The sequence below is a fragment of the Macrobrachium rosenbergii genome, chromosome 23, assembly GCF_040412425.1.
Source record: "Macrobrachium rosenbergii isolate ZJJX-2024 chromosome 23, ASM4041242v1, whole genome shotgun sequence".
NCBI lineage: Eukaryota > Metazoa > Arthropoda > Malacostraca > Decapoda > Palaemonidae > Macrobrachium > Macrobrachium rosenbergii.
The window spans coordinates 14,468,680-14,748,427 of NC_089763.1; the positions used below are offsets into that span (position 1 = coordinate 14,468,680).

A 279,748-nucleotide genomic window follows, 5' to 3' on the forward strand; every position below is an offset into this window, starting at 1 on the left:
AGGATTCCAGGAAATACCTGAGGTTTGTGTTCCAGGACAAGTTTTCCAGTTTTGGGCTCTGTGCTTTGGGTTGTCCACAGTCCCTCAAGTCCTCACCAGAGTACTCACCCCTCTACCACAATGGCTTCACTTAATGGGCGTAAAAGTATCCCTATATCTGGATGACTGGCTCCTACAATCGTCATCCCAGAGGAAATGTATGGAGGACCTCCTCAAAACTCTTCAGTTAGCCCAAAATTTTGGCATTCTAATCAATCAAGAGAAATCCCAATTAGTCCTTTCTCAGTCGATAGTTAATTTAGGGATGAAGATAGACTCATTATTTTCGGGCTTTTCTGTCTGATAAGAGAATACAGTCGTGCACTCAGAAAATCTGTCACTTCCTAAATCTACTGTCCTGCTCGGTCAACGATTGGATGAGTCTGTTGGGAACCCTCTCCTCCATCGAGATGTTCGTACCGTTAGGGAGACTGCATGTGAGACCTTTACAGTTCTTCCTAAAGGCCAACTGGAGCAGGAAGACTCTGCCAGACTCCTTTGTACTCCCCATCACACCGAAAATAAAGGAAGACCTTCAGTGGTGGCTCAAAGAAGAGAGATTCCTTGTAGGAAAATCTCTGCTTCAACCGAACCCGAGCCTAACATTGTTTTCCTACGGATCAGATCTGCTTTGAGGGGCAATATTAGGACACTTGGAGGTAGCAGAAACGTGGTCTCCACAAGAGAGGAGGCTACACATAAACCTGAAGGAACTGAAGGCAATTCACCTGGTGCTTCACCATTTTGCTTCAATGACTTGCGACACAGTGGTAGCAGTTCACTCGGACAACAAATCTGCTCTATCATATATTCGGAACCAGGGAGGAACACACTCCTTTTCGCTGTGCAAAGTAGTCATACATCACCTTCTTTGGGCTCACAGCAACAACACCCAGATCCTCACCCGCTTTGTTCAGGGCAAATTGAACGTATTAGCAGACAACTTGAGCCTTTGCAAACAGGTTCTACCCACGGATGGTCGCTGAATCCGCAGGTGTGCACCAACCTATGGAAATGGTGTCATATGTAAACATGAATCTTCTACCACGCTCTACCAAGCTAAGTGGACAGTATTTTGCAGATGGTGTAAGAGACGTGCCATCTCTTCTCATGAAACATCTATAGCCCAACTAGCAGATTTTTTACTCTACCTGAGATCTTCCCAAGGTTTGTCGACACTTACGATCAAAGGCTACGGATCTATGCTGAGTTCAGTGTTCAAGCATAGGGGTTTGGACCTTTCTTCAAGCTCAGATATTTTGGACTTGACTAAGTCATTTGACATAACATGAAATAGAACGCTCAACTCCAGTTTCTTGGAACCTGGATGTAGTACTGCATTGGCTGAACCGCTCACACATCTTCTTTTAGGGACTTATCCAGAAGACTATTTTTGATCACCTTAGCCACAGCAAGAAGAGTCAGTGAATTGCAAGCCCTGGATAAACAAGCAGGTTTCTCCCAAGGAGATGCTGTATGTACTGTACATACATCTTAGGGTTCTTAGCAAAGAACGAGAACCCTTCTAATCCATGGTCTCGTTCATTCTCTATTAAGAGTCTTGCAGAATTGGTTGGACCTACGGACCAAGAGAGGGTTTTATGCCCAGTAAGAGCATTAAAATATTACCTTGAGAGAACCAAGAAGATCAGAGGGGATTTTCATAACCTCTGGTGCTCAGTTAAGAATCCTTTGCGTCCTCTCTCCAAGAATGCCCTCCTTTTTGAGAGATGTAATAGTGGAATCTCAATTGGGCATCCAAGAAGATAATTTGCCTTTCTTAAAGGTAAAGGCCCAAGATGTGTGGGTAGTAGCCACAACGTTGGCTTTTAAGCGCAACCTCTCTCTTTCTGCTATTATCCAATCGACTTATTGGAAGTGTCGCTTGGTCTTTGCCAACCATTATTTATGTGACATCGCAACAATGTTCGAGGACTACAGTGCGCTGGGTCAGTTCTTCGCGGCTGGTGTGGCACTAGGGAATGAGGGGTAGGAGTAATACTTCTATTTTCTTCTATCTCCTCGACTTGTTCAAGGTCATTGAGTTATTTGGGAAGCCTGGGGGTACTTAGTACCTGGTGTAACCTCCAATCTTTGATTTTTATGGATGGGTAGTGTTTTTTAATTGGTGTTCAGGTCTTTTTGGTTGGTGTATTTTGTTTCACACCCAGGACAAGGGCAATTGTTTTGTTTAGCTTTGTCAGTCATAGGAGTACTCCCTAACTACAAAGCTCCCACTGAAGTAGGGGTGTAACTCCTGACATTACCAGTCATGTCCCTATGGGTCAAGATGAGCAACAACCAAGAGGCAGTATCTTCCTAATCTGGCTCTCTCCCCAAGTAAGGTTACAACAAGCATTACCATAATGCTAGCTTTTTATCTATTTCAAATGAATTTCCATTTATAAATGTTTTTTGAGTAGTACATGTCCATACTTCCCACCTCCTGTCAATGTGGGATTCAGCTACGTAATTACTTGATAAGTTACATATATAAAAATTATATTTTTATAGTAAAATAGGGTTTTATCTGTACTTACCAAGTAATTACATGATTGGAGCCCTTCTGCCTCCCTGCACATGGACATAGAGCATAAACGAACTGAGCTCTTCAGCTATGTCGTACCTATACTTCCCCAGAAGTTGTGGGGGGAGCACTTACCTGCACCAAAACAAAAGAGCACTACAGTAAACCCCCTGTATTCGGGGGGGATGCATACCGCAACGCCCCCGCGAATAGCTAAAATCCGCGAATACTTAGAACCCCTCTAAAAACACTTAGAACTGCCTATTTTGACAGTTTAAACACAAAAAAAATTCTAAAAATGCTTATACCTGAGTATTTTAATAGCTTTATCACAAAAAGTGAATTTAATCATGAAAATTTTATGAAAATACAGTAATTAGTGAATATTTCTCGATGAAAAATACTGTGAATGGGAGAATTTTCTGTGAATAATGTGTAAATATGTTCCACAGCGAAATCGCGAATAGGTGAGTCCGCGAATAGTGAGACCGCGAATACGGGGGGGTTTACTATGGCATGAATTTCAAATCTAAAGCTGCCGTTAAAGTAGAAACTCATAGCTATGTAATTACTTGGTAAGTATATAAAACTGCATTTTATTATAAAAATGTCATACTTCATGTATTGTGTGGTTTTTAGTTAAAAACTGATTTGCAATACTGGGCTGTTTTAATAAGAAAGGCATTATATTGCTGAAAAGTATTAACAATTTTCTTAAAGTTTTTTTTTAGATAATAACCACTGCCTAACAGTAGCCATTATCTTTAGAACTTGAACAGCAATGCATTAAAAAAAATTGCCTTTTCCAGGTAAAAGTCTCACTCACACCATCAGTCACTTTTCTATCAAAAATACAATTGTACAGCCATTATGAGGGGAAGGAGGATGAACCTCAGTGTACAAATGGGGTCTGTATAAACAAATAACTTTCAACAAAATGTTTATGTATCCATTCAAAATATAGACCACTACCTTAGCATTAACCAAAAACCAACTTAAAAAGTTAGGTATAAATGATTAGTTTAACCAGTCAACAAGCTAAAACTTTCAACTCTCAGGAATGGCCTAAACATAAAAGGGAAAGTCACTGAACCAGAAAGGCTAAGTTGATTAAGATGATGCTATCATGACAGTCATACCCAAGTTAAGTTAGTCTTGCAGTTAACCTAAAGATACAAGGCTGGTGTGACTGATTTTTCTTTTAACTCAGCTAAAACTGAAAGCAGTCTAGCTCTTAATGTCTTGCATAACAAAAGTTAGGCATTTAGGGAATGGTCAGAAAATTTTAAATGAGTACTATGGTCCATCCATTAGCCATTCACCAACAGATGGACCTCATTACTCTATTTAAAATTTTCTGGTATTTACCTCAGGATATAACTGCTTTCAGTTTTAGCAGTAGTTAAAACAAAAAGCAATTGCACCAATCTTATATCTTCAGGTTAGCTGCTAAACTAACTTAACTTGGGTGCGACTCTGTCATGATAGCATCACCTTAATCAACTTAGCCTTTCTGGTTCAGTGATCTTCCCTTTTATGTTGGGGTCATCTCTCAGAGTTGAGATTTTTAACTTGTTGACTGGTTAAACTATCATTTATACCTAAATTTCTAAGTTGGATTTGGCTAATGCTAAGGAGGTGTTCTGTATTTTGAATGGATATACTGTAGAAACATTTTGTGAAAAGTTATTTTTCATACAGACCTTATTTGTAAAATGGTGAATGGCTAAAGAATGGAAGTATAATACTACATCCTACCTGGTATGTTAACATACAAGGCTTTATCCTTGACCTCAAGGCTGTAATGACAATGAGGTTTTCACCTCAATAAACTAAATACATAATGCTTCTCTCATACAGTTCTCTCCTTTTATTCCCTTGTCTGACCACTTCGGCTCTTCAGCATTCTTGGTTTCTCCTGCTGCAAATCTTGCTTCTCTTCAACATTCTTGGTTTCTCCTACTGTCAATCTTGCTTTTCTCCTGAATATCACTACCACCAGACTTTGACTAAAGAAGTTTTTGGTAACAAAAACAAATTAAGACATGACGATGTTTTCATCCCAAACCAAAATAAATTTCTGTCTGTTGTAATACACTTCAAGAACTTCTGCAAGTCTATTTTTACCCTCTTTCTTCTCTTGATGAACCTTGTAGTTGCTGCCATTTTCTCACCTATTCCAGTGTGCCTGATCCCTCTTAATCTACCTCTCTAAAATGCTGTGCCCTTCACAATATTTTCTGATCAAAAGGTCTGTAGGGTTTTCATCTTTAAAGATTGGCATGGCATCTGGCCTGAATCTTATTGTAGCACGATTCCTCAGTAAGTATGAAAGATAACTGCCATCCTTTTCACCTCAATACTCAATCCTTGCACTTATCCTTCCTCTTGGAAATGACAGTACAGTCAACCCCCTGTATTTACGGTCTCACGATTCGCCCATTCACGGTATTTTTCACTGAGAAATATTCACTAATTACTGTATTTTCATTCATTTTCAAGGGACTAAATGTGCACTTTTTTTGTGTGATAAAAATATTAAAATATTAAGGTAATGCTTGAGTTACATACACCTGCCTTACGATATTTCAATTTTGCAATGGGGTAAGTAATTAACGCCGAGCACGACAATATTTATAAAATACTTTAAATTTCAAATACACTTTTTCGGGAAGTTTTGTTTTGTATAGATGTCATTATAACAGATTTTATATTAAATACTACGTTAAAAACTTCAAAATCACCTAACAAATGTTAAAAATTGTTGAAAAGACTGATAATAGTCATTGTTAGTAATACTATACTTTTTTGGGAAATGCATACAGCCATAAACAATTTAGCGAAACGTGGTCTTGCTTATCACTGTAATCGGATAACAAAATGTGTTTTGCTTGCATTTCAACTCCATCGTTATTAATAAAAACAATTATAATATTAAAGAAAAAAAAATGACATTAAGTAGAAGAGGACAAATAAAAATACATTATAAACCTTATTAAAGAAATATGGATAAAAGATTGGCAAGGAAATATACTGCTACATTTAAGCTGCAAATTGTAGCTGAAGCTGAGAAAACAATGTTCACGCTGCTAATGACTATAAATTATCGTGCATCAGCAACATGGATGAAACTCGACCATAATTAAAATTGATAAGAAAGTATTTTAGTCAAAACTACTGGGCATGAAGGAACACATTACTGCTATTTTAACCGATAAATGATAAATATAAAGCAAAAAATAAAATAAGGGAAAATAGCGAAGCGGAATCTTGATTTTTTTATTATTAAACAAAGGCCCCAAATGGCGTCTCATCTATTAATGAAAAAAAAATAGCTAAATTAATTTCACAACAAGATGTATTTAAGTTATATTTTATTTAAAACACTTTATTTATAACAAAAAAATAACCTTGCCCCCATATAAATAAAGTATCTAGATTCATTTACTCCAACTAGAAGCAAAAGAAAAATGCTCTGAATTTGGTTATTTATGGCAAAAATAAACTTATTTATTATCGATTTTAAACCAAAACATTGATCGCTATGATAGCAATTTATAATACAAAAGTAATATAAGAATATTTACAATATTATGGAATACCGTGAATTAAGGCATAACATTTTAAAAGATCCATAGAAAAGATGCATATTCGTTATATTGATGTTTGTATAATACGATATTATGTGAATAAATTACAGTATAATTTATGTAGGCTACATTTATTTTATTTACAATATACCATAGTGTGGGCTAAGCTAATTCTTGTTTGTAATTCAATTTTTCTTTGTACTGAATTACCATAAGTCACTGCATGAACCTCCACAATTAGTTGATATTAACCCTTAAACGCCTATTGGACGTATCATCGTCAGACTAAATTATCTGTTAGGTGCGAGTGGACGTACCGTCACGTCGACTACAAAAATTTCAACCTTCGGTCAAATTTGATTTCGACCGAAATGGTCGAAAAACGCAATTGTAGGCTAAAACTCTTACATTCTAGTAATATTCAATCATGTACCTTCATTTTGCAACAAATTGGAAGTCTCTAGCACAATATTTCGATTTATGGTGAATTTTTGAAAAAAACTTTTCTTACGCACGGGCGGTAACTCAGCCGAAAATTTCATAAATTCTTTTCGTCATTTTGTTGTAATTTTTGCACTTTTGTATTAGCTTCGTTACATAAAGTTTTATATATGAAAATTTGCGCAAATTCATGTACAATACAGCAAAAAATACAACCCATGGTTGTAGCTTTTTATCAGTTTGGAAATATTTTCATATAAACCACGATAACTGCCAAATTTCAACCCGGTCAGCTTTGACTCGACCAAAATGGTCAAAAACGCAATTTTAAGCTAAAACTCTTACATCTAGTAATATTCAATCATTTACCTTCATTTTGCAACCAATTGGAAGTCTCTAGCACAATATTTCGATTTATGGTGAATTTCTGAAAAACTTTTCCTTACGTCCGCGCCAGAAATTCTTTCATCACGTTGTCGTAATGTTTGCACTGTTTTATATTAGTCGTTACATAAAGTTTTATATATGGAAATGTGCGCAATTTCATGTAGAATACAACAGAAAATAACTCATGGTTGTAGCTTTTATCAGTTTTGAAATATTTTCATATAAATCACGATAACTGCCAAAATTTCAACCTTTCGGTCAACTTTAACTCGACCGAAATGGTTGAAAACGCAATTATAAGCTAAAACTCTTACATTCTAGTAATATTCAATCATGTACCTTCATTTGCAACAAACTGGAAGTCTCTAGCACAATATTTCGATTTATGGTGAATTTCTGGGAAAAAATTGTTTTTTCCTTACGTCTGCGCGCGGTAACTCGGCCGAACATCTCAGAAATTTTTTCGTCATGTTGTTGTAATGTTTGCATCGTTTTACATTAGTCGTTACATAAACTTTTATATGAAAATGTGCAATTTCATGTAGAATACAACAGAAAATAACTCATGGTTGTAGCTTTATCAGTTTTGAAATATTTTCACATAAATCACGATAACTGCAAATTTCAACCTTCAGTCAAATTTAACTCGACCGAAATGGTAAAAACGGCAACGCAATTGCCTAAAACTCTTACATTCTAGTAATATTCAATCGTTTAACTTCATTTTACAATAAATTGAAGTCTCTAGCAATATTTCGATTTATGGTGAATTTAAAAAAACATTTTCCTTACGTCTGCGCGGTAACTCGGCGAACATCTCAGAAATTCTTTCGTCTCGTTGTCGTAATATTTGCACCACTTAATATTAGCCGTTACATAAAGTTTTATATATGAAAAATGTGCGCAATTTCATGTACAATACAACAAAAAATAACTCATGGTTTTAGCTTTTATTGGTTTGAAATATTTCCATATAAATCACGATAAATAGAAAAAATTGTTCGGTCAACTTTAACTTTCGACCCGAAATGGTCGAAACTGCAATTGTAAGCTAAAACACTTACAGTCTAGTAATATCCAATCAATTAGCTTCATTTTTCAACAAACAGGAAGTCTCTAGCACAAAATTTCGATTTATGGTGAATTTTTGAAAAAAACATTTTTTTACGTCCGCGCGTTATGAATTCATGCATCATTTTGTGATAATATTTTCTCTGTGTTGCTTTGATCATTTTAAAATTTGTTATATACCAAAATCATTGCAATTTAGTGTACAATACAACTAAAAAATTAACTCATTAGCTTTAACACGTTTTTGCTTAGAGCGTGATTTGTATACAATTATATCAGTTTTTTTTCACTGTCATATATTCCAATATTTATATATGATAATGATATTTTTCATTTCTGATGGTTGCATACTAAGCTTCAGGCAATGACAAAATAAATGAGCCAAAAATGAACTCTTAATCTTAAAAACTAAAGCGTGCTGTGATTTTTGAAAAAAAAACTTTTTCAGCGCTTAACTCACGAACGCCGCCCGGCATACGAGAGGCGTTTTTGTGAATAGGGCTTGGCGTTAAAGGGTTAATAATTACCATATCGTGTATGTATTGAGCATACTTTATAGTGCAGGCTAGGCTACCATATTTGTATACATGGTACAGAATACCCTAGTGTAGACTAGGCTATATTCAAGATAAGTTTTTTCCAACAAACGATGGGTTTTTTGGAACCTACAGTAACCCCATCATAAGTAGGATAATACCTGTATAAGCATTTTTAGTTTTTTTTGTGTTTGAACTTCAAAATAGGCAGTTCTAAGTGTTTTAGAAGGGTTCCAAGTATTTGCGGGGGGGGGTATGCATCCCCCGCAAATACGGGGGGTTTACTGTATATCCAATTCTGAAGAAGGTGACTACAATCCTTGTATCTGCAGTATCATCCTGTTGCCTTATCTTATAATATCACCAGCCCATGTAACTACTAAACTCTCACTTTATTAAACAACTTGAATCCAACATATTCTCTTTGACCTTCAATATGGTCTTTGTATGGTGAAATTCTTCCTTATCTAACTGATGTTTGAATGTCTTCTCTGCATGACTTTAGGAGATCATTTTTCATTGCCCATGACATCTCAAAAGCATCTGATAAGGCAAGAAGTAATAGATAATGACCTATAACAGGTGATGTTAGGAAGGTAATGGATGTGATGCACATGTAAATCAACTGAGAACAGTAGAGGACTGCTGCATCACTATAATTAACCCACATCACAGGATCATTGAAAGGGCCAATATACTAATGTATGACAGCCTATAAGAACAAAGGCAGCAAAGCTAGGCATTTCCAGTTTGCTTTAATAAGTCTATTTGACTGATAAAATGTGTTTAACCAAGTTTGAGGGCAGGTATTTCTTGCTACCTGACCTTAGTGAGAGAAAAGTATTTCTTCAAGAAGAGAAGTGTAACCCTTCTGACAGCTAGTGTCAGTCAGAAGGCTATTGATTTGTGAAGACTGCACAATTAGGTAAGGAATAACAAAATGATAATGGTGATAAGGCCTGGATGATGTCCTAGCCTTAAAACACCACCTTAGAGCTCCATAAGCATTTCTCGCCCTAATTATATCAACCACATTCTGGCAAGAAAAGGAATGGTTCTGAAAGAATTCCCAGCTTCCTGGGTAATGGAATCCATTACTAAGATAAGAAAGATCCCTCAATTTAGCTTACTGACATGATAGTACTAATTATTTAGTCTTTTCAAATGCCACTCCTCAAGAGCTTCCAAGAAGGTCTCACAATTCCAAAAAGGTGATATATGCTACACATCTGAGTTGATATTTGCTACACTGAATTTCATGGAAAGTGTCCTCATTTCTGGCATACCCACAGTATGATAGGGCCCTGTTATGATTCACCTTTGATAGCAAAAACCGAGAGTCCATTATCCTTTTGAAGAATGACTTCACTTTGCATCCTTAATGAAAGGCCTTTATCAAATAGCTACTTCTAACCAAGACCAAATGTGACGACATACAAAATTAAAAAGCAGTCTACGGCATAAAAGCAGTTCCAAGGTTGTTAATATAATATCAAATACTTTGGCCAGACCAATAAGTAACAAGTTCCTTATACAGTACAATGCAATTGCTACTGTCTCACCAAGATTTTGTTCTGGCTGGTTTTCAGTCCCAGGAAAACCATACTCAGCTAATGAAAAATTATATGAATATCTTGTAAGCATGGTGTTTAACCAGACCACTGAGCACATTTCTAGTCACACTAGAGTGGCCAAAATGATTTGTTCCTACACAGTGAGTGAAAACGAAGCAGTCAGAGAAGTTGAATTTCTAGGAGTAAAAATGAGGAACAACCAGTGAAAGTCCATGCACATATGGAAAATCAGACTTCAGATAATTTTCAATAAGTGAGATTTGGGTAGGAAAATATGTTTGCTCTGTAAGTACAAATATTCATTGAAAAATAGAACAAAAAAGTAAAATTAATTATTTGCATACTTACTTACTGTTTAAATTAGCATACATATTTGTGCGGTTAGATGCTACCACTATTCAAAATAATAAGAATAATGCTTGGCTGACCTGGATGGACTATCTATGATCACTTGTTTTCCCACCAGGTGACACTGGAATGTTTACCATTTTTTAAGAGAAAAGCTTCTAAACATTCTTGCCTGTTGCATAATCCTTCCTTGTAAACACTGCTGTCAGATGGTGGATCCACAGCAAGGTATCAGGTCCTCATAGCAAGACTTGTTGGAGGACCCTTACAGGGAAAAAGGACTTTATCTCATAGAGTATTAGTGACTCCTGTGCCAGAGTCAAAAGCCCAAAACGACAGTCCAAAACCGAATGCAATAACTAACTTCAGATATGAAGGTATGCTCCTGCACAACATGTTCTTTCATGTCACTAAAACTAAGCACTCAGGATTTCAATGTCCAATGATAAGAGAAAAAGGATGGATATTCTCATATTTGGTTCAGGAGAAAACAGTCCCTGCCACAACAACAGGCATGAGGGCTTTACAATTCTCATATGAAATTTCAACGTCTTGCAAATAATGCAAGGGAAAAACAGTTTCACCTCCACTGAGCTACGCTGACAACCTTCTCTAGCAAAAGGTTCTAAAGGAATTTGAAAGATGTAATTATGGCACGAACGTTGTGAGGCTTTACTTTAAAAAAACAGTAAAATCTCATTATTCAACTATGTACACCAACTTTATTAAACAATGTAGAAAAAAGGACATAGCAGTCTTCGCCTCCAAACACCCACAGAATAAATTCTTAACTCCTCCTCTTAACCCTTAATGGACAGGTATCATCATATGATGACCTATAACAGGTTTTGAGTAATGGGCAGGCTAACTCATATGAGTATTAATATTACACGCCATACGATTTGGATGAATTTAGGGGGAAAGATGTTCATAGCACTTCAATGGTCCATAAATGACTCATGGCAACTGTAGTAGCTCAGAACAGGACAGAGGGGGATCAGTGTGCCTTGAGACATGATGGGGGAATGTATTGCCCCTCTATCCCATGACATCTTTTTATTTATTTGCTCGTAAGTATACCCAGGGATTGCTGCTGGTTTTAGTTCTTATCTTTTATGATGGTATGTCAGCTATAATTGTAATTTTGCAAAGAAAAATGCAAAGAAATATTAGAAAAAACATGTATACCTTACAAAAAGTTACTGCATCGCCTCATCTCAGTAAATCTCGTAAATATTTTACAACAAATATACTCCAAATTTGTTACTGATTTTAGTTCTGTTGTGATACTGTCATCAATGGGCTGTAATTATAATTTTACAAAAAATAAAATAAATTATTAGAAAAACATGTATAGCTTGGTAAAATTAGCATATTTTTACGAGTGTCTTAGTTCTTCGTTGGGCGAGTCGGTAGAGTTGTCAGCTAGCACTCGCTAGGCCCAAGTTCGAGTCTCCGGCCAGCTAATGAAGAATTAGAAGAACTCATTTCGGGTGACAGAAATTCATTTCTCGCTATAGTGGTTTGGATTCCACAATAAGCTGTAGGTCCCGTTGCTAGGTAACCAATTGGTTCTTAGCCACGTAAAATAAGTCTAATCCTTCGGGCCAGCCCTAGGAGAGCTGTTAATCAGCTCCATGGTCTGATTAAACTAAGGTATACTTAACTTACGAGTGTCTTGTAAAAGACGCCCCACACAGGGTTGTAAATAGTCACTTTCAACTTCCTGTGGAAGGTATGATAAAATGCTTATATTTTTTTTCTTACAACACGTGCATTTGCATATCTTCTTGGTCTGGGGGTGTGTTTAATATATATTTAGCCCGTCCCTTGAGGGTTAAAGGTTTAAGTCCATCCAGGTAAACCGTTAAGAGCTTCACTGCTTACTATAACAGTTAAATTAGGCAATGTCACAAATCTGGGAAAGGCTTTTGCTTTGACATCACTTTTTGCTCTAAACAATGGAAGACAAGAGAGATAGGCATTCCTTTCAACAAAGCCTACACATGCTGAAAGGGCTTGAAGTCTACTAAGCTTTGGCCAGAGTGAGCAAAAGAGAGTGTCCTACAACTGTTTCAAAAGAAGCCTTACCATAAAGCTCAAACTGAGGTACAGTAATGTTAAATACTTGAGGAGGACCATGTCCAAATTCCATCCTAAACCATAATAGTTAGATTTTGGGGTTTCTACCTCAAAAGATCAAAAACTTCCTTCAAATTTAAATCAAGAGTGATATTCAAGTTAGCGTGATAGAACTGATGACAACATAAAGCGATACCCTTTGGTCGCTGGGAAAGAAAGCTGCTTCATGTACCCTAGATACCAGATGAATGTAATCTGGTTATCTATAGAGGCACAGGTGCTGGATATCCCTTGGGACAAGCACCAAGATCTATAAACTGTCCACTGTTGTTGATGCAGTCTAACAGTGGAAGGCCTCCTAGACTTAAAAATTAATTCCCTAGCTGCTCTTGAAAAACCTACAGCTCATACACGATGGCTGATAGTCTCCACATGGTCAGATAAAGCATGTGGCAGTTTTGATGGAGAACTTAATGAATGGCAGAAGGTGAGGAACATCTGCCACCAGGAGATGTAGCTCAGGAATTGTCAGAGCAGACAACAATCTCGTCTCTAACCAGATGTCCTGCTTGCATAAGACCCTTCCAATCTGGCAAAAGCCCTAGGTTGTTTATATGTCTTGCTTTCCTCTACAATCCAACTCCCTGACATTTTGATGTTTCCCACAATGGCTCCCCAGCCTGCCTCTGATGCATGTGATGACAATGTGAGTTCTGGGCTTGAGGTCTAGAGGCAGACCCATCAGCATTCTTGACCAACCTCCCCACCAATGAAGAGAACCCGAAAGATCTGAAGGTACTACTATTGGAGTCTAGTCCAAAAGACAAAACCTGTCTTAAAAGTTCTTGAGATAAAACTGAATCGATCTCAGTCTTAGAGAAGCTTTGTTCACAAACATATCTAAAGAGGTCAAGTTTGTCAACAGACAGCCACTCAGCCGTAATAGAAAACTGTCTATCCATCTCTCTGGTGGAAAAACCTGAAAAGAGGGAGAGTCGATCTTCATCCCCAGATTAAACAATTGACTGAGTCAGAATAAGCATAGACTTGTCATCATTGATAGAAATGCCCAATCACAAAACTAGACACAGAGGATAACTTGCCTCAAGACTCATGGCGAACTGGAGAGAAATCCAACCTCATTGTCTATGCATAGAAGAATCGATAACAAGCAGATAACTCCATCCTGCTAATGGCACCAACAAATGGGTGAATATTTGTGGTACTGTGCTCAGACCAAAACACAGCTTTGAATTGGATGACCTCCCCTTCAAAGACACATAGCTACTTCCTCAACTGAGGGTGGATCAGGATGTGAAATTACATATCCTGCATGCCGACAGAAATCATCCAGTTACTTGTCTGAATGGCCGCCAGGACCAAACTTAATGGCTCAATTGAAAAGAGAGTAAAATGAACAAACTCATTGAGACTGGAAATGTCCAATACTGGGCTCCAGCCCCCCTGAGGCTTGGGAACAAGAAAAATTTGATAGTAAAACCTTGGTGACTAGTCTATAATTGGCTCAATGGCTTCCTTTCGTAACAACTTTCTGGTCTCCAAAACTCAGAACTTCTCTGTGTGAAGGGGATGGGCAGGGAAGGATATCAGGAATATCAACAGAGATGGAAGATTAACAAATGGTACAAAGTACCCTTTCCTGAGGACCATTACTACCCAAGGTCCTTCCTGAAGCTTTGCAGACACTCCAGAAACTCTGTACATGGCCTCCTACTTGACCTGAGAGTTCAAAGTATCACTTATGGTTGCATTTGCAACCTTCACTTAGAATGTGAGCCTTGATTACACTGAAAGAGGTTACCCAAGTAGAACTCAAGGGCAGTTTGAGCTGATATTTCACAAAGAACTTTCAGGGAAAAGGCCGCAGGCACACTACGCTAGAAGGAAGACATAAAAGATTGTGCTAAGACTTCTTTATTCTCCTGATTCAAGACATCTTTGGCGAAGGCCTTAAAAACTTCAGGGTTAAGGAGACAATGAATAGACATGCCAAAAATGCCTACCAACTGTTGAGCTTAAACTACATTATGAGATAAATCTAAACACAACCGTTCCTGCTACTTTAAAACATTCTTCTCTAAGCTTTAGAAATAGGTCTATCAAGGTAAGGGTAATGCTCCAATGCTTCAATTATTATTATTATTATTATTATTATTATTATTATTATTATTATTATTATTATTATTATTATTATTATTATTATTATTTACCTCGTGCAGTAAACTAGCTATTATGCTAAGAATGATATATCAACTTCAGAAGAACTTTCACCTCACTATTAGGCTAAAGTACCTTTCCAATTTGTGAGTTCTTTGTTTCCATGGGGCAAGTAACTCGAAAAAAAACTTGCATCTTGAACAGAAGAAGGTTGAAAATCTTACATCGTACCTGTGTCATAACAGGTAGCTCTAAGCAGCTTAAAACAGAAACTGAAGCAGTGGCATTCCGAGAACCAACTTTAAGCGATACACCTCTGAGATTGCCACAAAACTTGCCTTACCAGAATCAGATAGTTTCAACTTTACTCATTTTAACAGGAGCCAAGGTAGAAGCATACAAAAAAGTGCTGATCAGTGTATTCATCTTGACAAAAAGGATAGGGAAAAGCATAACAATGCATACTATGAACTGCCTAAAAACCAAAGGAGAATCATCTGAAGCAGGGTTGAATTTCAAGTCTGAAGGAAGAACCCAGATGGTAGAAAACGGTAAATCTGGCTCAGAAATTACTAAAGCAACCGGAATAGCAAGTCTATAATCCCTAAATAACTCACCACCTGGTCACACATAACACTCACTCTCGCCCGAAGAGGATAACACAAGCTAGTTTATGCAAGCACTTAACTCGACCCAATAAATCCTTCAGAGAACAAGTTGAATTTCAGACAGAAAATGGTTGAAAGAGAGGTGGAGAAGGGCACAGACCTCCGCCCCGAGACACACTTCTGTTCCCTGACAGAAGAGAAGACCTACTAGTGCAGTGTGGTCCAGAGGGCAGGCTACAGACAGACGAAGGTTCCGACACCTCTCTAGCGGGGAAAACCATAATAGGTCAAACACTATGGAGGGAACTGCAATCTTTACTCATAATACACTATGTCAAATGTCTAATTGATGAAAGAAGTAAATTATATTCCTCATTTTACCTATCCTTTTCTCCTCACTCATATAAGAAGCATAATAAGGTACAGCAGAGGGAGTGAGAGAGGAATCAAATCTATCAGGCAATGGAGGATTAGGAGGAAGAGCAACACCAGAAGAAGATGGAAAAGACTGAGTAGGCTTATGGCTGGACCTAACGAATTATCTCGAGGATTAGGAGGAAGAGCAACACCAGAAGAAGATGGAAAAGACTGAGTAGGCTTATGGCTGGACCTAACGAATTATCTCTGTTATCTGGACCCAATGAATTGTCTCTGTAATCTATCAGCCTCGTGCATCTTCCAATACTTCACAAAATTATTCATCCTCTCATTACACCACTCTTTACATTCTTCACGAGAAGAAAAATCACACTCTTTGCTCCTTCAGGCAACACACATCGTATGACCATCATGCAAAATCGAATATATCTGGTTTACACAAAACTCACTCCTACAAAGTCTGATGTTCATCTTTGCTTCTGTAGATGACATAATGCAAAAAAACAGAAAGCCAGCACAATACCATACAACAGATAATCTACAAGAAAAAAATCAAAATTATTACATCCAATTCACTCCATATGCTCAGGACACGGCAGGAAGAATTCTGACAAAGACGTAAACATTCCAATGCCACCTGGTGGGGAAACAGGTGATTACTGACAGTTCACCCGGGTCAACCAAGCATTATTCTTTTTTTCTTTTGAATGCTGATCGCACCTAATGGCACAAAGATGTAAGCTAACTTTATCAGTAGGTAAAATTCATTCAAAATAATAAGGTTTTGGAGATTAGTCATTACTAGCAGGGTAGCAGGCATGGTGTTCCTTAATAATATGATGATGCTCTTACCCTTGTCAGATGAAGGTAACTCATACACAAGATGGTATACTATGGAAGAGGCTATGAAATATAACTCATACATGAGATGGTATACTATGGAAGAGGCTATGAAATCTTCAAGGTTAGGCAAGAGACAGGCAGGCCGACAGGAAACTGTCAGTAAGTTATTTCCCAAAAAAATTCACCTGAATTTTCTCATGTCTTCACGGGAGATCTAATCCATGTTTGAAATGTTTCTTGAATCTTCAATTTCAAGAACTAGTGGAAAAGGAAAGGTGTTTCAACTGCAGAGGGGAACTAATGGTGTACCATACCCTAGAAGTGGATTTCAAGTGCTTGATGTCGTCAGGAAAAGGATAGACATCATAACCTGCTCAGTGCTTTCTGGCCTAAGGAGATTTTCATCTGTTCAACAGTTTATTTATTATATTTTAAAGGTAATAAGTTGTGATTTTAATTTCTTATCTAGGTTTGGACCTAGAATACCTTTTAGACATTACCAAAGTCTGCAACTGGCAACACAAGAGATTCTTGGAGAACTTAGGTTCCAACTTGCCACTCTCTCCCCCAAATCCCTTTACAGCAATAATACCTAAAAATATTTTACATTCTGGTGCAGCAAAAACCACTGAAAAGATTCTAACAAAATAAGTAAAACCTATATGTATGCAAATCTGAAGGTTTGCAAGAGGAACACAATTACTCAGGAACTCAAGACAGAAGATGACTGATGATCTGGGTAAGAACAATAAGCCCATTTTCCCACCATGGGCAGCTGCAGCTGACTAATTCAAAAATAGTTGTCTTTCCTGTATATTCAAAATTCTTTTAGTCACTAATTATAATGGCAATGGTTTGTATTTTATCCAAAAAACAATTCCAGATGTATGAATAGCACAGAATAAAACAGTGTACAGTACATCTAAAATTACAAGAGGTAGGAAGGAGGTGATGCAGACAACAGACTGGCATCATCATGCACACATGTCATCACAGAGGCCAAAAGATTCTCCATTAACAGATATTTGAGAATCAAAGGCGGAAGGGGGATTGAACTGGGCAGTGTTAGGGCCCTGATTAATGGCCTGACATCCCTGTTGTGCATTTCCCGAAGGTGCTTATAAATAAAGGAACGACATTGCCTCTTTAGGGGAGATGGGGACTTCAGCTCTTCTCTTATCCACTCTAAAATGTGAGTATTCTGTGACCAACCAGATGATAGGTTACTGGAAGCCAACCATTCATAGTTCTTCAGTTTGACTCCTGCTTCTACCAATAACCTGTAACATATTTTCTGTAAATATTTCACATGGATATTTTCAAAGATAAAATATCTACTTGTTAAGTTCTCTTATTTTGTAAAATTGTTTATTTTCTTCACTTTACATCCAAAATTCATCATTTGAAGCAAATTAGCCAAATCTGACACTATTTACCTGAAGAAATCAAAATCTTCATATTTCATTGCATAATAAAGTGGCGAACGTCCTCTATAGTCTTCATGGATTAATGGCATCCCTGCAGCTACCAGCTCAAGTGCCATTTCCCGACGGCCCTGAGAAATACATAAAATCTTTTGTGAAATCTTTCAGTTTGCCTAACATGACAACAAATTAAGCTTTTAAGGTAACCTGACTATTCCTAATTATGGATATTACAGTGATCACTCTCCACTAAGATCACTCCACTATCTAGACCAATTATTATTATTATTATTATTATTATTATTATTATTATTATTATTATTATTATTATTATTATTATTATTATTATTATTATTATTATTATTATTATTATTATTATTATTATTATTATTATTATTGGAAGGAAGGAAGGAAGGAAGTAGACCCTCTCTTAAGCATGTCTTGTTAAAAAAGATGGCTGCATCATGCGAATTAATCTTATATTGGGTCTCCTCAGTTTTTCTTATGATGCATTTCTCGCATGCTAGTGTTGGTCAACAATTGACCATGTTCATATTTTGGCAAAGAGAAATATAAACAGCATTTATACAGCAGTTTCATTCTCTGTAGAAGCGCAGGGTAGTCAAAAATAGTGCGGTAAATCAGTAAACTTGGCAGCAGATCTTTTTGAAGTTTCTTCTGTCACTTTTCCCAGCAGGTGGATTCTGGATACGTCGGTATTTCTTTTGCAGTTTCTTCCTGTTGACATGTTTCGACCAGCCCGTTGGTCGTCTTCTGGATGGGTGAGATGAATCTGGAGACAAGGGGTGTGTGCAGAGGTACGTACATATAGGGGACCAGCATCACAGTCAAGGCAGCACTGAATTCTCATTGATCACTAGGGGATTATTGTCCCTGAGCAAAAGCTCCTCCAGGCACCAATGGTTGGGTGCTGTCTTGTGTGCAAGCGTTGGAGTATGCAGGGGTGCACTTAGTGGCACTGGGAAGATCGCTGCCCACAGATGGATGCTCCTGATTGGTTTGTTCACCAGGGATGCTGGTGGACGTCACCCTTCGAGGTTGGGAAGAAGAAGGTCTCATGCATGATATTTAGACTGGGCTTCTCTCTCCCAATGTGTAGGGCTTCCAGGAGGCACAAGCAGCGATGGTTGGTCATATGGTCAGTTATCTCGATGTTAAGAATAATGTCATCTCTTTCTACTCTTAAGCTGTGGGCAGTCCTGGCGTGATTATATATGGCACATTCCTGAGCACGGCAGGAGATCCTCTTGGAGAAGCGTATGGTAGTCATACTAATGTACGCACTGAGGCTTACGTGGTCTACCGATACAAATGCCCCGTCCAAGAGTACCTCGTCACCTACATCAGTAACACTACCATGCGCTTCTCCAAGAGGATCTCATGCCATACTCAGGAGTGTGCCATATATAATCATGCCAGGACTGCCCATAACTTAAGAGTGGAAAGAGGTGACATTATCCCTAATATTGAGATAATTGACCATACTACCAACCATCGCCGCCTGTGCCTCCTGGAAGATCTGCACATCAGGAGAGAGAAACCCAGTCTAAATACCATGCAGGAGATCTGTTTCCTCCCAACATTAGCTCGAAGGGCTACGCTCACATGCATCCCTTGAGTGAACCAATCAGGAGCACCCATCTGTGGGCAGCAATCTTCCCGGCACCACTACCCGCACCATGACGTACTACAATGCTCACACAAAAGACAGCACCCAACCATTGGTGTCTGAAAGGAGGTTTTGCTCAGGGATGATACAGTAATCCCTTAGCAACCAATGAGAATTCAGCGCTGCCTTGACGGCAACGCTGACCCCTATATATACCTCTACACACACCCCTTGTCTCCAGATTTGTCTCACCCATCCAGAAGATGACCAACGGGCTGGCTGAAACATGTTGACAAGAGAAACTACAAAAGAAACACGATGTATCCAGAATCCACCTGCTGGGAAAAACGACAGAAGAAACTCCAAAAGGATCTCTATGGATTTACCACACAATTTTTCATTACCCAGCACTTCTAAAGAGAATAAAACTTATGTATAAATGCTGTTTATAATTCTCTTTCCAAAAATATGAACATTGGCCAGCTGTTGACCAACACTAGCATGCAAGAGAAGCAAGCCATAGGAAAAATTAAGGAGACTCAATAAAAGATTAATTCACACAACGCATACATTCTTTTTAACATTTATTATTATTATTATTATTATTATTATTATTATTATTATTATTATTATTATTATTATTATTATTATTATTATTATTATTATTATTAAAGTAGTTTAACAAGGCAAACGAGTTACAATTTTTGCAGGAGGTGAAAAGCTAGGTGTGAAGAAGCAAAAGGGAATTAGCTGATAAGAAAAATGCACAAAGCAAATTTTAACCATGGGGAAAATGGGACACTGATAAGAACCTTTGGTGCAATGTAGTGCATCTTGCAAAGTCCAATGTAGGCTGCACCACCTAAAGGAAGAACTTAATACAAATTTATTTTTCAAAATGGGAAACATGTTATGCCACTCACCCTGTACCCTAAGAATTGCATGGCAATATTAAGTGGGTTTTCTGCAGCCATTGTGAAGTTTATGGGAGCCCCATTTTTCAACAGTGTCCGGACAAAACTCAGCCGCTGTTCTTTAACAGCAAACCACAAGGGTGTCTGGTTAAAGAAATCACAAAGGTCAAGGCGTGCTCCTCTTGTCACCAGCTCAATGAAAATTGGCTCATACCCAAGCCTGTGGAAAAATTAAAAAGCACAGTAATTTATGTTACTATTATCAAAAAGATGAGTATGAGGTAAGGTCTTGAGCAATTGTAAAGAGAATGTATTTACATCTGTGAACAAGCCTGATAGTTAACCACCACCACTGTAATTGTTACAAAGGAGGAGTTCTGCAGCACCACACATACTGTCACTCGAGTGAAATGTCCTGGGTGGTATTGTTTGATCTAATAATGTATAACAAAATGAAGAAAAGCCAAAGCAACTTTAAGGGAAAAGTAATCTTCCATTTTGTACTCTGACTAATTACTCTTTCCAAGTTATTATTGATTACTCTTTCTTTTCCATTAATTTAGCAACTTCTTTTTCATTTTTTCAACTGTATAAGCATAAAAAATTTGAAACAAGTTTTACATTCCACAGATAATCACAATACTTTTAGAAAGTGATGATTAACAATTAATAACACCACCCAAATCTAACATGTCACATGCTTTCATTCTTAACCAGAGTTGCTTACCCAGTGAAGGGACAAATAATGAGATTTTTAGGAACAAGTTTATTAGTATCTGGATACCCACCTACTGTTAAGGTTAGCTTTCATCTTCGTGCCATTAAGTGCAGTCGGCATTCAAAATCAACAAAAGAATAATACTTGGCTGACCTGCATGGACTGTCTATAATCACCTGTTTTCCTGCCAGGTGATGTTAGAATGTTTGTGTTCATGTCAGAATTCTTCCTGACCACCCACTATGATGTGGGAAGACTGGGTGGGTTCACATTGTAAGAGTATGTAAGTGTCCAAATAATTATTGTAATAATAAAAATTCTTATTATTTAGGATGAATCTTACCTACCACATTGAAAGAGAATGATAGTTTAGTGCATCCAGAAAAACATACACTCAGCCAAACAAACTAAAGCTTTATTTACAAAGGAAAAGCTTCTAAAATTATTAACTGTTGTTTGATCCTTCCTGGTAAGCAATGCTGCAATGAGGAGGAGATGTCTACATCCTTCAGCAGCAAGACTAGACCAAGTGCGGCCCTATAGCCTTCCACAGCTGAAACGGAGAGAAGCTTCTCTTGGAGAAGGAAGACGAGGAAGTCCGCAACCTGCTGAATAGTAGCTCTGACCAGAGAGAGACCCCGTCTACGACACCAACCACAGAAGACAGCCCACTTTCCCTGGTATACTGCTGCAGAGGATTGTCTGCGGTATCCAGCCATCTCTGTTGCTGCATGGCGTGAAAAGCCTCTCGCTCGCAAGAGATGCTGGATAACCCCCAGCTGTGAAGGCACAGGGACTGCACTGCCTGGTGGTACCACTCTATGTGGGGTTGACACAGAAGGTTGGGCCAGAGAGGAATCTCTCCTGGTGCCTCAGAGAGCAGAGCTAGCAGGTCAGGATACCAATGGCCTGGCCATTTGGGAGCCACCAGAATCATCCTTAGATTCAGGGTGATCAACACTTGGCTGATCACCATGCAAATCAGACAAAACGGAGGGAAGGCGTAAAAGTCAAGGTTGTCCCACAGGTGTGAAAAGCGTCCTACGCAGTGGTCCATGGGTCCGGCACGACTGAACAGAAGACCTGAAGTTTTCTGTTGTGCCGGGTGGCAAACAGATCTATGACTGAACGCCCCCACAGACTGAACAACCTCTCCGTGATGTCCAAGTGAAGGGACCACTCCATCCCTATCACTTGATTCTGGTGGCTGAGCGTGTCTGCCACTACATTCCTCTTGCCTGGAATGTATCTGGCTAACAGCTCTACTGAGTGAGCCACTGCCCACTCATGCACCTGCATCGTCAACTGGTGAAGCAGAAGGGATACGAGACACCCCTGCATGTTGAAATATGCCACCACCGTGTTGTTGCTCATCAACACCACGGAGTGTCCCATCACTTAATCCTGAAATTCTTGGAGGGCCAGGAAGGCTGCCTTGAGCTCCAGGATGTTGATGTGAAGGTGTTTGTCGTCTCGGTTCCATACTCCCAAAGTCAGCAACTCCTCCAGGTGTGCGCCCCACCCCTCAGTCAATGTGTCTGAGAACAGGAGCATGTCCGGAGGGGGAGTATGCAGGCATGCTCCTATTAAGAGGTTCCCGTTGTCCAGCCACCAGTCTCCACTAAAGGGAACAAATTGAAGTCGCCCATGGGACCAGCTTCTCCAACGACAACAGGTGACCGATGAGGACTTGCCATCGCTGAGCTGGCTGCTCCCTTCAAGACAGGAACAGCTGTGCTGCCTTCCTGAACCTACTGATACAAGAGTCCGAGGAGAAGGCTCTTGCTGCTACCATATCTATCAGCATGCCCAGGTACTTTACCCTCTGCATGGGGGTGAGATCGGACTTCTCGAGATTTACTACAATCCCTACATCGCAGCAAAACTCGAGAAGCTGATCCTTGTCCTGAAATAACTGCAAGCGGGAGCTCACCAGGACAAGCCAATCGTCAAGATACCTCAACAGACGTATCTCATGCAAATGGGCCCAAGCTGACACCAGGGTAAACATTCAAGTGAACACCTGAGGAGCAGTCGAGAGCCCAAAACAGAGTGCCCTGAACTGAAACACCGTCTCCCCAAGGCTAAAGCGAAGATACTTGCAGGACATATGGATGGGTATTTAGAAATACGCATCCTTCAAGTCCACCGTAAGCATGAAGTCGTTCTTCCTGATGGAGGCCAGCACGGAACGCGCCATCTCCATCGTGAACCGAGTCTGGCAAATGAATCGGTTCAAGGGAGAGAGGTCTATGACCGGTCTCCAACGCCCCTGAGGCTTTCTCTAAGAGAAAAACACTGCTGTAAAAGCCTGGGGACCAATTCGACACGACTTCCACAGCATCCTTGCTCAGCATGGCTTGCACTTCTTGCCTGGGTGCGAGATCCTTCGGCGAACCAGGAACTTAGGTTAGGAACAGACCAGAGAGTTGGTGAGGGGTGGCCAAGACTTGAAGGGGAGTAGATATCCATCCCAAAGAATATCAACTACCCAAGTCTCAGCTCCATGTTGCGGTCATGTTGTCCAATGGCTTGACTGGAAACCCTCCCCAACCAATGGCAGCAGCTGGAGGGGAACGCTGCCCCTAGCGTTTCCCCTTCTTCTTCCCCTTGCCCCCTTTTCCGGATTGGAAAGCAAGCTGAAAGGGGTATGACTGTGCGCCCTTTCCTGCAGAAAAAGAGGGTTGGGTGTTCCTGTGGGCGCTCTTCGAAGCCTGGGTCTTCTTAGGGGCCAAGGAAGTGCTAGCCTGACCCTAGAGCTGCAGTGGCGTGAGAAGACCTGGAGGTCTTAGCCACTGCCTGATGGACATGGTGGTTGCTGTCTTCGGCCTGACATTTGTCCACCACAGCATCCACCGACTCTCTAGGGAAGAGAGAGGCAGAACCCAGCAACGGTCCATTCCTTAGGGTCAATGCCGACTCAGGACCTAAGTCAGGAGAGCATCTCTTCTCTTCAACACCAGGTTTGCCCACAGATTTGCCGTCTGGTGGGCAAGGTAGGAGATGGCTCTACCTCCAGACTGGCATAGTCTCCCAAAGGTGGAGTCCTTTCCAGGAACAATAGCACCTGAGGAGGCAGCCATGATGGATATTGTGAATGACCACAGATCCAGCCAGGAAACTGCCTGGAGGGCTACCGTGGTGGTAGCATCCAGGCTCGTTGTCTCTTGCTGCAAAAGGGAGACCCCTTCTGAAACAAGTTGCTGCAGCGAGAGACCCGGGCCTAGACGAACCAGGTCCAGGTCAACCTGCTTGGTCAGCAAGGACCCTTCCAAGGGCATGTAAAATCACTTCTGTCAAGGAAGAGGATTGGGAAGGAGCTTGTGGCGGTTCAACTGAAGCGAATTCTCCTGCCCAGAAACAAGATTATTCACCTGGTCGTGCACCCCCTCGGCAAGCGAGGACTTCGGCAGCCTCACGAAAATCTTTGGTTCCATATTAGGGCCCCAAAGGGTTTTGAGGCGCGAAGGACAATCCACAGAAGAGGCCGTGGCTCCTTCCCAGAGATCATTATGCTGACAAATCAGCACAATGATCTCTGCAAAGTCCGCTGTATTTCGGGAGTGTCCGCATCCTGAGGAAGAGGACCCTTGAGTCCTTCCAGGGTGCAGTCCTCACAGTCTACTCTCCCGACAAAGGGAGATTCTCGGCAGATCCCTTATATCCATCCTGAACTACTCAGGCATATGACCGGGTCGATCCGAGGACCAAGCCAGGAACGTAGGCCTTCATAGTTGAATTCTGAGGAGAGGACTCTCCAGAGTCCCTCCTGTCTGTTTCACGCCTCCCGGTAAAACCCCAGGAGGTTGAGGGGACAGGTGAGGAGGATCGGGCACTCCCACCAGTCCTGCCAGCGGAACCAGCAGGAGGGGCGGGTCGCGTGCATTCATCAACCAGCAGTGATGACAGCAACATGGGTCCAGGAGAGCGCTTACACCTCGGTGAAGCACTGTCCTGAGGAGAGCATAGAGGTTCACACAAACACAATCAGGAGCTGGGCATGGTCGAATGCATGGCTGGCTGGCAAGAACTTGCACTGTCCTCTTGACATGCCCCAGTCTTCTTCAAGGCCGAGACCTCAAGAGAAGAAAACTGGACAGGGGACCTCCTCTCTGTCTCTCCAGGTGTTTGGACCCTTGGGACCAAGACACCAAGTTGGGAACCTGGCTGAGCACTGGTGGTAGTGCCAGCAGGAAGAGCCGAGGCACCTGCATGTCTTGGCTCTTTCTCTCACCCTGTGCCTGAGCCGGGATGGTGAAGGTCTCTCCGGCACTGGTTCGGGATACTCGAGACTCCTTAGAGATCTTAGAAGCAGAGTTCTTAGGACTGGTGACAGGAGAGCAAACCGAGTCTGCACACCCACGGCTCCCGAAACACAAGACCCTGGCAAGGTAAGCGACTTGGTTCCCAAGCCCAAAGGCCAGGAAGAGCCGACAAGAGATCCCACTGCTTCCCCCGTGGAGGAAGGCAGTCCTTAGAAACCCCATGGCAGGACTTCTTGGAGGGGGAGGTAGGCAGTCTTCTTCTTCTTTGGCCGACGAGCCTCGGAAAAGGAAGGGCAGGAGGTAGCAGACGATGAGGACGAAGATGATGACAACAACACCTTATGGGACCTCTTCCTCGACTTCTTCGTCATCTTCTTCAGGATGGTGCTCAAATCCCTCCTTCAAGAGGGAGCAGCAGACATCACAGGAGCAGCCAGGGCAACAGGAGCGGCAGAAGCACCAGTAACAGGAGCGACCGGGACAGCCAGGGCAGGTGGAGCAGCAACAGCAGCCCAGATAGCAGAGATCACAGGAGCAGCAGGGGCCACAGTGAAGCCTGGAGGCAAGGGCACCGCGTGCTAGGATGCCGGGACAGAAGTCACTTGGGCTGGGAAGTATGAAGAGACAGTCACCAGCATCTTAGCGAATTATCTCATCGTCACCATGGTGATCATCACAGTAGAGGCAGCGTGGGTCACCACCAGAGCGCTCATCAGGTGAGACAAGAGGCCCTGCAGGGATGGAGGGCTGAAAGACCCAAGGAGCGCCAAGCTGCATCCTGCATCCAAATCGGTCACCTTCTTGCCAAGTAGATGCTCGACTGCCAAACTGGAAGGAGAAAAGGTCAGGTTAGCAGAGGGAGACTCCTAAAAATTTCCCCCCCAGAGTGAGGGGAGGCCCCCAAGAGGAGGTCGTCCTCATTGCCTGCTCCTCCTGTCATTCCATGCTCAATGAAGCAAGTGAAAAGTTAAGTATATCTTAGTTTAACCAGACCACTGAGCTGGTTAACAGCTCTCCTAGGGCTGGCCCGAAGGATTAGATTTATTTTACGTGGCTAAGAACTAACTGGTTACCTAGCAATGGGACCTACAGCTTATTGTGGAATCCGAACCACATTATGACGAGAAATGAATTTCTATCACCAGAAATAAATTCCTCTAATTCTCCATTGGCCACTCGGAGAGTCGAACACTGGGGAAGCGAGTGAAGAAGATGAAGGAGAGTTCTCTCCCGAAGGAGAGACAGCCAGAAGGGGAAGCTTGCTGGGAAAGAGAAACAAGGAAGAAGGGTTGGCCACCAAGGGCATCGTCAGGAGCATATAACCCTCAGACAATGCCTTAGCAGCCTTCCTCCAATACCATTACTTCCCTTCAAACTTCACCCACTGCTCAGCCAACCAAGAGCAACACTCAACACAAGTAGAATCACGTGAACAAACACGTCCCCTGCAGGAGGAACGGAGGTCGTGAGGATCAACCTCAAAATACGAGCGGAGACTACCGCATTTCTTGCCACCAACCCCAGGACATACACGCTGGGGGAAGGTGGCCTTGCAAACAGGCTTGTAAGATTCATGGGTTTGCATATTTAAAATCACAAACACACATATACAAAAAACAAAGAAAGAAAGACCCCACCGGGAAAAACAGCTCAACGACAATCAGGGCAGAGAGGGGAGAACATACTTCTGCACCACACGACAGCCAAAAGCAAATTGGAATGTTTACGTCCAGGTGGGTGGGACTCCTGCCTACCAGACAGTACTTAACTGCCTAACCACCTTGTTTGAAAGTTCAATGGCCGTTTCCAGCTCTGCTGTAATTCCTAATGTAAAGGATCGATGGTTTGCATATCGTGTAGGAACAATAAACTTCTACGTTTTCATGTAACAGCCATTGAAAGTGTACTTATTTTATGGACCCAGCTTATTAAAAATTTTTTCCTTTGGCCAAATATTTTTATTGAAGCATTTTCTTATGTAGCCTATAGCCTTAAATGTGCGTTATAGTAATTTAGGCTACATGAACAATTAGCTTGAGTGGCATAACATTCAAGAATTTACTTTTAAGACAAAACTTATGTAGTAATAATATAATTTAATTAATGACTACTGCGGCTATGTTCTTGTGTAGCCTATAGTCTTAAAAGTGTTTGTAGTAGCCTAAGCTAGATAAAGCTGTAAGCTAGACAAAATAAACAAATTAGTTTACAGTATACAGTTAGCTTGAGTGGCATAACATTCAAGAATTTACTTTTAAGGCAAAATTTATGTAGTGACTATATAAATTAATGACTACAGCTACATTCTTGTGTAGCCTATATCCTTAAAAGTGGTTAGCAGTAGCCTAGGTTAGATAAAGCAATAAGCTAGGCTAAAATATACAAATTACAGTAGCTCACTGAGATAACGGATTAAAGCATCTAAGCCTACACCGCTGTAAAAGTGTTTATATATGTGAATGTGTGTTTTTGCTATAAAATACAGGTACAGTATATTTATACCCTGTACCCTTTAAACTACTGTAAAATGCTTATAACTGCTTATTTTAACAGTTCACTGCCTAATTTAATAGTTCAAACAAAAACAGACTTTGAATTATCATACTAAAACAATTTAACATCAGTTCAAACAAAAATACACCCCAAATTTCATCCCAAAATAACCAAAGTCATCTTACATTACCCTCATAAAACTGTTACTGTACTCTTAAGTACATACACCCCTAAAGTGCCTATAACAATAATTTACTAATTTCAAAATATTAAAATTAATATAAACAAAGCAAAATACCTATAAAATGTTTAATACAAGTTAAATAAATCTTTAATACAAATTAAATAACTGTCTTACTGAAGCGTGACAACTAATTATGTAGTCTGGCGCCAAGGCCCCTTGTGGCGGGTAGATGTTCTTCGTTACGCAAGAGAACCCCTTCATTAGGAGTTGTGCGTCCAGCACCGTCACCTCTCCAATTAGCGCCCGAGAGGCCAGCAGCTAGCATCAAAGCTCCCAGTTGCAGATGAGCGACCACTGGTGCTCGTTCGCCATCAAGTTTTGTCTTTGGCTTCCACTCCTTCAGTGCTTTCTGATAGGCCGTTGGTGCCCACTGTCCACTGTCGTCTGAAATGTTGGAAGTGCTTTCTGAAGCAAACTTAAAGTGTTATCTAGCCTGCTCTGGATCGGATCAACTGAAGGAGGAACACTGTCCAAGAGGACACTATGATAAGAAGGTGGAGGAGCGGGCACCAATGGGCGCTCAGAAAGCACTGAAGAAGCTGCAGGTTAAACAAAACTAATAGCTATGTAATTACTGGGTAAGTTATATATTTAATAAATGATTACTGCTGCTACTTTCCTATGTAGCCTATAGCCTTAAAAGTGTTTATAGTAGTCTAGACAAACAAATTAGTTTACAGTATACAGACAGCTTGAGTGGAGTAACATTCAAGAAATTACTTTTACGGCAATACCTATCAGTACTTGCAGGCAGTCCCCGGTTATTGGCAGGGGTTCCATTCTACAGTGTGACGATAACCGAAAATCGCCAATAATCAAAAACCAGCAATTTTCTGTTATCGGTGCCTCTGTCAGGTATCGGTGCCAATACCCAATTATCTGCGCCGATAAGCAGAAATCAGCAATTTTCGGCGCCGAAAATTGCCGATTTTCATCGCAAGACAAGCCCCGTAAAACCGGATTGCTAATAACCAGGGACTGCCTATATATAAATTAATAAATGATTACTACTGCTACTTATGTAGCTATAAATAAATGATTACTACTGCTACTTATGTAACCTATATCCTTAAAGGTGATTTGTAATAGCCTAGACTAGATAAAGCAGTAGCCTAAGCTAGATAAACAAATTGTTTTACAGTATACAGTTGGCATAAGTGTGTAATATTTAGAAACTTACTTTTCAGGGCTAACAGTATACAGCAATATGGTTACATACTTGCATCAAGATTAACCTAATTTGTAGTGGTGACACAAAAAATTTAGCACATCTAATGTTTGAGTGTACTACCTATATAATGATTATAGATAGTTAGTACAGAGCAGTTTCTAATAAAAACTTGCTTTTTATCACTACAGGGCCACTATTATGCAAGACCCACAGATAAAGTGTGCTGCAGCAAATTGCTCAGTTCACTTTTCACCAGTGGATACGGCCCATACCACCTGCCATGAACATAGTCTTTGCAGAATCAAAGACGAATATGATTGGCCACCAGATCTGTTTGAAATTTGTAGCATGCACCTGGCAAACAAGTTTTAAGAATGAAATAGCTCGCTTTAAGCTGTCTCGCTAGGTCCTAGGGTTCGGTAGGGGTACGGAAAGGGGGGATTATATCTTTCCGGCAGAACTCTAGCATAAGATATTTGCCCCTTTTTCCAAACAAGACCTATGTTTGGGCCAAAAACCGAAAGTATCTATCCCTAGTTCCTCCCAGGTTAACTCCGCTGAGGAAGTGAAGGAACCCTTACTTGGGGAAGATGTCCCTATTACCAGACATGAAGTGGATATAGAACTGAAACTGCCCTGCTGAACCCAGAAGGACCAGGGACACAACTTTCAGCTGTACATGGAATAAACTCCCCAGAAGGAAATCTATCTCCCAGGTGGCTATCAGATACCGAAGGGGATCTCACCAAGATCCACCTAACCCCGGCTGAAATATCTATATTCTCTGAGGGGTATTAGTAAAAGTAAGTATATTAGTAACTCACCCAGGACTTCTGTCCCTTGGTTACCAGGAAGTTACAGTTCGGCTGCGGAGGCACAATCAGATTGCACAGGCTCCCCCAAAAAAGATAGAGTTTCCTGCATTTGCTGAATTCCGTAAGGAAATTATGAGCAGTATCAAAGACATCCTTGCTACAGAATGGCAACATATAAGGGACATGATGCATGATTCCGCAGGTTGCGCAAACTCCCCAAAAAGGAATACACAGTTTGCTACATTTGCTGAATTCCATAAGGAAATTATCAGCTGTATTAAAGATGTCCTTGCCACAGAACGGCAAAATATAAGGGACATTATACAGTAATACCTTGAACTTATGAGATGATTTGTGTAAGTTTGGTACAGTCACTAAAAATTCTAAAACATACAGTATATGCTTATTTCTAAAATTTAAACCCTAAATATGACAAAATCACGTTCCCAAAGCACTTTAATTTCATTTAAAAGTTAGCTTAATACCGTTCTATAATTCATATTTCATTACAGTACCAAGAGAGAGAGAGAAGAAAGAGATGGGGTTGTACTTGTTAAATATCAAAGAGTGAAAATTATTCATGAATTATTATGGAGAGAGAGAGAGAGAGGGGTTTGTTCTTATTTTAAATATCTAGAGAGAAATTATTCTTGATTTATGAGAGAGAAGAACTTTGGAAAGAGAGAGAGACAGTTATTCTTATATTAGATATCAAAAGATGAGAGAGAGAGAGAGAGGCAACATTTTTCTACCCTTCACAGTCAATATGTCAATGTGTAAAGATAACTGACAGTTAGGTTAAACACCCCCCTCGCTCCGAAGGATTGGAGAAAAGACTGGGGAATCTATTTTATTCTTTTAAAATTTACTATAGAAATGCAAAGTTTTAATTATAGCATGTAAAATATGAAATAATTAATAACGAAAGTAAGTCACGTTTATCTATAAAACTACAGTATACAAAACAAATAAACATACTGTACATGTTACATATGCATAAAAGAGATGTTTACATCGATAGCTGTTTTGTGATTTTGATTGACTTTACTATATTTCAACGTAACGTATGCTAGTATCATACAGTATTTATGTACAAAAATAAAAATAATACAAATTCTTCATACCAATTTTAAACATAAAAGCATGAGCACTTATAAATTACTTCAAAAATCAAACATAACCACTTCTGCTGGGTTTCTCAAGGACTTTGCAAACGTCGCATCCCTGAAAAAATCGCGTATGCCAATTAGTTACGTTCCAATGAAAAGTTCACGTGTCTGTGAATTTGTGCAACTTGAAGTGTGTAAGATCAAGGTACTGTATTGCTGTACATGATTCCAAACAGGAAATCAGATTGGTCCTAAACACTGAGTCCCATGAAAGGTTTAAGAATATCTCTACCTTTAACAGTAACAATAAAGTGGCTGCAGTCTGCACAAGTAGAGTTTGATGTTAGGGCTCCGTCTGGTAGCAAGAAAATGGCCAGTTAGACTACAGAACTTCAAATGAAAATATAGCAGGGGCTCCAATGTCTGCCCCTTATGATACTGATAATCAGTGGTGAGATGCCTCGATGTGCATTTTTTCTCCTGACAATAAGCATCTTATTAATGAGAGAAAAACCGTGACTGAAGTTGAACATGTAGAATTTAGAGACAGAGCAGCATTTCCTACTACGGAATGGTGCCTGGTACCACCTTCAATAAACATTCAGAAACCGCTAAAAGAAACGGTTATCCTACCCACGAATATAGCACTGACAGCTATAGTAGATACCTTTTACCAGATTAATAGAAAATGGAGCTCTACAGCTATTGTGGATAAGACCCAAATTGCTTGTAGATTAGCCCCAGCCTTCTGTCCCTTTACATTTAAAATAATTAATCATGTAAAGGCAGATTTTCAGAACTTCGTAGTAACTAGAAAACAAGAGCCAATGGCTGTCATCCCGGTCTCTGAAAACTCTTCCAAGGAATGGGCAATGCTTGGCCTTCCTTTTGAAAGGAAAAGGCTCCCTCTGGAAATAGTCATTAAACAGTTTGGTACCCCTATGAGAGGGATCTCAGAAGGGACAGCCTTGGCAGAATTTCATGCCAGGATCCTCCCCCTTAGTATTATGACCTCTACTACCTTGTTGGAAGTTGCCACCAAAAATCTTCCAGAATCTTCCTGAACAATTTTTGCTGTTGTGACCAAATCACTTATGCGAACCCTATGGGAAGCACTCTATGACTTTCTAGAGTGGCACATAAAGGCCCAGATAGAAACATTGAAGGGCTCCAATACTGTCACTTCCCTATGTAACTGCATTATTACAATCTAATCCTTTCTGTCAGGACCTTTTTGAGGAGCCTGTTGCGGCTCAACTTAACGAATAAGCCCACCAAGAGAATTGTACATAGAACGCTCTCCTTGGAAAAGGGGAATCCAGGAAACAAAAAGCCCGAGATTTCCCTTTTCCAACCCAAAATAAGTCCGCTATGACTTGGAGTCATGTAAGTCTCCAGTCACCCCTAAAAGATTCCCTCAAAAGGGACAACAGCAGCAAAAATATCCCTTTCAGAGTGTCCAAAAACACATTTACAGGGGAAAAGGAAAAGCAACACCTGGAATGGCTATCAAAGGCAAAGAAAGAGGTGGATCCCAAAAGGAATTGTATGGTCAGGGGTCAGCTTCTATACTATCACATGCAATGGAAGTCCTCCCCTTGGGGACACAGTATTATCTTCAATGGGCTAGGGTGGAAATGGTCTCACCTTCCCGCCCCTCTTTAAAGGGGTTCCCCTAAAAACCAGACCCCTCTTTGGAAGATTACAAGCAGAAGGCCCTTTTAAAGGGATCCTTAGAGAAACATTCGTAGATTCACCTCTAAACAGAGGGTTATCCTCAACCTATCAACATTGAACTAGCACACAGTTTGCTAAAAGTTTCAGATGATTACTGTTGCCCAAGTACTTTCACTAATTCCACAAGGAACCTGAATTGTTTCTATAGAACTGAAAGACGCATACTGGCACATCCCTATCGCCATTCCCTTCTGCCTCTTCCTAGGTTTCCAGATAGGGAAGGAAAGGCACAGGTTCAAAGGGAAGGAAACATACAGGTTCAAAGTCATGCCCTTTGGGCTAAACATTGCCCCAGAATTTGTACAAAATTAGTAGCAGTAATTGTCCAAGAGCTCAGGCAAGAAAATTCAGGTAGTAGCTTACCTAGACAATTCCCTAATCTGGGGTCCCACCAGAAACGAGTGCCTACAAAACCAAAGAGCAGTAGTCGATAGACTCTAGTCAAAACGTTTTCTGATAAATTGGGAAACATCCCGCATCACACCCAGCAGACATTTTCAGTGGCTGGGCTTTGTTGGGATATGCTTCATGGCCAATTGTCTCTCCCCATCAATGCCCGAAACAGAATAAGGAAGAACCTCGAAAGATTCCTTGCACAGCCCAGCGTTTCCAGACAGCAATTAGAACATAGGATGAGCCTGTTATGGTTCACATCTGTGATAGATCCAACCATCAGATTGCAACTGAAAATGTAAACAAATTTTGGCTATTGCATGCAAGAAAAAAAGATGTGCAATCAGCCTCATCAAAGGAATAAAAAAGTTGGGGAGATATTCTGGCCTTGGACTCAGAATGGGCCTCTGGCAAAACAGGTCACCATGACTCCTCCGTCTGTACAAGTAATTCAGACAATCCCCAGTTAACGGCAGGTTTGGTTAATGGCGATCCCGTTTTACAGTGCTTGTTTAGTGACAAAAATCGGCAATTTTCGGCGCTGAAAATCACTGATTTTTGCTTATCGGCGCCGATAATTGGGTATTGGTGCTGATGCATACCTAACAGAGGTGCCAATGCCTGAAAATTGGCACTTTTTGGCACCGATAAGCAACGAAAATCGCCAAAAAAAAAAAAAAAAAATCGCCAATTCTTAGTTAGTGGCGATTTTCGGTTATCATCACACCCTCAGAACAGAACCCCCGCCAATAACCAGGGACTGCCTGTACATACAGATGCCTCCTTGACAGGTTGGGGAGGTCATTGGGAGGATCATGAGGCAGCAGGGAGGTGGTCAACTACTCTGAGGAAATGTCATATCAACTTCCTGGAGCTGATGGGCGTCTATTTGTCTCTCAGAAAACTGAAACCTCTGAAGGAGACACATTGTGTTGGTCCTAGACAACATGACTGTAATGTCCTGCATCAAGAGGTCAGGATCATGTTCACCTCCTTTCAATACAGTAATGCTATCCACCCTTCGGATGGCGCAAGCAAGGAAGTGGCACTTGTCTGCAATTCACCTCACAGGGTCACTCAATGTAAGAGCAGATTCTCTATCAAGAGATACGACAGCCTCAACAGAATGGATGTTAGACAATCTCTTTTCAAATAATTGCCAACATGCTTCCACAACCGGAAGTGGACCTGTTTGCCACATACAAGAACCACCAACTTCCAGTATCTGTGTCTCCGAACTTGGACAATCAAGTAATAGCAAGAGATGCATTCCCACAAGATTGGAGCAAACAGAAGATGATATGCCTTTTTCCTCCACTGTCCCAGATTTCGAAGGTTTTGGACAAGCTTCTAACCTTCAAAGGAACCTTTTACTTAATAGCCCCAAATTGGCCAAACAAGCACTGGTTCCTAGTACTTCAACAACGGGCGAAGAACTCAATTCCATTACCATCCGCTTTTCTATCCCAGACAGTAGTAGGGAAAGTTGTCTATGCATCCTCCTTTCTGAGCTGAGACCTTCACTTGTGGATTTTTTAATTACTGTCTGCCGTGAAAATTACTTGCCCAACATCATTAAGTACCTAGTGCAGAAACTACGGACATCATCTGTCCAACAATATACAAGTCTGTATGGAAAGTATGATTAGATTATATCCAGGCTGAGAGCCCAGTTGAGATCTCCGTTGAAACACTTTTAAATTTTCTTATATACCTTTTTGAACATAAATGCCTCACTGTTACAACAATAATGGCATACAAGGAACCCTTGTAAGCCATTGATTCTAGTATAGAAAGCGTTACTTCCCTTCTCCAGTCTTTTGCACTACAAAGACCTGCTCCTGCAAGGCTTCCAATTACTTGGTCCCTGAATAAGATGCTTAGGCTTCTGTCAACCCCTCAATTCAGGGGACCAAATACAACCATAAATCACATGCTGCAAAAGGCGATCTTATTGATTGCTTTAACATCAGGAGCTCGTATTAGTGAACTGGGCTCTCTCAGACGGGGATGATGCATCACACAAATGGCTAACCATCAATTATCATTGTCCCCTGGCCCATCATTCCTGGGCAAGAATGAGAACCCTTTAAAAAGGAAATCCCTTATTTAGATAAAGAAACTCAATTTAGCAGACAAAACATTATGCCCGGTCAAGCACTTAAGGTTTACCTAGGGGTCACGGAAAACATCCCAGAGGGTCCGATTCTCCTACAATCTAGCACAAACAAATCACTCTCTCTACAAGGGCTAAGAATAATTTTAGTGTCCCTCATTAAAAATGCAGACCCATACTCCTTTCCTAAGTCACGACATTAGGAAAGTAAATACGTCATTGGCTTTCTTCAGAAAAGTCTCTTTCAAAGAAGTCTGAATGTACAGGGTGGTCATCAGAGATAGCATTCTTAAAACAATATTGCCATGAGCTCAAACAAATTCGACTACACTGTGTATCAGTAGGTGGTATGGTCAGTCCTGACCCCATAGGCGCTACAGTGGAAAACCAGGGGTCTTCTTGATGGGTGGGTATGCTGACTATCGCTGGGAGAGGTACAACAATACTACAACCAAACCCAGAATGTTTAGCTAAGTCACTGTAGAATTATATCCTAAAAACATAAGTTTGTGTTTAGTTTCGTGTTCTTTGTTAAAAAAACCTAGAGGGTATTTGGAATAAAGAATGAGGTTTGAAATTTGTGGCAGCTTTGGACCAGAAATATTTTCTCTGGGGTGTTAGGATTGAAATTTGAGAGCTTAAGCCATTTTGTCACCTGTCAGTTTCTTTGATAAGCTCCTTTGAGGATGAACAGCCGCACAATATCAAAAAACAGGTTTTGATAGAGAAAAAAATGATATTTTTATGATAAAATAAAGTTTTGTACATATACATACCGGCAGATATATGTAGCTATAGTCTCGGCGTTCCCGACAGAAATTCAAATTCGCGGCACACCGCGACAGGTAGGTCAGGTGATATACCATACCCGCCGCTGGGTGGCGGGAATAAGAACCATTCCGTTTTCATATCAGATTTTCTCTTCCACCTGTCTCTGAGGGGCTGGGAGGACCATTAAACGTATATATCTGCGGGTAAGTATGTACAAAACTTTGTTTTATCATAAAAATATCATTTTTACAATACAACTTACCGTCAGATATATACTTAGCTGATTGGCACCCTTGGAGAGGGCAAGAGACAGCTAATAACTAAAAAAAACGAGGAAACAACATATGTTGTAGGAATAAACAAAAACCATGGTTCTTACCTGATTGGGCAGAAGACTTCATGGATACTGTCTGAGTCTGCATGCCTCCAAACTTCAGCGAAGTGACCTAAGACTGACAGCCCCGGGATCATATCAATGGGGAAAAACCCTTACATGACAGAGCCTGTTATGGATCGTGTCAATGGGGGATTAACCCACTTACAAGACAGAGCCCACTCTACCTGAATCATATCAATGGGGGCTATCCCTCTTACATGACAGAGCTAGGTAATAAAACTACAAGGAGCTAACAACCAAAACCAACCACCTGACCAAGCCTAACCTTGTTAGTAATACAGATGAAAGAGAGAGACCCTCAACACTCTCTTTCAGCCACCATAAAAAAACACAACAAATAATTAAAATAACAACCAAAAAACTAGATTAAATAGGATTAGCTTCAGCTCCTTGACCCAGCACCGAATCCAGCGGATACGTAAAGCTCCTAGAAAGCACTTCTCATATGTAACACGAACATCTCTCAAATAATGAAAGCAAACACTGAGTTACATCTCCAGCACGAGTCCACAATAGACTGGAGGACCAAGACTGTGGAAAGCCAGAGAAGTAGCTATGGCTCTCACCTCATGAGCATTAACTCTTAGGGCTGAAAATGTTAAGTCTTTGCATGAAAGATGAGCCTCCTTGATAAGATCCTTAATGAAGAAAGCCTGGAAAAGCTCTTGGAAATTGCTCTTGAAGGATCCTTGACCAGCACCAAAGACTTTCAGTGTTACCTCTGAGCTGTTTCTTTCTCTCCATATAAAATCTAAGACTTCTTACTGGACAGAGTGTGTGTTCTAGCTCCTGTCCTGAAAGATCGGAGAGACCCTTGACCTCAAAACTCCTAGGCCAAGGTTTTGAAGGGTTCTCGTTCTTTGCTAAGAAGAGAGGCTGAAAGGGAGCAGATCGCAGAGTCCTTCTTAAAGCCTACAGAACCTTCCAAAGCTTGTAATTAGCTCAATCTTTTGGCAGAAGCAAAAGAGCGAAAGAAACAACGATTTTCTGGTTAAATCCCTGAAAGAGGCAGATCGAGAGGCTCAAACTTATCAGACATCAAGAATTTTAGGACCACGTCCAAATTCCAGCTGGGAGGTCTAGGGACTTGTTTTTAGAAGTTTCAAAAAGACCTTATAAGGTCGTGAAGGTCTTTATTATCAGAGATGTTCAGACCTCTGTGTCTAAAAACTGAAGACAGCATGCTCCTATACCCCTTGATGGTGAAACCAGGTTACACTGCTCCCTTAGGGTAAAGAAGGAAATCCGTAACTCCATTACAGAGGTACTGGAAGAGGACACTTTCTTAGATCGACACCATCTCCTAAAGACTTCCCACTTGACTGGTAGAGGCGCAAGGTAGAAGATCTTCTGGCTCTGGCGATAGCCCTCGCGGCCTTTTGCGCGAAAATTCCTTCGCTCTAACCAGTCCTTCGACAGTCTGAAGGCAGTTAGGTTTAAAGCGGAAGGTTCTTCTGATATCTGTGATGGGGCTGTTTGAGAAGATCGCTCCTGAGAGGAGAGACCTGGGAAAGTCTATCATCCATTCCAGTACCTCTGTCAACCAGTCCCAGGATGGCCAAAAGGAGCCGATCAGGGTGATTGGTGCCCTTTGACGAAAACGAACTTCCTTATTACTTCCCCTATTATCTTGAACGGGGGAAAAGCGTAGCCGTCTAGACCGTCCCAATCTAGGAGAAGGCCAGTCTATTGCTGCTGCTCTGGGGTCCAAGATTGGGGGCAGTAGTTCTCAACCTCTTGTTCCAATGGGTGTGAAGAGGTCTATAAGAGGTCTCCCCACAGGAACCACAGCCTTTCGCAAACCTCTGATGAAGAGACCACTCCGTGGGAAGAACCTGGTCTTTCCTGCTGAGCAGATCATCTCACATTCCTTTCTCCCTGAACAAATCTGGTGAGAGAAAGCGATGTTTCTCTCCGCCACAACAGAAAGGTTCCTTGCTGCAATGTACAAGGGAGAGGGATAGATCCCCTCACTGCTTCCTGATATAAGCCAGGGCTGTGGTGTTGTCGGAATTGACTAGAACTACTGATCCATGGCCAGAAGTTCGAATCGGGCAGAAACTAGATGAATGGCTACTAGCTGCTTTCATGTTGATGTGCCAGGACCTCTGATCCGTGTCCCAGGTGCCTGACACTTCTTCGAGCCTAGTGTCGCTCCCCAACCCACTCCGTACGTCTGAGAACAACACTAGGCGAGGGCTGCGGCGGTGTAGAGAATTCTAGACCCAGCTTCTGTGGGTCTAACCACCAACAGATGTTCCTTTACTTGAAAAGAGATCTGGAGGAATCCGACAACTCTTGGGACACCGATCCCAAGATTCTTTCAGGAAGAACTGTAGAGGTCTGAGGTGAAGCCTTCCTAGAAAGCGAACTGTTCCAGCGAGGAAATGGTCCCAGCACTCATCCATTCCCTCGCCGAACAACTGTCTTTTCTCTAGAAAGTCTGTCACCTTTTGAAGGCAAGCGTTCCCTTCTTTCCAGGAGGGAAGCGGCTTTCGAAAACCCAGAAATCCATCCAATCCCCAGGTAGACAATTTCCTGCTGAGATCATCTGAGACTTCTCGAGGTTTACAAGAAAAGTCCTAGAACTGGACCAGGTTTAAGAAATCGAGAAAGGTCCTCCAGACAACGGTTCTTGGTGGACCGGAACAGACAGTCGTCGAGATACAAAGGAAATCCTCACCCTCCAAGTGCAACCAGTGAGCTACATTCCTGAGAATGGTCGTGAACACTTGGGGAGCTGTGGAAACCAGCACAGAGCCCTGAACTGAAAAGTTCTGTCCTACCATGAACCTTAGGAACTTCCTGGAGAGGGATGGATGGGAACGTTGGAAGTAAGCATCCTGAGGTCCAGGGACACCATCAATCTCCTTGGCGAAGAGACGACAGAACTGAAGATGTCGTCTCCATAGAGTACTTCTTCTTTACGACGAGCGAGTTCAGGGAGCTCCCCGTCCAAGACCGGTCTCCACCCTCAAGATTTTGGCACAAGAAAAAGCCGGTTGTAAAATCCCGGAGAGTGAAGATCTTGTACGGTTCTGGCAGCCTTTTCTAGCATTTGTTCGACGGCTAGCAGAAGGGCTTGCCTCCGCACAGGATCCTTGTATCTCGCGATAACTCCCTCGGAGTTGTTGTCAAGGAGGTTTCAAAAGAAGGAATGAGGTACCCCTTCCTCAAAACAGAGAGGACCATTGTCCGCCCCTCTTCTGTGCCCAGGCTTCGAACTAGAAGTCTGGCACCTACTGGAGTCTGGAGGACTTGCTTTTCACTTGGACTTCTGGAAGGAGTCCTGAAGGTCTAGATCTTCTTTCAGGTCTACGCCTCTAATAGACCTGGATCCTCGAAAGGGCTCCTGAAGGGCTTCTCCTTCTTAGCAGGTGGAGCAGTAGGTCTCATCCTCTTCGGCGACTGAGCCAGCAGGTCCTGAGGGAGCCTTCTCCAGACAAAGAGCGAGAGACCTCCTTCACAGTCTCTTGTGGGAAAAGATGGCTAGACAAAGGAGCGTAAGAGAGGAAGACCTCTGGATAGAGAGACCGATTTAGAGAGGAAAGCACTGAATACTGACCTCTTCTTAAGCAGGCCAGTGCCGAACAGGAAGCGATCTCCATCAGCCGTCCTTCACAGCCTTGTCCAAAGCAAGACAACACACTGCTGAGTCCTCCATACTGACTGAATCCTCTTCAAGACTCTCTGGCTAAGGCCCCTAGAGACCAGTCCATGAAGTTAAAAACTTCCAGCACGCGGAAAGGCCCTTGAGGAAATGGTTAATTCACAAAGTCCCCAAGAAGCCTTGGCAATTAAGGAGAGTCTTCTGGAAGAATCCACAAGCGAAGAAAAGTCAGAGCCAGCAGAAGAGGGGGAGAGCTAACCCCATCGGCCCCCTAGTCTCGTGCCACATTCCCGCTCTTTGGCCTAGAGGAGGCAAGGAGAAGACAGTCTTGCCTGCATCCTTCTTCGAAGACAGCCACTCTCGAAACCTTTAAGCGCTTTCTTCATGGGAGATCGTGGGATGATCTTGACTAAAGAGGAAGATTCGAGGCCTTGGTGCTCGAGAGGAGTGAACCGGAGAAGGAGGAGAAGCAGGTTGGAGAATCTCCATACTCCTGAACCAGTAGAGCTGTCAACCTCTTGTAATCGGAAATGGTGATATCCTTGGGGGATTCGTCCTCCGATAACGCCTCAGGCCAGAAGGAGGAGGAGAACATCTAGAAGTAGAAGGGCACTTGCCAGAAGAAGAGCGCCTAGAAGGAGAGGCCTTTGTCCACTGGAGACCGGCGATCGGAGAAGGCGCCTGCAAGATGACTGGCGCCTGACATGAGAAGAAGTCGAGCGGAAGGCCCTTGCTGGGAGAGGCGCCTAACAGGCGAGAGGGAGGCTGGAGGAACTTCTACAAGCGAAGAACGAAGCAGCAAGCGTTGACTGTGGAGAAAGTCTCTCCAATAGGAGGACCGGCGATGGCAGGGCGCGCCTGGGAGGCGCTATCCGGAGGCAGAGCGCCGAGGAGAAGCCTACAAGGAGAGGGAGCGCCTACCAGGAGATGGCGCTAACAGGAGAGGAGCGCCTACAAGGAGGGCGCCTACCAGGAGGGCGCCTGGACGGAGAGGCGCCTGCAAGGAGAGGAGCCTACCAGGAGAGGGAGAGCCTGGAAGGAGAGGGCGCCTGCTGGAGGGCTTAACAGGAGAAGAACGCTTCACAGAAGGCGACTTGCTGGGAGAAGAGAGTCTCTTGGGACTTGATCGGAAGAGGCATCCTTCCTGGGACGAGAGGGAGCTCTTTGATAAAGAGCCAGCAAGAGCAGCGAGTTGAGCCTGGGAGGCCTACCAGGATCTGCTTGGTGGACTCCTGAACACCCGAAGAAGAGGAGGGAGATCTTGATTTCTCTTCTTAGAAACAGGAGAACCTTCAGGAAGCGCTCAGGCTAGAGTCCAATGCGTCTCCTCTAGGAGCCTTCCAAGACCTCTTCAAAGGACGAGACTCTTCAGCGAACTCCAACCACGTTTAGGAGAAGAAGAAGCAGAAGAAGAGAAACACTTCTTTAAGATCCCTTTTCACGGCGATCTAAGGCAGCCTGGGGCGCGTCAACAGGCGCTGCCGAAGGGCGCCTGACCGTTGGAGCGCTCTTCATCCCTTTGTGGCTGTCCAACATTCCTCCTCCACTGGGTCTGGGAGTTTGGAAGAGGTCTAGCCTAGGAGCGATGCGAGCCGGTCAGACGCCCCCTCCACTACACTGGGGACACTACACACATCACTATCACTTCTCACTTTCTTTTCCTCCAAAGCGGCGCATCTGCAACTGCATCTTCATGGATCGTAGCCTTCATTGCAGCCCATCTCGACGCACGAATCCACAGGTTCTGGCGAAGGGTGAAGGAGCTGGAAACAACTGGAGTGACAGGAGAATCTGGAAGAGTGTTAAGTTCTGAATCTACCTCCTTGGAAAGAGACCTACTAGAGCTTCCTAGAAGAAGCCTTCCTAACTCTGTCCTTCTCCAACTTGCGTACATAAGAGTTCAACGCCTTCATTCCAGTTCAGTGAGATTCTCATTTCAACACACGTGTTCTCAATAGAGCAATCATTCTCCCTACACTCAACACACAGTATGAGGATCTGGCTTTTGGTAGTCTCACCTTACAATCAGACCTAACACACACACCGAAACACAGGTGCAACACTCTGATCAGACATTCTTAAAGAAAATACCAAAGCCCGAAATCAAAAACAGTCCACAAAAGCGTATGCCAAGCCAAAGATCCAATACGCACCAAAGGTCAGTCAAAATAATCCTCAACAAGCGAAAATGAAAAGTCTAAGCAGAAGGAACCAACAACAGATGTTGCGGAACCAGCGACAGAGAAAATCTGATATGAAAACGGAATGGTTCTATTCCCGCCACCCAGCGGCAGTGTATGGTATATCACCTGACCTACCTGTCGCGTGTGCCGAAATTTGAATTTCTGTCGGGAACGCCGGGAGACTATAGCTAAGTATATATCTGACGGGTAAGTTGCATGTACAAAAACCTATTTTTGGTGGCTGCTTTGAGTCCTCAAACCCACCCACTCTCTCTCTGACGAAAAAGCATGGGATTGGGTGTATAGTTACCCTGCATAGACCAAAGAGAATAAAGGCTCCTGGTCTGACCAGATTACGTCATCAAGATGGGCAGCATATGTATACGTGTCATAGTGACTTCTTCTCACAGGCTGACATAAGACTGAACGTAAATAACCGCTGTAGTTAAGAGAAAAGGGCCTCTCTTAACTTTGAGTCCTATACTCCATCACATGTCAACAGCACTTAAACTGGGCCTAGACCGACTAGAAGAGAATTCTTTTATGTTAATTGGTCTATCATGGTGCCTACATCAAAACCCGTTTTTTTATAAACATTTTTTTGTTTTTAATAATATTCAATCTGATGACAAAAATCTACAATAGTTTATTCATAAAAATATTCAGGAAAATATATAAGTGATTTGACCATCCCTTCCTGTTATGTATTGATATTATCAATAACTAACCAGTTAACCTAAGTAGTTTCCAAATTGATAATGTATACTGGTTGGTATTACAAAGTAAAGTGCCAATTCCTTTTCAAGAAATATGGTAAAGTATATACTATTATATATCCCTAGCCATATAATGGCTAGGGATCATAAAAATTTATGAAGTGGTTGTATGGTTACAATTTATGAAGTAGTTGTATGGCTGGCTTCTTTGCCCAAGTTAGGGATAGCTGTCTCATTTCCTATGCCCTAATTTTTAAAAGATGCAAAGTTTGTTCGAGGTTTCCATCCTAAAATCTTACCAGTTACCTAAAAGACCTCTGTGAACTTATACAGTATTGGTATTTTAAAGTGACAGCAGGTTGGACTGACATAATCTGCTATAGTGTTTGCCTTTTAATATCCTTACCTGATGCAGTGTCTTTCTTTACTCTATTTGCATCAGCTAATCTCCAAAACATGTCTAGAAGTTTATACTATATAAGGATTCGCAGCAGTGCATGAACAAAGATTATCAAAAAGATCCAAGTGAAACAGCTGAAGAGATTATACCTAATGGAAGTGATTAGAGGAGTTTCAATCCTCTCCAGATGGTCTTTGCTCCGTCTATCAACTGGGGCACCTGCCTGTAAAAGGATCTTCATGGCTTCTAGGTTTTGATGGTAAACAGTTAAAGAAAGGGCTGTTGTACCCCTAACTGGAGTTCCAAGATCCAACCCACTTTTTGCTAGCTTGCGCACCATTTCCATATCTGATGTTAAGATTGCCTGAAATGAAAGGGCGTTTGTAATATTTTGTAAAGTTCAATAGAGCTCATTTAAATAAATTAGTTCTGAGAAGGTTACAATGAATTACAAAACACAGGCAAAGATATACCCAGAGTGTATGATAAAAGTTTACATGCCACTGGAGTTCATCCTAGATAAATCATTAAACTGCTGAATCTTACAAAAAAGTGAGATTAAAAACTTTGAGTTATATGTGGGGCAACTGACAGGAACTGGAAAATGGTAAAGACCTCCATGAAGTGGGAAAAAATTCTAAAAAAAAAAAAAAATTCTAAAGGAAAAAAGTAGCTAGTTTCCTAAAAGTTACAAAAGTAAATAAGCTTAAGGACCATTTACTACAATAGTGACATTTAAAGGGATATACAGTATGCAAATCCTGACAAACTTACTAAAATGAACGGAACACAAAAAAAAATATACTGGCAGTTGTCAGGTGTTGCACAAACAAAAGGTAAGAGTGAACTCCATACATGCAGTCAACACTAAACATTATCTTTAAAACCCCCTTCCAGCTTTGTGAACATTTTCATATTTTTTCTTACAAGAAAAGCTCTGATAAAGTAATACCTGATGTAGATCCATGATGTGAGGCATCATGCTAAACTTCATGGCCACACAATGGGGCCTTGGTAAAACCATTGCCTTTACATATACAATGAACTGTGATGTGTCTCCCTGCTATATTGTACTATGACTTGGACTAGATAGCATGGATTCTTCAGCCGAAGTCTGTTGGCATGTTGGCCATCTCTGTCTTTTGAAGTTCTCTTGAATTTTCAGACTGAAAACAAAATAACATATACATACAAATTCAAAATAACATATAAGTATAACCTACAATAGTCTTTCTATTTCTTAAATACAAATGTCTTATTACCAAACATCCAACAAGGGAGAACAAACATAAATACGTACTGCATCGCTATGGGAACAAGCAAATCAGTGGTAAACAATAAGTGGCATCTCTCTCATTGGTAGGAGCTCCCAGTCTTATTGTTGAACGCTAAAATAAGGGTTATTTATACAGGTACAGCTATAGCTTCTACCATGTTAACCATTGTGAAATAATCATGCTCTGGGCCTCATAAAAATGCTATAGCAGTCACTTCCCATAACCAGAATAAGATGGCATCTTTGGAGATATGTATAGATGGTGCCTTAAAACAAACCATTGGTAGGTTCTAATTTTTATGAAAAGAATGCCTACATCATAGTCTCAACTATATTAACCCCTCAAGCATGAACCTTTTGTATGTGTTACTTCTCACAGCAGTCTGCGTAATTCACTTGCATGCCTGGAGGATACAAAGACAAAAAGGAAGGCTATCTTCCATGCGAAGTTCTTTGAGATAAATGATTGCCCCAAGGCTAATATGGCTCCCTTAGAACCTTAGGGTCATGGTAGCTCAGTGGTATCACATGCAACTTACCAGTGCATTTCCACTGCACTGATTACAGGTTTAAGTTGACTCGTGGCATAATAGATTTTCCCTGTTGACAACCTTACTGTCCCTATCAGCTACGGATAGGGGATTTCATGTAGCTAACATCGATTTGTCTTGCTCCTCAGGGTCTCATGTGATTTGAGAGGGGCCTGGGTGCTGTTCATATGCAAGTATATGTTCAATCTCTGTTCCTTGCCTCTGCTACTTATTACCAACCTTTTGAACTGTTAGAAGGAACTGCAGTACCAAAGTTAGGTCATATTTTGTAAGGACACTCTTGGTACCTAAAAGATTTTGAAGGTCCAAAGAATTCATGAGATCCATCACTTCTGTCTTTAATACACTTGAATTAGCCTCCCTGATATCCCAAAGTGAACGATTACATGCCTTCAGTGTGTGATAAATAGAAGTTCCCAATACATTGCATCACAAATAGGTCTATATAAGCATTCCAGTGTTCAGTTTTGTGTTTATGGTTTGGTTGAGACCATACTTAACTGTCCTGACCTCTTTCTCTCTCTTATGCCCAGGAAGGGACCATCAGTAATATTTCACAAAAGCTCGCTAATTTGGTGCCAGCAACACAATAACAACGTTGCCATCACCAGACGGACTGGCCTTAGAAGATGGTGTTCTTACACCTTTGAGCAGTTTTCAACCACTTCAAGCTCCATTGTTTTGAAATTATCACCAGTACTGCAGTCAATTTCACGATGACACCTCTTTATCTGGGTAACCACCCTTTACTGACTATTCTCCCAAACCTAGTCAAGCCCCTTGAACCGACATATATAACCTGGACTGTACTGGAATTAAGCCCATGTCTAAATGGCCACACAAAATTAATACATCCCTTTGATGTCTGGGTGTACCTAATGTCTTGTTTTCAATGACCAGGTGGACCTTGTCACTCACCAGTCAAACAAGAAATACTGTACATATTAATCAGGTTTACTGCAATAATGACATTCTTGCAGTTCTGGGTTTTTGCTATCATGAATTTTACTTTAGATGGAATACCCTGTATAGTGACCCACATTCTGTGGCCTATGTTCAAGCCTTTCATTCACATTGTCCGTACTATACCTGCTTCATAGTTAAAAATAAGAGACCACAACCTGTAAGATACACAAAAAATGCTATTTATATACTGTTACACATTTTTATTTACAACAATGACACATAATTACTGAGTTCCCATAAAATTTCAGACATGCCTCTTCTCAGCAAATGTCTGAAAATTAGTAACAACAGAGACAAAGGTCATTTGTTGTTTTAAAACTATCTTTACAAAAGAGAATTATTTTTTATAAAAGAAGCATAGAATTTAATTATTGCTCACATTCACACCTATACAACCTACAGGTCTTCCTTTGTGTGCCAACTGGTGTAACATGTAGCATAAGTGCACAGTTACACATGTGCACTGTTTTGCTGCACTGCCTAATAATAATATTGTAATTACTGGACATCATGTGTTCTGGAATATTTTTTTTTTATTTACTATTACAGACTGTTCATGCTTTCATTTGTTAGCAACCGTATTAAATGGACAATGGTGACGCCAAGATGCTTCAAGAGGTTTCTTTCTAATTCTGCCACACAGTCAGCCTTTCATAATGCATTTGATAAATTGTATCTATTCCTCAATACCTAAAGCTGTACAATGACATAGGCTCTCCGTTGGGTGAGCCGGCAGAGCTGCGGACTGTCACTCGATGGGCCGGAGTTCAATTCCTCCAGCCGGCTGATGAAGAGTGAGAGGAATTTATTTCTGGTGATAGAAATTCATTTCTCACTATAATGTGGTTTGGATTCCACAATACGCTGTAGGTCCCGTTGCTAAGTAACCAATTGGTTCTTAGCCACATAAAATAAGTCTAATCCTTCGGGCCAGCCCTGGGAGAGCTGTTAATCAGCTCAGTGGTCTGGTAAAACTAAGGTATACTTAACTTTGTACAATGACATGTCTTATTCAGGGTCATGTAGTGAGTTCTTTTGTGGTTTTCAACAACAGTTTTCTGTAGCTCTATGACTTATGATTTTTTGATAATTTTTTATGTGAATCTGATAAATTTAATACTTATTTCTATCATGAATATTTAGTTAGTCCATTACAGCCCCAACATTTAACAAAAAAACTTGGACTCCAGAAAGAAACATAAACTAAGGGTTCTCACCAAATTAGGCAGGACCCCAAACCCTACATTTACGTTAGGAAGATTAGGTTATTGTTTATCCCTGTTTTTTTGCTTATTTTCTTCCTTCCCCTCACCCAGAAACTCCAGTTTCTAACTGTGTGCTTTCCATTATTGTTAGATATATTAAGGCTATGGCAGATTAACCAAACATTTCTGTTAAAAAATATAAAATTCTTCATAATCATGTTACATGCTTTCAAAATCCATATTTCACCATCTTAGAATAAACAGTATTTTTGTACATATTTACCAAGATAACGCTGGCTAAAAGAAATACAGTAATTATGTCATGGTTTTGAAAAAAAAAAAGTAACCTAGCAGAGAAAAAAAATATGAGCAATTCACATAATCAACACATACAGTAAATATGTCATAGCATGTAGGCTACCCTAATGATTTAATTAAAGGTTGAAATCTTTTGGTAGAACTAAATGAATAGTTACTAAAGGTAGATGTAAAGGAGGCGGCTGTGCAAAGATATCATTAATTAATATAATTTTTTAGTAAACAGTATAAAAATAGGTGTATAAGCAGTAACCCCTTGATTATCTGGATCTTTATTATCCGGAACTTGATATTATCTGACACACCTAGACCAGGGACCAAGGACCAAAGATGTATCATATATATATATACAGTAAACTCCCGTATTCGCAGGGGATGCATACCACACCCCCCACCCCCCGCAAATAGCTAAAATCCACAAATACTTAAAACCCCTCTAAAAACACCGTAACTAATGGGTAGATACGTTCCACAGAGAAATCTGTAAATACGTGAGTCTGCGAATCGTGAGAACGTGAATACGGCAGGTTTACTGTGAGTATACAGTATTTCAAAAAATTGAGAAAACCACTCTCTGATGGAAAATGTTGGTAATACTGCTTACACGTATGAAGAGACAAAATGGGTTGAGGGGGTGGGTGAGGCCTAGACAGGTTTTCCAGGTGGGAGGGGGTCAGATGGCTGGGCACCATGGGACAGGAGGGGCAATAAGGCTGTGTAGAGGAACTCACTCATAGAAAGGGCTGTTTTGGAAGGTGGGGAGCAGTTTCCCTGGGGGTGGGGATGCAGTGTTGGATGGGTGAAGAGGGCTAGGTAGACGTCTGACTTGCTAGAGTTTATTTTGTTTCCTGTTTTTACATTTATGATTTTTCCACATTATTAAAGGATATGCACATTACTGTACTGTAACTTGTAATGAAATACATCAGCCATAAAGCAAAAATATTGAAGAAAAGAATCATATTTTATTTTTACAACCCAAAAGATAAATGCAATCGTGTGCATAGGATACATACTTACACACACACACACACTCCTTCCCTATGGCTGGTGGCAACAAGGCTTGAGTTATAAATAGCACAACATATTGCCAGTATCTACAAATTTGCAATTTAAATATTTTTAATTAGAGGTGAAATATCAACAATGATAAAATATTCTCTTGTGTAATGTTATATGTGATAATCACAGTCAACTAAACTTGTAATGAAATACTGTAAAGTAAATCAAGCAAAGCAAACAAGGAAAATGCCCTGCACATGATATTGCTCTAAGAAACACAAACAAACACACACACTGGTATGTAGACACAGTGATCAACATTGATGAAATGCCACACATAGATGTAAACACATACACATACGCATACGATAAAAGCATCGGTGATATTATGTGGTGAAATGAAAAACCATTAATTCCAATACTGTAGAACAGAAAATGATAAACTGATAATTTTCTGTATTTTAGTAGTGCTTTTAAAATCACATTTTTTAAAAGTAAAATGTATTTTTCATAACATACAAACCCGAGGTCCTTTACTTATATGGGTTACTTTCGGCAAAAACTGAACTGGCCGCTAAAGACTTGACAAGGCAGTTTGGTAGTATAACTACCGGCCAGGTAGTTGGGTGGTAGCAGTGGGGGACCCACGCTACCCTCCGCCCGGCGTCACACATTCACTTTGCTTTCTGGCCTTGGACAGATTGTGGGGAGGCTGAGGTGGGTAACCTGAGTAAAGGACCTCGGGTTTGTGTTAGGAAAAATACATTTTACTTTTAAAAAATGCTACACAAATACAAACCCTTGGTCCTTTACTTATATAGGGACTCATGATTCAGTGGGAGGAATCTGAGTGGAGGTCTCTGAACAACTGGAAGCTCAGCCACACCTGTTGTCCTCTTGGGGTAAGAGCCAGGAGGACATAGCCACCGGACCGTGACCACTGTTATGTGAACTTGGACAGTCGTCATAGAGAAATGCCATATGCACTAAAGATGTAAACACTGCTGTTTTACACAAACAGTTTCCATGATAGGGCAAAATGAGTAAAAACAAATGATATACAGAATGCCTTATATACTCGTGTATCATTTGATCTCATGTATCATGCAACCTTTAGAATTTCATCCCCAAACATGATTTCATCGTATATCTTGCATTGGCTTTCAAACCTATGGCTTGTGTAACAATTTTTAACCATCTCTTATAATTATTAACCACTTACCAAAGAACTGACATACACAACATCAAGTATGACATAAACGAACAATTTGGGAAACAGCTGTTTTGCAATTTTGATGGATTTTATTTTAACAAAGTATGTTAGTTAACCTTTTGTGTACCCATTTTACATTTAGTCTATGTAAAAAATAAAAATAATAATTAGCAACTAAAAAACTATTCTCCTAATTATTTTGGTAGTAGGCCTGAATCAGCCAATTCTAAGAATGTAAATATTAACCTAGCCTACTTAAACGCATATGGCGGACGATCAGTTCTTCATAATACGATGATGATGTAACATGACAATAATAGTATAAATGGATTCAGTGTGTAAGATATCAATTTCATTACCATTACCTTTATCTTAAATACAACTGTAACAGCTTATCTGACATATGCAAATGGATACTGTAAGTATAACACCCAGCCTAGGCCAATAGTTCACACATACACATTTTGTTTCTTGTGTATAGTAGTACAATATGGTAACAACTACCTGTAATAGAATTGCTGTATAAAAATACACTAATGGTGATAAAATCATGGTAGGCTGTGGGTAAACACAGGTAGGGTACCTATCTACCAAACTGTGTGTCACTTACAAGAAAGAGAAAAAGAAGGGGTTGTAATTTTTTTTAATTGTTTATGCAGTATATATTGTTACAGATACTGGGGGGAAAAAGTAGATGATTGCCTATTCCATAAAATTTTCAGTTTAAAGTGTGATGGTTGTGGTTTATAAGCAAATTTATTGTTGACAATTATGTAGTATCAACAATATTGACAAGATAAGGTGAGGGAGGGTACAGAGTTTCCCCTTAAACACAGGTATATTTTTTATTTGCCCTTATCTGGATTTCGCCATTACTCGATAGAGGCTTAGCTCATTAATCCGGATAATCAAGGGATTATTGTAACAAAGTAGAGATGAGATAAGTTGAGAAATTTGCAGAGATAATGAGAACTTTACCGTCTTTGGTTTATGTTTCTATGTGTGTCCCTGGGGGCTGGTACAAAACAAGGCAAAAGTTCTGCAGGACACCGTGTTTAGTACCACCCCACAGAGATTTAAGTAAAAATATACACATAAGACACTTAAATTTCCATTATCTCATCTGTTCTGCACTATATACACCATTTTCCTTATTGTCCAATCAAGGAATTACTGTATATTAATACATAATCGATATCTCTTTGCAGCCGTCTCCTTTACATTTACTTTTAAAATAAAAGAATTGGTAATACAGTAAGAACACGCTAATCTCCTTAGTGAAAAATCTATATGCGTAAGTGTGCAAGACAACAAGAATAAAATTGGGTAACACATGGGTCAGGTACTTATCCTACTAGCCTAGTACAAATCATATTGGTTGACAAAAGATGAGGTATATCTAAAAAGTCAACAGAGCGTAGTAGCACATAGTCAGCAATTTCATTATCTTATGTAGAATGCATTCCAGTGCAGGCTACAAAATGAAGAAAATGTTCCAACATAGCTGCAGTTCTAGGTCTACGCTAGGCTATGCTGTGAATATTGAGGTAGTGAATAACGACGCTAAGGCATCCAGCACTCCTTCGAAATGGAAACGTGTGAAATACCGAAATGTGGCCCTCACGTGGTATACAATGCATCAGTGCCCTTCCAAATTAGTGTTAAGAAGAAAAATGCTGGGTTTCGGTACACACTTTCAACAAAACATTGAAGAGGGTTCAGATACAAAGCCGAGACAAAAACCATTACCAGTTATGGGGATATCATAACGTAAAGCTAACTTCAATGAAAAAGCTACACCTAAAAGAGATTGATAAATAATAAGGCTATTCTTCGCCAAGCTGTAGGGGACCTGGCATAGCCTAGGTTGAGGTGATTCTTTTATCCTTACCCGATTTTAAAATACAATTAAGCCTCTTAGTTGACTCTTCGTAGATTTTTGGGCAACATCTTGTTTTAAGCTTTAATAACAAATTCTAAAGGCAAGACTTTTAAAATTGTGAGTTTATTATTAGTATTTCGGCTTATTAATCGCGTGAAGCACCGACGTTACCAAAACACGTCTCTTTGCAGTTTTGTTTACATCGTGTAATGTTGGCACCGTTCTTTATCCTTAAAACACCCTGATGAAATTTTAATCGTCATCGAGTGCTGATTGGCATTTCAAGGTTTTTAATAATTCTTAATTATTCTTCTTTCCGTGCATTCCTCATGTATCATAAAGCTTTCCTCCTGAAAATTAGCTTTTCTACTGATCAGCATCCAGAATTAACCTCATAGATCATACGACGGCTGTTTCCTCTCCACACAAACTCGTACTCGTCAGTTTTCTTAGTTATATCCTGTCTTTTTACATACATTATTTTAGTCATTTGCTGTTTCCTCTTTCTCGGTACGATTTGATTGTTGTTATATTGACTATTGACTGATTTATGTTTCACTGATGTTGTGATTTTTGTGTTGTTTATTAGACATCTTTATAAATAAATGATGGCGACTTTATCTCCCTACTAACGTTTTATCAATATATCAATTATAATATAATCTATATATATATATATATATATATATATATATATATATATATATATATATATATATATATATATATATATATATATATATATATATATATATATATATATATATATATATATAATATATATATATATATATATATATATATATATATATATATATATATAATATATATATATATATATATAATATATATATATATATATATATATATATATATATATAATATATATATATATATATATATATATATATATATATATATATATATATATATATAATATATATATATGTGTGTGTGTGTGTGTGTGTGTGTGTGTGTGTGTGTGTGTGTGTGTGTGTGTGTGTGTGTGTGTGTGTGTGTGTGTGTGTGTGTGTGTAGTCATCTAAATTATTTTTCGTAAATTTTATTCAATAAGACTATACTGTAATTTTATTTTCAGGTATGAAACGGAACATACCCAACAGATTCCGCGGAGTGGCAGAATTGTGGCAGCTCTGAAAATACATATTTACTTTGTATCTAGTTTAGGTAACCTAAATAAAAAAAATAGTTTCACTACTTTACAGTATACAAAATACTAGTCATTCAAATATTAAAATAATGCCTGCAAGTCTTTACAGGAGTCGTAATTGTTAATGTTACAGTGCCAATTAGTTAAATTTATAATAGTCGTAGGCCTGTCTAAAAATTTCATACATGAAAAAGAATAAAAATAAGGAAAGTGATGGCCTTTGAAGATGAAAAAATTAAAGCATAAGAACAGTGATGACCTTTCAAGTATTATAGTAACATCCTTTAATCAATTAACGTTTAACGCATTACATTAGAAAAATCTGTTTAAGGAAATGTTATGTAATTTCTCTGACGCACCAGTAACGTCTGTTTCATAAGCCGTAGTCCAAAAAATTTTGATGCAAGATCATTTATATAAAATTATGATGTATAATGTCCTTGACATTCAAGTATTATCTTTATATCCATTTTCTTTTTAGTTTACATTATTTTTCCTGTCAATTTTGTTATATTACTTTTCTTTCTCTGTTGGCATCCATGGCCAAAACATTTTATTCTATTATTACTGCTATAAATAACAATGGTACTTAAAAGGTCTAGCCAATTGTTAAGGTTGTACAGTTGGTGTTGGAATGGTTTTCGGTGTAGTCCGATTCAACCAGGCAAAATTTCTACTTGTAATTTTCACGGTACAACGATACCATTAGTTATTATTACTACTATATTCGTAATAAAATAATGTTGAACCAAAGACTTGCTTTTCTACCGACTTTGTCTGCCAACAGACTTAATCTGCACAGACCAAGTCGGGTCGTGTGGACGGGCTTAAGGCTTGATCTTTGAATACAGCACATCTTCCCTACCTGGTAAGTCAAGGTTTAATTCTGCCTAGATAAATCTGGTGTCTATTCAAACCACTCTCCATACGCTTCGGGGGAGAGAAGCAGCTATTCTGGTAACGGACAAATTTCACGCTTTTGTCCGATATCTGGTCCTGTGGATGGGCTTTGGATTTCAGAGAATGGTGTGGACTGCACAGCTACAATTAACAGTAATCACTTCTCAAAAATTTTCGAAACCAGTGACGTTATCGCCATAGAATTAAGTTGCCACAAACATGCTCCCTTGTAGATATCGGTCTCCACTTTACACATGAAGTTAATGATCACATGATGAACAAATCAAATGTTAACCTTCCCAAAAGACCCTTGCATTGGGATTGATAATCATCTATTTGAATTCTACACAGCAATTCCCACCCTTACTTTTCCAATATACCATACTGAAGTTACTTGGCATATACCCTGTTCTGTCTTGTAACCTGCAGCTCATACGAACAGCTATCCATTTCTTCCCATTCTTTTTGTGTTTGCATCACTTTAAATTTCTTCTTGTTGAGGTCAACTAAAATATATTTGTGCATAAAACACACAGGAGGATAATGAATTATTATTATTAAAATAGTTTAACCAGACCACTGAGCTGATTATCAGCTCTCATAGGGCTGGCCAGGAGGAAAATAGAACTAGCACATTTTTGAGAGTGTTTATTGACATACCAATAGAGGAATGAATTTTGTATCAAGTTTACAACTCAAAAATCTTTCCAGATACAACCATTAAAGGAGTTAAAATTTTACTTTGTAAACAAAATACCTTAGGGGAAATTAATTGCTTCATATACCAACATATTATTTATGAAAATTTTTCAACTGAATTTTGCACCTCTAACCAAAACAATATTTTATACATTTGTCAAAAATTAAATTCAAATGTCAAAAGGTAAAAAAAAAAAAAAAAAAGTAAAAAAAAAAAGTTACTACTCTCATTTTTTAAATTTTAGGTTTTTTGTTTTTTTTTTTTATTTTTCTTTATTTCATTGCCTGTCTTCAATTGCCTCTTGTAGCCAGTTATTTTCCCAAGAGTTTTAAAAGCACATTTCTTTACAACCTTCCTAAAATTTGTGACATCCCATAAATTAAAATGTTTACCTTTATTCTGTCACTGTTAAAGCAAAAGTTACCAAAAATTAACAGGACTTTCGTGTGGCTTCAGCATAAAATTGAAGACACCAATTCATGTAACCAGATGGTGGAAAAGTTACTTGCGGCCTTTTCTCAACTTGGTAACCTAAACATTTTGGAGGCAATGCAACCGATCAGATAAAATAAATATCCTTTTAAAAATAATAGTCAAACTCTCAATTCACACACTCACAGGAAACAAAAAATGCTGGTACCATGACTGTCACACTTACACATTAATATGAGTATCAAATTCATTCATATAAAGTCATTCCACATTTACACATTTCCACATATCAGTGCATACATATATATATATATGCACAGTACAGGCATACATTCATACTACAAGCATTCATCATATACACTAGTGTAGTGTAGGTACTTAAGAATCAGTTGAGATTAACCCAAGTAATCATCCCCCCACACAACCTTCCACACACAATCACAAAATGTAGAACCACCATAACCATACATGCAAATAATGTCATCTGTACATGCTATTAAAAATGTAAACAAGTAATATGCATGTACACAACACACACACACACACGTTTACAGATAAAAGATACATATGCACAGTACATAACAATGCATGTATATATACTTCCACATACACAGGTGCAAGCATGCCTACACATACTCAAGTACCCTCTCACACCACGCATAACCCAGACATATGCAATCAACCCCCTTTCCTTACACACACACACACACTTTCCTCTTACTAACATACTGTGCTTTATATGATATACAATTGTGTTTATATAGACATCTGTGCATTCATAAACCTGTATATATAACATACATGCATGTTTATGAACAATGTTACACAACAGTGCATGTACATGTACAAAAACAAGTATATTTCTGTACAAAATGCTATACCATATAAAACAATTGTATAAAGTTCTATGAGATTTCTTTCAACTTATAACATGAAGATGGTAATTTACAAGGTCTGCTTTTTAAAATACATATGTAATACATACTTTGAGGCACCCCAGATGTACCTAGCACTAACCACTATTGTTACCTCAAGAGTATTATTGCACTGAGTAAGCTTCTTACCTCTCTCTCAAGTTTTCTAACAACTTTTTATATATAGTTTTACCAGACCAATTATAAAAAAAAAAAAAAACTTTGATTATCAACAAGAATAACAATCTTGGCCCAAAGACCTACTTTAAGCAACCTGTAGAAAGGTACTTCCTTTCCACAGATTCTAAAATAAGCCAGTTCGGTGTTTTGGTCTAAAAAATTATACCCTTTTCAACAGCTATTTATGAATAGACATTTCAAATATTGCAAATATAATTACACTTTAAAATTGTGTACCTTGAGATTGCAAATTCCTTCACTTCCTCAAAAAGGGGCAATTTCAAAATTTACATTTCAAATGGAAATTATGATCAATTTTAGAGTTGCATGTCTCAACAGCAACAGATTTCAAGTGACCAAGATTGGAGACATTGCAACTTATCACAGCATACCTCACAGGTTATTTTTAGTTTCATTATGACTTTTGTTATAGCTGTTCTTTGTAGCCCCTATGTAATGCATCCCCACAGTTAACTGTCTTGACATTACAATATTTCATATCAATGCTATCACTACAGGGATTCTTTAAAAATGTGAGGTTGCCAGTTATATGCAATCCAAATTTCAGAGAAATGTTAAAAGATATTCCAGGATAAGGAAAGTCATTTTCAAATGACAATCCATTACCCAGTTTGATTTAGGATGCTGCCTGTTGAGAATGGGATTGCAGACATCCTCAACACTAAGATAAAGTACTATACTTCATATAAACTATGGAGTATAGACTATTGCTCCATTGCTTCAATAAATTATGTAGAAAAACGGACTTGTTATCTGTAAGAGGACCAACATCCAATGAAACAAAACAGCAAAGAGACTTTTGATGGAGCCATAAACATACTAAGTTGGATGAGGTACTAGAGGATTTTCCCCAAAAACAATTTAAACTTTCTCAAGTGGTATAACAGAAGTATCTCAATTTCAGTCGAACAAGGGACATTGGCCACAATTTCACAATGGTCAGTCTTAAGAGAGCAGACTACATGTGAAATTAAGGTACTGCACCCCATTCGAGCCTGGACTTTTCCAAATTTGTTAAAAGGAACATCAAACCCATCACCACAAGACTTTTTTTTAAGTCTTACAGAACAGACTCAGGTGCCTTAAATAACAGAGTCCATACCTCTGGCACCACACAACTTTGCAGATGTTGATTCACTGATTTATGCGTTTCCTGCTATGCAAGTCAGAATTATTTCTGCGATGTAGAGTCTGATCTTCACAGAAGGAAAATGGGGCACCAGGTGTCAGTGGTCTCTGTAGTAGCTATAGCAAATAACAAAATTTAAAATAAAGAACAGTAGCAACAGCAACAATGTCCCCACATCATTGTTCATTCAAGGCATTTTCTCTGAAAATTTCCATTATCACAAGCTCTTTAATGCCACCCACTTGCCTGCTGAAAACTGGAAACTAAAAACTAAATACATGTCAAATACTATTTCACTTCTTCAAATATTTATCTTACAAGAGAAAATAAGACTTCCAAATGTATTTGGTATACCAACTTGCAAGGCAAAATCTCAACGAATGCAAGGTTCTCTCATTCATTCTCAAAGCCTACATGCTCCACTGACATCTGATGCCCTGGCTGTATAAAAATAGATATACAAAACTACAAGTGTGCATTGTCACCAGTTTGGGACTTAACCCAAATAAACTAACATTACTGGAGATTTTTCCTATCCTCACAACAGGAGGAAGTAAATTTAAAAATAAAAAAAAAACCCATGATATACTCCAAAAAAGTTAACAATGCACTCGTTCTAACTGTACATGAGAAGCCCAGACCACTGCAGTCATTCCGTGAGGCAGGCCAAGTCTCGTCCTGCTTTTTTTTAGGTTTTTTTCCATCATGATGCTTGCACTACACTTGCCAAGGCTTTCTTTTCTGGTAACAAGCCAATACATCATAAACAACCATCTATGCACTGAAGCCATCCAACTCTTAGTTTCTTCCCCAAACACTGCAAAACAGCTTCACTATAATGGAACTCTTGTCAATATCCAAACAAGTCACTAAATGGCTATACAACATTTAACAATGGCATCTTAAACAGGGTCAAGTTTTGCATCCTTGCCACACGGTAATTACTCAATGGCGAGACTCTTAAAGCTGTCCATAGCAGCGTCTCTGGAACACAACTCACAACTGTCTTGTCATATTTTGAATGCAATGAGAACACCACCATCTCTTTGTCTTCAGGCCTAAACAAAATCCATTCAGAAAAAAAAAAGGCTAAAATATTTATACAATTCCACCTGAGATATGGCAGTCTCATCAAACCATGCAAGCAGTCAGGTTTCAAACTGTTATTTTAGCTCATTTGTTCTATATGCATTCCAATACACAGGTTTTTGTGATTTGGAAGATTTGCCCTCTATGTTTTATCAAGTGTTAAGATTACCTGATTGTTTGTCTTGTTCAATATACACAGGGCTAATACCTCCAACTACGTACAATTGCTTCAGTTGGTTATTTGCTGATATTTCCTTCATCGTCATCCTCCAGGTGATGTTCAGCAACATACAAAGCAGGGTCAATCACCTAAATGGGAAAGTTTTTAAATTAGAAAAATAATGGTTTAGCAAACAAATTCATAACAGTGAATACACATAATACTCATAACACAAGCTTTATTAGAGATGCAATTTCTATTAGCACTGCACTAGATTAAGTGTCACAAGCAATTGTTGTACTGTATATTTTTATACTATCACATATTTTATCACTTATGTGGGCAATCTACACTATAAAAAATATGCTTTAGTTGTTATAATGCTTCATAACGCACACTGACTGCACAGTATGCTGCCTGTCCATATATGCATATGTGACTAGAACTTAGTACAACTTATAGTAATTTCATACAAAATTTCTTCTAACTACAAAAAATTTTACTTTTGTTCTACTGTCCACCAGGGGTCGGCAATCTCGTGGAGAGAGCAGGCCAGACAGCTAAGCAGTGTCTTGGAGGGCCATAATATCAAATGTACTAAAAGGACCTCTTAAGGTCTTAACCAGGTAACAAATGTTATGTAATTAGTGTCCAGATGTTAAGTTCATGGGCTGGACTGAAATCCCTTGAGGGCTGGAGGTTGCCAACCCTTGTTCTCTATCATTGTATATGCTTCCTTGTGGATTATCTGGGATAAAAACCCTGGGTAAAAATCCAATCTTTTTCTTTTATCCCTTGTTAACATCCTAATACAGTATTGTCATCATTTGATCTTACTTCTCACATCCTTTTACTGGTTTATAATACTGTTCCCTGAACAACCCTACCTCCATGGGAGTTCAAGCTAAACCATAACACAAAACAGTCATGTCAACCCAATGCTATTCCATCAAAATATTTAAGGCTTTTAATATTTTCTATGGGCAACGGCAACAGAATCTCAAGAGATGAAATCTGAAGTAACCATAACTCAAAGGGTTAAGTTGTTAATATGATGATGAAGAGAGAGAGAGAGAGAGAGAGAGAGAGAGAGAGAGAGAGAGAGAGATTGAAATAAAACACATCTCACCTTGGGTATTGGTTTGATTTCTGTTCCTAGTTCCTGTTCAATCCGATGCAAGGCAAATCTATCATCGTAAGTTATCAGATTAATGGCAATACCCAAGTGGCCAAACCGTCCTGATCTTCCAATCCTGTGTAAGTATGTTTCAGCCATTTTTGGAAAGTCAAAATTTATAACCACATTGACTGCCTGGATATCAATACCTCTTGTAAACAAATCTGTAAAATAAAAGTTGATAAAATGTTCTGCATAAACAAAAATGTACAGATCTATTAATAACAAAAGCAATGCATAAAGATGATAACAAAAGCAATGCATAAAGATGATCAACCAGTCAAAACAATTCATCTTGCAAGGTTTCAAAGGATAACTTTCCCTCCAACATTAAGCTACAACTCTTCAAGTATATACTTATTACCATGGTTCAATAATCTATACACAATAGTAGACCACCAGACATTTCCAACATTTGAAATCCAAACCTTCTCTTCCCTACTCTAGTAGCTCTTTCCCTCTATCTAGCACAACTTTTTTCCTTCCGTCCTGGGATAAGACAGGGAACTGTTTTGTTCTATAATTGCCTTTAAATTACTGTCAACCCTTGTTCTCTAAGACAAAGCACCCACTCAAAAATCTCAAGTTTCTGACCCAAACTAACCCTCAATTTATTCAGCTGTCAAAGTGCTTTTACACAGTCTGGCAGGAATACAAGGTTATATTTAAAAGGAAAAAGGCATTTCAACCTATAGTACAAATTCTGTACCAAGTCTTCGGTAATTCTTAACACACTATTCAAAGAACTTTCAACTGTCACGCCAAACTGTGGCACTAATTTATATTAACCTTAGATAAGATTCAATTTAACAGACACCTGCATAATGGTTTTACAGTTCCCTTTCACTATATCGTTCACTGTGACAATACATGTTAAATTTGCTTTAGTGAAAAATTATCCCACCTACATAAATTGCTTAAATATTAAGATTAACAAAATTCTCATTTCCAGTAGCAAGTTTGTACTTTACTTATCCTAAAACAAAACTGGTGCATAAATGAAACAAAACTGCTGCATAAATGAACACTTAAATGATGCTATTAAAACCAATAAAAAATCCTTCCTCAAAGTCAAGACTTCCTTTAGACAATCCAATGTAAACTAACAAATAATTCCAGTTTTAAGAAACTGCTTACTAACCTGAACAAACCAAATTCCTGCAGAGTCCCGCACGGAAATCGTGGAAGACGCGGTTACGATGTGCCTGTGCCATTTTAGCATGAATATAATAACAAGAGTAACCCAATTCTGTGATCTTCTTGGCTAGTAATTCCACACGCTGCGTTGAATTGCAGAAGATTATACTTTGGTTGATCTGTAACTGTTTGAAGAAAAAAAAAAAATTAAAGGCAAACCTAACTTCCAATAAAAGCTAGTGCCCATATGCTGGACTTTACTACCAATATTTATTACAAAACTTACATTATTTTCTCAGGCACTTGCATAAAAATTAAGGGCTCATAGTTAAGTGGAAAAATTTGTTTTACAAGGAATCAATACCAAAGTGACACAAGTAAGTACATGCTCCATCTGGACATTACAAACCCATACTCCCTCACCCCTCTTTAGTACTATTGAACTTCAGTGGTAATTTTTCCACAATTACCTTTTTCAGCCTTAGGTATCACAACATGGGTCATTAAAAATATATTTACATTTATCCAGAACTTTCTTTGATACCCAGACCACCAAGCTAAATACCTCTACTCAGGGTTGACCAGGTTAAAAAAATGCTTTGTCACACTACAGCCTGTAATTTTTTTTTTTTTTACTCAAAAGTTAAAAGCTATATCTAAAAAGATTTTGATACTTCAGATTATTTCTATTTCTAAACTTTAAGCACTTCACAGCTAATGGTGCATTACTTTCTATACAAACAAGAACTGGACCACAAGCTGTAGCCAATTAACAACCTTATGTGCCCAACCTCCAGACATCACTTCTATGGGTCTTTAGTACAGACTGCCATATCCATAATGAAAGAGGCCTTTTTATTTTTAACCATTTCATCCAATTTCTACAAAAAATGCCCTTTCGTCACAATGGATTTTTCAATTTGTATGGGAACTTCCACACATTTACCAATAATGAATGAAAGCTCTACTTTTCTTAGAAAAGTGCTTTTCTTTTAATGCCTACACCAGCAAGGGTCTTGACCATGGGTTGTGTTAACTGTTCCCAGTACCCACAATAAAACTACCTGTGCAGTGGTGGCTTTCAAAGAAATTACAATTGATATCTATACAATGCTTTGCCAATTACTAGATTTTAGGCAGCAATTACTTTAGATAATTTCCATAGCTTCAAATGTTTATTTCATAACCAAGAAATAAGGAAACCAGCATCCTTAATGTATTTATGAGGTCAACACTTTAAAGAGGGTCTTGAAGTCTTTCACCCACTTCACCTTCCTTTCACTTTCCAGAGAAGCCTACTACATTTTCCTTTAGCATTCCAAGTGTTCTACCTTCACTTCATCACTAAAATTTTGTGATCAATGCACCAACAAACCTTTTCTAGTCCACTCAACTACCACATGTCTCCCACTTCATGAAAAAATTACTCATTCTACTCAGTTTTACATTCTCTATCTTTACCTAAATATATGCTCTGAATATGTTAACAGTTACAGCTGCCAAACAACTGTTTACTAACAAACTTTAGAAGCTGACGCAGCCTCTCCTTTCATTATTTGTCACCTATATTCCAAACTTTAGAAGTTGATGCAGCCTCTCCTTTCATTATTTGTCACCCATATTCCATTCTCATAATCATGACATCCTTATTCTCAATTGCAGTTCCTTTGTAACTACAGTCGCAGTCACATCAGCATAAAGCATTAGTGTTAAACCTTTAGCACCCCATTACAAAACCTTCAACATCCATCATAATGATGTAAGCCCACTAACACCACTAATTAGTGCTAATACTTGTAAATTTGCAATCTTCTATAATATTTACTAAAAAATTTACAACTTTAAATCTCTTCCACCTTATCCAAATACTAAAACTTCTTTCTCAAGATTTCTGAACCAATTTTACCATAGGGTACAGACAGGTGAATTTTTCTTTTACTGACCGCTACAAACTTCGTATGGTCATATATCATTGGCCTTAGTGTCACTGTATTGAGAAATTATTGCATTGAGCGTAGACAGGCAAAATTGATGTAATACTGAATATTCCTAAAAATGACAAGTTCCAAGTCAATGCATACAAATTATTCCACTTGTCCACATTAGTATGCCATCCTCCACTTAGTACTTGAAGTACTATAAAAATATTAAATATAATAATGGAATTACTTTTACATATGAAATCACACTGTTATGAAGGTATATATGTATGTAAAGAATAAAGGAAGACCCTTATTGTGCAATTTTCATGGTTATTTTCAAACTTTCAGGACAAGTTACAAAATTTCTATGAAGTAAAGCATATTTACTTGAAAGAATCTAATCTATACTATCCACACCCAACCTAACCGAGTGTAACAATTATAACCCATATTTATGGTTCTCGCAAAAAAAATATTTCATATTTTTTACATGATAAAAGACCATATTAGCTTCAAGAGCTACTGTATGTAAACTCATTCCTGCTTTTAACTATGCACTGAAGTATGTATGTAGGGAGAATTTCAAACTTAATGGGAAAGAACCCAGGTACATATTCAGTTCTAGCACAGATGACTTTACTTTCGGTAGGCTTCTCAAGACTACTACAGTTTTTGTAATCGGGTACAAGACCTTCATTTCAGGAACTATACAGAATCTCTCATTTTCTTGAAGACATGAAACTACAGCATGTTCTTTTTGAGCTGCAGCAGGTTGAAGCTTTCCATAATTATTAGTACATCCTAGTTAAATAGTACTAACCCACATTAGCAGCATCCAGATGTAATATTCTACTAGTTGTGGACCTTAGCAAAATGTACAAGTTGTAGACCTAGGCAAAACGCACTAAGTTATTCTGTCATTCTGTAATTGCTCCCACTCCTTAACCTCTCTGGCCCACCCTAAGTGGTCCGAACACAGAGATCCAGGAGTTGAAAAAGAACTAGGCAAGATTATGTTCAATTCATGAAGGTGTTGGGCCCGTGATAGTTATTGTTGGACTCATGCCAGCCAGTCCATACAACATACGGCCCTGGAACAATTTGATGTCAACTAGTCATTTAACCCGCTGCAAAAATACAAGTGTCTCATATTATCTTTTTTACTTTTGCCAGTTAATCTCATCAGATGATGGAAGCTTCTGTTATCATTATTGAATTCTATTCTCAGGGTAGCTCATCATGCAAGGTGGTACCCTGCCATCTCCAAAAATATTACAAACCACAGTTAAGTTGCTTTCTGAAGATCTGACCCTTCCTCAAAAGCAAATTTTCTCCTAGTATTTTTAAGACTTTCCCTTGTTTAGGGGAAGTGAAACTCCTAATTTATCAAAGCTGAAGTTTTGGAAGGGATTTGCAAAAGCATTCTGGGCATTTGTTCCTCTGAAATAATCTAAACATATGCAAACCACTGATGAACCACCGAAACAAGTTTTTCCTTGCTTTTGCAAGACTCCGATGCCAAATGGAGTTTAGCAGGAAGTCTCCACCACTTGGATTTAGGCTGATTTCCATAAACAGGATGGAGGCAATGTCTTATGTACATTACTTTCTCCTCCTCCTCCTAAAAGAAGCTCCATGATGAATTATTTTTTACTGAATGAGCCTGCTTGCCTGAAACATGTGAAATAATCATATATTCTTATGCCTCTCGAAAGAGATGCCTAGGGCCTGGTTATTAACTGACGTGTGACCACTATTCTCTATAGTTATTTTTCTTGCAGCACCTCTTACTGTTAATCCCAGGCAGGCAGAAATGACAAGCTATGAATCATGCAAGTGAGAGTTGAATAACAAATACAGCTGACATATGTTGTTAATAAAGAGAAAAAGAAATCTAGGATTTCAGGTGAAGTAATGAATGTATCAAAATTGTTAGGAAAACATCATGGATATATTAAAATTTCCAAAGAAATAGCCATAGGTGTAGAAATATTTATCTATATCGCTTATGGCATTTTAGTTCTTTTGGCCAATGAGCTCTTGGGTGCTTCTTCCTTTACAGATCTGAGCATTTTTTGCATCAACATACAGTACTGTAAACTTGACACACAATACATGCAACTGTGTGCAAGAGGAAAATTTTATTGAAAAGAAGTACAAGTTGTACACAACCAACCAATACCTAATTAGTACTTGTATGCAAAACATGGCATACACAGTTCATAAGCCACAGTCTAAATAGTAAGTGAATACATTACAAAGATGGACCTAGTTAAAGACTGTTTGAAAGACAAATACTTGACAGGCATGTAAAGAAACTAATTTTTTGTGCTGTAAAGGTCACTCTTATATAGTTAGTTAGTTATAAATGATTTGTTTAACCAGACCTCTGAACTCTTATGGTGGTTGTGTCCTTACTGGATGCCATTTGAAAATCCACATACTAATTGGCCCCAGTGCCTTAATATACCCCAACTTGTAAGTAACCCCTTCCCTCCTTACTAAGTAATATTTAGCAGGATTTAATATGCTCAGGAGCTTAATCTGTTCCTTAGCTATCTATCTATAAGAAAAGTTGTTAGAAAAAAAATATTACTATTCAGTAGATGAAACCTATTCATATGGAACAAGCCCACAGGGGCCACTGACTTGAAATTCAAGCTTCCAGAGAATATGGTGTTCATTAGGAAGTAAGAGGTAAAGGGAAATACATAAAGTGATCCCACTTTTTATAAAAAAAAAAAAAAAAAAATTTAAATTAAAAAATATGGAAATATTAACCCTTAAACGCCCAGCCTCTATTTACAAAAGTGTCTGCCGTATGCCGGCGGCGTTCGGGAGTTAGCGCCGAAGCGGAATTTTTTTTTTTTTTTTTTTTAAATCACAGCACACTTAGTTTTTAAGATTAAGAGTTCTTTTTTGGCTCCTTTTTTTTGTCATTGCCTGAAGTTTAGTATGCAACCATCAGAAATGAACAAAAATATATATAAATATTGAAATATATGACAGCGCAAAAAAAAATTTCATATATAATTGTATACAAATCGTGCTGTGAGCAAAACGGTTAAAGCTAATGAGTTATTTTTTTTTCTTTGTATTGTACCCTAAATTGCGATGATTTTGGTATATAAATTGTAAAACAATCAAAGCAACACAGAGAAAATATCACAAAATGATACATGAATTCGTAACGTGCGGACGTAAAAAGTTTTTTTCCAAAAATTCACCATAAATCGAAATATTGTGCTAGAGACTTTCAGTTTGTTGCAAAATGAAGGTAATTGTTTGAGTATTACTAGAATGTAAGTGTTTTGGCTTACAATTGCAATTTTCGACCATTTCGGTCGAGTTAAAGTTGACCAAAGGTCGAATTTTTTCTTTTTATCGTGATTTATATGAAAATATTTCAAAATTGATAAAAGCTACAACCATGAGTTATTTTTTGTTGTATTCTACATGAAATTGCGCACATTTTCATATATAAAACTTTATGTAACGACTAATATAAAACAGTGCAAACATTACGACAAAGTGATGAAAGAATTTCCAAGATGATCGGCAGAGTTATGCGGACGTAAGGAAAATGTTTTTTTCAAAAATTCACCATAAATCGAAGTATTGTGCTAGAGACTTCACGTTTGTTGCAAAATGAAGGTAAATGATTGAATATTACTAGAATGTAAGAGTTTTAGCTTACAATTGCATTTTTCAACCATTTCGGTCGAGTCAAAGTTGACCGAAGGTTGAAATTTTGGCACATCGTGATTTATATGAAAATATTTCAAAACTGATAAAAGCTACAACCATGAATTATTTCTTGTTGTATTCTAAATGAAATTGCACACATTTTCATATATAAAACTTTATGTAACGCCTGATATAAAACGGTGCGAAAATTACGACAAAATGACGAAAGAATTTCTGAAAGTTTCGGCCGAGTTACTGCGCGGACGTAAGGAAAAATTTTTTTAAAAATTCACCGTAAATCAAAATATTGTGCTAGACTTCCAATTTGTTGCAAAATGAAGCTAAGTGATTGACTATTACTAGAATGTAAGAGTTTTAGCTTACGATTGCATTTTTCAACCATTTCGGTAGAGTCAAAGTTGACCAAAGGTTGAAATTTTTTGTAGTCGACGTACGGTACGTCCACTCGTTACCCGACAGACAATTTTAGTCGACTTACGATACGTCCAGTTGGCGTTTAAGGGTTAAAATGCCAGGAAGCACTTTTGCTTGAACTTCTGAAGTTCCAATTGCACGACATCCTGTGGGAGGCAGTTCTACAGTCCGATGGTGTGAGGAATAAAGGACCTCTGGAACTGTGAAGTAATAACAGCGAGGCACATTTAGTGCACATTGGTGTTAATGCTCAGTGTATCTAGTTGCTCTCGGCAGGTAAAGGGGGGGGTCTGGAATCAATTGTGAATGTGACAGATCTCTGTTGAAGTACAACTCAAGTGATGAATGGTCAAAGTCATAACTGCTACTATTAGGAAACAAACCTACCACCACAATCCACTATCTAAAAGGGATAAATATCCGGCAGAAGCAGACAGTTTTCTAGTAAATGAAGCACAAACAACCTAAAACAGGTTGCACTGATTTTATCAGTTATAAACATATGAGGCCTTATGATCAATACCCAACTTTCGTGCAGCATTTGCCGAAACTTTCATCAGATGACTCTCGAAAGTAATATGAGAGTCAAAAGTTACACCTAGAATAGTTAAAACTTCAGACTCATTCAGCAAAGTTCCATCCACCTGAAGGGGAAGATGGGGTGGGAAATCTGTACAAAATCTGCAGTTTTTTTTTTTTTTCTCTTGAGTTCAGCCTCATACCTCTACTGCACCAGTCACTGAGGCCAGCTTCATTTCTCGTAATTGGAGAGAGAAACAAACACATACATTGCATTATGGGCATATCTAACAATTTTGTTTTCCAGGCCACCAACCATATCACTTTTATACACTTAAAATAACAGTGGAGCAAGAACAATACCCTGCAGAACTCCAGACATAATACATCTTTGTACACTGAAGATCCCATCCACAGCAACTCACTGCTGCCTACCGGTAAGGAAATCTTGAAGTGATCCTGAAACACATCCACCAACTCCAAGATTCTGAAGTTTATAGAAAAAAAAAGTGCCTTGTGATTTACTACACTGAAAGCAACACAAAAATCCATTTGAATTACTCTGCACTCAATACCCCTATCAAGGTTCCCTTGCAAATGGTAGGTCAAGTCTAAAACTGCATCGCAGGTACCCAACTTCTTCCTAGATGCAAACTATCAACTAACAATCCTTTAGATTCTACATACATAGTGGCTTAAAAATGTTTTCAGCAACTCTGAAGAGCACAGGGAGAATAGAAATTGGCCTGTAGCTACTGCAGTCTGCAGATATGCCACTCTTTGGAACAGGCACTGCATTATTGATCTTGCACTCGTCCGCAGATACGTCAACAATCTATAGAATCAACTTATCTTAGACAACATACTAGAAACTTTCTTAAAAAATGAAGGGAAGAAACCATCAGGTTCTTCTCCACCCCAGCTATCAAGATTATCCATAATTTTCTTAACATCCTTGGAGCCAAAATGTAAATTTTGTAAGAATAGGTTCAGGATAAGTATCAGAGAGAGGGACATCCTCAGCCGAATGCTTAGCTTCAAAAGCTCTAAGCTGCTCAGCCTTTTCCCTAGGGCCAGTAACCAATCTACCATCATCTATTAGTAGTGGGGCACTGGAAGACAACCCTGACCCAAAGTTAGATCATGCCTATTTGGTTCACCACAGATGAGGCAGAGTAATTCTTTCAAGTTTCCTCTTGAAGGAATTATTGTAATTTTCTCAGATGTATGGCAAGTTCTATTCGCAGCACGACAAGACTACAAAAATAAGTGTAATTTTAATCTGAACAATTTCGTCTCCACTCACTGAATTTGGTCTGTCATGGTAGGCTCATCTACATTTATTATTAAACCATGACGACCTTTCTAAGGATATATCTTATTAGAATAGCCATCAGCATTTCACCTAACTATACTTCTTGGGTTCAAGATCTAATATAGCATCTGAAATATCAAGTGGCTTACAAGCTTACATAATGCAATCCCAATTGGCTCTGGATTTAGCCAACCCATTTTTCCAATGAAAGGGATTAGGAAAACACTGATGAATTTTCAACACGATGGCACAATGATCAAAAGTGCCTATATATTCGAAGACCTTGATAAGTACTTAATAGCTGGAACACCTGTAAATATGAGACCTAATCTATTACCAGAAATGTGGTTGGGTTCCTCCATTAGCTGGGCAAAATCACAGGATACGCAACTCAGGAGCAGACTGGCCATGTTGATCTGTCGAATTTGAATTTCACCACTGTGCTTTGCATTACAGTCTCCGCAAAAAAACCGTTTAGCTTTTGAATCCTGTGACTGAGCCATACTAATCCTCTCCAAGAATTAGTCATACATAGATTCATCAATATTTGGATTGAGGTAAACGGCAAATATGCATAGATTGTAGAACTTACTGAAAACTTTTAACTACACTCCAAATTTTCCGATGAGAAACAGCCATTTTTTTGCATGTGGGATGTTACGATAAAGTCTCGGCCATCAAACTCTGGAATCTGAAACTCACCTTTGACTTACTACTTACAAGTCTCGGATAAAAACATCGAATTGTAGTTACAGGCACAACTCTGAAGATCAAGAAATTTGACCTTTAGCCCCAATATTTGAGTCAAGTACTCTGCAATTTTTATTACTGTAATCAGTAACAGGCCCAGGGTTCACCTCAATGTCTCCCAAAAGAATTAAAATTAACACTCAAAATTAACAAAGACTCATAAGAACAGTAACACTGCAAAAATCAACAGAAAAACAACAGTGCCATCACTAACAACAGTATTTACTATACATTTACAAAAATTCTGTTGAAAGTATAAATAAACAGGTCCATGTCATTGAAAAAAGCACCAGAAGCGGTCGACGAGTTGGGGCCGGCACACCTTGTAAGGCAAATTAAATCCACCAGGTTTGCCACAACTGGGGAGGACAGTCAGAATGGATTTAGAAATAAAACACTCAGTGGGAATAGATTAGGTAAAGGTGGTAGTTTTCTGATAATCCACCAAGCAACTTTTACTTTCCCATCAGCCAGTCCTACTCACTTTTCGAAAAAATAGGAAAGTGAATGAAAAAATGATGAATGCCTGCCACTGGTTTGAATTCAGAGTGGTGGTTTCCTAAATACCTTTCCTGCCAAGGCTAAAGTCTCTCTTCTACCATAACTCGTGCAGGCCGGGATGTCACACCCTGAAGTGAACGTTTCTAAGAAAAGCCACATTAACCCATTACCATAAAGATTTGGAATATAAAATTTATGCCAAAGGAGAAGCTCTACACCTATGAGGTCAGTCAGTGATGAAAATGTTGAAACAATTGTTAGGAGAGGGTGGAAAACAAGATGGAAGAAAATAATATGAACGGAGGTATGGTAAAAAGGAATGATAGGGGTTGCAGCTTGGTAACATTGTTACCAGTTATTATTTGGAGTAGATATAATACCATAACTACAGAAGCTTTTACTGATAAGCTTTTTTTTTACTAAAAATGTGTACTAACTGGACCAGGCATACAAATCGGACACCCTACCCAACATGCAGAACCTAAATCAAACCATACTAGAATACTAGCAGTGTTGTAGTCTTGGCCATGAAACATTCACTTACCTTTGAAAACAAAGTATTTAAACAATGGACCTTCTGACGTTCCTGAACGAAGGCATAGTACTGTGTTACTCCTTTCAATGTCAATTCATCCATCAAATTTATTTCATAAGGAGATCTGTTGAGAAAGTTGCAATCAATCAACATTCAAAATCCTAACTCAATTGCAATCAGGAAACATTTAAAATCCTATTTTGATCAAGATCTTACAAAAGTGCCACAAAGAACCTGTAACCTAAATTTTGATAGCTGCTCTGAATCTGAAGTTGAAAAAATAAGCTAATCAAAGTAGCAAAAAGGTCCTTAACCCTACTTTGGTAACTAATTTGGCATTAAATATGAACTCAAGTTAATACCTTCATAATACACACTACTTCCATAAAAGTACTTAAAATTTCCTAATTAGAGCATATTACAGCATACCTTAAATGCTTCTTCATGAACTGTTCCACAGTCAGAGGAAAAGTGGCAGAATACAATAAAATTTGTCTTTCTGATGGCAAATATGAGATCACTCTGTCTAGCATTCCTTTGAAATCTTGTGATAGCAATTTATCAGCCTGGAAAAACCAAAATAATTTTATCACTTTCTAATCATTTCATCACTTAAATTTTAAAAGTTTACTTCAATTTTTCCATTTCCAATCATCAATAACAGCAGTTTTTCAAGTTCTGAAAATACTACAAGACAGCCATTATGCTTACCTCATCTAAAACCAACATTCTGCACTTATCAACAGTAGCCACCTTCTTCTCCATGAGATCCAAGATCCTTCCAGGAGTAGCAATTACAGCATGAACAGTTTCATAAATTCTCATGATATCATCCTGAAGTCAAATTTAAAAACAAAGCCATTATACACCTGATGTGCAAACAAATAATTTGATTTGGCTATAAAACATTAAAAGCACTTAAAATACCATAGTTTTGTAAAACTAACATTTTAAAGGATAATTATCTTCCTGCTTGTCCTTGGCAGATACATAAAATATAGCTGAGCCACTATTGTCAATGTACTTGTAAGCTATTATAAAGTTTCATCCAAAAATGATTAAGTTACAGTGCTGCTTTTTTTTTTCTTTTTAAACAGCTTGTTATAGGAAATCTCAAATTTTACTTTGATTCACAACTGTATCTGAAGTTGGTAAGATTTAAATCACTTGCAAGGTTTCATAAAACAGGTCCACCAAATTCAATCACTGGCTCACTGTAATATTCCCAAATAGTTTTATATCATCTCAGATATGACTTTTGGCCAAAGCCTTTTCTGAAATGACAGTCCAGCTATATTAAATTTATCTTTTCATTATCAGTCAGCTAATGATAATTAGCAACCATTCTTGAACAAAGTTTTTAGTATTTTAGCACTAACATAGTATCTTACATGTTATTAGTCTAAAAGCATAAACTTCATTTGGCATATATTTTGTCAACCTCAGTTGCTACAATAAAATATGTCACAAGAAAAATTTTTTTTACAACACTTCTTTACAAAGGCGCCAGATCAGTTTCACTTTACTATTAGAATATGGCAAAACATTAAAGTACTGACACCCATTTCAGTATAGTTGAAGACCTCACCTTTAAATTGGTGCCTCCCGTTGTAACCATGACCTTAACACCTAGATGCTTTGCTAACTCATTACAAATATGACTAGTCTGCAGTGCCAATTCTCTTGTAGGCACAATAACCATGGCCTGAATGTGGTTTTGAGAAGGGTCTATCTGAAAAAATCAAACAAAACTATTACAGTGGATATAAATGGGCCATGAATACATTTAGTAAATTACACTATCTCAACCAACCTTCAGTGGTTATTATATCTAAAATTATAAACTATTGGTGATTATCAAATCAAACAGGGACAATATTGGGCAACTTCACTTCACACTGGTCCAGACCATACCATTTAGTTGGTGGTTTTTAATTTAGGTACTAAAAAACGAGTTCGTCTAAGCTAAATTATTTAGCTAAGTAACTGGGTCCTTACTTGAACTAACAGCAGTCTTACCTGTTCTAGGAGAGGAATAGAGTATGCCCCAGTCTTACCAGTGCCATTTTTGGCACGTGCTAGGATATCTCTCCCACTTAATGCTACAGGTATGGATGCCTCCTGGATAGGTGATGGGCGTTCCCATCCCTTCTCAAATATACCCATGAGCAGGTCTCGTTTCAAACAGAAATCTTCAAACTCATTGCCTTTTGTGTCTGTTACATCAGACGTTCGTTTCCTTCTATCTCTTGGAGGGATTGGAATCTGTGCTTTCCAAGATTTGTCATCTACCGCTCTGAAATTGAAGACAAAATTAACACTGCAGCAACAAATTTAGTATATCAGTTAGTCATACCTATTTTGTCTATCAACATTTTAAAAAAGTGTAAAGTAATGAGAAAAGTCCTGAAGACTAGCATTAACACACCTTTCCATACAACAAATATTTCTAGAAATTTCACAGGAACTACTTAACACACTATTGTACTTCAAACTCTCACCTAATACTACTATACAAATAGTACTTAAAATAAAATGGCCATTGGCATGGATTAAAAAAATATTCACTGACATGGGTATAAAAAAAATATTTAAAATTCTTACCTACACATTATCTAATTTCCTAACACATACTCTACCAGTCTACATGGAATCAAGCTGGTAAATATTTTACCCTACAGAAAAATGTCAAAATAAAGCAGAAATGCTGACATATTAAAACCACATGAAGATATTAAACTCATTAAGACTGAATCAACTACCACTAATAACCAATATATTAAAATTTAGATCCTGGAAAAGTTTACACATACTTGAACACTTTCACTTATGACCCATATAAACAATTACGTCAGTGGTACGTGGCAATGACTCAAGCAGTAGGCATTCAAAATTTTAAACTATTTTTGTTCAAAGACATGTAACTCCGACAATTTTCAGAGTAGACTGCACAGTTTCATTTTCCAGCTGAATGATTTTTCCATACAATGGCATAGCCTCCATCCCCCGAAAAATAACTTTCATTTAAGTGGACTAGAGTAGAAATTACGATGCGAAAATTTTCCAGTCACCCCTGCCCCCCAAAAAGGCTTTTTGAGTTATATTTTATCCACACATAGCTCAACCAGATAAATTTCATAATTATTGTAATGCAAAAAATTTTAATTACAGCAAGAAAATGAGAATTTATGAAAAGATAACAGCAATTTTTTTCTATAAGAAAAGTTAAGTCCCCAACACGATACAAGCAAACAACTACCTTTCTTCGTTCCAAGATACTTAGTTCCAACAATTTTCAAGGTACACTGCTAAATTTTATTTCATTTGGCAGCTTAATGATTGCCCTATACAATGGCATAAAAAAAGGTCCCCAAAATAAGTTTATGTAGGTGAAATTCACAAGATATGGAAAAAATTTCGCAATCCCCCCTAAAATGTTTAGTCTTAATTTGTTATCCATACTACATCCAGATAAATTACCTACTTATTGCAATGCAAAAGTTGTAATCATACTGGAAAATATGAAAAAATGAATCACAATGTAGCATCATAGTTTTCCATAAAATAAGTAGCACTCAATTAAGAGCTAAGAAAATGAACTTTATAAAAAACTAAAACCATACAGAAACATACATTACTATAAAAATCTAAAACTATACGAAACAAACATACGTTACAAAAGAACAAAAACATATTTCCTCTTACTCAGAAAAAATAAAAACTAATTATAGAATACAAATTAAGACTACTGTATACAACAAAAATACATATATGTATACAGATGAAAAATTCTAAAAAAAAATATTGAAATTACAGAACCTAAAACTATTCATAAACAATAACTGCTAAAATTGATCCTCATCTTGTCTCTTGGATTGCACATTTTTTCTTTTTTTTTCTTTTAAGTTTGATGACATCAAAAATCAAAGGACTTAAATTTAGATGACATCTATACAAGTCATTGGTAAGCAAAAGGGTTAATTATAGAATGACTGACATGAAAAACTAGATTAACAACTTGAGTCATTCTATACAAGCAAAAAAAAAAAAAAAAAAAAAAAAAAAAACTCCCTACAATGTCTTTAAAGTTAATAAAAGAAAATATGAATAACAAGATTCAATATACCATACTTACTTCACTACTTGGTTGTTTAACAAAGATTTAACAGGAGAAGTGTGATTTGGTATTGTGGCCTTGTCCGCCATGTTTCTAATCTTGTAATATCTTTTAGCAAGATACTGGTGTAAACCTGAAATAATAAATTCACTTTTTAATAACTTCAACAAACTAAAATTCTAAAAACACTTAAATTATGTCCACTGTGTTAAACCCGCTACATTTAATTTATCAGTGATTTACATATAGGCAAAACAACTGAATACATGACATTATAAAAATTTCCTTTTCCGTTATCTTCCTTTTCAACTCTTTCTAGGCAACAGCCCACTAAATACATTAGGCAACAGCCCACTAAATACATTCTACAACTTCCTAATTTTGGACAAAATTCAACAAAACTGAATGACACATTGGAAATACTGGAAAATTAGTACAGTATATGATCAATTCCAAGATTAATGTCAAAAGTACGCATTCTGTGTGCATATTTAAGAGCATTAAATGCTTCACAAATACAAACAAAAAATTAATTGAAACTTATACCAAAGGTAAAAATAAAACTTCAAATTTGCTCTTATTACAGAAAAATTTTAAGGTTTTTGTTTTACAACTTATCTATAGGGTAGCCAAAATCAAGAGGCAAAGTAAACTTAAAGATTAATAAAGTGATGTTAACTAGAGAAAATTCAAAGTATATAAATTTTACTGAATAAGGATTTCTTAAAGTATTCCCCTATGGATCTGACCTCAAATTTACTATTTTTCAAATAAAAGCTGTCCACTATATTACAAGAGATAACAAATAACTTATTATAAATGCAGCATGGTTTTTGCAGAGCACTGCCAATAAGTACTGTATGGTTTAAAGTCTATAATTTCATATATTCTTAACCCAGCCCTACAAGACAATGGACAGTCCCATCAATGCACTTTCGAGCACCTTGACAAAGGAATCTCCTATATGTTCAAATATTTTCAACGTGAAAAGAACGGCAGTCCTTTGACATTTCAAGATTGATGGATCGTGTGACTGCTGCAACAAGAGTGAATTCAGCTCAAGATGAAAAGCCTGTTTTTTTTTTTTTGGACCAATAATCCAAAGTTCAAAACCTGACTGTGCTTGGTAATTTAGTGTCTCGCACTGAACCATATTAAAGTTTTCTTTTATTCAAGAAGCAAAATTCCAACCCTTGATAAGATACTCATGGAGGGAAAATTAAAAGAATGCTTGGAATTGTTAAGGAAAGTTCTTTCACAAACTGGATGCAGATATGTTAAAGTGGATGGCCACAGCTTTGTTGGAAAGGAATAAACAAAGACTCGAGACCAATTGGACAAAACCTGGGTTATCAAAATTACAGTGAAGAAGTGCTAGACTAATACAAAATGTGACAAAGCAAGCAGCTAATTTTGCATGCTGGTATCAAACTGCTTTATTGATAATGCAGGACATATTTAAAGCAAATACAATGTGGCTTTTGAACTGGTTCCCATCCCAGCTTCCACCCAACTGTACATACATAATGAACTAAATACATAACATATTTATAACTACTGTAATGCTAAAATAACAGTATGCATTAACTATTTTCATTTGGCAGTGTACATTAAAAACACTCACTTTGGCAAGTGAATTTCTCTCAACTAAAATTAAAGATTTACCGAGCACAGAAAAAAAAAAATAGCTCAACACTAGAAAATCCTGTGTGAACTATCAACCAACCAAGCCTGTAAACAAGAAACAGTGAAAATACTTAAAACTCTTGGATTACAAAGTTCACAGTTATAGCTCATAAATGGAGATAGCAAGCTTAACCTATCCTAACTGCATTTAAATCCCACAAGTATATGCTAAAATACAAAAGAACAAGAGGGGAGGGGAGAGACTGAATGAGGTTGAAAGGTGATGGAAAGTAGTGACAGCCTTGTCCTCAGTGTTGCAAAGACTACCAGATATCTCAAATATTACTTTTAAAAGTAATCTCGAAGATTGTTCTATTAAAAAAAAACTTGTGATTTGCAAATAACAACACTAGGCAATGTCCAAAGTATTTAGAGAGTTGCTCTACACTGGCTAATACAGCCAACAAGGTGTAAAGACCCACTACTGTAGTCATTTAGGTTTTCCAAGCTGTGGTTCACTTTGAAAGCTGGTTATGAAGCCTTCAACTTTGCAGCCTCCAGATTGTAAAATAACATCCCAGTTGATAAAAGGACAACATTTTGAATGCTAAAGAGCAAATTTGGCAACATGGAGTAACAAATGTATGATTCTCTTAAAAGTTTTTACACTTGTATGACAAAATGTGTGGTGGGTCCTTCCAGGCAGCATGTGCACACACCAGATTAGAAAATGCTATTAAGATTAAGGTAATTTATAATTCTGCTCAATATGAGATAGAACATATGAACAATTTTATCGGTAATTCTAAGCCGGCTGTCCATGGTGAGCTGGCAATTGATGTGTTCCTATGTTATTTTACTTGCTTTACAAGAAATTAAAGTAATATTCTGTCGACCAGTTGTGACTAAACTGCAATTGACCTTTGAAGACTACACAACTTTAATTACCTAGCACGGAATAGGTCTAAGCCGGCATTCCGTGGCAAGCCATAGCTAATACGGCAAAATTGTAACCAGTAAACACCCCTAAAAATACCAACCTAACGTACCCTGGAGGTGTTTACTGGTTACAATTTTGTTGTATTAGCTATGGAGAGGGGGGGGGGGGGCTTGCCGCAGAATGCCGGCTTAGACCTACTCCGTGTTAGGTAATTCAAGTCGTGTAGTCCTCGAAGGTCAATTACAGTTTCGTTAAGCAAGTAAAATATAGAAAAATGCCAATTGCCACAGTCTAGCTCACCGCAGACAGCCGGCTTAGAATTACCATGTTATCAACAAAAAATTAAGTAGTTTCACTTTAAAAACTGTAATTGCTTTCCTGGGGTGAAATTATAAATTTTCCCGTTTTACAAGTGCTTTAGAACTTTCCAAGGTTCATTTCAATGGCCAACAAGTAATTTTAAAGATGCTAGAGCTCCCCCAACCCTTTTAGCTTACAATTCACGATACCTCCATTGAAGAGTGGAATTTATGGGTGGGGGAAAACAGTGAAATATAAAGGCTGATTTCACATAACGTAGGGGCTGGGTCCTTGCCTAGCTATTTCCCAAGGGCAAAGCACCTTTCCCACTGCAGTTCCCATAATTGTAGGTTGCAAATGTGGCCCATTATCCCTAACTATGCCTAGGCCTACTTTGCTGCAAAAATTTGTCAGAACATTCAAAACACAAAACATTGCAAGTACCATTTTTAACTCCAATTATGGTTTAAAGTAAAAATTTATCAAACTACCAAATACCCAGAATCAGAACCTGCAGAATTAGGCTATAGCAACGTTAGAATACACATTTTACTTGCACATTTTATCACCCCCCCCAAAAAATCCAAGTTTTCCATTGTGGCGCCCCAAAAACTGTTGGATGTAAGGGGCTCCAGTAAATATTAATTTGTTGCCATACATACTGGATAAAAAAACAAAGGAACATTTGTTAAACACTTGCACCAAACAAGCAATGATTGAAGCCAGTTTTTGGGGTTCCGCTTCAGTGATTTTGCTAACAAAAAGAACTTGTAAAGATAAAGTCCCAGTAGGTAACAACACTCATTAAATAGCAAGGCCTATTTAATAACAGCAAGTCTGCCATAGGTTTATTGTGATCCCACGTCATTTAGTTCATCAGTCTTATATTACATAGCTTATGCTTGCTGTTCAATCTAGGCTACAAGGCACCATTTTGCATAGGCTATGGAAAAACTACACAAAATATTCCTTTCAACATACCACAAATACTCCCATCCATGAGCTGTTTAGGTTAGTACCAACCCCATGGGAATGAATGCTAAAATAAAAACCAAGGTAATCCTAAGCCGAAGTTCCGTGGCGAGCTAGACTACGGCAATTGACGTTTTCCCATGTTATTTTACTTGCTTTACCAAAGAATTTAAATATTTTGTCGGCTGGCTGTAGCTAAACTGTAACTGACCTTTGAAGACTACACGACGTGGCAGATTTAAGCCGGCAATCAGCGGCGAGTGCCTCACCCCCTCCATAGCTAATACAGCAAAATTGTAACCAGTAAACACCCCTAAAAATACCAACCTAACGTACCCTAGGGGTGTTTGCTGGTTACAATTTTGCCGTATTAGCTATGGAGGGGGGTGAGGGGCTTTCGTCGAATGGAAAATAACTTGGAAAAGAATCTATCGTGGAAGTAAAATAACATTGGAAAAAGTCAATTGCCATAGTCTAACTCACCGTGGAACTACGGCTTAGAATTACGAAAACTAAATATCTTGGCTGCCTAAAAGTGAATCTGCTAAAGGTTCAGGTACAATTTCCGGTATTATTTTACTTATGGACATTAATTGCTTTCAACATAAAATATAGGTTTTTCTGTTGTATTATGATTTGCCGGGGAAGGATAAGTATTCATTTCGATGGAAATAAAACTCAAAATCATTCAAATCACATCATAATACAACAGAAAAACCTATATTTTATGTTGAAAGCAATTAAATGTCCATAAGTAAAATAATACCCAATTTCCATATTGCATAAACTAAAGAAAACTTGGCCTAGCCTTCCCAGCATATCACTTCAAATGGCTACACGGCAACGGAGAAAAAGTTCCGTTCGTTACAGGGTACACCTAGCCTACAGGATAAGGACAGGAAGTGACTGCATGCTTTCACCTAGTGCTTCCTCTGGCAACTTGCATTTGCATAGGCCTATGGAGAAACACCTAGGCCTATTAGCCCTGCACTAAATAGTTTATGCTAGGATCACTGTCTGAAGGCTGTCTACAGGCTTAGGAAAGCTCTCTATCCGAGTTACCCTACAGGCTGCATCGGCCAACCCTAAACTAGAGGTTGCCGGTAACCTCGTCAACCTACGACAGGCCAATGGGGTTCGTAAGCGGATTAACCTCAGCCTAAACTCGAATACGCCCATCCTCCCCATACCGAAAGTTTCCCGAAAGCACCCTCAAGACGACAATCGATCTGGCGACGAGGTCCTACGGCACCCGTCCGTCTAGGGGCAGGCCTGGGCTAAATGAAAGGGCAGGGGAAAGCCGAAGGGTTAAAACCTCGCGCAACTGTCAAACATCAGCTGACCGTCGACATCTACAGCGTCATGACCGACCCGACCAAAATCCTCCTCGGCCGCCGAATGAACGAAGGAAAAGCCGGTCTCCCGCGAGTCGCCTCGTCACGAAGACCCGCACACGAATCTGGCAAAAGGCTTTAAGAGTCAAAGAGACAAAATTGAAATTCCGCTTTCAAAAGATCGAACCGTCAACGGGATTCATGGCACTAGGTGCCAAATTTCTCTCTTAAATGACCTTTTGAATCCGTCGTCGGTTCAAGACAAGAGACAGAACTCACCAGCAATAGAATCCTTCGACGATGGACAGCGATGTAAACCCGAAAAGCTTTTGTACTTGATCACTTATCACAAATATGGCGGCCGCAAAGCGACAAAACTGTCTACAGATTCAAAGAAAAATCCGCTGAGTTTTCCTCTCGTTCTCACTTCACAGTTTTAAATAAATTTCCTGCTTCAACCTTACTTCGTTTACTGTCTTCTTCGACACCGTATGGGTATTGCGAGCATTGTAAATACCGTGGAAACGTGTTAAACGTGCAAGAGAAAACCATTGACTGATGACTCCTAAAAACCGTAGTTCACCATAAAGATACAACCGTTGCATGATCCACTTCCCCCATAAACAAGTGAAGTCGACGAAGCGTCCCGTAATTCGTCATTATTCAGCTTTTCTTTTTAAATTTTTTTCTAAAACAATGCTTGTCTTTATGCAAGTAGTTTTTATAATGGAGATATCTTCTCGTACGTACGAATTCTTGTAGTATCCCACATGCACTAAGTGCAAGAATATCCGGTTGCTTGTACTCAATCCTTTTGCTCTTGGGCAAATACGTTGACCTACGCCGTTTCAAAAAATAAAAGGGTTACTTGGAAACCTTTTAGTTATTAGCTGACCAGGCCAGAGCGCAGAATAAAAAGCGTAAAACACAATGGATACGAAGTTTAAAACAATATTGTTCTCATAGTGTCACAAAGATGGAGGGTAATTTGAAAAGAGGAGAAACTCGCATTAAGGTGAAAGCTGATCTGCCTACATTATTGAACCTTATAATTTTTGAAGAGAGGGAACTTGCTTACGAAGTCTGTGCGAAAACTGAAATTTAACAATGTTTTCAGACTATATAACCAAAAACAGAACCATTCCTTATAGTAAAAGAGAAAATAATCTCTTCGAAAGTTATATGATCTGTCTTTGAAGTCACAGAGACGGAGAGCCGAGAAAATACAAAGCGCCTTAAGTAAAACAATCATTCGAGTATCGTCGAACGTAACAGTAAAATAGCTTCAAATCTAATTTTAGACAAATGGAAATTCTAGAAATAAGATACACAAAAGAATAGATGAATTGCTAAAAACTTGAATTACATTAGAAAACAGTTTTAGGATGAAAGGAAAAAAAACAAAACGAAACCGATTATTATTATTATTATTATTATTATTATTATTATTATTATTATTATTATTATTATTATTATTATTATGTGAGTGAAGTAAGCCGAAAGGTCGTTAACAAGACGACCAGCCTTTCAGAGCAGATAGATGTGCAGCGGGAGACGAAACCTGAGAGGCAACCCTAAACTTACTGTCGTAATACAACGCACTAACTGGACATGCTTATGTTGTAGGGCTGACAGTGGCATTTTTCCTACCGCAATACTCGTATAACCATTTGAAGACGATTAAGCAAGTAATGCTTCAACGATGGTCTAAGTCACAGACAAAAATCTGAAGCATCTTGTGTACATGGGAAGTATCCAAACAGTTGTCGTCATCAGCATCATCCTGTTTGTTTTTTGGAGGTCCTCGTTTATTTATTAGGTAGTTTATAATTTTCCTGAGTAACTTGTTCTTACATGTCATAACCAATTTTATTTCCTATTTTCATGTTACTAAGTTTTGCATATTTCTGTAGCAGGTCTTACAAAATTCAGGTTTTTATTCATTTTGGCGATGGAAGTCAAAGCACATATTCCTTACTGAATTCTTGCTTTCATATCTAACTTTCTGGTAGCATTAGCGAACATGCTTTGAAGAGGCTAGATGAACAACGATAACACTACATGCAGTCCAATAGTCAAGGACTCAAGGTTATCAGGCCTGCACATTGAGTCATAAAGTGGATGCATAACATAAGATTATCTAATCAGTAAAGACTCGGTTTCACCCGAACAAAGTCTTGTTTTCCGGTGCTACTCCTCGTGGTGATCTGTCTAGGGGCACTGTTACTGACCAGACGGACGGATACGATTTGCAGTCTGTACTGGCTTCTTGCTAGAGGTAACCAAGATCCAAGAACTTGGTCCATTGAGAACACCTTAACAGTCAGCATCTGGGGAATGGTCACCTTTCTCATCCTTTGATTCTTACAACGCCTTCTTCCGTCTTACTAGTTCCCTATTCTTTTCAAGTCAGGCATGGGCTAGAATTGTTGACGAGGAAAGTCATTCCAACAGCATTTATATTTAATAGAACCTATCATGTGATTTTTCATCGCAAAAAGAAAAAAACGTTTGAAAGTGTCTTTCGTAAGGTTGTTATTATATTTAGAGTCATGACAGGATGACCATCAACGCTTTTAAATTAACGTCTATTGCTTGCGTTTAATTTATGGGGCTTTGGTGAAACAACTGCATGACACTTTTTTTACCTGGAATTCAATGTAGAGTTATTTTTCTTTATTGACAGTACTTGAGAGAATTTGTCTGACTAAATATGAAATGATTTTTGCCTTACGGTTCACGCACCATTTGTTTCCCTCTCGAAACTTTTTATACTTCCGTGTTTTCAGACTCTCGTTACATGGTTTTCTTCAGGCCTGGGCAAGAACACTGTGCTGACCGTCCTATTGTCCCGTGTGTGCGTTTGCGTGATTGTGTGTGTTTGAGAGAGAGAGAGAGAGAGAGAGAGAGAGAGAAGCATTCCTTTCTGTTTTCAGATAGAATTTGCGTGGACTGGAGATGTCTTGAGAAGACTGAACATAGATTAAGAACGTGTATATCTTTCTTACAATTTTTGTCCAGTCATTGTCTTGTTTTAGTGACGTTTTAATTATTTCTCCTTAGAAAAACAATGACCTGCGTTTCTGTCATGTGTATTCTTCAACAGCATCTTGTCCAAGCTCTGCAGTCAGACAATGAGGTGTTTACGTGATATGGCGACAGCAGCAGAGAGCTCCACCCTCATAATTACGCACCTGAAACACAATGCACTCAAAAAGAACGGTTCCGGAAGTACGCAAGGACAGCTTCGTCTGGGCTGAAGTATGCCGATTCTGGAACAAAGTTATGTTCCATGCGAAAAGAATGTCAGATTGTTTGGAAGACCAAGATTTATGAACGCTGAAATACCAAGTTTAGTCGTACTTTAGACAACCTTATGTATTCCTTTTCCAAAAGAGATGCTAAGAGAGAGGTTAACACATAATATCTGAACTACATAAACACGCACAGATATTAACATTATATAGATATATATATATATATATATATATATATATATATATATATATATGTTAGACTTCTGTCCAAAACTGAATAGCATTCTAATGGTGTATTTATTCAAAAGTTACAATGACAAACATTAGATAGGCAATATCCAGTTTGAATGAGGTCCTTTAGTAACTCTACTAATGCACAGAACAATAATGTGTATGAGATAAAGTTTATATGAATACATACACACACACACACACACACACACACACACACATATATATATATATATATATATATATATATATATATATATATATATATATATATATATGTGTGTGTGTGTGTGTGTGTGTGTAATGTGTGTGCCTATGTGCGTGTGTTTATGTGTAGTTTAGAGAGAGAGAGATGGGGAGGGCAGCAATTATACGTGAAACCTCTGTGCTTATATACTGTATATATATATATATATATATATATATATATATATATATATATATAAATATATATATTATATATATAGATATAAACAAGATAATGATATAATGATCATTACCACGTCCATGCTTTAATTGCTGAATAGTCGATAATCATGAGCTCCGTGCAAAAAAAAAAAATTTCCTATTTACTTAAACGAAGTTTATCAGGTGTGCGTCTGACCACTTACATGCGCGGAACCATTCATATGGATTCGTTAGCAATGTGTTGCTTTTCCCATGGGTCACCTGCTATTAGAGGAAGCGACTAAATGTGGACACGCACACATTCACACAGACACACACACAAACATATATATACATATATAAATACTGTAATTATAGAGAAGAATCGGCACTTGCAAGAGCAAAATGTTTTAATAATTATTCAAAGGTGGCGGATTACGTTATGGCCAATTCGACATTGCATCTTCATTTAATCTGTTGCTATGTCTTCACAAATGCCATTTCTTACTCAAGAAGAAGAACGCTCCTTGGTGCCACATGTCTTCCTTTATCAGTTCCTCGTCTTATGAACCCGTGCGAGGAAACGTAAAAATTTGGCACCGCTGTAAAGAATTCTTTGTCTTAATGCGATGTTATGGAGCTTGTGATTGGTCGACACAGATGAAGCGAGCAATGTGATTGGTTCATGTTCCTTCCCCGTGCTGTTTTACCTATTTTAGCAGAAGTAATAATAATCGTCAGGGCCGTGGAAAGTACTGAGGGTGAGGAGGAAATTGAAATTTGTGATTTTTCGAGCCGTATCGATCATTTTTGTGTAGAAAAGTATACTGAACGAATCGGAGCTTTATTGGAAAGCCGAATGTGAGCGTAATATGAGTGAATGATGCGGGAGGGCGGAGGAAAAGCCAAAAATATGTGGATGTTGGTGTCAGCGAGGCGCTGTGTGATCCGTAATCTCTCTCTCCCTTTGTTCACGTCGAAGCTGTTTCCTGGTATTGAGTGGTGGTCTCGATATTGCCGTTGAAGGCGTTTTCGTGAACTTGGTCGTTGTGAATGGTAAAAGTTATAGCCTACTGGATACCCAGTCTGGTGTAGGGCAGGCTAGAGGTCTGTCCTGTTCCACCTTAACGTGTGACAGTCTGACTAAGCTAGCAGAGACCACGGGGTAATCCTGCAAGTTTGGGGTCCAAATTCACTGCTCCCTCGTGTGTTTTTAAGTTTTCTCTCCCATTCTCATTTTCTTCCTTTGACAGATCTGCAGACAGAAGTTTATTTAAAAAAAAAGAGTATCTGTTGACTGAAGCAGAGATTGCAAAAAAAGAAAAAGGGAATAGCGTAAAGCTCTGCACTGTGACCTCACTCGAATAGTGTAGCGTGGCCGCAGCTCTGTTTGTGGAATGAGTGCTTAGCTTAGGAACCAGGAACCAGGAACCAGGTAGGAACCTGGCACAGGCTCCTGGTCTTCAGCAGGCACTGTAGATAAATCTGATAAAATGATCAGTTTATCTGCTTACCAGAAGCAGAGATTTACCAAATTCTCAAAATTCTATGGGTCCGTATCCCTTAAGACATTTTTTGTTTGTTTACGTTCCCCTTTATTTCCTTTGTTTTCTTACAATCTGCTTCTGTAAGCAGATAACCTGCTCATTTTTTTATTGTTCTTCATGATTCAATAAATATTTGATAATCTGTGGGCTGATTTTAACTTTATGTAGTGCAGTGAATTTGGACCCTTAGACTGAACTGTAGTCTTACCAATATGGTGTGGTAAGGTAGGCTAAGGTAACCAGGACTGTATTTGTGATAGGTGTAGCATAGGTCCATCTGATATGGAAAAGTTTAGTAATTTAAGGTAAACGATATTTAGGTTAGGTCGTCAATTTTTTGTATCTTCGGAGGTTGTATAGGCTTAGGCCAAGAAGAACCCTACCACAGCCTGAGTCCCACTAGTCACCCACTGGAATATTTACCACCTTTTGTGTATGTTTAATGTTTATGATATTGGTAAAACTTAAGACAACTACTGCACCTCTCTGGTTCAATAATTACTAGCCTAAAGTATTTTATGTGCAAATTGGGCACCTTGTTTAGTACCAGCCCCTTGGGATGAATGTCAAAACATGAACAAAGATGGTAAATATCATAAACATAAACAAGATCATAAACAAAAACACCAATTATTCTGGTCAGTGACTGGCGGGATCCAGGCAATGGTACTAGTCTTCAGTTTTACCACAATATTTACCATCTTTTATTTGTTTGTACATTATCCCTGAGGAGCTGATGCTAAACACGGTGCCCATTTTGCATGTAAACTGGTAGATACCAAACTGGAAGGGCACAGTAGTTGTCTTCAGTGTTACCGTTCAGTTTACCTGCACTGTCATTAGAATGACTGTCCATGCCAGTACGCCTATTGCTTGAGACTAGGTCTACAGCATGCGCTATATCTTTAAACCTATTCTAGTTATATAAGAGGTCACTGGTCAGAACTTGTAAGTATCACAGTAGAAGAATCAAACAGCCCTTAGTTGTTTTTGGAGGTCCATTGTTTATGTGGTGATGCCGTCATCACCTCATTGTAGGAACTTTATTTGCTTAGTGTATGAATCAGGGTTTTGCCAGCTTTAGTTGTATGTATGTTGGGGTTGGAGGTTTGGATGATGTTGACTCCTGCTTTTGTGATGTCAGACATTGCTTTTAATGAATGAAAGTTGCCTGAATTACATATGAAAGCAATAAATTAATATAACATGTGTTTTGCCCTACTGCCATGAATGTAGAAGTTCTTATGCAGAAATAGGTTACGCTGGTGATTTGAAAAATTTTAGAAATATGTGTACGTAAACAGAAAAAGCATTGTTTCCCTAAAAGCTTATGCAAAAACTGCTACCATATAAGTCACTACAGCATTATAATTAAGTTCTTATGATAAATGAAAAGCAAATCATCTCTTGAACACTACCACTTTTTTTGGGACCATTTATGATTGATAAAGAATAGAAGAATAGTATATAGAATTTAGGCCAGATGCCAAGTGCTGGGACCTATGAGGTCTTCAGCGCTGAAATGGAATTGACAGTAAAAGGTTTGAGAGGTGTAACAGGAGGAAAACAATACAGTTGCACTGTGAATCAATTGTTAGGAGAGGGTGGAAACTAAGAATGAGAGAGATTGCAGGTAGGGGCCGAAGGGACACTACTAAGAACCTTAAGTAATGCCCACAGTATACTGTATTAGGTGCATTGATAGCACTACCCTCCTGTGGGGCATTTATGATTGATGAATATTTTGTAGCAAATGGCTATGGATTTTAAGGTCCAGTACTTTGCATAAATTTTGAGTAATATGAGTAGTTTTTTCACTTGAGATAATGTAAAATATGTGAAAATTGTACTATTATACTGTACATTAAATCCTAAGAATTTCAGCCAGAATGATGTGTAGGCAAGTGCCAAATTTATAAGTTATATATGGAATTTAGTAAAAATGTTTGTAAAATTTTTTACATTATGTATTCTTTGTGTGGATATTTTAGGTCCAAACATGGTGCTTTTGCTGTGAATTGTCATAGTGTTAGCTTTGTTAATACAATATTGTAGATGCTGTACACAGTACAAAGGAGAACTAGACAGATATATCACTTACCTTGTACACATTCATTAATTTCTCTAATCACTGGTGGTCAAAATGAAACACTGTGCTTTTAAAACTTTAAACAAGTAGTTGTTGTATATGGGCAGTGCTACTTTTATGGTATGTTTACTGTATCATGTAGACGGAAGAGTAATGTTTGTAAATAAATACAGTGCAATAACTTTTCATGGTAATAAATCCCATGTTGTATGTTAATCCAAACTCTTGGCTTCCTGAGAACCAGTTCGTTTATAGTAAAAAATTAGGTACCAATACTTGTGACGATCTTATAGATCAAACTAGTTACATCTGAAACAACCTTGACCGTGGGAAAGCGTCAAAGTCGTGTTCTGATTGGTTATAGTGTTAACTTGGACTTGGATAACCGTAGTTCTTTTGTATAAATAAACAGTATATAAATTGTAATGCAGTTTTTAGAGGCCATGTACAGTACTTGATTTCCACATTATTTTTAATTGACCAGAGCATAGAACTATCACAGTTGGTTTTCATAGGAAGGACAGTTTTTTGGGACTTTTAAAGTGACAGTAATGTAGTACATTTTGAGAATTGTTGGCCCAGTTAGTTGCTTCCCCGTTAGACGTGAAATTAAGTAGGATTTAGCTTGAATTGGAAAGTTAGAAGCTACAATGATTTGTCAGAATCCAGTATTGTTTGTAATAGTACCATTATGCTCAGTTTTTTTTTTTATTATTATTATTATTATTATTAAACGTCACTCGATTCGGGTCTGCTGATCTACTATTGGTAGTTTAATTTTTCAGTGGCACCTTAGGATTTTTTCTGTCAAAGTTGTACAGTATGTAATGTTGGTTTCTTTTTCCCAACAAAGGGTATTTAGTAATATGAACGTAATTAAAACATATTTTCGTGTCCAGTGTCCAAAAATTTTGTTTCTTGAGGAAACTAATATATGCACTTCAGAGTTAGCACCTGCAGCTCATTTTGTAGAGTATACGGTGTTTGTAATTATCAGATTTGTGATAGATATTTTGGTGACTATTGTTACTGAATTTTGCATGCCCTATCCCTTATTTTCCAGCTCTTTTTTAATTGTTTTGTTATTTTTATTTTAGTTTTCATTTATTTTCATTTAAAAGTCACCGCATAGTACTTCTCTTGTGTCTGTTTTTGTCTTCACATGTGGATAATCTGTTCTTTGAAACCTTGCGCAGCATGTCAGTTTGGTTTTTAGCATATTCCATATGAATAAGTGCATGTCATGAATAATAATAATAATGATGACTAACAGATTTTGCTTGATGTTGAATAAACAGTGTTTGCGTTATTAGGATTGTAATTATGATGCGTGTCTGATGTAAATACTAAGTGATAAGCATGAGTGAGAGGTGATGGAACGGTCTGCCTAGGGTCGTGTATTTCTCGAGTCCCGTACGACAAGAGTAGTCTGTTTATCTTGTGCATCTGTTCTGATACTTGTGTGTGTAATGTCCTTTGAGTCTTTTTTTACATATGTTTCCTCTGCAATTACCTCTTTCATCCCTTGGATATCTTTGTACTGTAACCCTTTGTTTTTTAATATAAACTCTTGCATTTTTTTTTATAGGTATTGGAGTACCAAAGAGACTATACTCTGTTTTTTTTTTCCATCTGTCCACCCGCCTGTGGTGCTCGCGCATGGTAAACACCGCGTCCCGGCTTTAAATAGTTATGCAATGTGTAAGTTTAGGTAAATAAAAGGATATCTGGGTGTACATTTTGCACCGAAAGTGTTTTAATAATTTCACTGCACGAATTACACTGTAATATTTGAAATAGGATATTGTTATTGTTGAATGTACAGGCCAGAACGCGACGTGGCGGAAAATTGCCTATCTCCGCTGTTCACCACGGCAAGATATCAATTTATTGGACCACACCTACCCTGCTACTAAGCCACATTTACTTCATATCGTATCTGGCTAAAACGCACTTTTTATAAAAATTAAAAGTATATACTGATATACTTACATTAATAAAGTAACACGTAGCTTAGTAGCAGAGTAGGCTAGGTGTGGTCCAATAAAATTGACATCTTGCCGCAGTGCACTGCGAGAGAAGCAATTTTCCGCCACTGCGTCTGGCTGTTCCATTCGCCACCCCGAAAGGGCAGCTTCCATTCAACAATAATAACAATATCCTATTTCGAATATTAACAGTCTAATTCGCATACAGTAAATTATTAAAACACTTTTCAGGTGCAAATGTACACCCAGATATCCTTTTATTTACCTAAAACTTACACATAGCGTAACTATTTAAAGCCGGGACGTAGTGTTACCATGTGCGAGCATCACAGGCGGGTGGACAGATGGAAAAAGAGTATAGTTATCACTTGTTACAAGTAAAAAGAAAAATTTGGTAGGGAATTCAGTGGAAGATCTGCTGAAGAGGTAGAGGGCAATAAATAATTCATTACTGCTGTCCCAGTCCTTATGTCTTAGCTCATTAGGCTGTGCATGGAGCCACTATTTGAGTGTGTGCAAGATATTCACATGTTCTGACCTCCTTGAAAATTGCCTTTTTAATTGTTCTTCCCTACTACCTATTATGCAATGGTGCCAAGTTTGAATCTGATTTTAGCTTGTCTTTACCTAAAAGTGATCCCGTCAAATTGTTGTTGTGTAACCTACATGGCATGTATGAGCCAAAGAGCTTTTCAAAGGTTGCATTATGGAGAATGGACAAAAAAGAAAGAAAAGTGTAATATGGTCTTTTTTTTTGTTTCTTCTTTTTTGGTCATTTTACTAGGGTGGTTCGAGGCCAGGGGCCTGGGTGTGGTGCATTAACAAAAGTTACATTTTTAGTGGTCAGCATTGTGGCCACATAAAATCTCGCTTGAATTTTATTATTTGATGAGGTTTTCATCTGAAAATTATTCTGACTTAACTACTCTATTATAATAATTTTTTTTCTTTTTATTCAACAGGAGCCCGGTGCTGAAGCTATCACTTGACCAAAGTTGCTTCTACCCCCCATGTGTTTTGTTTTGTTCTTGTATTCCTTTCAAGAGTATAATATTCACTTGCATTCAACCATCCCCTTGCATCATGAAAGAAGAAATTTCTGCAGCAGTTTGCTTCATATCTAAACTCATCCGCCGGAATTCCAATGAAGATGAGGAGAAAATAGAGAAGTTTGAGCAACGTCTGGAAGAACTGTTGAGGGATAGGTTTAGCACTCACTGGCATCCCAGTCAACCTTGGAGAGGACAAGGGTATCGGTGTTTAAGGTAAGTTCACTAGTAGCTTACTGCTGCTGTCAGGTACTTGAAAGTTTTTAGGAGCCCTGTTTGTCATTGTTTACGCCATTAATTACGGTATTCATCTTCATTGTGCATATACTATAAAGTGTATTTTGAAAATGCATTTGCTTAATGCAAATTGCATGAGGAATTGCCATCGTATGTGGGGAAGAGAATTATTTTTCCACCAAGATTATTTAACAGACCTTTTGAGTAAGGTAAGGTAAAAGCAGTATAAAATCAACTTGCCTCCTGAATGACCATTTGATTAATGAGATATTTGTTCTATGGGGACACAAACCATCACCTTTCATGTCTGGAGTACCTTTCGTGCACATGCACTGGACAAGCCTGCGTACTAACTAACAAAGGAGATACCCACGAAGGTTGGGGAGGGATATGCCCCTTTGCTTGACTTTCCTCATTGTCCTGTTCATATCTAGTTTTATTGCTTAAATTGTGCTTTCTCATTTTGTGTTCCTTATTTTGCCTTTTTATATGTTTTGTACTTCATCTCTTATCCTGTTTCCTACCCTTGTGTTTTGTGTAGTGAAGTGCTGAAGCTCTTTTTGTGTGGTTTTGAGTGTTTTTAGTATGGAACTCTGTTTTTTGTGCTTTCTGGCATGGAATTTAGACCAGACCATTGTCGTTGTGTAGGTTTGATAGGCCTTGCAATTGCTTTGTCTCCTGTGGCTGTAGATTCACATTGTTTCTGTATTTCTTGCAAGGGGGAAAGTGTTCTTGTGTTTCTCCCTGCCCCGAATGTGTTTTGTGGTCTTCTCCTTATTAACAGCGTTTTGAGAAATGGCAGAGGTGAACAAAGGATGCTTCTTCTAGCTGTACCCCAACATTGGAAGTGATGCCTGGTCCTTTTAGAACCTTCATTCCCTCATTCCCCTTGCCCTACTCTCCTTCCGTACCCCTCCCATGAAGACTGATTCTCCGCAGTTTCCACCTTTGGGGGGAAAGATACTGAACAACTCAAATCTTTTTTCACATCTTCAGAGGGTATGGCCTAGATTGTAGGCTTTCCCTTTCCCTCTTTGTTTTTGGACTCTGAGGTGGGACAAGCCCAAGAGCAGTTCACTGCTGTCATCAGCTCCTCCCTCTCTTCCTCCTGCCAACCAGTACCAATCCCACTTCCAACATTTTGACCACACTCGACCAAATCCCAGATGACATGGGAGGAAGTAGAGTCCATACTCCAAAGGGAGTAATCAAAATCATCCATTTTCCTTCTTCAGGCAGCTACAGCCATCTTTCTTGTGGAAAAACTGTCTTGGGGTTGGAAACTGGTTGTAGACCTGTCTGTCCTCAACATCTAAGTCAAAGAAACTGCCCTATCAGTTTTGGAATCCGTCAGGGAGGGCGACCACGTGATCTTGATCAACCTTCAGGATGCTTGTTTTCTTATTCCAATCCATGACCATTTGAGGAAATTTCTTTGATTCAAAGCTCTCTGCTATGGTCTGGCTTTAGCTCTCAATTGTTCACCAGTCTTTGCTCTGTGTGGAAGTAGCTTTACTTCTGAAATCTGATTTTGGTGGTGAAACACAACCAAATATCTAGGCATGATTCTGAACACCGCAGAAGGACCGCACCTTCCTCGCCTGTACTGATTTGATGACCTTAAGGAAGTAACAGAACGCTTCCTAGAGAACAAACAGCCAGATCGACATTGGTAAGCTGTGTTGAGTCATCTCAGGTTCCTGGAGAAACTAGTTTTGAACAGGAAGTTCATAACTGCATTTCTTCTGGTGGCAACTGAAAAGACATTCGTCTTTTCCAGACAACCTCCCCCCCTCCATCATCTGGTTCATCTCAATGAAAAAGTTTAGGAGGATCTAGTGTGGTGGTGATCAGACAGAAATCTCATGCAGGGGATCGCCCTACACCCTCCCCCCACCCCATCTCCTATTTTCAGACTTCTCAAGAAGGTTGGGGGAGCTTATCTGAATGGAGAGTTCACTTCAGGAACATGGACCCTGAACCTTCAATCAGTGTACATCAATATTCTGAAGATGATGCCAGTATGGTTGGCACTGCAGACATTCCTACATAGTCTTCAGTGGTGCAGATATTCCTACATAGTCTTCAGGGGCACTCTGGGGAGGTTGTGAGTGACAGCACTGCCATAGTAGTCCACATAAACAAGCAGGGGGAAGTCTCGCCCAATTTGTGCCATCGTGCCTTACAGAGGCGTAAGTGGGCATCTGTAAACCTGATAGAGCAGAAAGCCTGGTACATTCCCAGGGAGAAGATCATCGTCACTGACAGTTTGAGCCAACAGGGCCATCTGGATGAAGCAGTAGCTGACAGTCTGTTCAGGGTGTGGTGATGTCTGGTGATTGATTTATTTGCCTCCAGGTTGAACAACAAGCTTCCCATCTTATGCTCTCCAGTCCCCAATCTAGGGGCTGCAATGCAAGACACTTTTCAGCATTCATAGGACAACATGGATATATATGGGTTTCCACCGTTCATTCTCCTTCAGAGAATTCTGAATGGTGTTCATTACTCTGAATCTTTGCATGACTCTGGTGGCTCACATTCACCGGTACCATCAAGCAGTACACTTGCTGCTTTTCATGGGGGGAGATTATCCAGCATTTCTTTCGAAAGAAAGGCTTTTCTAGAAGAACAGTGAAAGAAATGTCTGACTTTCTCCATCCCTCATCAGTGAATGTTTACCAAGGAAAGTGGGTCATCTTGTGTGAATGGTGTTGTAGATGGGGTCACTCTTTAGTCGGTACCTCTCTCCAATGTGTAGCAGACTTCCTTGTTTCCCTTCTTTTAGGCAAGGGCCTATTAGTTTCCTCAATCAAAGGTTAGTGCTGCCCTCTCCCAGGTCTTCCAATTATATAACATAGACCTTCCACCTCCTTAGAAATATCTGGGCGTAATTAGGAGTTTTGGGCAGTCTTGCCCCTAACCTTAGTCCTACAGAGCATGAGGACTGCCCCATACCGGCTTTTGTCGTGGGCATTAGACAGGAATTTGACCTTGAAAGTGGTTTTGCTGTTGGCCCTCAATCGGCAAAGAGAGCAAAGGAATTGCATGGCCTATCTTGCCTTGTCCAGTTTACTGAACAGAGGAGATCAGTCTCCATCTCATTTGTACCAGAGTTTGTAGCCAAGACTCAAAACTCTTCAGTCCCAGATCTGAGATTTGACTCTTTCTCTGCTACCTCCCTGCAGGATTTTGTTGGTTCACACCCTAAACTGTTGTCTGAAAAGGATGAAAAGTCTCTGTTTGAAGTGCAGATGTCTTTTTGTGAGTACGGAAAAGAGTAAAAAGGTGGTGTTGAAGAACACTATCTCCTCCTGGTTGAGGGAAGTTATTTCCAGAGTGTATGGCTCATCGGATGTCGAAGATGGTCTCCTGCTTCACCCATCTGCTCATGACCCTCTGGGTGTTGGACCTTCACTAGCTTTCCATAAGAACTTCTCGGTCCAGTAGGTGATGAGGGCTGTGGTTTGGAGATGTCAGGCCACCTCCTTCTACCTGAGGGATATCACTCACAAGTCCTTAGTTGTGTTGATTGCCTTAACCTAGTAGGGATAGTTGCCGAGTGACAGTACCTCCTCCTTGGAGGGGGTGCCGGGTTCTGTGGGATTTTCCAACATAATGCCTCCCACTGGGCATTGAGGGCTGGGGAGGGAGTGGTACCTTCTGACAAGGATGACAGGGTAACCAAGTACTGCTAAGGTATTGTCAAAGAAGTACATCTTACCTCTTCTCAATCTTTTAGGGCACTTTCCAACACATTAGGACACACTCCGACACATTAGGACACAAAGTCTCTCTTCTGGTAGTACCACCCTCTTGATTAGTGAGTCTCTAGATATGAATGGTATTGGCTTGTGTTCCCCATAGAAACAAATATTAAATTTATAAAGTAATTTGTATTTTTCTTAGGTATACAAACTTGAACCTTATTTAGGAACAATGCAACCACTATAGTCAACATTTTTATTCCACTCAGGACATTTGGTGTATCACTAAGTTATTTTCGACCTAAATAGAGACAAAACACCCAAAACATAAAACTTTATACTAGTAAAATACAAAAATCAAAGAAAGGTCACACCTAAGAATAATTTTATAAACGTTACCATAAAAAAACACTAAATCAGAAATGAAATCATAGTGACTAACACTGGCTTTCAAATCAGCAAATTACAATAATAAAAAACTAAGAAAACAAACTCAAGACGATCAATAGAAACAATAAACACAGAAATAAGAAGCATTGAAAAGACAAACATGAGAAGAAAAATTACCGGGCTCTTTGTATGAAGCTGAAAAGAAAAGAGTGGATAGAAAATCAGTAGATTATAACGGAAGGATCTGTCCTTTTCCGGGTATTCATAATCTACTGATTTTCTATCCACTCTTGCTATCCAGTCATTAAGCAAATTTATCTATTGTGTAATTTTTCTTTTCGTGTTTGTGTTTTTTAATGTTTCCTATTTCTGTGTTTTATTTGCTTTTATTTTATCTATTGAGTTTGTTTTTCTTAGTTTCATTGGTTATTGTAATTCACTGAATTGTATTAGTTTTAAGTCACCATGTTTTCTTCTCTGAGTAGTGTTTTTTTTTTATGGTAACGTAGTTTATAAAAAAGTATTCTTGAGTGTGACCTTTCTTTGGTTTTGTATTTTACTTGTATAAAGTTTTATGATTTGGTGTTTTGTCTCTATTTTAGGTTGAAAATGGCTTAGTTTATTAAAACTGAAACTTCCCAGTGGAATAAAAATATTGACTATAGCGTTTATTTGGCGTTCCTAATGAGGATCAGATTCCCTAGGAATCAATCTCTAGCAACTAACTTGAACCTTTCACAATTGAGGAAATCCTTCTCTGCCACCCCACTACTACTACCAGTGGTGCAATATTTCAGCTGAAAGTCCAATGGGGAAAGTTGGGTGAAGGGGCATATCTTTCCCCCCTTCTTGGGTATCTCCCTTGTTAGTTAAGTACATGGGCTTTTCCAGCGCATGTGCAGGAAAGGTACTCCAGATATGAAAGGTGCAGGTTCGTATACTAAGGCAATATATGTACCAGTTACTTTAAGTAATTTGGTACTTTTTACAAAAACTTTTGCTGTAATTTCCAGAACAAGCATTAGATATATATTTTTTTTATAAAGAATTTTTCTCTAGAATTTCCAAAAAAGAACAGTTTGCCATAATAAAACTCTAATTATTAAAGTACACATGAAATTGGAACCCCTACCTTGAATAATGCTTCAGATTTGTAATCTGAGTCAAGTTCTGTACTGTTCAGTATAGAATGATGCTCCAATCTTGCTGAATGAATTTTTTTATACTTACTATGAGTACATAGTGCTTGTTTCTGACTTCACAAAAAATTTGGTTTCCTAAAGCCAAATGGAGTTTCAGGCATTCCAGAAGGAAATTTTGAAGTGCCTCAACACTATTGTTGGAAAGATAATGTTGGGAGCAGATAGGCAATTTAATTTAGGCTGATACTTATACAAATATTTTGGAAATCTGCTTCTATATATGTATTGAAGTGATTTCCACAAATTATTACTTGACATTATTCAAGTCAGTATGTTATGGTGAAGTATTTAAGCCAGATATGCTGTAGTGAAATAAATTGGAGTGAATGATTAGTCTTAGTAATAATGAATTTGAATATTAAATATCAGCAGTATATTAATGTATATAGGCAGTCCCTGGTTAATGGTGGGAATTCCATCCCCGGCGGAGAGCAGCTAACCAAAAATTGGCGATAATAGCGCCAAAATCCCTGCTTAATGGTGCCATTAACTGGATATCGGCACTGTTAACTGGAGATCGGCGCCGAAATCCCCACTTGACACCACTGTTAACTGGAGATGTGGAAAATCCAGTTAATGATGTCGCTACCCAAGCCCTGTAACACCGAAACCGTTAACCAATGCCTCCAGTAAGCAGGGACTGCCTGTAGTATTCATCATTGTAATAATGAATTTGAACATTAAAAGTCAACAGTATATTATAGTATTCATCATTGCAAAGTTAATTGTACAGGATAATTTTATATAAGTAACTTAGCAAGTAATTACATAGCTAGTTTCCTCTTGCGCGGCAGCTTAAATGAAAAAATTCACGGGTAATGTTTCAAAAGTTTAGTGCAGGTGACTGGTCCCGCCCACTAACGGGAATACCAGGAACTACGTAGTAGACAACCTCATTGTTTCTACCGGCACTTGAGTAAACACCGAGTGTTGATAGCAGCTCTATTCTTAAATTTTCCGGTCAGAGACCAGATTTCAGTGATATATTATTGCTGATTTCGGGTAGCCTTCAGACCTACAGTTTTCAAGATAAGTATTTTATTGTTTTGTTATTAAGATCTGATTCAGGTTTATCATATTTCGCTCCAGTAGCGAATTTACATTAACAGGCATTCCCTGGTTAATGGCGGGCTTGGTTAACAGCGATCCGGTTTTATGGCACTTGTTTAGCGACGAAAATCGGCAATTTTCGGTGCTGAAAATCGCTGATTTCCGCTTATCAGCACCAATAATTGGGTATAGGCGCTGATACATACCTAACAGAGGTGCTGATAGCCGAAAATTGGCGCTTTTTGGCGCTGATAAGCCCAGAAACTCGCCGAAAAAGCGAGCAGCGATTTTCGGTTTATCACGCCCTCAGAAACGGAACCTCGCCGATAACCAGGGACTGCCTGTAAATTGGGTAACTACCACTAGCATAATTTACTGATTAAACTTAAACATTGCGTTCGCTACTACAGTACCTTTACTGTACTGATTAGTGTAATAAAACGTGAATATTGCATTTGCTACCGAACCAGTATTTTTGGTAATGAAATGCATATGTACAAGTCTCAAATAATGTTTGATAGGAATTGAGATATGTCTATATGATGGTACTCTGTGTACTTCTAACTTTGGTCGGTAAAGGGTAACTTTCCTTTTCTGAGTAGCATAACAAGACGTAAACATTGCATTCGCTACCGAACCAATTTTCGGTAATGAAATACATATCTGCAAGTCTCAAATAATGTTTGTTAAGAACTGAGATGTCTGTATGATAATACTCTGGATACTTCAAACCTTTGTCAATAAAGAATTAATTAAACATCTTTTTATTAAACTCTCATATGCATAGAACTGAAAAAGTGCAAGGGCAGTCCCCGGTTAATGGCAGGCTTGGTTAACAGCGCTCTGGTTTTATGGTGCTTGTCTAGTGACGAAAATTGGCAATTTTCGGTGCCGAAAATCGCCAATTTCTGCTTATTGGTGCCAATACATACCTAACAGAGGCGCCGATAACTGAAAATCGCCGCTTTTCTGCGAAGATAATCTCTGAAAATCGCCGAAAAAGTGCCAAAACTGCCGATTTTTGGTTAGCAGCGAATTTCGGTTATCATCACACCCTCAGAAACGGAACCCCGCCGATAACCGGGGACTGATCGCCCAGGAGTGCTCACCAGCTCCCAGTTCTTGGCTCCCGAGCTGATACCTCGCCTGGTGGCAGGCTAGCCTGGCACCAACTACATCCTGGGAGCACCCAGCTCTCGGCACCAGTTCCCGATCATCTGGTGCCAACTCTCTCCTGCTGCCAGCCCTCTTATTTTGTATCCACTTGCTCTCATGCCTGGCTCCCTCGCTTTCTCCCCATGCCATTGCTAGTCTTGTGTCTGGGTTAACAGAAGTTAACTTTGTAACAGTGAAGTGCTGTGCAGTAGAGGAGGTGGCCACTCATCCCCAGATGCTCCTAGACAAAGGTCCCTGTCAGACTCCCATGCACCAAGGAGGAGGCTTACTGGAAGTCCAAGGGAGGTCAGAGGATTTACTCATAGGTAGTCACCCATTCAATCAAGCCTGTTGTCCAGTCCCAGGTGTTGACAAATGTACAGTGAAGGAGGTGGCTACCCAACCCATCGGATCTCCTAAACTCAGTCCCTGTCAGACTCCCTTGCACCAGGGAGGAGGCATACTGGAAGTCCAGGGGAGTCCGAATGGGTTTGCCCCCGTGTAGTTGCCTCCTCTGTGGAGCCTGTTGTCCGCAGGTGTTGAGGAACAGCCATTGGAAAGGTATCCATGAGGATGTACTTTCATTGTAGAAGCACCAGTAACATGTTTTCTAGTGATTCTTGGCCACTGAAAAGGCTCGTTTTGGCTGCTGAGTGTCCGAGCGCCCAGTAGTGTGGGCTAGTGGCATTGATGACATTTTTTCTAGTGATTCTAGGCCACTGAGAAGTCTCGTTTCAGCTGCTGAAGTATCCGAATGCCCAGTGGGATCCGAGCGCCCAGTGTCTAGACGTCCAGCGTTCGAGCACCCAGTGTCCAAGTGTTCACCTGTGCCCGCGTTTTCACCTGCAGTTTGGCACCACCTCTCAGGCATCCGGCACCACCTCTTCAGTACCAGGCTATACAACCTACCCACAAGCGCTTTGTCTCTCTTCAGTCTGTTCCACCTTCGCCTAAAAGCTCAAGACGAGCTGACACTACTTCCTTTTTGCAACAATTAGTGTCTCGGAGTCGTGTCATTTGCAGACAGGGACTGTTGTGTCCGGAATTTTTGAGCTGGTTGTTGAATGCTTCCTTCCCTGGCGTTTTCTTTGTCCTCCTGGGAGTCTCTCAGGGGTTGGAAGCTTGATTTCTTTGATTGGGGAATTGGGCTGGTGCCTTTTGTCTTTCCTCCCTCTGGTGCTTCAACGGAACTTGGACCTACCTTTTGAGGATCGTGTCAGGGTTTTTAATTAGGGTCCTTCTTGACTGACAACAGGGCCACTGGCGTAGAAGATAGAGGTGACACTAGCATTTATCAAGAAGCATATCCTCAGTGTCTCTTAGTTCTGTCCAGCGTGGACAAGGTCAGTCGAGATAGCTTTTAGTGTTTTCCTCTCTTTTCTTTGGGTCTCTGGGAAAGGGAGCTCTAGTACACATTCACAACCAGCCTGCATTACAGTCTCTGTCGCAAGAGTCAGGTTTTGGGATGTTAGTCTCAAATATTGGAACATTAGTGGATGAGTCCACAGGGACTCTGCCTTCCACCAAGTTGTTTTTTAAGTTTGACAGACTTCATAGGAGGGTTTTGCTATTCTTCCTTTAGTTTTCATCCAGTTCCTAGGCTTAAGGCGCAGACAGTAAACACCATAACATTTTTTGGTTCTTCACGGCCGCTGAAGATATGCGCATGGAGCTTGCCGTTCTCTGTTTTTGTCAACCAGTAAGGAGGCTAGCCTCATCTCACAGCCTTCCTATAATTTTGCTGTGTTTTCATTGATCTCTTCTTTGGTCTGTCTTCCTTGGAATGACAGTTCTTCATTGGAGGGGTGGATAGAGCTTTCTCCTGGCACGCTGTTGGCCCAGCGTTCGACTCTCCTACTGGCTAATGAAGAATTAGAGGAATTTATTTCTGGTGATAGAAATTCATTTCTTGTCATAATGTGGTTCGGATCCCACAATAAGCTGTAGGTCCCGTTGCTAGGTAACCAGCTGGTTCTTAGCCATGTAAAATAAATCTAATCCTTCGGGCCAGCCCTAGGAGAGCTGTTAATCAGCTCAGTGGTCTGGTTACACTAAGATAGACTTAACTTTTTCCTTGGAATGACGAGATCTCTACTGAGCGCTCTGTTGATGAAGTCCTTACTTGGGCTCCAAGTAAGAAAGCGCCATGATCCCTCTAGGACCAGCGCTTCCTATCAGCACCCCTTCCGAGCTCCAAGCGCCATCTTCCTGGCACCGATTCCCTAACTCCCAACTTCTGCTCTAGAGTGCCCGGCACTATCTAGAGAGTATTGTGTCGGAATGCAGGAATTTGTCATACCTGGTTTTGGACAGGGCTCTGTTACCCTGCGACCAGGTTCAAGCCTTATAAACCTGCCAGATATTGGTTCCACCATGTACAGTTTTGCATATGTCTTTGGTCTGTATGAGGTATTGTCAAGTCCAATAAGTTGTTCCCGCGCGGATGTCCTCGTGTCTGCACGACTCAAGGATGAACAGGGTCGGCTACTAGTTCGCTCAGTTGTCTGTGAGCCTGTACAATGATATGCAAGTTCGTTCCATTGCTTGCAAGTCCGCAGAATCATCGGCGAGCCTGCATCTTCCTTTTCTCTCTTCAATGAAAGATGAGGTTCTAGACTGAGACAAAGCAGACTGCTTAATAGTCCTCTCCCTAACAATTGTCTTCTGTTTCTGGCCATAAACATCAGTTTTTTCCCGAGTATGTCCATGTATCCCTGGCCAAGTGATATATTTGTTTCCCTTCAAAGAAAGATCGAAGGTTTTGAACGCATACTGGGACAGGGAATCACAGCCAACACTATTGTTTTTTCCCTTAGTCCCGGTCTTCTGTCGGACCTGCAGTAGTGGCTGTCTGAATTTAGATTTTCGGAAGAAGTTCCTTATTATGAGACTAGTCTTAGACTGCTTCTCTCTCCATTTTCTAGTAGAGGGAGCCAGCTTGAGGAACCGGGAAATTTCCAGGACATGTCCCTGGGGAAACGGAACCTTCACACATTTGCCAGAGCGCTGAAAGCAATTCGCTTTAGGCTTCAGTTCTTTTGACCCTAGTTCAATTGTAGACTGTGGTATTCCTTTAGACCAGACCACAGTCCTTAAGTTTTTTACATTAGCACTCACCACCAAGTGACAAGAGGTTTTTACTGCAGACGATAATAGCTTTTTCTGGTCCAACTGGAATTTTTGGCGGATGAACTGAGCCGTCAGAAACTCACTCTTATTTCCAAGTGGACCTTGAATTCCCTGAACTGTCAGGTTATGTGCTTCTACGGGGCAGGCCGACCTTGACTGTCTGCCACCTTAAAGGAACCTTCTAGCAAGGGCAACAGACACCATACTGAATGATTGTTCCAACCTGGACCTCTTCGCTCTTCCACTGTTCAGTATAGTCAAGGAAGAGCTGAAATTTTTCAGGCTGATCAGAACATTACGACATGTCTCATAGCCCCATTCTGAACCATAATTTATGGTTTCAGAATTGCTACAGTTGATTGATGGACTCTCCAAGTATCCTCCCACTATATTTGTTTCTTCTCGAACAACCTCACTTCAAGAAAACACCACCAATGGTGGTACACTCTTATGCAGAGAGGCTTTGGGCTGTCCGGGTGCTTTTCGGGAAGGAAGGGTTTTTTTCAGAGGTGTTACAAGAGACATTTGAAAGATGCAAGCGTCATCTCTTTGCTCAGTCTACCAATCTAAGTAAATGATATTCCGAATTGGGTGTCTCTTCTTCTGGGACACTTATGACTCAATGGCAGCATTGCCTTTTTTATCGGACAGGATATAGAATCTCTCATGTTCCTCCTTGTTAGGGTGGTATCGAGGCCATGTCTGACCTGTGGCACGCAGCTTCGTTTGTTTACCCTGGGATTTTTAACCGAACGAGGACCTTCCAAGACCCAGCTGATCTCTCTCAAGAAGAACTTAATGGAAAAGAAGACAGTCTTGACAGCCAGGGACAGTGCTCCGGGCTCCAAAGAGCACCCACCAGCCTGAGCCTTTACCTCGCCTGACCTCCAGCTCCCCTGGCGCCAGCTCTGCCCCATGTTCCTAGGAGTGCCTGCCAGCTCCTGATCGATTAATTACTTACATCCTGGCGCCAGCTTAGTACACCCAGTGCCTGGTGTCGGCTTCCAATTGTCTGGCGCCAAATCTCTCCACATCCTTGGCTCTGGGGAAGAGTAGGAAGCCCTCTATTCTGTTGAAGTTTTCAGATATTATCTGAGCAGGATTGGAAGCACAGGAGGCCATTCATAACCTTTAGTGTTCTGAAAAGGACCCTTTTTCGCCCTCTGTCTAAGAATGCATTGTTCTTCATCATATATGGACTTGGTCTATGAGACCATTCTAAGTTTCAGGAGAGTGGTCTATGAGACCATTCTAAGTTTCAGGAGAGCATTGGGACTACTTTTAAGTGAAAGCTAAAGATGTCAGAACAAATTCTACCTCATTACCCTTCATGCATATCTGCCCCTTTCGTCCATCCTACAATCGACCCACTGGAAGTGCAATCAATTTTCACTTCTCACTTCTTCAGAAAAGTTTAAACAGTGTTAAAATTTTTTGCAATACCTTGCGATTATTAGTAACTGGCTTGGCATTGCGGAAGGAAGCATACAATTTTCTCCTACTTTCTCTTCACCTTGTACTAAGATGCCAAGTTTTGTGAGAGCTGGGGATTACAATGTACCTGGAGCACCCACCACTCTCAGTGGATGGGTTGTGGTCTGTGTTTAAGTGCAGGTGACAATGTTATGTGGTTGTTTTTTATTGTGTTACTGCACCCAGGTCAAGGGCACTTTTTGAAGTTTTGCTAGCCTTCCTTGAGCTCCTTCACTGCAAAACTTCCAAGTATGCTTTGCTAGCCATTGGACTACAGGCAGTCCCTGGTTATCGGCGGGCTCTGTTATCAGCGATCCGGTTTTTCGGTGCTTGTCTAGCGACGAAAATCTGTGATTTTCGGTGCTGATTTCCGCTTATTGGCGCCGATTTTCGCTTATCGTCACACCATCAGAACGGAACCCCTGGCGATAACCAGGGACTGCCTGTACTCCTTGGCTGCAAGGCTCCCACTTAAGTAGAGGCGCTCCACGGCTTTACCACCACGTCACTACAGGTTAAGTTGAGTACCAAACAGAGGCAATTTTCTACTGCAGGCTCTCTTAACTAATAAGGAACTAGCTAATTTAGCATTGTATGTAATGCTAGCAACTTTTTCTGTTTCCAAATTCAATACATTACTCAATGTTTTGGAGTAGAATATGTCCATGTATCTCTCCTGTCAATGCAGGAATCAGCTATGTAATTATATGCTAAGTTACTTATATAAAAATTACATTTTCATATTAAAATAAAGTTTTTATATATATATATAGTACTTACCAAGTATTGCATGTCATCCTCCTCTCCTGCAGGGAGGTATTCCCATAAGTGGGCAGGACCAGTCACCTGCACTGAATTTTGAAGTGTTACCCACGAATTTTTTTATTCAAGCTGCCGTGCAAGAGGAAACTGTAGCTATGTAATTACTTGGTAAGTATATATAAAACTTTATTTTATTATAAAAATGTCATATTTTCCCACATTGTTTAATTTGAATGCATTCGTTAAACTTCTGGATATTTAGGGCTGTCTTGCATTTTTACTTTCATTAATGTATAGGATCAGTTGTAAAACAGCTCTGAAGGTTAAATTATAAGACACCATTGTAAAGTTTTCTAAATTTTCAGCTTGTGAATTAGTGAATTATCCTTTTGCAAAATAAACATATTCACATGACAAGAGCTTGAGCTTGTTTGGTCCAACTCTTTGATCTAGTTGTTGAGAATAAAAAATTTAATTTGATGCTTTGGTTAAGCTTTATGATGATATCAAAGAAGTTTGCTATGAATTGGATTGTTTTTGACCTGGTAAATGTTTGAGAATCCTGAAACTTTCTTTGAAAGTTGAACCATTTTAAAATAAAATTTCAGACTGAATGAAAATACAAGAAGAGAGCCAATGATTGAGAGAGCTGCAAAAGAGTGTGGGTTAAATTACGATCGCCTTAATCTACCAGTCGAGTTGACGATATGGGTTGATCCAGAGGAAGTGTGCTGTAGATTTGGAGAGCACAAGGGTTCTTGTTGTACCATTGCATCATTCAAGGACGGCAACAAGGAAAACAACATCGATACGTTTGACTTTTCAGAAATAGAACGCCCAAGTTCTACCCCATCTGGCATGGTCAAGGTAAGTAAATCTTAAAATGGAACATTCTTTCTCTGTAATTTTCATTTTGATTTTCAGAAATACAGACATTTTTTATTTTTATGTACAGTACTGTATAAGTTTGCAAAACAGACTATTTATTGTAATATCGCATGATTACTTTTCTACTTACGATGTAATTTCATTTTCCAATTATGAACAAACCGCAGTTGACATAAGCTGATGTAGAAAGTAGGTTGCTCCAGTTGATGAAAAGTACCAGTGTGCCACTGGATAAGAACCTGTTCAAAATTACCTACTGTGGATACTCAGCAGAAGATGTGTCTTATGACCATTAAGAGAAAAAGTGGATTAGCGAAACCACTACAAAAATCTGGTTTTAAAATTACATTATTGCTTAAAATTGGCTAAAAGAATCACTATTACTAAGAATTTAACGTGAATGATGAAGTTAGTAGACATGAAACTGCAAACAGTACAATGAGTGGTGATGTAACCAAGATTGATGGAAATCAGTGGATGTAGAACACTGATTCATTCATTCAGGATTTTGCTAACCCCTCAAAAAAGTGCTACTGGACTAGAAATTAATATTTGGGTCAATCTTACTAAAAGTTGAAGCTTTAGCTTCAGCTGGTCAATCAACATTTTAAAAATCAAAATGTGCTTGGCTATACTGCTCTGAACTGTCACTGTAGTCATCTGTTCCATGGATGGGAATAGTGTTTACGTTCTTGTCTTATTTCTTCATGTTGGTGGTGAGATCAAAGCACTCATAACATTTGGTGATTCAGCTGTTGTCTCCTGTACGAATTATTGTGCTTGTTTCTGTTTTGCTGCTTATGTCATCTGGTGAGTGTTAGCTTGATGGCTGTGAAAGACTGTGAAAACTGAATGTTAGATTTTGAAAGATGACCACGCAGCCTATTTTAGGCAAGCTGCTCTGGCATGAGTGTGGTTTTCTTGATATGTAGATTTTGAGTGATCTGATGAAAGGATGGATGTAAATTTTGTGTAGTATTGGAAGATGTTAGAGGCAGATAATTTACATAGACAGTTATAGGACACCAGAAGCCCACTCTTTCTTTTCCTTTTATCTTCCAGTGTGGCTTCTCCATTGCGTGCTTGTTAGCCCTGGATTAGTTTCTCTCTCTCTCTCTCTGCTCCACCTTCTTTTGCTCCCTATTTGGTTCAGGAGAAAAATGATAATTGACATATATTCTTTTATTAGTCAGGATTTCAATTGAAAATATTAGGGCCAAGATCCCCCCCCCCACCAAATTTTCAACCTTTTTGGTTTCTCCCGCGAGAGAGAAGGTGTCAGAATCTTGGCATCTGTCTGTAGCCCGCCCTCGGGACTGCCCTGCGTTGGTTGGTTGTCTCCTGCAACAGGGAACTAAGGCATGTCTTTGGACCAAGGTTCTGTGCCCTTCAACACCTCTCTCTACCATTTTTTTCCAGTTTGGGTTCAGCGCCGAGCATCTCCGGGTGAGTTCGGAGTTCATCTCTCGCATTCATTGCCCCCATTGTTGCCAACTGTGACAACCTGAAATATGCTAAACATAGCAGTTTCTCCTTAAGTTGGCAACATTGGCTGGCTCCCTTTCCATCCCTTTTGGAGAGTGTATTGCGATGTAGGCAGATGGTAGAGTTAGGAAAGCAAACACATTATGTTGGCCTCAGTAGTTCTGAGCTGTATGTCAGTTCTGCTGTTTTCTCCCCCCCCATTATCCCCAAGCGGATGATAACCCTCTTACCCAGTTTTCTTCTTTATTGTCTCGTATTCATCACCTTGTGTCAATTATTCCTTTTCATAAGCGGCTGTTCCTTTTCCGCCATTTACTTATCTAGAGTGCGTTAGCGAGCTGATAGCTCAGTTCTCGCATTTTCATTATGCACCTCACGGATGTATTCACTGTGCATTGATGGCGTCGTACAGAAGCCTCCCTTTCCCAACTGTGCATGGTGAAAGTTGGCAATCTTGGTTTGGTAGGCAGATGCCCGGAGATCCCAATTGGGGTCCTAAAGGTATTAAGCCCTTAGTCTTTTCATTGCAGTGGGGGCTATTTCTCCTGAACCAAATATGATAGTAACATAGCTTTCTGTCTTATCATTAGTTGTTAGAAATCCCAGTATTGAATTTTGGGAACATGAAGGTGCACTTTTGGTGCATAGAAGTGCACCGTACTATCTGATGGTGTAGTTGTCTGTAGTTTTGGACTGTCAGTTATGAGCTTTCAACTTAGGCACAGGAGTCACCAGCACTCTGCGAAGCAGAGTCCATTTTGCCCTGTAAGGATCCTTTGACAAGTCTTACTACAAGGACCTTGTACCCTGTTGTGGTTCCAACATCTGGCGACAGTACTTGCCAGTAAGGATCACACATCAGGGAGGAATGTCCTCATTCAGTGTGGTAGTCAGCTAACTTTAGCAGTAGGTAAGATTCATTCCAAATACAGGCAGTCCCTGATTATTGCAGGCTCGGTTATTGGCGATGCTGTTTTTCGGGGCTTGTCTAGTGATGAAAATCGGCAATTTTCAGCACTGATTTCCGCTTATTAGTGCCGATAACTGAAAATCAGCGATTTTCAGCACTTATCAGTGCCGATAAATGCCAAAAGGTGCCAGAAATCGCCGATTTTCGGTTATGGCGATTTTCGATTATCGTCACTTTGTCGGAACAGAACCCCCAGCCAATAACCGGGGACCGCCTGTAATGATAATTTTCATGATAAAATTAATTATTTGGATACTTACCTACTTAAGTGAAACTCACCCAGCTCCCACATCTTAGTGGGTGGTCGAAGAAAATACTAAACAAGAAGCGTAAACATTCCAACACCTGGTGAAATAACTATAGTGACAGGTCAGGCTGGTTAGCCAAGCATATTTTGATTTTTTAAATGCCAAATTGCGCCAAAAGGTGCAAAGATAAAGCAAAATTTAATAGTAGGTAAGTATCCAAGTAATTAATTTTATCATGAAAATTATCAATTTAAAAAATTTGGACTAATTTATTGCATAAAAACAATTTTAAAATTCTTGTGATTATATAAATCATTGTAACACTGTTTTTAAGATTATAATGTTTGCCAGTTTTGCAAACCGGTAAATTTGATATTGAGTCCTACTTTCCAACTGTGTAGGTTGAGGTTTATCCAAAAAGCAGGAAAAATTGGAACTTTAGTAGTGGAATGATGACCTTCCTTTTCAGATGTAGCTTATCCTCTTGTAACTTATTAGTTAGCCTATGAGTTTTTCATAAATTTTGGATGTTCACTTTAATGTTTAGGAGCAGGTATGTAATTCATTTTTGCAGTGTTGTATTTTCTAGAAATGGAAAATACAAACTGTATAGGTTATAGAGCAGGTAAGTAAACAAATTTTATGATCATCTGTTGATTGATTGCTGTGTTTTATTTGAATTACTGTACTGCTGGGAGGGTCTCAGTCATTGTGTGGTGGATGGGTTTTGTGCAGGTAGCGAATCATTTTTAGAGAGATAGCTACGATCATGATGATGGTATATCAGTAAAAAAAAAATGTTGTCAAATACAATTAGCATTTCATAAATGAATTGCGTTGAAATTTGTAATTGCACCTAGTATTTCATAAGTCAGATATGGGTCCCATCTGTGCACTATGTATGAAAGGAGTACTTGGTTTTGTTTCATGGAATTGGAGCTGGTTGAGAACATTGTAGAGTGTGCGTTGTCCCTGTTTTGCATCGTTCAGACTTACTTTATGATATACTGGAGTAGACTGATGTCTTTCATTCAGTGCTGAGGATACCCAAAGGCAAAATGCATTAACAAGAGTGAAGAAAATTCAATCTTTTGCTGCAGCTGCACTTTGAGTATTTACTTTGTCTGTCTGGACCTCCTTTGTTTCTTATTTTAGATGAATCTTAATTACTGTTAAAGATAGCTGATATCTCTGCACTTAGCTGATATCTCTGCACTGATAGGCGACTCGGCATGCAAACAAAAGATCAACTGTCTGACCCCGGATGACTGTCTAATACATCTGTTCTCTGCCAGCTGTGTTAAGAATGTTACAGATGCTAATAAACCACTTACTGGCGCTGAAAATCACTTACAGACGCCAATAAAGCACCTACCAACACCGATAAACACTTACCAGTGCCAGAAATCGCTTACTGGCACTGAAAATCTGGTTAACAACGTCATTAGCCAAGTGTCGTAAAACTGAAACGCCATTAACTGATGCCGCTGATAAGCGGGGACTGCCTGAACTTATTCTGAGGTTATGTTGACTCAATTGATTGTTAAAACAATCTCATCCACAGTTACTTTTCATTCTAAAACTTCTGTCTGCTGTTCCCCTTTCTCCTCAAAATGCACCTGTCCGTTCTTTACATGCTGTTTCTTCGGCTTTCAGCAAGTGTCCTCCTTCTGCCTATATTAATGTTTCTCTTTACAGTCCTACCATGGTTACAGTATCTTCTGTTGTTTCCAAGTTAGATATTATTTTAGGTACTTAGCTTTCTAAGGATGCGTTATATGGGAATACTCTCAAGTCTGTTGATAACACATCTCATCTCCTCCCAACCTTTCCTGTTTTCTATGGCGCTTGATGATGCATTGTTTTCTTTTGCTCAGCCAACTTGTGTTGACTCAGGTGAGTCTTATAAGATTGCATTTCCGTCTCCCTTTTATTGAGTTACAGATTCGTTGCTGGTAGTCGCCTGCTGTCACTTGCCCTAACTCCTCCTCTGGTGGAAGAAGAGTTTGAATCAGAGGAATCTCCTTTGGTTTGTTGGTGTTTGCTGGAGTGATGCACTTCACTTTATCCTCATTTAGTGGAGTAAAGATGCCATGTAGAAAATAGGTCTCGGTTATCTTCAAGTATTTGGTGCCCATTAAGTATTTGGAGAGCCCAAGCTGTCTCCTTCAATGTAAGTTTTCATGTACTCAGGGACACAAAGCTTCTTTTAAGTCTGCCAGTGCTTCATTTTGGGTTTTTGAAGTCGCAGAGAGCTGCCTCTTATGATACAGGCACTTTACCGGCGCTTGAACCATCTTCTGTTGAAAATTTGGTTTTCTTTGCCTGTCTCCTTCCCTTGAGTGGACATACTCTTGAGACTGACAAGTGCTTTGGACCTGCTGAGGAGGAGTATGGTGCCCAGGTCTCTGTCTAGATTGTTGGAGTTTTATCTTTCCCTGAACTTATACTCGGTATGACTGCCTCTTCTCTGTGCCAGCTTAGAGTGTTTGTGGTGCCGGCTTAGAAGGTTTATGGCACCAGCTTAAAGAGAGTTTGGTGCCAGTGGGTTTTCAGCAAGGAAGATTGTTAAGAGGTTTTTGACTTGTGTGGTTAAGGGTTTTTCTGATGCTTCAGGAGAAATGTTCTCATGTTTTTACTAACACTGTTTTGAAGAACTGAGAACTGTTATGCTCCTAACTGTCGTCAAAGATTTCTCCTGCCTAGTAGATGGTAGCTGTTTTGGTTTCTCCTTCAGGTTGCCATCTAAGCCAACTTTTTATAAGGTGATATGGGGTATTTTGGCATAAGTCATACCTCAAATCACAGGGTATTTTTTATCTTCTGGGGATCCATCCATTCAACCCTCAGGCTCTGGTAGGAGGCCAATTGCAGGCCTTCTTGCATGCTTGGAAAGACTTAGTTTCCCCTCCACTGACTTAGTCTTATATAGCCATTACTTCATATCTTCGCTAGCAGAAGCACTATCTTATTCTTCAGTAGGAGATTGTAATTAGAGAATTTCACCTCCAACTTTTTCCTATTGTCATAAGCAACAGGAGATGGGCACCCAGTTTTGGAAGTTTTGAGACTGAAAAACTTTGTGTATCTGTGCCAATTCATTTTGGTTTTTTGCAGCATGATTTTAGTGTCTTTCCAAAAGAGATGTTGGATGTATCGATGGACACACAGGATGCATTTTCCTCATGCCAATAGATCCTCAGTCACACAAGTTCCTTTGATGTGTACAGGTAGTGCTTGAGTTACGATAATTTGATTTTGCGATGGGGTTAGCAGTTAATGATAAGACAATATTTAGAAAATATTTTTAAATTTCGTGCTGGCACAGGCAGCAGCATACACTCAGGAAGCAAGAGAGACCAAATTACAATGGACCAACTTCTTTTCCTCCGTCTTTTTATTCCATCTTCTAGTAAAAAGTAAAAGAGAATGATATAAGTATTGTTAGTAACGTTGTACTCTTGCGTAAATGTGTACAGCCATAAACATCCAAATGAGAAATTGCTCTTTTGCTAATAACAACCGAATTGGATAACAACAGCTGTTTTGTTTGTATTTCAACCGTCTTCCAATAGTAAACAATTATCGTAGTTATGTTACAAATGACTTTTAAGTAAAATAGGACTGATATATTTTTTAGATTATACCCTTATTCGCTATGGAGAAAAGATCAGCAGGGCAACATATTGCAAGTTATAGTTGAAGCTGAGAAAACAATGTTCAAGCTGCTAATGACTATAAATTATCGTGCATCGGCAACATGGATGAAACTCGACCATAAATAAAATTGGAGAAAAAAGTAATTTCATTAAAACTACTGGTCATGAAAAAACACACATTACTGCTGTTTTCACACTGAAAAAAATAAATACGTAAAGCTCGTATTATGATGAAATCAAGTGAAAAAGCTAACGGAATCTTGATTTTTACACAAAACAAACGTGCCCCAACAGCCAAGGTCATCTATTAACGATAAAAATAGCTAAATTAATTTCACAGTGAGACGTATTTAAGTTATATTTTGACTTAAAAACACTTCTTATAACGAAAAATAACCTTGTCCCATATAAATAAAGTATCTAGAGATTCATTTACGCTAACTAGAAGCAAGAAAAGTGCTCTGAACTGAGTTAAATATTTCCAGACCAAAACATTAATTGCTATGATCATATTTTAAATACAAAAGCAATATGCGAATACATAAAGTATTATTGGATACAGTGAAGTAAAGCATAAGTTTTTAAAAGATCCACGGAAAAAATGCATATAGTAAACCCCCTGTATTCGCGTTCTCATGATTCACTTGACTCACTGATTCGGCCGGTTTCCCTGTGGAACATATCTAGCTATCATTCATGAAAATCGCCCATTCGGTATTTTTCACTGAGAAATATTCACTAATTACAGTATTTTCATATAATTTTCATGAATAAATGCACTTTTGTGATAAAACTATTAAAAAAACCAGGTATATGCATTTTTACAGGGTTTTTCTGTGTTTAAACTATCAAAATGGGCAGTTCTAAGTGTTTTAGAGGGGTTTTAAGTATTTTTGGATTTTTAGCTATTTATGGGGGTTGTGGGCGATATCCTCGCGAATCTGGGGTTCACTGTATTCGTTATGTTGATGTTTGTATAATACGATATTAATATGTGAATGTAGAGTACAGTATAATGTAGGCTAGGCTGCCGTATATGTATACAATATACCATGGTGTAAGTTAAGCTAATTCTTGTTATTCAATTTCTCTTTGTATTGAGTTATCATAAGTCAATCTGCCTGAACCTTCAGAGTTAGCTGATATTGATAATTACTATACCGTATATGTATAGAGTATACTTTATAGTGTAGGCTAGGCTATCATATATGTATAGATGGTACTGAATACCCTAGTGTAGGCTAGGCTATATTCAAGATACATTTTTTCCAACAAACTATGGGTTTTTTTGGAACCTAACCCCATTGTAAGTAGGGTAATACCTGTATTTGCAGGGAAGGTCTTGCTGTTCAAGGCGCTTTGTTTTGGCTCATGTACAGTGCTTTAAGTATTCACTAGGAATTTGTTGCTCAAAGGCGGGTGGTGTCTTTTAGGAGCAAGAAATCTTTTCTACTGAGTTGAGTGGTTCAAGTTTGGCAATTCTGTTGACGGTATTCCTAAGACCAAGGGTCTGTTGCTTCACCTGGCTCAGTCTCTGTGCATTATGATTTTCTGTAGAATTTCAAAATCTCTCATAAGACAAATAGGCACTTCTGGCTTCTTGAAGAATTTTAGCCGTTAAGGAAGCATCCTGCACAATAATGGCTTTCTTGATTAAGAAATATGGAGAATTTGTCAGAATAATCAGTCATAATTACAGTGTGGTCTCAGATTGCAACTAAGAGCAAATGCTCATTAAACTTTGAAGTAATCCAGGACCATCATTGTCACCAGGTTCTGTAGGAGGGACTCCGAAACTACGAGTTAAATTTATTCTTAAACCAACATCCAGGCAAAACTATGAGTTGACTAATTTATTCTTAAACCTATGTCCAGGTTTTTTTTTTCCCGTGTGTCTTGCAACATAAAATGAAGAGTTATGATAATTGTTGTGACACTACCTAACAATATACCATAGAATGGTAAAAGCTACACCAGTAAACCTTACAGAGATATTAGGGTGGTGGAAAGGCTATCTAAGGTTTCTAGTAGGTTTATCCCTTAGAGCTGAAACCCTTGGCTCTCTGAAAAAGTTTCTACAATGCAAATGCATGGTCAGAAATTAAATCATTGCTACTATTCAGTTTCTGACCATGTGTTTGCATTGTAGAAACACTTCCATAGAGCCAAGAGCTTGAGCTCTCAGGGATAATCCTACCAGGAACCTTTGACAGCCTTTCCACCATCCTAATGTCTCTTCAAGGTTTCCCAGGTGTCTTTTACCACTCTATGGTGTTTCGTAAGGCATTTCACACTTGTGGCACTGCTTCCTGGGGCAAAAATGAACCACATGGCAATGGTTCTCTAGTTCATTCCATGGAAGGACAATCTTTTTGGCAATTGAGGATTCATGGAGAACAAACCTGCCTATGGAGTGGTCTTAACATCCATGAGTCCCACAGTCATTGTGTAATTAGAGGAGTGCTCAATTGTGGACTTATTAGCATGCGGATGAACAGGAATGACCAGTCTGCTACTTCTCCTTTGAGGGCCTGCAGGCTTGAGAGGTGGATGCATTTCTTCGAGTTTGGCCTGATTCAGACTCGTAAGCCTCTCCCCTATATCTATTCTAAGGAAAGTATTGAACAAATTTCGAGTATGAGAATTGCTCAATGACTCCCATAGAGCCCTAGTAGCCTCACAGGGAATGAATTTTGGATTTTCTACCTCTCTTGGTGGATGTGTCTCATATTCTTCCAGTAAGGAGAAATTGACTAAACTATTAAATTCCATGTGATTCCACTAACTTCCACTTATGACAGTTAACCCTTAAACGCCTACTGGGCGTATCATACGTCGACTAAAATTGTCTGCTGGGTGCCAAGTGGGCGTACGTCGTCGACTACTAAAAAAATTTCAACCTTCGGGTCAACTTTGACTCGACTGAAATGGTCGAAAAAACGCAATTGTAAGCTAAAACTCTTACATTCTAGTAATATTCAATCATGTACCTTCATTTTGCAACAAATTGGAAGTCTCTAGCACAATATTTCGATTTATGGTGAATTTTTGAAAAAAACTTTTTTCTTACGCCTGCGCGGTAACTCGGCCGAAAATTTCAGAAATTCTTTCGTCATTTTGTCGTAATTTTTGCACTGTTCTATATTAGCCGTTACATAAAGTTTTATATATGAAAATGTGCACAATTTCATGTAAGATACAGCAAAATATAACCCATGGTTGTAGCTTTTAACAGTTTGGAAATATTTTCATATAAACCACGATAACTGCCAAATTTCAACCTTGGTCAACTTTTTGACTCGACCGAAATGGTCAAAAACGCAATTGTAAGCTAAAACTCTTTACATTCTAGTAATATTTAATCATTTACCTTCATTTTGCAACCAATTGGAAGTCTCTAGCACAATATTTCGATTTATGGTGAATTTTTGAAAAAACCTTTTCCTTACGTCCGTGCCAGAAATTCTTTCATCACATTGTCGTAATGTTTGCACCATTTTATATTAGTCGTTACACAAAGTTTTATATATGGAAATGTGCGCATTTCATGTAGAATACAACAGAAAATAACTCATGGTTGTAGCTTTTATCAGTTTTGAAATATTTTCATATAAATCACGATAACTGCCAAAATTTCAAGCTTTGGTCAACTTTAACTCGACCAAATGGTAAAAACGCAATTATAAGCAAAAACTCTTACATTCTAGTAATATTCAACCATGTACCTTCATTTTTTGCAACAAACTGGAAGTCTCTGGCACAATATTTCGATTTATGGTGAATTTCTGAAAAAAAACTTTCCTTATGTCTGCGCGCGGTAACTTCGGCGAACATCTCGGAAATTCTTTAAATCACGTTGTCGTAATGTTTGCATCGTTTACATTAGTCGTTACATAAACTTTTATATATGAAAATGTGCGCAATTTCGTATGTAGAATACAACAGAAAATAGCTCATGGTTGTAGCTTTATCAGTTTTGAAATATTTTCACATAAATCACGATAACTGCCAAAATTTCAACCTTGGTCAACTTTTAACTCGACCGAAATGGTTGAAAAACGCAATTATAAGCTAAAACTCTTACATTCTAGTAATATTCAATCGTTTACCTTCATTTTTGCAATAAATTGGAAGTCTCTAGCACAATATTTTGATTTATGGTGAATTTTTGAAAAAACATTTTCCTTATGTCTTGCGTGGTAACTCGGCTGAACATCTCAGAAATTCTTTCGTCACGTTGTCGTAATATTTGCACAGTTTTATATTAGTCGTTACATAAAGTTTTATATATGAAAATGTGCGCAATTTCATGTACAATACAACAGAAAATAACTCACGGTTGTAGCTTTTATCAGTTTTGGAAATATTTTCATATAAATCACGATAAATAGAAAAAAATTCGACTTCGGTCAACTTTAACTTTCGACGAAATGGTCAAAAACTTTTAATTGTAAGCTAAAACACTTACAATCTAGTAATATTCAATCAATTAGCTTCATTTTTCAACAAACGGGAAGTCTCTAGCACAATATTTCAATTTATGGTGAATTTTTGAAAAAACATTTTTTTACGTCCATCGCGTTATTAATTCATGCATCATTTTGTGATAATATTTTCTCTGTATTGCTTTGATCGTTTTACAATTTGTTATATACCAAAATCATCGCAATTTAGTGTACAATACAAAGAAAAACAAAATAACCCGTTAGCTTTAACCGTTTTGCTCACAGCGATTTGTATAAAATTATATGAAAAATTTTTTGCGCTGTCATATATTTCAATATTTATATATGATAATGATATTTTTCCCATTTCTGATGATTGCATACTAAACTTCAGGCAATGACAAAAAAATGAGCCAAAAATGAACTCTTAATCTTATAAACTAAGCGCATGCTGTGATTATTTGAAAAAACTTTTTCCGCTGGCGCTAACTCACCGAACGCCGCTGGCACTGGAGACGTTTTTGTAAATAGAGGCTCGGCATTTAAGGGTTAACAGCTTGGAGATGCTCAACTGTCTCCTCTCGGTAAGGGGATTTTCAAAAGGATCACTGATTCTGTCCTCAATCAAGTGGAGAAACAAATGTGGCCTTGTATCAGAAACGGGATTGTGTATTTCTCCATGTGCTCCTTTAGAGGAGTTTTGAGCATCCATACCTCTGTAAACGTCAAAGTTTCTCCCCTCTATTAAATATAGTAAGAGATTTTTGCTTTTTACTTTCAGGGGTATAGCTCTATGCTTTCCTTGGTATTGCATCAGGTGCAGTTGGATCTGGCTAAGGGTCAGTTGAGATTGAAGCTCCTTGAACTCGGTATCACTCCCTCCTTGGAATTTAGATGTAGTTCTAAATTTACCTGCCAATCCTGAGCTTCTGGAATGAGTTCCACTGAAGTATTTACTGTGAAACGCTCATTTTGTTGGCACTAACAGTAGTTGAAATTAACCTCCTTGGTGGAAAAGTAAAGGAAACACTTCTCTGTCTTGTTAGAGCAATAAAAATTTGTTCAGATAGGTTAAGCCTGGAAGAGGCAAAGTCAACGTTTTGTGTTGTGGTTTTAGAAAACCTTGAATGTCTTTGTCAAAGGTTAAACCTAAAAGAGGCAAAGTTAACCTTTTGTTTTGTGGTTTTAGAAAACTTAGAATGTCATTGTCAAAGGTTCAGCCTGGAAGAGGCAAAGTTAACTGTTTGCTTTGTGGTTTCAGAAAACCTAGAAATCTTTGTCAGATGTTAAGCCTAGAAGAGGCAAAGTTAACCTTTTGCTTTGTGCCCTTAGAATACTTAGAATATCCTTGTCAGAGGTTAAGCCTGGAGGAGGCAAAGTTAGCCATTTGTTTTATGGTTTTAGAAACCTAGAATGTCACAAATGTTCTCTTTGATGTACGGTATTGATTAGGCTAGCGCATGAGAAACTAGTTCCATACCTTGTACCTTTATTGAAGGTAAACATTAATAACGTAAGAGCAGTTGTGATTTCATTTAGGTTTATGACAATTTGTTGCTTGAGGATTTGATAAATGTGGTGCAGTATAAGTGCAATTCAGGTTTTGCCACTCACCACCTTAAGTATTAAGATTCGTGTCGGAAAACTGGAAAGCCCTTAGTCTACTACTAGTTGGGGATAAAGTCTTCCTGAACTGAAGAAAGAGCAATCTTTTAGGCTCTTTGAAATCCCAGGTTTTGATATTTTGCGGAGCATAAAGGTACCTATACAATCAATACCCAACTTACAAACAAGTTATGTTCTGGATAGCCGTTTGTATATAGAATATTTTGTAAGTTGGTTTTTAATATGTAGTGCATAATTTTTTTGATGTTTACATTTGGAGGTTAACTTGGGAGTCATAGATTATACTATTTTCACTGTATTTTTAAATCATGCAGTATTATGAAGAATTAATTTGGATGTTAGAAAGGTTGAGAGAAGAAAATAAAATTTAGATTCGTGCGACATTCAAAATTTAGTATTTTTTCCATGCTTTGAAATTTACGAATTTGGAGAGAATTTTGCAGAAGCAGCGTCTGACACGGGAAGTTCATAAAGTAAACAGTGCACACTGCCATCTGTTGACAAAAATGCATACTAAACATTTCCTTTGGGAAGAGGAATTATAGAAAATGGGAATTCATCAAAAAAGATTGAGTTAAATCAGGAAGTTTTCTAGTACCCAATAAGGTTGTGAGGGGGGAATATTAACCCTCTAAGCCGAGCCTCTGTTTACAAAAATGTCTCCCTAAGGGATGAGTATGCCAGCATATGGTTTGGGAGTTAGCTCAGCGGAAAAATTACAGAAAAAAAGTTTTTCAAAAAATCACAGTACCCATTTAGTTTTAAGATTAACAGTTCATTTTGGCTCCTTTTTTTTGTCATTGCCTTAAGTTTATTATGCTAAAACCATTATAAAATGAAAAAATATTATAAATATATAAATATTGAAATATATGACAGCGATAAAAAAATTTTCATATAATTTTATACAAATCGTACTGTGAGCAAAACGGTTAAAGCTAACGGGTTATTTTTTCTTTGTATTGTACACTAAATTGCGATGATTTTGGTATATAACAAATTGTAAAACGATCAAAGCAACACAGAAAATATTATCACAAAATGATGCATGAATTAAACGCATAAGGGCGGTAAAAAATTTTTTTTTAAATTCACCATAAATCGAAATATTGTGCTAGAGACTTACTGTTTTTTTTAAAAAATAAAGCTAATTGATTGAATATTACTAGACCATGAATATTACTAGACTGTAAGTGTTTTAGCTTACAATTGCAGTTTTTGACCATTTCGGTCGAGTTAAAGTTGACGAAAAGGTCAAATTTTTTCTATTTATAAGTGATTTTATATGAAATTATTTCCAAACTGATATACAACCATGAGTTATTTTCTGTTGTATTCACATGGTGTGAAAATTGCGCACATTTTCATATATAAAAGTTTATGTAACGACTAATATAAAGCGGTGCAAACAATACGACAAGCGTGGCGAAAGAATTTCTGAGATGTTGGCGAGTTGCAAGGGGCGTAAGGAAAATGTTTTTAAAATTCACCATAAATCGAAATATTGTGCTAGAGACTTTCAATTTATTGCAAAATGAAGGTAAATGATTGAATATTACTAGAATGTAAGAGTTTTAGCTTACAATTGCGTTTTTCGACCATTTCGATCGAGTTAAAAGTTGGCCGAAGGTTGAAATTTTGGCAGTTATCGTGATTTATGTGAAAATATTTCAAAACTGGATAAAAGCTACAACCATGAGTTATTTTCTGTTGTATTCTACATGAAATTGCGCACATTTTCATATATAAAAAGTTTATGTAACGACTAATGTAAAGCGATGCAAACATTGCGACAACGTGACGAAAGAATTTCTGAGATGTTGGACGAGTTACTGCGGCATGAGCGTAAGGGAAAAGTTTTTTTCAGAAATTCACCATAAATCGAAATATTGTGCTAGAGACTTCCAGTTTGTTGCAAAATGAAGGTACATGATTGAATATTACTAGAATGTAAGAGTTTTAGCTTGTAATTCGTTTTTCAACCATTTCGGTCGAGTTAAAAAGTTGACCAAAGGTTGAAATTTTGGCAGTTATCGTGATTTATATGAAAATATTTCAAAACTGATAAAGCTACAACCATGAGTTATTTTCTGTTGTATTCTACATGAAATTGCGCACATTTCCATATATAAAATTTATGTAACGACTAATATAAAAGCGGTGCAAACATTACGACAACGTGTGAAAGAATTTCTGGCGGACGTAAGAAAAAGATTTTTCAAAAATTCACCATAAATCAAAATATTTTGCTAGAGACTTCCAATTGTTGCAAAATGAAGGTAAATGATTAAATATTACTAGAATGTAAGAGTTTTAGCTTACAATTCGCGTTTTGACCATTTCAGTGAGTCAAAGTTGACCGAAGGTTGAAATTTTTGGCATTATGATTTATATGAAAATATTTCCAAACTGATAAAAGCTACAACCATGGGTTGTATTTTTGTTGTATTTTACATGAAATTGCATATTTTCATATATAAAACTGAAATTTTCGGTCGAGTTACCGCGTGGACTTAAGGAAATTTTTTTTTCAAAAATTCACCATATATCGAAATATTGTGCTAGAGACTTCCAATTTGTTGCAAAATGAAGGTAAATGATTGAATATTACTTGAATGTAAGAGTTTTAGCTTACAATTGTGTTTTTCGACCATTTCGGTCGAGTCAAAGTTGACCAAAGGTTGAAATTTTTTGTAGTCGACGTACGGTACATCCACTCGGCACCCAACAGGCAATTTTAGTCGACGTATGATACGTCCAGTCGGCGTTTAAGGGTTAACAAGCATTCTCATGATTGAATACATGGTAGTTAATCATGAGAATACTTAGAATAATTAGGGACGGGGTTAAAGAAAAGAAACAGTTTCTTCTTCTACCTCTTGTTCATCTGTTCTTTGCAAAAATTCTTACTAGACAAAGTAGGTGTACAGAGCAAATTTTAAACTTAAGGATGGCAAAGGGGAGCACTCCAAACACAATTTTAACTTGTGACCCCATGTGTTTGTATCTCTGAATGTTCCGAACATGAATGTTCATAAGTAGGGTGGTGACTTATCATGAAGGTATTTAATGTTAGTTGACTGTAGTTTTTGAGGTTTTGGACTCAGGCGCAGGGGTTTATTTTATCCTGGCTGAATTACAGTGGGTTTTTTCAAGTAGGCTGTTTCTTGTTGCACGATACAACAGGGCCTTGCTCCCAAAATGGTTTCCAACTTCTAGCAGCAGTAAGACCCAGAAGGATTCCAGAGTAGGTAAGAATGTTTTGGGTTTCCTGCAAGAAACCTTTTGTATTGTGCGGTCCAGAGCTGTCGCTGGGACCCTCAAGCCATCCTCGCTTCAAAACAAAAATCTACATGATGCACTGAGACTCTCAGGAAACACAGATCTAGTGCTCCTGATTCAAGCGATCTTCTAGGCATTTTTCAGAAAATATCTTTATGTCCTTGTCAGAACTTGATTACTAATGTTTGTAAAGCATTGCAGTCTTTCTAACCATATGTATTTGAAACCTCTTCCTAATTTGTATAGGTAAGTATCCAAATAATAAATTTTATTATGAAAATTTATATGGTATTATTATTATTATTATTATTATTATTATTATTATTATTATTATTATTATTATTATTATTATTATAATAAAAGATTTGGCAATCTTTCTAGATTTTATTGATATTAGCTAGGCAAAAGAAAATCCAGGTCTTGCATTTTGAAGGCACTGAGTAATCACAGGAGTGCTTAAAAAAATTACTAGGTATCACTCTTAAAGGGGCGCACCGACTGCTGAATTTCGAGGAATTATCGAATTTTAGTTGTTAACAGTTTTCAACTGTTCTGTATTTAGATCAACATATCCTGAAGTGATGATGCTAAAAAAAATTTTTAGATTGGTTTATTGACAATTTTGTTCATCGGTTGTATGGCTCTGTGGGCCAAAAATTGTAAAAAAAGACAAAAAAAATCTGTATGAATAATTCAGGATAGGATCAAGTAAGTTATACACTGTTTTAGACTGCTTTATGTATAAACAAACATATCTAGAAATGTTATTACTAAAAAAAAATCTTTAGTTTGGTTCATGGACAATTTTCATCATCGCTTGTATGGTGCTGAGAACAAATTGTAAAAAATGTAAAAAAGTCTGTGAATGATTCTGGATAGGATCAAGTTTGAGTTATACACAGTTTTGCTATTTTATGTGTAAATGAACATATCTTGAAACATTATTGCTAAAAAAAAAATTGTTCAGATTGGTTCATGGACAATTTTGTTGATCGCTTGTATGGCACTGCAAACGACAAATTGTAAATAACGCTTGTAAAACAAGTGTGAAAAAATTTATTCAGATATAATTGTGACCAACTAAAATATCCCATTCTCTCTACGGGACATGTCAAAGAAAACAGGTTATCAGGTTATAATGATATTAGGATAATTTGCTCAAGATATCCTGATTCAGGGTTTTTGAGTCCCAAAATTTTTTTGTTTTTCTGTTTTCTCAAAACTTACTTTCTTTTGAAAACTAAATGCTTATTTCTCCTCTTAAGAAGACTGAACCCAAATTCAACGAAACTTTTACAGAGTGTAATATAACTACTGTACTGTATATATCTTATTTTTTTTGTCGTGAAAATCACTTTTCTGTGCTACTTTTAATTTTGCATATTATTTTTGAAAAGCGACATTATGATTTTTTCAACTGCAAAAGAAATGAACTTAGAGGCCGAATTTTTAAATTTCTCCACGAGATAATTTTTCTTAGTTGTATAATAAGTGGTAAAAATTTGAAGCAAATCCCTTCAGTGGTAAGGTAGAAACGTCATTTACTATATAATGGGGCCATATGGCATCGGTGCTCCCCTTAATCTTTGTATAAGAATTTTCAGTAGGTTTTGTTTGTATGAATTTATGCCAATTTTAGATTAGCTGCCAGTAAGGAAAGTACTTACAAATTAATTTTACTGTAGTAACTTTCTAATTTTTATGAAAAATTACAATTTCAGTCAGCGGGAGTGTTACGAGAACGCACCTTCAATAACTGTAATAATTCAAGTCCTCCATCAAGCACTCAGTCTACCCCTACGAAGAGGAAATCCTTCAGCCCTACTCACTCAGTATACAACTACAAGAATCAGAACTCATCTGGAAGAGGTGGCACAGGTTCTCCTGGAAGAGGAAATGGAGGCCTTAGAGAAAAAAGACATTTTGATAATAATTTCCATTTCAGTGGTAACCACCACCTTCAGCAGCCTCCTCATCATAGTTCTCATGCCAATGGGTCCTACTCTCCTCCCTTCTACAAAACTCAGTCTTGGCTCAACTTGAGTCAGACACCTCCCCCACCACCTCCAACTGCACATCTTCCCATGTTTAGTTCTGCTGGGTTCATTTACCCTCCAACACCTGCACCCCATTATACTCACAGTCCATCTCATTACAACCGTTCTCCTCCTCACATGGGATCTTCCCAGAAATTTAAATGGAACAGTGGTAGTTACCTGCGTAACGATCGCCATCAGTGGTATGGGCAGAGGGTATTGGCTAGGGTTTAAAAAACTGAATACAGTGTACCGGGGCACTTTGGCAGATGCATAACCTGCAGATACTAGCATACTGAAGGAAATGGTTCTGTATTCCTCCTGATTTTGTATCTTACAGATTGTGATAGTTGTAGCAAAATATGACTTGGTAGCTACAACACTTGTTAATTCTAATGTACAGTAGCTTGATCTCACTAGTCTTAATAATGATGATGAACCGATATTACAGTATGCTGTTAACGAAAGCAAACAGTGATAACATATCACTCAGACATTTTTCCTTCCTTTCAAAGTGCCCCTTTTCTCTTCATCACCCAGCTAATGCAGATGTGTGATGGTTCTCTTTATTGTAATTCATCATACATTTGTGTCAGGGATGGGTGTGCAGCCACCTTGATGTGTTGCTGCCATATTTTTTTCTCTTCAGTAGGAAAATTTCCAATCAATTCAATACCTTGTAGTTTTGATGCAAATGTTTCTTTTTTTCAAGTTGGAGACTCAATGCAGGTTTACTGGGTGGTATGCAGTTTTGTACTCTCAGTCCCATTTAAAGGTGCCCCCTTGTACTTTTGTTAGTTTGTTATTGTTTACATGGGACAACTATAGTATTGTTGTAGCTAAAGTTTATTTAGCAATTGATACTTCTTCATGGTCAGTTACTAATGCTTTATTTTCAGTTTTCCTTATCTTTTATTACAATTCTGTGAAAGTTTACATAGAAGACTTTATTTAAATATATTAAATAGTACTGGTAAGAAACTTTAGAAGAATCAAAATATAGAGCATGTGAATACAAAGTAAATAATTTTATGTGAAGTAGGTAATTAGGTTAATAGTCCTATTTTTAAACACACGCACACACACATGCATATACAAGTAAATACCGTACCTTGGCAACAAACCCTTCTGTGTATTTCAGCATTGTTTCCATCTGCCTTGGGTGGAATTTGAATCTATGGTCTTTTAGGTTTCATGATGACTGCTCCAGTTACAGCAATGCCATTGGTAATGAGAACAGAGTGGCATTTGCTTAACATCACTTTTAATGCTTACAAAGTACGGCATACTTTAAAAGTAATGGGGTATAGTAGTAAAATTGACCACTGTACCAGTAGTAATTGAGTGCTCTACATACATGAAGTAGTTTCCACAGGCAAGCACAATATAGTACTGCAGTACCATATTTATGTACTTTGGCTGGATATTTTTGCAACAACACTTCAGCTTAGTATTAAATATGTATGCTGCCTACGCCTTTGTTATGGAATAAAGTTCAGGACCCTTGTGTTTATTAGCTGCAAATTCACTGCTCTGCTGTATTCAAGTATTAGAGAAATATAAATGATTTGAATGTAATTGAACTTCAGGGTTGTTATGTTCCTCCATTATCTTGTAATGCAGTTTTGAAAGCATTGACTTATTCCCATAAGTTATTTAATTTTAATCCCACCTGAGGCAGTTTACAATTTGTTGCTAGATGTGCTCGAAAAAGGTGTTTGTTGCAGTGGTATAGGAGAGTGAGCATACACTATAATTAAGCATTATTCCAGTGTAAGGCTGTCATATGTTTTATTACGCTGAATTAGGGTTTGATTACTTAAGTAAATAAATATATATATATATACTATATACATAAAGACAAAGAGGGGATGTGTGATTGTGCCGTGTACATTTTATGCTTGTATAGATTTTATGGTAGTCTTTTCTCCTTCCCAAATTACTCAGAGTGGCTGCTCATCTGTGATTGTATTACTGACAGAAATTGGTCCTTTTCAGTAACGTAGAGTTCAAGAGAATATGGAAAAGTTTGTTAGTAGTGCTTTAGTCTTGTTCAGTAGGTACCTGTTACTCATAGAAAATCCCACTGTATTATCAATATTACAGCATCATGGTTAGTATAATTTTATGGGTTTTTTTACTTTGTTTTATGGTTTTTTCTACTTCGCTTCCCTCTTTTGTTGAGAATGGACCAGTGATTTCTTGGGTCATACTGTGTATCCCCTCTAAATTGTATATTTAGAATTTTTATTAAAGAAACTAATATTTTCCCTGACACGTTCTCAGGAGCATGTGCACAAAACAGTAGTTTTAGGAATCTTGAACCTCGTCGAGTCTTTCAGAATGTTGTGATTATACTGTGGATGATTTTAAACTGGGTAATGCTGTTCTTAGACCACAGAACCTATAGGTGTTAGATCAGAAATGATAATTTTTTTATTAACATTAGTATTATAAGGTAAAAACAGTTGTTTTTTAGATGAACATCAAGTCTTTAAAGTCATTTCAGACTGTTATGTTCAAGGTTTTATCTATGTTACGGACTCTTTGGGTAAAAAATAATTGAGTACTCCTTGGGGAACTAGAGTTTGTGTTTTCATTTCATTGAACAGTAACTGGATTTGACTTTAAGGACACAAGTACAATTTTTTATTGTTTTTTGGAGATATTACACAAAAGAATTAGGTTACACCTGTTGGTTTCTAGGAAAATGGAGTAAAGATGTATGATACTGGAATACTCTTGAGGTTGGGATTATATTTTTATTTGAGACTGTTAACAAGGTGATCATATAGCTTGCATTAAAATTTTGCTGTTCTTAGTTTAAGACTTGAAACATATCTGTAGTATAAGTAGAAAATATAAATGCATGTACTTGTATATAAATGTACAATATCCCAGTACACTAATACTTATGCTAGTGTATATCTGAAAATCCAGTGTAATAAACTATAAGCATGGACTCCATAAACTACGTATTACACCTGATAGCTGAGCCTCATACATAGAAGCCAAATAATCTGTACAGTGTTCAGGACATTACCATAAACTTTCACTCAGTCCTTGCCTTGTTTTAGAATATTTATTGTAAGCCTGTCTTCATAAACTGATTGATTTTTTCTCTTAAACACTTTGCAGTACCCAGTTTCATTACTTACAAAGGGGATGTATGTGGTTGACATTGAAGGATGTGTTTTAACTTGTCATTCGACATGTATATTTAATGGTAGCTTTTTATTTTGACAAAAACAGTTAAATGCAAAATGCAGAATTATTAGACACTTAATGTGTCAGTTGTAGTTTTGAATCTATTTTTTTATCTCTGGGTTAGATTAATATTTTCACACTTCAGATTCCTTTATTGATTGTTTAATATTTCTTTGTATGTTCTATTTTACTGTCATGTGTACTTTAATGTATGGTTTGTAACTGTGTGGTGGTGTTAATCTTGTATTAACATACCAAATGTTGATACTCACTATTCCACAATGTGATTTATGCCTTGCCTCTAATTAAGAAATTAGATTGTGATTTCAGGTCAGACATCACAAGTGACTGACAATATTTTGCATAGCAGAGGTTCACATTATGTTAGGTATATTTTATAAAAGCATGCAGGCTTTCCTCTGTTTCTCATTTGAGCTTGAAACTCTTGTAGACAGTATACAGTACTAGTGTTTGTAAAATGCATCATAAGACATTATAGTAAACATTTGTTCTCAATAATTGTTATAAGGGATATAAGCTTTAGTTTTTATTCCAGTTATTTTAATTCACTTAGTACAGAGATGAACCTTATTCTGTGAATGCTAATACTGTATATTCATGCAAAGGCTTTAAGTCATGTGCATAACACATTTGGTAAACCAATATATTTTATACACTATTCTATTAAGGATTGTTATATAATTATGTTCTTGTAAATATGTATTTATGCAGTAAACACACAAACATATTTTGTTAATTTCAGTTTCATTTAACGCTATGCTTTGTACTGGTGTATAGGTTGCCACACTTTACAGTGTATACGGGGTGTATATTTATATGAAAAGCATATGCATTTATATACGTGATTTGGGATTGATACATAAGCTCTAGAGGGTTTTTATTTTGACAACAAAATGGTGGATGTATACTTCAATTATGTCTCTTCTGTTTGATATTCAGGAGATTTTCTGTGTACAGGTTTTAAGTTTTTATAAGGTATTGTTTATAAGTCATTTTTGAGGTTACTCATATGTTCTCCTTCAAACTCCATCTTCACCTTGCCTTGAATTCCATGAAACTTCACTGCCTTTTCAGTAAGAGTGGGAGCTTCGTTTTAAGATTTTTTAATGAACAAATTCTATATTAGGGAAAGACTTCACTAGTAAACTGTTAATTAGTATCGGGAAAATAGTGATTTTTTTTAAAGGTGATTGGAAGTAGTGATATTCAAGATTTGGACAATTAAGTTTTTTTACAACATTCTTAGTCTGAAAAGGCTTTTTGCAACATGGTAATAATAACTTTAAATATTAGCAACAACTTTAAATAGTATTTGAATTTCTGTTAAAAAGGATTCTGTAGCCGCCTTTCTCCACCACATATACCTCATTCTGATATTTTAAAATTTTTATTTTTACATCACTTCCTCTCCATATTGAGTTGGCATGAGACCACCGTTCTTCCCCTCCAGTAGAGTAAAAATAAATTCTCAAATGGACTTTAAAAAAATTGTGTTCAGATTCAGGTTCAGTTGATGGAAACGAATTTACTAGTATTCAAAAAAAGATGGTTGCCATTTTAGCTAATGGACTGATGGCCTAGATTTATATTGTCAATGCTTAATATTTTTTACTGTCACTTATGGAAAACTAAAGGAATTTTTGAGGAATTTTTTTCTGTAAGGCTAATTCTTTAATGGAGCAAGTTACATTTTTAAGGATTTTATGGTTTAGTCATGCAAAGTGACATATATATAGTTTTATTATGTAAAAAGATAACGTGGTGCTAATTGTCACTGTAATTCTGTTGTAGGTAATTTCTGGTTTAATGTGAAAAATTTGTCTAACTAAGAATATTGATACTAATTAAGAAGAGAATGCATGTTTTATTTTACTTTACTTTGGTGTGGTTAGTTAAAAACTTGTGTTAATAAATTAAAGGATCAGTAAGTTTTTATTTTTAACATCAGATGCTGATTGTTATCTTAATATGATTTCTCATAAAAACTAAAAAGTTACATATTTAAATTTATACAGTATATGGTCATATTAGCTATTTTGAAATACTTTCATCAAATAAATTTCAGGAATTGTATGGTATTGCATATAAAAATTGAGTATTATTTAAATAAGTTCTTTTTGGTGATACTGTAATTAGAAACTAAATTTAACCAATATTTGTACCTGTGTTTTTGCCATCAGTAGACAGAGAATTGCACTAAAAATGTTTTGAAGCAGGTACCTATGTATAACTAGAAGTCAGTCCTTAGCATAAGATAGAAAATGGAATTAACTGTGTAGGTGCACTCATATTTGCTGTTTTGGAAACAATTTTGTATGATATCCCCAGTTGTTATTAGGTTAATCAATGGGGTTTTGACTTTAATGTTGTGCATGATAAAATTTAAAGGTGTGAATATTGGCTAGTGTAACTTTGCTCAGCATAGTTGTATATTTAGAAGTTTTATATATATATATTTTGGGCTCAAAATAGTATGAGCAAATGCTGTGATAATTTGACTTGGCCTTGCGTACAGTATAGCTTATCATATGGATGTTTTATTTATATTTATGTTACTTTTGTCACATCTTCACTGAGCCAATCTGTTGGTGCTTGGATATTGTCTACACATTAGTGCAGAAACTGGTTGTTTGCTGAGGTGATATTTAAGTCTGACTTGTTTCATTCAGGATGTTGACTTACACTTTGTTAAGGTTGTGTTGATTCTTTGGAAACCAGGGTAAAGTTTCACTTAACATACAAAATTACTTTTAATAACCTTTACTTCTCTAATCTTGAATGCCAGTGAATATATATATTTATAGGTGTGTGTCTGTATATGTGTGTGCGTGTGTATATATTTTTCCCTTCATGAAGTTAAAATCTAAAATAACTCATCCTTTTTAATGGTAAAAATCCTCTACAACAGAACTTTTAGTATATAGAGGTATTCGTTTCATGCTCTAAGAGAATTTATGTAGCATAAGTACAGAATCAGGAATTTTTATACTATAGGGTGTCAAGCATAGAATATTTAGTTGAACTTTTCGGGTTATTTTTGTGTCAAAAACGATTAAAGAATGAAAAAGGTAATACGTAAGTGCTTATATTTTGGTCAATTTTGTTAGGTATTTTTGGCTGAAGGTGATCTTTTTCTTCTTGCAGAATTCATTCATTGAGGTTTACCATGAATTGAAAATGGTACCATTGAGTTCGTTGCTGTTATATTATTGGTTATAGAACTTTTTAGAGTATTATGATATTTGGCTGAAAACTATATTAACATCTTTCAGTGTTTGGTCGAGTAATCCTTATATTTTTTCACATCGCATTCCAAACTTGTTTTGGTTACTAATATACTTGGATGTTTATTAGGAGAGGAGCACATTGTTGTATTCTAAGTATTGTTGATTATATAATAGTTGTAGGTCATTATTTACAAGTATTTGAAATTCCGTGTGATTTTATTTCTTTACCAAGAGCAAAACAAACAAAGTGTAGGCATGTAAACTCCTGTGGATCGCCCTGACTGCGATCACCATCAGTGCAGTTTACTAACGTACTAATGGTCTAGTGGATGGTTATAGCTCGGTTTTACTAATGCATACTAATAATTATTATTATTATTTTTTTTTTTTGCTTTTTAACTGATGGTAGGTAAAAGGAGTTTCATTTGGGAAGGCAGTTCAGATTTTGGGAAGGAGTACCTTGTTTATTGTCTCAGGTCAGTGTGCAAGTTTTTTTTTTATTTTATAGAAAAATGATTTTCCTCTGTCCTTAAAAATTGTTCAACCTATCCATTGACTTTTGACTTAATTTTATTTGGAAGACATTTGTGAAGATGCAATCTCATTGGTTGAAAAGGGAGTAAATAGAAATGTTCGAAAAAGTTTAAGAGAACCAGTTAATTTTTATCCAGAATTTTATTTGTATTTTATGTTAGGGGTTGGTGCTTTGTTTTGCTCTTGGAATTATTATGACTTTCAGGTATAAATAGTGATATTTCTTTCAAATTTTCAATGAACACCCTCTTATTTTGAAGGATGTGCTGACCAATCCTAGTCAAGATCCAGATGAAATTATTTCATTATTACAATGTAACAATTTTGAGGCTTAGGAACGTTTCTCAGTAATAGTTATATATGTAATGTCCACACCATTACTGTACTAATAAATAAGTGTGGAAATGTACCTGCAGGACACTTTGTGCTTTACATTAGCATTCTATATACTGTAATTTATTATGATGATTTCTGTAATAGGCCACCTACCAAAATCTACAGCATTACTGAGCAGTAATTTGTGAGGTCTTGCATGGTTTTCTCAAGTGGCAAGTAGTTCAGTTAACCAAAAGCCATCAGTAACGAGAAAATGAATAGTTATGTTATAACTGAAGGGAATTGCTGTTCAGTGTTAAGGCTGTATACAAATATGCCAGGCAAAGGTAATTTGCAGATGTTATGTGATGGTTGGTAATAGTGATTTGTATCAAACCCTTCTTTTCTCCATCTTACCCAAGTCCACAGTAAGTGTTGGGAAATTTATTGGGCTTCAAAATTGTTAGTATGTGGTATTTCTTCCAGTTGTCTTCTTTCAGTCTTTTGTTCTAGTAAAAGATTTTTCTTGTCTTGCAGTAAAGAAATCTGGACACTTAGGATGTCATAAAATGACAGCTTTGTTTTGAGTGTTTGAACTGAAGTTTAACGAGTAGGAATTTTTCATTTGGGGGAGCCAGCATCTGAATGAGTTACCATTTTTGGTATAAAGTTCAGTATGTGTATTGACATGTAGTCTGTATTTGAATGTTAATATAATATGCAAGCTTAATTTTGATTTGGGAATATATATATATATATATAATATGTTTATTATTTGTCTAGTCTTAATTTTTTTTTTTTTTTAGCACTGAAGACATTATTTAGATGTTCTGCTCCAAGATTAAATGCTGTAGGTTTGGCCTGGTTCTTCATATCATAATGGTAGTGATTATTATAAATAGTCATGTAATAAAGGACATGTATTTTAGGTAAATAGCAACGTTTATATTTCTCAAAAAATTTAACTGTACAGTTTTTATTGCATTGCAGTGTGTGTTTTATTTATTTCCTGAGAGTAGCAAAACAGTTTTTTGTACAAAAACAAATTCTTCTGGCAGCCTGTATGAGAACCGAGCAGTTTAACTTTGTGGTGTGCTTAAGCTTTTTTATATTAAACAAGGTTGCAGCCGTAAATAACGATGAAAAATTTATTTTTTATTAAAAATGCCAAATGTAGAGTTGCTTCCCAATAGCCTTGAGCTTAGGTTTCACAAGCTTATATACTTGCTCATATTAAAATGCATTACAACAATAAAAAAAAAAGCGATGTGCAATGTGTGAAGCAGATAGATCAGTATTGATTTGTAATAAAAATCAACTTTAATATTTGTTTTAGATTACAGAACCCAGATACAGTATATGGCCCAGCACCAGACTATGTACTAAATGCTTGGATCAAAGTCTAAGCCAAATTAAAGTTGAAAGTGATGAGCACACACTTCATCAGGAACCAGTGCGCTGAATATCCTGATGGGTTCCAGCACTTGGTCGTCAAGACCTAAATTTCATAATCAGTAACCAGTAACCATGTGAAGAACTACAGTTTCAGGTGAGTGATTTGTCAGACATATATAAAGACAGTCACTTCCCACCATTCCCAATGAAAAGCCCTCATAGGGAGTTAGTGCTGTCAGTGCACCTCAATTACTAAACGTTCTTTGCAGCATTTCTTGACCCTAGCTGCGACCCCTTTCATTTCTTTTACGGTACCTCCATTCATATTGTCTTTCTTCCTTCTTGCTATCCACCCTCTCTTAACAATTATTTTATAGTGCAGCTGTGAGGATTTCCTCCTGTTACACCTTTCACACCTACCTACTTTCAATTTTCTATCCAGCAATGAATGACCTGATAGGTCCCAGTGGTTGGCCTTTGGCCTAAACTCTGTATTCCTTTCCACTCCAGTAAGAATCCAACCAATATCTCCAAATCTGAATGCATGAATGTGACAGTTTTTCCAATACCAAGGCTTCCCCTCTGTAGTTTGTATTAAAGAGTACAAAACTGTACCCTTACTATCCAAAACTATGAGCTACTGGCAGATATAAATTTTCATGTGGTGTATGATTTGCTGCAATATCATCCAATAAGACTATTCATGTTTTGTTTAACCTGAAAATGTTTTCACAGGAAAACTATCTGCTTTATCATAATGTTTTTTAATAAATGACACATTTTATACAAACTTATTGTATAAAACATGACATTTATTAATGAGATCAACTCCACAACAAACAGTTTATGGAATGAAAAGGCACTTTGTTGTATAATCTGTGGAATGAAAACAAGTCTTACAGTTCGCAGAATGAAAAGTTAATTTGTTAAATTAGTTCTGGAAGGAAAACTTGAAAAACTGCTAAATAGCTAGTGAAATACCTCAATTTGCTAAAACATTTGTTGGATACAAACTCAACACTTCATAAATGGAGTGACTGTCGTCATGTATGCTGGACAGGCTGTAGACTACGAAGGGGATCCTGGATCCTGGAGCGGGATACCCATGCTCTCCTCTGGCATGCCATACTATGTTCCTTCAGCCTCTCTCTCTATCTCTCTCTCTCTCTCTCTCTCTCTCTCTCTCTCTCTCTCTCTCTCTCTCTCTCTCTCTCTCTCTCTCTCTCTCTGTGTGTGTGTGTGTGTGAGAGAGAGCGAGCATTGCATTGCTGCTCTCTTACTCTAGCTGGAATGTTTTGATGAGTACCCATATTTTTTTTTTTTTTTGTTGTATAATTTGAGGAATGAAAACTGAAGTCTTACAATTCATTCATAGAATGAAAAGTTCTGTTAAATTTTTGTGGAAGGAAAACTTTAAAGTCTGCTAAATAGCTTGTGAAATACCTCAATTTGCTAAAACATTTGTAGGATACAAACTCGACACTGTAAATGGAGTGAACGTCGGCATACATGTTGGACAGGCTGTAAACTAACGAGGGTATCCTGGAGGGGGGAGGTGGTTACCCATGGTCTTCTCTGGCATGCCATCCTACGTTCCTTCAGCCATCTTTGTGCGTGGAAGCATTTCATTGCTCTTTTACTAGCTCGACTGTTTTGATAAGTACCCATATAATTTTTTTTCATTGAACTTATTTTTTTCTCCAGTTTTTCTCTCAATATGGAGAATAAACAACCAACATTGCTACAAAGGTCATGGCTGGCCATGTGTGACGGTTCTTATCCTCCATTGCAGTACATCTGCATCCAGTGTCTACACTGTGTAGAGGTAGGAAGTGGACTTTTGTGAAGGATCTTGGTCTAACTCCCAGTGGGAGCAGTGCACTGTAGGCATTACTTAAGGTTCTTTGCAGCATTCCTTTGACCCTAGTTGCAACCCCTTTCATTCCTTTTTACTATATGCCTTTCACCTTACTTTCCAGCCTCTCCTAACAATTGTTTCAACATTATTATTACTGGCACTGAATGACCTCATAGGTCCCAGCACTAGACCTTGGCCTAATTTTATGTTTCAGTTCCCAGTGGGAGAAGAAGAAAGGCTCTCCAGTGTCCAGCTGGTCTTATGTAACAGGACCTTCCCATTGTTTAGTGACGACACCTACACCTACAGCTATGTTAACAGTTCACAGCCTAAGCACACACTATTCTACTGCTGTTTTCCTGGATAATTCTTGATGGTTGAAAGTGTTAATACTAAAGTGTCAGAGATAGTAATGACTTGCACTAGGAAGAAGAGACTACTGCATACCAGTTATTATACCAACAAAACTCACCCTCCATCAGTGAAGAGGAGCACTGGAAGAAACATGGCACCACCAGCTGAATCTTCTCACTACTCTTCTCCTAACCCTTCATGTTCATTCCTTCCTCCTCCCCCTCAACATTGATCCCTTCCTCATCCTCCTCAATGTCTGCCCCTTCCTCCTCCAGTCTTGGACACTTGAATTTCCAGCACTACCAACCAAATGACACCTCTCATGCTACAATTGTTGCCTCTGAGAGGAGAAATCCTGGCTTAAATCTTACAGCATGACCAAATCATTGAGGAGAATTTACAATCACACCAAAGGACGGTGTGACCATCCTCCTCCTGAAGGCCAGCACTGGCTTCAAGTTGTTATACCACACTGAAAAGATAAACAAGGCCATCATTGCTTGTACCAGTTGACCTCCCTCAGGAACCTCAACAGAACCTACTGACATTGTTGATGCAGATATGTTTAACAACACAACACTGTCGAGGAAAGTTCTAGCTAATGTCAGAGGACCAGTTTTGAGCAAAGTATGGCTCAGAATATGATGACACTTTCCCACAATATACACAAGAGCCTCTCAGGTGCTTCCATCGCCAGCACTATGGCCATCACAAAGACAAGTGTGATTACCCAAAATTTGTGGAACCCTCAGTAAAGAGCATGAAACCATGAATTGTCTGGATAAATTCAAGAAAGGGGAACCTATTGTGGCCAAGTGCCTAACTGTTCAGAACCATATCATGCATGGTTCAAACGCTGCAGTGCAAGATTGGCACGCTGCACAGTTAGAACCTAAGATGCACCCATTACGACAAACACCAGCACATGTACCTGTAATGGTACCTTGGCAACCAACTCGGCAATCAGAAACTCATCTGGAAACAACCAGACCACCAGTGCAAGCAGCGGCAGTTTGGTGTTAAGTGAAAAAGACCCAAACCCTGCAATCGCACTCCCTCACCTTGGATTTCAAAATCATCCTGCAATTGTCATTGTCACAGTCCTACATCCCATCCCCCTCCTTGACTTGTGAGTGTAGACAGAATACACCTCTGGTTTTTCATGCACAACTTCATGGAAGCCATCAGTGGAAAAACTGGTGTAGACCCTTAGGCTAGGGGATCATATCTCTCAATTCCTTAATATGGCTTAAGAAGATTATGGCATTCCCTATTTCACTTCCGACTCTGACTATTTCTCTTGGCAAGCAGCACTTTGGCAATTTTTAATCACTTTGTCTAGCAGTTGCCCAGTTTCTCCTCCTAATGCTTTTCCTTTCTCTGTTTTGGCTGCATAACATCTAACCACCTAATCCTTCAACTATCACTCTGTCTTCCACTTAAGCTGTTACCTCTGTCCTTTTATTGCCTTACTGGAGGGGGATAAAAACAAAATTATATACTTACATTGTTGTGGTTTTTTCTCTTAGGAACAGCTGATGATATAGAGGTGGTGAGCGAGAGCAACAGTCCAGTTCAGAAGTCTTGGCAAGTAAATTAAACAATCACTAAACCTAAAGATTTATTTACCACTAGTTTTATTTACAAAATTTACAGTATGCACAGGTTAACTCCAAATTCCTGCAGACAATATTTCCAGTAACTAACCTAAGAACACAATCGTTTCCCTACTATTTATTTATGATGATGGCCATCATATTTACCCTAACCTAAACGTATTTTCTTTATATTAAGAGTAGCCAAGATGCTTCAGTTGGTTGTCTTCTCTCCCAACTTGCAAGGTGATACAATAAAGTTATCTTGAGGAAATTATGTTGTAAGCCTGCAACAATCTGGTAACAATACCAAGACATTCCTAGTTTGATGCACATATTTCCAATCAAGCCTAACCAGTTAAACATTGTAGTATGTTGAGTCCAATATTCATCAATCACTCATCTCAGGATAGCCATTCTCTGCACAGCTTTTGCAAGCCTTCATGGGGTAAGCATGCAGCAGATGGAGCTCACTTGCAGATGCCTGTAGGAAAGACTTCACTTTCACCTTCCTCTGCACACCTGTGCTGTCCTTGTTAAGCTGACTTCTTGTCACTCTTGAGAGGGTTCTCCCATCCCCTTTACCTACCAGGTGCATATTCCATTTTACCATGCACTCCTTTCCTCAATGTGCTTTGGCTGTAGCCCTGATGGTACTCGCCACCCATCACCACCAAAGGCTGCTTCACCTGCAGGGCAAGAGCAGGAGTGAGACTGGGAGCAAAGTTGAACACCTCCCCTACAACCTTGGAGGCAGCTGTGTCGTTTGTAAGCCTTTGGGTTCCAAGGGCCTTTCTCCCCAAGAACCCTCCTTGCAGATCTAGAGCAGCAGTTTTAGGAGGTTATTACACTCATTTATGAGCCGAAAGATCTGAGAGAGGTGACCTCAGCATATACTTTGCCAATTCTCTCATCCTTGGAGCTGGTGGTTGGTTTCACTCCAGAGGTGAGACCAGTGAGATCACCACAAGTCAGAGTCCCTTTGCATCCAGCAGGTCAAGCAAACTCCTTCCCTCCACTGCTTACCAAATATGAAAATTTTTTAAAGTAATTTGTATTTTTCATAGCTAATTTATCTCAACTTTAGGATAAATTTTCTGGCGCCAGCTGGAAACTGGTAAAAAACAGTAGGAATTGCTTATGCAAGGAATTGGTGGCATCTGGCATCAGTCACGGGGATAAGGGAGGAAGCGGACACCAACCTAATCTCCAACCCCGTGATGTATTTAGTTTTCTTCCAGTCCAGGGTTAATTAAAAGATGGGTGGCTAGAGGTGGGCAGTAAATGTTAAGACTGCAGGTTTGTTAGCTATGAAAAATACAAATTAATTTTAAAATTTGTCATTCGTTCACATGCAGAACAAACCTGGGTCTTAACATTAGGATAGACTCACCTTTGGTGGGAAGTAAGAGAATCTTGAACTAACTGGATGTTCAGCACACCTGGTTACACTTCCTGGATAAGAGAATTCAAAGGAAGGAGACCCAAGCCTCTGACTTGTTAGATAGATGGGTATCTAACAGTCAGACTACTGGGCTAAAATACAATGGAGAGATTCATTGCATTGGAGGAAGTTAAAGATCTATATCCGTTCAGATAACAAACTAAGGTAGCCACCTAGACATGTTTGTTATTGTTCCTCTCTCTCTCCTTGCTAGAGAGAGGAAGGGCTTGCTACTGAAGGTATATTAGTGTAGAGTATTAAATACTCTAACAGTAAGGCTATTTCACTCACCTGTATCTACCAGTTCCAGTGTATGATGGATCAATCTTCTTACTGCCCGTACGTAGAGAAGACAGGGGAAAGGGAAAAGGAAAAAGACCAGCTATCTCAGTCATTCTCACTTTCATACCTTCATCTTAGGCAAGATACAAACTGTCCTGCTAGGGGCACTGGACAAGATAAACAACTTGTTGAGCAGCTAATAATGGACCCAAGGAAAGTGTCCAAAAACCCACACTCAAAATCCTATGAACAGTAAGCTCTTCTTGAATCCCAAGGAGCAGCCTAGTCCTCTAATATTGTGTGCTCTTGCATGCAAAGTACTGTATTGGCAGTAGAAATTAATGAGGAGCTGTAAGCATGTCTAATCACTTCACGTAGTCAAAATGATATGGTATTCTTGGACACTTCTTTCTTGTTCCAGCCTGTGCTAACAAAAAGTCTTCAGCACCCAGGTCTGAGGTGATGAGTCCTTTCCAGATAACTACGCAGTGCCCTGACGGGACATAGTCGTAACTCATCTGGATCGTTTTTAACAAAATCCCCAAGGGAAGGGAAGGAAAATGAAACAAATCTGTCATCATGGACCAAGGGGTTTTGAGTCTTAGCAACAACTTCCAGGACAAATTCAAAGGCTACCAACCTCCAACCCCTGGTATGTTTAACATCAAAAGCCAGACCTTGGGTTCGCCCACTCTCTTTGATGAAGCCAAGGCTAGAAAAAAAACCATCTTGAAGGTCAAGTTTCTGTTTGATGACTGTCGCAATGGTTCGAATGGGGCTCATGTGAGACTACTTAACACCAGAGTCAGATCCCAAGAAGGCAGTTTAAGTTCTCTAGGCAAACAAGACCGTTCAAAACTTTTGAGCAGCATACAGATTTCCCAGGAGGAAGTCAGGTTCATGTCTTTCAGACGTAGAACTAACACCAAGGCAGCCCTATAGCCCTTAATGGCAGAAACAGAAAGGTGTTTTTCTGTTCAGAGAAAGATCAGGAAATTGGCTATCTGGTGAATAGATGTACCGAGTGGAGAGAAACCCAATCAACGACACCTATCACAATAGACAGCCCATTTTCCCTAGTACATGGCTGAGGAAGATCTTCTGAGGTAGCCATACAACTCTGTTGCTGCTCTGTGAGAAAAGCCTCTTGGTCGCAGGAGATACTGGACAGTCTCTACCCATGAAGAGATAGGGACCCTACCTATCGATGATATCTCTCTACATAAGGTTGACAGGGGAGGTTGTGCCATGAGGGGGATCTCTCTCAGAACCACTGAAAGCAGAGATAGCAGACCCAGGAACCATATTACTTGAGGCCACAAAGGAACTACTATGGTCATCCTGAGATTCTGAGAAATCATAACTCTGTTCAGGACGTGACAGATCAGGCAAGGGGGGGGGAGGGGAATGCATAGGCTTCCAGATTGTCCTAGAGATGCTGAAGGGCATCCTCTGCCACGGCGAAGAAATTTGGAACTACTGAACAATAGACCTCTAGCTTTTGAACCTTGCTGCGAAGAGGTCTATCACTGGTCTTCCCCCACAAATGAAAAAGCCTGTCCACTATGTCCTGATGCAGAGACCACTCCGTCCCTAGGACTTGACCCTGATGACCTAGCTTGTCAGCCACTACATTCCTTTTGCCTGGAATGTACCTGGAATGTCCTCTGAGTTGTCAGTCGCCCACTGATGCAACTGAATTGTTATCATGTGAAGTTGACGAGACACTAGCCCCCCTGTTTGTTCACATATGCTACCACTGTAATGTTGTCTGACATTAGAACAACAGAGTGCCCTGGTGCCCTTTCCTGAAACTCCTGAAGTGCTAGGAAGGCTGCTTTCAACTCTTAGCATGTTAATGTGAAGTTGCCTGTCCTGAGGACTCCAAACTCTGGAGGCCAGGAGATCTTCCAGATGTGCTCCCCAACCCTCGTAAGAGGCGTCTGAGAACAGTAGAAGCTCCAGAGGGGGTGAATGAAGAGGCACTCCCATTGTCAGAGAGACCTGAAGCTGAGGAGAGTACCCTGCTGGAGACCAGAATTCTTTCAGCCTCCATTGAAGGGATCAAAGATATAGACGGCAATGAGGAACCAGCTTCTCCAGTGACGTCCAAAGGCCTAGAACTACTTGACACTGGCGTGCTGGTTGTTTCTGTTCGGACAGGAAAGAGCGAGCCACTGTTCTGAACTTCTCGATCCTTTGGTCTGATGGGAAAACTCTCGATGAGGCTGTGCCTATGACATTCCCAGGTAAAGAATCCTTTGACTGGGCTGAAAATTGGACTTTTCCAAATTTTATCATGATGCCTAAGCTGCAGCAAAATTGGAGAAGATGGTCCCTGTCTCGAATTAGCTTCTCCATGAGTTCGCTAAGACCAGCCAGTCATCAAGATATCTTAGAAGTGAGTCCCCTGTGCATGAGCCCATGTTGGCACTAAGGTGAAAACTCTTGTGAACACCTGGGGAGCTGCTGTTAGGCCAAAGCAAAGGACTTTGAACTGGAACACCACTTCTCCAAGACTGAAGCAAAGAAACTTCTGGGATGACGGATGGATTGGGATCTGGAAGTAAACGTCCTTCAAATCTATTACGAGCATGTACTTGTTTTTTCTGACAACAGCTAGGACTGTTCAAGGAGTCTCCATATTGAACTTGGCCTTCCTGATGAAGAGGTTCAAAGTTGAAAGGTGTATCACTTGTCTCCAATCGCCAGTGTCTTTGGGGACTAAAAAGACTCGGCTGTAAAAACCTGGGGAAGGACACTTGACTTGTTCTGTTGGTCCTTTCTCCATCATCTCCTTCACTTCCTCCTGGAGAGCTAGGTGCTTTGGAGAGCCTTGGTGCAAGTGAACTGATGGAGAGGACGTCGGAGAGGGGAGGGTCGAAGTCGAAAGGTAGTAGATAGCCTACCTGAGGGACATCTACCACCCACAGCTCCACCCTGAAATGCTGCCACGTAGCCCAGTGGCTCGCCAGGCATCCCCCCATTGGTGGGAGGGGTGCCCACTCTACCATCTACTTCCTCTGGCCCTGCCTCTAGCTCCTCTTCCTGGTCTGGAGGAGTGGGACTAAAAGGGATGTTGTTGGGAAGGTTTCTTTACTGATAATGAAGCAGGTTGAGAGGGCTTGCTTGCAGGAGCTGGTCTTGAAGGCTTCTTGGGAGGAGGTTGTGGTTTCTGTCTTAGGGTGTTAGAGTGAGATGTGGGACAGAAGATTTTGTCAACTGATTTTGTCACTGCTTGCTGAACAAGATCCCACAGGGCACTGAGGACACTGCTTAGACTAGTTTGTTGTTAAGCTCTTATAAACAACCTGTCTCTCTAGAGACTTCAACAGCAGGGGCTCTCCACCTTCACTGGGGCCAACAGCTTGGAATCAGTAATGATGGCAGTGGTCCATGTCACCTCTTGGCTAGACCTCCAGCAATGAGCCGTGACAACCTTGATGATGAGAGAGCTCCTCGTAGAAGTCTGGCCTTCAGCGTGGAGGTTAGTGCTGGTTCTCTCCTTGGTTTCTCAGCAAGTATTGCAGAAGAGCTAGCTCTTTTTGCATAATAGCACATCCCAGGGTCACAGTTCTGCTATGCCCCTGGTAAAGTTGATGTGACCTTAGAGATGAAGGGAGAAGACCCCTGAGATTCTCTGATCTCCCATGCAGCCACCTTCAAGCCATTACAAGGAAGCAAAGCACCACCTGCGAGACCACTGGGTAATGTCAAACCGTTTTCGGGTACCCAGAGGAAACCTCAGCCCCAAAAGCCTAAGGAAGAACAAAACCCCCTCTTCTTCTAACAAGGGTTCTAACACCTCCCAGCACTTTTAGGGCCAGCCAAAAGGGGAGGGGGGCAGAGGGAAGAAGGGGGGGGTGTCGTGCTACTGGGTAGTATGGCAGCAACATGGGTGGAGCCGTGGGTAGTCTCCATCCTGTGGGATGGGTACAGACTCCCATCCAAGGACCACTGGCCCCGTACCCTGCTAGATTCCATTAGAGAGGGAGACTTCATGATCTTGATTGACCTGCAGGATGCCTACTTTATTATTCCCATCCATCAGGACTGACGTAGTTCCTCCATTTTCTGTGCAATAAAACAGTCTTCCAATTCAAGACCCTTTGCTTTGGTTTAGTGATGGCCCATCAGGTGTTCACCCAAGTCTTCACCCTGGTCTCTGCTTTGGTACAATCGAAGGGCATCTGCCTTCTATGATGCCTTGGTGATTGGTTGATTTTCAAGCCTTGAGAAGTGACTCCTGCGAGACAAATGCTGTCCCCTGTCCTCATCTAAAATCTAGGTGTGATAATTTTACACTGGTGGAATTCTGACCTAGTTCCCAAGCAATGGATCAGGTTCCCGGGGATGCTTCTGGGCACAGCTAAAGTGAAGGCTTTCCAACAGGGCAACTAACGGGTGGTCACAGCCCGTTTCCTGTCAAAGGAGGAACAACCAGATCACTGATGCCAAGTGATTCTGGACTGCCTGTGTCTCTGGAAAAGCTTTTCTCGCATGGTTGGAGTCACCTTCGATCCCTACAGTGGCAGCTGAAATGAAACTGGTCTTCCTCCAACAACCCACCTCATCACCTAATGCCCCTAAACAGCGATGTATATGAGGATCTAGCCTGGTGGCTCAACAACTCCAACCTGCTACAAGGAAGTCTCACTTACCCATCTCCTACCTAACAGCTTACGATATAAGAACTTTTTGATTCAACAGGTAATGATGGAGTCTGCCATAGTCAAGACTACTTTTACCTCATTCTACCATGGGGATGTCATTCACATCCCTCGATACCTTTAGCTTGGGACCCATGGAAATGGTCCTAGTTCTCCAAAAATTTGTACCTATGAAGTTTCTGCCCTACAGAAACTCCAGCAGGCTCCAGACCGCGAGGTCTTCTTTCTCTGCAGGATAGGCAGCAGTGCTGATCCTTCATCCCTGGGTTGTAAACATGATGAATAGTTCTTCTGGCGGCTACTTATCCTCTATTATGAGGTATTTCCTCCCACCTATTCTCGTGGGAACAATCACATATTTTTTCAGTAATTTGTATTTTTCGTAGGTATTCAAAACAGAGCCTTTCATATAGGTTTTACCCACCTCATCTGTCCCACTCCTTTCCTGCCGAAGGGACAATGGATGGCGTGCATGAGGAGAGTGTGAGTATTCCCTCTCTCTCCCCCCTGTCTCGACCAGGATACCTTACTTGCTAGTTTAGTTTGTAGCCAGTCCAATGAATGTACTAAAGGATACTCCATATATGAAACGCTTTGGTTTGTAAACCTAGGAAAACTATATATTACTTTAAAAAACTTGTGATATTTGCTAAATAATTTGTGGAATGAAAACTTCAATTTGTTGTATATTGTATAAGTAAAAGTGTAAGATCCTGTATGACACAAGTTGCTGAATATTCTGTATGAGTGCATTTTGTAATAATCATATCTGACATCCTTATTGTGTACATTCCTGTCTGATGTGAAAACAGAAGCAGTGAATTAATAGATATTTTGGTTAACCACACCAAAAACACCACTTCTTTTGACGATCTGTTGACTGAGAGGATAATATCTGGTACTCTGTACTTCTAGTAGTGTTTTAATATTTTTTCATCCATACTCTAAGCTTTAACAACAAAAATAATGCAATCTTAAAAACTGCATCCACCTGAAAATTTATATACATACATAAAAATTTTGTCAATAGTAACTCTAAAAATTTTGTTAATAGTAACTCTAACAACATGAGTTACAGACAGTTCTGTTTATAATAAACTATATAACTTTATAAATAGTAACTCGATTACCATCACAAGGTGTTGTTTTCATTTAATTCCTCTACTAATTTACATTGGAAAATATCAGCAAAAGCTTTTAAAAAATGGGGCACTACTTCTTCAACTCCAACATTACGATTCAGTTCCTTACTTAGTGTTGTTACTCCTTTGTCTGGTATTCCACAGGGAACTATATTCTGAAACCAGTGTAACTCTGTATTACAATTTAAAGCTATCCCATGTGTAGTCACGTGACGTCCCTGAATGCCTGAAAAATGGTAAACAAATATACAAACATTAACATCATATCATTATCAGATTCTTTCCTTGTCAGATTATAATTTTCAAAAGAGCTGTTACCTGCCTCATCACTTCTATGATACATTCAGTACATACGCATGAAATTACTGACTGACAAAAACTTGAGATTTCATGATTACAAACTACTAAGATTTCTAAGACTATAAGCCAAAACTGAGATTCTATGATTCAAACAAAAAGCAATGAAATGCTTACCTACAGCACATATTTTACTGTCACCCACCCAAACTCCTGTGTGAGGGGATGTGTTTGCCAAGACACCTAGGGATCGGCAAGTTCGTATGATGGTTCTTTCTAATGCACAAACATACCTTGAAAAGAAATACAAATTACAACATACCCTGTACCAACTCTAGCAGTCAAGAATATACCAACTGTCTAGCCATGATCATACTTATACTTATTTTAAATTCATAACTTATTGCGTATAGGAAAGCACTCTTACCATTTAATACCAGGCTGGAATGAGGCCAGGTGCAAGATTGGATAGGCAACCATCTGACCGGGTCCATGAAAAGTAATAAGGCCGCCACGATTAGTACGGTAAAAATCTGCCCCAAGAGACCGTAGCCGTATTTCATCTTCTTTTGAATACACATCACGGATACCAGTTGTATATACTGTTGGAAGAAGGAAAAAAACACAAAAAGATGGAGAACAAAGGCTGAGTTTTGGCTTCAACTATCACACAGATATGAATATAAATCAACCCAGAATTAACAGAGTCCCTATTTATAAAACTGATGCATAATAGCTACCAGTAACATAATTTTAAGAAAAGTACAAACAGCCTCAAAGGAGAGCAGTTTTGGTTACAATGATAGAAAAGTTTGAGACAAAATTAGAAAATTTTTAATAATGTGGTATGTTTCCCACAGTACAAAAAATTAGCTTTACAACTGCTGTTCACTGGGTTAGACAATTTCTACCTTTATAAGATCTAACAAACACATTTAAAGTTGTTTATTGCTGTTATATCAAACCAAATTCATGCTTTTCAAGGACCTGAAAAATATTTTCATAATAAAATTAAGTTTCATATATACTTGCCAAGTAATTACATAGCTATAGTTTCAACTCGCTCAGCAGCTTTAATTAAAAAAATCGCAGTAGCGCTTCAATCGTTTAGTGTAGACGACAGGCCCTGCCCAGTGCCGGGAATACTGGAAATAACTTGGCAGATATCTTCATTGTATTTGTGCCCTTATGTCCATCTGGGGGGAGGAGAGCGGGCTCTGATTCTGTAATTACTTGGTAAGTATATATGAAAATCACAATTTTTAAAAGTACTGTAAATTGTTTTTTTCCTAACTATACAAACCTGAGATTCTTTACATTAGGAATTACTTGCGGCAAGGCTGGACAAGGCTGATAAACTCTTGAGCAAGGTGGTTAGGCAGTAACTACTGTCAGGTAGGTGGGGAATACCCACTTGCCCCGATGTAAACATTCCAGTTTGCCTTTCGGCCCAGGTTCAGATTGAGAGATGGCATGAGGAGGGCATAAAAATGGTTTTCCTATTGCCAGTCTCTCCTTCCTCCCCTTGCTAGAGGAAGGAGAGGAATTGCAAGTATCGGTTCGAGTCCTATTCTCATCCCGAAGGAGGAGAAGTAGGAGGATGAGGAAGGAGGAGGAGAGGCCAGTCACTCTTGGTATCCTTCTCACTTCCAGAACCAGCACCTTAGGCGAGATGCTACTAGCCCTCTTGAAGGAGCCAGGTAAGAAAACACAACTTGTTGAGCAGCCACCACAGGACCTATGGGCAAGACCACAGGAAGAAGACAAGAGTGTGGTCTATGAGACCACATCTTGCTCCCAGACCAACAGAAACTTCCGGAATGAGAGGGATGGACCAGGCCATTGACTTCGTGAGCTCTCAGGTGGAAAGTACTGGTATCATCGTCACCAGCTGCCGAGTACCTCCTTCGATCACTTCACGAAGCCAGGAGAAAGATGTGTCCTTAGACACTTCTTCCTTGAGAGAGATAGTACTAGCAAAAACGTCGACGACATCCAGGTTAGGAATGTTGAGCCTTTTCGGAAAGTACCACAGCTCCCTAATAAGACAAGGTAACAACTGATCTGGATCATCGATACAAAGTCCAAGGAGGAGGGGAACAAGAAGGAATCGAAAATGACAATAGATGCCTATGGATTCGGAGTCCACTTACAACATCCGAGAAGGAGTCGAGGTATTGATCCCCTTCACCTGTTCTTCTATTTTCTACGCCAAGGCTGGAGCGAGATGAGAGATGGTCCTACGAGGGTACATCTCTGTCCAATGACTCTCGTAAGGGCGCGTGCAGAGCATGGGACTGGAACCCTAAATGAGAGTTACACGCCACCCAGGGAACAGTTCCCTGGAACAGCAAGACCGAAGAAGCTTCTCATCAATATCTAAATCTCGACTGAGGAGAAAAGAAAAGGGCTACTTCAGATATAAGACTAGGTCGCAAGGGCCTACGCTCTTCACAACTGAAACGGAGAGAAGCAACCCTTGGCAGAGATGAAGAGGAAGTCCAGACTTGAAGAGCGACCCTGACCCAAGAAGAAGTTCTGTCAACGACACCAACCAGCGAAGACGGATCCAGTCCCTGGGACAGTGTTGCAGAGGACTTCAAGAGATATTCAGCTACATCCGTTGCCGCTTGGCAAGGAAGCCTATGCTTGCATGCTGGAAGGTCTCCCAGTCCTGAACACACAGGGATGTACTGCCTGAAGAACCGCCTCTTGTGTAGCTGCTACAGGAGGTTGGGTCGAGCTGAACTCTTCTCGATGCCTCAGAAGCAGAGCTATCAGGTCGGGCGAAAGGCAAAGTCTTCCAGCATTTGTCTGTAACTCGGGCTGAGCAATGCTTGTGGACCCCTAGAGAAACAGACAAATATTGAGGGAAAAATGTAGATATCGATTTTTCCCAAAAAGACACCATGCCTCACCATAGTGGCCCCTGGGTCTGATACGAAGGAGCAAGAAAACCACTGACTTTGTTGTGCCAGGAGGCAACAGAAAGGCGGTAGGGATCTCTCAGTTGAGCAGTCTCTTCGTGAATCTTCGTGAGGAAAAGAGTGAAGAGCATGTTCCGACCCAATCACTCAAACCGAGGCGAGCTCGCCTACCAATACATCCCCACCAGGAATGTATCTGGCTAACTGAGCTATCGAGTGTGCTATAGAACACTCTAGTACCTGCAAATGTCAACAGATGAAACAGGAGGACAAAACAATTCCCTCATTTGTCAACATATGCCACTACTATGGTTTTGTTGTTCAACGAAATCACTGAGTGTCGCAAAACTCATCCTGAATTCTCAAAAAGCTAAAAGGCTGCCTTGAGTTCAGGATGTTGATGAGAAGGTACTAACTGTCTTCAAGACAAAGTCTTATAGGTGTGCGCCTATTCCTTGATCGGTGAATCCACAAGTAGACACACGAAGTGAGGAGAATATGCGAGCATATTCGAAGGTTCCTTCAATCAAGCATTAGCCTAACTCTTTCCTCATACTTCGAAGAGGAAAGAAAGATGGAGAACTGGAAGCAGACCTCCTTCATTCTCCACCAAGGGGAAGCTTCTGCAAGATGACAGGATACCAAGACGATTAGCTCTAGCTGGGCTGGCATTTCCCGAATCGGGAGCACAGAGAGGAAGCGGGATGGAAGTTTGATGAAAAGAATTGCTGAGGCCCAAGGGAAATAGATACTTCTTCTGAAGGAATCCATTCCCAGGTCTCGGCAATGTCGCTGCCAGCTCCAGAGACTCGATAAGTATCATTTCAGTAGGAGAACTTCTGCTCTGTCGATACTTTTTTCTCTCTTTCCTTCTGCCCTCCTCCCTTATGGAAAAGAGGGTGGAAAGAGACAGTATGCACACTTTCCCAGAAGGGAAAAAGAGGGCTATGTGTTCCGCGATCTTCTTCCGAAGCCTGGGACTTTTTAGGAGTTGAGGGGGGGCTGGCTTGAACTTAAGGTCGAACTGATATGACTAAGACCCAAAGGTCTTGGCCATTGTCCAAAGGAAAAGGCAGTGCTCTGGCACGAACCTTGATTACCGCGGTATCTGGCAAATCTCTGAAAGAGAAAGGCAGAACCAAGTAATGGTTCATTCCTAAGGGTCGAGCCAACTCGGAAGTTACGAAACCAGAGATCCGAATTAGGACAAAGTCCTTCTTAGCACCAAAATTTGCCCACAGATTGCAGTCTGCTATGGGAAGACCCATCCCCGTACAGGACCAGTCTCCGGAAGGCATAGTTCTTTCCAGGAATGGTCGTATCTGAGGAGAGAAAGCCTAAGAGTGTCCTCCAAGATCGCAGCCTCTTGTTGCAGAAGAGAATACCCTTCATGGCAAGAAGCTGAAAGAGAACCCAGTCCGGGTGAAGCAGAGTCAGAACAATCTACATTCAGCAAGACCCTCTGAGGCAAGAACAATTCTTACTCTGTCGAGGCAGGGGAGGAGCTTGGTGTCTCAACCTGAACGAACTCCTTGTCCGAAGAAAAGTATTCATCTGGTCGAGAACACTCTTGCAAGCAACGACTGTGGCGGCCGCCGAAACTCGACCCCTTCGGAAACTGCAAGGGTTGCGAGTGATGATTATTCATTGAGGGAGCCACGGTCCTGTCCCGGGGATCCTCACGCTGACAAATTGGCGCAAAGTTCTCGAGAAACGAGGGCGATCGCAACTTGAAGAGGAAGACCTTGACAGATTCAAGAAACCCTCCTCGGCTACCTGGTTGTACTACGAGACAATCGGGGGACCGACACCAAAAGCACGCCAGGCAGCAGAACTCTGAAGAAAGACAAATTCGTTGGAGCTCTCTCTGTTCATCTCGCACCTCTCGGAACAACCAAGAGGAAAAGAAAAGAGAACATGTGAGGAGAAAGAGTACCCCTACCTGTCCTGCCGGTAAGACCAGCAGGAGAGGCGGACCATGAGCGATAATCAACCGAAGGAGATTATTACCACATGAGAGAAGAAGAGCTTTTTTGCTGTGACAAAGCACTTTTCTGGGAAGAGCAGAAAGTTCACGTGAACAGTGCCAAGAAACCGATTCAGAAAACCCGAGCAGAGCCGAGCAAAGCCGCACCGAACTGAGCTGATCACACGAATGCAATCCAGACTGGGTGGTATGCAGTGGACTGGGAGGCAAGCAGGGCAAGCCGAGCCGAGCCGAGCCAGTCTCGTGAACACGATCAGGGGCTGGGCGGGGCAAGCAAGTCAAGCCAATCACATAAATGCAACCAGAACTGGACAAGGCAGAACTTGTCTGCCATGAAATAGCACTAAGAAATCGAAAAGAGCCAGGCACAGAAAAGGGCGCAGCCTCTCAAGGCTGCACTCTCGCAGCCCCCGAAATGCGAGACCCCAGAGGAGAATGTAAATCAGTTCCACCCTAGGGTGGGAAGAGCCAACAAGAGAAACTTGCCTCCCAGAAGACTAAGTCCCTTAAAAGTCCCGCAGGACTCCTAAAGAGAACCTCTTCCCTGCTTCTTCTGGTGTTCGAACCAATAGGATCGAGACACCAGGCTGGAAACCAACCGAGCACTGGTAAGCACTCGGGGAGTTCTTGTAGTGATGGCAGGAAGAGTTGAGAAACATGGGTGCCTCTGCCCTTTCTCTTGCACTGCTCCTGAACTGGGCCAGGGAGAGTACTCTCCAGACCAGATCGGGATACTCAATATTCCACAGAATCTCGAGCACCCAGAGAGGCTCGTGAACGAGCGCCCAAAGCAGCACCTGTCTTAGACACGGAACCTCAAGGACTGGGAATGGGAGCGGTTTGCGTGCCCCTGGCTCCCAAAATGCAAAACCCAGGGGTATGCAAATCGGTTCCTGAACCCAAAGGTTGGGAAGAGCCAACGAGAGACCCACTGCCTCCTCAGAAGGAGGCAGTCCCTGGACGTCCAATGACATCAAGGGGGAAGAAGCAGCCTTCCTCTCCTTTGGCCGACGGAGGTCTATCTGGTTCCTGGGACCCCCTCGAACCTCGGGAGATGAAGTGAAGAGGCATCAGAAGACGAAATCGAAGATAAGCTTAAGAAGACGCCGGCTACTTCCACGGGGTGACTTCCTTCACCTTCGCTCCAACATCTTCTATAGGATGGTGGACATGAAACATCGTAACCTCCAGGGCAGCTAGGTAGGATCACAACGGAAGCGGCCCAGGAATGTCACATGAACGTCACCAGCAGCAACAGGAACGATCAGGATGGCTGCGGCAGGAGACCAGGAAAAGCTGCCCAGAGACTGTCACTGACTCAACAGGAGCATAACACAGGAAACAGCAGGAGCAGATGGACCACAGATATGCCAGAGGCAGTGCCACAGCATACATGAAGGCCAGCAATGACAGCAATCAATTCACATCGGCATGAACAGAGTCAGAACGATCCCGACATGGAACTATGCCATTCCAACCAAGTACAGTGGTCGATCCCGAAGCAACGCTGTATGAACGTCAAGACTCCTTCATGCAAAGATATCCCAACTGAGATATCCAGCCAATTACTGCTGTGCCTACAATGCTCACTGTCAACCTGAAAGAGCAAAGATGATTAGTAGAGGGAGACTCCTCTCACTCTGAGGGGAACTGCCCTACGCAGCGAGAGGAGGCCCCTGAGAAGAGGTCACCTGACCGCCCACGCACCCCACCTCCCCTCACAGTCTTCACCCGATGAGCAAGCAAAGAGGGTAAAGGAGAGAGATCTCTCCCAAAGGAGAGATAAGGAAGAATTTACAGGGAGAGAGAGGGAAGGAGGGGAGGCCACCAAGGGCGCCATGGAAGCAAAACTTACCAACTACACCAGCAACTCTCCATAGTGCAGGAGGCTAAAACAACACTCAGCACAAGCAGGAAGGAAGTAGTCATGCCCTTGTACACAGAGGGCGGGAGCCCAAGAAGGGGAGCGAACTTGTTACGTCCCGATCAATGCAGGGGAGCGAAGATATTAGGTACCAATCAAATATCTCCGAACATACAGGGAAACACCTTCAGTATCTAAATAAAGGGCTGCTGGAAGTGAAGCATTACCACTCGGTAACACCCCTCTAAAAACGCCAGGGAACAACACCAAACACGTAATGTATACAGGCAGTCCCCGGTTACCAGCAGGCTCAGCTAGCTGCAATCCGGTTTTACGAGGCTTGTCTAGCGCCAAAAATCGGTGCCGATAATTGGGTATTGGCGCCGGTATTGGCGCCGATACATACCTAACAGAGGCGCCGATGACAGGCCCTGAAAATCGCCAAAAGAGTGCCGAAATCGGTTAGCAGTGATTTTTGGTTGTAATCACACCCTCAGAATGGAACCCCAGCCAATAACCAGGGACTGCCTGTACACAAAAATACAGAAAGATCCCTCTGGGATAATACAGAGCTTAACAACAGTCAGGCAAAGAGATCCGAAAACACGTCTGCAACGGATGACAGCCAAAAGCAAAACTGGAATGTTTACATCCAGGCAGGTGGGTATTCCCCGCCTACCTGATGGTAGTTACTGCCTAACTACCTTGTTCAAGAGTTCAACGGCCGTGCCCAGCTTCGCCACAAGTAATTCCTAATGTAAAGGACCGATGGTTTGTATACCGTGTCAGAACAACTTAATTTTATTATGAAAATATCATTTTCATATAAGTAACTTACCATGTAATTACGTAGCTGAATCCCACACTGAATGGATGTGGGATACACGGACATATTCTACTCCAAAACATTAAAGAATGGTAATGACTTTGAAATAGAAAATGCTGCTAGCACTGAAACAATGCTTTTCGTTTCCTTATCTGGTAAGAGAGCTACCGCAGGTAAAAACTGCTTCTGGTTGGTGCTCATCTAAACCTGTAGTGGCATGGCAGTTGAGCCATGGGGCACCTATACTGATGTGGGAGTTTTGCAGTGAAGGATATGACTGATGGCTAGCAAAGCATGGAGAAGTGCCCTTGCCCTGGGTGCGGTACCAATACAGTAAACCCCTGTATTCGCAGGGGATGCATACCGCACCCCCCACACCCCCGCAAATAGTTAAAATCCACAAATACTGTACTTAAAACCCCTCTAAAAACACTTAGAACTGCCTATTTTGATAGTTTAGACACAAGAAAAACCCTCTAAAAATGCTTCTACCTGACTATTTTAATAGTTTTATCACAAAAAGTGCATTAGTCATGAAAATGATATGAAAATACTGTACAGTAATTAGTGAATATTTCTCAGTGAAAAATACTGCGAATGGGCAAATTTTCCGCGAATAACGGGTAGATATGTTCCACAGAGAAATCCGCGAATACATGAGTCCGTGAATCGTGAGAATGCGAATACGGGGGTTTACTGTATACGAAACAACCAGCCAACACGGTCACCTACACCGAAAAAACCACACCTATCCACTGAGAATGGTGGGTACTCCAGGTACATTGTATCCACAGGCTCCTCAAAACTCGACACCTTACTTCAATGCGAAGAGAAGTAGGAGAAATTCCTATGCTTCCTCACCAAATACCATGCCAGTCACTGATAATGGTCCCACGGTACAGCAATTACACTTTTTTTCAAATAGTGAGACACAAAGATCGATTTGCACTTCCATTAGGTCGACTGCAGAGTGTAAGGAACATATTGTGCCTGAAAGCTAATGAAGTAAACTGTCCTGATGTCAAGAGCTTTCACTTAAAAATAGGCAGAATGTCCACCTGACTCTCAAAGTTTGCCTCAGAAATTAAGTCCCTCTAGAAGAAGGACAGTGCTTCCTTAGTCAGAGGGTGAGGTGGGTTCTTAACAGAACATCAGAGATTAAAGGGTGGCCCTCCGATCTTCTCGGCTCTGTTCAGGACAAAGAACTCTCTCTTATTCCTCACAACTGAGGATGTCTGTTAAGTTCTTAATAGAGCAACAATGGGTCCGGTGCTTGGACGGGTCTGCGTACTTGGCGAAAAATCCCAGGGAAAGGAGTAAGCTGTGTCTCTTAGTGAAAACCTTCCCTTATCGATGGCTTGGATCTCACTAATACATTTAGCAGTATACAAGGCCACAAGGAAGAGTCTTCTGGGAAAGGTTTCTCAAAGAAGAGAAACATAGGGGTTCAAAAGAAGGACTTGTCAGCCACTTCAACACTACGTACCAGTTCCAGGAGACCAGATCTTCCTTCCTTTTTTTGGACGTATCCAAGGACTTGATGGGTCGTTGAGATTGGGTTGACAAAAGATCTGGGTTCCTGTGCTTAAACACTGAGTCAAGCGTAGCTCAATACAGTAAACCCCCCGTATTCATGGGGGACGCATACCGCACCCCCTCGCAAATAGCTAAAATCTGCAAATACTTAAAACCCCTCTAAAAACACTTAGAACTGACTATTTTGATCATTTAAACACAAAAAAAAACCATCTAAAAATCCTTATACCTGAGTATTTTAATAGTTTATCACAAAAAGTGCATTTAGTCATGAAAATGATATGAAAATACAGTAATTAGTGAATATTTCTCAGTGAAAAATACCATGAACGGGCGAATTTTCCGCAAATAATGGGTAGATACGTTCCACAGAAATCTCACGAATACATGAGTCCGCAAATAGTGAGACTGCAAATACGAAGGGTTTGTTGTATCCCTTAATGGAGGAGGACGAAAGAGTCTAGATCTCCTTAGATAAAGGAGGAAATCCAAAATTGGGCCACAGATGTCTCAGAAGAAGAGACATGTGTCTGAGACACCAGTTCGGAAAAAGAGCCCACTTAGCCTGGTAGTTGATAGAAGATTGACACCTGCATTTTACAAGGGCCCGAACAAATCGAGTGACTAGAATCACTCAAATTTGATCTATCTACAGTAGAAGGTCTCTTGTTGTTGACAGTAGATCCTGAGTGGACTCCTCTTGAGGTCCAAAGCAATTTTCCTCACAGTGCCCTGAGGAGAAAAGGAGATGGAGGTCTAACAGCTAAAACAATAGGGTCGACTTGTATGTCTGTAAAACCCCTTTAGTTGTAAAGGAGCACCATAATTCTCCCTTCTTCAATACTCCCAAGGAGAAAAGAGCTGCAAACTCAACAGATCCATCTCTGATAACCTTGTCTGCTTCAGACAGTACTCCTAGCCAGTCCAAAGCAAAGTCATTCTTTAACTCCTTGAAATTCTCATTTCCCTTGGTCTAGGCTAAGGGAAGCTCATTTCTCGGCTCTAGAGGCTGCTTCCCTCTTTCTATCCCTCTCTAATTGTCTAGTTGAGATTAAGTACCTTCTACTCTTCCTAATCATTACATTTAGCAAAAGTTTTCTCCCTACTATCTTTCTACTCACTACATTTACTGCAAATATTATGAGAATCATATGAAGATTTGATTAAACTGGTTTTCAACTTTCGCTACAATAGCAAAACTAGGTGAACTTGAATCAGACATAGTAACCAAAGAACTGTAAAAAAATTATCTTGAAAGCTATTAAAGCTTGAAGGCTACTCAAATAAGCAATAATACTTCACCAAAATCAAGCCATACAGCTGAAAATCAGTAAACAAAAGCTGCAGCAAACCCCTGATATTACTTGAGAGCTGGCAGAAAAACAATGAAGATATCTGCTAAGTTGTTTCCAGTATTCCTGGCAGTGGGTGTGGCCTGTCGCCTACACTAAACAATCAAAGCGCTACAGTGATTTTTTAAATTAAAGTTGCCTTGCGAGTTGAAACTACTGTACAGTACAGCTATGTAACTACTCAGTAAGTTACTTATATGAAACCAGAGATTACTACCAAATGGAAATGCAATGGCAATCATAGGCTAAAAATGAATAACTATAGTAATTCTAACATTGCAGAATCAATCTGGGTAACAAAAACACATGGACAACTAATGTAATGAGCTACTGTGCACTATAAACTTACCTGGCTGATGTTCAACAAGAAGCAGTGTATGACATGGCTCTTTTTTCATCTTCACATTCTCCTGAACCTTTGCTGCAATCTTCTTTTGATAATCCCAGGCTGATTTATAATTCATTTGCATTAATCTCTGAACATATACTGTTTTTTGTGCCATTTTTGGTGAATAAACTGAAATTATCAACAAAAAAGATTTTTTTCAACATTTTGATATCTTGAAAATAAGCTGTTACTTCAGAAAGCTGTTTTAATCTTTGTATTTTTTCAAGTTGTCTCAGATTTGAAAACATGCAAAAGATTCCTGTAATATTCACTTGCATATGGTATGTTTGCCTTATTTCTTAGCTATATGTTTTGACAACTTTGGAAACTACAGAAATTTCAAATACCTGCAATAAATTCTTTTTCTGTCTGCATTATCCTAAAAGTTCAATGCACCAGTACCTAAAAAAATATGTTGGCAAATTATGTAGCCCTTAAAAGCAATCTACAACTACTGACAACTCTTTACTGAACACTGTCCATAAATCTGATACTCTCCCTGTATTTTGTGACATCTAGTATATAATGTACCTTTAATCAAAAGCACACAAAGCATTCCCGTTTCCAAAAGCATGTTACTTCATCACTATATGTGATTTGCTTGTCATTTCCTAGGCAGTCCTTAACTTCTTAGCTATTGCTAGAATATCAGTAATAAGATGGTGCAGTGAGAGGAAATTCCATATATCAACTTATGTCTGGCAAAAGGAAAAAGAATATAATTACCCACTGCATTTCTGTTAAAATTAAGAATGTCAAGTTCAAGACTTTTCAAAGCGTCCCATGCCACTAACATATGGATCTTTCATCATCTTCAACTTCCGCCAACCTTGCCTAATCATGTGCTCTATTCTGAGAGTTTCTGTTTTTGGAATGACAGCATTTTTTCTGAATTCAAACTTCACATTGTCATAAAATCCTGGCTTGTGTTGTGCGGCTCTAAGACACTGTTTATATAGTTTTAAGACCTCCAGCTGGATCTTGCTGTGACGTGCCATGATAACTGGGGGAAAAAGGGTTCTGTATTAATATTTACAACTTTGTTACTTACAAGTTTTTACAGTAGCATATGAAATGAAATGTCTGATGCTGAACAGTGTTACCAGAAACAAAAATTTCTAAGTCCAATATTCATGAAAGCCTTGATTTAAAAAAAAAAAAAATCAATGGACAGAAAAAGCTTTACTAACATAATATAAATTTTTCTAGAAATATATATTGCTGGAAGATAATTCAAAATACAATAAAGTGTACTGTATTTTGAAAGAAATGAAATACCAAGTTTTAACCGTGTCTTTCATTGTAATAATTATAAAAAGTTTACTGTACTTATTTTCAGCAGATCATATATAACAACTGACAAAATTAACATTTTCTGAAAGAATCTTGTTATTATTGTAAACCATTAAATGAAAAACTGATGAAAACAAAGTGGTGTAACAACATGAGGACTGGGTGTAACACAAGCAAACTTAGGAACTTCCTGTAAAAACTGCATTTAATTTTCATTTCTGCATGAGCAAATTCATAAATACCAAAGTACTTTAGACATAAATATATGACCATTAAAAGTCAGTGGAAGTTGTTCACATCACATTAAAACCAGCGTCAGCATTTCATTATTTACTAGGCTGAAATAGCCCTAGTGAAAGTTTGCTTTTCATAGAAGACATCTGTGACCCAACTAAAAATTATGTATTACTGGCCTGATGGTCAATTTTACATGGACATATTTCTTCATATTGGACATCCAAGTCATGATATTTAGTGGCTGCAACAACATAATTGTGTTGCTTAACCATGTGAGTAATGGAATATACTGCATAAACATGCAAATTGGAATAGCCTAACCCAAGTTGCCCTGTGTAAACAGTTATGTTGGCTGGATAAACTAAAAATTAAGCTTTTGCTTAGAAGTGTCTTGGAATAGATGTCATGGTCATGAATACATCACTGAGTTCCAATTCTGGGGCATCAAGTGAAAGTCACTTACAAAAATCAACTCTAAACAGATAAAAAATATCAGCTTTTACTTCATTTTGCTAATTTTAAATCGTGTAAATAAACCTGACTTGGTCTCGGGGTAATAAAATTTTTTCTGGTTTGACTGATTCTTACTAGCATGCACACACAGCTGAATTTCACTGAGCCCATGGAGCTGTCCGTAGCATGAAATTTATAGTCTGATGATTTACATGGAATGAAAATATATTCTGTATCTAAATGAATCATTTTACTTGCAAATGATCAGGTGGAATAACTCCAAATCTGTGCTTAACAATCTTTCCTAAAAATGTTGCTTGAGCTTTAGTAGGCTAGCCTATATTGCTATTCTATGTCATGGTAAACAAGTGTGTGTTGGTCTCTGTGCAAGCCTGCCAGTCAATAATATTTGAAATGTGTTACACTGACAACTGTTATACAATATTCAAATTAACCAAAGAGGAGGCAAAGTAAAGCTTTGGTCAAATGTGGCAAAAGTTATATATTTATAAATAAAACTACGAAACTAAACAAATATTTAAAAACGGTAGTGATCAAGCATGCTGCCCTTAGTGACAGTAAGGAGTGAGCAATGAGATTGGGTAAGGCAATTAGTGGTCACATAGGAGATTCATGGCAATCACAGGTAGCCTATAAGGAGAGGATTCAAGTCCTCCCACCCATCAACATGTTGCAGCATTCTAGGTTCATTTCATAGGCTAGTCTACATTTATGGCAGCAACCTGGGAGATGTCTATATCCAAAATTAGCTTAGGTTATGGCACAGTACAGTAGTTTCATATTACAATTTAGAATCATTGCTGTGTAAGGAACTGCAGCCTAAATATAAATGCTAGGCTAAACAATTCAGTTTGGATGAGCTGCAAGGTCATTCTGACTTAGGGTACAACAATCATCTCGGAAACAAAGGCCTAAGCTCCTAAATTGGAGGTTAAATAGTCTCTTGGTCTGGCCACAGTGTCTAGAGTCACTTGGGGTCCAACAAAAGAGCAAGATGGAAGGAAATAAGGAAATGAAGACAATAAAGGGCAAAATGGTAATTCTAGATGCAAAATGGACCCTTATTTATAAACAACTTCCATACTTTTAATATAAATTCTAAACTAACACATTTGCAAATGAAAATACGACAAAGATAACTAGGACTACATAGATACATCCAAACCAAACTTAACTTAGGGTGCCAGATCCTATACAGTCCATAGGTGTATTATATATTACTTACTCTGTAAGACATAGAGGTATTATTTATTTTAAACTGTTATTGCATTTTGGCCTTGAAAATATAATTCTAGGTTTTAATGTGTGCTTTGAACATTTCTAACATTTGCTTTAATAGCAAATATGAGTAACTGTAGAGACAATGGACCACACCTTTATATCCTGCAAATTTGGAGATAATTGTGGTGTTTTCAGGGGGGGAGGAGACACAAAATGAGTGAAATACAATAACGTTAATTGCACAGACAGTTCTCATTCTGACTATGGTAAGTTATAGGCATGTTTACAAATTAACATCATGTACTAGGGGAAAGGACCTGGTACCCAAGGTTAGGTTAGGTGTGGTGGGTTAGGTAATTTGCTAGAGAAATGAACATCAGAAACTTTCAAAGCACACATTTAAACAAATGAAAATTATATTATCAAGTCCAAAGTGTAGTAAGGGTTTAAAGTAAAATTTTACCAAAAATAAAACAGTAGCCTAATCCTACATAAGAGCTCTGCACGAAGACATTGTTCATTAATAAAGTTTTTTGACTGATCAATAAAGGAATGGTTGTATAGCCTATAATGCAGTACAAGTGCAGATAAAACTATAGAACAGCTCAGCACGGACTATTACCTTGGAAATTGATTTTCCTATACTTTTAATGTTGCTGATGGAGGAGGTGTTGTTGTTTATTGCCAGTCAATTATTATCAACCTCATATTGCTATTCAACACTGTTGGAGACCCTTTGGGAATGTGGGGTTTTTGAGTGGGGGAAATCGCTGGGAGAAAGACTGGACTGTTATGTTGCTGTTATGTGCAAGTCATTAGGGAGCCATATGTTCAAGAAGGGATTGGCTAAGGAAACCTATTAGAAAAGGAACCATACTAACCTAACGTACCCTAACCTAGTAGGCCATGTTACTTAGCCGGGGGCTCCGCCCCCTGTAAAGGAAACTCCACTTTTTACCAAAAGTTTCCCTATAACACAGTGCATGTGTGATACCATTCAAGGATGGCCAGCATACAAAAATATATCCATTCTGAGGTTAATTACTGCTGACCACCAGAAACCAACGTCAATTCTTGATAAGCAACCAAAATAGGCCTATTATGGAATAAGTCAATTTCCAAGGTAATACCCCATGCAGAGCTGATCTGCAGTTCAACCCAAGTGTGATAATTTGAAACAATTACCATCTTTTTTATATGTTTTTACATTCATCCCCGTGGGGCTGGTCTTAAACATGGTGCCACATAGAGCTTTACCATAGAACCACAAAAAAGAGGGTAAAATTTTATACGTTGCCAATAAGACTCCAGCCAGCCATTTTTGCACGAAAAACCATTTTGAGTTTTTCATGCAAAAATGACTAGGAAATAATAGGGCACTAAAAGAACCTTAAAATACCAATATAACTTCACCTACGGGTGTTGACTAGTTACAATTTTGCCGTATTAGCTATGGAGGGGGGGGGTATTCTTACCTTATAAGTTGTAAATTTTCTAATTTTTTATTTATCATTTGCGCATAGTGTTTATGGGGTTCAAAATAATGAGAATGAAGAGCTCTTTTCAAAAATGTAAGTTACAGTTTCATAGTGTGTATTGGCAACTTATAAAATAATACCAAAAAGAGATCAATGTCTCCGGGATACCATCACTTAGCTCACACTTAGAAATTTTGACTTTCAGTACTACTGGTCCAATCCTTATCAGAAAGGTTAGGCAAGATGTATCTTCAAGCCTACGTAACCTAACATAGAGTATACACGCAGTAGCTTGATAATTACCATAATTTGTTGGATGTACAAATGCTAGTTGTGACACCTGATGGCCTATAGGGTATAGTGTTCCTCACATATGAATAAGCATCGAATTAACTTCACAACGCAATCTGGCCTCACGCACCAACGAAGTTATGCAAGTCCTCGTAAATTACATAATTCACTTGTGGTAGAATGATACGTTATCCTTAATTTCAATTCAGAGAGTTTTTCTATGCGTTCTGATGTAGAATATATAATCACTCGTCTGTACATGAACTAGTGAAACATCTGCAAAACTCTCATATGTAGTTCTTGCGACTCGTTTACACCTAATTTTGCTATTTTCGACCGGATAAAAAAATTGTAAACAAATGTTACATCATTGTCTTCTTCTTCTTGATAAACTTTTGAAAGTCGAAGTTACCCTCCTCACTTGCAACATAAGCTATAACTATCTTACAGAAAGTTAAACAATTAGAATGGCAATAAACAACACAAAAAAAGGCTTCAGAGAACATATGAAAGTGTTTATTTAAACGAAAACCAATGGCTACCATTAATTAATACGTGAAAGCTATGCAGTATTGTGACTATGATTAGCAGCACATACAACTATATATGCCTGAAAAACTAATACAACGAGGAACTGAACATGAATAAAAACCAACAATCAAGTATACAAAAAGATTTCGAAAATTTCTGGAAACGTTGAATTCTCTTCAATTCGAGACAAAATATGAATTGTCGCAATAATGAAGGAAAAAGAAACAGAAGAAAACACTTATATATCAACAGAAAATACAAGGAAGATATACAAGAGGAACTATGTTTGTCGTAAGTACTATACAATTCTATTTAGTATTTAATAAAATAGATCCATAGGTATAAGATACTGACGTGTCGATAGAGAGCAGACGTGCTTGCTGAACGCTTGCGAATTTGGAGCAGGACAAGACTTTTCTTTTTCTTTGCAAAATTGGATTTGTTGTACATAGAAAAGTTATTAGGGGTATACGAGTACCAATGGAACCGCCATTGCTAGCAAAAGGGGAACGTTTGTTTGCCCTACCCTCAAATCCAAAAGAGAGAAAGGCGAAGATTTGGTAGGATATAAATTTTCAGGCGATAATACTCGCTTATAACAAGACTGGTTCTCAATGACGCTTAAACAGAGTACCAAGTATTTATCCAAGGAATTCGTCATCAACAATAACTTTGCTTAATTTGGTTATATACTTGCTAGGAACGGGTAATGCTACAATATTTTAGTTACAGAAGTTAAGGAGATGGTGTCAGGAATAAGGAACAACACTGTATTTAGTGATCAACAGAGCTGCTAAACAATCCCCTTCAAATCAAAATTTCAAACAAGCATTCACATTGTCTATGCTGGACCTCCGAGTAGCCCTGCAAAGCTGTTAGATGGGGGCTATTCACCTTGGGAGTTGGGAAGATGTATGACGTCAGGCAACCAACAAACTATGCAAGTATTCCATAGTAACAGTATACACATATACTCCAAATGTTGCCAGTTCGTTAGCTGTGTTTTGATACCTCATGAACTTGGGTACTTTAAAATGAGCATAAAAATGCCGATCGAGATGACATTGTCAGTTTGTCAATTTAACAGTGTTTACCTCTATATCATGTCATATCATATATTTTTCATATCCTCGTGTTTTATCCAAACAATCACTGTTCCACCTGCGCATCTGAGTTATTTTCTTTAAAGAACAATATTAATATGTATATATGTATTTACGGGAGTACTAGATAGGGGATTAGATCGGAAATGATAAAAGAAGACATAAAAATGGTACCGAAGAACACTAAGAACTTGTGTTCGACACTGGGAAAATGTTGCAAAGGCAGTGAAAGCAAGGAAATACTGTAAAGTCACCTACGTCACCTACAGAGCCGTCAGCGGGGTCTCCAGCGAACGTGTCATTCGCTAAGTCTCCGCTGAGCAAGTTTTCTATGGTGACTTCCCAGTTTCTTCGCCATACAATTAGTCACGCCTAACGTGCCAGGTCACGCGATTTCAATCAGTTAAACTATATATGTATTTGATCACCTATCATCAATTGTGTATCTTGTATATCTTTATTCGCAGGCATCAAGATTACATCCACATTGGAATTCTGTCTGTCTTTATATTGTAAACTGTACTTGCTCGCTGTATATTATTGTTAATTATTATTGACCTTAGGTCACACACAATCTCATTGTCTTTCGCGGCTCGACGCCAGTCTGCCGCTATATAAACTGCCTGGATCTGTAATAAAGTAGCAGTCACTTTTACCTGCTCGTTTCTTTTGCACCTCTTACAGTGGTGACCCCCCCGGAGTAGTCCCGGAGCCATTAGCGGACTAAAGACGGCGCTGTAATCAGCGTTTGGGCGTGCTGACTCTCGTCGGCAAAATCACCAGCGTCATTAACGGACACACTTCCGAGTGCGTTTTGACGCGAGTACCCCACTCCAGTAAGAGGGCAAAGAGCGAGCATGGACGCGGACATCCCTTCCCTCGTTCAAATAACCGCGAACCTCGCGGTCTCGGAGGCCTACCTTCCTCCCATCTCACAGTCACTGGCCGCCCAGTCCGTAAAGTTGCCGCCGTTCACCCAGGGGTACCCAACAACGTGGCTGTACAGGGTCGAGAGCCACTTCAGGGTAGCGGACCTAACCGACGAAATACTACAGGCCGACACAGTGCTTAACGCCCTTCCGGAGGAGGTATATAAAAAGCTCATCTCGCGGGTGTCTGGTGCATACCCCCTCACATACCGCATCGTGAAGAAGGCCCTCCTCCAGACATGCTCCCTACCGATCGCCGAGCGGGCCGCCCGCGCCATCGACCTCGCCGTTAACCCGCGGCATGATCTCGACGCGGTAGATGCATGGAGCATGATCAAGGACCTCCTCTTACTCCCAGACTTCGACGGCAGCAAAAAACATCAAGAAATAAGCCTGTCGCGGGAGATCTACCTTCGCCAGCTCCTCCCAGAGGTCCGCGCCCAGATCCCTCACCCCTACACCATGCCCCTCGACGTCCTCATCCAAACGGCGCAGCACCTAACAGACTACGTGAAGGCTACGCAGCGACTAACAGCGCCCACACAATCGGTCAGCTCCGTCCAGCCTGAAGAAGACGCGGAGCAAAGTGTCAACGTCGTCGCCAGGAGGCGACCACCGCCCTACAACAAGTTGTTGAGTTCCCCGGGCCTGTGCCACTACCACAAGCGGTTTGGTAAAGACGCCCGGAACTGCCTGCCGCCCTGCTTTTTTGCCCGTTCAAAAACCGGGGGTGGCGGCGGCCAACAGGACAGACCGCCATGGCAACCGAAAAACCTAGGGGCCCAGAATCAATAGGCTTCTACGTCAGCGACACCGTCTCCGGCAGGATGATGCTGGTCGACACAGGGGCCTTTAGATCGATCTTCCCAGCATCCAAGGAGGACCGCAAGCAGGAACCGGACCCGACCGCCTCCCTGACGGCCGCCAACGGATCCCCCATCCTCTCCTACGGCACCAGGCCCCTGTCGATCTCCATCCTTGGCCGGAGTTATTCCTGGGACTTCGTCGTCGCGGACGTAGGGACCCCGCTCCTCGGTACTGACTTCCTCGCACACTTCGGGCTGGCAGTCTAAAGTCACCTACGTCACCTACAGAGCCGTCAGCTGGGTCTCCAGCGAACGTGTCATTCGCTAAGTCTCCGCCGAGCAAGTTTTCTATGGTGACTTCCTAGTTTCTTCGCCATACAATTAGTCAATCCTAACGTGCCAGGTCACGCGATTTCAATCAGTTAAACTATATATGTATTTGATCACCTATCATCAATTGTGTATCTTGTATTTCTTTATTCGCAGGCATCAAGATTACATCCACATTGGAATTCTGTCTGTCTTTATATTGTAAACTGTACTTGCTCGCTGTATATTATTGTTAATTATTATTGACCTCAGGTCACACACAATCTCATTGTCTTTCGCGGCTCGACGCCAGTCTGCCGCTATATAAACTGCCTGGATCTGTAATAAAGTAGCAGTCACTTTTACCTGCTCGTTTCTTTTGCACCTCTTACAATATGTGATTAAACTTGAAACAATTTTCCTTCCTTGCATCTAATGAATAAGGAATACTAGTCATACGGAAATAATCCACTCCTTTGTTGGCGACATAAGTTTAAAAGTAACCTTCTAATGTTTTGTACACTTCTGTCGTTTTTCTCTACTCTCCGACCTCATTGGCACTTTAGACTTCGCGCGATCTCAAAGGAGATATTCAAGAGTGACGTAACTATGACGTCAAAACATCTGTGTCGTGTCAACAGGTCAGGCGCTCGACGTAAACAAATAGAAATGATAAGTTTTAACCTTCGCCGTGCGTAATTTAGGTGCATCATGGACGTACAAAATCGGTTTTTATTGTTATTAAGTGTAAGTCTCGCAGTACAGGTGCTCGGAAGCAATGATATCAAGGGGCTGGATGATGCTATACTATTCAGGATGAACTGGCCCGGACCCGAATCTGGGCTGTCATTGTTGGTAAGTTTGGTTAGGCTGTAGTCTAGAATTTCCTCCTAGATGTAATGATGAGAAGTTTTTCATTATTTGCTATATTTCATGTAGTCCTTGTTTTCCCTTTATTTTGCTTCAAGTCCAGATCTAGGCATTGTTACCAGGCTTGCTAGGGAACTTGCCGACCCCATAATTGGTTCAATATTTAGACCCTATAGGCAGAGCTTTGCCTCTTACACCGTCAAGGGTCTGAATATAGTTGAAATTGAGAAGTATGAATAAATGTTTTCTTGGTAGAACTAACCATGAACTCCGCGTCGGGTATTTCCTTTAGATTTCACTTTCCCTATAGTATTTTGGTTATTTATCAGTAATTTACTGTTATTTTTTGTTGGTTGACTGTAATTAACCTCAGAACTGATTACGATTTTGTATGCTGGCCATCCTGAAATGCTATCGCACATGCGCATTGTTAGAGGGGAACTTTTGGTAAAAGTGGTTTTCTTTACCTGGGGGGTTCAGTGGTCGGAGCCCCCCAGCTAAGTAACACAGCCTATTAGGTTAGGCTAGGTTAGGGTGCCTTAGTATAGTATGGTTCCTTTTATAATAGATTTCCTTAGCCAATCCCTTCTTGAACATATGGCTCCCCAATGACTTTCGTATTCACGGAACTGTTCCATACATTCTGTGTGGAGCTTGCCTATTAATTAGAAATACTGATTTCTTTATAGAGGGTAATTACCTTTGGAAATATTAAATGGACAGACTAACTCCATAGACATCCCTCCATCCTCCAACCAAGTAGGACCTGGGAACCTAGATTAAGTTAAGGTATGTTAGCGTCCATCTCCTTATTTTACTCGAGGTCAGGCTAGGATAAGATTTGGGTAGGACCATGCATATTAAATTAGGAAAGGTTAAGTTGGTATGTATCACTACAGTTGCTCCTGCCACATCTTTCTACCGTATAATTTCTATTATCCATATTTCCAGCTACTGTAACCCTTAAGGGACAGGCTAAATATATATTAAACACACCTCCAGACCAGGCAAACTTTTAGGTTGGCCAGTTTAAGAAAAAACGCATCAATGTAAAGAGGAAGATACGCAAATGCACATGATGTAAGAAAAAAAATTATAAAAATTTCTCCATACCTTCCAGGGGAAGTTGAAAGTGACTAGTATTGACAACCCTGTGTAGATGTGTGGGGCCTTTTTTACAAGATACAAGTAAAAGTATGCTAATTTTACCAAGTTATACATGTTTTTTCAAATAATTTATTATATTTTGTAAAATTATAATTACAGCTCACACAATTTCATAACAGGCAAGAACTAAAATCTGTAACAAATTCTGAGTAGATTTGTTGTAAAATATTTACGAGATTTACTCAGATGGGGAGATGCAGTAACTTTTTGTGAGGTATACATGTTTTTTCTAATATGTCTTTGCACTTTTCTTTGCAAAATTACAATTATAGCTGACATACGACCATAAAAGATAAGAACTAAAACCAACAGCAATCTTTGGGTATATTTATGAGCAAATAAATAAAAAAAAGTCATGGGATAGAGAGGGGCAGTACATTCCCCCATCAAGTCTCAAGGCATACTGATCCCCCTCTGTCCTGTGCTGAGATACTACAATTGCCATAAGTCATTTATGGACCATTGAAGTGCTATGAACATCTTTCCCGCTAAATTCATCCAAATCATATGACACGTAATATTAATACTCATACGAGGTAGCCCATCCATCACTTAAAACCTGATATAGACCATCATCATCTGATGATACCCATCCATTAAGGGTTAACCTTTCAGGTCAGTACAGTGTACTTGTTTCTGGCTTTCCCTTATTCCAAAACCCCAGTTTGCTACTGGTGTACCTCCTATAGTTGTTAGATAATGAATAAGAAAAACATATCATTGAGCAGTTTGCACCAAAGGCAATAATAAAAATTCTTAAAACTTGAGAGAAGAGCTTCATAAATATAAATTTTATATAAGTAACTTACCAAGTAACTACACAGCTATTAGTTTCACTTAACCGCGGCAGTTCTAAATTTGAAATTCACGGTAACGCGCTATTGTTTTAGTGTAGGTAACTAGACCCCGCCCACTACTGGGAAAGAATAGGTACAACAGTGCTGAAGAGCTCAATTCGTTCCTGCCGGTCAACAATGGTACACGATTGGTTGAGCAGCTCTGATTTTAATTTCACTGGATGGTTGTATCTTTCGCCTTTGGTGAAGTATTCATTCGTGTATTAGTATTGCAGCAGAGGTTGTAATACAAAACTTATTTCTGCTAAGTATGACTCATACACTTTGTGTTGCCATTGCAGAGAGCAAATTTGCTCATTTGAACTTAAATGTGATGAATGCAAAGACTGGGATCAGGGTAAATGGAAAGTTTTGGAAGCACATCTAGATAGACTCCAAAGAGACAGACAGAGAAAGGCAGCTACTAGAACCGAGCTTAAAGGTTAGCTTCTACACCTCTACCTGTGTTCACCCCAATCACCAGTCCTCCGACTTTTCCTCAAACTCCGTTACCTGGCTCCATTCTTTCAAACCTGATGCCACTACCGGCCTAGAAGCTAGAATTGAGCAAAAGTTTGGTCTGTTTGTTAATACCATAGCCCAAATAGGGTCTTCGGTTAAGACCCTTATGGATTGAGTAAGTGCAATTAGTGTTGGTGCAAGTGCAGTGCAAGTGGAGGAGGTGACTACTCATCCCACTGATGCTTCTAGACAAAGGTCAATGTTAGACTCCCTCAAACCTGGGAGGAAGCAAACTGGAAGTCCAAGGGAGGTCAGTGGGGTTTGTCCACGGGCAGTTGCCCCCTCAACTGAGCCTGTTGATCGAACCCAGGACTCGGCAGTTTGCCATTGGAAAGGCGTTCATATGGATGTGCAATGCTCTGTCATCAAGTGATTCGAACACCAGTGCGGACGGGGGCATAAACGGTTTTCAAAAGCATCAAGGCCATTGAAAAGGCATGCTCCTTCCACTGAGTGGGCTTCCCCGCTCCCACGTAAGATTCCCAGGGAACAAGAGCACAGTCCTCTTCCCTCCTGCAGTTCTTGGGCTAGTCCCGAGCAGGTTGTACATGGCGCTTTGGTGACGGAGAGCCAGTATTTGGCATGGCATTCCTCACCCAAGCTGTCCGAGCGCCCAGTGTCTGAACGTGCAGTGTCAAAGTGTTATGTGTCCAAACGCCTATCCAGTCCTGATCGGTTTGTGCATGACACTTCAATGACGGTGAGCTAGTCAATGACGCGGCATTTCTCATCCAAGTTGTCCGAGCTTCCAGGGGCTGAGCACCTGGTTTCCGAACGTGTGGTGTCCGACCGTTCTGTGTTGAGGCGCCCAGTGTCTGAGAGCCCAACTTCCGAATGCCCAACTTCCGAGCGCACAGTGTCCAAACGCCCAATGTCCGAGTGTATGGTGTCAGATTGCCCAGTGTCCGAGCAATCAGATTACAAACCCTCAGTGTCCGAGTGCCCAACTGCCAAGCGGTGCTTAGTGTCTGTATGCCCATTTTCCCAGCGCCATATGCCAGAATTCTCACCTTCATTACGCTTCGCACTGGAAGCCAAACATTAGGTGCCAAAGCCTGCCATCATCGATCCTTCGTTGGAACCTATCCAACGGCAGTTGGATAACATCCTTGGGCTTTTACAAAAGTAACCTGCTGCTACACAGGATCAGGTGGACTTAGCTCCTTCTCCCATTACTTCAAATGAGGAAGCTGACGAAGAAGCCGTTGATCAAGATCATCCTATGCCAGCATATTCGGCACTCTTGAGGTACTTCCTCTTCTGCTATCCAACTTTCTTCTCTCAAAGGGCCCAGTCATCAACTGGTTCGGCCTTCATGAAGAGAGAGCCAGTAGAGGCCTCCAGACTACCGCAGATGGTCCTCTCCTCATCCTCTAGGAAGACATTAGCAGGCATTGACAGTTGGTTAGCTGGAAAGAGGGAGCTGGGTAAAGCGGTTTTCAGTGCACCTCCCTCTCGTCAGTCACCTAGGAGGTACTCGTCTTACTCTACTGTGGAAGTGCCTTTGCTGGGAGTTTCTGCCTCCTCCCAAGGGGACTTCTCCAGCCTTGGGGATGGAACATGGAGATCGGCTCTTAATTCCGCTAAGATTATGTTCACATCTTCGGAATTAGACTGTTTTGTGAAAGACATTTTTAAAGTCTTTGAAGTATTCAGCTTCCTAGACTGGACAAGAAAATAGAAGACTGTAGTACACTTCAAGAGGGCTTCACTGCACACTGGCTGGGAGTACTCTCATGGGCAGATAAAGCCATTAGGGATGGCTCCCAGGAGCTGGCTACCTTATTCTCCATGGGGGTTCTTGAGAAAAGGGAAGTGTGGTGTACCTTTACCTCCAAAGGTGTTACTCCCTCTCAAAGATCGGCTCTCCTGTTTGTGCCTTTAGATTGGTCAGCTTTTTTCCCAAGAGCTACAATAGAACAGATTGCGTCCGACTTACAGAAGAAGTCAACACAGGACCTTTTGTTGCAATCGACAAGGCATGCCAAGGAACCAACCCATGGCACTTCGGTCTCGCTCAGCACGAGAACTGCCTCCCCGTTGCAACAGCAACCTTCTCAAGGCGGAAGAACCAAATTTCAGCCCTGCCTGTGCTCGAATCTGCGATCAGTCTGGCCAACCAAGAAGTCATCCTCCGAACTGGCCTCTCACAAGTGAGGTTCTGGTCTTCCATGTCCCTGAAGGAGCCAGGCTTCTCCAGTTGTGGGACAAATGGGAAACCAGGAACGCAGAATCCTGGGTAGTAAAAGTCCTACAAGAGGGGTATGCCAACCCGTTCAGGAAAAAACCTCCTTTGACATCCTCACCCATCAGCTTAACAGCCTACTCGGAAGGATCGGAGAGGTTTTTGTCCTTGAAGGAAGAAGTATCGTTGCTACTCAGGAAAAGAGCTGTGGAGTTGGTCGAAGACATAAGTACAGAGGGGTTTTACAACCATCTGTTCATCATCCCCAAGATGTCGGGAGGTTGGAGACCTGTCTTAGACGCCAGTGCATTGAACTTTTTTGTGTAGACCACCAAGTTCAAAATGGAAGCAAACCGTTCAGTTCGACATGGAGAATATGTATTTCCATGTCCCAGTACATCCAAACTCAAGGAAGTATCTGGGGTTCGTATTCCAGGGCAGGGTCTTTCAGTTCAGGGCTCTCTGTTTTGGCCTCTCTACAGCTACAGCTCCACAAGTATTCACCCGTGTTCTCGCCCCTGTAGCGAGATGGCTCCATCTCATGGGGATCAACGTCTGTTTATATCTGGACGACTGGCTACTACACTCCCCATCAAAGAAAAGATGCATGGAGGACCTTCAAAAAACTACTATTGGCCCAAGAGTTGGGTCTTTTAATCAATGTCCAGAAATTCCAGTTTACTCTGACACAGTCGATTCTCTGTTTGGGGATGAGGATCAATGCTCTGACATTTCGGGCCTTTCCATCCCACAAAAGGATTCAAGACTGTCTGAAGAAAGTAAGAAAGTTCATATCTTGCCCACTGTTCACAGCCAATAAGTGAATGAGTCTGCTGGGCACTCTCTCATCCATCAAGAAGTTCGTGCCTTTAGGAAGGTTGCATACAAGAGTTCTACAGTTCTTCCTAAAGGCCAGTTGGCAGAGGAAAACTCTCCCAGACTCCTTCATGTTCCACATCACTTCAGAGATCAAGGAGGATCTTCGGTGGTGGCTTGTAGAGGACAGGTTCTCAATAGGAAAGTCATTGCACCCACTGAACCCTGACCTAACGTTGTGTTCAGACACGTCGGATCTAGGTTGGGGGGCGCTTTTGAACAACATGGAAATATTCGGGAAGTGGTCGTCAGAAGAGAAGAAATTACATATAAATGTAAGGGAATTGAAAGCGATTCACTTGGCCCTTCGACATTTTGCGATGGAGACTTACAGCAAGACAATCACAGTCCACTTGGACAACACGACCGCATCGGCTTACATCAAAAGTCAGGGAGGGACTCATTCCTTCTCCATTTATGAAGCGGCCAAGGATCTTCTTCTCTGGGCAGAGATCAACCATACCAGGATAATGACTCGCTTCATCCAGGGGAAATTAAACGTTCTGGTAGATGAGTTAAGTTGCTGCAAACAGGTCCTTCCTACAGAATCGACACTGAGTCCACAGGTGTGCACCGACCTGTGGAAACAGTGGGGAAAACCCGTCAGTAGACCTGTTTGCGACATCTAGGAACCATTGCCTCCCCATCTACTGTTCTCCAGCCCTGGACCCTCGGGCATGGGCGACAGATGCCATGCTCCAGGACTGGTCGGACATAGACGTCTAACCTCAGAAGAGAAGCCTTCTAAAGCAGCCACACTTACATAGCTTCCATCTAAGCTTATCCGCTCTCACTCTTACAGGCTTCAGACTGTCAGGGAGCTTGTCAGAGTGAAGGGCATTTCAAGAAAAGCTACAGAAGCAGTTGCCAAATGCAGACGTCAGTTTTCCGCTAATGTCTACCAGGCGAAGTGGACAATCTTTTGTGACTGGTGCCAAAGACACAGCGTATCGTCTTCTAAAACCTCTGTAGTGCCAAGCGCTGATTTTTTAATATTTCTGAAGTCCTCTCGAGGCTTGGCCACCTCTACAATCAGAGGTTATAGATCTATGCTAAACTCTGTGTTTAGACATAGTGGTCTCGAGTTGTCTGCTAATCAAGACATACATGATCTAATTAGCTCCCTAGATACTTCCAAGCAAGAGAAGTCTACATCAGTTGCCTGGAATCTAGATGTTGCCCTCAAATGGCTCTCCGTCCTTACATTTGAGCCCCTTCATGCTTTATTGCTGAGAGATTTAACCAGAAAGACACTCTTTTTAGTTGCTTTAGCTTTGGCAAAGAGGATCAGCAAATTACATGCCTTCAGTAAGCGAGTGGGTTTTTCGCAAGATGGTGTGGTCTGCTCATTCTAACTTGGATTCCTGGCAAAGAATGAAACCCCGTCCAACTCTTGGCCTCATTTGTTTACCATCAAGAGCTTGTTGGATATCCTTGGGCCAGCAGACCAGGAGAGAGCTCTTTGCCCAGTTAGAGCTCTGAAGTACCACTTGGATAGGACCAAAGGGATTAGAGGTCCCTCTCAGAATCTATGGTGTTTGGTAAAAAAAAAACCCTCACAACCGTTCTCTAAGAACGCCTTGGCCTTCTTTTTAAAGTGTTATTTCTGAGTCACACTCGAAGATTCAAGAAGACGATCTCTGTTTTTAAAGTAAGAGCTCATGAGATTAGAGCAGGCGCCACTTCGTTGGCTTTTAAGAAGAACTTGTCGCTCTCCACAATTCTCCAATCAACTTGCTGGAAGTCAAAATCAGTGTTTGCCTCCCATTATTTGCAAGATGTGGAGACAGTCTATAATAATTTAAGTACGTTAGGCCCATTGGCCGTGGCTGGCATGGTAGTGGGGGAAGAAGGGTAGGGGTGGATATTCCTTCCAGTCCTCTATCTCCTCGCCTTGTTAAAGGATGCAGAGTTTTGGGATGCCTGGTGGTGCCGTATACCAGGAGTACCCACCAAACCTTGGTTTATAATGGTTGGGTGATGGTTTTAATATTGTGCGGTAATGAATTTCTGGTTGTATTTATTTTACTGCACCCAGGTCAAGGGCATTTATTTTGTAAGGCCTTGTCAGTCTTCAGAGTAGAGTACTCCTCGACCGCGAGGTTCTCCCACTGAAGTGGAGACAACTCTCGGCTTTACTACCGCATCACTACAGGTTGAGATGAGCACCAACCAGAGGCAGTATCTTCCTGCTGCAGCTTTCTCACCAGGTAAGGTTACAATAAGCATTACGCCAGTGCTAGCTACCTTCCTATTTCAAATTCATCGCCTTTATTGAGTGTTTTTGGATGGAAAATATCCATGCTTCCCACCTTCTGTCAATGTGGGATTCAGCTATGTAGTTACTTGGTAAGTTACTTATATAAAAATGACATTTTCATGATAAAATAAAGTTTTATATACTTACCAAGTAACTACATGATCAAAGCCCTCCCACCTCCCCTCTCATGGACATAGGGCACAAATAAATTGGGCTCTTCAGCACTTTTGTACCTATTCTTCCCCGGTAGTGGGTGGGGTCTAGTTACCTACACTAAAACAATAGTGCGTCACCGAGAATTTCAAATTTAGAACTGCCACGGTTAAGTGAAACTAATAGCTGTGTAGTTACTTGGTAAATATATATAAAACTTTATTTTATCGTATGTGTCATTTTCATGAATTGATAGGTATAATTACCCCTTATTTGTATATTTTGTAATGAAGTCATTTCTAAAATACATTATCTCAAAAAATACAAAATTAAGAACTTATTTTTTCAGTGCACAGTAGGCAAAAAAAATGTATGGATGAAGTGGGCATTGTCAGTATGAAGGAACTAATTTTTATATATTTTTAACATGCAGTGATATGTAAATATGGCATAAGTGAAAAATGTTGGGTTACTGAGAACACAATTGTGGTAACCATGAATTGTCCCAACTTGACTTAACCTCAAGGTACCTTGTGTGAAGCCATCTTAACTTTAGTTAAAATAATGCCAATACTATCTAAATGAATATATCCAAACCTGAATTAGGGCACCACATCCTACCTGACTGGCAGCAATCAGGAGCTAAATGAGTAGGTAAATTGATATCGTAGCTATACAACCTACCATTTGTTTTAATATAGAGGATGGTTCAGTGTCTTTTGAACACCTTCATTGCCACCCCTTTTGTCCCATTTTGCTTACACTTCTCCATAATGCATTTAAGCGGATCTGAACTCCCAGCAGGCTACATAGCTATATGGGCACTGCCATTGGTTGTGGTAACACTGCTGCAATTCAGTGTGCTTTCAGCCTAAAACCGTGAATGTGGAAGTATTGTAACAAGTAATCACAGATTTTTCATTAGGTAAGATTGCCCTTTGTATACCCTTGAAAAGAACAAGACAGGATAGCCTGGCATTGAGGGTTCATTATATTGTTTGATTAGTAATCTAAACTGAGCTGATCTGTCTGAGGTAAATTATAGACAACTCAGGTTGTCATCATTGGATATCCCTTGCCATGCTGAACTCAGGTCACAAATGAGTGAACTGACATGTTAAAAGCATATTAAATTTGTGTTGTTTTGTTGCATGATAGTAAAGTTACACATCATTGCATTACAAGAATTCCCTTCTCTTCTGCCCTACCAAATTCTTGTATGCGTAAGCAGTTGAAAGAGCTGGTGCCAACATCTCTAAGTGAGACTGTTTTAGGCCATTGTTTATTTCTTGTACAGTATATGAAATTAATTTACTTTCTTGACACATTTTTTGGTCTTTGCTTGATATTATATCTGCTGTATGGTTTTATTTCAGGAATCCCCAGAATATGAAAAGCTTGAAATGACAACATCAAACAATGAGAAGTTCCAGTGTCTTGTTCCCATAAGCTATGGGGACAACAATGTAAGTGTTGAATATTTCCTTTCATTAGCATTTATGTACTGTTTTCTAAATATTTGGACTTGCTGTTGTTATGTGTCTATTCTTATCTTTTACCCAAGTACTGTAGAAACCAATGCTTACATATTCACATACAGTACTGTATTTATAATGTAACATAGATATGGTACTGGGTAACAGGAGGAGTACCATTGAGCAGATGACCAGGCAGCTACATGGTTGTGCAAGGGGCCTGCAGTGAGTAATTTTGCTGAATCCAAATTTACAAAGGGAAAACTGTATGTAAAAATGTTAATGACAAGAATCTTTTTATCACACAGTCAGAAGCACGATCGATCTTAAGTCCTCAAGTGGATTTAAGTACAGTAACGTTTTACCTGATGCTCTGGTTTGAACTAGAGAGCTGTTATTTACTTCAGTCTCCCTTCTTCGTAAATAGACACTGTATTTAATTATCAAGATGGTGCCTTGTTTGGTAGTATATAAAAACTGTTCTAAAATTTTATGCCCAATATATAAAATCCTTGCTTTAAGCCCACTTCTTCTTCCCTCTCCTATATGACTGGGTATAGATGTGATCCCCCTGGAGCAAAGCTTCATACTGATAAGGGCATTTGAGGAATGTAGGATTGCTACCTCTATTGACAGACATTCTCAAGGGGGATGAAGTCAATGTCTTGTAGGAAGGCAGCTGGAATTTTAAATGAAACAGAATTTATTTGTCAAAATTCTGATTTTTGTATTCATTATTTTAGTTGTGAAAGAGATGTAGGTAAAAAGGCCCTTTTGGTATTTTGTACAAAAGTAAATGTTCTTATTCTCACAGGATATGGATGACATGTATACAGGTCCAAGTGCGATGAACCTTCTCATGCCTCTATTCAAGAAGCAGACTTGCAATTTAAGGGTAAGTCAGCTGTGCTGTTTCTATGGCTGCTGTATCTAACGATAAGTTGTGGTTGTATAGCATTAATATCAGTGTCTGCAGGATATGCTTGCAGTGCACTGGTAACATAATATGGATTATATAAGTTTTTGGATGAATCTAAATTTGTATTGATTATCATATTAGTTGAAGCTCAAATAAACTGTGAAGATAGAAATTAATGCTTGATAAATTTTGAAATTGTGTATTTTGAACTATGCTCAGCCCATAAAACACTGTGGATTGTGGACCCGTTGCATTGGCTGTTTTATTGCTGACATTCTTTCTCTGTATTAGAATTACTCTACATCATTGATATTGTCTAATAGCTATCAGTAAGTGTTTTATGAAGTCTTGTTTTTCTGAAATAAGAATTAGAGGAGTATGTGAGAGGGAGTACGACTGCTCAAGTCAAGAAACAATAGCCTTAAGTTAAAGCACAGTGATCATGACTTGAAACAATTGTGAAAAAATAAATCCAATTAGAAATGAAGGGATGCCTTTTTACACTGCAGAACTCGCTTTTATATTTAAATGTATGTGGGTTATGGAAAAAGTTGGTGGCTGTGAAAATTATAAACTGGAATACAGTAAACCCCCTGTACTTGCGGGGATGCGTTCCGCACCCCCCCCCTCCGTGAATAACTAAAATCCACGAATACTTAAAACCCCTTTAAAAACACTTAGAACTGCCTATTTTGATAGTTTAAACAAAAAAAAAACCTTTAAAAATGCCTATACCTGAGTATTTTAATAGTTTTATCACAAAAAGTGCATTTAGTCATGAAAATGATTTGAAAATACAGTAATTAGTAATACTTCTCAGTGAAAAATACTGTGAATGGGTGAATTTTCTGTGAATAATGGGTAGATACGTTCCACAGAGAAATCCACATATACATGAGTCCGCGAATAGTGAGACCGCGAATACGGGGGTTTACTGTAACACTGAAAGCAATCTACAATATTGTATATTAGCTTATACAGTGACTTACCTTATAACTTCACAAAACTGTTTTAATGTTCTACTAGTCCTGCATTATTCAGAGAATCAGTTACTTGTGACTTGGCGCCATCTGTCAACAGCAAGCTGACAGCACCTAGCACTCACTCTTGTTAATTGGTAATAGCTTGGAACTCCTGGTTAGAACATTTAGTGATATCAGTCTCCAGAGTTGTAAGATGACTGAGAAAATGGTAAAGAAAGCAGGTGCCCATTTTGCAAAGCACACTTCATTTAAACTGCTGGAAGACAAAAATACACTAGCACATTAGTTTATCAGAATTTTCAGGTGTCTTACTTTGTGACAAGTAGCAATGACCTTACAGTACAGTATAGCTTACACTTGAACATTTAAGGTATCCCATAGCCATCATTGTTTCCTCTTATAATTTTTAGCTTACAATAAACTTCTTGACACATATAAGTCAATGTAAAGATTTATCCTACAATGCATCATGTCTAAAAATACAGCTTATCTGAAAAGCATCATAATAATGTAACTCTTATGGTAAGATGCTATTTTATTTCATATATAAATTATGGACAGTGATACAGATAAAACTGGTACAGTACTGTATCTTGGAAAAATTAGGAATTAAACACAAGTTACATAAAAGATTACATAAACTCCTACATAGAATTACCCACAAGTTACCCAAAAAATGACATAAACTCTTGTGTAGAATTACCCACAAGGTACCCAAAAGATTACATAATCTCCTCAATTACCCACAAGTTATGTTAAATATTACACAAACTCTTATTTAGAACTACAAGTTACATAAAAAACTACAGAAATTCCTACATAGAGTTACCCACAAGTTACACATTAGATTACGTAAGCTTCTACGCAGGATTACCTAAGCAAAGGAAATACGAGGAATGAGTGTCCATTAATATCAAAAATACATTACTGCAAAAATTAATACAACTCAAAACCCAACACCCAGAGAAATCATGGGATTAAATAACATGAATTAGCTCTGCACACACATCAGATGACAGCACACTGGAACCTACCTTGCTATCAATGTATCTCACAGCTAACTAAGCAACAGCTCATTAGCTAGTACTTCAACAAATAACCTATACACTGGAAAATATCAAGGAGAATTTGCTAAGCCACAGTACCAACAAGGAGATTCCTCTCTGCCATTCTGTGCACATACACAAGGAATCTAATTGTTATGGCTTGGGTGATTGACGTACTGTAATTGCCAGTTGTTCATATGCAGAACAAACCTGAGTCTTAACATTAGAATAAATCTTCTGGTGCCAGCTGGAAACTAGTAAAAATAAAAACAAGAATTGTTTATGCAAGGAATTCCTCTTGCCTGGAATGTACCTTGCCTTGAGGTCCACTGAGTTGTTGATAGCCCACTGGTGTAACTGGACTGTTATCAAGTGAAGTTGGCATGACACTAGCCCCTTGTTTGTTGACATAAGCTACCGCCGCAGTGTTGTCCGATATCAGAACAACGGAGTGCCCCACCACCCTTTTTTGAAACTCTTGGAGTGCTAGGAAGGCTGCTTTCAACTCTAGCACACTGATTGAAGTTTCCTGCCTTGAGGACTCCACATACCTGAAGTCAGGAGATCTTCTAGATGTGCTCCCCAACCTTTGGAAGAAGCATCCGAAAACAGGAGGAGCTCCAGAGGGGGCGAATGAAGAGGCACTCCCACTGTCAGGTTTTTTGTCGTCCAACCACCACAGAAAGTTGCTTCTTACCTCTGTCAACAGAGGGACATGTAGCTGAGGAGAGTCCCTTGCTGGAGACCAAAATTCCTTCAGCCTCCATTGCAGGGAACGAAGATGAAGACGGCCATGAGGAACCAGCTTCTCTAGCAATGTCTAAAGTCCTAGGATCACTTGCCATTGCCGAGTCGGTTGGTTCTGTTCGGAAAGGAAGGAGCGACCCATTGTCCTTGACTTGTCTATTCTCTGATCCGACAGAAAGACTCTCGACGAGGCAGTGTCTGTGATCATTCCCAGATAAAGGGTTCTTTGACTGGGCTGAAGAGTGGACTTTTCCAAATTTATCGTGATGCCTAAGCTGCAATGGAGAAGATGATCTCTGTCTTGAATGATCTTTTGCTGAGAACTTGCCAAGACCAGCCAGTCGTCGAGATATCTTATGAGGCGAGTTCCTTGAGCATGAGTCCACGTCAACACAACTCTTGTGAACACCTGAGGAACTGTTGTTGGACCGAAGCACAGGACTTTGAACTGGAACACCAGTTCTCTGAGACTGAAACAAAGGAACTTCTGGGAAGTGGGATGAATAGGGATCTGGATGTAAGTGTCCTTCAAATCTGTGGTCAATCATGTAGTCATTATCTTTGATGGCTGCCAAGACTGTTCAAGGAGTCTCCATCTTGAACCTTGTCTTTTTGATAAAGAGGTTCAGCGTTGATAGATCTATCACCAGCCTCCAATGGCCAGTTGCCTTGGTGACTAGGAAGACTCGGCTGTAGAACCCTGGGGAAGGATGCTTTACTTGCTCTCCAGCTCCCTTGTCCATCATCTTCACTTCTTTTTGGAGAGCCCTGGTCATAAATAAGGTAAGGAAAAGAACAATCGAAGAGAGGGGGAGCGAAGTCGAAAGGCAGTAGATATCCTACCCAAAGTACATCTACCACCCACGGCTCCACTCCGCAATTCTGCCACATAGCCCAGTGGCTTGCCAGGCATCCCCCCATGGGTGGCGCAGAGTGGGGAGGAGCGCCCACTCTGACGAAGCAGGTTCAGCAGTCTTGATCATAGAAGGAGGTCTTAATTGTAGAAGGAGGTCTTATAGGCTTCTTAGAGGAGACTGCGGATTCTGCCATGGAACATTCAGACGAGAAGGAATTGCTGCTTTACTCACTGCTTGTAGGACAAGATGATCATTATTGTCAGCTCGAAGCCTGTTGACAGCTGCATCCAATTGATCCCTGGGGAAAAGCAGCTGGGAGTCCAGAATATCACCATTCCTCAAGGATAACAATGACTCCACATCGACAGATCGAGTCACTATGGAGAGGGCTGCATCTCTCCTCATCAGCAGGATATTAGCCCACAAATTAGCAGTCAGATGGGTAAGGTAGGAAATAGCCTTAGCACCAGATTCCAACAGTCTGTCTGATGTAAGCTGAACTACTGACTTTATTCCTTGACGAAGGGGAAGAAGAAATCTTGGCAACAGCTGAAGACCACAAATCCAGCCAAGAATCAGTTTGGAAGGCAGAAGAGGCAGTTGACTCCAAAGAAGCAGCTTCCTGAAAAGAAAGAGAGGAACCTTCTACATACTCAGAAGAGGCACGAGAGGAGTTGCATAATACTTCCTATGTGGCGAGGTAGAGGAGGGAGAAACTTAAAAGATCTGCCAGAACGAAGGGAGTTATCCCGTCCGGAGATCACGGAATTTACATGATTCAGGACCGAGTCAGCGTGACTAGAACAAGACAGCTTAAAAGATGTCCTCGAGTCCTTCAGTCCCAGCAAGGCTTCTATTCCTGTCGGAATGATCGTAGAAGGAGTCACAGTCTTTTTAGAAAGATTATTGATCTCACGAATGAGATCAATAACCTCTTCATAAGAAGAAACCCCCGATTCTCCAAATCCTCTGCGTCCTAGACATGAGGCTCCCGCCTGCCTCCTGTGAAGGATTCGCAGGGTTTATTCCAGAGCATAAGATCTGTTAGATCCTGATACCTTCATGGGAGCTTGAAGTTTTGAAGTAGAGGGAAGAGAGAGGTCTCAATCACTGGTTCAAGATGCAGAAGACCCTTTCTTGTACGATGGACGTGCATCATCCTGTAGCCTACGTCCGTGGATGCGGGATGACGAACGACAGCCACGGACATGGGAAGGCAAATGACAGCTGCGGATGAGGGAAGGCAAACGATGGTGCAGATGCGGGGAGGCGAACGACGGCTGTGGATGCAGGAAAGCGAATGACCGCGGCTACGGGAAGACGAATGACGGCAGTGGTCCTTTTTTGAAGATCGCGATGAGGGACGCCATCGAAAATGGCGAAGCAGTGAGTCAGATGAAGAACCACGGTCGTATCCATCTCTACGGCGGCAACTAGTTGTACGTCCATAACAAACTACATGGCCGTTTCTGTTCACACATCCAAGGGAATCAGGAGAGGAATACAACAGCCGTGTTTATTCACACATCCACGTCTAAGGGAATTAGGAGAGGAATCATGATTGCTTCTGGCCAACCGTGATTTGGAACGAAGATGTCTAGGGGGCGTAGGCCTGACAGGACTTCTAGGAGGTTCTACCACTCGGGATTTCTTGATTGGAGCCTTGTCATCTCTCCTAACTTGAATAAGATGCGTTGGAGATGAAGGAACAACTGTAGAGCCCTTCTCAGCACGAGATTCTTGAAGGCGAAAGGTTGATGGACGAGACACATTTCCCACAGGAACACATATGTGTACAAGAGAAACACGGCCACGGTCCGAAGGCGAAGAAGAAGAGATGGTCTTCTGTTTCTTGGGGAGAGGAGCTGCAACAAAGTCCTTAATCCTCCGTTTGATGTGGGAATGAACAAGAGGGGCAAACGACGAAGTTGAGGATGACGAAGATGACGAAGACAAAGAAGGAGATCTACGCTGTCTACTCTTAAGACAATGGCCGTATTTCACTCGAAGGGCCGAGTTGACAGTGTCGAGTACAGTTTGAATGAGAGAAGAAGCAGATGGTGCAGCCGCAAATGACGTCATAGTAGAACTAGGCTGTGACATCATGGAAGCAGATGAACTCTGTACGTGATCTGTGGGAGGAATCATAGGCTGAACAGGAGGTGACCCAGGATGATTCGTAGAGAGAACCAACGGCATCTCACTAACAGGCGTAACGCGAGACCCACTAGAATGAAAGCCAGGACAGTTGGGAACTGTCATGGTAGGTGACACTGGAATGGGACAGCAGGCCATCTAAGGTTGGTACCCCTGATAGGCCTAATGAAGCCCAAACAACTGACATCTGTGCATCTAAGCCTGGAACAGGAAAAAGATGGCGCTGTCCCCACCCTCCCGGGAGGGGAACACCCCCCCGAGAGAGATGGGGCAGCATGAGGTGTATTTGGAGAACCTTCTCCCAAAACTTCCAAAGACAAATCAGTGGAAGAAAAGGAAGGAGACAAACCTGACAAGGAAGGAGAAGCAAGGGGAGAAGCAGACCAGTGAGGAACCTGAGAAACATCCATCAAGGAAGAGAAAGTCCTCCCCAAGATGGTGCCTCCGACTTCCTCCTGTGTTGCTTCATGGCAAATATCTTCCACTGCACAGGAGGCCAAGAACGACACTCAGGGCAAGGGTTAGTCACATTACAATTATTCGATCTGCACCTACTACAAGTTGAATGGGGGTCAGTCTCAAAAGAAGCCACATAACGTGAGCACCAGGATATTTTCTCTGAGGCGTACGGGAACTTTTAGCAGGGTTTTGGGATTGCATAATAAAAACCAAAACACACACACTAAACAAACACTGATCACAGAAACAACCAAAAAAACACGGGCAAAGGCAAAAACAACCAGCTATGGAGAGGAAGGAGAGAAAGAAACCTCTCTCAATGGCAGTGAGAAGAAAACTGAGACGTCACGGGGTTGAGATCAGGTCGCTGGCCGCTTCCCATCTCATCTCTGTGACGGATGCCAGATGCCACCAATTCCTTGCATAAACAATTCTTGTTTTTATTTTTATGGGTTTCCAGCTGGTGCCAGAAGATTTATCCTAATTTTAAGACCACAGGTTTGTTAGCTATGAAAAATAAAAATTAATTTAAATTTGTAATTTTTGTGAACAATGATAATTTTTTTGCCACTAACTTCAGTTTTTTGCTTGATTGTAATAGCATTTAAGTCCTTGTTTATTATATATTTATTTGTGGTGAATTTTGTTATTACATTGATCTTCATATGTTAGTAGGTCTTGTATTTCTTTATAATTTGAGGTTTGTTTTGATACGCTGGGTATTTTATTACTAGCTGAATAAAGCCTAAAATGCTGAAGGCAAATCTCATTCTGTCATTCTGCACATGCAAAACATGGGGCATAATCAGAGATTGGATTTGACAGCATTTTCCCTTATCATTTCTTGCAGCTGGAATCATACTGGACTTATGAGCTCTGCCATGGTTCCCACTTGAAGCAGTACAGAGAGGAAAGAGAAGGCAAATCCTCACGTCTCCATGAATACACTCTTGGCGTCACATCTTTGGAGGAAATGGTTGAATTAGGTAAGGTATGAATTTGTTGAGATGTAGCACAGTGTTGCACTTCAGTACAGTACTTGCTACTAAGTGACAGTTAGTTCTATAGTCATCTGATCCCATCAGTGTTGGTAGGCGTAGGTCCCTACAAAAATATTGTTTGATGTTTCAGGTTTTCCTTTCTCATAATTGAGTATCCTATCTACTAATGGATTAGTAGTTGCAGATCCTTCCTTCTCTCTAGCAAGGGGAGAGAGGGACTGACTATGAACAAACCAGTTGGTTATTCTTAGCTTTATAGTCCCCAACACTGTGGGTTCACCAAACCTTTTGAATCAGGATATTACATTCCTTAATTCAAAATGCCCAGAAGTCTGCAGTTGAACAAAAACTTGTCAATAAATCAGAGGCACCGGTCTCCTTCCTTTGCTCTTTCATGACCAGGAAGAGAGTACCCAGGTGAGCCGAACTGCCAGTCTGTTCAGAGATTTACTCAGAACCCTCCCTCCAAGAGTAAATCTCCCAAATGTAAAGACCAAGGGCTTGTATTTGTGTAGGAACCAATAACAAATTTTTAAAGTAATTTGTATTTTTCATAACATAAAAACCTGAGGTCTTTACATAAATGGCCCACTTCTTACCACCCTGCATTCTGTTACCTGGGCCAAAAGATAAACTGCATAGAATTGAATGCGCACCGACTTGTTGGGCAATGCTTCCACCCCTACCATCGGTAGCTGTTATCATAACCACCTTGCAAAAGTGTAACGGCTGCTTTTCCAGCTCGCTGAAAGTTAATCTTAATCTTATATGTAAAGACCTCAGGTTTGTATGTTAGGAAAAATATAAATTACTTAAAAAATTTGCCATTTTAGAACCATCTGATATCATGTGAGTGGTATTTTAATCTTGAATTATTACAAATACGTCTCACTGAGTATTAACTGGATAGTCAGTAATAACTTGAAATACAATACCAAGGAATATAGCTTATTTATGTATTATTATACAGTAGTTTTGTTATGCTGGCATTCATTATAAAAATACACTAGTTTACACATGTCAAAAATACACTGGAAACTTGAATTGAGCATTCAAGCACTTTTAAAATAAATAAAATAAAATAATAAAAATGCCACATAAGTAATTTAAATGTTGTGCTGTCTAATACAAGTTTATACTGTTGGTATGTTAAATCAGATTTTTTAGTTTAGCTCTTAATAGAATATCAGAGCATTCCAAGGCTGTATTTATTATTACAATACCTCCAAGTCATGCATATCAGTCAGTATGGTGTTGGTTGCTTCATTAGATGTCAAGGTTACACCTTTTTTTAACCCATTTCATGTGATATTCATGGGCTTTTTCTTCCCAAGATTGAGATTGCTCTCCTTTATTTGTTAATATATTATACTAGTGGAACCTGGTTTTGATACCTCTAGTTTAATCATGATTCAAAATGTCACCCACCAAGTTTCTCTTACCTAGTTGTCTTGTCCATGAACTTAATGTCAGCCCAATTCATGCTGGTATGTGTTTTGCATATATGATAGATATACTGTATATGGCATGCACTTGACCATTTCTCATGTTTTTTGTCTTTTCCTAACAAAAGAGCTGCTATTATTATAGACCCAAAGGTTGCTTTCCCCACTGTAAATGGCATAATCCTCTGTTTGCCAATGGGACAGTACATACTTCCTGCCAGGAACACAGTAGAAAGTTGAGTTTAGGTAGTTTTCAGACATGTGCAAAACAGGCAACATGCTCCTGGCAGCAAACCGTGAAGGAGGTTTGATTTAGGCTAGCCCTTAGCTGCAAGGTTGCAGTGGGAGCATATGGGCAGTCTCCAGCAGAGAGTAATCCCCCTCTGTTTCCAAGCAGATTCCTTGTCCTGTCCAGTGAAACATTGTTGTATCTTTAAATTCATTACTATTTCTTATTTACTATCTCATGACCACCACTCAGCAAAACAGGTGTAAACAGCAGCAGTTGCTGGCATGAACAACTGAATCGAGAAATAGCTTTTTGCCGACGTTAGTTACTGTAACCATCACATGTTTATTTAGAATTGCATTACAGCTGTCGACTTGTTAAATACTTGCTAATTCTCAGTTGTGACTTCCTTAAGTAGAAATAAAATTACTGTATTTTCTGGCATCAAAGATGCTCCAGCCTTGAAGACACACACCCACTTTTCACTAGCAAATTTTTGAAAAAAAATATAAACATAAAAATAAACTCACACAACTTTCACCTACCTTTTTGTGGGTAGGTTAGCAACATGCAGATCCTGTTAACCACTTACAGTGTGCATTTCTCTTTTAAATTATGTAGATACAGTAACTTTACACATAGCATACAGGCAGGTACCCATGGTATGATTACAGCATACAGGCAGGTACCCATGGTATGATTACACCTACACTGAATTACTGTATTCAAGTTCTATAATCCAGTGTTTGGCCCTACTGTGGTTTTTACCCTCACTGGAGTATTTGTATTATAACCAAATATAATGATATAAGTATGTGGATCGATCAGCGTTGCCTTGGCTTTGTTTTGGTTATTGCACTACACTATTCACTTCTCTCAATGCTTTTAAGTTCTGTGACTTCAGCTGATACAGCATATTGAATATTGTAGATTTTCATTTCATTTATTTTAGAAATACTTTATGTTTTCCAATCACATTGATTTTAATATTTAATAAACTTTTCTGAAGTTGAAATACCAATGAAGCGAAAAACTTGAACAGGTGTTCAAGTAGGCTAATGTAAACTGCCAGCTGTATTTCATTAGAAATTTCTTTGACCATCACTGTCTCAGTGCTTGCTTATGGATGGGGATAGAGCCAGTGCTGTACTACCACTAGTGCGAGTAAGGTCCCCTCTCTGGCTGGCCAGTATAGTCTGTTGTTAGGTCCCTCTTTGTCAGTCTTTTTTTGTGCCCACACACAACACTAAACACCCTACACATCATATTGATTTTGATCTGTCCTTTTTTGTTGAAGAGAAGAGACTTAATAGCCTGGTAGGAATCTCTTTTAGGAGTGGGTCACTCCTAAAGAAACCACTATTCTTAACTCTTGGACAGTGCAGTAGACTGTGTACCAGGGTCTTCCACTGTCTTGGATTGGAGTTCCCTTGTTTGGATGCACACTAAGCACATTTTTCTGTCAGTTCCCTCTTCCTCTTGTTTTTCAAATGGTCTGTTGGTCAAGCCTAGTAGAAAGACCAAGGATGCCTGGTGGTTTAGCAAGGGATTGCCTGATCCTTATCATTTTCATTTTCATTTTCAAAACCATCACTACTGTCCTTCCTTCAGTGTCTAGCAAATCTGGAGAAGATATTTTTCTTACTGGATGTGCCGGCTCCTCCCATTTGACAGAAGTAATTCCAGTGATAATTTTATCTTTTTTTGGACATAAACTTTTTAATTTTTATTTTACATATATAAATTGTTCCTGTTATTGTTTATGTTAAGTTTGCAAATATTCCTTTTATGCTTGTTTTCTATGTTATTGCTTCTTTCTGGTGATATTGAACTTAATACTGTTGTTCCAGTACAGTATGTATGTTGCTTGAAACCTCTTTCATTCAATACCAGTATATTACCCTCCTCTGATGAATTTTTTTTTGTGTTTACATTTTGAGATTAAGCAAGAAGAAAATATATAGAGTTAAACGATAAATCATGAAAAATAGTTTCTCTTATGAAGTTTTGTCAGTATTCTTTGGAATCTTTGATATAGATTAGTTTAAATTCTGGTATATATTGTTTTTACTTTTCAGAAAACAGACTGGATCATGAATTGAAGATTAACCCAAAAGCAGAGATTCCTACAACAAAAATTGAAGGAAAAACGATGCCATATTTTATGGTGAATTATACTGGCGGTACCACTTGTGATTTAACAGGAAAGCCACGCGTCAGTCACATTCTATTTGTGTGTTATGAAGAGGGCCGTCACGATATATACAGCATTAAAGAAACATATACATGTGAATATGAGATCATCATATTATCTCCCTATCTTTGTCAGCACCCTTCTTACAAGTAAGGATGGAAATTGTGTTTTATTTTAAGAACTAAGTACAGCATTCACCTGTGTCATTGTGGAGGAAAGTGGTTTGCATTCATCACAAGTCATGAGCATAAAATTTTCCAAAATGCTGAAATATTCTACTCTGGATCCATTAGTATAGGGGAAAGGGCTCAAACAGTTATTTTAAATCTAAAAGCTTTGGCCATTTCATTAGATTTTTAGGCTGATATAACTAAACTACTTGTTGCCTTGACTTTGTGATTATCATTTTGATTTAACCTCATTTGTATGTTTAATTTTTCATCTTTAGATTTTGTTTATGTGCTTCATAGATGAAACTTCCTTCACTTTATCCGGTGATAGTTGGTGATATACATGTATGAAATAGTTCTAGTTCCATGCTAATCATTTCCTTCATTGCAGTTAATGTAGTGGAATAGAATCTCAATGTGCACCCTTGAATGAAACTTCTTGTGATGATTTTTGGATATTACTAGGCTTTAAGCAATTTTTACATGTCCCCTATGGCAGGTTTTTTTAAAGGAAAGCTCAAAATCACAGGACGTATAAAATTACTAGTATTTCAAGACTGTGAAAAGAAGTATAGTTTTACATTTATGTGCAACTAAATGAGAGATTTTTTTATATTTAATTTTTATGATTTAGATCTACCATGTAAATGAAATTCTTTTATATGTACAGTAGAACCCTGGTCCTCGACTGTATCATAACTTAACCTAATCGGATTTTGATGCAAAATTTCGAGTAAATTTTGCATTGGAGCTCGAACAAAAAACCAGAATCTGACCCGATAAACTTCATGATTTTTGTAAACAAAGTGCTTTATATTTCAGTCAGTTGATGCTAGTTGCCATGTGTTGCTAATGGGATTAAAAGTTTGACAAAACAGAGGCCTCCCATAATAGATGAAATAGAAAAATTGTTGTTAGTATGGATAAACAAAAATAGATTGCTGGTGATAGTGTTTTGGAGGCAGTACAGGCAGTCCACGGTTAATGGTGGGGGGTTCCATTCCCGGCCGAGTGCTGCTAACCAAAAATCACATAATTATGGTAATAAATAGCGTTTATGACGTAAGCACCAGCAAACTGCTTATCAGTGCTGTTAATTGCGTATCTGCGTCAATAAACCTTTTACCGATGCCAATAAACTGATTATGACACCAATAAACCTTTTACGACGCCAATAAATCGCTTACCAACGGCAAAAATCACTTACTGTCACCAGTGTCACCGAAAATCTGGTTAACGACATCCTTAGCCAAGCGCTGTAAAACCGGATCACCGTTAACCAACGCTGCCGATAAGCGAGGACTGCCTGTACTGTATTTGCTATCGTAGAAGACACACCCCTATTTTACAAGGACATTTTGTGGAAAAAAGTAATTTTAGTATCATAACAGTTGTTGAAAGATATTTTAAAATGATTTTGTAGGGAAAAAATGTGTGATTCTCTGCATGAAATACAATACAGGTACACTATCCTTTATCCAAAATTCTAAAAACCGAAAAGCTCTAAGAAATGAAAACATTTTGTTGAAAGTAGAGCGTCAGTTCATAAGGTTGGTGGTTTGGTGTGCTAATGGCTGACCTGAGTCATTTGTGTGTGTGCTGCTACTCAAATTATTTTTCGTACGAAATCCCAAGAATTGACCTTAGAAAATCCCAAGATATAATGAAATAATTGTACATCTGCCAAGCCTTAGAGTCCTAAATAAATTCATTCTCTCTCTCTCTCTCTCTCTCTGGAAAAGATACTGCTAATTTGAGTCTCTTTAATCAATGGGTATTAGCACATATGCACACACTGTGTATGTCAAGACCCAGCAGGAAATAATGAAGAGCTTTTCATTATTTCCTCCTGGCTCTTGATATACAATCTTCATGTTACTTGTGATCGTATAACACTGTGTGTGTGTGTGTTGATAACAGCGTGTGTTCATAATATTTTAAAAATGTATAGTATAGGTAATACATTTTTGGAAGACAAAAAAACATATAAATTTCGTTGTTGTCAGTTGCCTGGAGACGGGAAACAGAAATGGATTAACATTCCTCAAGAAATTAAAGAGATGACTCTCTCTCTCTCTCTCTCTCTCTCTCTCTCTCTCTCTCTCTCTCTCTCTCTCTCTCTCTCTCTCTCTCTCTCTCTCTCTCTCAGGAAAAGATACTGCTAATTTGAGTATCTTTAACCAGTAGGTATTAGCACTAGCACGTATGCATACACTGTGTGTGTGTATTCATAATGTTTTAAAAAACGTGTAGTACAGGAAGACAAAAAATAAAACATTTTGTTGTTGTCAATTGCATGGACTATAAAGGGTGTGACCAGCAGGTAAACAAATGGATTAACATTCCTCTAGAGATTAAAGAGATGAATTTTGTTTTGAAGATATGTCAACACAGTGTTAGTAAATATCTTCTGTTTTGAAGATATGTCAACACAGTGTTAGTAAATATCTTCTGAAGCAACAAAAAAATTATTTTGTTGTTGAAGAATCTCTGAACCAACAGTTTTGCACTCAAAGTAATGAGAAGGAATTCAGCCTTTTCTTCGTGTAATCAGTAAAATACATACACTTAAAAACTACGTAATGTATTAAAACAAGCACTTACGTTATCGTCAGCTTCACGTGCGCAAAACGTTCTTTCTCAGACAGAATACAGCTAAAACCTGATTGGCTGGCTGGTTGCCATGGAGAACTGTTAGCCAATAACAGCCCCCTATGTCTGTTCGATTTAGACATTTCGATCACAAATTGTGTGTACGGCACTAAGTTTGAACATTGCCATGATCATGATTATTTGATTGCTGCTTGCAAAAATTACTCAATAATTTGCTTTATATAATTATTTCCTCATGAAAACAAGAATTAACAATTATTTTTAAATTTAATATAGTGGCATGAAAAATCCCACACGGTCTGTTGTAGTGATGCATCATCACTTGTGAATCCTGTTCCCGGATCATCCTCAAATGTCAACTGCAAACTGATGATGGCGTTAGTAACATTAAAGAACAACTCTCTCCAACTGAATTACAATTATTTTGATCTTGTATAGTTTTGCATTTTATGGAATGTTTTTGTTGAAAAAATGTGTCAGTGAACGTATGGTCTTAATTGTCCGACTATTTTATTATTGATGATCTTAATTATCTCACATTCATTTAACAGTATATTAATATAAATAATAATAAACTATAATGAATAAATAACTAAACTGTAATGAAAAAACATGAAAAATGTTTTGCTGTAGTATTGATGATTGATTGTGCTCCTGACCCCACAGTTCTGAAATCTGAAAAATTCCAAAAAATGAAACACCTGGCCCCAAGGATTTCGGATAAAGGATTGTGTACCTTATTGTGAGAGTAATATACGTACAGTATTCCAGTAGACTCTGTATGAAATTTACTGAAAATACTGCTGTATGTAAACGTTTATGTTACCGCGACAATCCACCAGAGCAGCACTATGGTTTGTTTACATCCACTCATGGCAAGTGGTTGAAAGGCAAGCTGCTGACATATTGTGAACAGTTTTTCATAAGTTTGTGCTAACAGACAAAATTTGGCTTGTTTTCAATAATACTGCAATAATTACGCTTCTTTTTCATTTTTTTATTATTAGCAACAATTTTTGTGCCTACCCAGTACAGTACAGTACCTAGCCTAGCCTACAGTGCTCGGTTTCCCATTGGTAATATGGCCACATTGGACGTAGGGCAGTTTTTTATACAGTATACTGTACATTTAAAAATAAAAATAGTGCGTCTAATATGGTATGTTATTTAACTTTGAACTGATTTAATTGTAATTTATGTGTAATCTTTTGTATAAAAAGGCAAGGTTAGGGTAGTAACTGGTGGTCGAGAACAGATTAATCCGTTTTCAGTTATTTCCTATGGAAAAAATTGATTCGGATCTTGACTGAATCGCATCTCGACGCTGCTTCTGGAACGGATTAGTGTTGAGGTCCAGGGTTCTATTGCCATCGATGTGACTTTTGTGACAAAAATATAGGAATCATCAGATTATGATGTGGGTATTCTGTAAGATGTCTATGAGTAATTGGTAATAATTTTTACTTTATTGTAACCAATAACAGACCTAGGGATTTACCACAAAACGACCTCCACTGCGTGCCCGTAAGTGGTGGACCCATGAGACCTAGAAATCTTTTGAAGTTTGAAGCAGAAAGCTTGAAGTTGAGATCAAATGGTGCTGTGGTAAGCCATACACTAATTTATTCACCTTGGTTTTGTCATGACTGCATTTTCTCTATATCAAGGAGAAATTTTTTTGTTTATGTTGTGATGCACATTATATATGTTCATTGTCCAAATTATGAATCCCCAGGTAATATACTATTATATAGCAGATTCAGATAAGGTCAGAATTGTTTAAATTCTGGGATATAATTGATATAGTAGTTTGAAAAATTACCATAGCCATTTTATCACATGAAAAATGAGCATAAGTTTTTGGTTCCTAACCAGCTTATCAGTTTTCCATCATAACAAATTAGTTAGCCTTCTTCCATAACTAGTCCAACATAAATAAAATAGTCTGATAGTGTATATTTGTGAATAACATGTATTCCAAATCTCCAAAAATGTTATGACAGATAGAGGGTCTGCAGGATTGTTTTTGACAGTTATGTTGATTCCTAGGGATTATTTATCAGTTATATTCCAAGGGAATTTTGTATGTAAATTATGCTTTCCAACTCTAAATCAGAATTGGTGTTCTCTTTATGTTTAGATTTGCATGAGGTTCTGTTTTTTTAAGTGCCATATTTAAATACTGTACTAATAAAATTCATTATTACTTTATGTCGTTCTAATACTGTAGTGGTGAAATTGCTTTACAGTAAACCCCCCGTATTCGCGTTCTCACGATTCGCGGACTCACGTATTTGCGGATTTCTCTGTGGAACATAACTACCCATTATTCGCAGAAAATTCGCCCATTCGCGGTATTTTTCACTGAGAAATATTCACTAACTACTGTATTTTCATATGATTTTCATGACTAAATGCACTTTTTGTGACAAAACTATTAAAATACTCATGTATAAGCATTTTTAGAGGGTTTTTCTTGTGTTCAAATTATCAAAATAGGCAGTTCTAAGTGTTTTTAGAGGGGTTTTAAGTATTCGTGGATTTTAGCTATTCGCATGGGGTGTGGTACACATTCCCTGTGAATACGGGGGTTTACTGCATATCGTAGTTGACCTTAACATATCTTTTTCAGTTAAGTGGTGATACATCAGGTGGTTATGTGAAGCTAGAAATAGTAAAGGATGCAGGAGAAAGTCCAGTTACTGAAAAATCCCAGGCACAAACTAGGTTGACGCTCTTTCCCCCTCAGCCGTCCGTTGATCAGAAACTGGTAGAAGACTTTCTTAATGGCGATTACTGTCTGCATGGGGTATGTAAACATCAGCTTAAACAACACACTCCTTCTGTACATGCGGTATTCATGGAAGTAGTAAAATAGGGGGATGGGTAAACCTAATGCCTTTTTCTAACCCAGCCCTCAAGAAAAGAGGGAAAGAAAGGCAAGGAAGCAATAGACCTTTAAAAGAAAAAAGGTTATTAGTCTGGAAAAATTGAAGCAGGAAGAGAATACCATAGCCTGCAGTAGCAGGAAAAAGTATTCACTGAACCTTAATGCCCTTTCTAAATAGGATTTGCCTCTTTACTAATGGATTAATTTTGCCTACAGCTTTTCATCTGTTTGATTGACATCATCCATTATGGCTTTCCAACTTCTTTGATTTTTTCCAGTTGTCTCTCCTCATTTAGAAACAAAGCCAGTCTCATGAGATTCTAGAAATGACTTGGTGTCATTAAATAATGAGCCCATTTGAGCTGTCCCTTCTCCAGAGGTATATTTAGTACTATCTTGTGTGTTCCATTGGCTCTGAGTATTTTAAGATTTTTTATATTTTATATTTTATGAATTTGTTTTTTAATATATTAAAATTTAAGCCTTGTGTTTTTCTACCTTTCTTCATAGTTTTTTCATTCTGTGATGACTCTGTTCCACAAATGTGAAATTTTCTTTCAATATTTATATATATATATATATATATATATATATATATATATATATATATATATATATATATATATATATATATATATATATATATATATATATATATATATATATATATATATATATATATATATATATATATGTGTGTGTATATATATATATAGATAGATATATATATATATATATATATATATATATATATATATATATATATATATATATATATATATATATATATATATATATATATATATATATATATATATATATATATATAGATAGATATATATATATGTGATGACTCTGTTCCACAAATGTGAGGAAATTTTCTTTCAATATTTATATATATATATATATATATATATATATATATATATATATATATATATATATATATATATATATATATATATATATATATATATATATATAGATATATATATATATATATATCTATATATATATATATATATATATATATATATATATGTTATATATATATATATATATATATATATATATATTTATATTTAAATCATAACCTATTTCTTTTTGCTAGGTAAGCAGTTGTGTGTGGCATTCATCCTGTATGGTGTACTAAAATTTTTATTTTCCTCTAGTTTACCTAGTTTATCACAAGTTTGTATTTCAGGGCTCAGGTTGGTGGAAGTATGAGTTTTGCTATGGACGAAAAGTTGAGCAGTACCATGAAAATCGAGACGGGTCAAAAATTGTAAATTTACTAGGCATCTTTAAGATTGATGAACATAAGAAATGGATAAAAAAGGTAACATTTCTTTCAGATTATTAATTTTTTTATATTATGGTTGTGAAGTAGAGTCCAAATGTTATTCCAGTTTTACTTTGCAAGAAGGTGAAGACTAGTTTTTGTACATTTTTATTAGGTGTAGTTACATAATTATAATGGTTATGATAATGATGGTTTCCTACAGGAATACAAATCATCACCTCAGGTATAGGAGTATCTTTCAGCACGAGCTGAAAGATACTTTGTAACAAGGTGGTTAACCAGGTGGTTAACAGGTGGAGATGGGAGGTGAGTGGAGGAGTATCCCTCTCACCAACTGTCACACTCACTTTTCTTTTGGCTGCAGTTGACAACAAACATGCTACCTTTTGCTGTCCTAACTGCCAGTTGAGAACTTGAATTTTGGATGAGTATTCTCGCTCACTATTCTCTTTTGTTTAATTACATTGTTTGTTACTTGTTCTGTTTTATTCTTAATGCTGTCAATGCTGAGACATTACCACCTATGTGGGCTGTTATGTCCCTGGTAATGACTTAATTTCCTTAGATAATTCTGTTAGAAGGGAATTTCCTGCTAGAAAGTTGTCTGGGATGTGCCAGGATTGTAACTGTTTTTCATGAAAGGTTCATCAGCAGCTGTGTCTTTCAGTGAAATATATACTGTAAGGCTTAGTCATTTTGGAAGTTCCTGCAGGAGTTTAGTCTAACAAGGATTAGGTATTCCTATTGTTGCAGCCGCCTCAATTTAATCTGGTGGAGGAAGGCGGCCTTCACAAACTCCTGAAGTGGTTACTGATAGTTATGGAGGTCGTGGCTTTTTTGACTGCTGCATTATAAAAGGGTTTTCTGGTTGCAGTTCTTCCTGGAGATTCTTGTGATGGGTGTAACTTAGTCTTTGGTTCCTGACTTGGCCAGCCCTGTGATGCAAGGAGGGAAGAATAGAGAGCCATTAGCATACTTCTTTGTCTTCATCGTCTTGATGGGAATGGCTCAAGTACCCATCAAAAAGAGAGGGAGCTTCTTACTTTCATGAAAACTGAAGGACCAGTACTTTAGAGTACCCATTCTTTGTAATTCTTGGAAATAGTTTGAATTTGCCTGGGGAGGAATCGTGTACTAGTTTACAATGCTGTTTTGGACTAACAACAGTCTTTTCCCAGGAATATTTCATACTTTCCCACTTTAGTTCTGCTTGGGCTCTTTCAATACTATTTTCTTATTACAATACCCTTAAGTTATGGAGGAGTTATAGTGCCTTGAAGGGTGTGACATCTTCATTTCTTGGTGGGCTTCTCACTTTTTCATCACAGATGGAGGTTTGTTATCAAGCACAGTCCAATCTCATTCCCAAACAGTAGATACCCTGAGGATGGCTTCTTGTGTTAATGATTTTATGGAGGTACAGGGACACAATCCTTTATTTAAAATCTTTGGAGCCAGATTTGTTTTGGTTTTTGGAATTTTTCGGATTTTGGAACTGGGGTCAGGAGGGTAATTAAACATCACTAATGCAGCAAAAATATATGTTTTTCCATTTTTCATGTTTTTTCATTACAGTTATTTATTCATTATAGTTTATTATTATTTATATTAATATATACTGTTAAAGGAATGAGGTAATTAAGATCATCAGTAATAAAATGGTGGGAAATTAAGACCATATGTTCACTAACACATTATAGTAAACCCGTATTTGCGGTCTCACGATGCACGGACTCACCTATTCACGGATTTCTCTATGGAACATTTATACGCATTATTCACTGAAAATTCGCCCATTCACAGTATTTTTCACAGAAATATTCACTAATTACTGTATTTTCATCTCATTTTCATGAGTAAATGCACTTTTTGTGATAAAACTAATAAAATACTTAGGTAGTGCTCGAGTTACAATAATTCACCTTACAATAATTTGATTTTGCAATGGGGTAAGCAATTAATACAGATACGACAATATTTGTAAAATATTTTTAAATTTCGCACGGGCACAGGCAGCAGCATATAATCAGGCAGTGAGAGAGACCAAATTACAATAGACCAACTTCTTTTCCTCCATCTCTTTATCCTACCTTCTAGTTAAAAAGTAAAGAGAATGATAAAGTATTGTGGTAACGTTATACTCTTTTTGGCGTAATCTGCATAGCCATAAACACCCGAATGAGAAACTTGTTTTGCTTATCACCGAATCGGATAAAAACAACCGTTTTGCTTGTATTTCAACCATCATACGGTAATAAACAGTTACCGTAGTTATAGCACAAATTATGTTAAGTAGAATAGGACTGATACATTTTTACATTATACCCTTATTTGGTATGGATAAAAGATCGGCAAGGAAGTATTCTGCTAAATTTAAGCTGCAAGTCGTAGATGAAGCTGAGAAAACAATGTTCAAGCTGCTAATGACTATAAATTATCATGCATCGGCAACATGGATGAAACTCGACCGTAATTAAAATTGGAGAGAAAGTGTTTTAATCAAAACTACTGGGCATGAAAGAATGCATTACTACTATTTTTACGCCGATAAACGATAAATACGTAAAGCTCGTATTATGATGAAATCAAGTGAAAATAATGAACGGAATCTTGATTTTTTACACAAAACAAACGCCCCCAAATGGCCAACGTCATCTGTCAACGAAATAAATAGCTAAATTAATTTCACAACACGATGCATTTAAGTTATATTTCGACTTAAAAGCACTTCGTATAATGAAAAATAACCTTATCCCATGTCAATAAAGTAGCCAGAGATTCATTTACACTAACTAGAAGCAAGAAAAGCACTGTGAACTGAGTTAAATACGGCGAAATAAACTTACTGCGTGATCAATTTCCAAACTAAAACATTGATCGCTGTGATCGCAATTTATAAGACAAAAGCAGTATAAGAATATATACAATATTACTGGATACAGTGAATTAAGGCAAAACATTTTAAAAGATCCATGGAAAAGATGCATATTCGTTATGTTGTTGTTTGTATAATGCGATATGTGAGTATAGAGCACAGTATAATGTAGGCTAGGCTACCATATATGTATATGATATACCATAGTGTAGGCTAAACTAATTCTTGTTTCTTATTCAGTTTCTCTTTGTATTGAATTATCGTAAGTCACTCTACATGAACTTCCAGAATTAGCTGATATTATTAATTACAGGTTGACCATCACTAATCCGGCAATCAGTAGTCCCGAACAATCAGTAATCCGCACAAATTTCGGCTAGAGTAATTTCCAGTTTCGCACTAATTTTCAAATTCCGGGTCACTCGCTAACTTGCTGTGACGCCTAATTTGATGGCGCAGTGTGCTACCTCAACAAACTGGTAGCCTAGCCTACTTATACTGAACTCTATTCACATATTAACAGTATTATACAAACATCAACATAACAAATGTGCATCTTTTTCATGGATCTTTTAAAAAGTTATGCTTTACTACATTGTTTCCGATTGTATTATAAATTCGATCAATGTTTTGTTTTGGGAATCAGTATCGCGGTGTTTATTTCACGCGCATTTAACTAAGTTCAAAGCGCTTTTTGCTTCTAGTTACGTAAATGAATGTGGATATTTATTTATTTGGGACACGGATATTTTTAGTTATACGAGAAGTGTTTTAAGTTGAAATATAACAAATGCGTTTAGTTGTGAAATTAATTTAGCTTTTTATACATGAACTTACCTGTTGTTTACATATAGCTGTAATTCTCGATCTCGACAGAAAAATTCAAAACTGGCGGTCCAGCTAATATATGGTCAGGTGATCACGACTACCCCGCCCTCTACCGGGTACCTGGATCCATTTCCATCAACAACTAATCATATTTTCTCTGTCGGGCCGGGCGACTAGCGTCTACTCCTCTTCAGGAAATTCATCGGTGCTTTTCCGTTCTTCTTTGGTGAAGTACCCACTTTTGTTGACGGTTCTGGCTTGTTTTGGCTTTTGGTTGAGATTTTTCTAGTTATGTCTGATTCAGGATCTCAAATTAGATATTGCGGGGGTTGTAAAACTCGAATGTCTCGGGTCCTAACATAGACCCTCACTCTTCTTGCTCTAACTGTAGAGGGAAATTGTGCACGAATCTGGATAGATGTGATGAATGTTCCGTCTTTGTCTGTGCTTGATTGGCAAAAGTTGGCTAAATATCAGGCAAAATTAAGTAAAGATAGGGCACGTAAGGCTTGACCAAGTTCCTCCCAGAGTAGGAGTAGTATTGCCTCTTGTTCTGTTCCTGTTACCCCTCCTGTTCCTATTCCTGCCCCGGAACCTGTTGTTTCCGAACCCACTACCGTGTCAGACCTTGGGCAGAATTTGATGGTAAGATTTCGGCTCTTTTCTCTGCGATAGAAGATTGGCCAGGATGTGGAGTGCTGATGTCTGAGACATCAGTGTTGCCAGTGATAGTGTTGTGGAGGAGGTGACTGTTCGTCCCCCGCGCTCTCTAGGTCGGAGTCTCTGTCCGGCTCCCAGGGCTCAGGAGAAGACATGCGGCGAAGGGAGGGCGAGTGGGGTCTGCTCTGACAGTTGCTCCCTCTAACAGTCCTGTTGCGTCCCAGGCTGTTGCAGCTGCGCTATAGTAAAGCGATGCGGAAGTGTCTTCTTGTGCTTCTGTTTAAATCGAGGAGGAGTTGGAAAGCAGTCAGAGTCTAGTAGGCAGCTGAAGAGACGAGCTTCCTCTCCAAGTCAAGTTCTATCAAGAAACTTTCGCATGTTCTCCTCTTCCGTCTTGTAGCTTTTGGGATAGCCCAGAGATCTCTTCTTCTTCAGGCAGTCCGGATGTACGTTCTCACGGATCGTAGCGGCGCGGATCCTCCTGTTAGCATGCAAGTAGCGGCTTCCTTCCCGTTGGATCCCAAGTCGGCTTTTATGCCTCGGTTCCTGGCCCCGCTTCGCAAGAGGACAAATTGGACAAGATTTTGAGACTTTCGAAGGTTTTAAAGCTCCAGCACTTCAGGTTCCTTCTGCAACTGAGGCTCGGTCTCTGCTCCCGCTCACGCACCTGGCTGCTTCGCTCGCGCGCCTGGCTCCTTCGCTCAGCGCGCCTGGCTCCGCTTCGCTCGCGCCTGGCTCCGCTTCGATCGCGCTCCTGGCGCCACTCGCCGCACCGGCCGCACTCACGACGCTACTTTGGCGGTTGGCGCCTCCAAAACACGTTTCCAAGTAGATGATGTTCCGTCTGCTCCTACGCTCCAACTTTAAGCATCTCTTACAACTTTTGAAGAACATTTTCAAGAAGACTTTGCTCCAGCTTCCCCTTAAGTCTCCGACTCACGCAGTTTGCCAAGGATTTTAAACCTCCTTCCTCTAGATTTCTGAAGCTGGTCCTGTCTGTTTCGTGAAAAAAGAGCTCCGAAGGCAAGAAGGATGGTTGAGCAAGAAAAGATCTCAGGGTAAAACATCTTTCTGTTTTCCCCCTCTCATCTGTCTTTTAAGTCTCGTTCGTGGTATGAGACTGGGGAAGTCTTTTCCTTGGGAGACTCTGCCTCCTCAAGGGATTTCTCCAGCCTTGTGGATTCTGCCCGTCGCTCAGCTTTTCTTCGTCAAAGTCGACTGGTCTTCGGAAATTGACCATCTGGTGAAGAGTTCCTATAGGATCTTGGAGATCTTTTCTTTTTATTGACTGGTCTATAGAGCCTTGAGCAGGACAGTGAAAGTCTGTGATCTTCCCCAAGACTGCTACAGATCTTGATGCTATTTTGGCCTGACTGAGACAAGGCCATCACGGACGGAACGTCAGAAATTGCCTCAGTGACTGCTACCGGCATTTTGAAGAAGAGAGCACATTGGATTTCGTTTGTCGAGAGAGTCTCCAGGAACCAGAAATCTGCTCTTCTTTTGCTCCTTTGCTTAAAGAATCCCTTTTCCCCCACGTTAGTTAGGAAATTTAGGCCTCTCTCACGGAAGTCTACTCAAGACCTACTGGCTCATTCTTCAAAAAGACCCAGGTTTTCAACTTCTCCAGTAGTACCCAAGCCTTCTTTCCTGTATCCCTCTAGGCCTATCGGGGTACTCCTTCTCAACCCTTTTTCCGTGCTAGGGGAAGAGGAAAATTCTCTTCTCATCCCCAGAAAGCTAGGGGTACCAACCGATGAGTTCAAGGTCCTTCATGCAACGGTCGGAGCCAGACTAAAGTCGTTCTGGCAAGTTTGGGAGGCCAAGGAGCAGAACCTGGGTGATCAACGTTCTGAGAGAGGCTACACCATTCCCTTCTCAGAGAGTCCTCCTTTAAAGTCTTCGCCAGTAGACTTCAACGTATCATCCAGGGGACTCAGAGAAACTTGTGGTGTTGGAGGAGGGAAGTTGTTTACCTCCTTCAAAAGGGGAGCCATAGAAGCAGTCCTCGAACCTTCATCTCCGGGTTCTACAACCGTCTGTTTCTGGTTCCAAAATCGTCAGGAGGATGGAGACCAGTCCTCGGCGTGCGCCCTTAATGAACAAATTTATTGCTTCAAACACCATTCAAGATGGAAACCACACAGTCGGTTATCAATTCCCTGAAGGAAGGAGACTGGATGGTGTCCTCGATCTCAGGACGCATACTTTTTCATGTACCTATCCATCCGAGATCAAGGAAATTCCTACGGTTTTGTGTTCAGAGGCAGGGCTTTTCAATTCAGGGCTCTTTGCCGACTATCAACAGCCCCACAAGTTTTTCACAAAACGATGGCTCAATTGCGAAATGGCTTCACTTGAGAATTCACATTTCCCTTTACCTCGACGACTGGCTGATCCGGTCTCCGTCAAAAGGCCAATGCATGAAGGACCTACAAAGGACCCTTTCTCTTGCCGACGAATTGGGACTCATAGTAAATCTTCCAAAGTCACAACTCTCTCCATCTCAAGACTTGACTTATTTGGGAGTTCAGATGAACTCAGTTCTTTTCAGGTTTTTCCGACGTCTCAAAGGATCGAGAAATGCCTGCTGAAAGTGAGATACCTGATGGCAGCCAAGACTTGTTCTGCCAAAGGAATGGATGAGCCTTTTAGGCACCCTCTCATCGCTAGAGATGTTCGTCCAGTCTGGGAGGCTACACATGAGACCTCTTCAGTTCTTCCTACAGCAGATCTGGAACAGGAAGAAAGACACGGATTCGTTTGTTTTTCCTCTATCCACTCTCTCAAGTAAAGCAAGACCTGTCATGGTGGAACGACAGGAGCAAACTAGATCGAGGTTTGTCACTGAGACAGAGGAACCCAGACCTGATGTTCTCCGGCGCTTCAGACGCAGGGTTGAGGAGCAACATTGGGGATCTTCAAGTGTCAGGCAATTGGTCTTCATCCCAACGGGACTGGCACATAAATGCGAAAGAGTTGAAGGCAATACATCTAGCCTTGGAACATTTACGTGCTTCTGGTGGAAAAACAAAAAGATAGTGCACTCGGACAACTCCACAGCTCTGGCGTGCATGAAGAAACAAAGGAGGCACTCACTCCTTCTCTCTGTTCGAGATCGCAAAAGACCTGCTTTTGTGGCGGCAACCAAGAACATAGAGCTAGTAACTCGCTCATCCGGGAGCTCTCAGCGTAGAGCGGATATCCCCAGCAGGTCACTCCAGGTCATTCTGACGAATGGACCCTCCACCAGAAAGTCTGCCAAGGCCTGTGGAAGGTTTGGGGAACTCCCATGCTAGACCTGTTCAGAACGAGGGAAAACCGCGAGACTACCTCTCTTTGCTCTCCTGTTCCAGACCCAGAAGCATTAGCGGTGGATGCCATGCTCCTGGACTGGTCGGGTCTCTTCCTTTATGCATTCCTCCCTTCAGGATGCTGGGAGAAGTCCTGAAAAAGTTTCGAGCACACAAGGTGTGTCAATGATCCTTATAGCTCCATGGTGGCCAGGAAGATCATGGTTTCCAGAGCTACTGGAGAAAGTAGTGGATTGGCCAAGGAGGTTGCCATTCAGACCAGACCTTCTGTGCCAGTTGCACAGCAGAAAGTTCCCACAGGAACCCGTCAGATCTAAATCTGACAGGGTTCAGACTCTCGGCGACTCTACAGGAGGAGAGAGGCTACTCTAGAAAAGATGGCGCAGGCAATGGCTAGATCAACCAGGCCCTGGTCTACAAAGGTCTATCAAGCGTGGAAGCGCTTCAGGGAGTGGTGCTCCGAGTCTGGAGTGTCTTCACTTCTACGACTCTAAGCCAGGTGGGGATTTTCTTTTTTTTCTGCACAAGGAGAAGAAATTGGCTGTCAGCACGATTAAGGGTATAGGAGTATGCTGGCGGCAGTTTTCAGGAATAGAGGTATAGACCTTTCCTCGGACAAAATATTGCAGAACTCCTTAAATCCTTTGCTACCACTAAAAGGCAAATCTCTTCATGTACCGCATTGGAATTTGGATGTGGTGCTAAAGTGGCTTACCTCCAAATCTTTTGAGCCTTTGAGTTCCTGCTCCGTTAGGAATCTAACTAAGAAAACTCTCTTTCTCTTGGCACTGGCCTCGGCAAAAGAGTAAGTGAGATTCATGCTCTGGACAAAAGAGTTGGTTTCTGTGCGGATAAGGCTGTAGTTTCCTTCACCTTGGGTTTCCTAGCTAAGAAGCAAAAACCCTAGTAATCCATGGCCAAGGGAATTTCCATTCCTAGCCTATCCTCCTTGGAGTGGAAGAGAACGGAGGAACTTCTCTGTCCGGTCAGAGCTTGGAAATTCTATCTGGACAGGACCAGAAGTGTAAGAGGAACTCATGATTTTTATGGTGCTCAACTAAGAACCCCAAGAACCCTCTATCTAAAAATGGGATTGCTTTCCTTTGAAAGAACTGATCTGTAGGCACACAAGGAATTAAGGGATGGGATTCCCCTTAGTTAAAGTGAGGGCCTGTGAAATTAGGCTATTGCAACTTCTTTAGCCTTCAAGAAGAACATGGCTTTAAAGGATATTAAGTTCAACTTATTGGAGATGTTCGTCTGTTTTTGCCCTCGCATTATCTGGAGACAGATCAAAACCATATGAAGACTGCAGTACGTTTGGAGCCCCTTTTACGCCTGACACCGGTGATGGGCAAGGGAAACCAGAGGCTCTAGATCCTCTCCTTAGTTTCCTTGGGTGCAGAAGTTTCTTTTGGTCGACTACTAGAGCCTAAGAGGTTAGATGGCCTAGTAGGTCTAATTTTAATAGGTTGGTGTGAGTTTTTTATGGTTGGGTGATATGATGGTGGATGCTTGAGTACTGCGCCTGAGCAGGGGCATTATATGCTTTGGTTGATTGTTCGAAGACGGCTGGCTAACAGACCTTTCTCCATATAGCAACCTGCGCTCTGAGCTACTAGGCCTGGTTGCACTAGGATAGCAAGGTTACAGAGGCAGTAACCGAGAAACAGCTTCCTTAGCAGGTAAGGATCCAAAGATTAAGACGTTTTTCTTGCCTGATGATCTCAGGTTTTTTCCATTTAACACTTACAGCTGTCCATGCCCACCGCCTCAATGTGGCAATCAGCTATATGTAAACAACAGGTAAGTTCATGTATAAAAATGACATTTTTATAATAAAAATAAGATTTTTATATCATATTACCTGTTGTTTATAAAAAATATTCCCACCCGCCTCCCGCGGACAAGGGGACATAGAAAATATGATTAGTTGTTGATGGAAATGGATCCAGGTACTCCCGGTAGAGGGCGGGTAGTCGTTATCACCTGACCATATATTAGCGGGACCGCCCAGTTTTGAATTTTCTGTCGAGACTCGAGAATTACAGCTATATGTAAACAACAGGTAAGTATATGATATAAAATCTTATTTATTATAAAATGTCATATTTTTTAGTTGTATATGACGATTCGCGGGAATCACGGCTGGCCGTTTGGAGGCATGTTTGTTTTGTGTAAAAAAATCAAAGATTCCATTCGCTATTTTCTGATTTTAAATAATACGAGCTTTATGTATTTATCTTTTATCTGTGTGCAAACAGTAGTAATTCTTGTATTCTTTCATGTCCAATAGTTTGATTAAAAAATGCATTCTCTCCAGTTTTATTTACGGTCACGTTTCATCCATATTGCCGATGCACGATAATTTATAGTCATTAGCAGCTTGAACACTGTTTTCTCAGCTTCAGGTACAACTTACAGCTCTAAGTTACTGTAGCAGTATATTCCCTGCCGATCTTTTCTCTCCAAAGCGAATAATCCTGGTTCGCTTTGGAGAAAGATCGGCAGGAAATAATATATCAGTCCTATTGTAAGTACTTAACGTCATTTGTAACATAACTCTGGTATTTTTGTATTACCGCATTTATGGTTGAAATCCAAGAAAAACGGTTGTTATCCGATACGATTATTAGCAAAACAACACTTTCCCGTTCGACTGTTTATGGCTGTACACATTTTTGCAAGGGTATAACGTTACTAACAATACTTTTATCATTCATATTACTTTTAACTAGTAGATGGAATAGAGATGGAGGAAAAAAGTTTCTCATTGTAAGTTGGTCTCTCTCGCTGCCTGATTGTACCTGCTGCCTGCACCTCAAGAAATTCTAAAAATATTTCTAATATTTTCGTACCGGTGATAATTGCTAACCCCATCGTAATCAAACAACGAAATATCGTAAAGTTGGATTATCGTGAATCGAGCACTACCTGTATTTGATAATTGTCTTTTCTTTATTATCCAACTTTGTACTGATTTTATGGGATATTTTTATTCTAAGATGATGTGCTTAGCTACTGGGTTTCATGTATTCTAGCCTAATAAATGGCTACTCTGGCAAAATGGCTAATCCGGCACCCTCCAGGTCCCAGTGATGCTGGATTAGTGATGGTCAACCTGTACTATACCATGTATGTATAGAGTATACTTTTTAGTGTAGGCTAGGCTACCATATTTGTATACATGGTACTGAATATCCTAGTGTAGGCTAGGCTATATTCGAGATAGGTTTTTTCCAACAAATGATGGGTTTTAGCTATTCAGGGGGGTTGTGGTACGCATCCCCCACGAGTATGGGGAGTTTACTGTATTTTCAACAAAAACATTCCATAAAACGCAAAAATATACATAATCAGAATACTGTAGTTGTAATTCAACTTGATAATTTTAAAGATAAGTAATACTATAAAATGCATTTCATCACATCGATCTTGGAGATAGTTGTTCTTTGTTGTTACTAACATCGTCATCAGTTTGCAGTCGTACACTTGAGGACGATCCGGGAACAGGATTTGCAAGTGATGATGCATCACTACTACACTCTGTGTAGGATTTTTCATACCACTATATTAATTAAAGTTAAAATTAATGTTAAATTCTTGTTTTCATTAAGGAATAATTATATAAAACAAAATATTGAGTAGTTTTTTCCGTCAGCAGTCAAATAATCACAATCATGGCAGTGTTCAAACCTAGTGCTGTACACACCATTTGGAATCAAAATATGTTCATAAATAGAACAGAATTAGAGGGCTGTTGTTGGCTAACAGATCTCCATGGCAACCAGCCAGCCAATAAGGTTTTAGCTGTATTCTGTCTGAGAAAGAACGTTTTGCTCACGTGAAGTTGATGATGACGTAAGTGTGTGTGTGTGTGTTTAGAAAGAATGTTTTGCTCACGTGAAGTTGATGGTGACGCAAGTGTGTGTGTGTTTTGAATCCAGTACATAGTTTTTAATAGTGTATGTGTTTTACTGATTACAGTCATACCCCGAACTTACGCAAGGTTAGGTTCCAGAACCCCTCGCTCAAGGCGAATTTTCGCATAAGTTTGGTATGGTCCCTAAAAATGCTAATAAATGCTTATTTCTAAAATTTAAACACTAAATATGACCATAATCATGCTCCTAAATTATTAAGCTAACTTTTAAATGAAATTAAAGTTACTGTAATTTCATTTAAATGTTAGCTTAATACATTACCCTTGAAAAAAGAAATAAATGGTTGACGTAAAAATAGAGAGTTGGAAGAGAATTTCTGTCTCTCTCCCCTCTCCCCTCCTGACTGATCTATTTTTAGAAGTCATCTCAACCTCTTTTTAATAACTTCTTTATTCTACATCTCCTTCTCTTTGTTCTGAATTGCTTTTTCATGAACAAACAGTGTTTTTTATTTTGACCAATACAACTCTTAGTTATAATAGTCTCTATGTTTTAGAATGTATTTGCCACACTAGTGCATTTGCACTTCATAGATGGTACAGGTAAAATGAGATCAGTTTGAACTATCTACTGTACAGGTGAAGATGTACAGAGAAATAAGAAGTTGTAAAAATGTGTGAGTGCTAACTGTGAACGAGAGAGAGAGGGGGTTGTCATTACTTGAGAGAGTAAAATTATATATTAATTAATTATTACTGGGGCTGAGAGAGAGAGAGAGAGAGAGAGAGAGAGAGAGAGAGAGAGAGAGAGAGAGAGAGAGAGAGAGAGAGATTTGACCCGCTAATCAGCAACACTCCCCATTCTTGTCATATTAAAGTGACATGTCTGACAGCTTTGCCTTCGAGCTTCTTCTCAAAAGATGAGGGGAAAGATATTTGTTTGTTTAAATTACTTATCACATACAATTTTGTAATTACTGTTATATTTATTATTATGTTATGTTATTATTATTATTATTATTGTTGAATGAAATTGCTGCATCAGCTGCATTTAATTTGTATAGAGCTCTGTTTTCTAATTATTGCTTTTTCTCTGCTACTGCATCAAGGGCATGTAACGTTCTCGATGTTATTCATCTTCAGGAGGGAAATAGTGAAATTCCAGGGATTCCATATATCCGTGTATTTAAATATGAAGGACATAATCCGTAGAGTTTTTATACAATGTATGTATTTGTCACTTAAAGTATACAATTATTTCTAACGTTTTCCCAGTTTCAACTGGGTATGATCATGGCTTCAGGTAGGGGTAGATTGATGTTGATGGACGTGTCTACTCAATATATAGTCGGAGGTTAGCAGGGGGTAGGCCGCCTGCTGAATTTTGATTGGCCAGAGTGGGGAGCTGGTCTCCTATTGGCTGGTGAAAGTTTTCTTCAGGCCAACTTTTCAGGCATGAAGGTCACGCTGCTGCAGTCTCGCTGACCAGCGGGTTAGGGGCTTGGCATCACATGGGAGAAACCTTCTAGAAGGAATTCTATTCCCCATGCAGCCATCATTGCTGAATAGGATCTTTCCCCCAAAAAGGAATACAGGCAGTCCTCGGTTAACGGCGGGCTCGGTTAACAGCGATCCGGTTTTATGGTGCATGTCTAGCAACAAAAATCTGGAATTTTCGGCGCCGAAATTTGCCGATTTCCGCTTATTGGCACCGATAATTGGGCATTGGCGACAATACATACCTAACAGAGGCGCCGATAACCAAAAATCGACGACCGGTGCGACAACCCGAAAATAGCCGCTAAAAGCGCCGAAATCGCTGATTTTCAGTTAGCGGCAATTTTTGGTTATCATCACACCCTCAGAAACGGAACCCCTCCGATAACCGGGGACTGCCTGTACAAGGATCCACCTAACTCTGACTGAAATGACTACATTTTTGGAGGGATATAGTAACTTTGCCAGGACTTCTGCCCTTTGATTAACAGACAGTTACAGTTCAGGTGCTGAAGCTGGTAGATTGCGCAAGCTCCAAAAAGGGATACGGGGATACTGTACAAGGTTTGCGACATTTGATCAATTCCGTAAGGAAATTGAGTACCATCAAAGATGCTCTTGCCACAGAATGGCAATATATAAGGGACATGAGGCAAAAGAAAAGTAAGTCGGTCATGTAGACTCCAGAGTGTAAAAGTACTACATCCTGTGACTGAAAAGTGAGTGTGGATACAAATGTTGCCCAAACAAGATCTAATGTTAGAATTCCGACTGGAAACAACAAAATGGTCAGTTTGGAATACATACCTTCAGATCAAAACAATAAAGGCTCCAATACTCACCCTTGATGATACTGATAATCCTTGGCAAGATGCCTCAATGTGCATTTTCTCTTCTGATGGTAAGTATGTAATTAATGAGAGAAAAACTATGATCGAAGTTGTATGTTTAGAATTTAGAAACAGGGCAGCATTCCCTAATACAGAATGGCACCTGGTACCATCTTCACTAGACATGTAGAAACCACTAACAGAAACGGTTTTCTTACCTGTGCTTATAGCATTAAAAGCTATAGAAATCACCCTTTACCAGGTCAGCGAAAAATGGATCTCTACTTCCATTTTGAATTAGACCGAAGTTGCTCAGCAAGTAGCCCCAGCCTTCTGTCCCTTCACTTTCAAAATTATTAATCATGTGAAGACAGATTTTCAGGATTTGTAGTGACTAAAAACAAGAGACAATGGCAGAATTAAAACCATTTGCCATGGTCATCCCAGTGTTGGAAATTCCACCAAGATATAGCTACGCAGCAGTTTGGGACCCCTGTGAGACAACTCTCAGAGGGGACAGCCTCGTCGGAATTTTATGCTAGGCTCCGACTCCTTAGTATTATAACCTCTACCACTTTGCTGGAAGTTGCCACCAAAAGGCTTCCAGAAGATTTACAGGATAATTTTTGCTGTTGAGGCCAAAAGTCTTATGAGAACCCAGTGGGAAGCACACTGTGATTTCCTAGAATGGCGCATAAAAGCGTGAATGGAAGCATTGGAGGGCTCCATCAAATAACTCTCAATTGTCACTGCATTATTGCATTCTAACACCTTCTGTATGGACCTGTTTGAGGAGTCTGTTGTGGCCCAACTCAATGAGCATGCCTGCCAACAGAACTGTACAGTGTACGCTCTTCCGGAGAAAGGGGAATTCAGGAAACAAAGAACCAAAATTTCCCTTAACCCAACCCCAAAAAAGGCTTGCTTTGAAAAAAATCATAAAGCCTTCAGTCACCCCCAAAAGTTTTCCTCAGAAAACAGGTAGGTGGTCAGAAGGGACAGTTCCCTACAAAGGGACAACAACAACATCAACAGCAAGGACATCTTTTTCACAAGGTCCAAAAGTCATCTTATAGGGGGAAAAAGGAAAAGCAACACCTGGAATGTCTGTCAAAGGTGAAGGCAGAGGAAGAGGCAGATACCAATAGGAATTGTATGGTTGGGGGTCGGCTTCGACAACATCACAGACAATGGAAGTTTCCCCTGTGGTGGGGACAGCATTATTTATATGTACAGAAAGGCCCTGTTAATGGGGCCCATAGAGAAACGTGTACATTTGCCACCAAGTACGTCTCTTTGGATTCCTCCAAAAGAAGAGTGATCCTCATCCAATCAACATTGAACGAGCACATTGTTTGCCAAAGTTTTGGATAACTGCCATTGCTCAAGTAAGTTGAATCATTCCAAAAGGGACTTGGACAGTCTATAGATCTGAAAGATGCTTACTGGCAAGTCCCTATTGCTGTTTCCTTCCGTCCCTTCCTAAGGTTCCTGATAGGGAAAGATACGTACAGATTTAAAGTCATACCCTTTGGGCCAAACATTGCCTAAAGAATATTTTACAAAATTAGTAACAGTATTCGTTCGAGAACTCAGACAAAAAGGAATACAACTAATAGCCTACATAGACAAATGGTTGATCTTGGGGCCCACAAGAAAAGTGCTTGAAAAACCCAAGAGCAATGGTCAAGCAGACTACAGTCAAAAGGTTTTATAATAGATTGGAAAAAATCCCGCCTCACGCCCAGCAGAGACTTTCAGTGGCTGGGACTGTGTTGGGATACTCTTCACAGCCTGTTGTCTCTCCCCATCATACTCAAAACAGAATAAGGCAAGTTCTCAAAAGGTTCCTTGCACAGCCCAGAGTTTCCAGATGGCAATTAGAATGTATGATGGGCTTGCTGCAGTTTGCATCAGTAATAGATCCAGTACTCAGATTATAAATGAAACTATGAACAATTTCTGGCTATTGCATGAAGAAAAAAGATGCAAGACCAACCTCATCAAAAAATTAAGAAAGTTGGGGAGGTACTTCAGCCTTGGATCTGGGAGGAATCTCTGGCAAAACAGGTCACCCTGACTCCTTTGTCTGTACAAGTGACAATACACACAGATGCCTCATTGACAGGTTGGGGGGGGGACATTGGGAGGATCGTCAGGTGGCAGGGAGGTGATCAGCTACTCTGAGGAATTCTTATATCAGTTTCCTGGAGCTGATGGCTGTCTTTTTGTCTCTCAAAAAACTCAGACCTCCAGAAGAGAGAGACAACATGAATACAGTGTCCTGCATCAAGAGGTTGGGATCACGTTCACCTCCTCAGAATATGATAATGCTAGCCATCCTTTGGGTGGCGCAAGCAAGGAAGTGGCACCTATCTGCAATTCACCTCATAAGGGGTCTCATTGTAATAGCAGACTCTCTATCAAGGAAAATGACAGCCTCAGCAGTGTGGATGTTGGACAACCACTCTTTTCAAACAATAGCCAACATGCATCCACAACCGGAAGTGGACCTGATCGCCACATACGAGAATCACAAACTCCTAATGTATGTGTCTCCGAACCTGGACAATCAAGCAACAGGAAGATATGCCTTCCTAAGGACTGAAACAAGGGGAGGACGATATCTTTTTCCTCCATTGTCCCAGATTTTGAAAGTTTTGAGGAAATTTCTAACCTTCCAAGGAACAGCTTACTTAAAGCCCCAAATTGGCCAAACAGGCATTGGTTCCTATTACTTGAACAATGGACGAAAAGATCAATTCCACTATCGTCTGCTGTTCTATTCCAGACAGTAAGAGGGAATGTTGTTTATGCATCCTCCTTTCTGAGCCAAGACCTTCACGTATGGATTTTTAAAATATCTATTGTGAAAATTACTCACCCAACATTGCTAGGTACCAAGTGTGCAAAAATTACAGACATCATCTTTCCAGCAATACTAGTCTGTTTGGAAGATATGGTTAGATTATATCCATATTGAGAGCCCAGATGAGATTTCTATAGAAACACTTTTTATTTTTCTTACATACTCTTTTGAAGACAAACGCCTTGCGGTTGCAACAATCATGGCTTACAAGGCTGCATTAATGGAACCCTTGCTTTATGGATTCGGGATTGACTCCAGTATAGAAGTTGTCACTTCCTTTCTGCAGACTGCTCTACAAAGCCTGCTCCCAAAAGGCTCCCAATTACTTGTTCCCTGAACAAGGTGCATTGACTTCTATCAGCCCCTCAATTCAGCGGACCCAATACAACCACAACACACATGCTACAAGAGGCGATCTTTTTGATTGCATTAGCATCAGGAGCTTGTATTAGTGAACTGGGCTCTCTTAGACGGGGACAAAGCATCATGCAAACAGCTGACCATCAATTATTATTGTCCCCTGGCTCCTCATTCCTGGCCAAGAATGAGGATCCTTTATAAAGGAAATCTGTTCTTATAAGAAAACTCAATTTAGCAGACAAGACATTATGCCCAGTTCAAGCACTTAAGGTTTACTTAGAAGTCACGGCAAACATCCCAGAGGTTCCTACTTTCCTACACCTTAGCATAAACTAATCACTCTTCCTACAAGGGCTTGAGAATGATTGTAGTGTCTCTCATTGAAAGGGCAAATCCACACTCCTTTCCTAGGTCACATGATATTAGGAAAGTAAGTACATCGTTGGCCTTAAGAAATGTCTCTTTCAAAGAAGCCTCCGAATGTACAGGGTGGTCATCGTGGACACACACACACAAAAAAATTATTGCCACGTGCTCGAACAAATTCAACTACGCTGTTTATCAGTAGGTGGTGTGGTTAGTCCTAACCCCTAGGTGCTACAGCAGAAAACCAAGGGTCTTATTGACGGTGAGTATGCTAACTATTCGCTGGGAGAAGGGCAACAGTACTGCAACTAAACCCAGCATGCTTAGATAAGCCACTGTAGAACTGCATCCTAAAACGTAAGTTCGTGTATAGTTTCTTGTTCCTTGGTACAAAACCTGAAGAGTATTTGGAATAAAGAATGGGACTTGAAATTAGTGGCTTGACCTCGGACCAGAAATGTTTTTTCCTTTGGGGTGTTGGGATTAAAAATTGAAAGCTTAAGCCTTTTTCATCACCTGTCAGTTTCTTTGTAAAGCTCCTTGAGGACGAAACAAGCGACCACACTACCATAAAACAGGTTTTGACATAGGAAAAAGTTAAGTATACCTTAGTTTAACCAGACCACTGAGCTGATTAACAGCTCTCCTAGGGCTGGCCCAAAGGATTAGACTTATTTTATGTGGCTAAGAACCAGTTGGTTACCTAGCAATGGAACCTACAGCTTATTGTGGAACCCGGACCACATTATACCGTGAAATGAATTTCTATCACCAGAAATAAATTCCTCTAATTCTTCATTGGCCAGCTGGAGATTCAAACTCGGGCCCTGCAGTGTGCTAGTTGAGAACTGTGCCAACCAGTCCAATGAGGAACTTTTTGACATAGGAAAAACCTATTTTTGGTAGTCGTTGTTGAGTCCTCAAAACCCTCCCACTTCCGTGATGAAAAGGCATGAGATTTGGGCAAGGGATCATCCTGCATTGACCAACAGAGAGTAATGGCTCCTTGGTCTTTAACAGCCCAGTTGTAAACAAGAGGGCGGACGCGCATGCGCAATAGTCACTTCTCTTTCTTGCAGGTTCTTTGACGTTGGAAAAACTGGGTTCAACTTCGCTGAAGATAAGGGAAAGTGCCCTCTTATCTTTGAGTCCATTATATACTCCATCAGGTGTTATGATGTTGATCATCATGACACAATACCTGGCCAAAAATACCAACTAGAAGAGAATTCTTTGATATTAGTTTGGTCATCATGGAGCTCTGGTAGACCACGGAAGGTAACTCCTTGAGGACTCAACAGCGACTACCAAAAATAGGTTTTTTATCTTCCAAAGATGTATTACCTGTACTGTACATTTTTTAAAAACATTATGAATACACACACAGTGTATGCCATGTGCTAATATCTATTGGGTAAAGAGACTCAAATTAGCAGTACTGTATCTTTTGTGAGTGAGAGAGAGAGAGAGAGAGAGAGAGAGAGAGAGAGAGAGAGAGAGAGAGAGATGTACAATTATTTTATTATCTTGGGATTTTTTTGTTAATCTTGGGGTTTTCTAAGGTCAATTCTTGGGATTTCATAAGAACAATAATTTAAGTAGCAGCACACACCCAAATGACTCGGGTCAGCCGTTAGCACACTAAACCACCAACCTTATGAATTGACTCTCTATCCTCCCACAAAATGTTTTTGGTTTTTAGAATTTTGGATAAAGGATTGTGTACCTGTAATGTCACAGTACCTGTCTGGCAGGAGCAGCCTTCTTGGTCTTCTGTTGCCACAAGGTATCTTGTATTGTTTCTGTAAACTTTTTGTGTTTGTTTCTGTGCCTGATACGGCACTAAAGTGCTGATTTAAAATTTTCCTTGCCACTTCAGTTTTTATGGCGAGCGTTAAGAATGCTTTTGCTTTTCTTCAGCGACAGAAACCTTTCTAAGGGTTTCCTTACTCTTTGCCTTTGGTATTGCTTTGATTTCAGAAGCATCTGAAGATGGGGGGCCACACACCTGGGATGAGTTTAGTCTCAGATGGTTGCCTTTTGGGTGCACCTCGTCTGCATTGTATCATTCTTGCAGAGTTTGCAGCATATTTAATGTAGTAGGTTCTCGGAATGGTGAGAATCTTGTTGGTGGATGAGCAGTAACATCACCTTCATGACTTACGTTTAAGTAAAGTTAAGTGGTGTATCATACTTTACTTCCTTGAGCAGTGCAGGTGCTTGAATGGACTGTTCGCTGCTGTCAGGTTTTCTGCATTATGTATTCTGTGCAGTGGATTGTTATGGCAAGTAAACTCAACGACTCAACTGTAGTTGTTTGGGTGATTTGGTCCCTGCTGTCCTGAATAGAAATTAATTTTTAAATAATTGAGTCAGGGAGATCTCGTTCTAGAGATTCATCTCTTCTGGTTTTTTTGTGCACTTTTAATCACAAACTTATGCAATGTCTGTTGCTTTTTCCTTCCTTGCATAACTGTTCTAAAATGATTAATTAAATTTTCATTGACCATGTTCATGATCCTGTTCATGACAATTTTGTTTGGATGGTACAACTCAAGGACACTCTGGACATCACTCCACTTTTCCATTGTGGATTTAATGAATTCACTGCTGGCATCTGTAACTTCCTCCCTGCCCTCCTCTTTGTCAGTTAACTGCTCCCGAGCAAGCTCCTTCTTTGTGGAGTTGAAGTTCATCCATGGCAAAACCCTCCACTCAGCGACCAGTTCTTCAACATCTTCATCGTTGACTTCCAGACCCATACTGTTGCCCATGGACACAGTTTCCTGCACAATCTCTGCATCGACACCTCAAAGTCATGGTCAGTTACACACTCGGGCAAAAGTTGCCACCATACAGAATTTAATGTGCGGTACGTGACCTCATTCCTTGTGTTGTTGATGAGGGTTATACAGTGTAAAATATTAAAGTAGTTCTTCCAAAATTCTTTTAGAGTTAATTTTGTATCTTCAGTCACACATAAGCATCTAGTGAAGAGCACCTTGGTGTATAATTTCTTAAAATTACAAATGACTTGTTGGTCCATGGGCTGCAAAATAGGGGTCACATTCGGTGGAAGGAACTTGACCTGTATGAAGTCATGTTCAGTGCTGTCAGCCAAGTAGGGAGGGTGCACCGGGGCATTATCCATGACCAGAAGGCACTGCTGGGGAAGCTGGTTCATGCTTAGGTACTGGCTTGCGGGCGGTGCAAACACTTTTTTCCAGCCACTCCATAAACAAGTTCCGTGTCACCCATGCCTTTTTATTGGCCCTCCACATTACAGGCAGTCTGGCCTTATTCGTGCTGTGTTGCTTAAAGGCACAGCGGTAGTTTGAATGGTAGACGAGTAGCGGCTTTAGTTTCAAGTTGCCACTTGCGTTTGCACATAACAAAAGTGTAGTCTGTCTTTCATGAGCTTATGGCTCAGCAGCACCTTCTCTTGCTGGGTGATGAACATCCTACTGGGCATCTTCTTTCAGAAGAGGCCCATTTCATCACAGTTGAAAACTTGCTGCGGGATATACTTGGCAAACTTGGTCACGTACGCCTCTGCAGCAGCCTTGTCCGCGCTAGCAGCCTCACTGTGCCTAAGTACACAATGGATGCCAGTTCCCCTCCTGAAGTTGTCGAACCACCCATTACTAGCCTTAAACTCCTCAGGCGTGGAACTAGTAGAGGGGGTTTCCTTTGGCAAACTCTGATGAACTTGCCGAGCTTTCTCACAGATGATTGGCTCATTGATGCTATCACCTTCCATCTGTTTCTCGTTTACCCACTTCAAAAGGATTTTTTCTACCTCTTTGAGCATTTTGGATCTCACCTTATTAAGTACAGTCACACCCTTTGCAACATTAGCCTTTTTAACCCTTAAACGCCTATTGGACGTATCATACGTCGACTAAAATTGTCTGTTGGGTGCGAATGGACGTACCGTCGTCGACTACAAAAAATTTCAACCTTCGGTCAATTTGACTCGACCGAAATGGTCGAAAAAATGCAAATGTAGCTAAAAACTCTTACATTCTAGTAATATTCAATCATGTACCTTCATTTTGCAACAAATTGGAAGTCTCTAGCACAATATTTCGATTTATGGTGAATTTTGAAAAAACTTTTTTCTTATGCCGAAGGGGGTAACTCAGCGAAAATTTCATAAATTCTTTCGTCATTTTGTCATAATTTTTGCACTGCTCTATATTAGCCGTTACATAAAGTTTTATACACGAAAATGTGCGCAATTTCATGTACAATACAGCAAATACAACCCATGGTTGTAGCTTTTATCAGTTTGGAAATATTTTTCATATAAACTACGATAACTGCCAAAATTTCAACCTTGGTCAACTTTGACTCGACCAGAAATGGTCAAAAAACGCAATTATGAAAATAAAACTCTTACATTCTAGTAATATTCAATCATTTACCTTTAATTTTGCAACCAATTGGAAGTCTCTAGCACAATATTTCGATTTATGAATTTTTGAAAAACTTTTTCCTTACGTCCGCGCCAGAAATTCTTTCATCACGTTGTCGTAATGTTTGCACTGTTTTATATTAGTCGTTACATAAAGTTTTATGTATGGAAATGTGCAATTTCATGTAGAATACAACAGAAAATAACTCATGGTTGTAGCTTTATCAGTTTTGAAATATTTTCATATAAATCACGATAACTGCCAAAATTTCAAGCTTCGGTCAACTTTAACTCGACCGAAATGGTCAAAAAACGCAATTATATGCTAAAACTCTTAGATTTTAGTAATATTCAATCATGTACCTTCATTTTGCAACAAACTGGAAGTCTCTAGCACAATATTTCGATTTATGGTGAATTTATGAAAAAAAATTTTTTCCTTACTCATCTGTAACTTCGGCGAACATCTCAGAAATTCTTTCGTCATGTTGTCGTAATGTTTGCATCGTTTACATTAGTTGTTACATAAACTTTATATATGAAAATGTGCGCCATTTCATGTAGAATACAACAGAAAATAGCTCATGGTTGTAGCTTTTATCAATTTTGAAATATTTTCACATAAATCACGATAACTGCTAAAATTTCAACCTTGGTCAATTTAACTCGACCGAAATGGTAAAAACGCAATTGTAAGCTAAAACTCTTACATTCTAGTAATATTCAATCATTTAACTTAATTTTGCAATAAATTGGAAGTCTCTAGCACAATATTTCGATTTATGGTGAATTTTTTAAAAACATTTTCTTTACGTCTCTTGGCGGTAACTCGCCAAACATCTCAAATTCTTTCATCTCGTTGTCGTAATATTTGCACCATTTTATATTAGTCGTTACATAAAGTTTTATATATGAAAATGTGCGCATTTTCATGTACAATACAACAAAAAATAACTCATGGTTGTAGCTTTTATCAGTTTTGAAATATTTCCATATAAATCACGATAAATAGAAAAATTTCGACTTTCGGTCAACTTTAACTCGACCGAAATGGTCGAAAACTGCAATTGTAAGCTAAAACACTTACAGTCTAGTAATATTCAATCAATTAGCTTCATTTGTCAACAAACGGGAAGTCTCTAGCACAATATTTCAATTTATGGTGAATTTTTGAAAAAAACATTTTTTTACGTCCGCACGTTACGAATTCATGCATCATTTTGTGATAATATTTTCTCTGTGTTGCTTTGATCGTTTTAAAATTTGTTATATACCAAAATCATTAGCTTTAACCGTTTTGCTTACAGCGATTTGTATACAATTATATACGAGTTTTTTTTCGCTGTCATATATTCCAATATTTATATATGATAATGATATTTTTTAATTTCTGATGGTTGCATACTAAACTTCAGGCAATGAAAAAAGAGCCAAAATGAACTCTTAATCTTAAAAACTAAGCTTGCTGTGATTTTTGAAAAAACTTTTTCCTTCTGGTACTAACTCACGAACGCCCGGCATACGGGAGACGTTTTTGTAAATAGGGCTTCGGCGTTAAAGGGTTAATGGCCTCCTTGTTTTCCAAAATTGTCGAAATCATCGACTTGGCCATCTTGTAGATGGTCGTGAGGTCGGTCACACGAACACCACGTTCATATTTTTCTATAATTTCTTTCTTTATTTGAATGATTAGTTTCTTCTGCTCCTTCTTCTCACCATCACTCTTCACTTTCTTAGGGGGCATTATGAAAAAAATCACAAGTTTGCAGGCAAAAAGTACAAAGAGTTAAAACCAGTTGAATGTATGTATATTCAAGACCAAAATAAAACACAGACTAAGCATGGGTGGAAGTGCGTGGGGGTTCGTGGGAGATGTACAGTACCCTGCAATAACGATGGCGGGCCCAATAGCGGCACCCTTGTGAGATGGGCGATTGCCCGCATTTTTCAAATTTTGGCCATCGGTGTTTCAAAAATGAGTTAGTGAATTTTTATATATATTTTTGTATGTCTTTTGGCTTGCTGTATTGCATTAGGTATATGTTAGGGTGGAGATCGCTCTCATCCAACATTCCTTAACCCTTTAACGCCGACTGGACGTATTTTACGTCGACAAAAGTTGTCTGTTGGGTGCCAAGTGGACGTAAAATACGTCGACTACAAAAAGTTCTTTTTAAATATTCGCGGAAAAATACTTATAGGCCTCTTTTGTGAAAAATTTTAAATCATGCGCCTTGAGGGATGCTGAGAGTTCATGGGTCACGCTGTTGTTTTGTTTACAAGCGTGACCCAGCTGCACATGCACGAATTTCTTTCTTATCCGAAAAGAAAGCATCAGCTAACTCTGCTGAAAATCTCAGAAATTCTTTAGTCACTTTGTTGTAATTTTTCCACCATTTTCTATTAGCCTTTACATAAAGTTTTATATATGAAAATGTGTGCTATTTCATGTAGAATACAACAAAAAATAACTCATGGTTGTAGCTTTTATCAATTTTAACATATTTTCATATAAATCACAATAAGTGCCAAAATTTCAACCCTCAGTCAACTTTGACTCGACCAAAATGGTCGAAAAATACAATTGTAAGCTAAAACTCTTACATTCTAGTAATATTCAATCATTTACCTTCATTTTGCAACAAACGAGAAGTCTCTAGCACAATATTTCGATTTATGGTGAATTTTTGAAAGAAAACTTTTTCCTTACATCCGCTCTAACTCTGCTGAAAATCTCAGAAATTCTTTGGTCACTTTGTCATAATTTTTGCACTGTTTTCTATTTGCCGTTACATAAAGTTTTATATGTGAAAATGTGTGCAATTTCACGTAAAATACAACAAAAAAATAACTCATGGTTGTAGCTTTTATCAGTTTTGAAATATTTTCATATAAATTATAAATCACGATAAGTGCCAAAATTTTAACCTTCAGTCAACTTTGACTCGACCGAAATGGTAAAAAAATGCAATTGTAAGCTAAAACTCTTACATTCTATTAATATTCAATCATTTACCTTCATTTTGCAACAAATGAGAAGTCTCTAGCACAATATTTCGATTTATGGTGAATTTTTGAAAAAAACTTTTTCCTTACGTCCGTACCAACTCTGCTGAAAATCTTGTAAGAGCCTGACGCCGTCTCTGCCAAACACGTGTGTGTTCGTGTGTTCGTCATCCATCGGAGTGGACAAGACAACAAGAGCATCTCGTTTTCTTTCTCTAAAGGAACGCGATTTCAACCATACAATATTTCCGTCTGTTTCTCCCTAACCATTGTTGTCTTGATGTATGTACAATCACCACTACTTGCATTGCCATGCAAGCATTCTAATCATGTACTCATAATGTTCCAACGAATCTTCTGTATCAAACTGTATGTATGTTTCTGTTTGTGAAGACGCCAAACATCTCGCCACTTCGATGGACGACGAACACACGAACACACAAGTGTTTGGAAGAGACGGCGTCAGGACCTTACAATCTCAGAAATTCTTTAGTCACTGTCGTAATTTTTGCACAGTTTTCTATTAGCCGTTACATAAAGTTTTATATATGAAAATGTGTGCAATTTCATGTAGAATACAACAAAAAATAACTCATGGTTGTAGTTTTTATCAGTTTTGACATTTTCATATAAATCACGGTAAGTGCCAAAATTTCAACCTTCAGTCAAATTTGACTCGACCGAAACGGTAGAAAAATGCAATTGTAAGCTAAAACTCTTACATTCTAGGAATATTCAATCATTTACCTTCATTTTGCAACAAACGAGAAGTCTCTAGCACAATATTTCGATTTATGATGAATTTTTGAAAAAAAACTTTTTCCTTACCTCCGCTCCCGCTAACTCTGCTGAAAATCTCAGAAATTATTTAGTCACTTTGTCGTAATTTTTGCACTGTTTTATTTTAGCCGTTACATAAAGTTTTATATATTCAAATGTGCGCTATTTCATGTAGAATACAACAAAAAATAACTCATGGTTGTAGCTTTTATCAGTTTTGAAATATTTTCATATAAATCACGATAAGTGCTGAAATTTCAACCTTCGGTCAACTTTGACACGACCGAAATGGTCGAAAAATGCAATTGTAAGCTAAAACTCTTACATTCTAGTAATATTCAATCATTTACCTTCATTTTGCAACAAACGGGAAGTCTCTAGCACAATATTTCGATTTATGGTGAATTTTTAAAAAAACCTTTTGTTTTACGTCCAGCTTGACGTTACTGAATTCATGCATCATTTTTGTGATAATATTTTCTGTGTTGCTTTGATTGTTTTAAAATTTGTTATATACCAAAATCATCACAATTTAGTGTACAATACAACGAAAAAAAATAACACATTAGCTTTAACCGTTTTGCTCACAGCGATTTGTATACAATTATATATGAAATTTTTTTCGCTGTCATATATTCCAATATTATATATAATAATGATATTTTTCATTTCTGATGGTTGCATACTAAACTTCAGGCAATGAGAAAAAAAGGAGCCAAAAGTGAACTCTTAATCTTAAAAACTAAGTGTGCTGTGATTTTTTGAAAAAAACTTTCTTTCTGCTTTGGTGCTAACTCTCAAACCCCGTTGGCATACAGCAGACACTTTTGGGCGTTTAAGGGTTAATAGAAACAGTAGCTTAAGTCTCGTCTCTTTCGATGAGATTGAGAGTTTCATTTCTTCGCCCCAAATCAAAGTTGGAGATCTGGATAAGGTACTGCTGTGCCAGTTGTGCTTTTCAGTAATATTTGAAGTTGTCAACTTCTGGATTTTGGAGTGTTGCCTTCTTTCATTAGTGCCAGTTAGTACTGGAAAGAGTTGTCTAGGAACTCGGAGGCTGATTCCTTTCCGATGGGACAAATCTCGAATTTAAGGGCATTAGTCCATCCCCCAGTGTTAGTTGGACTTTCGGGTTTTTGGGTAATGAGGGGGGGTCTGATATATCAGACTCTGAGTTCCTTATTCTACCCAAGGGATGTTGCTCACAAGACCCAAACAGTTTTCTTCTGGACTTGTGATGGCTGTCTAACAAGTGTTGTCACCAGAACTCCATTTTGTGAGATGTCCCTAAGTCTGGAGGTGGAAGTGAAATGATTGGATTCCAGTTCATCCTTATTCCCTCTTTTAAGAGCAGCATCTGGGCTGAAGTACACACTAAAGTCAGGCAGGGTTCAGGTGAATGAACTTGAGGCATCCCCTCCTGGTTGATTAATGGGAGGCATCTCCCACATCCTCTCTCTTGTAACAAGGGGAGAGGGGACTCTGTAGAGTTTAGTCCAGCACTCAATTCTGGGTTTTACCAGGACCACATTGCATTTTGACATGAAGTATCCTGTGGGAGACTTTATGGTTCTCTGAACAATTCCTTACATGAGTAACCCCTAATCGCTTTACAAGGGGCACTCAGGCCCAGAACCCTGTTACTCTGGCCAACAATTTTGTCAGACCAGTAGAGGTTCAGGAGTAATGACCTCCCTTGCTTGCAAGGTAACTGGGATTACGGCAATTCCATGGAGGTTCTCAACTCCAGTCAGTTGAAGGGGACTGACCTCCCACCTAAGGGTTAAGTTTCCTATATTAAAGGTGATGGTTTGTATTCCCACAGGAACACATAACAAATTTTGAATAACAAATTTTATTTTTCCTTGGTATACAATCCATAGCCTTATATATTTAGTCCAACCTCAACTGCTCCGCTCAGTTCCTGTGGTAGAAGGAAAAGTGAGTGCGATGGTTGGTGAGTGAGGGATACTCCCCCACACGTCCCCCATGTCCACTTGTTAACCACCTGGTAAACCACCTTGTTACCAAGTTCACCTGGTTTTCAGATTTTGCTGAAAGGTACTCCCATATAAAAGGCTATGGTTTGTATATGTTGTATTGCCATTCAAAACTTGTTTTGTTGAAATTTACAACTCATAAACCTATGTTCATATTAATACAGTAGTAATAAAATATACAATACAGCATATTTTCCAACTTTCTGTTTATTCATCCTACCTAATCTTTGTTTTTTTATCCCATTCCATAAAGCATCCAGAGAAGCAGTATAAGCTGGGGAAGAGACATGTATCTCATTTTTACTCTGAGGGCACAATATGCGACATTACAGGGAACCCTCGACAGGTTGAAGTGAAGTTGAAATGCAAAGAAACTGATAGGTAAGTATACTTTCACTCAAAGGTGTCTGTGTTTTTAGGTTTAGCTTATTTAAGAAAACCTCAGTTGTATGGCAACAATAGAGTTAGGGGTAGTAAAGTTTAAAGTGGTATTTCATAATGCTAATGATGTGCAAATTGAAGCCTTTAGACATATCATTTCCATTGTTAAAGATGGTTTCAGATGATGTTTTCCTGTTTTGGCAGTTATAGTATTACCTTAATTATTTGCATGTTCATTATTTGCAACTCAGCACTGTCTGTATGGAACTGCAGCCTGCCACAATATATACAGTACATGGTTATATACAATGTAAGAAAAGCCTTCTGTTTGGTTTGCAAAGCTGCGTAGGCAGAAGTACGTAATGGTAACTTATGAACAGTTCATATAGCACACTAATAAGTGGGTATTGTGGGGTATAGACCAGGGTAATCACATTTTGGGTGAGGAGGGGCAGGAGAGTAGAATGGGGAGGGATGGGAGAGCACTCTGCTGTTTGGGAGCTTTTGCAACTGTTATTGACTTAAAAGCAACATCATCATGTACAATTTCATTTTGTATGGTTCCTCTGAGTGGCTGATAGAGATGCGACATGACTTTGGCATTGAAGTTTCATGGCTGGGAGAACACACTCCAGTTTAAGAGCTTTTGTGACTGTTATTGGCTCCTAAGCAACATCGTCATATATGTCATTTTGTTCATCACTTTTGAGTGGCTGATATAAATGTGTGATGAATATGTCATATTAGTAACATTCTCTCATTGGCTGCCTATGAAGATCCTCTACACAGCTGAGTGCCTCTTCCAACCAGTTTGCCACATCATGACCTCCTTTGTGTGTGTGTGTGCATGCATGTGTGTGTGGTGTGTGTGTAGATTGGGCTACCCCACTACTCACGAGTGTTCCCCCCTCTCACTCCCCTCCATCTCGCATGCTTATGATGGATAACTCCAATACTGACAATGAATTTATGAGGGCTTAAATTTGCAAAAATAAGAATGTGGGTTAAGAATTAGAAATTATCATATTTCCCTGCATCAGAAACATGCCTACCATGAAGATGCACCCTAATGTTGAGTAGCAAATTTTAAAATAAAAAAATAAACATAAAAATTAGGTAGCAATACTTACTTGATTGCTTTGTTTTGTTGCTATGCTGCAGACATTCAGCTGTCTCGATGCACTGAAGTGTGACTTCAGCTGGTACAGTTTATTAATCAGTGTAATTTCTCCATTTCACTTACTTTAAAAGGATTTTGTTTATATATATATATATATATATATATATATATATATATATATATATATATATATATATATATATATATATATATATATATATATATATATATATATATATATATATATATTTTCTGAACTTTTACAGAGAAAGCTTTTTGATGTAGAATGAACAAACTTATGTACATGAAACAATGCACATGTAATGAGGTCTAAGGAAAGTTATTTACAAATGTAACGACATTTATAATCCTATAATTGCTGTCCAAAAACACTCTTCTGGTTACAATGTAATCCTTTTCTTGTACTAGGTCAAGTAAGAAATGTCAGTAATACTTGCCTGTCCATTCTGTATACAATATATGTGTGTGTGTGTATAAAACTTATAAATTCCATACAGTTTACTTTTATTTAAAACTTCTTTATTTACAAAACATCGCAAGATGGATGATGTAGAATTCATAACATGAATCTAGATTTAGCCCAAAAACAGGATTATACAGGTTACAATATGCAAGATCTTTTGGAAAGAATATATGCCATTATATGGCCTGTCAAAGAAAAATCTGATAATTAGTAACATTCATGATTCCAGTGACCATTTGTAGTAACCTGTTATTTTAAATTCTAGAATGTCAAAAAAGGGAAGGTTCTAAGAGAATTTTATTTACCAAATGTCGCCACGTTTATAATCCTGCAGCCAAGGGATAAATTATCACTAGTATCATGGCTAGAAAGAGAAGACACATAAATACATGACTGGTGAAAATTCTACTAATGGGAATGGTCATATAGTATATATATATATATATATATATATATATATATATATATATATATATATATATATATATATATATATATATATATATATATATATATATATATTATATATATATATGTATATGTATAATATATATATATATATATAAATATACTGTATATACACACACATATATATATGGATATATATATATATATATATATATATATATATATATATATATATATATATATATATATATATATATATATATATATATATATATATATGTGTGTGTGTGTGTGTGTGTATGTTTGTGTGTGTAATGTACATATGTGTGTGTATATATATATATATATATATATATATATATATATATATATATATATATATATATATATATATATATATATATATATATACATATACACATAAATATATATATATACAGTAAATATAAGAATATATATATACAATCCCTTTCTTTTTCTTTAACATGCTTTATTCATATTCATGGGGATGCGTCCCACACCCCGTGAATAGCTAAAACTCATGAATACTTAAAAACCCCTCTAAAAACACTTAGAACTGCCCATTTTGATAGTCTAACACAAGAAAAACCCTGTAAAAATGCTTATACCTGAGTATTTCAATAGTTTTATCACAAAAGGTGCATTTATTCATGAAAATTATATGAAAATACAGTAATTAGTGAATATTTCCCATTGAAAATACTGCGAATGGGCGAATTTTCCGCAAATAATGGGTAGATATGTTCCATAGAGAAACCCGCGAATCATGAGTCCGCAAATCATGAGAACGCTAATATGGGGGTTTACTGTGTATATATATATATATATATATATATATATATATATATATATATATATATATATATATATATATATATATATATATATTTACAATATAGTCCCTACAGTTTACGACAGGGGTTCTGTTCAGACGACGCGTCCGTAGCCGAAAAATCGTCGTAAACCGGAAAATCGTTGAAGATCGTAAGAAAACCTTCCTTTAACCTTTGAGTAGCCTTTGGATATCTTGAAAATGACATAACCTTCATTTTTATTGAGTCTTTCATGAAAAACCCTCCAAAATTTTACCATTCTACTGTTTTGAAGCCAGAGAGAGAGAGAGAGAGAGAGAGAGAGAGAGAGAGAGAGAGAGAGAGAGAGAGAGAGAGAGAGAGACTGCCTCACCACTTATCCACCAGAAAAAGACTTGAAATTTCACAGAACTACATTGCTCTCCCATTTTTACTTTAAGTATTATCCTACATCAAATATAGCTTAAATTATTATCCTGTTACTACTTTATTAATCTTTGAAATTATATTATTATCTTTTCAAAGTCATCTTAAACACCATTACCCTTTTCCACCCAGAGAGAGAGAGAGAGAGAGAGAGAGAGAGAGAGAGAGAGAGAGAGAGAGAGAGAGAGAATTACCACTAAGACTTACATTCAGCCATTCTTTTGCTGGCACGAGAGAGAGAGAGAGAGAGAGAGAGAGAGAGAGAGAGTTTATCTCTTTAATCTCTCGAGGAATGTTAATCCATTTCTCTTTACTGCGACTGACAACAAAAAATTGTTTTTTTCTTTGTCTTCCAAAGATGTAGGCTACTACTACTTTTACTAAGCACTTTTAAAGCACCATGAACACACACACACACACACACACACATGCAGTGTGAATAGGTAAAGAGACTCAAATTGGCAGTATCTTTTCCTGTGAGAGTGAAGGGCTGAACTTAGTATCAATTTATAATATATCTATCCATTTCTCATTCTACCTTTTGAGAGAGAGAGAGAGAGAGAGAGAGAGAGAGAGAGAGAGAGAGAGAGAGAGAGAGAGAGAGAGAGAGAGAGATCTTCTGCCCTTAGTCTGCTTTGAAAATGCATGAATGTTGTAATTTCAGTATATTATTGTATTATTATTATCTAATCTCATTAATATTTGAAAATTAGCACTTATTATTAGGTAAGTCATTTATATATCTACAAACGTAGTTAGTCGTCATCTCCCACAAATTTGTTAGAAAAATCTTATGTAGTCATTCTCTCTCTCACGCTGGAGAGAGAAAAAATACTACGCACCTCTTTATAGTGTGTACAAAGCCCGTGAGGTACAAGCTTTGTGATTGTTAAATCCCACCCTTCCTGCCAATAGCATGTCGTCAAGGAGGGCGGGAAGGGGAAGAGGGGTTGTTACAAGTTGTTATTGGCTACTGTCAGTCCTGCCAGCCAATAGCGTATCGTCATGGAGAGAAGGGGTTGCTACGAGCTCTGTTATTGGCTACTTCTAATCCCCCGAGCAGGTATCGTCATAAGCCTACAAAAAAGCAATAAAAAAAAAATTGTCACACAAGCGATGATGGGATTTTAGTATATTTTCATGTTTATTTACAGTAATCAATATTTTTTTGAAAGATATATGCAATACAGAGAAAGATATGGGCGGTTGGCCTTACTTAAATCTGAGAAGTGAAATTATTCGAGAATTATCAGAGAAGAGAGAGAGAGAGAAAGAGAGAGAGATTGAATGAAGTGATTACATCGGTAAGCAGTTTTATGATTTAGCGATTTTAATTTAACTTTTATCGATACTTGCTATGGTTACTTAATATTAATATTTTAAAATTAGTAAATAATTTTTTTCATCATAAAAAATGTATTTAGTCATGAAAATAAAATAAAAATCAGTAATTAGTGAATGTTGCTCTATGAAAAATCCGCTGAATGTAAATTTTCTTCCATGTATGTGTTTGACACTGAGTCATCCCAAATATTACCGTCGAGAATCATAAGAAAATTTTAATTTTAATCCTTTTGGTGTCTTGAAAACAACAAATCCTTTTTATTTATATTGAGTTTTTCATAATAAAAACCATCCAAATATTGACCATTCTGCTGTTTTGGATGCATATTTCTTCTGATCGCCGGACTGGCGTTGTCCAAATACCGTTGAAATCGTGAAGAAAACATTACTTTTAATCCTTTGGGTGTCTTGAAAACAACGAATCCTGCATTTATATGGAGTTTCTCATAATAAAACCTCCAAATATTGACCATTCTGTTGTTTTGGGTGCATATTTCTTCCGATCGCCGCCGGACTGGCGCCGTCCGAAATACCGTCGAAAATTGTAAGAAAACCTTACTTTTTAATCCTTTGGGTGTCTTGAAAATAACGAATCCTGCATTTATATTGGGTTTCTAATAATAAAAACCTTCCAAATATTGACCATTCTGCTGTTTTGATGCATATTTCTTTTTGATCATCGCCGGACTGGCGCTCGCCTGAAATACGTCTGAAAATCGTGAAAAAACCTTATTTTAATCCTTTGGGTGCCCTCAAAACAATTTAACCTGCATTTACATTGAGTTTCCAACAGAAAACCTTCCAAAATTGACCATTCTGCCATTCTGGAGCCATATTTCTTCCGGCTGGACCGGCGCTGTCAGCATCGTAAACCTGGAACATGTGTTGTAACCCAGGAAATAATTTTTTTATGAATATATTTAAAAGCGCCAGAACTTGGAATGTCAGAAGTCGAGCCCGCCGAAACCGGGGACTGTCTGTATATATATATATATATATATATATATATATATATATATATATATATATATATATATATATATATATATATATATATATATATATTGTGTGTGTGTGTGTATATATATATATATATATTTATATATATATATATATATATATATATATATATATATATATATATATATATATATATATATATATATATATATATATATATATATATATATATATATACATATACAGTATAATAATGTGTACAGTATATATATGGTATATATATTATATATATATATATATATATATATATATATATATATATATATATATATATATATATATATATATATATATACTGTATATATAATCTATCTATGTATCTATCTATCAGAAAGGCATATTCTGGTGTAACTGATGACGGGTATCCTGGATCAGCTGTTGTTTTATCTCTCCTTTCCCTCCACCTGTGTTAAGTTTGGTGGACGGAACCACTCGAACATTAGTTTGAGAATGGTGCCTCGGATTATCTCCAGTCCTTTTGACAGATTCCAATTCCTTGTTTAATGGGCAAGGGCATGTTTAGTAATCTCCCTTTTGTACAGGCAGCTGAAACGACTTCCAATTTCCTCCTGACTTTTGACCGTCGACAAGGGAATTCCAAACTGGCCATCTAAGAAACAACGAACTGGAATCTTTCAAAAGGACTCAGTATAATTCCAGGCCCTAATGTCAAGCCCACCAAATTCACCGCAGGTGGGAGGTAACTAGAGTTGTAAACTGTGACCGATAATTTCAATCAAAGGATACCAACATCTAAAATACCACCTACGTCACCACCGTACAAATTTCCATATTCGCCAGTTATCAATATTTTAAAAATGTCCAATATCTACCTCAGACTCACAGATGAAAGTAAATGATACAATGCAATAAAAAAAAAAATATGGTTATTTACTCCTCAAGTCATGACAGTTTGTAAATTACCTTGGCCTTGTCCCGGAATGGTATTTCTTGTGGACAGCCCGTTTTTAGGACCAGATTAACCCTAAAATTGAGGAATGCAGATTAACTTTAGTCAGATAATAAGTCAGGGAGACGTTTGGCAACGTAGCTAATGACAGCCATGTTGCATGTACAGTACAGTGTTTTTATGTGCACTGTAAATATATACATAAATACACATGCATATATATATAATGTGTGTGTGTGTATGTTGTGTATGTATGTATGTATGTATGTAAACATCATATTGTCTCCGTTCATTGATCCGTATGCTAACCATACTTATTATAGCGTTGTCAGAATTCTCTAATGTTATGAATAATCAATGCTAAAATTTTTGGGTTTGTATTACTGTACATGACTTCCAGTGTTCAAAGGAAGGTAAAGAACAATACAGAGATAACAGTTATCTCTCTCTCTCTCTCTCTCTCTCCCTTTACACGATTAAAGGCATGATTCAACGAAGAAAATAATGATACCAATAAATTTCATAATTTATTTTTGAAAATTTTCTTGTATTGATGCAGTGCCACCACCACTGTAGTCAATTACGAAATCTCTGTCCTGGAAATCACCGGCAACCCGTTCACAATCATCATAGACATACCTCACTTTGCTGTCTTGGCCTTGTTGTCTGTCCCTCTGTTTTTGTTTGTAGGTGACAGATTTTCATCGTTGTTGTCGGATGAATTTACACCATTGCCTCTTTTGTAAGAATTTTGTGCATAACTTTCATTTAGATTATTGCACATGTGCATTGTTTCATGTATAAGTTTATTCATTCTGTATCCTACCCTTTGTTCTGACATTCCAGAACTTACTTATAAGTAAATTTAAATAAGTTATTCGATATTATATATATATATATATATATATATATATATATATATATATATATATATATATATATATATATATATATATATATATATATATATATATATATATATAAAGGATTTTGCACTATTTCTGGTAAGGCCCGTATAGTCCATTCAGCACTATTTCTATAAATATACCAGAGAAAGCTAAATAGCATTACTCCCAGAGCGAGCCCACCAGATGGAGTATGAACTACAAAACACGGAACCTATCCTATAGAGATTCCTGAATGTCAAAAGTCCCACCCAGAGAGGTGCCGATACACTACTCATGATGTATACAAGGCAACACTAGTCGCATATGTTAACCCACCTACTATGAAGTTTATCATATGAAAAAATAGCTTTAAGAAACAGATTTTCCTTTGTCAAAAATGAACCCGTGAAATAGTAACAGAGAAATAAACATCATTCTTATGCTATTAAAGACTTAAATAGAAACGCTGAAATAAATTATAACATAAGTATCCTGTTCATGTAATGAAAATAATGTAGGTCAATTTTAGAATAGCACCTGAATAGGCTTGTATTAAGAAAAATACTTCCTGCCTAAAAGACAATTGCCCTCCTCTTTTAAAGGAGAGGACCTGACAAAATTGTTGTTATTCAGAAACAGACCTGAAGGGGAGTACTATGACAGGAGTTCAATTGTAGATAGAAAGTTAGTGAGGGAATTCATGCCTGAAGAGGAAACCAAACTGATTGGTTCCACGAGACAAACTAAACTGATTGGTTCAGACAGGGCAGACAGTAACAATTAGAAGCTCTGATTAAAAGTTTTGGGACTTCCTTTAACAAGGAAAGATATTTGTTATATTACTCAAAGACCAGAAACCGGGAATAAATGTCTTAATACACAGACCTTAGGGGGGATGAAAGTTAAGGGCCTTGAGTCTGGTTTTTCATTTCAGTACGCTAGAAGAGTGCTGCAGAAAGCAGTAAAGGATCCCTTAACTGATTTCAGGAAAACAGTGAAAATGTAAGATTCACAAAGACCACAAAAGCCAGGACATCAGAGTTTGACTGGAGGCTGAGTTTATACCAGACGGACAGCTTGATAGTTTGTGGCTGAATTGCTGCAAACAGACCTCTTCCAGGCCCAGAAAAGGTCACAAGACTTAATGACGCTCCGCCTAAGGACTATTCCGACACTAGGGGGAGGTTCACCGGTGACACGACTTTATCCAGAAATATATATATATATATATATATATATATATATATTATATTATATATATATAATATATATATACATACATATATATATATATATATGTATATATATACATACATAAGTAAAGTAATTTTCATGAAGAAGAATTGAATTGATGAAATAAATTATAATTATTGCCAATTTTAGCAATTTTAGAATAAACAGACAAAACAATTTGCGGTTGTTATTCAGAATGAAGTATATCAGGAGTTCAGTTACATGCCGTGAACATATTGCAGACACTAATAACAATTGTCAAGTGAGTATATTTGTTATATTTCAGTCAGAATAAATGTCAATACATTACACATTTATCGATTAGGCTGGAAAACAGATGATGAAAATGACAGACTGGTAAAATTACATAGGATTAAAATCCACCCCCAAGGGGTCCAAAGTCGAGTAAGAGAAACGAACCAGCCCAGAAGTGATGTTGTTTGGATATGGATTAGGGAACAGAAAATTAGGATAAAAGGATCGAGGAAGGATGTTGTTTGATATGGTCACTTCCTGAGAGAAAGAAAAACATATTTTAGTGGATTAAGTTTGAAAGGAAGGCAGGAAAAAATCGATTGTATATATACGCACTTTGCGCTCGATCAAAACATCTGCTCTCTGTATATATACGTACTAAACGGCTCAGGTAGGTTTGGCCTGCTACATATATATACATATTAAACGGTTAAAGGATTAAGGTAATACAGTACATGTAATCTCTTTGTTTTTAGTACTTGAGTACTTAAATATTGCAACAGGAATTTACATGAAATAAAAATTGCGTTATTTCTAGTTAAATACCTTTGATTGTGCTTATTAGATGAACGAGCCCTGGTTTTAGAGGAATTCATTTATGTTAATACTTTTACTTTGGGTTTTTATTGCAAGATGTATATAATGTACAAGTATTGTAATTGGATCATCACAATTTCTTTGGCTGCTTTTGCACAGTTTCATGAAGAATGTTAAAGAGAAGGAAAATAAACTGATAACTTATTGAAATGAGATGGGTGAATGCATATTTTTAGAGCTGCTAATGTTTTTCATAAGAGGTTGATTGTTTTAGCTTGATGCTATAGAAAATGTTTTATCCTGTAGCTCTTCACTGTGGAAAGTAAGGTAAGTATTTTTGCTTTTCATATAAATAACTTACCAAACAATTACATAGCTATTAGTTTGTACTTTACGCGGCAGCTCAAAGTTTAGAAATCATGGTAGCACTCTTTTGTTTTGGTTGTAGGTAGCTTGACCCACCCACTTTCGGGGAAGAGTAGGTACAACACAGCTAAAGAGCTCAATTCATTTCTGCCGGTCAATGACTAAACATTAGTTGTTGAGCAGTCTTTGGATTCATTTTTCACCGGATGGTTTTGATTTTCTCTTCATTTGGTAAAGTATTCTGTGTTTTTGGTAGTGCACTAATCTTAATTAGCATAGCTAATATTCATGTCTTTTCTGATCGTGACTTTCCCCATTTTGACTTTGTTTTTGACTTATTATGTCAGACTCTAGCTTGTCTAGTGTTAGGTACTGCAGTAAAGGCTGCAAGACCAGACTCATGTCAGCTAAATATGACAGCCACACCATGTGTTGTTCCTGTAGAGAGCAAGTTTGCTCACCAGACCTTAATTGTGATGAATGTAAAGACTGGGATAAAGGGAAGTGGGAGATTTTGGATTCTCATTTGGAAAAACCTCACCGTGACAGACTGAGGAAGGCAACCACTAGGGCTGAAGTTAGAGCTTCTGCTATTCAGGATGATAATTTGAAAATAGATGTTGCTGATTTACCTGTCCCTTCAACACCTGTGACTGCCTTTCTCCTATCTCCAGTCCTCTGACTTTTTCAGTTACTCTGATCCCTGGGTCCCATTCTTCCGACTTCAATGCCATTGCCAGCTTAGAAGCACACGTGTGGATCTGAAGTTTGATCTTTTGGTTAATGCCGTTTCCCAGATTGGGAATTTGGTTAGAGTCCTGATGGACAAGTTTAACAGTGTTGGTGTTGGTGCAAGTGCAGTGTTGAGTGCAGTGTTAGTAGAGGGGTTTGCTACTTGTCCCACCGACGCTCCTAGACCAAGGTCCCTGCTAAACTCCCCTTGCCTTGCCCACCTGGGAGGAAGCAAACTGGCAGTCTAAGGGAGGTTGGTGGGGTTTGCCCACGGGTAGTTGCTTCCTCAACCAAGCCTGTTGTCCGTACTTGGTTGTCCGTAAGTCCCAGGACTTGGTGGACTACCACTGGAACGGTATCCGCTTGGATGTGCATACTTTGCCGTCAAGCGACTCGGACTCTAACAGGGCCAAAAAGCACAGTAGGCACTATTCTAGTGTATCGAGGCTGTTGAAAAGGCCTGGCTTCTCGGTGGAAGATGACTCACCCCCTCTCCATAAGCAAGCTATGGAGAGGGCACACAGTCCGTGCTCCCCTTGCAGTTTTTGAGTCTCATAGTCAAGTTCCTCATGTTCCTTAAGTATCCACCGAGCACCAAAAGTCCAAGCACCAAGGTTCTAAGCACCCAGTGTATGACAGTCCTGTGTATGTGCATCCAGTGTCCGAGCACCCAGTGTATGAGCGTTCAGTGTCCGTGGAATGCTTCGCATCTATTAAGTGTCCAGTGTCCGATCATTCAGTGTGTGAGCACCCTGTGTCCAAGTGTCCTGTTTCTGTGAGTGCTTCCATTGAAGCGCGTCCACCTGGCGTCAAGTGTTCGGTACTCCAGGTAGGACAGCCAGTTTCTAGCATGACAGGTGTGATTTCTCCTGTTATTGAGGAACTGTCTTTGGTGCCTATTCAATGTCAGTTAGACAACATTTTGAGCCTCCTCCAGAAACAGCTTCAGTGTCACAGGACCTTCCGGACCCTCGTACGTTTCCTATTTCCTTGGAGGAGGAACCCTTGGATGAGGAACAACTGACAATATATTATTTTGCACTCCTGAGACTCTTTTTAGTATGTTACCCATCTTTCTTCTCTCCAGCGACACCGTCTTCTCAGGGTTCTCCTTTCGTGATGTGTCAACCTGCAGGGATTCCCAGGCTGCCTCAGATGGTGCTTTCCTCTTCCCTCAGGAAAGCTTTGGCCTGCATCAACAGCTGGTTGTTGGAGAAGAGAGATGTGGGCAAAGCAGTGTTTTGTATGCCCCCTTCTCAGTTAATATGACAGAAGTATATGTCCTCCGCCACTGGGGAAGCTCCTTCCTTGGGAGTTTCTGCCTCCTCTCAAGGGGACTTCTCCAGCCTCGTCCATGTGACACATTGTTCAGCGTTTTCCTCAGCTAGGATTTTGTTCACTGCTTTGGAGTTAGATCACCTCATCAAGGATGTATTCAAGGTTTTCAAGGTCCCACGTTTCCTCGATTGGACTGTAGGGGCTTTGGCCAAAAAGATAGAAGATTGTGCCATTCTGCAGGAGAACTTCTCTGTGGATTGGTTAGGGGTGCTTTCATGCGCCAACAGAGCAGTGGGAGACGGCGCCCATAAGTTGGTAACCATTTTTACAACAGGGGTTCCGAAGAAGCAGGACTTAAGGTGCTCAGTCATCACTAAAGGGGTCACTCCCTCTCAGGGATCACCCCTCCTGTGAGAAACCTCCCTTAGCAACCTCACCCATCAACTTGGCGGCCTACTCGATAGGCTTGGAGAGGTTTTTGGCCCTGTCTTGAGAAGTATCAGCCCAACTCGAGAAGCAAGCTGTGGAGGTGGTCGAAGATCTAAGCACAGAAGGGTTCTACAACCACCTTTCCGTCGTTCCCAAGTCATCGGGAGGATGGAGACCTGTCCTGGACATCAGTGCTCTGAACTTCTTCATTCAAACAATAAAGTTCAGAATGGAAACGAACCAGTCAGTCCTGTCAGCCATCCATTAGGGAGACTGGATCATGACGATTGATATGCAGGACGCGTACTTGCTTGTTCCAGTACACCCAGACTCCAGGAAGTATCAGAGGTTCATATTCCAGGGCAGGGTCTTTCAGTTTCAGGCACTGTGCTTCAGCCTCTCCACAGCCCCTCAAGTTTTTACCCATGTTCTCACCCCCTCTAGCAAAGTGGCTCTATCTAATGGGAATAAATGTACAGTATGTCTATGTTGAGACGACTGGCTCCTACGCTCCCCCTCAAGATCCCAGTGCACGGAGGACCTTCAGAAGTCACTCCAACTTGCCCAGGATTTGGAGCTTTTAATCAATTTCAAGAAATCCCAACTAGTTCCCACTCAATTGATTCTTTATTTGGGGATGAAGATCGATTCTCTGAATTTTTGGGGTTTTCCATCCCAGCAAAGAATCCAGAACTGCCTCAGGAAAGTCCGAGACTTAACTCTCAGCCAGTCCAACGGTAGCGACGAGCCTCCGGGGAATAATACTGTACTGTTTTTCATCGAGAAGTTTGTACTGTTGGGGAGATTACACACCAGAGTGTTGCTGTTTTTCCTCAGGGCCAGCTGGCACAGGAAGAACTTCCTAGACTTGTTTGTCTTCCCCATCACTCCCAAAATCAAGGAGGACCTTCGGTGGTGGCTGGTAGAGGACAGATTCTCAACAGGAAAGTCTGTTTCCACTGAGCCCCAACCTAACTCTGTATTCAGATGTGTCAGATCTGGGTTGGGAGCTCTACTCAATGACATGGAAGTTTCCAGGACATGGTCCCCAGCCGAAAGGAACCTTCACATAAACGTGGAGGAGCTGAAGGCGATACATCTAGCACTTCAGTTGTTCGCAGCAGAAGCCTTCAACAGGACAGTCATGGTCCATTCAGACAGCATGACCGCACTTGCCTACATCAGGAACCAAGGGGGAACACATTCCTTTTTGCTCTACGAAACAGCCAAGGACTTCCTCTTAGGGGCACAAGACAACAGTACCAGCGTTGTGACCCTTCTTCATTCAGGGCAAACTGAACGTAATTGTGGATGAATTAAGTTGCGGCAAACAGGTTTTACTGACAGAGTGGACACTGAATCCACAGGTGTGCAGCAACCTGTGGAAACGGTGGGGAAAGCCGTTGATAGACCTGTTTGCAATGTCAAGAAACCATCGTCTCCCTCTGTTTGTTCCCCAGCTCCGGATCCTTAGGCATGGGCAATGGATGCCATGCTGCACGATTGGTCAGATCTAGACTTTATGTCATTTCTCCGTTCAGCATGGTGAGGGAAGTGCCGAAGAAGTTCATCACCCACAACAATACTTCAGTGACCCTGGTAGCTCCCGTATGGCCACAGAATGGTTCCCAGATCTTCTCAGCCTTTAAGTAGATTTCCCAAGACTGTTACCTCAGAGGGGGAATCTTCTCAAATGCCATCATTTTCACCATTTTCATCAAGGCTTATCCACTTTCGCTCTGACAGGCTCCAGACTGTCAGGGAGCTTGTCAGAGCGAAAGGTTTTTCAAGAAAGGTTGCAGAAGCAATTGCGAAATGTAGGCGCCGATCTTCTGCTGCAGTCTACCAGGCTAAGTGGGCAATCTTTTGAGGTTTGTGCCACGATCATAATATCTCCTCTTCTCAAATGTCTTCAGCCCAAATTGGAGACTTTTTACTCTTCCTGAGGTCTTCAAAAGGATTGGCGACATATACCGTCAAAGGATACAGGGCAATGTTAAATTCTGTTTTTATACATAGGGGAGCAGACCTGTCTTCAAATCCAGATATTGATGATTTGATTAAATTGTTGAATACGTCTAAGCAAGAGAAATCTACTACAGTCGCATGGAGCTTGGATGTATTCTTAAATGGCTTTGGGCCCTCCATTTGAACCCTTGGACTCCTCCTCGCTAAGGGATTTGACGAGGAAAACCTTATTTTAAATTACCATAGCTACAGCCAAAAGAGTCGGCGAATTACATGCCCTTGATAAAAAGGTAGGTTTTTCTTCAGGGAATGCAGTATACTCTCTGACCTTGGGATTCTTGGCAAAGAATGAAGACCCTTCTAACCCCTAGCCACGTTTATTTATGGTCAAGAGCTTGGCTGGTATCCTGGGCCCAGCAGATCAGGAGAGAGTGCTCTGCCCAGTAAGAGCACGGCAGGTATGCTTGGAGAGAACTAAAAGAATTAGAGGTTCCTCACAGAATCTCTGGTGTTCGGTTAAGGATCCCGGACGTCTGTTATCCAAAAATGCCTTAACCTTCTTTTTAAGGACATCACGCTCGAGAGTTCAGGAAGATATCCTGCCTTGGTGTAAAGCTAAGGCCCTTGAAATAAGGGCAGTTGCCAACTTGCTGGCCTTCAAATGCAATCTCTCTCTCTCTCTCTCTCTCTCCATGATCTTGTAATCCATGTATTGGAGATGCAAGTCAGTTCTCGCTATGTTTTACCTTCATGATATTGAAACAGTGTATGAAAAATGCAGTACATTAGGCCCATTCTTCGCAGCTGGCATAGTATTGGGGAATGAAGAATAGGAATGCCTTCGATTTCCTCTATCCACTCTCCTTGAGTAAGCATTGTCATGTTTTCTTGTGAAGTCTGGGGGCACTGTGTTGTGAGTGCCCACCAGTCATTGGTTTTATGGTTTAGTTGGATTAATTTTTATTGTGGTGTAGGTCAAAATTTATCTGGTCATATTTTGTTGTACTGTGCCCAGGGCAAGGGCACACACATATACAGGATATGTATATATATGTTTTATTGGATTGTAAGCTTTGGCAACCTGCGATGTACTCCTATGTTGCAAAGCCCCCCACTAGAGTAGAGGCAACTCTTGGCTCTACTGCAACGCCACTACAGGTTGAGAGGAGCTCGGACCAGAGTTAGTATCTACTTGCTGTGGCTCCCTCACCAGGTAAGGTTACAAGAAACATTTCATGATGCTAGCTAGTTTTCTATTTTTGAGTAGTACAGTATGTGTCCATGTACCCCACCTCCTTTCATTGTGGGATTCAGCTATGTAATTATTTGGTAAGTTACTTATATAAAAATGAAATTTTTATAATAAAATGAAGTTTTATATATATATCAAATAATTACATGATCGGAGCCCTCCCTCCTTCCCTCTCATGGATGTAGGGCATAAACGAATTGAGCTCTTTAGCTGTGTTTTACCTATTCTTCCCAAAAGTTGGCGGGGCAAGCTGCCTACACCCAAAACAAAAGAGTACTACTGCTATTTTTACATTTTGAACTACTGCATAAAGTAGAAACTAATAGCTATGTAATTATTTGGTAAGTATATATGAAACTTTATTTTATTATAAAAATGTCATTTTTTATCTAGAATAGTCATTGCAGTTACTATTTTCATTGTGGAAGTACTGCTTACTATATATAATACCAATTCAAGTATTTAGTGTGAGCTTTTTTTTTTTATATTGATAAGTGTCATCTAAGTCGTCTTCTGTGTTTTTCTGTGATTGCCACTGGTCACTTTCCTCAACTATGGTACAGTCTTCTTTGGTACATTCCAGCCATAAAACTTGGCACTGGAAAGCTACTACTTAAAGATGGACAGGCCTTACTCAAACATTGTAAGCGTGTGCCAGTATTAGTAAATTATCACAGTAAATGCAAAAGGTGAAGAAATATCACGCCTGTGAGTGTTTTATTTGACGTAAAGTCTTTTCCTGCAATTGCAACTCCTTCAAGGATGATGTTGCACATAGTTTCCAGATCCACTTCAATAAATACTAAATTTCTTCCACTGTTGAGGAGGTCATAGGGAGTCTGTTGCTTCCCAAGTGCACGAACAATGACTTTTGTGTTTGCACGACAGCAGTGTCCTCCCACAGGTACCTCTTCAGTCCTCCTCCAAGATCTTTTCACCTATGCTTTTTTGATAAAAAAAAAGTTAAGTATACCTTAGTTTAACCAGACCACTAAGCTGATTAACAGCTCTCCTAGGGCTGGCCTGAAGGATTAGATTTATTTTACGTGGCTAAGAACCCATTGGTTACCAAGCAACACCAAGGTACATAATTCTTCTACTGGACAGCAAATACAACCTGTACAGGAAATTCATAGATGTTCCCTTCAGTCTGACAGTCTTTTGGGATCAGAAAAGTGTATGCATAGTTGCCATCCAGTTTAACAGTGGGTATCTGTTGCTTACGTATAGAATCTAGTGGGAACTGACCCCCCCCTTTTTTTTTGCAGTCAAGCTCTTTAGATCACCTTTGGATAGAAGCCAGGGGCATTTTGCTTATTCTCCATTTATTTTAAGAATTCAGAAAGTCTTGATTAAATTTTCACTAAATTGCAATCAGGATTCCATCTTGCACAACACCATTTAGTTCACAGTTCATTTGAACATTGCATCCCCAGTCAGATCTTATGTACTACCAGCACTGGTGAGTACCTTTGCTCCATCGAAGTTCTTAGTAAATGATTTAATGGTTCCATCAAAAGCAGTAATGCTTGTGGTGTGCATGAAAGTTAATCCATCTCACAAACTTTTCCTCCTCTACCTCCTCCATCTCTCTTCACCAACACCACAGCCTCTCTGATCTTTTACTTACAGAGATTACCCTCTGGAGCACATGGTGATTTTAATGGAATGATTAATTATAAGACTTTTATAGTTTTAAGGCCTTATTTTTGTGGGTTAGTGCATAAGAGACTCTAATGATTAAGAACCACTCCAGTAGTGCATTACTTGTGAAATAGGCCATGAAGAATTGAGTTTTTCTGAGCTCGTCCCTGTGTCAGCCGGTGAAATTCCTATTATGCACGAATTTCTAGGTATAGATATTGCTAAATATACCAGAGAAAAAGCTATCAGGAATGCTACTACCCCCAGATCAACATCTGAAGCCAGACGCGTTATAGATAAGGGTGAGTGATTGTTGTCACTGCCACAGGACTGCACTCTGTAGACATCCCAATGACAAAACCCAGAACGTGAGTGAGCCGATCTAATGCCCGCACTCACCTGCCCGCCAACCGACGACCCCAGCGCCATCTGTACTCATTCCATACTAGCACGTTTTTCCTTTGAGAAGGCCTTTTTTTTGTGCTGATTTTTTGTCCAATTTTCCATGAGTTGACCATGTCTTCAAGCAATTTCACCGTTATGAAGTTAAGTACCATCTTCTTGTGGGGTTTTATTATTAGTGAGGCTCTTATTGGCCCGTAAGTTAACATTTACAGGGTCATATATCGGACGCTCCCGGCGTTAGCGCCTGATGAGATCTTGAGGTACACCCTTACAGCTTGTTTCTGCAGGGGTTTCTCTCAGTCGCTTAATTTTATCTCATGTTTCATAATTCCCCTTCAAGAAGTTCCTTTTGGAGGCGTTTATCTATGTCGGGCGGTTCCTGGTACCTTTGATTAGCGCATTCCTCACGTGGAGGCTTCCTCCTATCTTGGTTCACTTATAGTTAATTCATAAGCTGATACCAGGCTCCTACGAGTAGATTCCCTCTCCAGGTGGTGCTTTCTTTTGTCAGTTTCTCTGATTTGTAGTGTAATGGATGACATGGATAATTCGGATTTATTGTGGTCCAGGCTCAAGGCCAGAGCAGCCAGTTGGCTGCCTACCTCCTGTTCGCCTGGTCGGTTAGCTATACACTTAGCACAAGTTTTTATTTTTGTATATCGATCTTCATACTTACGTGTACTTATGTTTATTGGTTGACTTTAAGCGGTACTTATCAGAAATTGGGGATCCCTAGCCTCAGCCCTCCGCTCAATCAAGTGGGTTAGGGCTATTCAGGTTAGGCTTTGGCATTGTCTTAGCTCCCATCTCTCCTGACTATGCTGCTTGAGCGGGAGGAGGGGGTAGGCTGTCGAGGGGAGTTCCTGTTTGTTGTTCCATCCGGCTTTATCGGGCTCGTTTTTGGGTTTGCTAGGGGCATCTGAAGCCCCATCCCTTCCTCCTCTAATGAGGGAGAGAAGGAAAAATGAAAAAGGGGATCTTCTTATGCATTGCCCTTCTGCCCTACGGGTCGGTTGTTGGTTGACTGCAGCCACGGAATTTCTCTCCCTTCCACCCTCTTCCTCTCTTCTCTCCCTCCCTTTTACTGTCTGGGCTGCGCGCTTCAGAGGAGGGTGAGAGTTTGGCGTTTGCTTTAGACTAGTGCTGTTGTCCTATCCTCCTCTAGTACTTTTTGGTGAGTGTCATGAGTCTCCCTGCGTGCAGGAAGTCGATACGTCTGTTTCGATGCCCGTGGGAGTTTCAGTCATGTATGGGGTGTCCCGTCCCCTTGAACGCAACTCTCGATTCCACCATTCTAGTACTGCCTCCCTGACTTTTGCCAGTGGTGTGTCATCTCCCAGCGTGTGGGGCGTCGGTCTCTCGATCGTCACCCGAGGGGGACTAGTCCGGTTCCCAGTTGAGAGTCACCCACCCTCCTGGCCTCCGTTCTGGTGTCAACTGCTCGGCTGAGTGTTTCGTTGGTTCTCTCCTCCGGTCGGGCTGAACTTTGATCACCTTCAGGTTCAAACATTCCCTCGCTGGTTCCGCTCCACCGTCCCCGGTCCTCCGTTGCCTTCTTACCTGTTACCACTCCGGTTTTTGGTTTTCAGTAGGCTGGCCTAGTCACACTAGTTCTCTAGCTGTATAACTGGAGATGGCATGATTTACCCCGCCCTCCCGCTGTAACCAAGTGACAGAGCACGGGATCTCGGAGGGTCTGCGCCAGAACACTGTGACCAGCAGTGTACTGCTATCCTATGTTGTTAACCATTTATTACTACCAGACTGCGGCAGTAATTATACTTTTAAAGTTGATTTTACAATAAGAGTTGCATGATCTCTAGGTTAAGGTCCTACTCCGTCGAACTATCTCCGGCGTTCCTAATTTAGTGTGTCATGTTTGCTCTCAATTTTATCGTCCGCGGAATGCTCCGCGGTCTCGGTACAAATTATTACTTGCTGCCGGACTCGCAGTAATTATACTAAGTTGATTATACAATTAAGAGTTGCATGATGCTAGGTTGAGGTCCTGCTCCGTTGAACTGTCTCCGGCGCTCCTAATTTAGTGTGTGTCATGTTTTGCTCTGATTTATCGTCCGCCGGAATGCTCCGGTCGGTCCGTATAAATTAATTAGCATGCTCCATTACCTGCTATAGTTTAAGGCCCTATCTCCGCCCGGTTCTGCTCCAGCCAGCGTTAAATTAGTGTGTTCATATACCTTCCCACTTACAGACAGTACGTTGTGAGGAGCCGGGTGCACTGCTGTGCTGCACCAGCCCTATGGGCACGTTTTCTGCTGTTCTATTCTGGCTGTGTAGTCCGGATGACGACCATCATCGTGGCACCGGATCGGTGTGAGGTTTGCTTCGCTCTTCTGAGCTTGTCAGGATCAGTCGGTAAGCCTATAGTTACTGCCTTTAGTTTACCTGGTTGCCTCACTTGTTTCAAATCGTTATGTTCCTGATATATTGCTTATATATCTCTTCACTGAGCGCTTTCGGTTATTAAGTCCCTGCTCTCTTCAGGCCGACTAAAGCTTCCCGCAGTGGCGCTTTGGTTCCTTCCGAGCCTGGGTGGCTGGTTTTGGTAGAAATGTTCGTCGGGAAGCCATATGTTCTGGATGAGAACATCTGGAACCTGTTTGCCCCGGGCGCCCGGATCTTAGCGGCTGTTCCATCCCAAGTGCGCTCCTCATTGAGCAGATCCGGGTGAAACCCAGCCTCCCAGGACGAACTTGTACGTGGCGGTGTCGGAGGGGAAGTGGCGCCATAAACCTTGACCTGGAGCCAATGAACACGGAACAGGACCAGGAGGTAGGTAGGAGGTGAGGCAGTGGGGCGGGCTCCTTTTGATTCCCCCTTCATCCACCGGCTTCTTCAGGGCTTTCAAAATCTTCTTACTTGGAGGACAGGGGCAATCCGCTGTCCCCAAGTTGAAGAAGTCTTGGAAGCGATATTATAAGTCCAACCTCCCGCCAAAGCAACCCCTTTCCCTCCGGTGAAGCCAATGATACTGGTCCGGTGGCTTCCACAAACAAGGCATTCCCTCTGCAGGAGCGAAGTTCAGGGCAGCTAAAGGCTAGCCCTCCCTCGCCAACCTGCCTTGACCTGGAGGAGTTTGCGGTATGCCTGCAGAAGTTTACCTCGGAGGTGGATGCTAAGCAATGCTTACGGAGAGGTTGCAGAGCCAGGATATACTCTCCCGGGTTCATGTGCTTCGGTGGAGTCGGCGGTACATTACCCCATTCCGATGCCTCCCCTCCCTCAATTTGACAAGGGAAATCCTTGGCGTTTGGCCTTCATGCTCCCGGCATGAAGATACCCTAACGATCGAGGGTCTAGGCATGCACAGGCTTCAGGAGTTGGAATTCTTTCCTCCTGACCTGCTGGCTTCTACCCAGGCTTCATGAGGTTGATGGAGAAGCTTAGAGAACGGATAAGGTCCCGAAGGAGACAGTTATCCTCCCAAGGGACCAGGTGCAGTCTGCACTGCTGCGACATTTAATGAGTGGCAGGCGGAGAACACAAGTTGACCCCTTCAAGGCAACTTCACGATGTTCTCGTTGGGTGATAAAATTCAACCCCTTGCATGACTAAGGTGGCTCTTGCGACGCCCAGGCATGCACGGAAGGTAAGCCGTCACCTCAGCTCCGGGAGACTGATCCCTTCTCTGATCTTCCCTGAGACAACGATTTCTGAAGGATGCCCCGGCCACTTTTACATCGGGTAAGCTGGACCCAGATTGCACATCCACCTTATTCAGTGAGCAGCTTCCCAAACTGCCAGAAGCCCTCCTGAAAGCAGAGTTTGAGGCTAGGTGTCGGCTGAGCCGATCACTGAACTCCCTGTGCCTGGCGGAATCCGTCAGTAATGTACTCGAGGAGCCACTCTTCCAGGTCCTGAGCGAAGTCTCTGTTAGCAGGATTTCAGTCGGACCTGTTTGACTTCATGGTAGCGATGAACTGCCATAAATACATCTTGCTGACGCTACCATAAGACATGAGCTAACAAGCTCATGAAAAGCTCCTTCTGGGGGCTAGTATCTTCCCGAAGGAGAGGTCAGCAATGTCTGGCTGAGGCAACCAGGGCTAATCAAAGTCTGCGCTCCCGCTAGAATCCCTGCTTTCAAAAAAAGGAAAGCCCCGAGTCCATGGACCCCAAACAGGCCAGGTAAAAGATACAGGAGGCACACAGAAGACAGCACCAACAAGCCGTTGTCCAAGCTGTACCTGTCTCGTCAGTTGGCCAGCCTTCTGCCTCGAAGGTCCAGCCTCAACAGTTCGTGCTGGTGCAGCCAGCTCAGCACTCCCCCTTACCGCCTACCTTTGTGAAGTCTCCTGTATATAACCCCTCCTATGAGGGCCAGGGTCGTTCCCGAGGCCTTTACAGGCGCAGAGGGAGTAGAGCAAGGGCCTCCTTCAGAGGCAAGGCTGCTTTGTGATCCCTCTCCCGGGGAGGGAGGCCCCGGTAGAGGAGGCAAGCCTTCACCTTCCCAGTGAGACCAATCAGGTGGGCGGCAGACTTCACCTGTTCAGGGACCAGTGGACCTTCAGTCCCGTGGGCCCACAGTATAGTCTCCAAAGGTTTGGGGAGGAGTTGGATCAAGGGCCCTTCCTCTGATCAGATTTCATCAACCGTCTTCCAAAGCTCTGCGGGACTTTGCGCGGAATTACTCAAAAGAGGGCCATAAAGAAAGTGAGACACCTGGAATTTCCAAGGCAGGCTGTTCAGTGTTCCCAGAAAGACTCCAGTCAACCAAGGGTAATCTTGGATCTGTCGCATCTCAATCTTTATATACAATGCGACAAATTTCCTCTGACAGTTACAATCACAAGAGTGCGGACTCTACTTCCTCGGGGCCGTCACCCACCTCTATAGATCTTTCAGACGCATATTATCACGTCCCGATTGAGCGGAACTTCTCCCTTCCTAGGTTTCAGAATGGGGAAACAAGCCTACTCGTTCAGGGTCATGCCATTCGGGCTCAACATAGCACCCAGAATTTTCACAAAGCTGGCGAAACGGTAGTGCAGCAGTTACGGTCCCGAGGATATCGCTGGCCGCATACCTGGGCGATTGGATAATTTGGGCATCAACGCCGGGAGTGCCGAGAGCTACGGCCATGGTGATCGAGTTTCTGGAATCCCTAGGCTTTCAGATAAACAGGGTGAAGTCCGCCTAACTCCGGAGGCTCGATTTCAGTGGCTGGGTATCCAGTGGGATCTGGTCTCGCACAAGCTGTCTATTCAGCCAGCCAAACGGAGAGATAGCCAAAGCCACCAAGCAATTCCTCAAAGGCAGGAAAGCCTCTACTTGCAGAACGCGCAGAAAAGAATCCTGGGTTCTCTTCAGTTAGCATCTGTAAAAAGATCTGCTCCTGAAAGCAAAACTGAAAGACATAAACAGAGTATGGCGGATAATGGCCAATGTCAAGCTCAGGGACAAGGTGTCGTGCTCCTCTGGTGCTGAGGAAAAGACTCGGCCGTGGTCCACAGTCAAGGGTCTTTGAAGTCAGTTCCCCTTCAATTCCTCCCAGCTCTAATAATCCACAGAGGTAACCCGTTAAGCGGCTGGGGAGGGTACTCACCAAAGAAAAGGTACAGGGTACATGGTCTACACCGTTCCGTCAGTTCCACATAAACATTTTGGAGGCGATGGCAGTGTTTCTAACTCTGAAAAACTTTTGCCCCACCAACCAGATTCATATCAGGCTGGTGCTGGACAGCGCAGTAGTGGTACATTGCATAAACAGAGGGGGTTCCAAATCCGGCCGGATAAACCAAGTGATGATAGCCATTTTCTCCCTGGCGGAGAAGCGGTTGGCACCTGTCAGCTACCCATCTAGCAGGAGTCCAGAATGTCATGCAGACTCCCTGTCCAGGGCAACTCCGCTGGAGTCAGAATGGTCCTGGACGAGGCTTCTTTCGGATGGATACGCCGTCAGGTTCCGGGCCTTCAGGTGGACTTGTTTGCCACGGAGAGCAATCCTAAACTCCCTTGTTATGTTGTTCCCAACCTGGATCCTCGAGCTCACGCTCGGATGCAATGTCAGTGGACTGGAACAAATGGCAGAAAATCTATCTGTTCCCGCCAATAAACCTGCTGATGAAGGTGTTGCACAAGCTCAGGTCACTCAAAGGTCAAGTGGCCCTGGTAGCTCCCAACTGGCCGAAAAGCAATTGGTTCCCTCTTCTGGAGCTCAAAACGGTGTCATCAAATACCCAAGCCACAGCTGACTCAAATTGTGCAAACACGGACTGTGTCAGCTTCACTCAAGAAATCTGAATGCCCTGGCTTTATGGACTTTATGAAATTCGCGCTCAGAGAGGTGCGGATATTGATCCCACAATACTCTGTTTTCTGGAATCAGATAAAGAGATTCTACCCTCAGACAGTACGATTCAGCAGTTAAAAGTTAGCATCTTTTTTGAAGGAATCTGAAGCTCAAGTCATGACCACCAATTTGGCAATATCATTCTTTAGGTCACTGTTTGAAAAGGTCTGGCTCGGCCACCATTACCACAGCGAAATCAGCTTTGAAAAGGTGTTTTTGCATGGCTTCAAGATTGATTTAACAGATTCATATTTTTCATCCATTCCCAGAGCATGCGCTCGTTTGAGACCAGCGACCCGTCCACATACGGTTTCCTGGTTTCTTAACGATGTTCTAAAATTAGCCGCAGAAACTAATAACGATCAATGTTCTTATTTGAATCTGTTAAGGAAGACATTGTTCCTAATTAGTCTAGCTTCAGGTGCCAGAATATCAGAACTGTCTGCTCTCTCTCTGAGGTGCGAATCATGTGGATTTTCTCTCCGTCAGGAGAAGTTCTGCTTTCCCCAGATCAAAGGTTCTTAGCAAAAATGAAGACCCTCAGGATAGGTGGTCCCCTGGAAGGTTGTTCCTCTTCCACAAGACCTGTCTTGATGCCCAGTTGCTACCTTGAGGGCCTATTTACGGAGAACTTCAGTGTTTGTCTGGTCCTCTTTTTATCAGGGAAAAAGGAGGAACGCTTTCTTTAAAGGCTATCAGACAACAAATTCTATACTTCATTAAGCAAGCTAACCCGTTCAGTCCTAAGGTTCATGATATCGAGCAGTGGCTACCTCCACTAATTATTTTCATAATATGAATTTTGATGAGCTTAAGAAGTATAATGGCTGAAATCTCCATCAGTGTTTAAACACCACTATCTGAAATCACTGGAAGCTCTGAAGTTCCCTGCGGTAGCTGTAGGAGCATTGTCCCTCCACCTTAAATTAACCTTTAATCCCTATCCTTCCCCCATGCCTGCCTCATTTACTTGCCCTGCCATTTTCTCCTGGACCAGACATGCTTCACAGCCTGGCTCTCATATTATGATGTACAATCTTGTGTTAGTTTTAAGTTTTGCGACATGTTATATTTACTGTGATTTAGTTTTTAAGTCTGGGAGGTACCTTTATAAATTTTCTGTCGTTTATTTAGTTTTGGTACCTTCCCACCATAGTATAGTTATTACATTATGTGTACTGTATAGTTGTTTCTCATGTCCTTTACTGTGGTATTAATTGTATCCCTAGTTATAACTCAGTTTATCTGTCTATACCTTTGGTATTTAATCATGTTTTGGGGATAATTAAAACTATTTTCAGTAATAGTGTTTTATACATGTTCACCTAACTGTTCGCTCCTTTTAGACTTTCACCAAAGCTTAGTATGATTCTCTGTCATGATTTCACCCGGCTGACACAGGGACGAGCTCAGAAAAGGGATTTTGACAAAGGAAAATCTATTTCTGAGGGAGGCCTCAGTCTGCCCCGGACCCTCCCAGGATCTAGGTTTCCCCCTCCCGAGTAGGCATACCGAGCTTGTGAGGGGTGCTAGCCTGGAATGAGTACAGATGGCGCTGGGGTCGCCGGTTGGCGGGCAAGTGAGTGCGGGCGTTAGATCGGCTCCTCACATTCCGGGGTTTTGTCATTGGGATGTCTACAGAGTGCAGTCCTGTGGCAGTGACAACAATCACTCACCCTTATCTATACCGACGTCTATTTCATAATAGATGTTCGATCTGGGGGTAGTAACCCCAGCATTCCTGATAGCTTTTTCTCTGGTATATTTAGCAATATCTATACCTAGAAATTCGTGCATAATAGGAATTTCACCGGGTGACACAGGGCCTCCCTCAGAAATAGATTTTTCCTTTGTCAAAATCCCTTATTTGGTCAACCATTAGTTTGACCAGCCAGTTAGTAGTTAAACAAGACCGCAGAGGTATTGTTAGATTCTAATTGTATTGGCCTAAACAAGTTGGCAGCAAGGTGGGAAGACACCAAAGAGAACCAATGAAAAGCAAAAGACAGACATAATGTAACCTGATGCAAAGGGATGCTTTGAAGATACAAAAGTAAAAAAATCATGTTTAGTCTGCCTATCTCTCTCACCACATGGGATTAATTTGATGCTTTAGGGATTCATTCAGATGTCCTTAAAATCACAGGTAGAAACCTTGTACGAATTATTTATGGATATTTTTAATCTTCTAGGTTGACTGGTATTTCCAATATTAATGAGTAATCCTCAAAGAATGGGATGTTGAACAACATAGCTGTAGCTGTGTATGTTTACTTAACTTTAATTAAATATAAACAAAAAAACATTTTATACTTGATTTTATTTTTGATTCCCTAGGCTTAATAAAAAAGTCAGAATTGATGAAGTGACTTTCTTTTAATAGAAAGTGCCTGCATTACACATCATGTACGTGGTTTCTTTAGTTTGGGTATGAAGACAATACCTAATATGCATATTCAGAAAATGGGGGCCATTATTTTATATACTATTTTTGAGTGATATAAAAGAAGCTTTTGTCCTGTTACAAATGTTACCATGTTTTGATCATTTCAGCCCAAGCTCAGTAACCATCTATCTTTTGGAACCTGAAGTTTGTGAATATACTTTAGGTGTTGAGACATCCATTGTTTGCCCACTGCTGCAGCATGCTGATGATTTTGGCCTCTTTACTTTAGCTGAGGAAGCAGATGAATATCCAGTAAGCAATTTTTTTCAAAAGCTATTTAAAGCTCTCTTATTCACATTGTTGTTATACATACATTTACTATGTGTTGTTTCTAAGGTCAGTATCTTCCTCGTCTTCCATATAAAAAGAGTTTTCATTCTTACCTAATGTATCACAAGATTTAGGTATCAGATATTGGCATTTAGTTATTCAAAATAGTTAGAAATAGCTTTACTTGAAAATTTGGATCTAATAGTTAGAAATAGCATTATTTGAAAATATGGATCTAATTCAGCAAAGGTTATGCACTACTAGATTTTTTGTGGAAAATTCCAGTCTAGATGATTCTTGAATGCATAAGTGCAGTTGCATCATTCATATTGTGCACTTGGCCAGCATGCACGACTGTCGTTATGTTGAATAATGACTTCACATAATATTGCCAAATAAACTGAAAAGGTGTCCTTGATAAGAGCATTTCTAAGGGCTACCAACTTTGCTGTTAATACATGTAATTACCCACTCATATTTGGATTTACTATCAGTGGTAATGTATTTTTGCTGGTGGAAGCAGGTAATTTTATAATATTGTATGTACTGTATCAGATTGTTAAAACTTAAAGTAGTTAGAATTTGCATACTTTCAGTGTTATGTAGGAGGTATGGTGTCAACTGGCATTTTAGGAGCCTTAAACATTTTTATAATGAATTGGTGCCATCAAATTTACTTGGTTTTTATTATGTTGTAAAGATTTTAATTTTATTGGTTTTTATTATGGTGTAAAGATTTTAATTTTATTGCCTAATAGACACAATGTGCAATTTGAAAATAGGCAAATCTTCTCAGTTAGTTTAGGAAGTTCACTGAACAAAATACATTGCAAAAATGGCATTTCTTTTTAACCCTGTAAAGGCAAAGTCTAGTCCAAAGACAGCAATGATGATGGAGTTTATGAGCAAGATTTCACAAAACAGAATGTGCTTGTATGAAAAAGAAAAAAGATTATCGGAGTAGTTTAAATGCAGATGTTATTTCAGAAAATGAATATTAATTAATAATAGTAGATGTACAATATCATGACTAATTGTGTAACTCGTTTTCTGACTAGAATGTTTTTCATTTTTATAAATATTAGTTTGGCAAGATGGTGAATGATAAGGTTATAAGGATTGCTGTTGGTCATAGCCACGTTTCAGACTATGTTAAGTGTTGGGTATGTAGGTATTACTCTGTATGTAATTGTTCTTTGCATTCTGTTTGTACCTTTATCTGTTTCACACTGTTCTGCCTGCAGTTCTTTAAGGGATAAACAGAGACTTATATTTGATACAAAGATTGCTTGGTGTTAGACTATGTCATGACTGAACCTGCTCTTTCAAATGTGCCACCTTGCTTATTCCCCACTGGGCAGGTATTGATCTCATTAAGACAGTAAAATGATCTAAATAAGTGCTGGTTACTTTAGTTTGCCCTTCTCAGAAAATCCTTCAGTCTTTCTGAACTGTATAAAATTAGTAATGTTAGTGGCAAGCTGAGTGCAGTAAAAGAAAATAAAGTTTTTTAAATTTCAGGGTATGGCAAATATACAGCAGATTGTTCATGAAGGCACAATAGAAGTGGAAGATGATGATGTAGAAGAGCTTGAAGATATGGATGTTGAAACAAAGAGTAATGAAGATAATCAGGGAGAAATGGAAAATGTAAAGACTGAGCAGCCATGAAATACAATTATAATTAGTGAATGTATAAATATAATTAGCACTCACCATCTTCATAAAACACAATATACAGTACTGTACTGTATTTACTGATTTTTCCATCCTGTAAAGTTGTGTCAAACATAAAATAGCATTGCTCTTCCTACTGTGTTATAGCAAAGGATGATCTACATATTCCAAATATTGGAGCACTATGTAGAAAAAGTGAATTACTGCCAGGTGGATTTAGAAAAGGTATAGTATTAGAATGTGTATTATAGAGATCAGTTTACTAACAATAGTAAGCAAAGCACTTTGAACAGCTCTTTTACCTCTCAAGTTCATCAGACCTTTCCTTCAAAAGGTTTTGAGAGTACCTAGGTGAGAAATCTTCAGTTAAAGAATAATATTAACAGTTGTATTTATTGTACCATTTTTCTTTTTTGTTTAACTTTGTTACACATTTTTTATGCTTCTTCATTTTAATTTCATGCTAATGGCTTTGAATGCTGTTATTGTATTGCTTAGTTGTAAGCTATAGAAGGTTGTTGAAATTGGATTTTGGGAAAACATAAATACCATTGATGCTATCATTTTAGATTGTTTTTATTTCACAGTACATTATAGGTTTTCTGCTTATGAAAAATCACATTTTAGAGCATAATTTTTGTGTAAGAAAAAGCATGGTCTCACAGGTTTTTATGGTGGTAGACACAGTTATGTAGGTATTATCTGTTCCTTTTAAGGAATCCAGTTATGCCAAAGATTCCCGCATGTATATCAGTTTTCTTCAGTTTAGTATCCACTACAACAGGAGTTTACATAATATGATATGGTTCTGAATATCATTTGCCTAATAGGTAAGAGCGTCTCTAGATCAGCATCCCATAGTATGTCAGTAATAGTAATGTCCTGTTTTTTATATCTCTTAGTCATGGCTCTCCTGAGGTGGTTAGAGTGAGCACTACTGTTTGTAATGATAATGCTTGCAAATCTTACACATTTTGCATACAATCTTTGCACTTACAGAGTAATTTCTTTGGCAAGAGGGCAATTATGGTTCTAGTTTTTTGTATAAGAAAGGTTCATGATAGTTTTTTAGTTTTGCTATTGTTTATGAAATATTTTTTTCAATGAAATTGTCTTCTTTTCAGTTTTTCTCATAAATATCATATCCCTTGAGTACTGAGTACTGAAACTTAACCTGATTCAGTTGTTTGGATAAACAACTTGATGATAAAATATACATACAAGAAAAAGACAATCTTATCAAAACTATCTATTCATTATTTATTATAATATTTACAGGTTGTAACTGTTGAACTGAAGCTAAGACTTTAAGAATGTTAAGAGAAGTCTAGGCAGAGTTAAGGCAAAGGGAAATGTAGCAATGAGAAAGAGTAAAATTGGAAAAAAATTCATAGGAAAGCATGAAAAATATAGATAAGTTAGACACACAGCCAACTAGCATCTTCATTACAGGCAATCCCTGGTTAACAGCGGGCTCGGTTAACAGCGATCCGGTTTTATGGCGCTTGTCTAGCGATGAAAATCAGCAATTTTCAGCGCCGAAAATTGCCGATTTCTGCTTACCGGCACTGATACACACCTAACAGAGGTGCCGATAACCAAAAATCCGCGCTTTTCGGCACCGATAACCCCCAAAAAGCGCCGAAATTGCCGATTTTCGGTTAGCGGCGATTTTTGGTTATCATCACACCCTCAGAAACGGAACCCTGCTGATAACCGGGGACTGCCTGTATTACATTTGATAAATCAGGTAGTCCTCCCAAATTGCATACAGTTATCTTTAAATTAATGAAAAACTGAAATTGCAGAGGCTTGAACAGTGAAAGGTTTCAGCGGTAAAAGTAGGTACATGTATATTTTGGTAATACATAGAAATGATAACCCTCATCATTGATGATTTCCAAAATCTTAAAAGTATTATGCACACACTTGGCAGACGTGCCTTCGTTTGGGGATAAGGTTGCTAATTTATGCAGTTATACTCTGCACCCATCTTATTGCAAATACAAAATTGCACTTTGACGGTATGGTTCATTTACTCATCTACCATGTACCATTCTTTTGCTGTACCCCCTTTATCTCCCAGCTGCTTTACTTCCCATACTTTACTCTTTAGCTTCATTGTCTGGTTAAACTTTTTTTTTTTTTTTGCAGCACTCTACGTTTTGTCTTATATTTGGTTTCTCCCTGCCTGGCTGCCAAGCTTCTTGGACTTGCTAAAAGTTTCACTGCCTCCAAGGGAATTACTATTGCTACTGCAAATAAACATGCCTCTTGAGGAAATTATTCTTAATAATTGTCAATCAACAGAATCCAGCTTTGTTAATAATTTATTTCATGTTATAAGAATTCCCTAATTGAGACATGCTGTTACCACCTAGTAATAATAATAAGCAACACCTAACTCTCGGAGGCAGACAAATCCTCAAATGAGTTGATAACACGATAAAATTAGTTACATTACCTTTTTACCTAATGTCATAATGGGAGAGTTTCTCTACTATCAGTTGGGTTTTCTTTGGTCCTTAAGGCAATGGCTTATCTGTTGTAGTTAAAGAAAAATAATTAGGCATTCATTTAGCATTTAGCTTTTTGTAAATTCAAATAATCACTTTACAGTAAGATCCCATCTTACTGGTTGTAAAATCAATTTGAAACAGTTGCATACCAAAGAAGAGGGTGAAAGATGTGAAATCCTACCCCAATTAAAGGCAACTTTCTCACCCTTTCTAACAACAGTTTGTGCTTTGTACTTGGTGTGTTGCAGTCACCCACTGTAAATCAAAGTGTAAAGCTAAACAAGGCTGTGGCTTTAGTTGTGGCTATTGTTATATTTAGTTTGCAATGGGTATGTGTGTGTAGATATATATTTCACAATGGAGACAGTTATCAAATTTACTCATGACAGGGGCAACACTGAAGAGCATTGAGAATAGAAATCTCAGGTATACTAAAGTTTATACTACATTGAGAACAATTTTAGTTTTCAAGTTCTGGATTAAGGAGCTTGTAGTATTTTTAAAATCTTAATATAGCAGAATTTATTTTGGATAGAATTTAGATTAACTGATAAATAATGCATAGTCTAATTAAATGACTCCTTTTCCTGTTTCCTGAAAACCCATTACAACATTTCTGGGATCTCCTTTGTCAAATGTTAGATTTCTAATTTTACAAGACTGTTCAAAGTGCTTAGAATGACTGTGGTAATTTTATTAAAGTTCTTACTTTAGTCAACATCAAAGAGCATGTGTCAGATAAATTTTGGAGGATGAAGTGATAAAATTATTTCTTTTTGGCCAGTTAATGTTTTAGACCTGGTTTATTGATCATTTCTGTTTTTTCTTGTCTCAAGATTAATTTTTTGTTCAAACCACTAGCAGTGTTCCTCATTGACACACTGTGGCAAAGCATGATGAAAATGATTCCAAAAGGATGGTGTAACCCATCTTATCAAGAGGAAGATACATTGTAATATTGTGTGGACACATTTTGTACCCAGGGATGTTCTGTGATCATAGAGTATGATAACTAATTCCTGAAAACAAGAAATAACCAGTACTAGAAGTTTCAAATTGCAACCTTTCTCTTTATTTTGAATGGTTTTATTTATAATATGTGATGTTGTGGTGCTAGATAATCATCAATTCAGTAAAATTGTTAAGAGAAAGATGATGCTGTCTGCCATCATAAAGATTGAGGATCACTGGAACTTGGCTGGAATGAAAAAAAAAATAGAGATATTTTCAGTGTTATAATTAGCCAATTTTACAGTCAGTTGTAAGAATGATTAGCCACGTTTACAGTCATGTAAGGATTAGCTAATATAAAAACACGTGAAGTTTTCCATTAGTTGTCACTATTGTGGTTAATATTGTATTAGTTTGCTAATGTTTGTAACTTTCAGTTAAGTAAAATGATTTAATATGGATTTTGTAATACTTCATGTATAACAAGTTTTGTGAACAGAAAACTATGTAAACACAAAAATGATAGAATATCTAAGTGTGCTACTACTGTGGTGATATTCTTGTGATAGTGGTTTAGGTTTTCCTGGTACTGTATATTAGTGCAGATACAAAGGGATTAAATTTAATTTGTGGAAAAAATAGCTGCTGCTCAGGAGGAAAGTGTTGTGAAATTCTGCACTTAAGTTTACAGTAGTCGTGGCAGTTCGCTCTCTCTCTCTCTCTCTCTCTCTCTCTCTCTCTCTCTCTCTCTCCATCCTTAGTTTACCTCTCTCAACCTTAGTTTAAGCTTATTCTGTTATGGTATTGCTCATATTCTTGGTGTAAGATTTTACTCAGTCTGTAATAAGCAAGCAAAGAAGGGGCCTATTAGGGAAACTCTGGTAAAAATAAAAATTCTATAATCCTTTTCCCAGTGGAAAATGACATGTTACAGGGCATAGATATGTGTATTAATGTTGTTATATACAGTAATGAAAGGCGTTCGTGAACAATCTAGGGGCATATGTATTATTGATTTGCTGCAGATTGCATAGATACTCTTTGATTAAGGGTGATACTTTTGGACAAAGTAAATAATCTTCATTTCACATTATTTATATGCATATTCTGTCTTGCTGCCAGATACTTATTTCCAAGTATATGAACTCATACTTTTGGCTTGGTTCACTAAATGGAGTTCCTAGAATTTTATGCAACAGCATGGCATAGGGTCAGTGAGATTAAGTGAATAGTTGCTTAATAGATTTTAGTTTATCAGCAAAAGTAAACTTATTTTCATGCTCCAGAATAAGTCAACTCAATCTGTACTAAACAAATTTCATTAACATTAACTGGTTCTACTGATGCATATAAATTTTCATAGTACAGCACAAACTGCAATACAAGCTGAAGATAAGCCGAAAGAGAAACCAAGGAATGAAGTTAAGTAGAATTAGTCTACTCATTGAGTCCCCATATTTAGTTGCTGTACAGTATTTACATTATTCAGTGTTCAATTTATATCTGTATATGGGAGATTAGTATATGGCTTGTCATGGTTTAGTTTAACTAATAATAATAATAATTAAAAAAAAACTTCTTTCAGTTTTCTTCTGAAGATGGAAAGAGAAACCCACAAGATTCCTGTGTATAACTTGCTTACTTGTAAATATTTACATGTTACTTTTAATCTCGAGTACTTTCAGGTCCTAACTGTGACCCTTTTTCAAGAGATGAGGTAGTCAGGCTGGTTCAAGGCCCAGCAATCTTCTGGAACTACTACTTCCTGTGCTGTCATTTATATGATGGCTGTCCTGGTTTTCATTCTCTTGAGAGTTGTTAATCTCCTCCTGTCTGTCTGATATCCTGATCTGATGGTCAGTGGTATTAACCCTTGTGGTATGTGAGTAGTCACCATCGGTCTGTTGGGCAGGAGACCTAACCTCCAGGTCAGAAGGGTCGATCTTAGCTTCTTTTAATAAATTATTTCGTGGTGGAATATGTTAATAATGCATCATTACAAGTGACTTTACATTCATGTAATAGTTTTTCAGTGTCACTGATTTTTCACCAACTTGCAAAGGAGATAAACTGAATTACTGTACAGTAGAAACCAGTTAGTGACAAGTTCATCAAGGTTTTTGTGTGCAAGTGAATACAAGTAGGGGTTTCATGCACCATGTTATTGGGATTCAGTCAAATGAACTATTATTAAAATTAGTAATTTAACCAGACCACAGAGTCATAGCACTGGCCCAAAGGGTTTGTCTGTAATAACAGACTTTAAATTTTATCTATTAATTTGAAATTCTTTTAAAAGTTTATACAGTACTTGGATAAACTGAAAATGCTGTATCTGACAAAGTTTCCTTAACGATTTATTTCCGAAATACTTTGAATGTTCAATGAAGCTTGGACATTCACATAAGATGTGTACAACTTTTAATTTTAACCTGCAATCTCTCCATATAGGGATGGAGTCATGAGGGCTGTTCATTAAGTGTATATGGGTCAAACTAGAGAAGCCAATTCAAAGATGAAATAGAATTACTTCAGTGTGGCATTCTGTCTAGTTCTGAGACTGCCATAATTCAGCCATGGGTTTGATCTACTTTACTTTGTTGCGGTTAGCCTTCATAATCATCTGTCTTATAAGGTCTTTGTTGAACTGGTGATTACTGCTTAGAATAATGAGTAATTTGCTTTTAATATCTTGTATGGGGGCATAAGATTGTAAAGCACTTCATTACAATAATTGTAACATGCAAATACACACTTGCAATTAACAGTACCTGACAGTTAGGACCATGACATCAAAGCTATTTACTGCATGTGAATGTACTATATTCTGGGATTACAACAAAGCCTAAATAAAAATTATGATATTAAGCATTGAATAAATAAGATTCAGCAATTATTCATCTACTTAACTAATGCAGTAGGTGACTAGTAAAATTTTTCAGGCTTCCAGAAACTGACCAAAGGGTATAGATGAAGACCTAGACCAGATGAAAATAGGCAGAAAGTACAAAAGTCATGGAGAGAGTTTCATCTCAAGCCCAGTAGAGGGAAAATCCAATACACAAGCACTGATGATGACGAAAAATTGCCTCTAAATAGCTCGGTTTGACAATGCTCTTTTTTTTTTTTACAACACATATATATGCCCTCTGTAAATGTCATTTTCCACCAAGAGAGTAGAATTAACACCAAGTGAAATAATTGATAATAATAAACCCTTCAGTCATATTATGCCCCTTTGTGGGCCATGATGAGTGAATAGTATGATTGAAGTGTTAATATAGGAAACTAATTGTATTTTATGAAAAAGCTTTGTTCTTTCTTTTTGGCTCTTTTGCTTAAAAATGCTGTTATTTGATGCTGTGAAAAAAGTTAATGTGGTATGTATGGGCTTCCTATTCATAGAGAATATTAAAAAAGTCTTGCAGTTTGTTGTTGTTCCTCAGTTGAGACAGTTATGTTAACTTTAGTTGAGAGGTACAAAAGACTCATTTTTGATGCTTAATAAACATATTATGTACTGTATTTAGGTTATTATTTTTATAAACAATAGGTTACAAGTTTTGTAATCATTGTTTGTGTGTGTTTTTTTTTTTAGTTTTGCATGGCAGCAGACTTAGGCTCAAAGATGAGTGATGAAAAATGGTATTCAGTAAATGTAAGGTTTATGAAACAGTACAGGGAGCTATATCTAAGGGATTTTCTTTAGTAAAAAGGGGAGTAGTTTTGAATTGGGTGATTAGTTTCTTCATGTTTTCCTTTTTGTGTAAAAAGCATTTTTTGGTTTCACCTAAGTTTTAATAGAGAATTCAGTACTTTTCACAATGAAATGTTAATTTTTTGGATATTATGACTATGAATATCCATTGTTTTAAAACAGGGTCTACTTTGGCATATGTGTTCTGTCTTGTTATTACTAGATTTTTTGTAGTTTGGAAATAATTTTAATGATTAATAATATCACCAAAATACTGTTTGCTGAATTTGCAGTTTGATGAAAGACCACCCTGGGGTTCATTTACGACAAACATTATCATACATTTATTTTGAGGATTGCAGTAAGGTTCTTAAATTACCATCATTTCAGCTACTTATAGTTACTTTTGAGTAATTTAAAATGTTTGTGGTTCTGACAAATTTATTTATGCACTTTACAAACATATGGATTTGCACTTAATTTTTGTCATATTTACTCATGGTGACGGTAATTTATGGGATGAGTATAATTCAGGTAAGATGCATTTTTTTTTTAAATTTATAAACTACTTTCTTTTTAATTTATAGACTACTTTCAGACTACTATCCTTTTTGTAAACTCAGCATCTTGTGAATGTTGAATGGAAGGAGTGTTTTCCATTCCGACTCCCACAGTAGTGAGGGACAGGAAAGAATGTTACTGATTAAGTTGTATAAATTTTCCTGTTGCAACTTACAGCTTCAGATTTTTCACTGAATGTGGGAGTTTTACAAAAGCTGGTGGGACATTTGTGAATCAGCTCTGCAGTGTATATACATTGAAAGGAAAGGTGGATAGTTCAGTTCCCTATTTAGGTCAGTATAGTCTTTTGTATCTGTCAACTTATGAGAAGTGTGATAGCTATCATTTTATCTCCACCCTAAAAAACTCTCTCTCTCTCTCTCTCTCTCTCTCTCTCTCTCTCTCTCTCTCTCTCTCTCTCTCTCTCTCTCTCTCTCTCTCTCTCTCTCTCTCTCTCTCTCTCTCTCTCTCTCTCTCTCTCTCTCTCTCTCTCTCTCTCTCTCTCTCTCTCTCTCTCTAAAAATTGTTAAGAATAACACCTTGATTCTGGTAATGTTACCTATCACTTTTGTATTTGCTTATGTATATTGTATATTTTATATTTTTGTTAGTGATGTTTATTAGGATGAAATTACCTTTATAATAGCAGAGGTAAATATATGCAACAAAACCTACAAATTTTTGTTCATTTAATTTCAGCATCCCTCAATTTTGTCCATAGCCCCCTCCCTCCATCTAAAACATTCCAGATGATGGAGGGTCAGTTTTTTAACTTCATTGTATTTTTTTTTTATATCTGTATAGGGCTTACGGTTTGACATTGTGAGCAGGCAGTGGAAGAAGCTTTAACCCAATCTTCTCACCCCTTCCTCACATATGTTGCTGCATGGGCCATAGTAGTTTGGTGTTTTTTATCTTTTAATGAATGCTAATATATATTTTTTATAGACTATTTTTTGTTCTTTTGGTGCTCAACCAGATTTTCACTCAAACTGTATACTATACTTGTATTGTATCTGTACAGAAAACACATACTTGTACAGTACAGTACTGTACAAATTGGGATGTTATTTTAAAAACTGTGAATACCACGTGAATATGTGTCATTCTTACTGCTTCTTTTCAAGCACACTTAGGCTACATACTGTATTCACAGCTTTACATTGTACAACCCTTAGAATTTTTCATATTATGCTTCTAAACTCTTTGTATCCTTTCATTAACAATTATATACTGTAAAATATGCTGTGCTAGAGTTTTATCCATCCTGAATTCTTGAAACTGGGAGCCCCTCTTTCTGTGCAAGAGTTTTTGTGTATGTCAATCAAAATATTGCAGCAGTTTGCATCTTTACTTTTTGTGATATGATTTCTGCTTTTTCGAGATATGGTTTTTTCTCTCTCTCTCTCTCTCTCTCTCTCTCTCTCTCTCTCTGGCAAATATCTTTCCAATATTTTTTAATGAAACTTTGCCAATAAAGATTTTTTTATATTGTAATAGTAGTTTGATAATCCTGGTTAATGCAAAGTAAATTTTACTTGAAAAAGTCTACTGTACTGAAAAAGTGATAAAATGTCATTTTTATTACTCAGTCTTAACTATTTAATATTGAATTATTATGTACCTACTGAAAATTCCACATGCTAGAAATCAAACCATTCATTAATGAAATTAACTAAATTTCTTATGAAATACAATATATTTTGTCAGTGGCCGATTAATACCTTCTGTCAAAACTAATGGGAAAGGCACAGTTATTTACATGGCAGTAGGGAATATTTGGAAGATAATAAACTTTATTAAAAAGCATGGCTATCTGGATGTTGTTGATTTTATACTGAAATAACAACAAAAACAACAAAGAGTTCTGCAAAACATAGAAAGGCAGAGCTATTGTACTCTGAAACCCAACACAGGAGTTGCCTTGACGAGGTGAGGGGTTAAGGCCCAGGTCCTGACAAATAATCTTACATAGTTTTTGGTTTAAATGATGTGGACATTTCCACATACGCAAAATTTTACTGCTTAGGTGAATCTGAGAAGGGATAATTTTTTGGAGGGGGTTGCATCCAAAGCTAATTGTGGGATTTGGTTGAGTCACCACTCGATATGGTTTGGACCTAAGAGATAGTGATGGGATTTTCCCATTGCTATCTTGGGGGCGGAACCATCTCCGGGGATCAGCCCATCGGAATCCAGGGGGCGCTTGTTTTTGGATATGGGACTCCTGGCTTTTGTCTGGAAGCCCACCAATATGTTTGGAGTGGGGAGTCGGTCCCCATTAGTGGGTGCAGAACCCCCAGCAGGCAGATTGGCTTATACCTGGACCACTGCCAGTGTATTAGTGCGATCCCGAAAGGGTAGGGTATGGGGTGGATTGTTGAAAGTCAACTCTCACTTGTGCCACTGGTGGGGAATGCGAATACCTGACTGATCCACGATACTGTACTTTCTTGATATAACCAAGCAGTTTTGGGTGGGTGGATGAGCCGGTTTGTGTGTAGTGGTCTGATGTGTGCATGTGCGCTTGGCATCTTGGGGTCTCTTCGAGGGCTTTGGTGGTGTGTTGGGGTGGGGGAAGCTAGGCATTATAAGCTGCCTGGTTTTCCCTTTCTGATGTGCTGTTGGGGTCTGTGAGGGGCCTCTTGGATGTCGGATGTGCACTTTTTGGACTTATGCATGTGGACATTTAAATTTATGGATTTGGCTATCAGTTTTTCCTTCCCCGGATCTGAAGACTTACTAGCACTGCCAACGACTTCTGGCGTGAACATGGATACGAGCTTGGTTGTCGGATAGAACCAAACACTGAGACACCAGGGTGTTAGTAAATCTGGTGGATTTGATTCAAATAATAGTCCTTTATTGCACTAATATAGGCTTGTCATTTGATTATGAATCTTTATACAGTATAGTGGAGTAAAGCAATTTGGGAAAGCGGAAAGAATTAAATTAATTCTAGAAAAAGATAAGCAGTCATTTTCTGCTTTTGTTAAATCTTCCTCACCCTTGGAAGCCAGTGAGGCACAACAAAGACTCCAAGGCCACATTCTAAATGACTCGGTTCTCGGCACGAAAGTGTTTTCAGTGAAAAACTTAAATGACAGGCCATTTGATTTTATTCCTAAGACTGAAGAACATGGCCCAGCCCCATGTTCCAGAGTGCCTCCTCCCCCTTTATCACATGTTGGTAGCTACAAGGAGAGGGAAAAATTTAATAAAAGCTGCCGAATGTGTTTAGAGCAAGGCTGGCTCCATTCCCATTGGAAATTTAAAACGTTATGGAAAGAACCTGCTAATAAAAGCTGGTACTGAGACTCAAGCAATTTTGCTATCCAATTTTAAACCTCCTGAAAGTGGAAACATTGAATGTATTTCATCACAGATTCTTTAACACACTGAAAGGGGAAGTTTACTCAAAGACTTAAAGGTTTTTAAAGAGGAGGAGATTCTCCATTAATGTCCTTCTTATGTATCTCATGTAAAAAAAACTGGGAGGGGATCCAGCTATCCTTTTAACCTTCTCTTCCAATTACCTACCTGATACCATCATTGTTGGCCATGAGAGGATGCAGGTTACAAATATAATAGAAATCCCAAACAGTGTTGCAAATTCGTTGAATATGGCCACACTCAAAACTCTTGTAAAAACAATAAAAGATGTTCAGTGTGCTCTGCTGGGCATGATAATTTTGAGTGCAAAGCAGCCCAATGTTGTTTTCTATATAAGGGTGATCACTCTCCAAATTCTAGGGCTTGCCCCAGATATAGATTTGAACAAGAGTATTGGCAGTGGCTGATAAAGAACACATCGGTATTACTGAAGCAAAGCACGTGGTAATGGGGGCAAACAAAAGTGCCAACTCTATCTACACTTCTGTAATGAAACTTATGAAAAATTCCATCAATGTAAGACCACCAATAACTGCATCTGATAGTAGACATCACAAACCTGCTATTCCTCGGACTGTAAATAATAATGAAAATCTCCAAACTGATCAGAAGCTTTGGAGTCCAATACCAAAAACTGTACTTCCAAAAGCACAGAAAATTCATCTAACAAAGTCGATACAAATGCCACTTCTACAATAGCTGCAGATTCATCTCCAAAAATAAGTGAGCCAAAATCATCTAATAATTCAAGATGATGTTCTATAAATACTTCCAACAAGAAAAAGCCAAAAGAGCTATCCTAATTAGACAGAGCTAGTTCAGAGCCATCGATAGTCATCGATAGTCACAGCCACAAACAAAAATAATAATAAAGTTACAATTAAACCACCAGGAAGAGCACAAGAAATACTTCCCCAAATAATGATAGCTTAAAATAAAAACTTCAAATGGTTCAGTGTTTTGGAAGAGATATCTCTGCCTAGAAAGGTGGTTTCAAAAGTAGTTTCAGCACAAAAACATATGAGTTCAGTTCAGTCTTGCTGCCCTAAGACAAACAGGATTAGTGGTGCACAGAATCTCAGTAGAAATTCTGAACATCAGGATCATAATCAGAATATGAAGGTCAACCAAAAACCCCCAACTCCAATTTAGGTGAAAATGGATTAAAAAAAACAATCTCTTATAAAGGAGAATTTCCCTCCCTACCATAGGAACAGTACTTCCCCTCCAAGGAGTAGGAAGGAGCACATTTTACCACCTTAGCATTCATGCTCGATATCCTTCAGCGGAACTGTAAAGGTCTCAGAGCCTGTACAGTTTTAATCCAGGGATTATATACCTGCAGGAGACAATGTTAGGCAACTCTCCTTATAATCCTGGACTAAATTATTCAATATTTAACTCACATCCCCCAATTGGTGATCGTACCCATGGAGGTGCTGCAATTATTGTTGATAAATCTCAGCAGCACTCCACAATACAATTAAATACAACTCTACAAGCTGTTGCTATTTCAGTCACTTTGGAAAAGAGGATAACAATCTGCTCCTTATACCTTCCACCAGACCTTGCTTTTAACATTGGAGATATTCAGTCCTTAATTAACCAACTTCCAGCTCCTTTACTTCTAAATTTTAATGCCTACAACCCCCTTTCGGGAAGTCTGTTTTAGGCAGTAAAGGGAAATTTATTGAAAACCTTATTACAGGAATGCTGTTACCCTATATAATAGTGGGTCAATGATTTTCCACAACATTCATGATAATCATTTCTCTGCACTGGACCTTAGTATTTCTTCAACAAGTATCCACCATGATTTTAACTGGTCTGTTAATGAGGATTTAAATGGAAGTGATCATTACCCGATCCATTTGAAATATGCTCTAAATGCTCCATTTGAAGTTTTACCTAAGTGGAAGGTAGAGGATGTAGAATGAGGTAAATTCAGTAAGGGTGTCAATCTGGATGCCTATGATTACTTTATTGAATCTACTTGGAAGAGTGCTGAAGGCTCGATTCCAAAAACAAAAGGCAAACCTCATAGACCTGCAGTTCCCTGGTGGAATAGACATGTGGTATTCTGAGGAGTGACTAGGAATTGCTGCAGACATTACAAAACTAGTGGCTCCCCTCAGTTTAAATTAATCTACAAACGTGCTTTAGCCAAGCAGCGGCACTTTTATAAGAAAGCCAAAAGAGAATTTTGGCTTTACTATATTAATAGAAGAAACTCCAAGACCCCACTAAGAGCGGTGTGGCGCAAAATAAGGAAACTGAGTGGAAAATATGTTGCGTCACCATGAACCTCATTGAAAATGAACACACTCTGATCACAGAGCCCACGGAAGTTGCCAGTGAGCTAGGAAAACACTTTTCTAAAGTTTCCAGCCCTAACAATTATTCTCCAGAATTTCAAAGAATTAGGAATTCTGAAATGACTTAGGAATTCTGAAATAACTTTGAAATTTGATTTGGGAAAATCTGAACCATACAACTACAAATTTTCCCCACGAGAATTTCGGGAGGCGCTCTCCTCAAGTGAATCCACAGTTCCAAGAGAGGATACAATCATATATGAAATGCTTAAACACCTCCCAGATGAAGCCAAAAAATATTTACTCAAGATTATAAACAAAATATGGGAAACAGGAATTTTACCCAAGGACTGGAAAATATCCATAATTGTTCCTCTTAAAAAGCCTAATACAGATGCTTCCCAAGCCACCAGCTACAGACCAATAGCTCTCACCAGCTGCGTGTGCAAGCTGATGGAGAAAAAGATAAATACTAGACTAGTTTGGCACCTGGAAATCAAAGGATTAATATCGCCATCTCAATTTGGTTTCAGGAAAAACCGCTCCACCCTTGATCCCTTGCTGACCAACCAAATCCAGCAAGGATTCACCCAACAATGTCAGACCATCGGCATATTTTTTGACCTCAAGAAAGTGTATGATACTACCTGGAGAATTGGGATTATAAAACAATTGCACAATATGGGCATATGTGGAAGAATAATCAGGTATATTCCTTTTTAACAGACAGATTTTTTAAGGTAAGAGTGGGAAACTCCCTCTCCCAACCTTTTGTGCAAGAGGAAGGAGTTCCCCAAGGAAGCATTTTTCAGTGGCAATAAATAGTGTGGTTGCAAAAATCTTGCCCCCTGTTAAATGCTCACTTTATGTCGATGACAAACATTTGCAAAGGTCTATTAATGCTATTACTAAGTGGGCTGATGAGAATGTTTTCAAATTCTCCTCTTCCAAAACAGTTGCAGTAAGATTTACCAGGTGCCGGCATGTGGAAGAGGTTCCCACACTTAGTCTCAAAGGGTCTATCATTCCTTATGAAAATGAAGTAAAATTTATGGGGATGACTATAGACCATAAATTAACATCAGTGGGGCAGATAACAGAAAAATCGTGCAAATGATGATACAAGCATCAAATTTGGCAAGATGGCGGCCATTTTCAAGATGGCTGCCAAAATGACCACCTGAAGTAGATGTTTTGCTTAGAAATATCTGTAGTTGTCTGATTTGCATTATCTAAGCGTGGATTCCAATGTTTTGAAGCCTGCTGAACTATATTTTCCTGTTTAAAAAGCACTCGGAGACATATTTCTCAAGATGACCACCAAGGTGTTTGTCTTTCTTTACATAAGTTTTGTCCCGGTTAGTAGCCTACATTTTCAAAGTCATGCATACCGTGCTGCTGTTTCTCGATCTGCTACTGTTCACATATGCAGCTGCAGAGTGATGTGCAGGGAAACTCTGCCTGAGAGCACTTGCATCTTCCTTTGCAAACCTGCTTACAGGAGCACTTTGTCAATTCTTGACAGCTTGCTGCAATCGGTGGCAGTGTTGTCAAATGTATCTGCCATGCTTCTCTTTTCTGTGTCCACCCCATTCAGCTGGCCTGCTCCATGTGGATTACAGTGGGTTGCCTGGCCCCAGATGATCCCAGCCTGGTAGGCTGCACGCTTGCATGTTCTCTGAGGGCTGCCTGTGTTGGTGGAATTGAGTTATGCGGCCTCTGCTTGCGGGGCAAACAGATCTAGTCTTGCTTCGTCTACCCAGTGGCTGCGCTTGATCTGTCGTACATGAGGACAACAAATCTTCCAGCCTCTGCATGTCAAGATCACCAATCAATGCTGGATGCTGGCTGAGATTGATGAATGTTTCAGTAATATCATCAAATACATTTCAAGTCTGCCATGCAGATTTCTTCGCTTTCCATGGAAGGCAGACACAATGTCACATCCAGTGAATGCGTGAAAGTAGGGGATCCCTCTAGCTTTCCCAAGCCCAATTGCAGAAACTACCTCATGGACTGGAATCCATCGCATATGGGCCCCTTGGCCAAAGGCAATCCACATTTCCTGAAGATCTAGTTTCTGGAAGGAAGGCAGTACAGATATTGCTATGACTAGCACATCTGTGTCATTAGCCTTGATGATTATAGACTTGCTTCCGTCAGTTGTTGCATCCCTAGCATGAACAAATATTCGACTGTCAGCTTCTCTGTGACAACATGGGGACACAGCATCCACAGACTTCACTGTGTTGCTAATGGCATCCTCTTCCTTTTGTGACGATGACTGCGCTTGTCGTTCCTGCTTCACACATCTTTTAACCTTCATTTTTTAATCTATATCTAGTTTGATTGGCTCATGTTCATCACCGAGATTTCCTGTGTTTGGATGCTGGAAAATGGACACACTTGTATTGTGTAAAGATGTTTCAGCTGTGGTCACAGTCGGATTATGATCTACGTTGTCAACTGCTCCAGTTGTGAACAAATTCCTTCTCAAGACTGGGGGACAGATTACTCCATCTTCCACATACTGTGCAACAACGGCTTCTCCTCACTGTGCTGAGATTTCTAGGACTCGGTCATATGATATGCTGAGCCCATTCTCATGGAGCATTTCAATTATTTGTCTCTTCCTTGTCTTGGCAAACACTTACAGGCCCATGTAGACTGCAGAATGTGGCTCCCGGTCCTTGGAATGCCTGTGGACATCTGTTCCTTGTATTTGGCGAAGCAGTTGTATTGTAGAAGTTGTGATATAGCAAAGTCTGATTTCGACGCTCCATGATGGAGTTGGGTCTTGATGTCTGCACCATCTTCGATCATGCATACACACTGAAGCAGTGATGGTGGCACAGCCTGTTCTAAGTCTTTGTCATAAAACTAGCTGCTGAAATTCGACTTCTGATGGAGCATGTCTTGTCTTATTATCCCAGCAGCTTTTGCTAGATGGATCGCTTCACCATAATGGGATGCTTCTGATAGGATTTAACCGTCATCAGTTTCAACAGCCAACAGAACTTCTCATCCTTGGCGATTAGCTTACAGCTGTGGAATGTGCAAAAGCAGCTGATCCTTGAGTGGAGTAGGATGAACATCAGGCGAGTCAACACCAAGCTGTTCCAGCCTCTGCTTGTAAAGCTTGGCCAAATCAGCAAGCTTGAAAATTGGTGGTCTTGAAAGAGGTGCAAAAAAAAGAGCAGGTGGACATGTACTGCTAGTTTATTAAGAAAGCAGGCCGCTTATAAAGCGGTGTGCGGACGTCATACAAAGTCATACAATAGGATACAGGTGACCCGAGGTCAATTGTTTTCAATGTGAAACAGGACAGATAAATACAAATAACATGTAAAGATAAAATTACACGAATTGACTCAAAAATGTTCTGACACATGTGCGACGTAAACAGGCACAAATGAATCAGTAACAGATATGTTTTTACATAGATAAAAATGTGGCTATTTAGGGTGACCTAAGCTTGTGGGAAAGGCACCGTAGAAAACGGGAGGTTCACTACAGAAAACCCATTGAGCGGGGACTTTACAATACTCCCCCCCCCAGAACGTAAGTAATGTCTGATCAAACTAGGTATCTGCTGGGCTGCTGGAGAGTGCCACGGCTCCGCGAAGTCAGCTGGGGGGTGTGGTGTGAGAGGGAGCGGCAGGCTGTGGCACTGCCTGGGTCCAGGTCCTTCTGGAGGCGGCCACGTGACTTTCTTTTGGGTTGGGTTGGCTGCGGGACCGATGGTTCCGGCGGAGGGCGCTGCATGGTATCATCGACGTCTCTCTCCAACAGGGGGTGCTTCAGGTGGTCTACAGACACCCAGTCGTCCTTCCCGTGGATGGCCAGCCGGAATGCTTTGTCGTTCCTCTCCAGCACGCGGAAGGGCCCCTTGTAAGGCCTGGTTAAGGGCGGGCGGACGGCGTCGTTCCTGACAAAGATGTGGGTGGTGGAGGAAAGGCCAGGAGGCATGAAAGGCGACGTCCTATCAGTATACATCCACCGGCAGGGGGCAAACTTTCCGACCGTGTCACGGAGCCTCTGTGGCGATCTCCCGTGATGAGTTCGCCCAGGACTACGAGGGGCTCCCCGTAGACTTTTTCTGCTGTGGATGGGTCGCCGTTGGCTCTGGGGGCGGTCTTCAGCCCGAGGAGGACCCAAGGCAGCTGGTACTTCCAATCTTCAGCAGTGCAGCAGGTCATGAGGGATGCCTTCAGGGACCTGTGGAATCTTTCCACCAATCCGTTGGCCGTGTGGCTGTAGGCGGTGATGCTGTGGTGAGAGGTCCCCAGCAGGCATGCCAGGGCGGTCCACAGCTCAGACAGGAAAGCAGGACTCCTGTCGGTGGTTATGTTGTCCGGGACACCAAACTGGCTGATCCAGATGGAAAGGAGGGCCTTGGCGCACGCACTGGCGGTGGCTTCTTGCATGGGCGTCGCTTCAGGCCACCTGGTGGAGCGGTCGATGACCGTTAGGAGATACCTGGCCCCGCCTGATGGGGGAAGGGGGCCTACCATGTCGACATGGATGTGTCCGAACCATCTCCCCAGTTGGGGAAACTCGCCCACCTCCAACTTGGTGTGCCGCACTACTTTGCTGGTCTGGCACCGGATGCACTGCCTTCCCCAGGCCGTCGTGTCCTTCTGCATACCGTGCCAGACAAACTTCTCTGCCAACAGCTTGGCCGTCGTCCTGCCGGAGGGTTGGGACAGCCCGTGGATGACACTGAACACCAGCCGGCGGCGGGAGGCAGGTACCAGCGGACAGGGGTGGCCGGTGCTTACGTCACTCAGCAGTGATGGTCCCCCAGGGGCATGGGGCACGTCCTTCCACCTGAGCGACATGATGGCAGTGCAGTAGGCTGGAATCTCTGGGTCGGTGGTCTGCTCCCAGGCGAGGTCCTTGTAGTCGATTCCGAGCTGCACCGCACTGAGCTTGATCCTCGAGAGGGCATCTGCTACAGGGTTCTTCCTGCCGGGGAGGTACTTGATTGTGTAGGTGAACTCTGCGATGGCCGCAAGGTGCCACTGCTGCCTGGAAGACCATGTGTCCCCCTGCTTTGTGAAGGCGTGGACCAGCGGCTGATGGTCCGTCCAGATTGTGAAGGGCATGCCCTCCAGGAGGAACTTTAAGTGACGTACCACCCGATGCACTATGCAAAGTTCTCTGTCGAAGGTGCTGTAGCAGGACTCTGCACGGCTGAACTTCCTGCTGAAGAAGGTGAGAGGCTGGGGGGCTCCGGCAACGAACTGCTCCAGGACAGCCCCACAGGCGACGTTGCTGGTGTCCATCGTCAGCTGGAGGGGGGCACTGGGGTCCTGGTGGGCCAAGGCGGTTGCCTCGGCGAGGGCGGCCTTCGTCAGGGAGAAGGCCCACTGCTGGTTGGGTCCCCACACTAAGGCCTTAGGGTGGCCCTTCAGGATCTCCGTCAGGGGGGCCATGGTATGTGAGACCCTGGGGATGAACCTCCTATAGTAGTTGACCATCCCCAGGAATTCTTGTAAGACCTTGACGGAGGTAGGGGTGGGGAACCTGGTAACGGCTGCGACCTTCGATGCGAGTGGACGGACGCCCCCCGGGGATATCTCGTGGCCCAGGAAGTCAACTCTTTCGATACCAAAGGTGCATTTATCAAACCTGACGACGAAGCCGTTCTCCTGCAGGCGCTGCAGGACCTTCCGGATGTGTTGCAGGTGTTCTTTGTGGGATCTGGAAAAAATCAGAATGTCATCTACATAGCAGACGCAGAAGTTCAGGTCCCCCAGGATGCGTTCCTCAGTCCGAAGGTGGAGAAGGCAAAGACGTAGAACCCGAAGGGAGTGATGATGGCAGTTTTGAGGATGTCCTCTGGAGCTACTGTACCTGAAAGTAGTACTTTAACAGATCTAGTTTAGAAAATATTTTGGCCCCGTGAAAAGAGGCTGTGAGATCTTGCATGTTTGGAAGGAGGTAATGATCTGGTTCCGTTGCGAAGTTGAGCCACCTGTAGTCACCGCAGGGTCGCCAGGAGCCATCCGGTTTCTGCACCATGTGGAGGGGGAGGCCCATGGGCTGGAGGCCTTCCTGCATATGCCCATACACTCCATCTCAGCGAAAGCGTCCTTGGCCTCCTGAAGGCGCCGAGGGGGAAGCCTCTGGAACTTTGCATGCGTTGGGGGGCCCTTCGTTCTAATGTGGTGGTAGATTCCGTGCTTGGCAGGGGCCCCAGTCACCTGACGCAGTTCAGGCTTGAAGACGTCAGGGAACTCCTTCAGCAGCTGGGCGTACTGGTGCGGGGCGACGGAGCAGATGGCGGGCGCGTTGTGGCCCGTCGCCAGAGGGAGGGACTGGCAGGAGTCAGTGTCCAACAGGCGTTTGCAACGGACGCCGACTGCCAGGTCGAAGTGGGTGAAGAAGTCCGCACCCAGGCGTGGGGTCCTCATGTCTGCGACTATGAAGTTCCAACTGCACCTCCAGCCAAGGATGGAGACCGACAGGAGCTTGGTGCCATAGGAGAGGATGGGGGACCCGTTGGCGGCCGTCAGGGAGGCAGCCGGGTCCGGCGGGCATTTGCGGTCCTCACTGGATGGCGGGAGCACTGATCGTAGGGCCCCAGTGTTGATCAGCATCATCCTGCCGGAGATGGTGTCGCGGACGTAAAAACCTACTGGTTTTGGGCTCCTGGGTTCCTCTGCTGCCACGGCGGCCTGTGCTGTTGGCCGCCGCCTCCTCCGTTTTTTGGATTGGCGAAGGAGCAGGGGGGTTGACAGTTCCGGCCATCCTTGTCATACTGCTGGTGGTAGTAGCAAGGCCCCGTTGGTTGCTTCTTGTGGTGGTATGTTGGTCGTCTCCTGGTGACGGCGCATATCTCCCCTTCCGCGGCCTCCTCTGGCTGGAGGGAGTTGATGGGGTGTGCAGGCGTGGATGCCGCTTCACTGCCCTCGCAGAGTCCGTTATCTGCTGCGCCATCCTGACCAGGTCATCAAGCGGCACTGTATAAGGCTCGAGGATCTGGGTCTGAACCTCTGGGAGGAGCTGACGGAGGAAGATCTCCCTTGACAGGCTTATCTCCGACTGCCTGCCGCTGCCGTCCGTCCTGGGCAGGATGAGGAGATCCTGGATCACACTCCAGGTCTCCTGGAGGTTCTGGTCGTGTCGGGGGTTGTTCACGAGGTCAAGGGCGCGGGCGGCCCTCTCGGAGACCAGCAGGGAGCAGGTCCCGTCAAAAGAGACCTTCAGCTTTTGGTAGGTGACGGAACCTGCGGCAGACACCCATGGGTCGATCTTCCTGTAGACGTCTTCCGGGAGGGCGTTTATCACGGCGTCTGCCTGCAGGACCTCGTTGGCAAGTCATGCCAGCCTGAACTGCCCCTCGACCCTGTAGAGCCATGATGATGGGTTGCTGTGCATGAAGGGTGGCAGCTTTATGGTGAGGGCGGACCTTGTTTGGTCCGTCAGGATGGACAGTGCGCGAAGAGCAGGTACTGGTGTGGAGGAGTGCACGAGCCTTGGCATGGGGGAGGGCGCGAGAGGGTTTTGCACGATGGAGATATCAGAGTCCGCGAAGTTCGCGGTTATTTGTATGTGGGAGGGAATGTCCACATCCATACTCGCTTCTGCACTCTTACTTGGAGTGGGTTACACTCGCGTCAATACACGCTTGGGGGCGCGCCGTGTGGGTCCTCTAATGACACTGGTGATCTGCCGACAAGAGTCGGTACGCCTGAACACTTTGTTAAAGCGCCGTGTTTAGGCTGTTAGGGGCGTGGGGTATCTCATTGTTATAAGACTGAAACACTTGGTAGCAAACTACAAGCTTTATTCAACAAAATACCGGCTCTCAGATCTATAACATAAACAGACAAAATATCTAGCGTTAGTCATACAACACATATAACATAAACAACTTATGACAAACATAACAGAACAAAATAAACACATCAACAGAGGACTGCAAGAGGGGAACTACACTCGCCTGTGGTGCGACTGTAACTAACGGTACACAGTGATACCAAGCATGAAAACAGTTACGCTAGTGTCGCCAGTGTACAATAATTACCACATTCTCCCCTCCTAGAAAAATTCAACATTAACAAAATGGATACCATGTCAAAAAATATCAGATTAGTCCCATCCGTAACTTGATCGGGGCTTTGACACACGAGTCGACCTCCCTTAACTCAGTGGGCTCAGTGAATGAATGAGAGTCATGATTAGTATGAGGCTGTACATCTTGCGTTGTGGGTGAACCGGAGTCTCTATATTTCCTGGTGCCTCATCCGGGTGCTAAGAGTCATTCGGACTCTCAGGACTTGGAGCTAAGTCACGGATAGACACAGTTGACTCACGCCCGTCTGGATATTTGACACTTGCGTACATTGGGTTCACATCAACAAGTTCTACCTGATCAGTTAATGGTTCGTGTTTGCTAGACCCTAACATGCCGCCGCAATAACACTTGCCCAGGGGTCAAAAGCCATGTTGGTAATCCATTTCCGAAACTAGAACGTCGTTGGAACCTGAAGAAACGCTCATGTGAGTCTCATTGGTTGCAGTGCATAAGAGTGATCTTATTGAATGCAAAACCTCAGGAAGCACCATCTCCCAGTGTTGGTTCTTCAAACCATGAGATTCAAGTGTTAAACAAACAGCCTTCCAAATAATTCCGTTGTACCTCTCAACCTGACCATTACTTATTGGGTGATAAGGTGTTGTTTTACTTGTTGCAACTCCCTTCTGAGAAAGGTACATCTTCAGTTCTTGAGAAATGAAAGAAGAACCTTGATCTGAATGGATGAAACTTGGCATTCCACAAAGACTGAAGATAGACTCAAGACATTTGATTACTGTTTTGAATTCATATTTGAACAAGGAAATGCAAAGGAAAACGCGTATTCATCAACAACTGTAAGTATGTACTTATTGTTTGTGGTGGAAGGCAAAGGTCCTTTGAAATCAATACTGAGGCGTTTCATCGGCTGTGTGGCTTTAATGAGGGACCCCTTGTGCTGAATGATGGAATTGTGGTTTTTGCTGTGCACAGACTTTACAAGAAGCACACACCTTTTTCACATCATCTGTTGAGAAAGGGAGGTTTTAGATCGCACAAAATGCAAAAGCCAGTTACCCCAGGGTGACAAAGATTCTCATGAATGTCTGTAGCTTCAGCACTGGAAAACAGAACAGCAGTATGCACGAGACAAGGTATCCGGCACAACATTCTGTTTCCGGGACGATATTGTATCATATAACTGAATGATGCCAGCTCAAGCCTCCACTCTTGTATCTTGTTATTCTTTATCTTGGTTCTTTTTCTGTTATCTAACATGAACATCACAGAGCTGATCAGTAATCAGGTAAATGTCTTCTGGCTAAGAAATGACTCCACTTGCAACCGCTTCAATAATAGCTGTAGCCTCCTTTTCTACAGCAGGATAATGCAACTCACTTCCTGAAGCGTTCTTGACATGAAGGCTACTGGCCTGCCACCCTGGTTCAATACTGCTGAGATAGCGACCTCTGAAGCATCACACTCCACAACAAAAAGGAAGGCTCATCCACAGACCTTAGAAGCACCCGTAGCTGCTTTTTCAAAGTGTTAAAGGCAGCTAGTGCTGATTCACTCAATGGAAAAGTTTTTGTGTTTATCAAGGGTTGGATTTTATCGGAGAAGCCAGGAATCCATTTAGCATAATATGCAAACAACCCTTGAACTCTTACTTAAAAGACCCTATATTTGTGGGAGGTGGTAATTCCTGGAGAGGACGTAATCTGTCAGGTCAGGCCTTATTACATTATTACCAACACAATACCCAGAACATTGATTGTAGGCACAGACATAACTGATTTAGATTCATTGAGGTAAGCTTCCCGTTTCTGAATAACCTCCAAAAATTTCTTAACATTGCTATCATGTTCCTCCTGAGTTGATCCAGCTACAGTAATATTATCTAGATATGGGAAAGTGTCTTTAAGACCCTCATCTTCAACTAACTTATCCATAGCTCTCTGAAATACTGCTACTCCATTAGTGACACCAAATGGAACTCTGCAAAACTGATATAATTTCCCTGCACCCTCAAAAGCAGTGTACTTCCTCTCCCACTCTCTTTAATGCTAATTTGGTGGTATGCACTCTTTAAGTTAAATGTGGAAAACACCTTGTACTTTGCAAGACTGTGCACCATGTCCCTCTATCCTTGGAAGGGGATATGCATCTAGTTCTGTGTAATGGTTGATGGTTTGAGAATAATCAATACAAAGTCTCTTTTGTGCCTGTCAAGTGGATCTTTTACAACTGACCTGTGCTCTCCATGGGGATATGCTTGGTTCAATGATACCTTCAGATAAGCGTGATAACTGGTCACTTATAAACAACTGATCATCTTCACTATAGCGTCTGGATTTAACTGCAGTGGTTTTACACTGTTGGGGCAAGTTCGGAAACAGTGAAGGCTCCTCAATATCAGCTGTTGCCAAGAGCAAAGTTACTAGTTACCCTTAAACTTGGTTTTATTTCCCCATACTGAAAAGTTACACTCTTGTGCTGCTTTTGAAAATCATGACCCAAGATCACATCACAACATAAATCCTTTAAAACCCTAGCTGAACACATGGATAATTCTGATTGACATGACCCAAGTCTACCGTAACATACCCAGGAGCTAGTATTCAAAGATGCTGATGCCATTGAAATCTCCTTGCTTGCAGGAACTACTGTCAGCTTTAGTTTCTGTGCCACTTTCTCACTTATGAAACTATCCGAACTGCAGAGTCAATTAATGCTTTCAGTGAATGACCATTGACAGTGATGTCTGTAGCTGCATGTGAAAGGTTCTTTGGAAAAGTGGCAGCAAGTGTGAGCAGAGTGGGGTTATACGGTGTAGCAGTAGTGCTGTCAAAGTCTTAGCCTTGGATCTACAGACTTTGGCAAAATGACCTGTCTTACCACACACTTGTTGCATGTAACAGCACGTGCAGGACAACTACCCCTACCTGTAATGTGGAATGTATTACCACAAAAATAGCATTTCTTCTTTGACGGGATGTGCAGCAGCGACAGTCGAGTCCACAGGTGATCTTCTTTCCGCCTCTTCTTTCGTTGACTGCGGTTGTTGGTCATCACAAAGGCTGTCCTTGCTGTCCTGGAACTAAAGCAGCTGCATGAGGAACAGGCAAGTAAGGCGCGTAGGAATCAGCATTACGCTGGGCAGATCCAACATCGGGCCTGACTGTACCCGCCTCCAGATCCAAGGACTTGTTTTCTAGCAGGCGCTGATGAATAAATGCTGAGGCAATACCGTTAATAAACGCATCACATACCATCTCCTCCCGGTATTGTTCAGCTGTGACTGCCTTAAAGTTACAATCCTTGCTTAGTTTACGTAACTCTATCAGAAATTCATCAAGGGATTCACCTGACTGCTGTCGTCGGGTTGCCAAAACATGCCTTGCAAAAATCTCGTTCGGTAACTTGACATAAACACTCTCTAGTTTTGCAACGGCACCTTCATACGTAACACAGTCTTCAATGAGTTCGTACACACTCGGGATACACAGTTCACTAGAGCCCTCAGCTTGTTGCCTCTCCACTCTCCTCTATGAAGTTTGAAAAGTTCGGTGCCAGTGTTTCCATTCCTTGGCCGCCGTAGGAGAGCTGGGATCTGTGTCCAGTCGACATGGCTTAAGCAGCTTAGCCATGACGAGTATTTTTGTTGAATAAATTGTTATAAGACTGAAACACTTGGTAGCAAACTACAAGCTTTATTCAACAAAGTACGGCTCTCAGATCTTAACATAAACAGACAAAATATCTGGCGTTAGTCATACAACACATATAAATAAAACAACATGACAAACATAACAGAACAAAATAAACACACGTAAACTTACACAATAACAGAGGACTGCAAGAGGGGAACTACACTTGCCTGTGGTGCGACTGTAACTAACAGTACACAGTGATACCAAGCATGAAAACAGTTACGCTAGTGTCGCCAGTGTACAATAATTACCACACTCATGGAGCCAAGACTAGGTCGCCGTATGAGTCCGCTAATGGCTCCGGGAACCACTCCGGGGGTCACCACTGTAAGAGGTGCAAAAAAAAGAACAGGTGGACATGCACTGCTAGTTTATTAAGAAAGCAGGCCGCTTATAAAGCAGCGTGCGGACGTCATACAAAGTCATACAATAGGATACAGGTGACCAGAGGTCAACTGTTCTCAATGTGAGACAGGACAGATAAATATAAATAACATGTAAAGATAAAATTACAAGAATTAACACACTAATGTTCTGACACATGTACAACGTAAACAGGCACAAATGAATCAATAACAGATACGTTTTTACATAGATAAAAATGTGGCTATTTAGCATGACCTCAACTTGTGGGAAAGGCACCGTAGAAAATGGGAGGTTCACTACAGAAAACCTGTTGAGTGGGGACTTTACAGCCTCTCACTGGCATTTTTCATCTCGCAGATGTAGGTGACTAGTTCAGAGAAAGCAATTGGATATACATCCTTCCAGTGTTCCTGTGCTTTTTCTTGCTCCCACACCTTTAGGTATGCCCGTTCTCGGTTGTACAGCCAGGGTGATATTTCACTTCTTGGGCTACGACACCTCCTGCACTTAGTTTGGCGAGAAGTTTTGTATCACTGAGTGTTTTGGCACATTCATTTATTCTCCTATTCACTTGCATTGTCATTGCTTCTTTAAGCTCCCCTCCTTCAGTTTCGCAGAAGACGCATTCTTTTGTTTTAGTTTCTTGGAGCTTTCGTGGAATCTTACTTCTACTGTCCCCATCACTATACCTACACGACTTGCTCTTTTTCAGCTCAATGTAACTTTGTGTTGTTGAACAGAAGCCTGCAACTCTCATTATATTGTGCCTTATTTTTTCTCAACGTTTCCTCTATCCCAGAACCTTCGTCAAGTCTTGCAGGGTCTAGCTTGATTGGTAGTGCATTGAATGAGTGAAACAGAGGAATATTCTTTGCCAGGTTCATATATCCATTATCCCCTCTTCTGGCAGGATTGGCCTGGGGAGATTTTAGAGCTTCTTTCTTAACCTCCTGACACAGGCAACACTTGGTCCAGTCTGTTTTCCATGATCGTCCAGTAGAGTTCGCATACATGATTACAATGACGTTCAGGGTCGATGGTTTATCCTTTTACCACCCTGTACATGTAATAGTATAATAGGCCTCTTATGTCCTGTAATATACAATAGGCGCTTTCCTGTATGGGATACAACTAGGTTCTTGCACTGTGCCATACACCTAGTCCGATCGTCCGTCCAGTGTCATAAGTCCCGTGCGATCTGTACACCATCCAGATAACTAAAACCCTGTTATCCTTGGTTCGGCTCTCCCGTGCTGGCACATCCTGTCCATTCAGGTGCGGCTGCCTAACTGATTTGGGGTTGATTAGGCAGCATTTGGGATACTAGTAGCTTGTTGCAGTATGATGCCAACATAAATTTCCTACTTAGCTGACACTGAACCCCATGCTGAGTTTCACAGCAATGTCGTCACCAATGTGCCTTGGTAGTGCCCGACAATCACTCCTTTAATACAGTGCCTTAACCATGTTATAAACTAGAAAATATACATTAGCAGGCTTAAAAACACACTTAGATCATGCAATTTGGACAACTACAAATATTTCTAAGCAAAAGATCAACTTCGGGTGGTTATTTTGGCGGCCATCTTGAAAAATGGCCGCCATTTTGGATTTTCAATTGGCCAATCGGACAGATTTGATTAGTATCCCTTGGAGGACAATTGTGCCAAATTTGATACTTGTATCATCATTTGCACAATTCTTCTAAAAAATTACCCTTATCTGCCCCACTACATGGGCCAGCCACATACATGCCCTAAAGACTAATGTAAACAGTCTTTGAATATTTTAAAGGTTGTTTCTAGATTTAGTGGGGGCGGGTGTGGCTGATAAGAAATCCCTTCTGAGGCTATTTGACTCTCTGTGTCGATCTAAGCTAGACTATGGCTGTCAAATTTATTCCTCAGTTTGTAAAACCAAGCTAAAGGAACTGGATGTTGTACACAACATGAGGTTGAGAATATGCTCAGGGGCTTTAAGACCTTCGCCTGCTGAAAGCATATACATTGATACAGACCATTTTCCCCTTGATCTAAGAAGGCAAGAGCTAGGGTTGCGATACGTGGTTAGAATGAAAAGTGCTCCCAAATATCCCTCCTTTCAAGTAATAAAGGAAACAGACTCTTGAAGTTTTTCTTGTACAAGAGGTTCCAAACCATTCCAAATTCGACTGAATGAGGATGTTAGGGATAATCATCTAAAATCCCAGAAAATCATGGAAGTAGAACATTCTGTAAATCCTACAAGGCTTATCCCAAAAGTATTAGTATGTAAGAAATCGTTTAACAAAAAGAACTGCACTGAAGAAGGGATTAGGGAAAAATTCTTAGAGCACAATGTTACCCATCCTAATTATAACAAGATCTATACAGATGAATCAAAGTCAGATAATGGTGTTGGTTGTGCTGTTAATCCTTGGTGGCACAGCATACTCAGCTACACTACCTGACTCTGCATCAACATTTACTGCCGAATTAACAGCCGTAGTCTCTGCCATAGATTTAGTTTTTCAAAGTAATGACTAAATTTGTCATATAGGCTACTTGGATTCTAAAAGCACTTTAGAAGCTATTAAAAAATGTAATATCTTTCATACATTAACTCAAAAACTTCAGGAGTGGTTTTTTCGTATCTATTGGATCCCTTCTCACGTGGGGATTCGCGGAAACGAGATGACAGCAGGGAAGCGAAAGCTGCTAAGATTTTATCAGAAACCACTTTCAGAAAAGTGCCTCATACAGACCTAAAAGGTCCTATTAGATCTTATGTTTTAAGTAAATGGCAAGAAAGGTGGACGTCTCCTTTTCTTGCCAATAATAAAAAATACAGAAATATTACAGATAATATACTGCCGTGGCCTTCTTCATTCTAGCTTGACAAACGAAGAGGGGTTATTTTAACCAGATTAGGGGTTTGGGCACACCCATTTAACCCATCAGTTTATTTTAGAAGGAAGCAGCCCTCCAGAGTGTGCTTACTGTGACGAGACACTAACAATGGAGCACATTCTGGTGGTTTGTCCCAGATATTTTAACCGGAGAGAGAGAGATTTCCCAAGATGAATCCCTCTCGGATATTTTGGGTGATGAAGCAGATGTTTCTGCTGTCATCTCTTTTTTAAAGTGCATGCAAATTTTTAATGACATTTAGTTTTTTCTTAATGTATATATTACATCATACAAAATTTTAATGGCAATAATTCTTGAATATATATATATATATATATATATATATATATATATATATATATATATATATATATATATATATATATATATATATATATATATATATATATATATATATATATATATTATATATATATATATATATATATATATATATATATATATATATAGAAACATATCTACACACAATAATGTATCGTTCAGCCTCTTGGGAGTGAAGCAATGGGAACAGATCCAACGGAGTCCCTGCAAGTTCCAAAAACCATACTTCACTTACTGCCATACGGTACTGTACTGCCAGTAATGCTGCAGTGAATCAAGAATAGGCTCAACAGCTGAATACTGTAATGAAGTCTTTTCTGCTAAGTATATACAGTAGTAGTACTTTTGAGTGCAGAGTAATTCAAATAGATTTTAGTGCTGCTTTCGATTTAGTAAATCGCAAGGCACTTATTTATAAACTTCAGAATCTTGGAGTAGGTGGATATGTTTTAGGATTACTTAAAGATTTCCTTACAGGTAGGCAGAAGCGAGTTGCTGTGGACAGGATCCACAGTGAACCGAGACCTACTGTGTCTGGAGTTCCATAGGGCAGTGTTCTTGGTCCACTGTTATTTTTAATGAATACAAGTGACATGGTTATTGGCCTGGAAAATAAAATGTTCAGTATACCGATGATACTTGTAGGTGTAGTAGTCTCCACTTCTGAGAAATGGTCCGGATCAGGGAAAGGTGTAGTCGGTGGGGTATGAGGCTGAACTCCAGTCAAACGAAAACACTACTGATTAGCAGATCTCGTACAGATTTCCCACCCCATCCTCCCCTTCCGGTGGATAGATCTTTGCTGAACGAGTCTGATGCTTAAACTATTCTAGGTGTAACCTTTGACACGTCTAACTTTTGAGAAACAACTAATGGAAGTTTCAGTAAATGCCGCACGAAAGTTAGGTATTATTTGTAAGGCCTCATATATTTATAACAGCGATAAAATCAACGCAACCTGTTTTAGGTCATTTGTGCTCCCTTTACTAGAATACTGCTCCCCGGTGTGAATGTCTGCTTCTGCCAGAGATTTATCTTTTAGATAGAGTGGTTCGTGGTGGCAGGTTTCTTTCTCCTAATAGTGGTAGTTATGACTTGGGCCATCGACGATCGACAGATGGTCTCTCGTTTGTCACTTTTCATAAGTTGTACTTCAACAGAGATCTTTCACATTCACAATTGATCCCTGATCCCCTTTTCCTGCCGAGGACAACCAGATTCGCTGAACAGCAGCACCAACATGCAGTAAATGTGCCTCGCTGTCGAACTTCTCAGTTCCAGAGGTCCTTTATTCATCACACCGTTGGACTGTGGAACAACCTCCCAGAGGATGTCGTGCAGTTGGAACTTCAAAAGTTCAAGCGAAGGTGCAACGCATTGCTACCATAATAATATTCTCCTTGCATTTCAATACATTTTTATCTATTTGTTAATTTGCTCATTTTTTTTAATAGGTGAGTGGGGTCTTTTCTTTCTGTATTTCCCTTTATCTCCTCTTACCTCTTCAAAATGAACACCACATTCTTTAGAAGCTTGAATTTTAAGTCAATAGGCCCTGTAGCTTGTTCACATGAAATGGTTTGATCTAGTGAATAATAATAATAATAATAATAATAATAATAATAATAATAATAATAATAATAATAATAATAATAATAATAATAATAATAAGTGATATGGTTGTTGGCCTGGAAAAGAAGATTGTTCAGTGTGCCGATGATCAAACACTTGTGGGTGTAGTAAAGTCTCCACTAATGAGAAATGAAGCTGCCCTCAGCTTCAATCGGGACATGGTCTGGACCAGGGAATGGTGTAGTCGGTGGGGTATGAGGCTGAACTCCAGTAAAACGAAAACACTACTGATCAGCAGATTTCGTACAGATTTCCCACCCCATCCTCCCCTTCGGGTGGATGGAATTTTGCTGATTGAGTCTGAAGCTTTAACTATTCTAGGTGTAACTTTCGACTCACATCTAACTTTTTAGAAACACCTCGTAAATCCTCATATACTTATAACTGATAAAATCAGTGCAACCTGTTTTAGGTCATTTGTTCTCCCTCTACTGGAATACTGTTTTCTGTTGTGAATGCCTGCTTCTACCGGAGGTTCAGTTATGACTTGGACCATCGACGGATGGTCTCTTGTTTGCCACTTTTTCATAAGTTGCATTCCAACAGAGCTCTTTCACATTCACAATTGATTCCTGATCCCCTTTATCTGCCGAGAGCAACCAGATTCGCTGAACAGTAGCACCAATATGAAGTAAATGTGTCTCGATGTTGAACTCCTCAGTTTCCGAGGTCCCTTATTCCTCACGCCGTTGGACTGTGGAACAGCCTCCCAGAGGAAGTCGTGCAACTGGAACTTCAGAAGTTCAAGCGAAAATGTAATGCATTACTACCCTAATAGTAATATTCTTCCATTTGAATACTTTTTCATCTATTTATCTAATTATTAATTTTTTTATTAGTAGGATCTCTTCTTTCTGTATTTCACTTTACTTCCTCTCAAATTCTTCCTAATGAACACTATATTCTTTGGAAGGTTGAATTTCAATGGCCCCTGTGGGCTTGTTACATATGGATAGGTTTTATCTACTGAATAATAATAATAACAGACATTGCCCTCTACTCACAATATCACACTTGTCATTAGCAGCCTCGGTTAACTTGGATGCAGACTTAAAAATATTAGCTCCAATGGTCATTCCCACTTACCTCCTTTGGATAGTGGGTGTAGTATTGTGCATGGCGCTTACTACTAGCTGGATATATGGATAGTGCGTGTACTGACCCACAATGTACCTTAAGTGTGGAGGGAGGGTTGCGTCGTCTGTGCACTTCAGGTGACGCACTGTAGGCATTATTAAATTGCTTGACGGCATTCCTTTTTAGCCTTTTACTTTATATCTTTTTCTTGCTGTCCAACCACCTAAATCCTTTCTTAACTGTGTCAAAGGCTGAGTGGCTGAAAATGTCCCATGCTCTGCATTTTTTTAGATATGATTCATTAATAAAATCTTCTAATACGGGCCTGAAACAATTGTT

At 39.6% G+C, this 279,748-nt stretch overlaps 5 protein-coding genes across 13 annotated transcripts; 2 read left to right on the forward strand and 3 right to left on the reverse strand.

Annotated features, from left to right (window-relative positions):
- Positions 1–14,821: 14,821 nt before the first annotated feature.
- Positions 14,822–52,322, reverse strand: LOC136851290 (putative ankyrin repeat protein RF_0381). 2 transcript variants are annotated; one of them, XR_010856834.1, is made up of 7 exons: positions 52,131–52,322; positions 44,661–44,874; positions 43,858–44,072; positions 20,580–20,790; positions 18,039–18,157; positions 15,992–17,882; positions 14,822–15,911 (listed from the first exon to the last, which is right to left on the reverse strand). XR_010856834.1 is itself a non-coding variant. In XM_067125278.1 (6 exons), the coding sequence occupies exons 2-6, from the start codon at positions 44,730–44,732 to the stop codon at positions 17,531–17,533; spliced, it is 969 nt and encodes a 322-aa protein (XP_066981379.1). In that variant the 5' UTR covers positions 44,733–44,874; positions 52,131–52,322; the 3' UTR covers positions 14,822–17,530. The 2 variants fall into 2 exon arrangements, 1 of the variants encoding a protein (XP_066981379.1); XM_067125278.1 differs by having other exon boundaries at positions 14,822–17,882.
- Positions 52,323–54,827: 2,505 nt separating this feature from the next.
- Positions 54,828–80,916, reverse strand: me31B (ATP-dependent RNA helicase me31b). 2 transcript variants are annotated; one of them, XM_067125279.1, is made up of 10 exons: positions 80,364–80,916; positions 74,931–75,045; positions 72,815–73,091; positions 72,384–72,527; positions 71,507–71,629; positions 71,225–71,361; positions 70,805–70,919; positions 61,136–61,316; positions 59,947–60,158; positions 54,828–58,966 (listed from the first exon to the last, which is right to left on the reverse strand). In XM_067125279.1, the coding sequence occupies exons 2-10, from the start codon at positions 74,999–75,001 to the stop codon at positions 58,895–58,897; spliced, it is 1,332 nt and encodes a 443-aa protein (XP_066981380.1). In that variant the 5' UTR covers positions 75,002–75,045; positions 80,364–80,916; the 3' UTR covers positions 54,828–58,894. The 2 variants fall into 2 exon arrangements, with proteins under 2 accessions (XP_066981380.1, XP_066981381.1); XM_067125280.1 differs by lacking the exon at positions 80,364–80,916 and adding an exon at positions 79,941–80,151.
- A 1,353-nt stretch (positions 80,917–82,269) lies between these two features.
- LOC136851292 (maternal B9.15 protein-like) lies at positions 82,270–130,669 on the forward strand. 3 transcript variants are annotated; one of them, XM_067125283.1, is made up of 4 exons: positions 82,270–82,362; positions 90,546–90,848; positions 104,346–104,604; positions 122,062–130,669. In XM_067125283.1, exons 2-4 carry the CDS (start codon positions 90,667–90,669, stop codon positions 122,608–122,610), a joined length of 990 nt encoding a protein of 329 aa, XP_066981384.1. In that variant the 5' UTR covers positions 82,270–82,362; positions 90,546–90,666; the 3' UTR covers positions 122,611–130,669. The 3 variants fall into 3 exon arrangements, with proteins under 3 accessions (XP_066981384.1, XP_066981382.1, XP_066981383.1); XM_067125281.1 differs by lacking the exon at positions 82,270–82,362 and adding an exon at positions 84,570–84,720; XM_067125282.1 differs by lacking the exon at positions 82,270–82,362 and adding an exon at positions 84,750–85,015.
- A 4,226-nt stretch (positions 130,670–134,895) lies between these two features.
- Positions 134,896–158,968, reverse strand: Lipt2 (Lipoyl(octanoyl) transferase 2). 5 transcript variants are annotated; one of them, XM_067125284.1, is made up of 6 exons: positions 158,604–158,968; positions 154,324–154,600; positions 153,559–153,726; positions 143,145–143,319; positions 142,895–143,010; positions 134,896–142,646 (listed from the first exon to the last, which is right to left on the reverse strand). In XM_067125284.1, exons 2-6 carry the CDS (start codon positions 154,391–154,393, stop codon positions 142,411–142,413), a joined length of 765 nt encoding a protein of 254 aa, XP_066981385.1. In that variant the 5' UTR covers positions 154,394–154,600; positions 158,604–158,968; the 3' UTR covers positions 134,896–142,410. The 5 variants fall into 5 exon arrangements, with proteins under 5 accessions (XP_066981385.1, XP_066981387.1, XP_066981388.1 ...); XM_067125286.1 differs by lacking the exon at positions 158,604–158,968 and adding an exon at positions 153,945–153,999 and having other exon boundaries at positions 154,324–154,460; XM_067125287.1 differs by lacking the exon at positions 154,324–154,600 and having other exon boundaries at positions 158,604–158,945.
- Positions 158,969–162,878: 3,910 nt separating this feature from the next.
- Positions 162,879–252,116, forward strand: LOC136851294 (endoplasmic reticulum lectin 1-like). Its single transcript, XM_067125289.1, has 11 exons — positions 162,879–163,124; positions 172,515–172,604; positions 173,428–173,508; positions 180,632–180,767; positions 184,535–184,799; positions 188,918–189,038; positions 190,066–190,242; positions 191,528–191,662; positions 219,565–219,692; positions 246,090–246,234; positions 247,774–252,116. Exons 1-11 carry the CDS (start codon positions 162,981–162,983, stop codon positions 247,921–247,923), a joined length of 1,572 nt encoding a protein of 523 aa, XP_066981390.1. The 5' UTR covers positions 162,879–162,980; the 3' UTR covers positions 247,924–252,116.
- The last annotated feature ends 27,632 nt before the right edge of the window (positions 252,117–279,748 follow it).

What these genes read in the sequence shown, in the direction of transcription:
- LOC136851290 (XM_067125278.1), bottom strand. Translation starts at nt 44,732, where the DNA reads ATGGTTTTACCAAGGCCCCATTGTGTGGCCATGAAGTTTAGCATGATG. An exon ending in CCTCTAATCACTTCCATTAG is followed by an intron (nt 20,791 to 43,857) that starts GTATAATCTCTT and finishes ATTTTTCCACAG; the next exon opens with GCTTGGGTATGAGCCAATTT. An exon ending in GAAGATTTTGATTTCTTCAG is followed by an intron (nt 17,883 to 18,038) that starts GTAAATAGTGTC and finishes AATATGTTACAG; the next exon opens with GTTATTGGTAGAAGCAGGAG.
- me31B (XM_067125279.1), bottom strand. Translation starts at nt 75,001, where the DNA reads ATGGCGGACAAGGCCACAATACCAAATCACACTTCTCCTGTTAAATCT. An exon ending in TTAAACAACCAAGTAGTGAA is followed by an intron (nt 73,092 to 74,930) that starts GTAAGTATGGTA and finishes CTTCAATTTCAG; the next exon opens with AGCGGTAGATGACAAATCTT. An exon ending in TTCATGAAGAAGCATTTAAG is followed by an intron (nt 70,920 to 71,224) that starts GTATGCTGTAAT and finishes CTTTCTCAACAG; the next exon opens with ATCTCCTTATGAAATAAATT.
- LOC136851292 (XM_067125283.1), top strand. Translation starts at nt 90,667, where the DNA reads ATGAAAGAAGAAATTTCTGCAGCAGTTTGCTTCATATCTAAACTCATC. An exon ending in CAAGGGTATCGGTGTTTAAG is followed by an intron (nt 90,849 to 104,345) that starts GTAAGTTCACTA and finishes ATAAAATTTCAG; the next exon opens with ACTGAATGAAAATACAAGAA. An exon ending in CCCCATCTGGCATGGTCAAG is followed by an intron (nt 104,605 to 122,061) that starts GTAAGTAAATCT and finishes TTACAATTTCAG; the next exon opens with TCAGCGGGAGTGTTACGAGA.
- Lipt2 (XM_067125284.1), bottom strand. Translation starts at nt 154,393, where the DNA reads ATGTTAGTGGCATGGGACGCTTTGAAAAGTCTTGAACTTGACATTCTT. An exon ending in TTTTAACAGAAATGCAGTGG is followed by an intron (nt 153,727 to 154,323) that starts GTAATTATATTC and finishes TGATAATTTCAG; the next exon opens with TTTATTCACCAAAAATGGCA. An exon ending in TCTTGTTGAACATCAGCCAG is followed by an intron (nt 143,320 to 153,558) that starts GTAAGTTTATAG and finishes TTCTTCCAACAG; the next exon opens with TATATACAACTGGTATCCGT.
- LOC136851294 (XM_067125289.1), top strand. Translation starts at nt 162,981, where the DNA reads ATGGACGTACAAAATCGGTTTTTATTGTTATTAAGTGTAAGTCTCGCA. An exon ending in TGTCAGCACCCTTCTTACAA is followed by an intron (nt 184,800 to 188,917) that starts GTAAGGATGGAA and finishes AACCAATAACAG; the next exon opens with ACCTAGGGATTTACCACAAA. An exon ending in AAATGCAAAGAAACTGATAG is followed by an intron (nt 219,693 to 246,089) that starts GTAAGTATACTT and finishes TGATCATTTCAG; the next exon opens with CCCAAGCTCAGTAACCATCT.